This window comes from Balaenoptera ricei, chromosome 13 (assembly GCF_028023285.1).
Source record: "Balaenoptera ricei isolate mBalRic1 chromosome 13, mBalRic1.hap2, whole genome shotgun sequence".
Lineage (NCBI taxonomy): Eukaryota > Metazoa > Chordata > Mammalia > Artiodactyla > Balaenopteridae > Balaenoptera > Balaenoptera ricei.
The window spans coordinates 96,878,811-97,167,168 of NC_082651.1; the positions used below are offsets into that span (position 1 = coordinate 96,878,811).

A 288,358-nucleotide genomic window follows, 5' to 3' on the forward strand; every position below is an offset into this window, starting at 1 on the left:
TACACATAACACACACACCACCACACACCAAAGGTACGTGGAAACAGCACAATGGAAGAGTCTGGAGGAGCTGGCGACTCAGGGGTGACGAAATGCTGAGAAAGAGCCTTCGCTCTGAGGAAGACGGCAGAGGCCGGGCAGGTAAGGACACACACACACACACACACACACACACACACACACACACACACACGCCGCAGGCACAGGTGAGAAGTGCCTCCCTCCCTGGGGCGGGGCGCCATCGCGGCGTCGAACTGGACCGGTCGCAGCCCGCCAGGCCCAGGTGGGCTTCAGGGTGACCGAAAGGCACACACAACCGGCACTGGACTCAAGTTTGCGCTTTTCCACAGCAATCCTGAAGACAAAGGGACTTCTTATCTAGGTCACATTTTGGTTTGTTGCCCTCCTCCTCCGGGCCCCCAGCTTTGTTCCCAACTTCCCCCAGCGCTGGCTCGACGGCGCCCCGCACGTCGCCCGTTCTTCTGGCAGCCAACCCGTTCCCCTTTGTCGTCCACCGTTCCTCCTAGAGAGGGGTGGGCTGGCCGCCGACCTCGGGCACGGACGAGGAATAATGGGATGAGGAGGCGGAGAGCTCCCCGCTGGCACCAGAGAGCGATCCCCGCGAGCCGCCCGCCCACAGCGGCCAGACAGCCCCTCGTCCCCCGGGCCGGGGCCTGGGATGGGGGCGGAGCGCGGCCGGCGCCCTCTGATTGGCTGCGGGCGTCGGGGCGCCGCTCCGCGATTGGGCCGCGGGGCTGTCTGGCGCGAGGGCGCGCGTGGTGGGGAGGGGGCGGCTGGAAGCTGCTGGAAGTCAGGGGGCGGGGCGGGCGCGGGCAATCGGGGGCGCGGGCGGGGACGCGGGGACGCGGGGGCGCGGCGGGGGCGCGGGGGCGCGGAAGGAGGGCCGAGCGGGTCACCGCCCCCGGCCCCTCCCCGGCCCCGCCCCGCGCGCTCCGACCGCGGGCGGCCAGGGGGCAGGCGCGCCGGTCGCTTCCCCGTCCTCGGCGTCGCCCGGCTCAGTCGCGGGCGAGCGGCGCGGGCGGCCGGAGCGCCAGGCAGGCCATGGCCACCACCAGCACCACGGGCTCCACCCTGCTGCAGCCCCTCAGCAACGCCGTGCAGCTGCCCATCGACCAGGTACCCGAGGCGGCCCCGCTGGCACCGCGCCCTCGCCGCCCCCTCCGCGGCCGTGTGCCATCCGCGCGGGACCCGGGACCCGGGGCGCGGGCTGGGGCGGGGGCGAAGGGAGGAGGCGACCAGCTTGTTATTGTCCGCCTGGCGCCCGCTGCCCCCCCCCACCCAGCTGCCCACCCAGCCCCCACCCCGCCCGGGCAGCCCGGGGGGGCTCCGGGCACCGACGTGCGCGCGTGCATGCTTGGCCCTGCTCCTTGCCACAGCAGCGCCCGACCCGGGGCGTGCGTGCACCGCGTAGTCGGCGATCGGAGTCCCGAAGCCGGTTCCAGGGCGTGTGGGCACGGGTGTAGACAGTGCGTGGAAAGGCTGTGCTTTGGGGGAGCCGGGGTGTCTGTGCCCTGCGCGCGTGGCACCCGATACTCCACGGGGAAAGGATGGACGTGCCTAGGTGGAGGGTGCGCTGGACACGACGTGTGTGGCGTGGAGGAGGCCAGCTCAGGGGTCGGCGACCGGCTCTTTGGGACAGTTTGCGTGGAAGTGCGGCGTATTCAAGAGAGAGAGGCAACAGTTTGGGGCAAGGCAGGCAGGGGTTAGGAAGAAAAGGCAAAGTGAGTTAATGATCCCAGGGTGTCTAGCGGAGAAAGTGGCAACCTTGTAGATGGAAACACCTCCGCCCCCGCCCCCCCCAAAAAAGCATTTGACACAGTATAGGGAAGAGTGACCTTTAAGTCCTCACTTTGAGTTTGCATGAAGGGCCTAAGGGTTACTGAGATATAAACAGGATTGTGTGGGAAAAGCAGCGCCATTTTTATTCAGAAAAGAAAGTTTGGGAGTATTTGTCAGAGTGACATTTAGGGTAGTTGGTGGGGCAGAGATAATTGCTTTAGCCCCAGGCTAGAGGTAGTGCACTGAAAATTTTGCTTAAAATTATTTCAAGTGGACTTGATCTAGAAGTGTTTGCACTTTCCAAGGGATCCGGGTTCACTGTCCTCCCGAATGTGTTGCTGTCATTGATGTCATCAGGGATTTCATTTATAATACTGGATTCCTCTGTGTCCAGACTCCGTTTCATAGCAGCAAGACGGGAAACGACCCCTGTGTCTAACGTTATGACACTAAGTGCTTTGTGCTTCAGTGTTTTAAAAAGTAAAATAAAAGTATGTTCAATGAGTATAAAAAAATTCTACCTCTGTTCAGATCTGAATTCCTTACTTATAGCTCAGTAATAGCTGTTGGTTCTTAGTAAATACCTATCCCCCATACATCTTGAACTACAGTTATAATGTGAATCTTGTTAACAGATTAAAGTGCCACTAGTGAAATTAATCGCATACTATAAGAAAGTAGTCTTCTCTGTTTATTAATAAACTGATCAGAACTTATGGTTTTTCGTCTTCTCAGCCCTGTGGAGAATTCTCACTTTTCTGAAGTGAAGCACAGTGTATGGCCTTTTAGTGTATTACAACCCTCCTTGACTTAAGTAGGTTGCTGCCAGGGTATCAGCAAATGCAGGGTAGGTATCTGTTTAAAAATTGTTTTCCCAATGAGAGCAAGAGAGATAGGCCTATAGCTTTTCACTTATTTTAGGGAACAAGATTATGCTCTCTTTCTCCCTCTTTCTCTCTGTTTCATTTTCTCTCTCCCTATCACGATGAAATATTTTCTCTACTGTGCTCATGCCTTCTAATTTATATAATGCCTGTGCCTTTAAAAGTGATTTAATATAATAACCTCATTTAAAAATCTCAGCAATCCAGAGCAAGTTCTTTTTAGTGCTGACGTAAGCAGGAGAATCAAGGGAAGGGGACAGGACTTAAAATTTTGACTTTCCTCCTTTATTATCTACAGATTTTGATTTGGTACCTTGGACACCTTTGTTCTCTTGAGACCATTCTGAATTTGCATAGCCACTTGTATTTTGGGTTGTTTTCTCTTAGCAAGTCTTAAGACTATTGGATTAATACCACACAAGCCTTAACTTTTTATGATAATAATAAACTGTTTCTCTGAAGTACCAAAGAATTGACTTTTTTGCTGATAAAGCACTTGGAATAACTGAAAACTCATTTAGTAAAATTGGATGAATAAGTAGTCACTGAGCCATTATTTTGAAGTTGAGCAAAATAGAAATGAATTTTGGTAACATGTAAATAACTGGGTCCCAGTTGAGAGAAAGCCTAAGAATTAGTTGTAATCAAATAGTGTGATTCAACAGGAAAAAGACAAATCAGGAAATGAAAAGTGTAAAAATATAACTTGTTAGTGTGTTAACTTGGTATGCACTAATTGACAGTGTTTTGAAAATTTAGGAAATTATAAAAGCAGTTATTTGATGTCAGAGGAAGAGAAGGACCTTAGAGCCAGAAAGTAGTTAAACTTTTTTACTAGAGTGAGTGCGGAATTCATGAAATGATAGAAAGTACTGGTATGTATGGAATAGAAGAATGCAGGTTGCAGGGTCAGGTAGGAGAGAAAGGAAGAAATATGTTGCAGTAAAGACCAGGCAAGGAACAGGGACAAAAGATCTTGCCTGCCTTAGGCTCCTGGATTCTTTCATCTTTTCTGAGAATTCTGGAGTGACCTTGAGGTAACCGTAGTATTTGTTCAGTAGGTCTTACATTTAAATAAAAATATAAAATCTGGTATTTAGTGAGGTTCGATGATGCTTTAAGATGGGAAGTGTTTAGTATCTGATGTTTCCCCTTTCTAGGCCTTGCATTCCAGGTGACTTTATTTCTAGAGCGGTTAGTTATCATTAAAGGAATATCTGGGGGGATTTGGACTGAGGGAGAGACAAGGGCCAAACGTGCTATCGAGAAGACATCAGGTGTCATTGAACAGAATCGTATTCTTTATTAGTTGGCTATGTGGTGACTTTTTTAAAAACTCCAACATGAATACCAAACAAGGGAGAATAATTGTGTCCAGATCAACCTATTATTTTTAAGAGTTTTTTTTGTTTTTATTTTTTAACCTGAATATATATGTTCTATTGCATTTGACTTACCTCACTTCTGAGTTATCAGACTGAGGGGCTCTCTAGCCCTCTTCTTCCTCCCTCTCTTTACCCTTCCTTTCCTTTCCGTTTAAACCATTTTTCTTTCCTTATTTCCCTTGATGCTGTAATTACTATGAAATTGGAGTAAGATTCCCTGGTGACGTGATGTCCAGGATGGCATACTTGGCCGACAGCCAGTGAGGGATGAGACTGACCTCATCGAACAGTCCTGTTTGGGGACAGGGTCCTTGTTTTAGAGATGACGTGCTGAACTTTTTGGGGCGGGGAGAGGGGGCAAGAGGGAGACTCGAGATATTCGGAAAGGTTTGGGGGAGGGAGGAAGAAGGACCAGCTGTTGTAACCAATCCTGCCAAGTCAGGTAATAGTTATCACGGGTAACATCGTACAGTTTTCAAACCTCTTCCACATGCGTTATATTATTTTCCTGCGTCCTCACAACACCTTATGAAGTCAGATAAAATTCACGTCCTGAAGTGTGTTAGCTTCAGGTACGTATGTACGTATGGTATTAAGCATTTGAGTCAAAGGTCCATTTCAATTTCTATTCTGAACACGTGGCAAATCATTTTGACAGATCCATGTTTTAGATGCAGGTTGCCAGTGTGTTTTTGGAGGACGGGGTGGAGAGGAAGGGCTTTCCCAACACGCAAGTGCTGGTGGTGACGGCTGGAGTGGGGAAAGCCATGTGTGTACAGGGGGAGAATCCTCGTTTCCTTCTTTTTGGTCATTTCGTTGATTGACGGGTTGCTGTATATTCTCCCCCGCCCCATGCCATGTAAACAACCAATGAAGTGAAATAGTATATTAGGGAAAAGAATAGTTTAGAACATTAACTGCCTTAATCCTCTGACGATTCTGTGCTGTGATGAACCCCATTTTATAGATGAAGAAATAAATGACGTTCTCAGTTTTGAGCCTTTTGAAGATGCTGAATTTTAGGAGAAGAAGGTGAATGGCAACAAAACAAGCAAATCAAAGGTCTATTTTATTTTAAAGTTGCCATTTGAGTGCTTTAGGTTTTGGACATAAATATTTAACTCATTTGTCGCTCCTGTCTACTTTTACGCCCGTAATGAGCCTCAGCCTTCATCCTGAGAGCCCTGCCATACTGAGGCAATCTGCTGTGGAAGATTCCTTTTCATCAGGAAGGCATATGGGCCTGAGAATCTTGAATCTGTATTTTGGGCCCTGTCAGTTACCTAATTTTAGAAATGTCACTTTACATAAATGAGTTTCCCCCTATGTAAAATGTGTGTTGCACTTAGTTTTAAAATCCCATGATTCTGTGTTTGTTTCCTCAAGCTGCCTCAAATTCTTTTTGGACTGAGTTGGAGGGAGTATAAATATGAACTCAGGGGAGGAAAATGGACTAATAAATTTTGAAGTTGAAACCGCCTCTGTGGTTAATCTGAGGCAGTGAGGCAAAGGACCGCGTGCCCTAAACTGTAGTCCGTGTCGGTTTCCCTGTGTCTGTTTCCCTTCATCGGTAGGAAGTAGTCATGCCGTGGTGATGACTGGCTTGGAACCAGATTCTGCCAGCCTTGTGCTTGTTGGCAAATTACTGTATATTTCTTTAAGGCCCAGTTTCCTCACCTATAAAATAAAGATAATAAATAGTAGCTATTTGTAGATTATTGTGGAGATTAAAATACATAATCTATGTAAAGTACCTGGCTCCTAGTATACATCTGCTGCACGTTCCTTCCTTCTTTACAAATTATGAAATATTTGGAATTTGTCTTCTATTTTTCTTTTGGGAAGTTAACATCTGTTCACATATATTCCATTTTAAATCTCTAGGACTTCCTTTTTAGGAAGGGAAATACCAGGCTCAGGTTCAGTCCTATTCCCCACACAGTGATTAAACTAGGATTAAAATCTCGTTTTGAATTTGGAGTCAAAAGTGGTTTTTCTGCTTCCTCACTGTTCAAGAGTTCTTTGTCCCCTGCTTTAAAAATGCTTCCTGTGTTATTACTGCCTGGATAGGTACAAATAACCCTAGTCTCTGTTTACTGTGGCCCATCAGGGCTGACTTTCCAGGGAAATAATCAAAACAGCTCACACACAGCTTTGCCTGCAGTCTATTTAACAGGTGGGAGTCTACGATGATAGAACTTGGCAAGACTTCTTTAAAATACAACAAGCTGTAAACAGGGCCCCCAGCAGAGTGATCTTTTAATGATTTTACGAATGACATGGGTCCTGCTTTGGTAAATGTGTAGAGTTTGGAAAAGGGGAGGGATAGCCGATGTGTGGAAAGATAGAATTCGGATTCAGGAGATCTGAATAGGCGGCAATGATGTGCCCCCCTCCTTTGCTTATCAGAACACTCACTGTTCTTCCAAGCCCGCATCCAGTGCACCTTGCAGATGAATCTTTTCCTGAATCCCATCTGATGTGACTGCTGTTGTATTTGAACCACAGTAGCATTTTGGATTTGGCACTGTTCTGGCATTTATATTCTGCTTAATGTTGTATGTATCCGGCAGGGTGCTGGTAGGAGACAGATTGAACTAGGTAACCAAGGAGACTTTAAGAACCATTTACTAAGATATGGGCAGGTTTAGGGAAATCAGCGAGGAATAGGATGGTGTCCCAGGACCAGCTCCTCTAGGCCTGGAGGGGCCAGAGGAAGGAAGGGCAGAGCCCTAAGGGGATCAGAACCCCACGAGGGGAGCTGTGGGGGCTCCTGCCAGGAGCAGCTGTGGCCCCCAGTGAGGGACCCATCCAGCCTGCGGTGGGCTTGAGGGAGGGGGTGAGGGGAGATGAATACCCCACGCCCTCCCATCCTCTCTTTCCTGCTGGTGCCTCCTTCAGAGGGCAAGTTGATACTTTGGGGACACAGAGAGCGGGTCTGGAGGCGTGGAAATCCTGTGCAGGACATTGTGATTACTGGTATGTCCTTTACATGAGTGTTACTCATCTCTCTACGTGATGAATACAAATAAAAAACCCTTTGTCAGGCCCTTAAGGCACATCCTTATTCTGTCTCTTTCTTCGGAGTCACACGTTTTGAAAGAACAGTTGAATCTTGCTAATCTCTGCTCACTCTCACAACCATTATAATCAGACTTCTGCCTGCCACACTAATAGCCACATCCAGTGGCAAATTGTGTAATACTGATTAGTTACTTCTTGCTTAAACCTCTTCCCAGCTTCCCTGCTGCCCTTTGCAGTGCTTTTTCAAGTGTGGCTGTGAGACCACTTGTATCAAAAATCATGTGGGATTGTTGTTATATATTCCCAGGCTCTACCCAGAGCTACCCAGTGAGGGCCAGGGAACCTACATTTTTAAGCAGGTTCATTCTTACCCACCTTCTCCTACCATCAGAGGTAGAGAGCTACCTGGCCACATTTTTTTAAGGTTCTCCATATTACTAAAAGGTTATCAAAGTGTGACACATTTTTAAAATGTTTGCATTTAACCGATTAACTTGTAATCCCCAAAAGGTCATGCAGTGTAATTGTGCTATTGACAATATAGTCACAATATACGGGAAGAATAAAATTCATAAGTGCACACTAGGCAGTGTGGCCTCCAGTTTTCAGTTGAATGATGTCCTTGTCCCTTTCCAGTCCTGTCATTGTATCTCTAGTGACTGCATGTGTAACCTCATGTGTAGAAAATGTCAGAAGTCTAACTTTGGGGTCCTTCTGGGCTGAGAGGCCTGCCCTGTGAGAGGCCCTGCCCCACCCATTCTCAGGCCTGCTTACCTCTGGGAACCCCTGGCCCACAGGAGAGGCCTAGAACCTCCCGAATATGGCTGCCAGCTCCTTTTCTGTTATTCGGGCCCTGCCCCTACTTTGGCCACCCCTCACACACCCACACTCTCTCCCCAGAGGAGCAGGAAATTGCCAGAAGCCCCCATGCACGTGGCAGTGGCCGGGCTGGAAGTGCAGTCCTGGTCTGCTGCCCGAAGGACCTGCAGAACCAGTTAAGTTCCCCCAATACGTTTTCTTATCTTTTAACTCCATGCCTTTGATCAAACTATTTCCTCTGCCTGGAATCCCCTCCGCACTCCTTTGGGTCGGCAAACCCATATTTTGCGATACTCCGCTAAAGCTTATGCCTCCTGGGTGAAGCTTTTAAAGGTCTGCCCCATCCTTTCCAGTCGCGCGTCACTGCCCACGGGGCCACTGTGCGCGTCTAACGCGGGCACAGGCGGTAGGTAAGTACGTGCTGCTGCCTGAGGCTGTGGGCATCCCCGGCGGAGCCCCTTCCAGGAGCTGTTTCTCGAACCTCGGCAGCGGTTCTGCAGTGAGGCTGGCGCCGCAGAAGAAGCTGAAGAGAAGGCAGACAGGTAGTCGTCCTGCTCAACCTCTGTCCTTCGCTCTGGGCTCCCCCAGCCTCTCCTGTGTCTTCCAAGCAAAAGCCCAGCATCGCCTCGATCTGGCTCTTTCAGGAGTGGGGTAAGGGGCACATGTTGGGGGTCTTTGCCCCTTTCCACAGCTGCCTGTCAAGGGTGTGTACCCTCCTCGCTCTCGGAAGTGGTGGTCCGAGAACCCCGCTGGTTGGCGTGATCTGGCCGCCCTTGCCCTTGTCAGTCGGGGCCTCGGGGGAGTTGCCTCGGCTTTCCCTGCTCTGACGGCACCTGCAGCACGTCATTTTTTTTGCTTACTTCGCGCGCCTCCCTGCCAGGGTGTAAGTTCCTCAGGCACAGGGCCTGTCACTCAGGTTTGCCTCTCTCGCGCCCAGGACCGCCGCGGGCACGAGGGCGTCCGGAGTGAGCGGCTCGCGTGGTGAGGAGCACAGACCCGCTAAAGTTCCGCTCATCACTGATTGGCGGGGCGCTCCAGGCACTGACTGCGCTTTCCTAAGCGGCAGGTCCCTGGTCTGCATCCCGGGGCGGGTGAGGGCCCCTCCCACAGGGCTGAGGCTGGCATCAGGGGTCCTGCGGCAGAGGGCCGAGCGCACGGAGCTCAGTCCGTGCTGGGTGTTGCAGCTGCCGAGCTGCTTTTCCAGGGCTTGTGGAGGACACGGTGTGTACGTGCCTCGGGTGCATCAGGGTTTGCAGCGCCCGTTTGCCGTGATGCATCCTGCAGGCACTGGAGCGTCCGGCGTGTGCCGGACAGCGTGCTGGCCGTGCGGGATACAGAGGAGAAGGTGGCTGCGGTTTAATGCAGTGGTTCTCACACTTTTCAAGGCAGCAGCTACCAGAGGGGTTGGCCGGGCGGCCAGGCGGAGGCTCCCGGCCGGGGTGGTACCCGTGCCCAGCTTCTGAGCAGCCCTGCGCCAGGGGCTCTCGGGGATCCTTTTCCCGGGGACACTTCACTTTTCCAGCGTCCTTCATTGGCACCCACACCCTCCCCGGCTGGAAGGCTGGTCGCGGGGTCAGGACAGCAGTGGCGTCCCCTCCCTGGATGGGGTGCTGCCTTGTCTCTGGCGCTCCTTCGGCTCCCAAGCTGGCCGAGCTCCGCAGGTCGGGGTCAGGTCACTGTGACTCGGTCCCTCCGCGTGGGCACTGCCGGGCTTCCTCCTAGCTGCGCAGCCGCGAGAGTTACGGGGTGCCTCTGCTGTGAGTGTTTACGTAAAGGGCTGCACAGTACATCTCCGTGGGTTAGAAGGAAGCTGTGTAAACCTTTCTGGCTGACTTTTATTTTCCTCAGGAGGGTTACTTAAAAGGAGATGTGCAAAGCATTGAAGAATTTTGGAGGAATGTGACTGATGATTCAAAGGAAAATGGAGATAACTGTGAGAGGTACCAGTATCCCCAGCTAACGATTACACTGTCATTACACCGTTGGGTGATAAGGGGTGACTGGAAAGAGAAGCTCTATCAGCATTGTTATCAAGCTATTCAGAAAAAAAAGAAGCCTTCAGAGTGCAGAACTGTCTTTCTCCAGAAAGAACAAAGGGCTGTCCTTACAGCCCTGTGGTGGTGGGGGGGGGGCCCTGCAAGAGGGCTCTTTGCGGATATTACCCCTCCACCCCCTTGTCCCCCAGCCGGACAGTCCGGGGAAGCCTGGCTTTTGGCCGGCAGCAGGTGTCATCAAGGGATCCTCCCTGGGCGGCCTGTGTCCCTGTGGAGTGAGGAAGCCAGGGGCCAGCCCAGTTGCCAACTAGATGGACCTCCCTCTTCCGTGAACGTGTGGGCCTCTGACCAGCTTGCCTTGCTCCTGTCTTGGCATCGGACAGAGATGCCACATACTTTCTGTTTTAATCCATAGTCCCACAGAAACTTTTTTAGTTTTTAGAGGTTTTCTGTGCCAAACTAGATATCTGTAGAAGGTCAGAGTTGTAGATAATATATACTTTTAGACATATTTAAGTTACTCAGTTACATGTTATTTTAAAATAAATAGCTCCCAGCTTATACAAACAAAAAATTCTGAATCCTTTCAGTTTCTTTTTGAAGGTAGATTATAGGTAAAACTAAGCATATGAAAGACATTCAGGTGATACCTTGTTAAAACTAGAGAGAGAGGCTCTGCCTTTTTTTTTTAATGTAATTTTTATTTATTTATTTGGCTGTGTTCGGTCTTCGTCTCTGCGCGAGGGCTTTCTCCAGTTGCGGCGAGCGGGGGCCCCTCTTCATCGCGGTGCGCGGGCCTCTCACTATCGCGGCCTCTCTTGTTGTGGAGCACAGGCTCCAGACGCGCAGGCTCAGTAATTGTGGCTCACGGGCCTAGTTGCTCCGCGGCATGTGGGATCTTCCCAGACCAGGGCTCGAACCCGTGTCCCCTGCATTGGCAGGCGGACTCTCAACCACTGCGCCACCAGGGAAGCCTGAGGCTCTGCCTTTTGCAAAACCACTAGTTTCAAAACCGCTCGTCCTCTGGGTGCACAATAAATAGTGATTGAGTTCAATGTATCTAATTTAACAACATCAAATTTCAAAGATAAATGTAAAGACTTGCAGTGAAGTTCTCGAAGTTAACTGTATAGGAGGAGACTTGCCTGAGACCAGGATTAAATTTTATGAATAAACCATGGGAGTTTCTGCTTACTGTAAGGTGTTGTTACCCGATGAGGTCATGGCTTAGGTGAAGTAGTTAATGCCAACATAAATTCCAAATTCACATGTCTAGAGGTTGCCGCGCAAGGAACATGAATGGATATGAATGTAGATGCAGCCATTTTTTGAGATATGGACAGCATGACCATATGGAAATCCCATGCCCAGGCTAAAAGGAAAGCCCCCCCCCACATTTGCTGATGGTTACCAAAGCTGATTTTTCAAGGGAAGCTGGAATTCTGGATTTTTTGGTGAAAATTTGTGATTTTTAAAACTTTGGCTCAAGTTTTCTTAAGTTTTCTGTTTTTTGAGCCCAAACAACATAGCTAGACCAGATTTAGCTCATTGGCCGTCAGGAAGTAGGTAGCAGTCTCTGTTACAGTTGGTGGCGGTCATTCCAATGTGAGCAGCGCTGTGCTCTTCTGAGATGTCGGAGGAACCTTGACAGGCCCGATTATAACCACAGCAGGGCAGTCAGGGCTGCAGAAGCCTTGGGAACCATGTCATGGGATTGTTGAAGATGTAATTCTCGTATTTCATCACTTAGTAATTTCGTCCTTAAACTGGCCAGCAGGATTTCAGGTTAAATTTTGTCTGACTGTAAAACAAGTTGTCCAGACGATTAACCAAGATGGCGGAGTAGAAGGACGTGCTGTCACTCCCTCTTGCGAGAGCACCAGAATCACAACTGACTGCTGGACCATCATTGACAGGAAGACCCTGGACTTCACCAAGGAGGATACCCCACGTCCAAGGACAGAGGAGAAGCCACAGTGAGACGGTAGGAGGGGCGCAAGCAGAGTAAAATCAAACCCCGTAACTGCTGGGTGGGTGACTCACAGACTGGCGAACACTTATACCACAGAAGTCCACCCACTGGAGTAAAGGTTCTGAGCCCCACGTCAGGCTTCCCAACCTGGGGGTCAGGCAACGGGAGGAGGAATTCCTAGAGAATCAGACTTTGAAGCCTAGTGGGAGTTGGATTGCAGGACTTTGACGGGACTGGGGGAAACAGAGACCCCACTCTTGGAGGGCACACACAAAGTAATGTGTGCATCAGGACCCAGGGGAAGGAGCAGTGAGCCTGGGGGAGACTGAACCAGACCTACCTGCTGGTGTTGGGGGGTCTCCTGCAGAGGCGAGTGGTGGCTCTGTTTCACCGTGGGGATAAGGACACTGGCAGCAGAGGTTCTGGGAAGTTCTCCTTGGCGTGAGCCCTCCCAGAGTCTGCCATTAACCCCACCAAAGAGCACGGGTAGGCTCCAGTGTTGGGTTGCCTCAGGCAAAACAGCCAACAGGGAGGGAACCCAGCCCCACCCATCAACAGTCAAGTGGATTAAGGTTTTACTGAGCTCTGACCGCCACAGCAACAGGGAGGGAACCCAGCCCCACCCATCAACAGTCAAGTGGATTAAGGTTTTACTGAGCTCTGACCGCCACAGCAACAGTCAGCTCTACCCACCACCAGAGCCTCCCATCAAGCCTCTTAGATAGCCTCAACCACCAGAGGGCAGACAACAGAAGCAAGAAAAACTATAATCCTGCAGCCTGTGGACCAAAAACCACAGTTACAGAAAGATAGAGAAGATGAAAAGGCAGAGGGCTATGTACCAGATGAAGGAACAAGAAAAAACCCCAGAAAAACAACTAAATGAAGTGGAGATAGGCAACCTTCCAGAAAAAGAATTCAGAATAATGATAGTGAAGATGATCCAGGACCTTGGAATAAGAATGGAGGCAAAGATTGAGAAGATGCAAGAAATGATTAACAAAGACCTAGAAGAATTAAAGAACAAACAAACAGAGATGACCAATACAATAACTGAAATGAAAACTACACTAGAAGGAATCAATAGCAGAATAACTGAGGCAGAAGAACGGATAAGTGACCTGGAAGACAGAATGATGGAATTCACTGCTGTGGAACAGACTAAAGAAAAAAGAATGAAAAGAAATGAAGACAGCCTAAGAGACCTCTGGGATAACATTAAACGCAACAACATTCGCATTATAGGGGTCCCAGAAGGAGAAGAGAGAGAGAAAGGACCAGAGAAAATATTTGAAGAGATTATAGTCGAAAACTTCCCTAACATGGGAAAGGAAATAGCCACCCAAGTCCAGGAAGCGCAGAGAGTCCCATACAGGATAAACCCAAGGAGAAACACGCCGAGACACATAGTAATCAAAGTGGCAAAAATTAAAGACAAAGAAAAGTTATTGAAAGCAGCAAGGGAAAAACGACAAATAACATACAAGGGAACTCCCATAAGGTTAACAGCTGATTTCTCAGCAGAAACTCTGCAAGCCAGAAGGGAGTGGCATGATATACTTAAAGTGATGAAAGGGAAGAACCTACAACCAAGATTACTCTACCCGGCAAGGATCTCATTTAGATTTGATGGAGAAATCAAAAGCTTTACAGACAAGCAAAAGCTAAGAGAATTCAGCACCACCAAACCAGCTCTACAACAAATGCTAAAGGAACTTCTCTAAGTGGGAAACACAAGAGAAGAAAAGGACCTACAAAAACAAACACAAAACAATTAAGAAAATGGTCATAGGAACATACATATCGATAATTACCTTAAACGTGAATGGATTAAATGCCCCAACCAAAAGACATAGACTGGCTGAATGGATACAAAAACAAGACCCATATATATGCTGTCTACAAGAGACCCACTTTAGACCTAGGGACACATACAGACTGAAAGTGATGGGATGGAAAAAGATATTCCATGCAAATGGAAATCAAAAGAAAGCTGGAGTAGCTATACTCATATCAGATAAAACAGACTTTAAATTAAAGAATGTTACAAGAGACAAGGAAGGACACTACATAATGATCCAGGGATCAATCCAAGAAGAAGATATAACAATTATAAATATATATGCACCCAACATAGGAGCACCTCAATACATAAGGCAACTGCTAACAGCTATAAAAGAGGAAATCGACAGTAACACAATAATAGTGGGGGACTTTAACACCTCACTTACACCAATGGACAGATCATCCAAAATGAAAATAAATAAGGAAACAGAAGCTTTAAATGACACAATAGACCAGATAGATTTAATTGATATATATCGGACATTCCATCCAAAAACAGCAGATTACACGTTCTTCTCAAGTGCGCACGGAACATTCTCCAAGATAGATCACATCTTGGGTCACAAATCAAGCCTCAGTAAATTTAAGAAAATTGAAATCATATCAAGCATCTTTTCTGACCACAACGCTATGAGATTAGAAATGAATTACAGGGAAAAAAACGTAAAAAGGACAAACACATGGAGGCTAAACAATACGTTACTAAATAACCAAGAGATCACTGAAGAAATCAAAGAGGAAATCAAAAAATACCTAGAGACAAATGACAATGAAAACACGACGACCCAAAACCTATGGGATGCAGCAAAAGCAGTTCTAAGAGGGAAGTTTATAGCTATACAAGCCTACCTAAAGAAACAAGAAAAAGCTCAAGTAAACAATCTAACCTTACACTTAAAGAAACTAGAGAAAGAAGAACAAACAAAACCCAAAGTTAGCAGAAGGAAAGAAATCATAAAGATCAGAGCAGAAATAAATGAAATAGAAACAAAGAAAACAATAGCAAAGATCAATAAAACTAAAAGTTGGTTCTTTGAGAAGATAAACAAAATTGATAAACCATTAGCCAGACTCATCAAGAAAAAGAGGGAGAGGACTCAAATCAATAAAATCAGAAATGAAAAAGGAGAAGTTACAACAGACACTGCAGAAATACAAAGCATCCTAAGAGACTACTACAAGCAACTTTATGCCAATAAAATGGACAACCTGGAAGAAATGGACAAATTCTTAGAAAGGTATAACCTTCCAAGACTGAACCAGGAAGAACCAGAAAATATGAACAGACCAATCACAAGTAATGAAATTGAAACTGTGATTAAAAATCTTCCAACAAACAAAAGTCCAGGACCAGATGGCTTCACAGGTGAATTCTATCAAACATTTAGAGAAGAGCTAACACCCATCCTTCTCAAACTCTTCCAAAAAATTGCAGAGGAAGGAACACTCCCAAACTCATTCTATGAGGCCACCATCACCCTGATACCAAAACCAGACAAAGACACTACAAAAAAAGAAAATTACAGACCAATATCACTGATGAATATAGATGCAAAAATCCTCAACAAAATACTAGCAAACAGAATCCAACAACACATTAAAAGGATCATACACCACGATCAAGTGGGATTTATCCCAGGGATGCAAGGATTCTTCAATATACGCAAATCAATCAATGTGATACACCATATTAACAAATTGAAGAATAAAAACCATATGATCATCTCAATAGATGCAGAAAAAGCTTTTGACAAAATTCAACACCCATTTCTGATAAAAACTCTCCAGAAAGTGGGCATAGAGGGAACCTACCTCAACATAATAAAGGCCATATATGACAAACCCACAGCAAACATCATTCTCAATGGTGAAAAACTGAAAGCATTTCCTCTAAGATCAGGAACGAGACAAGGATGTCCACTCTCACCACTATTATTCAACATAGTTTTGGAAGTCCTAGCCACGGCAATCAGAGAAGAAAAAGAAATAAAAGGAATACAAATTGGAAAAGAAGAAATAAAACTGTCACTGTTTGCGGATGACATGATACTATACATAGAGAATCCTAAAACTGCCACCAGAAAACTGCTAGAGCTAATTAATGAATATGGTAAAGTTGCAGGATACAAAATTAATGCACAGAAATCTCTTGCATTCCTATACACTAATGATGAAAAATCTGAAAGAGAAATTATGGAAACACTCCCATTTACCATTGCAACAAAAAGAATAAAATACCTAGGAATAAACCTACCTAGGGAGACAAAAGACCTGTATGCAGAAAACTATAAGACACTGATGAAAGAAATTAAAGATGATACCAACAGATGGAGAGATATACCATGTTCTTGGATTGGAAGAATCAACATTGTGAAAATGAGTATACTACCCAAAGCAATCTACAGATTCAATGCAATCCCTATCAAATTACCAATGGCATTTTTTACGGAGCTAGAACAAATCATCTTAAAATTTGTATGGAGACACAAAAGACCCCGAATAGGCAAAGCAGTCTTGAGGCAAAAAAATGGAGCTGGAGGAATCAGACTCCCTGACTTCAGACTATACTACAAAGCTACAGTAATCAAGACAATATGGTACTGGCACAAAAACAGAAACATAGATCAATGGAACAAGATAGAAAGCCCAGAGATTAACCCACGCACCTATGGTCAACTAATCTATGACAAAGGAGGCAAAGATATACAATGGAGAAAAGACAGTCTCTTCAATAAGTGGTGCTGGGAAAACTGGACAGCTACATGTAAAAGAATGAAATTAGAATACTCCCTAACACCATACACAAAAATAAACTCAAAATGGATTAGAGACCTAAATATAAGAGTGGACACTATAAAACTCTTAGAGGAAAACATAGGAAGAACACTCTTTGACATAAATCACAGCAAGATCTTTTTTGATCCACCTCCTAGAGTAATGGAAATAAAAACAAAAATAAACAAATGGGACCTAATGAAACTTCAAAGCTTTTGCACAGCAAAGGAAACCATAAACAAGACGAAAAGACAACCCTCAGAATGGGAGAAAATATTTGCAAATGAATCAACGGACAAAGGATTAATCTCCAAAATATATAAACAGCTCATTCAGCTCAATATCAAAGAAACAAACACCCCAATCCAAAAATGGGCAGAAGACCTAAATAGACATTTCTCCAAAGAAGACATGCAGATGGCCACGAAGCACATGAAAAGCTGCTCAACATCACTAATTATTAGAGAAATGCAAATCAAAACTACAATGAGGTATCACCTCACTCCTGTTAGAATGGGCATCATCAGAAAATCTACAAACAACAAATGCTGGAGAGGGTGTGGTGAAAAGGGAACCCTCTTGCACTGTTGGTGGGAATGTAAATTGATACAGCCACTATGGAGAACAATATGGAGGTTCCTTAAAAAACTAAAAATAGAATTACCATATGACCCAGCAATCCCACTACTGGGCATATACCCAGAGAAAACCGTAATTCAAAAAGACACATGCACCCGAATGTTCATTGCAGCACTATTTACAATAGCCAGGTCATGGAAGCAACCTAAATGCCCATCAACAGACGAATGGATAAAGAAGATGTGGTACATATATACAATGGAATATTACTCAGCCATAAAAAGGAACGAAATTGAGTCATTTGTTGAGACGTGGATGGATCTAGAGACTGTCATACAGAGTGAAGTAAGTCAGAAAGAGAAAAACAAATATCGTATATTAATGCATGTATGCGGAACCTAGAAAAATGGTACAGATGAGCCAGTTTGCAGGGCAGAAGTTGAGACACAGATGTAGAGAATGGACATATGGACACCAAGGGGGGAAAACTGCGGTGGGGTGGGGATGGTGGTGTGCTGAATTGGGCGATTGGGATTGACATGTATACACTGATGTGTATAAAACTGATGCCTAATAAGAACCTGCAGTATAAAAAAACAAACAAAACAACTAATACTAAACTTTCATTGGGTTATTTGTATGGAAACATGTTAATATAAATGTTTCAGACATTACATGAAATTTCTAAAAATCTTATATTTGTATTTGTATGGAAATATGTATGGAAATATGTTAATATAAATGTTTCAGACATTACATGAAATTTCTAAAAATCATATTTGTATTTGTATGGAAATATGTATGGAAATATGTTAATATAAATGTTTCAGACATTACATGAAATTTCTAAAAATCTTATATTTGTACTTGTATGGAAATATGTATGGAAATATGTTAATATAAATGTTTCAGACATTACATGAAATTTCTAAAAATCTTATATGTTCTGGTATAATGTTATAAGTAATAATCCTATTTATTACTTTAAAATGTATATCTCAGAAATAACTAATTTTCTTGTCAACTGCATTATTATGAACTGTCATCAAATCTTTAACCGTGGTCATTTTTAAGTCTTTTGTCATTTACAGACAGTTCTGGGTGTACTCTGATGATTTTGCAAATATGTTCCTATAAAAGGGTTTCATCTTCAAGAAATACATGGAAAAGACTCTGACAAGTACAGGTTTCTGGTAACGGACTGTACTGCTGAACTGAATGAATAAGCATTTTCAGAACTCTAATGAAAAACTGATGAACTCATAAAAGTGCTAACAAAAGATCAAGATGAAAAAAAAAAATTAATTACATGGGACTGGGTGAACTGATGAGGATGAGTATAATTTTTGTGACTTTCTGTCTGAATTTAAAAAAAAAAAAAAAAAATTCCACAAGGACTCAGAGGCAAAGAATATACAAATCAATTTTCACTGCAAAGTAAAGGAGCTGTTACAGTGGAGGATTACTGGACTGAATGTCAATACTATGACATAGTATGAGTGTGTTTCATGTTTGGTAATTGCAATCATTGTTGCTTTTGTTGTGGTCATCCATGTACAATGCTTGGTGTCAGTCGATTTATCTCTTGTAAAAATAAAATACAGTGTGAGTGTGTGTGAAAAAAAAAAAAAAAAAAAAATTTTGTCTGACTAGTTCTAGTCATTTGGAGAGGGTCACACCTTAGAAATAATCTTGAAAGTTAATATCCCATTAAAGTGGGAAGGTTGGACTTTCACACCGCTATCATTTTGTTCTTTTTGCAGATCCAGTATTTCAATTATTAACTGGCCTAAGTGGTCAAGGCTATATTATGGGTGTGATGTTAAAAAAAAATGTCTAGCTAGTAGAGAATAAAGTCTCATGGAAAGGTCTTGATTGCCCAATAAGCCCCTACCAATTTTTCAGGTTTTTAAAGTGTACGTTGAATTTTGGCCAGCATATTTTATCTCGTGATAACTGTTCAGGCTTTGGAGTTTAAGTTTAATCTACAGTGCGTTTCACTGCAAGTGTTAGGGTGCCTTTTCTAATACTGGGACTGGCACAGCTGTTCATGTTAGCTGCTTACCAAGGATAGAAGTCACGAAGATTTTTGGTGTCTGCGTAGAGCCGAGGACGAGGTAGAAGTACCCTTTGGCTGGTATTTAGTATCTTTGGGGGTGGCTAAGTGTCCTCAGTCTAAGATTATCATCCTTCTATGCGGTCCCTGTGGCTTTCCTGTAGTATGAGACTAGTCACGTCTTCTCCTTTTGTTCTTGGAAAATATTTTAAAAAGCCACATAGTAAAGGAAAATCTTGGTATATTTGGCATCACAACATTGAGCTTCAGCCTTCCGTTAGATTTGAATGGAAATTCTGATAAACTAGTCAAAATCAAAGAACAGAATTTTTGGGTATTGTCGGTGTCGTTGGGTATTTGTTACACTTTTCCATATGGATTGGAAGGATTCATTTCTAAAGAGTTCGAGTTCTTTTTTAAGGTATAGGGAATATAAATTAATGGGGAAATAACTATGCTGTTCCAAGTAGGTTTTTGGCACCGGCTCAGTTTTAGCACATAGGACCATGAAATGATTGATGCAGTAACTTTGTTAGGAATGTGGCATTTGGTAGGAAACATGTGAGTCGATTTAGAAAAAAAATCCTGCTCGGAATATTAAACACAGAAGGATGTTGGGACCATTTCAGCAAAGACAAAATAGATTAGAATAGTGCCAGAAGGCTGGTCTTGGATTGTCTTCCTTTTTGTATTGATTTTATTGAAAGCAGGAACCTCTGGAAAATAATGAAAATATTAAATTGCTTTTGCCCATTTTGTCCCTAACTCCAGATTTGGTAAATGCACCTTTCAGCTCTTGTAAAATGAAGGAGAATATCAGTACAGACCAGCGCCCTGGCTAGGCTAGTACCGTGGGTAGCAAGGAGATAAGCTATCTTTACGTTGGACAGTAAACAGTGAGCAGCAGGGCAAGGTACAGCAAGGGAAAAGCAAATGTGTATTAGTATAAGTTATATATCGGGGAGGATGGACTGGATCAGAATTAAGAGCCTTCTCTCACACTGGGACCCCAGGAAACGAGGTAGTAGCAGTGCCGAAGACAGACCTTTGACAAATCGGCATCATTCTGAGAATCGTAGAGTTGGAAAGTTTTAGTCTATAGTGAGTGTTGTTACTTTCAGAACATTTTTGTAAAAGGAAGTTGCTGGCTTATTGGTATCATTTTAGATATTACGAATTACCATGTTGGCAGTAAAGATGGAAAAGGGTAAGTAGGTATTGTTGTTCATCGAGCACCTGGTATAGGCCAGGGGTTTTCTAGGCCCTGGAGAGATGCAGAGATGAGAGAGAGCTGGTCTGGCTCCTGAGCTTCTAGTCTAGACGGAAGAGAAAGACTGACGCATCTGCACAGCATGCAAAGGTCTGTCAGAAGAGAGATGCTGGACGTAGCTTGGATAAAGCTGCTGCAGGGAGCCCCACCAGTAAGTCAGGGCCTTTAAAGGTAATAGACTACTTGTGTTCTCACGTAAGTTTTGATGTAAATGGTCCAGATTGGTGGATAGTTCCACTTCACCTGGTCCTACAGAGACCAGTGTTCCTTCCAACACACTGTTCTGCTACCTGGGGCCTTATCGCCTGATTGCAGTTGAGGCTGGTTTGTTGAGGGCAGTGGCCCTTAAGCGTGAGGTTGCATGAGCATCCCCTGTGACACTGGTTAAAACACAGGTTGCTGGGCCCTGTGACCAGAGTTTCTGATTCAGTTAAGTCCGAGTTTGCAAGTGTGACAGGTTCCCAGGTGACGTTACTGCTGCTGGTCTGGCAGCCAGACCTTGAGAACTTAGGGGGTTCAGTCCTCCAGCAGACAAGGGGGGAAAGAACCCCTGTGGCTGCAGGTGTGGGCCAGAAGTGGCACATGCGCGTTACTTTGACCGTCCTTCCTTTTGCCAGAGCTCTGTCCCATGGCCACAGGTCACAGCAAGGATGTGGGTGGGGTGAGGGCTGGTAAATGTGGCTCGTCTGTGGGAGGGCAGGGCAGGCTCCACCACGCTGGCATCATCTAGGGAAAAACAGCCGTAACTCGGGCTTGGATTGGTCAGGGCAAGGTAACGTCTGAGCCAGAATCTTGAAGGATAAATTTTCCTGGCATCCCAGAGCAGAAGTGCGACTTGTAGTTAAGGAAGCAAGGAAAGCGGAAAGCAGGGCAGGCTCGCCCCTTGAATAAGTATTGATTGATGGCCAGGCTTTTTGTGAGGCCTCGAGCTGCAGAGACTAGAGGGGAGATGGGCGGGGTCTGATGCAGCGGATTAAAAAGCAAACAGGTTTCGTGTGTTAAGAGTCTAGCAGTTAAGACCGTGGGTTCAGGAATCAGCTTAGATTTGAGCTGTGGTTCTGTGTGAGTGGCTTGAACCTTGCTTTATCTGCATTGCTGAGCCTCGTGGGTAGGAAGCACTCTGTAAATGTCAGCGATCATGGTCATCGCACCTTTGGTGTGAACTGCTTGTGTGAAACGAAATCCTCATGGGAGTCTCTGGTGAATGGCCTTCTGGCTTCTGTGTGAACACATCTGTGCTGGAGAGCTTGCTCCCTTCGCTAGGGCAGCCAAGGCCATTTCTGGGTAGCTGTCATGGTTAGAAGGTCTGTCATCTTGGTGCTTACAGACTTTCTGGAACAATCCGGAAGTGGTCTGAATAAGCCCACTTCTTCATGGTCACCTTTTGGATTGTTGGGGACATTCCGTCTGTCTTCACATGGTTGGCTTATGAACAAGTACACTTTAGTAAATTAGGTATTGCTCCCCCTAAATCTTCTACTTTGGAAATGCAGAGGCTCATGAGTGAACGTTTGTAGCTGTTCTGGGATGGGTAGCCCTGCACCTGAAAGTCTGGTTTCCAAGGGTTGCCCTCTTTAGAGCATTGCATACTTGTTTGAAGATTTATTGCTTTTTGCCTCTATTATTTGCTAGTATGTACTAAAAATAAAAATAAAATTGCTGATTTGGTAATAGGCATGTTCTTTGAGACAGTGATATTTGAGACACTGATAGAAACCACTAGGCGTACCCCGAATACCGCTTCTTTAGGCTCGGTGGACTCCTGGTACTCATGGATTATTGTGTTCAGGCGTGAGAAAAAGAGCATCACTGAAGAACGTGGATGAAATGTTGGAAATGTGTTATCTAAGGTTGCCTTGAAATAGGGGTCCCTCAAATCACAATTTTGGTCAAATGTCTGATGGCTGAGTGTTAAAATCAGTAGTGAGTTAAAGCTGAATATTATCCAGACAAATCTCAAAAATTTGTCTTCAGCTCCTGAAAATTGTTGATGGTGTCCTGTAATCATTTCTGCAAACAGTTGTTTCTTTGTAGATTCAAAACAATAGGAATTCTCTTCTTAAAACATTCTTTTTTTTCTTAACATCTTTATTGGAGTATAATATAATTGCTTTACAATGGTGTGTTTACAATGGTGTTTGCTTTATAACAAAGTGAATCAGCTATACATATACATATATCCCCGTATCTCCTCCCTCTTGCATCTCCCTCCCACCCTCCCTATCCCACCCCTCTAGGTGGTCACAAAGCACCCAGCTGATCTCCCTGTGCTATGCGGCTGCTTCCCACTAGCTATCTATTTTATATTTGGTAGTGTATATAAGTCCATGCCACTCTCGCACTTCGTTCCAGCTTACCCTGCCCCCTCCCCGTGTCCTCAAGTCCATTCTCTACGTCTGTGTCTTTGTCTTTATTCCTGTCCTGCCCCTAGCTTCTTCAGAACCATTTTTTTTTCTTAGATTCCATATATATGTGTTAGCATACGGTATTTGTTTTTCTCTTTAAAACATTCTTATGAAGACTGCTGATCTCAGGTTTAATTAGTGAGAATAAAACATGTTTTGGGAACCCCAATTCTCTTTAATACTTTCCTTTTTTTCCATACTCCTTATATATTTTTATTACATATGTATGATTCATTATGGATATTATTGTGTGTGAGTTTAGCATTCTTTCTCCTTGTGAAATTGAGATGGCAGAGCTAATTATTCTGCTTTTAATTTATTTGCATAAGATGTATAGAATTCCCAAATAGAGCTTTTTCATTAAAAAAGGTCAGTTTTTCATGATTTAAAACTAAATAACTAAAAATCGAATACGGTTCTTAAAGATTATTTTGTTTTATGTTAGTACACTAAACAATTTTATAAGTATAATATAATTATAAAATACTATAATCTCCTATTGACTTATAAAAAATTTTATAAAAATTTTCCTCTGTGAATATAATGTTCTTCCTAAAGCAGTCATATAAATGAACCCTTTCTCAACTCTCACATTAACTCATTTGCTTTCCTGTTAATAGTTTCATACTCATCAGTTATAACAACATTTTACTCTCACGATAACAAGCACATATTCATATTTTAACTGATAGAATATTAATATATAGGCACACAAGGTGATTTCACACCAATTTAAATGTAGAATTCTTATCTATATATATATATATATTTGAAAGTTAATATTCATTTATGAACAATAGATATGAATGACGTGCACTGTTTATATTACTGGTGTTATTTTGCTGATCAGAAATGACAGTAGGATTAAAGACCTAAATGTAAGACTGGAAAGCATTAAAATCCTAGAAGAAAACATAAGCAGAACACTCTTTGACATAAATCGTCATAATCTTTTTTTGGATCTGTCTCTGAAGGCAAAGTAAACAAACGCAAAAATAAACAAATGGGACCTAATTAAACTTAAAAGCTTTTGCACAGCAAAGGAAACTATTGACAAAACAAAAAGATAACCTACTGAATGGGAGAAAATATTTGCAAGTGATATGACAAATAAGGGATTAGTATCCAAAATATATAAACAGCTCATATAGCTCAATATTAAAAAACCAAACAACCCAATTAAAAAATGAGCAGAAGACCTGAATAGACATTTTTCCGAAGACAACATACAGATGGCCAACGGCCACATGAAAAGATGCTCAAGATCACTAATCACCAGAGAAATGCAAGGCAAAACCACAGTGTTATCACCTCACACCTGTCAGAATGGCCATCATCAAAAAGACCACAAATAACAAATGTTGGTGAGGATGTGGAGAAAAGGGAACCCTCCTACACTGTTGGTGGGAATGTAAATTGGTGCAGCCACTGTGGAGAACGGTATGGAGGTTCCTCAAAAAACTAAAAATAGAACCACCATATGACTCAGCACTTGCACTCCTGGGTATATATCTGAAGAAAACAGAAACACTAATTCGAAAAGATACGTGCACCCCAACATTCACAGCAGCATTATTTACAGCAGTGACGATATGGAAGCAACCTAAGTGTCCATCAACAGATGAATGAATAAAGAAGAGGATATATATGTGTGTGTTTGTGTGTGTATACAGGAATGAAATTTTGCCATTTGCAACAATATGGATAGACCTGGAGGGTATTATGCTTGGTGGAATAAGTCTAACAGAGAAAGACAAATGCTGTTATGTTATCACCTATATGTGGAATCTGAAAAATGAAAGGAATGAATAAAAAGAAATTTACAGATCTAGAGAACAGACTAGTGGTTACCAGTCTGGAGAGGGAAGCGGGGAGGGGCAGGATAGGGATAGGGGATTAAGAGGTACAAACTACTATGTATAAAATGAATAATCTACAAGGATATATTGTACAGCATAGGGAATATAGCCAATATTTTATAATAACTTTAAATGGAGTATAATCTATAAGAATATTGAATCACTATGTTGTATACCTGAAAGTAATGTAATATTGTAAGTCAACTGTACTTCAATTACAAAAAAAAAAAGAAATGATAGATTAGTCTATCTCAAGTGATAAAATTGAGATAAGTGTGAAATTCAAGGATGCTAGATAGAAAGGACCAGGAAAAAGGCATTAGGCCTTTTTGTCCTTTTACAAGCCAAGATCCAGAGCAAAGCAAAATCGTGGATTTGGGCTGAATAACAGGGTGAAACCAAACTTTAGTTCATCTATAACTTGAAAAGTTGGCAGAATTAGGGGTTTTTTTTGTTTGTTTTCTTTTTTGCTCATTGAGAGCTGATCCTTCTCTTATAACATGTAGATGTGTTTGACATTTGTGCATTTCCAATTTCGTGTGTTTTCACTAATGTATTTTGTATCCTAATAGGGAACTGAATATAGTTTGTGTGTTTTCTATCTGATTTTAAAAGTGATATATATTCATTGTATAAAATTTATAAAACACAGAAAGGTATAAGATGAAAATTTAAAAATCACTCATTGTTCTTCACCTTTTGCTACCTTTCTTTTTAGTGTGTGTATATTTAAACAAAATTGCCTGCATACTGAATGTAAGATTTTTGTAACCTTTTGTTTTTACGTAACACTTTGTGAGTCACTTCCAATTTTATTCAATTGATTTTCAAAACCAATATAATGTTCCATCATTTGGATATAGTTAATTATTAACTAGTTAACTATTAATTAAATAGTTAATTATTCCCCTGTTGTGTACAATTTTTTGCTATCATGATATTGCAGTAAATTTCTTTATATATTCGTTTGGTGCATATCTGTTTATTTCCTTAGGAAAAGAAGTTTCCTGAGTCTGAAACAATGTGCAGAATCACTGGTTTTGAAACAATTATTAGAATTTTTGCTTTTGCTTTTAATTTATTACAGTTTATTTTCTCCTTTAATATTTAAAGTTGTTTTCACTTTTTATTTCTTCATACTTGCACCCTTTAGAAGTTACATTGCCTTGTTCTTCAGTACTTGAATGTTTTATGAGTCAGAAAGTTACCGGAACTCCCCAGCTTGGGTGGTGTCAGCTCTGGTCCAGTGGCTGTGCTTTCCCCACTGCCTTTACCAAGTGCTGAAAGGATTGAGATTATGCCTTAGAGGCGTGGCCTCCTTTTACCCCTTGCCTCTGGGCGTCTTCTGCTCTGTTTCTGTGTCTGTTTACTAGGTTATTTCCCCCACTAGACGGATCTTCCTTCTCTCCATCGCTGGTGCCCTCCCTCTACAGGCATTTGTCAGATGTTTACATTGCATACAAGTTTATGATGATTATATTTCTAATTTTTAGAGAAATGACATTACATTCATTTTAAGACTCCGAATCATCTGGAAGTCTACCAGCAGGATTTATGCTCAACCTATTCAGAGCATTTGCTCGCCAGTTCTCCTTGCAGGCTTGGCTCCCATTTCAGTTGGTTTAGTGTTGAGAGAGTTAGACTCACCATGAAGAGGAACCACACCACTGGCGGGTCGGCTGGTACTGTTAGGGATGCTGGAGACTGGTGTCTGCCGCCTGCACACCTTGCTGGTGCCGTCTGCCTGCCTCGTGCTCCGAGGTCCTGAGCCCCTGCCAGCGGGGGTCATGGTTAATAGAGCAGACACTCCCATTTTTCCTTCCTCCTTTTAGAAGCCCTGCTTCATGTTCCTGAGAATAACAGGGAAAACTCCACTCTCTTGATTTCTCTACTTGTAGGTGAAGAAGAAACAAAAAATTATCACATAACTTTAATCTTGTAAAGGAAGTGATGGTAGGCATTTAGTGCAAATCATATGTCCTAGCCCTGCTCAGACCGCTGTGGGGAAATCCTCTTCTCACTTGGAATGGACCCCCAGGTCCCACCATGATTCGGCCCTGCCGACCTCTCTAACCTCATTTCCTACCATTTTTTTCTCCTCTACTTTGTCTCCATTGGCCTTCTCACAATTGCTTGAATACTGTGAGCACGTTCCCACACGGGGCCTTTGCCCTGACGTTCCTGCTCCCCAGATGTCTGTCCGGCTTGCTCCCTCACTTGCTGTAGCTCTCTGCTCAAGGCCTTCTAAAGGAGGCCTTCTCTGGTCTCCCCATCCCCAAAATAGAACCTCCTATCATTTTGCTCTTTGTCAGTCTTATTTTTTAAAATATCGACCTTACATTCTTTTGTACATTTTGACATTATACATTTATTTGTTTATTGTCTGTTTCTCTCACACTAAAGTGTAATCTGCATGAGAGCAGGGACTTTCTTTTTTTTTCTTTTTCCACTGTCTAGTGCCTGGAGCAGTGCCTGGCACATAGCAGGTGCTCAATACGGATTTGTCTATTATATTAGAGAACTATCAATCTGATGATGATGTGTGTTTTTTAGATTTTAATTTCTTGATGCTAACTGAATATAATTTACAGCAGCAAATGATAGAACAAATGACCTGTTTTAGCATTAACTGCTCTTTCCTTTTTGGAATTTCAGCTTAAGCTTAATGCAATACCAGTTTGGGAACTTATTTTTCTCTTGTTGCGAGGCAGTGGTTTCAAATGGTGATATTGCCGCTTTTTAGGAAGGAAACTTAACCTCTCTCAGCTGTAGAAGCCTCCATTCCCTCATATATAAAATAGAGATAATGATCATGTTGGCGTTTTCAGGTTCTAGTAATTAATAACCCTTTCTTGCCAAATTTAGCCCTGGCTGAGAGAGAGAGAGATACAAGAGTCAGATGTGGATCAAACTGTCAGCCTTACTGATGAAAGCTGAATTGGAGGGTGTGACTTAGGGGTCCTGCCCCGTGGAGTTCCCAGTACTTTACTCCTGAGTTAGGTTAACTCCTCCAACACAGGCAGAGCTGGGCGCCTGCAGGTTCCCCAGAAGGAGCAACTTCCCCAGTTAACTTCCCACACAGTGAAGCAGGCTGAGGCTGGCAGGTCTAAAGAAAGCCCCAAAGGTTTAGTGAAGTCTTTCCTCCCCTGATGGGGAGGATGGGGAGGATGGGGAGAGGGGAGAGGGGAGCATTGCACCAGAAGAAACAGGAGGCCCGGGCAACGGAGGGTCCCCCAAGCAGGTAGTACCTATTGTGGGGAGGACTTCTGTAAGATATTTTCTCTGTAAAGAGTTTGGAACATAGCAAATGCTGAATACCTATTAGCCATTATTATTATAACACTTGTGCATGTCATTACTTATAGCAGTTATCATACTGGACTATAATAGGTGTTTGTTTTTTCTTTAATGTTTATTCACTAGGGTAGACTGGAAGCTCTTGGGGGAAGGAACTCTTCATTATCTCTTGAATCTCCAATGCTAGACTAGCTAGTGTTGGCTTGTAGCAGTCAGTGAATGGATATTTGTTTGAGAAGAAGAATGGCTTACTGGAAAGAATGTGGGTTTTGGAGTCAGAAAAAGGGAATCTGCTTTAAATTCTTTTTAGACCAAGGAGGAGATAAGAAAGAGTGAATACCAAGAAAGGAAAGTGGACTAATATATGTATGTTTAAGATTTTTAACAATAGTAGTTGAAACAATTTCTGCTTCATCAAAGAAAGTAGCTAAACAAAATAGCACACACCCAAAATGTTTCAGTTTATCTAGGTTTCGCTAGGTTTCTTTTCTTCACATTCATAGCTGGTGGTAAAGAAGTTAGGCTCCTGCAGAGTGACGGATAGTTTACGCATGTTAGGATGTGTTTCTAATTAAAAAGTAAGGACAGGGACTTCCCTGGTGGCGTAGTGGTTGAGAATCCTCCTGCGAATTCAGGGGACACGGGTGCGAGCCCTGGTCTGGGAGGATCCCACATGCCGCGGAGCAACTAAGCCCGTGAACCACAACTACTGAGCCCGTGTGCCACAACTACTGAATCCCGTGCCCTAGAGCCCGTGCTCCGCAACAAGAGAAGCCACTGCAATGAGAAGCCCGTGCACCGCAACGAAGAGTAGCCCCCGCTCGCCGCAACTAGAGAAAGCCCGCGCACAGCAATGAAGACCCAACGCAGCCAAAAATAAATAAATAAATAAATTTATATATATAAAAAAAGCAAGGACAAAGTAGGAGAAATTATTATTGAAATACACAGTGAGGTCTTTTTTGATATATCCCAATATGAACAGTAAGTGAATGTTTTATGGGAAGGTGTGCATGTGTTCACAGAGTTTAAGAAGAGGGCAGATGTCACTAGTAGACAGTCGTTAGCCCTTTCCTGTCTGCCTCCCCCATTAGGTGTCCTTGAATCCAAGCTCCTTGTCGTCCTTAGCGATGCTTTAGTTTCAGCCGTTTCTGTGCCCTGCCAGCGTTGTCACATACTCTTCTGACGGCGCGTGGTGACACGGTGAAGGCTGTAATGATGTTGGTGCTCCTTTTTCACTGTGGCGAATATTACCTGCATTAACTCTGACAGAGACAGCCTTTCTCTTTCTTTACCCTGGGGCTTCCCTGGGCTTCTTCAGTCATGATTTCACTTGCAGATTAAAATGTCATACGGCACATTCTCAAGATCAGGTCTGGTCTTCAACATCCGGGCAAGCGCGCCTCCCCGTGGCTGCAGGGTGGGGGGTGGTGGGTGCCAGCCCAGAAGTCCCCCTGCCTCCCCGGGAGGGGTGTGCCTGGAGCACGTGGCCCTGGCGGGGCCCCTGCAGCACACCACCCGCACGGGCCCTGGACACGCCAGGCGCTTTCAGCCCCGTAGTCCAGAATTAGCACTTGTGTATTGGAAAATAGTAATTTTCTGAGCTCCTGTTTTTAAAATGGGGAGAGTAGTGACTATTTCCCAGGTTACTGGGAGTGTTATTCAGTTAATGGAGGATGTAAGATGCCTCGCACGTTCCAACTGCTCAACGAATGACATTTCGGAATACCGGCAGATGGTGTGACGTCACCGGCCATGCGGTGAGCGCCCGCCTGTGCTGGGCACGTGCTGTTCATTCTCATCGCTCCACCCACTCCACTGCCCCTCCTGACCGCGCCCCGAGGCTCTGGCTGCAGACAGACAGACCGCGAGGGCACAGCTGCCTGGTGCCTCCCAGGCCTCCTGGCTGGTGAGTGGCAGGCCTTGGACTAGACCCCAGCGCTGGTGACACTTGTGCTGCGTGGCTCCCACTGCTATGTGCACACGTGCCAGTAAGTGCTTTGGATAGTCGGTTACTTCCGAAATGGGGGGGGGGGGGATGAATTAGGGGGTTGGGATTAACACATACCCACTCCTATGTATAAAACAGATAACCAGCAAGGACCTAATGTATAACACAGGGAACCATACTCAACATTCTGTAATAACCTATGAGGGCAAAGAATCTGACAAAGAATATCTATCTACATATCTATATAAAACTGAATCACTGTGCTGTACACCTGAAACTAACATGACATTGTAAATCAACTATACTTCAATAAAGTAAAAAAAAAGTATATCATGGAAAGGTTTTTTTTAAATTTTTTTGTGGATTTACTATTTAGCGGATAACTTTTTTAGAATTATGGGTTTGTTTGGTAAATCACTTCTAGTAGGACACAGAATGGAACCCTTAAAAACTGATCATTTTTGTCGGCAGTTAAATGGGAAAGAAAACTATTTTCTTTGTTTTGTGGGCTGGGGAGCGTAAGATTTTAATGGTCATTGTTTCTGTTTTGGGAGGAAGAAAACTTCCAAAGACTTAGTTTTAGGCAGAGAAGCAGGCAAATTTTAAAACTCTTTAAAGATAGTTTTCTGTCATTTAAATTTGCTATTTAAAAATTTTCTTTATATAAAAATTTTTTTGTTATTAGAATTAACAATACTTGCCCGTTGTAGAAATTTGGAAAGTATATTATTAACATAAAATTTGAATTCCACACCCTTAGGGATAACATCTGCACTTCGAGAATTTATCTTTCTCTCCTTGGATAGTGGTCTTCTAGAGTCTTTCACTTTCCATCTCAAATGTGGGGTGACTGTTCCACTGGCCTGCTGCACAGTTTGCATTCTACAGCTTCCTTTTACTGCACCTATGAGCCAAACTCATTATTTCTTGAATCCTTGCCTTCTTTCTTGGTTTAGACTTTTACTTTTGCTGAAGGGCATCTCCAAGTAACTTCCCAAGAAAGACTACATGGAAAGTAAGTTTTCTGCCTCTTTATATATTAGAAATTATCTTCATGCAACTTTAGGTTGAAAATATCTTTCCCTTATAACTTTCAAGATATTGTGCCATTATCTTTCAGCGTGTAGTATTGTTGATGAGAAGTCTGATGCTAGTCTAATTCTCTTAACGAGCAGTTGACCTGATTTTCTTTCTTGAAGAGTAGTAGGATCTTCCGTTTTCCTTGATGTTCTTAAATTTCACATTGTGTCTGTGTGGATACTTGGTAAGTTTGTTCAAATCGAAGACTCATGTTCTTTATCTCTGGGAAATCCTCTGGAATTACTTCTTAGATAACTTCTTCCTTGTGTTTTCTTTGTTGTTGTCATTGTTTTCTTCTTGGAACTCTTATCTATTAGATATTGATATCTTGGATGAATTCTGTCTCTCTTGCTACCTGAGTCTTTTGGAGACTTCCCTCAACTTTATATTCCAACCTGTGATAGATTTTATTTTCCACAAGTGGTCACAGCAATATTTCTGGTACTTGTCACTCCCTATCAAGAGATGAGATTTATTTCCTTTCCCCTTGAACCTGGCAAGGTTTGTGACTGTTTCAGCTGAGAGAGTACAGTGGATGCTGTGTGACATTGGGGGTTAGGTCACTAAAAGGCTACAGCTTCCGTTGCTGTGGGTGTGTGTGGCTCTCTTTCTGTCTGTCTCTCTCTCTCAGAATGCTGGTCCTTGAACCCACCTGCCATATTGTGAGGAAGCCCAGGGCACACAGGCCATGTGAAGCTGACTTGAGAGTGAGTGAGCCTTTAGATAATTACAGCCCCTGGCTGATGCCAAGGAGAGCGGAGATAAGTTCTCCCTTCCTAGTCGTGCTCAAATTGCAGGTTCAAGAGCAAAAGGTATATTATTGTTTTAAGCCACCAAGTTCAAGGGTAATTTTCATGTCATCAAATTTCTCATTTTGGCAATCCTGTTTTTTTAAAACGTTTATTGAAGTATAACATATATACCCAGATCTGAAGTGTACAGTTTGGTCAGTTTTGACAAATGCATAGGTATTTTCTTGTGTGACTAACCCTTGTGAAGGTGATCTTGGTAGACCAGACTAGTAGGTATTGAGTTGAAAGAGATTGGCAGGAATTTGGTTAGAATATAAATAGGATAGGAAGCCATTGGATTTTTTTTAATGAACTTTTAAAAAATAATTTTTTAAAAAAATTTTATTTATTTTTGGCTGCATTGGGTCATCGCTGCTGCGCGCGGGCTCTCTCTAGTTGTAGTGAGCAGGGGCTACTCCTCGCTGCGGTGTGCGGGCCTCTCATTGCGGTGGCCTCTCCCGCTGCGGAGCACGGGCTCTAGGTGCGCGGGCCCCAGTCGCTGCAGTGCGTGGGCTCAGTAGTTGTGGTGCACAGGCCTAGTTGCTCTGCGGCACGTGGGATCTTCCTGGACCAGGGATCGGACCCATGTCCCCTGCATTGGCAGGTGGACTCTCAACCACTGCGCCACCAGGGAAGCCCCTTTTAATTAACTTTTAATTTCAGAACTCTTTTAATTTACAGAGAGTTGTGAAGCTAGACAGAAAGTTCCCATATAACCCACATTCACTTTTTCCTGTTGTTAATGTGTTACATTAGAATGGTCTTTTATCACAGTTGTCCTTATCAAGGTGCCAGTGTGGTCAGGTTCTGGTGAGGCCTCTCTCCCTGGCTTGCGGATGGCTGCCTGTTTGCTGTGTGTTCATGTGGACATTTTTTGGTGTGTGTGTGTGTGTGTGTGTGTGTGTGTGTGTGTGTGTGTGTCTGGGTGTCTGGGGAGGGAGAAGGGCAGGAGCTCCCTCTCCGGTGTCTGTTCTTATAAGGGCACTAATCCCATCATGAGGGCCCTGCCCTCATGACCTAATTACATCTCAAAACCTCCATCTCCAAATTCCATCACACTGGGGGTTAGGGCTTCAGTGTATGAATTGGGGGGATACAAATATTCAGTCCATAACAAGGTCCTGCCTGTGACCCAGGACCCTGTGAAGGATATTCCCACTTACATTTAGTCGTCAGTGTTTCTTGGGTTCCTCCGGACTGACAGTTTCTCAGACTTCCCTTGTTTTAGGTGACCTGACAGCTTTGAGAGTCATCAGGGATTTTGTAGAAAGCTCCTCAGGTGGGGTGTGTCCAGAGTTTTCCTCACGACTAGTCTGGCTGGTGGATGTCTGGGAAGCAGAGTGCAGAGGTGCAGTGTCACTTCCGTCACGTCATAACCAGGGCACGTCTTTCAACCCCACTTAGCGCTGTTGACGTCAGCCTTGTCACCTGGCTGAGATGGTGCTCGTCAGGGCTCTCCAGGGCCGCTTCTCTTTTCTACCCTGATTCTCCACATCGTCCTCTGGAAGAGGGCATCTGGCCAGCCCGCACGTGGGGGCAGGCCGTCTGCCGGGCTGAACAGAGGAATTAGCTCATCTGGTTTCCCTGTAGGAAGATCTTGTTAGTGTGTGGAGCGCTAGAGGAGAACCAGGGGAGCAGAGCGTGGTGTGTGAGCAGCGGCCTTGCCCGGGGGCTCCTGGAAGGAGGAGCTGCCGTGACTTACTGGTGAGGGATGTACGTGAGGGAGAGGAGTCGGGGGCGACGCCTGTCCTGCGTGGTTGGCCTAAGCAGCTGGTCAATGATGGGGGCTCCAGGGGCGATATGGCTTTTTGAGCGTGGGAAGGGAAGGATAGAGAGTCTCCTTTGGCCGTGTTAAGCTTAGGGAACCTGTTAGACCTGAAGAAGGAATGCTGAGTAGACCACTGACTGTGAGTCTGGAGTTCAGGATGGAGGGCAGGTCTCAGGACGCAGTTCAAGAATTCCATTGTGCTTTCAGACTAAGACTTTGGTTTGGTAGAATAAAGAGCCTGTGGTAGTTTGATCAGAATGATGAGAAAAATTAAAATCAAACAAATGTCCTTTCTGAGAGCGTCGTGAACAAAAAGAAGAAATGGTGATTTTGGTCAGCATCAGTAGCCCTGTGTCCCAGCTTTTACGGCCAGTTGAGCAGTGGAAAATTCAGAATTTGATTTGGATGTCTTAGGTTTTTCCCCGAGGAACTGTGTACATGTATTCTGGGGGCCTCGGAGACAGCCAGCGTGCAGCACATTACATTTCCTCCTTCTTAGAGGGAAGCCAGCAGGAGTGGGAGGCCTCCCGCGAGCTGGATTCTGACGCGGCCGCGGCTGTGGCTTTTGTCTTCTCTCGGGCAGAGCGCCGGCCCTGTGGCCCCTTCTGGACCCCTCCTGCTTGCGCTCCCTCTCCTGTGACCAGTGCGGTGACCGACTTTCCTGTCTTGGTTCCTTTCCTGGTGATGATGAAGAGAGGAGACTGAGGGATTTATATTATTTGGCGCCGTAATAGGACTTTCTAAAGGTCTTTGACAGTTACACATCAAATTACTTAACATTTGACCAGCAGTACTGATGGCTTAAGTGTTAAGTTGCTATATACATAGAAGTTGGTCCATTATCACTTAGAAAATGGAGTAAGTGAAGAATTTGGGGGAATTTATAGTTCTTTCTTTTTTCCTTTTCTCCCCCAAAGCTCTTTACTTGTTTTTAGATCCTTTTTGTACCAGTACGTCTTCCCTTTTCTGGGGAGTTTTTATAAAAATCAGATTTGCAGGAGATTGTGTACCAGCACCACATACTCTTAGAAGATGGTGAAACCCTCCCTCATGCTTCCAGCTTCAGGAGAACCTTTGCAACCTCCCTGGGTGCCCCTCTTAGGGTTCATCCAGGAGAGGAGTGGTTTCCAGAGTTCGGGGTTTATCATTTCCTTGCTTTTCTTCATAGTGTTAACCACAAACGTGTGTATCTGTAACAACATCACGTTTAGTTTTGCTCAGTTTTGATTTTGATCTTTATGTAAATGATTCATACTGTGTGTTTTCTTCTGAGTCTTGCTTTTTCCATCAGGTTATGTTTATTTACATTGGTAGCTGTAGCTGTGTTTTGTACATTTTCACTCTGGACTAGTGTGAATATACTCTCACTTGTTTGTGGTCTCCTGTCCAAGGACGTTTGCATGGTTTACGGTTTCTTACCGTATAAACAATGCTGCACTGAACATTCTTGTTCATGTGTCCTTGTCACATGTGCAAGAGTTTCTCTAAGTTTATCTCCCTACTGGTGGCCTTATGGTCATGGAGATTGTATCTTTAACTTTACTAAATAATGGCAAACTGTTTTCCAGAGTGGTTATACCAGAATACGCTCCCACCGACCGTGTATTAAAAGTTCTTTTGTTCCTCATCCACACCAGCACCTGGCTCCTGCTGTTACCAGGTTAATAAATTTTGGCCAGTCTTGTGGGTATGAAAAGATCTTTTGTGATTTTCATTTTCATTTTTCCTGAACGAGTGAGGTTAGTGTGTTTTCATATAGCTCCCGGCCATTTGTATTTCCTCTTCTGTGAAATGCTTAGTCCTGTCTTTTGCCTGTTTTTAAATTGGGTAGTTTGCCTTTCTCATCTTGATTTTTACAGGTTCTCTCTGTTTTGGATTTGAATTATTTCTCCATTTTATGTATTGTAAAATATCTTTTCCCAGTTTGTAGCTTGATTTTCCATTTTCCTTACGGTGTCTTTCAATGAAGACATTCTCGATTATTTATTTATTTTAAAAAGTAATTTTAAAAATTAAAACATTGTGATAACATATATAAATATATAGAAGTTACCATCTTAACCATTTTTTTTTTTTTTTTTTTTGTTGTTGTTGTTTGCTAGCTTCCATGTGATTTTAATTTATTTATTTATTTATTTATTTTTGCTGTGTTGGGTCTTCGTTTCTGTGCAAGGGCTTTCTCTAGTTGTGGCAAGTGGGGGCCACTCTTCATCGCGGTGCGCGGGCCTCTCACTACCGCGGCCTCTCCCGTTGCGGAGCACAGGCTCCAGACGCACAGGCTCAGCAGCTGTGGCTCACGGGCCCAGTTGCTCCGCGGCATGTGGGATCCTCCCAGACCAGGGCTCGAACCCGTGTCCCCTGCATTGGCAGGCAGATTCTCAACCACTGCGCCACCAGGGAAGCCCCTTAACCATTTTTAACTGTATGATTCGGTAATGTTAAGTATATTCACATCATTGTGTGACAGATCTGCAGAACTTTTGCATCTCGTAAAATGGGAACTGTATACCCATTAAACAACTCTCTGTTTCCCCTCTCCTCCAGCCCCTGGTAACCACTATTTTACTCTCTGTTTCTATGAGTGTGACTATTCTAGATACTTCATGTAAGTGGAGCTCCCCTCATGGGGTCTGAACCAGCTGACCAGCTAGGCAGACCATGTCAGGTCAAGGATCAGAAGTACGTATCATGTTTGTTTGGGGGGGTTTGGTATATTTCATAATCTAGAAGTGTAGATAGAGGGTATTCTTTTTTTCATATTAAGAAACTATTGCATAAAGAGGTAATGAATGCCAGAGACTACCTGGTCAGGGCCGGAGCAGGGATTTGTGTTTATGGTTTATTAGGTAGTAATGAGCTGCTTACTTTAGACCCACAGCCATCGGCCTGATGTGATACGCTTGGTGCCATTCACCATGGTCCCGTTTCTGTGCTCTTTGATATGTGTAGTTCCCAGCAAACTAGTTGCATCTCGATTGCCTTTTCCTTTGAGGAGAAACTTTATTAAAGTCAGTTGTTCACAAACTTGACTACTTTAATTTTCATTAGTAATACGTTCTTGTGACACACCTGAAGAGACTCCCCTCCTATAAGTCGAAATCGCTGCCTTTGATGACTTAATTATGTGACTTTATCAGCTCTGTGGTGCTGCTTAATATTCATCTCGGAGTTGGTGTAAATATTTGATAATCTGTGTTGTACAGATGGTCTGCCAGCTGTGGCTTCCTTCCTAGCCCGAGAGCAGAAACTTGTTAGCAGTTTGCTGGCTCAGTCAGTGTATCAGACTGGTGGAGTCTGGCCTTCCAGGACAGCCTACGTGGCAGGACCCAGGTGGATATCTTGTGATTGATTTACCAGATGACACTGCAGAGTTTGGAGGTCAAATTCTTACTGTGATTTAGATACAAGAATTACTTTTTAGCTCCTGCTTAGTATTCAAATAACATCAAGCAATAGGAAGAAGCGATGGCACATAAATTTGGAATAATATGGCGATCAGAGTAAGATAAAACAAAATACGAGTTTGCAAGTGTTTAACACACATGTGTTACGTGCTGATCATATGTCAGAAATAGATGCTGAGGAATACAGTAAACAAAATAGATAGAAATCCCTGTTCTCATGAAATGTACATTCTAGTGATTATCTTAATGATTTACTATAGGGTAGTTCAAACTACATGACATTAACAGGCATAATGATCAATTGTGATTTTCTGGGTAGCAGTGTCTGAAACCTTTAAAAGTTCTAAAAAAAAAAAAAAGAAATTAAACATGCTTACATTGGCTCATTCAGATAATGTGTTGTTTAAATGCTTAATGGCTAAATATTCCAAAGGCAGGGTGTTCAGATCCCAAGCTAATCATTAAAAGTTAATACTTTTTATGTTGACATGATTGTTATTGAAAAGTGTACTATTTTTGATGGGAGGCAATGTAATTTCAAAACCAAATCAACATATTTGTAAGCTGGTATTGTATTGAACTGAAATCTGACGATAATGAGGTAGCCCAGGAGAAAAGTGAGTTCTTTGCATCATTTGAAGCCTTGTGTAATTAATAGGATAGCTAAAATTGACTTTTTTTTTTTTTTAGGGTGGGTGCTTTTTACCCAGTAGCACCTAGGCCCCTGGATATGAATGCTTTCAAGTTAAGTCACTATACTTATTTGGACTAAAGCTTCTAATAGTCATTGCAGAAATGAATGAACGAATGGGTATTAGAAATATAATAAATAAGTAAACAGATTTACAAGATACTTTGAGATAGTGATGAGTACTGTAAAGTCAGTAAAATGAGATAGAGTATATGTTAAAAACTGATTGGGATGCTGCTTTAGCTTGCAAGATACAGGGGCCTTTTGAAGACATGATGTTTGAGTTCTGATGTGAAGGACGAAGTGTCTGCATTTTGTGCATTCCAGGTATGGGGGGCTGGAGAGGCTTTGGCCTTGAGGCGGAGGTGCGTTTGGTGTGTTAGGGAACATCCCGCGTTGAAAGGTAGCCAGCAAGAGAAAGAGTGGTAGATGAGGCTAGAAAGGGGGCCCGGCTCTTTGAGGGCAGAGTAAGGAGTTAAGATGTTATGTTGAGCATGATGGGCAGGCTGCTGGAGTGTTTGAAAGAGGAGGACTGACATGGTCACATGACTGTAGTGTGGTGCCCAACTTGGAGAGGCAGGAGGGGACATAGGGAGCCCCTGCGGGCTTGGTCGTCCAGGCAAGAAGAGGCGGCAGCAGTGGAGATGGAGACAGGACATGCATGGCACATGCAATTTGGAGACAGAGCTAAAAGGACTTAGGGATGGATTTGACGTGGAAGCTGGTAAGGAGCGGGTGCTTGCTGGGTGTTCGGTTGAGCCGCTGAAGTTGTGCTGGTGCGTTGGCTGAGATGGGTAGATCTGGGGGAGAAGTTGCCTGGATGACTAAGTACCCCTTTGACTGCAGCGAGTTTAGGATACTTATTATCGTTCAAGGAGGTGGTTGAGTGGGCAGCTGAAAAAACGAGTCTGAAGCTCCGTGGAGAGGTCAAGATTAAAATTACAAAGTTAGGTGTCAGCAGCGTAGACATGAATTCCTGGGAGAGGATGGAATCTTCAGTTTCCTCCTTTAAGTTGAGGAAGTCAGACTGGATGGTCTTTCCTTCTTTCTGAAAATCAGACATTTATTGAGTCACAGAAGCTGTCTGTGAGAAACTTGAAGCGATGGGAATTTTCACTAAAATTCTTTCAGCTTTTTAAACCGTGAAAGTGATGAATGGGAAGGAAATATAGGCGTTTAAGTATTCCGCATCTGTATTCCTTCCAAAATTGCATGTCAATTGCTTGTCCACAAAGCAGGATATATAACTGAAATGAAATATCTTTCCAAAAGCAAAGGTAATCTCAATCACATTGTTAAGGTTTTCAGTTAAACCCAAATGATGGTCAATGTGAATTTATTTTTATTAAAAAAATTTAAACAGCTTTATTGAGGTATAATTGACGCACAATAAAGTGTGCCTTTTTAGAGTGTAAAATTGAATGTTTTGACATATGCATCCATACATAAAACCACCACTGCAATAAAGATGCACGTCTCCATCACCCCAGAGTTTCCCTGTGTCCCCTAGTAACACCTCCCTCTTGCTTCTCCCTGCCCTGCATCCCCAGGCAACCACTGATCTGCTTTTTGTCATTATGGATTAGTTTGCATTTTCCAGAAATTTGTATAAATAGAGTTGCACTCTTCATTTTTCTGAATTCTTTTACTCAGTTTAATTATTTTGAGATTCATCTATGTTGTGAATGTCACAATAGTTCATTCCTTTTTCTTGCTAAGTAATATCCTTTTGGATGGATGTACTAGGATTTGTTTATTACATCATTGTGAATATAGACTCCTCTTCCTTTTTCCCTTTAGTAAGTCTTCTGATTTACTTTTATTATTTGTAACCACCTAAGAGATAAATATTGAGTCTCTCTCTCTCTCGCCCCAAATGCTCCTAATAAAAGGGGAGATGGTTCCTTGTTCTTATATTTATTTCCCCTTTATCCTTTTTAGGAATGAGCTCCTCAGTCATTTGTCAGAGTACGTTTGACAAGTGGTGTTGATGTGAAGCAGATCAACCCTTTCTTTGTGTCTGTGCTCTGTGTGATATTTTGGGATGTGTGTATGGTGACTTTATTTCATCTGGATTCAGCTTATTTCCGTAGATTGCCTTTACTTGAGTTTCATAATTTAGCAGTTGTGGATGCAATTAATCTAGCACCTTTTAATTTTACAAGCAGGTAGAAATAAATTCCTTCTTAGTTCATAGGAATCTTATATAGATGGCAAGACTGAAATTAAATAAACTCTCATTAACCTTGTAGGTAAGAGGTGTGTCCTTTTAATCTCTGGTGTCTTGATTGAATTACTTGCTTTCTGCTTCTGTTTCAGTGCCTTTGAAAAAGCTTACTACTTTTTGGTTTCTGTGGATGATCTGAGAATATACTTCAGGATCTGTCAGTTAATGAACCCCCGGGAGTCTGGCTCTTTTTAACGTTGTCAAATTTAGCACAGAGTAGGAGGTTAGGGGATGTCTGGGCTCTCGCCTTGCAGCTCTCTGTGCTGTTGTCTGGGAAGGAAGAGGAGAGAAAGTTGTATCTAAGGGCCGGCCCTGTCCTGGTGGACACGGGGCTTTGCTGGCTAAACCCAGTGTGTTTTGTTTATGTGGGATTCGGGTAGGCAGTTGCCATGTAATTCAGGAGGCAGGATGGAGCCCCGAGAGGCATGCCCTCTGCCTCCCAACCTGCCTGGCCGCCACCGTTGTTATAGTTCATTTGTGTGTCTTCTTGCCCACCTCTAAGTTTTATGAGTGCAGAATCTGCCATGTCTGTGCTTTCTTCTACCTAAATAGTGTTTACAGAATGTTGAGTAGAATGCACCTTTATGCTTACATATTTATTTCTTATTTCTTGTTATGGAGTTTCTAATTGGAGCAATTATTATTAAGGCTTTAAGTCTCTAAGGAAGAAGATAAAATATGAGCTGTTAAATTCGTAATAGTCTGTACTATTTAGGCAAACTCTTGAAGCATATATTTTCCCTCCACTCTTTCAGTAAATTAAAAGCACAGATGGAGCCAAGCGTTGCAGTCTGGGATGGGTAGGGATTCACAGATGAATAAAATTTGCTCCCAAGCCCTGAGAAGTTCACAGTCTAGAGGGAAAGTCAGACTAATAGGCCAGTAAGTGACAAGTGCTGTATAGAACTGATTTTAAAAGTGTTCTGGAAGCCCAAAAGTATGAGTACCGGTTCCATAGTTTCTATTCGAGGAGCGGGGTGATGCCATTAACTAAGATAGGCGTCCTTGGAGGAAACAAGCCAATTGGGTAGAATGATAAGATAGACGAGGATGCGGGGAAGAATTCCGTTCATGTGTCCAGTTTGCATTTTGGGCAGAATGTCATTCTTTTGGCGAATCTGTAGATTTTTATGGCAGTTTATAGAAACCTGTTTCCCAAAGTTTTGGTTGGGATTCACTTTTACTATTTATGGGGAGGTTGTGGTTGTTGAATGAAATGAGTTTAATTTACCAAAGTTGCTTCTAGTAGGAGTGGAGTTTCATTTACCCTGTGCCTGAAAGAGTTGTTTTTCTGTGGCAGTGGCCTAATCATGTTTGAAAATGCTTATATGCTGTAAGACGGGGCTGCCGTCGTATTAAATTTAGTAGGATGAAGCTAGCAGTGCAGGCTCAGTGTAGGGAGATGAGATGATTACAGTCTTAAATCCTGGTGCTCAGGTTTTGGTTTGGAAATTTGAAAAGAAGCATGAATTACTTTATTTAAAGAATCAATTTTATTTATTTATTTTGGCTGCATTGGGTCTTCATTGCTGAGTGCGGGCTTTCTCTAGTTGCGGCAAGCGGGGGCCACTCTTCATCGCGGTGCGCGGGCCTCTCACTGTCGCGGCCTCTCTTGTTGCGGAGCACAGGCTCCAGACGCGCAGGCTCAGTAGTTGTGGCTCACGGGCTTAGTTGCTCCGCGGCATGTGGAATCTTCCCGGACCAGGGCTCGAACCCGTGTCCCCTGCATTGGCAGGCGGATTCTCAACCACTGCGCCACCAGGGAAGCCCTGTCATATTTTAGATTCCACATATAAGTGATATCGTATGGTATTTGTTCGTCTTGAGCTGCCTTGAAATTTAAGTTTTTTCACTCTCAACTTACTGTAAGGCAGTTGTTGGCTTATTATAGAATGCTTAGTTCTGATGTGGCGGTAATTAACTGTTGTGTGGCATGGGTGGCAGTTTATACACTTTTTCATAAGAGGTGTAGTTGGTTTGGTATGTCCGTGGAGGGAGGTGAGCGGAGGGGCCTCCGATGTCACTGTCTTGGACCCTTCCCTCCCTAAATGCTTTTGAAAATTTGTTTGGGGGTATTATTAATAATTTCTTTGAATATCCTTACAAATAAGTGAATCTTGTTGCTGTTTCTTTGGAGTGGCATAAATTACTGAGCAGTAAGCTTTCACCCTGCACACCCGGACACTGACTTAATTGTGAGATTGAACCACGTCATTTGGTGTCGAAGAAAATCCTTCTCTCACCACGTCATGTGGAACGTGCTCCTTAGAGAGCATCCTCTGGTTGGTCTACAACAATTGCTTTCATAGGTATTTCTGTGTGCAACCTTTCACAAAAGTTAAATTTTTAATTAAAAAAATCTTCATTTAGCTAGATTTTCCACCCTTGCTTCTCTCCCCTTCCTGTGCCCTGCCTCCCCTCCCACCCCCCCCGCTCCCAAATTTCTGGGGGCACTTCTTTGAAGGTACGTCAGGTCATTTGTATAGGTACATTTTCAACAAAATGGTGTTGAAAAAGAGAACATAAAGTCTTTTGGGTCTATATTTCTTTCCATTTGGAAGAAAGCTTGTACGAAGGGTTGACCTGTAACAAACCAAAACAAATGTACGCAAACTCAACATGGCTTCTCTTTTACTGTGTGTATTAGGTGTGGGAAGTAGCCGTTTGGTGGCATTTTGTTAGCTAGGATGGACATATTTTGTGGATCGCAAATTCTCTATATGGTCTTGCCTGTAGCAATCAAGTTGGACCTTCAGACCTTCTCTAGAAGTAGAGAGGCAGCCCTTGAACAGCCTAGACTCAGACATGGGTTAGAGCCTGGGGTACTCACCTGTGTTGTAAGTGACCTTGAGTTGGCTGAGTAAACTCGGGGAAGTAGCACCTTGCTTCAAGGATTGAAGGCGGGAAGTAGTGGAAAGTGCCAGCCCGTGACGTGATGGATATCCGTGCCTTGTAGGTCTGTTAGTTCTTTCTTGCTCTATCTCCGTCTACAGTATTCATTTGCCTCCCCAGCCCTACCCCACCCGTGAAAGAATGACTAAGATATGGGAAAGTTTTACCTTTAAGACCTTTCACAACAGCTATTTGATGAACATCTGGGTGTCTACCCATTCTGTTGTTTCCCATGGAAGGTAACAGATAGTCTGGGTTTCCCCACCTGGATTTCCTACAGGGTTTTTTTCTTGATACGAATTGCTGCTCCCTCCTCCTGGAGTTGCCACCATCGTCTGACGGGCCGAATCCTTCTTCTCCTTGGCAGCCCAGTTACAAGGCCCGGATACCAGCTGTGCCTCTGGCTGCTCCCCCAGGTCGGGGCACTTAATCGCACCTGCTCCCGGGGCTCTCTCCCTGGCGCTTCGGTTGTACCCTAGTTCTGCGTGCTTTCAGAGCAGGATCCCGCTTCACGCATCTTGTGTCTCCTGCACAGCTGTCCTGGCCACTCGTGGATAACGTATGAATTACTCGTAGGCCGTATTAATTTGGACGGGTTACCTAAACACTGGGACTTAGCTTCCTCATCTGTGAAATGTGGCTTTCTGCTCTGGGCATGCTCTCACCGAGCTCACTGATAAAGGTGCAGTTGCCAAGGTAGGTGGCTTGTCTTGGATCTTGTGCCCTGTGACCTGACCGTGACCATGGCCTCTCGAGCCTCCTCTTGCCCCGCCCACGCACAGTGTGCCCGTTCTTGCTGCTGTGACTTGGCCCGGCTGTGACTTGCCTGCTGTGGGATTCTGCCCTGGGCCCCCTTGTCTGTCCACAGCTCTTCTTCCGCCGTGTCCATCGCTCCCAGACTCGCATCTGCTCTGCTGGCTCCAGACCCGCCTCGCAGACGTCGTCTGAGCGAGTGTGCTTGCCCCCTGCACACTCTCAAACTGAGCGTGCTCGAGGGGGGTTCTTTCTGCCCTAGGACCCACACTTCCCCGCGTTGGTTCATGTTGTCATCCACTGATGACTCGCGGCCTTTCCTCTTCCTTCAGGCCCTGGTCTAGTGGCCAGTCCCGGTGGCTCTGTGGCCTGAGTGTCCTTCGAACTGGCACTTTCCTCTCTGTCTCCTTGCCCTGCTTTCTCAAGGAGGCTGGAACAGCAGCGGCCTGCACCCTGTTGCTACACACTCCTTATTCTGGTCCTTCTTTTGTGGAAGCAGAGCTTGGGTCACGTGTTAAGTTGTCGGTGTTTTTTTTTAAAATTAATTAATTAATTAATTTTATTTTTGGCTGCATTGGGTCTTCGTTGCTGGACGCGGGCTTTCTCTAGTTGCAGCGAGCTGGGGCTACTCTTGTTGCGGTGCTCGGGCTTCTCACTGTGGTGGCTTCTCTTGTTGCGGAGCACGGGCTCTAGGCGTGTGGGCTTCAGTAGTTGTGGTGCATGGGCTCAGTAGTTGTGACTCGCGGGCTCTAGAGTGCAGGCTCAGTAGTTGCGGCGCACGGGCTTAGCTGCTCTGCGGCATGTGGGATCTTCCTGGACCAGGGCTGGAACCCATGTCCCCTGCATTTGGCAGGCGGATTCTTAACCACTGCACCACCAGGGAAGTCCTTGTCGGTGTTTTTTCATCACTTATGGGCTCAACTATAAACACCTCGGCACGACATGCAAAGCCCCTCTCTCTCTGAACCCACCCCCATCCTGATGTCATCTCCCGCTGTCCCCACTATACCCTGCTGCTTTGCATTTTCAAGCCTCAGTGCTTCCTTCACATTGAGGTTTTTTGTTTTTGTTTTGTTTTTGCTGAAAATGCCCTTTCTCTAATTTTCCAACACCGTGGTTCTCATACCTGGAGGATTATTGGGACCTGTGTTTTTCTTTTTGAATTATCGACTTTTGTGCCTGCCCCCAAAGATTTTGATTCAGTGTCTGGAGTGAGATCTGGTCTCATTTTCTTTAAGACGACAACGTTGAAATGGATGTTTACAAAGATACAGAATTCTGTATGTCAGTGGTTCTAGAATGCTTCTGTATTAGTTCACACTTTGTTTTATGTTAGACAAATATGAAAAGAGAGAGAGAGGAGGAGGGAGTGGGAGGGAGCGACTCCTTGGATGTTTGTGGAGATCAGCTGTCATTAGGTCTTATGTCCCCAACTTTGTGACAGTCAGCCCTTCATGCTCTTTCCTTTGGGGTGTCCTCAAAGCACTTTCTGTATAGTCTTTAATAACTGAGTTGAAGTTCCTTGTGCACGTATTTGCTTTTTTCATTAGATTCTAAAGCCATCCAGGGCTAGCGTGGGGCTTATGCATTTTTTGATTTCCCATGCTTTGCCCAGAGTAGATGCTCCATACATTTTTGTTTAGTTATGAGATATTTGAAAGTTTTTAAACTGTAAGAAGTTTTGTAGATGTGAGTAGTTATTAATGTCAATATTCATTTTTCTGGTATATCTACTTTTTGCTTAATTAAAAAAATATTGTTGGAACCCTGTAGGAGAGAAAAAGTGCTTAGAACCTGTTGGAATGACATTTTGCTTGTATTAAGTCTAGCTGTTTCAAAGAACAATGGTCTCTCAGACAATGTACAACAATGTTCAACTGTTTTTCTCCTTGAAATGCAAGAAAAAGCACATAGTTGTCTGTGTCTTTAGGCAGAGATATCTCTGTGGATCTGTGGCAGCATCGACATGTAGATGGTGTGATTTGTTCCTAATTTAGGTCCCTGCAACAGTGATTTTGTTGTTGTTAAATGCGTTTCTTACAAGTTCCTAATGTCAAATGGATTTTTCTTGTATTTGTAGATTCTAAGGCATGTGTTCCTTAACGTTCTATGAGAATCTACTTCATAAGAGATAGAAATGCAGGTTTTTCTTGAGTCTTTAAACACCACAGGAGAGTCTTATTTGTAGTTTTTTATTTTATCATTTTGCAAGGGCAGAAGTAATGTTAAGGGAGAGAAAAGAGCCGCAGCACTATTGCCAGCTTGTATGCATTCCTGAAAATTGAGAACGATGTCGTTCCTGGTGAGTTATGAGGACATTTAAGAACTTGCCTTGGTGGCCTTGGGGGTGAACGCTACCCCTCATGGCTTTCTGGAGGTTCCTTTCTCTTATTCACCTGCTTGCCTCCTGGACCAGTGCTTGAGGCCCCCAGAGCTGAGACATTTGGTTCCTTTCAGTGGTGGTTTCAGACCAGCAGCATCCCCTTGACTCCCTCGCCAGGGATGGTACGGAACTCCAAATGGAGGAGGGTGCATTCTACAGACTCTTGGGGATCTTGACCAGATCTTGACCCAGAGGAGTTTTGGAGAAACTCAGACCTCTTCTTTCCCACCAGTTACAGGGTCGCCCAAGTCATTAAAATAAGTTTCTCTTTCCCTCAAACCATAGGGTACCCCGTGCTTTCCATTTCTGCGTCTGCATCCCTGTGTCTTCCAGATTCTTCCAGGGGCCCCCCCAGGCCTCTCCCCACGCTGGGCGCCAGCGTCCCTGCCAAGTGTAGCACCCACGTGTGCATCAGCCCTTCACTTTGAACTTGAGGCTGTCATCCCTGGGAAGATGCCCCGATTTTTGTTTTGTTTCTTTAGTAAACTGGGAGATCTTAATTTTCTGTAACCTTGGTGTTTTTGTCCTGAGAATTTAAATGTAACATCAAGTGAAAAATTCAAGTCTGTGTTGCTAATATGAAATTTTAATTTTTCTTTACAGGTCAACTTTGTAGTGTGCCAACTGTTTGCCTTGCTAGCAGCCATTTGGTTTCGAACTTACCTACATTCAAGCAAAACTAGCTCTTTTATAAGACATGTCGTTGCTACCCTTTTGGGCCTTTATCTTGCACTTTTTTGCTTTGGATGGTAAGTAATTATTTTGATCATATTTAATGAAGACTTTGGACGTCTTTGTGAATTGAGTGTGTAGAAGGATACATTATGTAGGGTTTTGTTCTTATAGTTACCTAAAAAGTTTTATATTTTTATTTTTAATATAAAAAAAGAGTGGAGAGTGGGCTCTGTCTCTTCAGCTGGGGTTCAGAGGGCAATTTATTATTTATAACTTATGAAAAAGGACAGATGAAGAAAAAGGATATAAAGACATTTTATTCTGTCATGAGTAGCTCTTTCACCTGTTTTGCAGGTCTTTTATGCCAAGATAAATGATCCATTCAAAATAGCTTTTTTCTTTCTGTGCAAGTGGCTTTTAAGAGTCTGGTAAAGCCCATTGATAGAACTCTATTACCATTCTTTAGATTCTGCCATTAGCCAAAAGAGGTTTTTTGTTTGGTTGGTTTCGGCGGGGAAGAATTACTTAGCATGGAAAGCTTTTATTTATGGCCCTTCAGATGCTGTGTGTATGTGTGTTTCCTTCACTTAGCTCCCTTCTTAATTGTCAGGGCTGTGAATCAATCCAGAAACACTGTCACTTCCTGTTCGTCCCAGGTGACGGTGGTTGTATGTGACAGAGGGAATCAGGAGAAGAGCACAGTGTCTCCACGAAACAGCAGAGACGCTCAGTGGAAGGACCCTCTGCTCTATGATTTCTCCCGAATTTTCCTTCTTCATAAGTGAGAGCTTATGCTGCTTGCTCATTTGCTATGTTTACACAGTCCCAGAGAAGGCTTTCTAGGTTTGCTGTTCGGCAGACTGTTGTTGGACATGGAAATTCCCTGAGAGGATGGAAATGTAGTCGCTTGATCTGTAGTTTAGTAGCTTCTGTTGTGGGCTGTGGACTGTTGGACTTTGACAATGCCTCTGCATTTGTTCTAGGAGGTTGTTTTTGATTCTTGGGCGGGTTGAAATATACTGGTATTTCTTAATCTAGTTTCTGCCTCTGGCAATTCCACATGTGTCCTAGAAACTCACGAAAAATCAGAGATAATTTATTCAGTCTCTGCCATGTTGCCCTGTGACCAGTCCTCTGATAGGCCCCGCCAGTGGTAGGTGTGTGCGGAGTCCTTGGGGTTTCAATGGGATCTCTTAAATCAGATCTAGGCATGGTTTCTCCACTTCCTTGATAACATCAAATTTATGTCATCAGGGTTTTCTTAGGTTTCTCAGGTGACTCTATTGAAACTTCTTGTAAATCGTGTCATGGGGGTAGTGTGTATGTGTGTGTGTGTATTTAGCTTTGTGTCATGGAGCCTTTCGAATACAAAAGTACAGAAAATAATATAATGAACCCTCCTATATCCGTTGTCCAGCTTCAACGATTATTAAAATTCTACCGTTCTTATTTTATTCTTTCTCCAACTTATTTTTCTGGAGTATTTTCAAGCATATCCCAGTCTACGCATTTCACCCGTACATACTTGGTGTTCAATGTGTATTTCGGCAGCATATCTTGAGGAGGGGTCGGGGAAGGCTTGCTGTCCAGAGTGGCCAACTCCGGGACACCCTTCACCTTGCAGTCTGTGGACACAGAGTAGAAGACTGAGGTGTCAGCTGTGTTTCCTGGGGCCGTGTGACTTGGAGGACTGCCAGAGGGGAGGTCTTTACCGACGGGGTGCTTTCTTGCTGTGAAGCCTTCTCACGTGCTTTATCACAGTGTCCCGAGGAACCCACCTTAATGTCAGGTGGTCCTAAGTATTTCAAATTATATGTGATAGCCAGGATTTTTTTTTTTTTTTAAATAGAGTTCTCTGTTCTTTTCTTGGAGGAGAAAATTTTTATATTCCTTTCTTTGGGAAAAGAGTTTGTTTGTGCCTCTGTGCCAGGTAAAAGATAACTCTGCTAATTGGAATGAGTAGGGAAGTAGCGTATCCTTCTGATTTGCATTTTAGCACTTTGCTTTTTAGGCTCAAAGGTAATCCTATCTCCTATTGATTTTGACAACTTCTCTTTTGGAAGACATATGTTAGTGAGTTTTCTAAATATAATTGGCTATTTTACCTACTTGTATTTGGCCTCAGCTTTTTGGTTTTTTTTGAACCATCATCTATAGGTTTCTATTAACTGAGAATTACTTTATACTTTTATTTACTTATTTAGCTATTTGACAGCAGTGTAGAGTAACAGACTGGAGCTTCGACTCTGAATCCAGACAGACCTGGATTCCACTCTGGGTGCCTCGGCGGCAGCTGTGTGACTGGACATGTTATTCAGGCTCTTTAGCATCACTTTTCTCATCTGTAAAATGGAACCAGTGATGGTTGTGATGACTAAAAGATGTAATACTGCAGAAAGGGGCTCAGCACAGTAGCCAGCTCCTTGTGAGCAGGGAAAGTTACTCAGGGTCAAGACCGTTACTGTGACTATGGTCTGTTGCTACCATTGTCCAGTCGGTGGTCCAGATTAGAAATGTTTATGTTTATCCAATCTCTTCCTCAGTTTATCATACAGTATTCAAGTGTGTCTTTCTCTCTAGACTGGAAGGTCTCTGAGGACAGAGACTGTATCCCCTGACTCTTTATTCCCAGTGGCCAGTTCTGTGCCTTTCGGAAAATGGACATTCAGTAAAGATCAGTGGAACAATCGAAGAGGTGTTTCTCAACCTTTTTAAAACTCTTTTTTTTTGCTAAAAATAAATTTTATACCTGCCTTTAGTGTGATTTGAAATTCAACATATGTAAAATGTGATATCTAAAAACAAACTGAAGTTTGGGGATAAAGGATTGTTTTGTTTGAAAGATTATGATCCACAGTCCATGGGGTTCCACTCCGGCTCACCCTGTGAAGAATCAGCCAGTGGATAATTGCCCAGGAGGAAACAACTTGAGTCTCAATGTCACTTAGGGTACTAACTGGGTATATGTTAGGACTTAGTTTCCTCAACTGTAAAATGATGAGGGCTGGATTATAATACACTTCTAAGATACCTTCTTGCTTGCATTTTTACCTCCCTAATAATACTTAATATTTGAAAGCGTACCGTGTGCCAGATAACCCAGTCAACACTTTTCGTGTGTTATCTTTTAATCCTGAAAAGTACTAGGTGGCTACTGTGTACTTACTATGCTCATTTTTCTAATAAGGGCAAGTAGAGTAGCTGCGGATGGGAAATTACGAGGAAAGTCACCAGTGCTATGATTGAGTGCACAGGCAACTTGATGCTTGTTGTGGAGACCAGTGAAATAGAGGGCAATGCAGGTCCACTCTGTACAGATAGACCTATATTATCCCAGGAACAAAGGCTTGTACAACTGGCAGAGTGTCATATTGCCCTCCAGAAGATTGCTAAGCTTGTCACCTGAATGGCGATGCCCGGGGAGTGGGCGTCTCAAAGCGATAGAAGGAACCACGTCGCTATTTGAAGCATAGAACTTTTAGCTTCTAAGTTGTCACATATCCCTCATGTTCCAAGGAAATTTATTCAGTAGGAAAGGAAAGATATTTCCCCAAGAGTCTTCAAAATCTTTTTTCATTTAAGACATTTATCGTTAATGAGTTCTATTCTAATTAATAAAGCCTGTGCAGGTGTCCAGCAGGCCACTTCAGCATTTTCACATGAAGTCCGTTAGTGCTGGCAATAAATAGGAGCTGGTAATTAATTTGAAAAGTGTGTGTTTTAATCATGTTTTCTTAGCTTCTTTCTGTTTCAGTTTATACACAAATATGTTTTTCTGCTGCCTCCTGGTCCTTTGGTTATATAGTAGCATTCCAGGCCAACATTGTTTCTATGTGTGTGTGTGTGTGTGTGTGTGTGTGTGTGTGTGTGTGTGTTTGGCAGAGGAAGAGACAAGTAGACAGACTGACAGACATTCTTGGTACAATGAGTAAAATAAGTTTCTTCTATGGGCCTGCCTTGGAGCCTACTTCTTATTTGTAATATCTCTATGGAAAATTTTAAAAAATTAAGTAGCTTTTCCACATTGGAGGTGCCTGTTATTCTCTGATGATTAGGTTAGAAAGTAATTTTAATCATAGCTTAAGATACTTATTAATACTTTAAATTGTATACAATGATTTGAAAATTGTTTCATGCCATCAAAGGGGAAAGAAGATGGAAATTTTGTGTTTGTGTGTGTGTGTGCACATGTATGCATAATCTTAGGGATAATTTGGATGGATTTTAAAACCAGAGATCTGAGTCATGTTTTGCCTGAATTTTGTGACATGAGTGGTTAAGTTAGTTCTCTCATTTAATGGTAGATTTCTACATTAGAACGTTAGAAGAAACTGTGTCATCTCAGTGAGAACGTTTTGTAGATAGATTACTGCAAATTAAGGATTGACTGGATTTGTATAAGGAAGCTTATTGGACTTGAGCCATCATGTTTTCAGAATAAATAAATTTGGGTGTACCTGCTTTTAAGTGAATTCTAATATTTAGTATTTTTTGCTATTTTGTAAGTAATACTTGACAAGATAACTGCAGATACAAAGCTGTATCGACGAAGTTAGTTTGGGTAAGCCAAAAACTGATGTTCTGTCAGGACTATTCTGAAATCCAGATTTCTTACTCCTTTTCATCCCTGTTCCTGAGTTATAGAAAAAGCTGTAAACCTTGAGCCTCAGGACCCCATAGAGCTTTCATGTAGCTGGTAAACGTGGAATGCTAGGGCCCCAAGTGTGGCTTTATGGGGTTTTGTCTTATTTTTCCAGCTCCTGTGGGGCTTGTGGGATGGGACTCCCTCTCTAGGGTATCCACAGAATTTTAGGCTTTGGAGATTTGCTTCTTTTTTTTTATCTGGCAGTGTCGTGTGTTATAGATAAGCACTTTTTAGCCTAAATTATTTCAATCTGATGTTTGTGAGTGGGCTCTTCTAACAGTGCTCTTACTTTTTACAGGTATGCCTTACATTTTCTTGTACAAAGTGGAATTTCCTACTGTATCATGATCATAATAGGAGTGGAGAACATGCACACGTAAGTGCTCGCTTTATTCACATATAATACGTATTCCAACATAATAGAATTGGGTCAAGTAGAATTTTATTACATTAAAAATTATTATTTTTAATAATAATTATAAAAATTCTTGTAAATTGTGATCACTTTTTCAAGAACTGTCATAAATACAAAAATAAAACCCTTGGTATGCAGCACTCTTCTGTTTACTTAGAGCAGGGTTTCTCAACCTCAGCTCTATTGACAGTTTAGGCTGGATCATTCTTGGATGCGCGGGACTGGCCTGTGCCCTGTAGGTTGTTTAGCGGCTTCCCTGGCCCCCGCCCACTAGATGCCAGTAGTACCTCCTCCCCAAGTTGTGACAACCATGGACGTTTCTAGATATTTTCACAGGTCCCTTGGGGGGCATAACCACCTCCAGGTAAGGACTATTGGCTTAGTCTAGGAGTGGCAGCAGTGGAGAGTTGGAGTGAGTCTGACACATTGGAGAGAGATTTAGAAGGTACATTTGGAAGGATTTAGTGATTGACAGGGAAGAAGGGTATCAGGAGGACTCCAGGTTCCTGGTGTGAACAGTCAGGTAGATGGAAGCACTGTTTTCTGAGTGTAGAGAACCCTGGAGGTGGGGAGCATGTCTAGGGGATAAGCGTTTCAGACAGGTATATAGTCATCTAAAACAGTGCTTCACATGTAGCAAACACTCTGGGTATTTGCTGAATAAGTGCCTGTTGACTTTGGGGTGTCTGTGAGGCAGTTCATCAATGCTGGGGAGGTGGTGTGGAGGTCTGGGCCAGAGATGTGCACTGGAAAGTCGAGGTGTGCAACGCTTACTTGGTTGAACACTCAGGGGCCGGGTACCCGCAGATCTTGCTGGCCGATCCTGCTGGGGGTGTTCCGTGATATCTGTGGTGCACTATGTGTCTGAATTCTGACATACATGTGGCTCCAAGAGTTCTGTACAAGGAATGATGGACTTGTAACTAATCGATTAGCTTTTTTCCAAATCTCATTCTATTTTGCATCTTCGGTGTTTGACTCATGGGTCACCCACTCTGTTTTGACCCAATGTCTTCCCTCGATTTCCACTGGTGCCACCTGCGTTGATTTCCCCCTCCCTTCTGTACTGCAGTACTCCAGGTTCTTGGTGTTTTGATTTCAATTTTTATAAGAGGAGTAAAATATATATATTTTTAAAAATTAATTAATTAATTTATTTATGGCTGTGTTGGGTCTTCGTTTCTGTGCGAGGGCTTTCTCTAGTTGCAGCGAGCAGGGACCACTCTTCATCGCGGTGCGCGGGCCTCTCACTGTCGCGGCCTCTCTTGTTGCGGAGCACAGGCTCCAGACGCGCAGGCTCAGTAGTTGTGGCTCACGGGCCCAGTTGCTCCACGGCATGTGGGATCCTCCCAGACCAGGGCTCGAACCCATGTCCCCTGCATTGGCAGGCAGATTCTCAACCACTGTGCCACCAGGGAAGCCCAAGAGTAAAATATTTTGATGGTGTATCATTTGAAGCAATTTTTATACCATCATGACCCTATTTATAAAATCTCATACAGATGGCAGGTTCAGAGCAATACTATCTTTAATATCTGAAAAAGGAGCTGTATGTTTTGAATCTGGAAAAAGAAGGAAAATCTGGTTAGATTACTGAAAACAGGTAACTTGTGTATCCCTGCGTAAACAAAAGTCTTTTAAATGGAAAGGCTAGTAGATTCATATTTGGTCAAAGGAAATTGTTTCTTTTTCTGAAAGGCAACGGCAGTCTGTGAAGTTAACTTTTAAGGTTTCAGACCCTGTCCAGTATGGCGCCCTTAGCCACATGTGGCCTGTAGATTGAAATTAATTGACATCTAAAGCTCAGTCGTTCAGCCACACTGGCCACATGGCACGTGCTCCAAAGCTACAGGTGGCTGGTTGCTACTGGACTGGGCAGTGCAGACAGAGAAGATTTCTGTGGTCATAGAAGATTCTGTCGGAAGGTGCAGCCTTAGAGACACACAGTTGGGTACAGTTGATTTTGTTGCTCTTTTACAATAAGTGGTCAGGAGGAAAGTGCTACTTGCATATATGCTGCCTGTGTTTAGAATTTGACACCATCCACGGAGCAGGCTATTATAAATGGGTTTGCCGTGTTAGTTGCTAGCGTTGGCAATAAAAAGTAGGTGAGTAATTAAGTTAGAAAGTGTGTATTTTAATCTCTTTTAGCTCCCTTCAATTTCAGTTTATACCTATGTGTTTTTCTGTTTGACTTTACTTTTTCCTTTTTGTTTTTTTTTCTTGTTATCCGTACATGCTTTTTTCCCCCTTTTCACTTGGGCCTTTACATTAATTTAAAATGTTTAATTAGTCCAAACTTCAGAATTTCATTCAAATATACTAGATGGGGCTTATAGCATTACTCTGTTGTCTAAAGTTATTGTTTATGTATAATACAGTTCTGTTTATTTCTTTCAGTCTAGTTTTACATGGTATGTGTAATATGTTTCTTTGAACAACAAGGTTTTAAATCTTTTTAAGTGAAGGATTTGGACTCCCTGAGTATTTAACAGTTTAAAAATTCTTGGATCTCTTTGTTTTATATACTTTGTAAGCTGTTCATAGTGTAGTTTTTGCACTCTCTGTAACAAATCCATTTGTAAATTAAAATATTTTAATATAAACTTTATTTTTGTAGCTCCCTTTATTTCACACTTATATGTATGCTGTTTTATTCTGATCCATAATTAGATAATTTACCATTAAAATTTAATTTATTGTAGAATTCAGTGCTTTTTAATTTACCATTAAAATTTAATTTATTCTAGAATTCAAAGCTTATTTTCATATAAGCTTTGAAATTTTTGAGGAAAAAAAAATGAAAACCTTAAGTGTTAGAGGCAAGAAGAAAACGAGTATTTAGGGATAGAAGGTCCTATATCTTAGGATATTGATTCTCCTTAATTAGTATGGGGAGAATTTAACTTTCACAGATTTGACCAGCGTTTCTGAGAGCAGGGGTTGGCAAACTGTCTGTAAAGGACCAGATAGCAAATATTTTAGACTCTGCAGGACACACAGCCTCTGTCACGGCTTTTCTCAGTTCTGTCGTTGTGCACATAGACAGTATGTGAACAACGAACTTGACCTGTGCTTCCATCAGACTTCCTTTACCAAAAAAGCGGGTGGACCATATACTAAGCACACTTCTGCCACAGGGATTTGAAAAAGGAGAGGAAGGCAGACACACACTCTTCCTGTTAGTTTCAAAAATATGAAATAAGGTTTGCCAAGTGGTAATTTTAAACTTGCTATGGCACAAAAAATGGAATAATGAACTTTGTTTATTAATGATTTACTTTGGATTATTGTTCTGAAGCAGATAGTTTCTAAAAAGCTGGTTGAAATGTTCGCCTTCTTGGCATAGCTTTTGCTTGAAAGGGAAGTGAAATAATGCAGGACTCAGGACTTGATGTTTAACACTTAGCGTGATAATGAAAAATACCTTATTCAAAAAAATTATAAAGGGAATAGTAAAATCACAGTATATAAGAGTAATACACAAAAATTCTTTTTATTTCTACATATTGAAATAGTCCAAAAGTGAAATTTGTTAAAAGTTCATTCACAGTAGCATCGAAAAGGATAATATGCTTAGGAATAAATTTATTGAAAGAAGTGCAAGACCACTAAACTGAAAATAAAAATCTTTGCTGACAGAAATGAAAGAAGACCTAAAGCACAGAGAGAGACATCGCATTCATGGGTTGGCAGACTCAGTATTGTTAAGATGGCAGTTCTCTCACAGTTGATCCATTGAGTCAATGCAATGCCTGTCAAAATTCCAGCAGGCTTTTGGTTGCAAAACTGCCTATATAAATTCACTAAAATTCATTGAATTGTACACTTAAATTAGGTGAGTTGATGGCATGTAAATTTTACTTCAATAAAGCTATTAAAAAGATAAAAAACATTGTAAAGGGAGGTGCAGGAAGAAAGATCAGTCTTAAAGTAGTGTGCTTTCTGAAAGTTGGTTCAAGAGTTTTGTATATTTTCTCATTTAGGCAAATTTATAGATGTTCAGATGCATCCACATTTTCTTGGGTTTAGTTATAAGAATGAAGGGTCGAAAGGAATGTTGAAAACCTGCAGTGCCCTCGAAGGAAGGAAATCTAGGTGTTGAAGGGGGACGTGAAGCTGTCTTCAGATGCTTAAAGGGAGTATATATGCTGTTCTTAGGAATCCGGAGATGGAATTGGTACCTGCTAGGCGAAGTATGAAGATGCACATTTTTGACCCAAGGAAGGATGACCTCAGTTACAGTGAGATGCTTAGGGGAGTAATGTCTTTTGCCTTCATACACCACAAATTCAGTGACGGCAGTCATGTCTTACCTGTTTGGTTTTCTGAATGTCGTACACCACCTTGGAGGTTGTATGCTCCCAGTAGGTGTCTACTGAATGAATGAGTGAATGATAACCTGACTTCTGCATGACAGCAAGCCCTTTCCAAGTAGCCTCCTAGAGCTCTTGCTTCTGGGCCACGGTCTCTGCCTCCTTCAAAATCCCTGTGCACCATCTCAGGGCTGCCCCGTGAGAATTTTGTGAACAAGCATTGTAGCCGCCCTGATTCTCAGAACTGAGCACCTCCTGGGCTTTGCTTGGATCTCTGTTCCCAGGGAGAGTGGAGTGTAGGGGAGAAACAGAAGGGATGGGAACGGGGGAATGGGTGGAGGGAGAGCCTTTCTCACTTGGTTAGAAGAGGAAGGAGGATATCAATGCGTTTCAGGTGCTCCCAGCTGGGACTGGGAGGCATTTTCCCTGGAGAAGGTAGGGCAGTGTGGCTGGGTCCCGTGGTGTTCTGATGGGCTCAATAAGCTTTTGTGGTTGGGCGTGAGAACCTAAGTGCCCTTCATGTTAGTTTTGCATTTTTGTGTTTTTTGTTTTTTAACTTTTCTACGGGGAAGCTTGTTTCGAGTTCCAAAAAACAGTCTCAGATTTTGGAACACGGCACAAGGCAACTGCCCTCGTTTAAATATAAACAGCAGAAATGTGGGATAGTTAACATGGGAAGCACAGGAGAGCCTGATAACCTTGAGAAGTTAAGCAGAAAAGTATTTTCTCTATAACCTGGCAAGTAATTTTCACCAAAACAAATGACGTAAAGAAAACATGAAAAAGAGGTAGATACATAGAGTAAAACTGCATCTGTGAATGGGTTGCCAAGCTTTGTATGGGATGATATTGTAAAAGCTGTAAGAAGGTGATTTTAACCCCACCGTCCCATGGCTCAGCTACCCACCAGTTTGAACAAACACCTTGTGTGCCACAGTGTTTCCAGAAACTCAGAGACAGTGGCGATGTGGTCCTTACCCTCTGATAGGCACCGCTGAATTGGAGATGTTAACACAGTCAGTCATGCAACAAGTATTTGTTACGTGATGTTGGGGCCCAGTGATGGATAAGAAGACATGCTCCGTCTCTGCAAGAGACTTACTGTCAAACTACCGATCACGCTGTGATTACTGTTATGAAAGCTGATGCCCTCAGGGCTGAGGAGGCATCAAGGAGTGACCAGCTTGGAAAGCAGTAAAAAGAAGAAAGTGTAGGGGGCTTCCCTGGTGGCGCAGTGGTTGGGAGTCTGCCTGCCAATGCAGGGGACACGGGTTCGAGCCCTGGTCTGGGAAGATCCCACATGCCGCGGAGCAACTGGGCCCGTGCGCCACAATTACTGAGCCTGCGCGTCTGGAGCCTGTGCTCTGCAACAAGAGAGGCCGCGATAGTGAAGAAGCCCGCGCACCGCGATGAAGAGTGGCCCCCGCTTGCCGCAACTAGAGAAAGCCCTCGCACAGAAACGAAGACCCAACATAGCAATCAATCCATCAATCAATTAATCAATAAAATAAATCTTAAAAAAAAAAAAAAAAAAAGAAGAAAGTGTATCTACATCAGCCACTTACTATGTGCTCAGCAGAATGAAACAGTTGGAAACAGAGTACCGATGTTTGGTGTTAAGTAGAATTATGCTAAAATATATTTTTAAATATGGGGAAATATTAAAAACCATGTTCCTCAGAATCCTCTTGTATTGGTATAAGGTTGAACAGCAGGCCTATGACATGAGAGAAGATCACCTCCAAACTCCGACTTCCCCCCAGGTGGCCTTAGTGATTCATTGGATGAATAATAGGGGCAGATATGTATGGGTTTGAATTCAGGTTCTGCTACATTTCATTAGCTCTGGGACCTTAGCCAAGTCACCTTACCTTTCTGAGTCTAAATTGCATTAAACCAGTGACTCAGCTGAGGAGCACGTGGGTGCCCAGGTGAGCCCAGGTAAGCTTTCGTCTGCATACAGGGTTCGGCTGCGGAGAAGAGGGTTCACATTCTGGGGGAAATGCTTTCAGAGGCCATTCCTGGTCACCGAGTGTTCTGCTGGGTTTTGCTGCCCCTGCTGATGTCACGTGAGAGCTTGCTGTCAGTATTCACGCAGTCGCTGTAATTTATTTTTTCTCCTCCCAGACCATGAACTCCTCGGCAGGGATGCTTTCCTCATTTTATAATACCATTGTTGAGCGTATGGATGATAGAAGCTCTGGAAGAGAGGTTCTCTGTTCTGTTCTGTTGAGTGAATATTTGTAGGCTTTTTTGCACCTCTTTTTTTTTTTTTTTTTTTTTAATTTATTTATTTATTTTTAGCTGTGTTGGGTCTTCGTTTCCGTGCAAGGGCTTTCTCTAGTTGCAGCGAGCGGGGGCCACTCTTCATCGCGGTGCGCGGGCCTCTCACTGTCGCGGCCCCTCTTGTTGCGGAGCACAGGCTCCAGACGCGCAGGCTCAGTAGTTGTGGCTCACGGGCCCAGTTGCTCTGGGGCATGTGGGATCTTCCCAGACCAGGGCTCGAACCCATGTCCCCTGCATTGGCAGGCAGATTCTCAACCACTGCGCCACCAGAGAAGGCCCTGCACCTCTTTTTGTTTGGGTATTTCCGAGCAGATTATATTCATCCGTGCAGCAGGCCTTGAATGGCAAGCTTGATGGGTTGACTGGCAGTCAGTGGTGCTTCCTGCTCCCTACCTGATTTTCTCCCCCTGACGCTGGCTGTAGAGCAGCGGCCCTGGGCATGGGGGTGAGGTTAGGGAAGGACCAGGCAGTTTTAGCTGATGTGCTTTTGTCTCAATTGTCCGTGACCCTGAAGAGCAGGGAGGACAGGGATCCATTTTCACCTCTCATCTGCCGGTGCCACCGAGACTCCTGCAATACGAATATCTGGATAGCAATATCGTGAAGAACTCCTTGAAGTCTACTAGGAAGGAATGAAGATCTCGGAAATGCCGTCTGGCGGGCAGAAGCCTCAAGTCACTTGAAGATTTGTCCTCATGAAGTTAACGAGCAGTAGTTAGTGGCACGGCAGGAACTCTGTGGGGAGAATATTAACTTCACCAAGGACAACCCCATAATCCCATGAGAGGGAATAAAATGTGGCAGGAAGGAAACTGGACTCTTAGACGTTTTCTTTTCCACTCTCTGTGGACCGTACTCAAAAGCCTTTCAGTGGCTTGGAATGAAGGTACAGGCCCTTTGGGCATTGCTGCGCTATCCTGAGCTAAGAGCTGGATTTCAACTGGAAAACCGTAAGTAATTCTAAAATTGATTTTTTACATTATCTTATCCTTACAACAGTTGATGTTTCAGTAATTATTCGTATCCATCACCGTGCAGAGCACATGGATTGTCACCTAATCCTAGCAGCAGCCCTGGAGGTGGGCGCAGTAGATCTGTTTCCCCAGAAGCAGGTTAGTAGGAGGTAAATCTGGGATTAGAGCTGGGTGTGTCTGATTGCACCCAGCACCCAAGCTTTTTGCTTCTGCACTTTAGTACTTCTAAGCATTAAGCTTTTTTTTTTTTTTTTTTTTTTAAGCCTTATGATTAGGAGAATGCGTCGTTAAATAGAAATACCCTGAATTGATTGAGGAGAGGTAATGGGAGCCCTCAGGGTCCTGAACAAAAGCAGGGATTTGTATGTGTTGGTTACGCTTCCTTAGAGCAAAGATGCAGATATTTTTATTCAAAAGGATGCAGTGGCCTTTTGGCATATTGTGCTTAGGATCTGAGGTTTTTCAATATTCTCAATTCCCACGGGAAGGAAAACCCGTTACTCGGTGAGAGGTAGTAGGATGTCCAGACCCTGCTGGATTCTGAAGAAGCTTTAGGACATACCATCATACCATCAAATCCTGCCCTCGGGAAAGGGTCTGATTCAGATTCCTTTACGCCATTAAGGCACTGTAGTATCTCTTTGGGAGGTATTTGAATTCTGAGTTGTGTTTCCAGTTGTAAACTGGATCTCTGTTAAGGCTCCAGTCATTCTTGAGCCAGGAAGGGAAGCTTTTTCTCCTTGGATTAAGGGTTTCCATACGAAGTAGGAGGATTACGTTGACGTGGGGATGCCGACGAGGCGAACACCCATCCCTTGGTAAATAACGCGGTTACTTTGGGTGTTGCTGTTATATCCAAATGTGTTAGCGCAGGAAGAGGTTTGCACAGGTGACTCATGTAATGGGGCCCTGCCAGGTCAGGTCTGTCTAAAATGCCAGTTTGATAGCTCATTCTCCAAATTAATCAATTAAAAAACAAAAGGGAGTTTTGAAGATATTATCCAATTAGATGACATATCTTTCTTGTCTTGAAAAGAACAATTCATATATTAATAAACATAACCAGATAGTTGTAATAATTAAAAATAAGAATATGTACTTCTCATTGGCAAAGTACAAGGACTCACCTTTTCCTTTTGGGTACCTCTGGAAACTAATCTTTTACAACAAGATCCTAATCCTTGATAGGATGTTGAAGGAAAAATTAAAACCCCTGTAACCATCTGTTAAGATGATGAACAGAATCATTCAGTTATGTGTCATAACACCATGCTATTTACCTAAAATATGTGGTCCGTGTTGAAGTTTTGTGAGAGAAAAAGCTTGCATGAATGGTCTTTTTTTTTTTTTTTTTTTTTTTTACTTTTAGGTAAGAAATGAGGAAATTGTTTTGGAAAATTAGGGCTTGCTGAATGCTGAGTCTGCTTATGGTGTATTGTTATAGTACATTTATAGACTTGACATGGGCAGGTTTTGTCTTCACTGTGTTAGAAACAGTGTGATTTAATAGGGTGTTTGGACTTGGACTTTGGAGCTTGAATGGTGGAGTGACTTCCATGCTCATTCACTTTGCTGAGTGCTCTTTATAAATATTCCATTTAACTGTGCCTACAGTCCCGTGTAGGGGTGTCATTTTCCACTGTACAGAGAAGGAAACGGTAGTTGCAAAATGTGAGGTCACTAGAACTAGTAACAAAACCGGTAACAGTCAGCCCTGGAAGTCTGTGAAATTAATTTCTGTTGTTAGATTATTGATTTACTGAGATTCTTTTAAAGTTTTTTTTGTTGCTTTGTTTTTTTTAAATTGGAGAAACAAAAAGAGATTCTCACCTGCTTACAAGATAGCATAAACAGCCTGGTTTATTTTTTGAAAAATAGCAAGAATGGAGACATTGTATTGTGACTGGCTTTTTCTTAGTCTTCATTAGAATGCGGTGTTGGGATCTTTTTAAAAGGCTTTACCCTTTAGAGAAATATTTGAATAGTAGTGATTTTATTCTCTAAATAATCTTCCTTTATTTAAAACTGTTCAGATTTTTACAAGCTCCATGCTTGAGGTTGATATTATTTCAAATACATAATACAGACTTTTTTTTTTTAATAAATTTATTTATTTATTTATTTTTGGCTGTGTTGGGTCTTTGTTTCTGTGCGAGGACTTTCTCTAGTTGTGGCGAGCGGGGGCCACTCTTCATCGCGGAGCGCGGGCCTCTCACTATCGCGGCCTCTCCTGTTGCGGAGCACAGGCTCCAGACGTGCAGGCTCAGTAGTTGTGGCTTGCGGGCCCAGTCACTCAGCGGCATGTGGGATCCTCCCAGAGCAGGGCCCGAACCCGTGTCCCCTGCATTGGCAGGCAGACTCCCAACCACTGTGCCACCAGGGAAGCCCCATAATACAGACTTTTAAAAAAATTTTTATTAGAGTTGACTTATGATGTTGTAAATACTACTATAAAATAGTGCTTTAGTGACTTCCCTGGTGGCGCAGTGGTTAAGACTTTGTGCTCCCAGTGCAGGGGTCCTGGGTTCAATTCCTGGTCAGGGAACTAGATTCCACATGCATGCTGCAACTAAGAGTTCACCTGCCCCAACTAAGGAGCTGGCAAGCCACACCTAAGGAGCCCACGTGTCACAACTGAGGAGCACGCCTGCCTCAACTAAGACCCAAGTGCAATCAAATAAATAAATAAATATTTAAAAAAATAGTACTTTAAAATACTATTTTAATGTCAGTTGACTAAAAAGAGAATTTTAAAATTCTTTCTGATAAATTAATTTGTGTAGGGGAAAGATACTGACCTTGTCCTACCTGCTGCTGCTGGCTTATTAAACAGAGTCCTTATTTAGAGTAGTTATGGAGAGAGAGACAAAGAGTAATAGGGGAAATATCTGATGACCTGAAAAATGGCTGGGCATTTTGGTGAAAGGATGTTACAGCAAGTGAGCCTGGGCATCTGTTTCTCACAGTGAAAACTGAGCTGTGGCTTAAACTTAGCAAGGCCCAGAAAAGAGATGGGATTGCTCATCTTTTCCTGGCCTGGAAATTAACCTTGGGATAGTACAGAGTATGTGCCTTACCAAGACTTGCCTTGGGAAGAAGATAACGGTTTCAGGATGGGCTTGGCACTATTTGCCTTTCAAAGTTTTAAAAAATCTTGTATAGAACTCATTTTGTTGGAGCATAGTTTCATTTCAAAACACGAGTGAATTGAGAGCTATTGTTTAGAATAGTATGCAAAGCATTTTTCCTTAGACACGAGAGCTTTAAAATGTATAGAGAGTGGACTTAAAGACTTGAAAATAAAATCCAATGAAGAAAATGATAAAAGTTAGGAAATGAATAAGATGAAACCCCTAAAGGACAATAGACAACTTTAATTGCAAATAAGTTACTCTTAATAGCTAAACTGCCAGTAATAACTAACGTTTATTAAACACAAATCCTATGTCAGATACATGTTAAATGCTGAGGTGCATTCCCATGCAATCCTTACAGCTGCCTGTACTGTAATAATTGTATCTCAGCTTTATAGTCAGTCATACAGAGTGAAGTAAGTGAGAAAGAGAAAAACAAATACCGTATGCTAACACATATATATGGAATCTAAAAAAAAAAAAAAATGGTTCTGATGAACCTAGGGGCATGACAGGAATAAAGACGCAGACGTAGAGAATGGACTTGAGGACACGGGGAGGGGGAAGGGTAAGCTGGGACGAAGTGAGAGAGTGGCATGGACATATATACAATACCAAATGTAAAATAGATAGCTAGTGGGAAGCAGCCGCATAGCACAGGGAGATCAGCTCGGTGCTTTGTGACCACCTAGAGGGGTGGGATAGAGAGGGTGGGAGGATATGCAAGAGGGAGGAGATATGGGGATATATGTATATGTATAGCTGATGCACTTTGTGATACAGCAGAAACTAACACACCATTGTAAAGCAATTATACTCCAATAAAGATGTTAAAAAAAAAAAAAAAAGCCCCATGCAGCCACTAAAATCGGCTCCTCCCCAACATTATCAACGTGTGGGTTTTCCATGGGAAATGTTCAGTGTCCCAGCCATTTTATTTTGGGGTTGTTTTCCCTCACTGTTAATTGGTGTGTATGCAAGTAGTATAAATTAATCTTAGTGTGAATGCTGAATTGGGAAGCTAAACTTCTTAATTCTAATTCTTGGGTTAGTTTCTTAATTTATCTAGGCTTCATTTGATGACTCCTGTTAAATCTAAGAGCCCTAAGTTAATCAGTGATTCTTAACCATTTTTCTCGCCCCCAGTACACCCAACAGAACATACTTTTGTCAGGAATAGTATTTTCTATAGCTGTAATTCTCACCTCTTTGGGATAAAGAATGGGATAGTGATTCTGATATATGACCCACTCCATCCACCCCTCCCCCAGACGAACAAAAACAAAACAGAAAAGGTGCTAGCCAAATTTGGTATCGGATGGAAGTTCTCTTGCCTCCCCACGACTTCTTTCCCAATCTTGGGGCTTATCTGGCCGCTCTGTTGTTTGTCCCTCCAAAGTGCTGTCATCTACCCTTCTCTAGGTTAGCAGTTTGCAGAGTATGGTCCAGAGACCCCAGGAGTCCATGCAATCCTTTTAGGAGGCTCTCAAGTCAAAACTGTTTTCCTAATAATATTTAGATATGATTTGCTTTTTTCACTTTCTTTCCCCCCTGCATGTACAGTGGGGCTTTCCCGAGGCTACATGATGTGTGACACTGCAGCAAAAACATTTGCGAATTCAGCTGTCTTCTTATTAAGTCAGACATTGAAAAGATTTGCAAAAGCATAAATATAGTTCTGCCCTTCTCAGTAATTTTTTTTTTTGGTTTTGGGAAACATACTTATTTCTCATAAAAACATTGTTTCATGAAAACCTAGCATCGTAGGTTTATTGTCGTTATTCTTGAATTAACAAATATTTTTAAAATTCTCAGTTTTGTTCTCATATGGTAAATATCAGTGGCGATTATTTAAGTGGGTTATGCTTCTTTGGTCTTGTCAGTAATTTTGAAGAGTGTAGAGGACCCTGGGGCCAAAAAGCTTGAGGACAGCTGGTCTAGAATTCTCTCATGCCTTTTGTAACCTGGCCCTGTCACCAGAACCATCTGGGCTCTTACAGTTCCTTGTGTTCGTGCCCTCGCCGTCCACTTCTTTGCCTGCTGCCGCTCTGCCTCTGAAATCTGCCAGCTGAGACCACAGATTCTGTACCCGAGCTTCCTTACTCCCTTCCTCCACGATTGGACGTGCTCCTAGAGGTGCAGTGAAACGACAGAGACGTGTTGAGAGCCTACAGACCGTGCTAGAGGGGATGCTGGTTCCACGTGTTCTCCTGGTCAGTGTCTTCCTGACCTCACCTTCCTGCTGTACATCGTCTCTGCCACTCTTGCTCCCGTGTCACTCTGTACACCAGGCAGATGTCCAGTCTGGGGTGGACACAGATCCCTGTCTTATTTGGGCAGCAGAGTGTTGGAGAGAGACCCATGTGATGGTTCTGGGCTGCTACAGCTTCATGATTTATTCCTTCACTTAAGCCTTCAGTTCTCTTGAAAGTTAGTTGAATTGACATTTTTCAGTTTCCTTCCCCATTCTTTTCAAAGATTAGTGTAAATCTTAGCCACCTTTAAATCTACTCACCTTATCCACTCACGCTTAGCAGATAACATAAATTCATAAGTAAAAGTTGAAGATAAAGACACTTCTTGGGAGACAATCCTTAAAGATGCAAGGTAAGGCGTTTAGAAGTAACAGAAATGGAGACAAAGGAGGAGGGGAAACGTCCCTGGCAGGAGGAGACGTGAGTCAGTGGCCTGCAGGTGTTCCTTCCCTGCAGAGATGGTGCTGCCCGCTCTCTGGTCCTGCCCGTCTCCACTGCGGCCCGAGATGAACACCCAGAGCATCTTGGGCCCCAGCTGTCTCCTCCCTCGCTTACACCCTCTTCGGGCAGCTGAGCAGCGAAGCCAGGCCACTGGGATAAATCCTCACTTCTCCCTTCTTCTCCCGCGTGTTAGCCATCACGGAGAACAACCTTGCTTCAGTTTCCTCTTGGGTTGTTTTGAGGCTGAGACATCTGAAAGCCACGCCCGGCGTGGTCAGCCCGCAGTCGGTGGTGGTGCCCGTCAGCTGTAATTATTGCCCGCCGGACCCCTGCAGTCCGCTGTTGCTCTGCAGCTCCAGCCGCTTCATTAGATCACATCGCACAGCTGGACTTTCATCATCTTCCTTGCTGCCCTTGCTTTGAAGATCTTTACAGAATTAATTGGATCACCTTTTTCCTTTTCTCCTTTTCGACCTAAGTATTTTTCACCTCAAAGTATAGGAGAAGAAAGATGAGTGACCTTTCATGCAAGTGGGGAGGGAGCTCAGGACCCTTTGTTACAGTGCAGCCCTGAAGAACAGAGAGTGACAGGTTCCTGGCCTTCCAGTTGGGAGGGGCCCAGGATCTGTGACTTGGGGGTGGTAGGGGTGACATGAAGCCTTTTCCAAACTTTTTTTTTTCATGGTCCTGGTTTTAGTAGCAACTAGAATAGGCTGAAATCTGGATGCATTTTTGTGGGTAATTGTCTTTCTCAGTTCAAGATTCTGTCATTACATTGTCTGCCAGACATAGTTTTTGATGTTTTTAAAAACTTTAAATTTTCATTTCTGTGTATTTATTGACTTAAGGACTATTTAATCAGATGATATTTTGAACTACAATTCAGAGGTCTTAAATCTTGATGTAAACTATAGAAGTCTTTGCTTTTTTTTTTTTTTCTTTCCAGCCATGCCACGTGGCTTGTGGAATCTTAGTTCCCCAACCAGGGATTGAACCCGAGCCGCGGCAGTGGAAGCGCAGAGTCCTAACCACTGGACTGCAGGGGAGTCCCATAGAAGTCTTTGCATTTTGAACGATGAGATAATCTTGCTTGATACCAGCAGCCAATACCCAATTTTATTTGTATATCTGGATCAACTTTGGAAATTTTCTTTATAAAACACAATTAAGAAAAAAAAAAACACAATTAAGTGACTTCATTGTGTTACAGAGCCAGGTGTGGGAGAGGAGTTAGATTTCTTAGAAGAGCTGAACGGTAGCCAGGAGGGTTGCGTCATTTGTGTCATCCATCGACAAGGTGAGGACAGGGAAGAATCGAGTGGCTTCACGTATCCATGTCACTGTGTCTGCTGTAGTGAACGCAGCTAAGCTCCTTTCCTCTTATTCATGAATAAGGCTTTGTGAGAGAACAAACACAGTCCCTCACGACTCGTATTGTATTTGTAACCTGAGGAGACCTCATGGTTCCAGGTGAGAGGGCACCTGGGCAGAGCGCCAGGGCAGGGAACCCAGCAGGCCCTGCCTTCCGAGCCACAGCAGTTTTACTGTGGAACAGAGCTTACCTGCAGGTCTCCAAGAAGAAATCAAGAGTGTGTGCTGCTGGTCCCTGGACTCCAGAATCTGGTGTCTCTATATCCAGGGAAAAGCCTAAAGTGGGGACCCTGGGGAGGAGGTTACTGACCCCACAGAGGACAGGGGCGCATTAGTGACTGGGAACAAAAGGGGGGCCTCTGAATCTTTATGAAGACGGCATGGCTGGCTTTTGCTGGTAGAGCAGCTGGTTTTTTAAAGTGTTTCAAAATTCTTCTGTTAGAGTCACAAATACAGAGGCGATTTCCCAGTAACAGAGCTCAGCTGACTCTCCCATGGAGGGCTGGCAAGCTCTTGCCACCAGGACTTTTCTAGGTGTGGATATGTTTCTGATTTTCTGGATCTATTTTAGAACTTGAATTTACCCCCCACAGAAATAATATTTCCATGCTAGCCTACCAAATCCTATTTTAATTGACAGATGTTCCAGCTATTGAGGAATGAGAAGGTCTGCAAATTTTCTCCCCCCAGAACAGCGATAAAACTGGATGAACTGGTCAAAACCATCTTAAGGCTCTGGAAATTGACCAAAAGTAAACAACAATTTGAGACGCATTTATTTAAAAGAAAACGGGTGACCTTTGAGTGAGAACAGTGGGAATTGTGGTGTTCTTGCCTGGGCTTACCTCCATTCTTCATTCCCTGGCAGAGTAGTTCTCCTGGGGCAGGGATGGCCACAAAAACAGCAGCTTTGATTGACTTGATTTGGAGTGGAAGGCGGAAAACCCATGCAGTGGTTCACAGAGGACGCCGTCAGCTCTCCTGTCCTGAGGATGTGGTCCATGCGTTTAGCAGAGAGATCCTGGCAGTGAGAGAGCTATAAAGGGACTAGAGAAGATCTCAATGCAACCCTGGCTGACTGGAGACCGCATCCATGCCAGGGGAGATCTGGGAAGGCCTGACGGACAGGGAAGGCGGGGGCGGACTTGAGAACTGCGGGACCATAGAATGAGCTCTCAAACCCACACGTAGATCCCTTGGCAGAGGGCAGAAGCCTTACTGGCTGCAGGTGTTTGAACACAAGCCCTGACCAACCCTTGGCTGACCACTGAGATTACAGACACAAGGGTGACTCCTCGAGTGAGGCTGAAAAATAAAACCAAGAGTTTAAAAAACTGTGGAGATGTCAGCCACTGTGTACCATGGGTGAGAGAGATTCAACACAAAATAGCACAACAATGCTCAAGAAAAAAGACAAAGTTGAATTACTATATTATTTTAACGTGTCCCTTTTTAAAAAAAAAGTTATGAGAAACAGGGGAAAAAAGCAGTCAATTGAAAACTGTCTCTAAATGGACCCTGATGTTGAATTTACCAAAGACTTCAAAGCAGCTATTATTAATATGCTCAAAGAATTAAAGGAAGTTATGATCACCATGACTCAACAAATAGGGAATATCAATGAAGAAATAGTAACTATTAAAAAGAACCAAGGAAACTCCTAAAGTTGAAAAGTAAATAACTAGAATGATAATTCATTAGATGTGCTACATAGTTGTTTGTGATGGCCAAAGAAAGAATCACTGAGCTTAAAGATGGATCAGTAGCTATTAGCCCGTCTATAGAACAAATGTAAGAAATACTGAAGAAAAACAAACCTCAGAGACCTGCGGGATGACATCAAGTATGCCGACATAATGGGTAATGAGAGTTCCAAAAGGTGAGTCAAAGGAGAAAAGGACAGAAAAAGTATTTGAAAAAATGATGCCCAACAGTATCACAAATTTGATGAAAAACATTAATTTCCAGGTCCAAGAAGCTCAACAACCCCAAGAAGGATAAACGAACAGATGGTTACTAAGATACATTATAGTCACACTGTTGAAAGAAAAGACAATGAGAACATCTTGAAGGCATAAAGGGAAAAATAGCTCATTGCAGACGGAGGACAATGCAGTTCTTATCAGAAACAGTGGAGGCCAGAAGAGAGTAGAATGGCTTATCCAAAATGCTGAAGGAAAAAACTTTCAACCACAAGTTCTATATCTAGCAAAACTATCCTTCAGAAATGAAGGTGAAGTAAAGACATTCACAGGTAAACAAAGACCAGCTTTACAAGAAATTGTAAAGGAAGTTCTTCAGGTTGCAAGTAGTGTACCAGATGGTAACTTGAACCCACAGGAAGAAATGAAGAGCTCTAAAAATGGTAAATATGGGGATAAATATAAAAAATGGTATAAATATATATTTTCTCTTTTTTTTATTTAAAGGACATATGGCTGTATAAAGTAGTAATTATAACACTGTATTGTTAGGATTATAACAGTACATAGATGCCATACATATAATGATAATAGCATAAAGGACAAGGGAGAAAATGGAGCTGTATTGGAGCAAACTTGCTATATTTTATCGGAATTAAGTCAGCATCAATCTGAAATACGCATGCTGTAATCCCTAGAGCAATCACTAAGAAAATAACTAAAAAATATGTAGTGAAGAAAATCAACAGTGGAATTAAAATAGCATACTACCAAATATTTTTAAATACAAAAGTAGGCAGTAAAGGAGGAACAAAAAAGACCCAAGACATACCTAAGACAAATAGCAAAATGGCAGGTGTACATCTAACCGTATCAATAATTACATTAAATGTGAATCAAAAGGCAGACTGGATAATAAAAGATCTAACCATATGCTTTCTATAAGAAGCACTCTTTAGATGAAAAGACACAGCTTGAAAGTGAAAGAGTGGAAAAGATATATCTCACAAACAGTCGTCAAGGGAGTGCTGGAGTGGCTACAAAAGAGACCACCAGATCTAATAAAGGAGTTTGGCAAAGTTGTAGGATACAAGATGGGTATGCAAAATCAACTATATTTCTATATTTTACAAATATTCCAAAAGTGAAAGTGCAAAAACACTTCCACTCACAGGAGCATCAAAAGGAATAAAATACTTAGGAATAAGTTTAATAAATGCAAGTACACTTGAAAACTATAAAATATCCCTGAGAGAAATTAAAGAAGAGTAAATGGAGAGGTACTTCATATTCATGGATTGGAAGACTTTATATTGATAAGATGGCAGTTCTCCCCAAACTGGTCTACAGATTCATTGTAATCCCTAACAGAAATTCCAGAAGGCTTTTTTGTAGAAATTCACAAGCCAGTCATAAAATTTATATGGAAATACAAAGAAACTTGAATAACCATAACAGTTTTGAAAAAGAACAACAAAGTTGGATTTACACTCTCCGGTTTCAAAACTTACTGTAATGCTACAGTAATAAAGATGCTGTGATAATGATATAAGGATGGATATGTAAATCGTTTAAACAAAATTGAGAGTCTAGAAATAAGCCCTTAGACTTGTGGTCACTTGATTTTTGACAAAAGCTCCAAAGCCATTCATTTGGAAGGATGGTCTTTTCAACATGTGGTGCTGGGACAGTTGGATATGTGAAGAAATGAGCCTGGGCCTTACCTCACACCATATATAACAACTAACTGAAAATGTATCATAGCCCTACTAAATATAACAGCTAAAACTATAAAACTTTAGAAGAAAATATAGAAGGAACTCTTTATGTCTTTGGATTAGGCAAAGACTTCTTAGATATGACACCCGCAGGATGGTCCATAAGGAAGAAACTGATTAGTTGTACTTCATCAGAATTTAAAACTTTTGTTCTTCAAAAGACACCATTAAAGGAAATTCCCTGGCGGTCCAGAGGTTAGGATTCTGCACTGCGCTCTCACTGCCGAGGGCCTGGGTTTGATCCCTGGTCGGGGAACTAAAATCCCACAAGCTGCGTGGCCAAAAAAAAAAAAAAAGTTAAGAAAACGAAAAGGCAAGCCTCTGGGGGAAAATATTTGCAAAACATATATTTGATACAGGACTTATGTCCAGAATATATGAAGAACGTTTACAACTTAATAATAAGAAGCCAGACAACCCAGTTTAAAAATGGGGAACTTGGGGCTATCGTCAGCAAGTCCGCGTTAAGTACCCAAGTACCTTCTTTGTGCCGTGGTCGGTTCTAGGTGTGGGAGGAGTGGCCGTGAGCAGGACTGCTGAAGGACTGCCTTGCTGGAGCTATTGTTCACATGGGACGAGACAGACAATAAGCAGGTAAACACCACATTCAATCAATGTTATTTCCGAGACTGAGATGAATGAAAGAACATGGCTGCTATTTTAGATGAGTTGAGAATTAGATGATGCAAATGAGCCAGTTATTCATGGAACCAGAGGGAGACCCCTTGAGGCAGATGGAGGAGCCTGGGCCAGGCTCTCAGGAGTCCGGTGTTGGGTGTATTCAGAGCCCAGCAAGGGCTCCAGCCTTGCTGCTCCCTGGTGGGCCAAGGTCTCCAGTGGCGTAAAATGAAGTCAAAGAGGTAGGCGGAGCTGGATTGCAGTTAGTTAGCTTGTTTTTTTTAAATCAATTTTTATTGGTGTATAGTTGATTTCCAATGTTGTATTAGTTTCTGCTCTACAGCAAAGTGAATCAGTTATACATATACATATATCCAGTCTCTTTTAGATTCTTTTCCCATATAGGTCATTACAGAGTACTGAGTAGAGTTCCCTGTGCTGTACAGTAGGTCCTTATTAGTTATCTAAGTAGTGTGTATATGTCAATCCCAACCTCCCAATTTATCCCTCCCCCCACCTTTCCCCCTTGGTAACCATAAATTTGTTTTCTACATCTGTAACTCTGTTTCTGTTTTGTAGCAGATTGTAGTTTTAAGTGGAGTGGGAGCCCACCAGGGAATTCTAAGTGATGTCACGACACTGTTCCGACTGCTCTGAGTGGATAGGATTGTGAGAGGGTGGGCGTGGTGGAAGGACCACCAGTCAGAGAGAGCGGGCAAGTCAGATGGGAGACAGGAGGGTAGCAGTGGAGAGGGGGAGGGGTGGGTAGATACGGGCTCGGTTTCAGAGGTAGAACTAGGGGGACTGCATTGCAGATTGGTTGTGGGGTGTGACGACGAGGGGGGAATCGACTTTTTCTGGCCCCAGAGGCCGGGGGGGTGCTGTGTCAGGTAGGCATCGGGGGGCTGGGGGGAGAAGCCGCTTACTGGGCAGGAGGGCTTCCTCTGCCAGGTTAAGTCTGAGAGGCCTCATTCGATATTCGTGTCGGGACGGCAGGCAGCCAAGCCTGGTGTTAGGCTTTCAAGGCTTAGAATTCAATGAAATCATCTAAGAAAAAATGTACATGGAAAAGAGGAGGGGACTGAGGCTTCATTTAACAGCTTGGCTGGAGTCACCAGCTGGGAAGAGATCAAGCCGGCTTTCCGGCCGGGGCACTCTTCACTCCAGAATCGACTTCTGTGTTCTCCTGATACACCCTAATTTACAAACCTGACTTTTTCTTCTTAGTTTCTATAGCCAGTATGTTACGAGATTATTTTTTAGTTCCTCCTTGGAAATCCTTAGCATCTGCTGTCCCATCCCCTGTCTTAGCTCGGAACTTATTTCCTCCCGCTGTGTAAGTGCTCTTCTGACTCCCAGCCTTCTCTCTTACCATCCGTCATGTATATGGCTTAGTCTTTATTATTTGCCTAAAAACTATTTCATCGTATTGCTCTTTGTTCAAAAATCTTTGAACGCCTATGGGAGAATAGCCACAATACTCAGTCAAGAAACTCACGGCCCTTCAGAATACTCTGGATCCATTTTACCCACTAAGCTTATTTCCTGTGGTCTCTCCCAGTTTCCACTAGGTAGGCGTCAGGCTGACCAGGCTTGGCCCTGGGCACCCAGCCTGGCTGGGCGCTGTCATCTTTTCTGTGTCCCTCCTGCTCCGTGTTTGCAGCTACGGCGATGTTGCTGTCCTCCTGAGGGGAGCCTGCACTTACGTCCCCGGCCTGCGATGATCTTTTCACGCTGCTTGTGTTCTGCCTCTTCACAGAACGCCTCCTCTCTGTCAGGCACCACGCCAGGCTCAGATACGCAGATGTCTGAAGTCTTCAAGGAGTGCGGTCTAGTGAAGGATACGGACATCTAAGAGAACAGTTTTCACAAAATGTGATTAAGACACTCGAAATAGACATAGTGAGACGGGTGACTGGCATTTTGATGGCTGGTCCTGGGAAACCCAGCACTGCAGTCACGATCGGCTGCCAGACATTGTGACCGTTGTTGCTGGCTCGATGTCAGGTTCTTGAGATGGAGAAGCCGTATCTTACTGTTCCTCCTATAAAAGGCAAGTGTGTGGAGTCAAAGTGACATCTTTAACAAACCAACTCTGCGAAGAGATGAGACACATGATCTAAAAATGTGAAGAATGGCTACCGTGTATCTTTAAGAGGGTGTCTTTATAAATGTGGTGATAGTGGAAGGAGCCTTTCAACTTGGTTCTTAAAGACATCATGTGGTTAGATAGTTGATAGTCACCTATTGGTTACCTGAGGATAAACTTAACCTTTGGGTCTAATACTTGAGCAGAAATCATGTATCTTATTTTTTAAAAAATATTTATTTATTTGGTTGCACCAGGTCTTAGTTGTGGCAGGCGGGCGCCTTAGTTGCAGCTCACCGGCTCTTTAGTTGTGGCATGCGAACTCTTAGTTGCGGCATGCACGTGGGATCTAGTTCCCCGAGCAGGGATCGAACCCAGGCCCCCTGCATTGGGAGCACGGAGTCTTATCCACTGCGCCACCAGGAAGTCCCAGAAATAATGTATCTTAGAATGTGTTATTGTACACAAAGTAAAAAGAACAAGAAACGTTAAGGGTCACATTTATTAAAATTCCATTAAATTTATGACTGGCCAATTAGAATAAAATGCAGATACTATCAAAAAGATTTTAGAAAACTGATGTTTTGATGATGGTTACAAAACTAAGTTTTGAGACTTCCAGTTAATTGTAGCAGATTAAACACACACATTTATCTGAAACTCCACTTAAATGGTAGTGAAACGTCAAAGAGGTGTAAACTCCAAGACGGGGGCTGGAGATGGCATAAGAAGCCGAAACCTAAGTGCCTGCGAGGATGGTGCTGTTGAGAACCAGCTAGTCTGTCCTGCCAAGTCCAGGGGCGGATCCGGGAACTGGCCTGGCAGCCTCTGGAGAGCAGAGCCTGCATGTGGGGTGTCGGGCTGCAGAAGGCTCTGTCCTGGTGACCGGCGTCGGACCCTTTGACTTTGAAACTGTGCATGTGTTACTTTCATAAAAGTAGAGGTGAAGGAAAAGCTGAGCTCACTCCGGGATGCTGGTTTTAGAATAACAGCCTCATTTTTAGGCCACCTCCGAATGCCACCCCATAGAAAAATAACTCTTCAGGTTGCCTTGCACATAATAGCCACTCAATGAAAACGAACAGACTTGATTCATCATAAATTTTTACATAGGAAACTTGAACAGTTTTTAAGCAGTCATCTTTCCAGGTCTCTGCTGACTTTATCAGGCATAAGATCCTGTTTTGAAATATACCCAGAAATAGAACACTCACCTTTGCTTTACTTCATTCGCCCATAGGTCAGCAAACTCTCATTATGTCTAATAATTGTGTTTGTATTCACATGACTGTTGTATTTTTAGTGCAAAAATTTTTACCTGTGTACATATTTAGCATTTTAGCCAATTGTCTCTCTGGTTAGTTAATGTGAGTATTGTACAGTTTTCTGGTTACTTGTTACCAAAGTCTATTTTTAAGATCCTGTAAATCATTTATTAAGTACTTTGAGAACTCTGTTTCTCACTAGTGCCATCTTTGGAGTTAAATCTAGTGTCCACCCCCTGCCAATGTTTACTGCTTTTTTGTATCAACAGTTCTTGGCTTACATTTATTGCTATTTAAATAGATTAAAATGTAGAAATAACTAGATTAAGTGAATTATAGTTTTGATTATTTAATTTGAAATGGTGTATTCTAGAAATGGAAATGTGTAATTGTGGATAGTAATTTTGGAATACATTTTAAAAGGAACGGAGTGTAGGTTTGGAGAAGTATTTACTTAGAGGTGTTTGCTTTTTAAACTGAGTGGAGTCTCTCTTCAAAATTACATAATAACCCATGATATGCAGGGTTATATGCCAGGAAGTAGAGGTAAGGTTTGGAGATACCAATTAGAAGAAAACTTGACCCCTGACTTAAAGGCTGTTGTGACCCCCTAGCAGTTCTAACCTGAGCTTACCTTCTATCAGCTTTACAGTTTTCACTTAGCAGGGCCATCGAGACAGAGGGAGGGGAATCAAATAAGACTCAGGACGGTTTAGCAAGAAACGATTATAAAAGAACACAGTTATCCTGAAAGTGAAATGGAGCCCTGTTTCAGCAAATCATGACCAACCTGAGACAACCCTGGTGGTAACTAACTCATCCTCCCCCAAATTGCTGGAATTCCATTGATCACCTGTGTGCATATGTGATGGGTGATCTCAGTGTTGCCAGGCTTCTCTAAGCTTCGGTAATATTCTAGTTTCATCTATCTTAAATAATTCTTTATTTCTTAAGTTATCAAAATAGAAGCCTATGTAAATGTGTTTCATTCATCCAGTAGAACCAAAGAAAGAACTCAGTTTTGTGTTTTTGGGGGTTTTTTTTAAGTTAGATTCTGGGGCAACAAAAGTTCGTGCAGAAATTTGGATTTTGTTCTAAGTGTGGTGGGTAGCTGCTGGCAAGTCCTGAACACTCTGGATGCTGTGTGTGTAACAGACTCGGGAGGGAGTGGGAGCAGGGGCTAGTCAGGGTGCTCTTCCAGTGGTCCAGGCCTGGACCTGCTTCCGGTGGGAATTACTCAGTCCAGGGTGTATTTTGATGATAGATTTGGATATGGATGTGGGTCATACATGATGTGAAATATGAAGATGGATTTGAAGATTTGGACATGGGATGTGAGTATAGAGATACATCAAAAATGACTTTAGTTTTTTGGGCAAAGCAGCTGGGTGAAAGATGATGCCATTAATAAAGACAGAGAAGACTAGGGAGAGGAATTGTTTTGGTGAGGTCAGAATTTCTATTTTGAACGTGATGAATTTGAGATGCTTGTTAGGCAACCAAATAGAGATGTTAAGTAGCTTGCTGATTGTTTGAGTTTGGAGGTTAGGAGACACGTCTAATCTAGAGATATAAAATCTGGGTGCTGTCGGTATACAGCAGTAGGTAAACACCTACATAGTTTAAAATCATGGAACTGGATGAAATCCTTTTGGAAATAGGTGCAAATGGAGAAGAGGACTGAACCCTGGGACCCCAGGTTGAGAAGGAATCTGCAATGGAGATTGTAAAATTTGTTTCCAAATAATTTTTAAATCAACTTTATTTAGATAAAATTTACCTAAAACAAAATAGAACCACCAGTTCAGTGAGTTTGGACAAATGTATAGACCTGTGTAACTACCACCCAAATCCAGATACAGGACACCTCACTCATCCCCCAAAGTTCCTTCATTCCCCTTGTAATCATTCCAGCCCAGGTCCCTGCAGCCAGCTATCTGCTTTCTATCACCATAGGTTACTTTGCCTGTTTTAGAATTTCATGTAAGTTGAAGTATATAGTAAGTAATCTTCTGTGTCTGGCTTTTTAAACTCAGCTTAATGTTTTAATATTCATTCATGTCATTGTGTTTATCAACAGTATGTTCCTTTTATTGCTGAGTACCCTTCCATTGTGTGAATATACCGCCATTTACATATCCTTTCACCTGTTTATTAATGGTCATTTGGATTATTTCAAAATTTGGGGGACTTCCCTGGCGGTCCAGTGGTTAGGACTTTGCCTTCCAATGCAGGGGGTGTGGGTTCAACCCCTGGTCAGGTAGCTAAGATCCCACATGCCTCGCAGCCAAAAAACCAAAACATAAAAGCCAGAAGCATATAACTGATTCACTTTGTTATAAAGCAGAAACTAACACACCATTGTAAAGCAATTATACTCCAATAAAGATGTTAAAAAAAAAAAAGGCCAGAAGCAATATTGTAACAAATTCAGTAAAAACTTTAAAAAAAAAAGTCCACATCAAAAAAAATCTTTAGAAAAAAACTGTATGTATTTTTAAAAAACCCCAAATTTGGGTTATTAGGAATAAAACTTCTAAAACATTCTTGTACAAGTCTTTTTATGGATATACGTCTTCATTTCTCTTATGTAAATACCTAGAGAGGATTTGCTGGGACATAGGGTAAAAGTATGTTTAATCATATAAGAAACTGCCAGACTTTCCCAAAGTGTTATACCATTTTACACTCCTGCAAGCAATGTGTGAGAGTACCAGTTGTTTACATTCTCATCGACACTTGGTTTTATCTGTCTTTTCAATGTTCGTGATTCTAATGTGTGTACAGTGGAATTTCACTATGATTTTAATTTAGATTTCTCATGACTGATGATGTCAAGCATCTTTTCTTGCCCTTTTGACCAATTGTACATCTTCTTTTGGGACATGTTTATTCGAACCTTCTGACTTGAATTTTATTACTATCTTATAATTCATTCTTTCTGTTTTCTGGCTGTAAGTCTTTTGCAGGTACATGGGTATATTCTCCCAATCTGTGACTTGCCTTTTCGTCTTCTTGGTGGTGACTTTTGACAAATAGAACTTTTAAGTTTTCATGAAGTCAATTTAACAATTTTTTATTTGATACTTTAGAGCTTTCTGTGTCTTTTCTGAGATGTCTTTGCCTGCCTAAGGTTATAAATATTTTCTTCTAGAAGATTTATGGTTTTAGTTTTTATGCTTATGTCAGTGATCCATTCCGAGTTAATTTTTTTGTGTGCTATGAGGTAAGGGTTGAAATTAGTTTTTTTCTGTGTATGTATCCATTTGTCCCAGCACTATTTGTCCACATACCATCTTTTCTGTTTTGAGTTGCAATTCACAATATATGTGTGACTTTATTTCTAGACTCTTTGTTCTGTTCATTGATCCACGTGTCTAACGTGCACAGCACTTGTAACATCTGAATACTAACTTTACTTTCTCCTTAATTATTTTTTAAAGTTCCATTGTATACTTTTTAAAAAATGTATTTATTTTATTTATTTATTTTTGGCTGCTTTGGGTCTTTGTTGCTGCACGCAGGCCCCCTCCAGTTGCAGCGAGCGGAGGCCACTCCTCGCTGCGGTGCGAGGGCCTCTCATTGTGGTGGCGTCTCTTGTTGCAGAGCATGGGCTCTAGGCGCGAGGGCTCAGAACACTGTAGTTGTGGCTCGCGGGCTCTAGAGCACAGGCTCAGCAGGTGTGGCGCACGGGCTTAGTTGCTCTGAGGCATGTGGGATCTTCCCGGACCAGGGCTCGAACCCAGGCCCCCTGCACTGGCAGGCGGATTCTTAACCACTGCGCCACCAGGGAGGCCCGTCTCCTTAATTTTTTTTCTCTGTTTGCTTACATACTTTCTGTTTTATAGTGTTCCTTGTATTTTTAAAATGGCTTCAAAAATTACTTAGAAATGCAAAGACTACAGAATGTTTTGAAAGAGAAGAGTAAAGTTTGAGGACTTAGGCTACCTGATTTCAATATTTCAAAGAGAGCCTTGGAGAGTATAGACAGTGGGGAAGGCAAAATAAGGAGAAAATGCAGTTAGTACTCAGATATGCAGGCCTTTCCTGAATTTGGGCTGCACCCAAAGCCATCTGAGCTCAGGCACCTTGGAAAGTGAACAGTTTAATTTGATTTCAGCACATTAAAACAGCTACTCATTTATTAGTTTTTGTCTTTATTCCCATCAAGATTTTGAACCTTTTGTTGATGTTGCCTGTTTCCCTCATTTGGGGAGAATTCTTTCTCAGTTCACATCATTGCTAGCCCATCAGTTTCCATAGTCCCTGAGCACTTTGTTTTTCCCTGAACAATTTCCAATTTGTATCTAATATCTAGAGAATGGGTATTTTAGATGTGGTTTTTCTTTTTAAAATGGGGCAGTAATTCAACATTTATATTTTAACAAGTAATAAAAGGTTCTTTCTGGAGCTCTTCAAATCTTGTTGATTTAATTTTGTTACGAGTGATGATAGTATCAGGCTGCTTTGAAAAACTGCAGAGAGCAGAAATCCCAGCTCATAGTGGTATAATGGCATAACAGTACAGGAAGATTTACCTCTTGAAGCAAGAAGTCCTGAGGCAAGGCAGTTCTTGTTGGTTAACTCAGCAACTCAGTTTTAATGAGGGCATCAGAAAGTTCTATTTTTTGTTCTCTTTAGCTTTTCTGCTTCGCTATGTCAGCATATTGTCTGTAGGCTAGCTCCTTTTATAAGCTGGGCTTATCAACATGACAGTAGCAAGTGTCCTACTTCAAGGAGAAAGCCTTTCCAAAAGCTCTGTGTCATGTGTCCTTGACCATACTTAAATTTTGTGCCCACATGTAAACTGGTCGGTTGCAAGGAGGACGAGACCACAGTGATTCATTTACCATAGTCAGGCTCCCTGCCTGTGTGTCTGCCTTTTATAAGGGAGAGAACTAGGGTTCAGAAGTAAAGAAACTTCCTTAAGATCACACAGATAGGAGGAGTAAAAAGTGATGGGGCCATTATTTAAATCTAGATCATGTCTGTCTGGATTTTCTTTGCATGCATAATTTTCTGTTTGAAGACATTCAGTGAAACCCATGCAGTGACCATAGCGCTTATAAGAATATCGTGTGCACGTATGTATTGGCTTTATGTCTGCTTTCCTCTGCTGTTGTGTGAACTTGAAAAATCGGGGGCTTTCCCCGTCACCCTTTCCTGCAGCCTATCTCAAAAGAAAAGATAACAACAAAAGTTTGGTGTGCTTTGGTATCAGTTAGGAATACATTTCAGTTGCAGAAAAAAACCACCACCTGAGATTTTTTTTCTGGACTTAGGTTATTCAGAGCCAGTGTAGCTGCTCAGCAGTGTTTATTAAAGGAGCAGGTTTCTTGTTCTGCGGTGCTGTCCTTCGCCTGTTAGATCGCTACTTCATGGATGCAGGATGGTTGCTACAGCAGTCAGATCCATATTCTGGGCAGAAGGAATTCACACCACACCAGCTGCGTGTATCCCCTCTTTTTCTTTGATTCTCACAGAACGCTTTCATTGACTTTTGACCAACTCATAACTAATCTATGGTTGCAATTCAACCATGATTTGACAGAATTAGACGACAGATTTTTTTCCAGTTCAGTAAAGAAGTTCCTCACATCATGGGCAAACAAATGTGTTTCCATTATGAATGTCGGTTGATATTTTTGTTTACGTTAATGAGTACATTGAAAGTGAAGCAATAAAGATATATGTTGCCACTTCACTCTTCTCGTCCGTAATGTGAGTAAGAGCACCTTCTTTGCTGAATTGAATAACAGTTTTTAAATACTGGAAGAATAAGATTTCCTCTTTTTATTTTTTGGGCTATTCACAACGTAGTGGCTACAGGTCATGACGTACTTTTAAAAGTTTAACGTGCATTATTGGCATTCTCTTCGTTACTTCTAACTCGGCTCAGCAAACTTCTTCCATAAAGGGCCAGATAGTAAATATTTTAGGCTTTGAGGGCCATGCAGTTGCTGGTGCAACTATTCAGCTTAGCTCTTCTCAGGCAAAAGCAGGCATAGACAATATGTATGTAAACAGGCATAGGTGTGGTCAAATAAATTTCATTTATGTAACAACAAGGAGGGGGCGAGATTTGTCCTACAGACTTCAGTTTGATGATCCCTGCTTTAAACATTCTACAGTGCTTGCCAATTTTCAAGGTGTAAATACTTCCACCACGTAAAGCTACTAACTTGATGCCCCTGAACGTGGAATTGGGAAGAAATGCTCAGTAGCTCACAATTACATACTATTTCTACCGCACAGATACAAGAGATGTAAATCACCTCAAGAGCACAGAAAATAGCAAAAGTCAAGAAGTAATTGAGAAGTGATGAGTCTGAACATTTAATACCTTTGAAAGATAATTTCTTTAATTTTACGTTTATATCATTGAGTTTTTAGTAATGGCTGAGTTTAACAACCACTTTACAAAAACTCTTGAAAAATTAACAGCTTTCATAAGCTGGTATGAACCAGATCTGGGACACTCCTGCAGACGGCCACCACCATGGGCCACACAGACGCGTACCTTCCCAGGAGCCTCAGCAGACGCCTGCATACACCTCGTAGGCAGAGCTGTGTCTCTTGCCACCTCTAATGGCAAGAGAGGCTGGGAAATGGAATATTTAGCCTTTGGCCTCTATAGGCAAGGAAAGCAAGGTTGAACAGAGATGGAAATGCATATGGAGTGAGTCAGCCTAGAGTGTCTGCTACAGTTCTGTTCTAGAACTTTTTCCATGATGTATCTGTATATGTTTATATATACACATACAGATGTGTACATATATAGAGAACCTAAAATGGGATTGCATTTTAAGCACACTGTTCTTTAGCTTACTTTTTCCACTTGACTCTGACTTTCATTGTGTGTACATATAGATATCTCTTTATTCACTGTTACTGAATGCTATAGGGTGGCTTTCTATTTATTTTATTATTTCCATTTATTATAGCTAATATCATTGGAGACATTTAGTTGGTTTTCCATTTTTATCATTAAACACAGTGGTTTAGTGAATATCTTTGTATGTATCCTTGTGCATATATATAAGTATTTTTATTTTTTAGGGTAGACTTCTTGCAGTGAAACTGGCGGTTCAAAGAGTATGTACAAATTCTGAGGTATGCTGCAAAATCACCTACCAAAAAAAGGTGTTTAAAATTTCATCCCTACCAGCTATGTTTGCGAATGCCTGTTTTTCCCTCCCAAACTGGATATTATCTACTTTTAAACTTTTGCCAGTCTTGCTAGTCTTTTTTTTTGTCTGCTCTGTGCATGGCATGTGGCATCTTAGTTCCGCAGCCAGGGATCAAACCCATGCCCCCTGCAGTGGAAGTGCGGAGGCTTAACCACTAGACTGCCAGGGAAGTCCCTACTTTTAAACTTTTGCCAGTCTTAAAGTATTATCTACTTTTAAACTTTTTATATTGGATAAATATTATAATTCTAATATGCATTTCTGGATTATTATTATTATTTCCTGGTCATTCTTTATCATGAATCTAATTTATTTTTCTAAATGGACTGGCCTTTATAATTTCTTTATTCTATAATTTGCTCATTCACATTCTCATCCATTTTTTCACTTGAATTCTTAATTTCTTTCTTTGTTGACTCGTAGAATTTCATCATTAGGGATGTTAACCTACGTGTAGTAGTTAATTTCTGTTACTTATTTAATTTTCTGTCATCTCTCATACAGAAATTTCTCCAGTAATCTCTATATAATAAATATTGTCACACTTTGTCTTTGTGGCATTTATGATTTTTGTCATGCTTATGAAGGTTTCTCCATTTCCAGAAATTTGAGGATATTCTTTTGTGTTTTATTCTAGACTTTTTACTGTCTTATTTTTTTTCACAGTCTGACTGGATTTTTGTATGTGTGTGTAGTGTGAACTCGAAAACTATTTTTATTTCTGAAAGGAGAGCTAACTTTTTACACTTCATTTGCCTCATTCATCTTTTTCCCACTAATTTTATATGCCAGCTTTATAATGACCAAAACTTTCAGTTGTACCGTGAGTCTTTTTTTGAACTTTCTTCTCTGTAAGGTTAATCTTTTGGCCTGTTTCTGCATCAATACTGCATTATAAATCACCGTGACATATTCTTTTATCTGGTAGGGGAGGGCAAGTCCTCCCCATCATATGTTTGTTTAGTTTTCCAGAAGACCTTGCAAGTCAGCTAATCAGGTTCCACTAAAAGTATTGTTGGGATTTTGCTTGGGATTATGATGCTAAATTTAGAAATTTGAGGAGAGTGGACTCTAATGTTATTTGAATTTTCAAAATAAGTCTAAAAGTAAGTTATTTTACACTAACACATATACCTCTTCTTTCCCACTTCAAAAACTTTCATATGTTTTCCCCCATGAATTACTAGTGTTTCAGGGCCAACAAAGTACTGAATATTTTGATAGATCTTTTTAATGTTAAGAAAGCATTCTCTTCCTTTAGTTTATTGAGTTCTATTTGTTTTGCGGAAACATTATAGAATTTTATTAAATGCCTTTTTATGTATCTGTTATAACTATTTTTCCTCTTTGACTCACCACTATGATGATACCTATTACTAGTCTTCCTATACTGAGTCATTCTTGCGTTTATCCAATAAGCCCTGCTTGGTCGAGGTATTTTATTTTAAATTACAATTAGTTTTAGTGTGCTAAGCTCTTTTTAAGGAATTTTTTCAGTTATCTAGTGCAGCAGGACAAATCACCCCAAGTTTAGTGTCTTAGCAGTGATCTGTTATTATTTTTCATGGTTTTATGTTTGGAGTAGACTCAGCTGAACAATTTTTGCTTAGGGTCTCATGTGGTTGTTATTAAATATTGGCTGGAACTGCAGTTATTTGAAAGCATGACTGCTTGACATCTGAGAAGGTTTCCTTCTAAGGCTGGCAGTTGACGTTGGCTGCTGGCTGGGAGATCAGCTGGGATGATTGACTGGAGCACCTGCATGTTACCTCTCCATGTGGGCTTGAGCTGCTCACAGGTAATGGCTGGGCTCAGAGAGAGTGTGCTAAGGACAAGCCTTCCAAGAAACCTAGGAGGAAGCAGGAAGACTTCCTATGACCTAGCCTTGATGTTTCAGGAAGTCATTTCCATTGTATTCTGTTGGTAAACCAAGTTATTTCGACCAGATTCAAGGTGAGGAGAATTATATTCCAACTCTTGAGGTGCAGAGCTACATGTGCCACAGGGAGGGTTGTTACTGGGGGCAGCAATCTTAGGAGCCCTTCTGTCCTCTGGCTTCCACAGTTCACAGTCATCCCACATGAAAAATGCACTTACTTGGCTCCCAAGATCCCCCAGAGTCTCCTCTCATTATGGCATCAAGCTCAAGATCTCTATCTCGTCATCTAAGTCAGGTCTAGTATGGATGAGGCTTCTTGGCTGTGGTTCCTAAAGTACAGTTCTTCTCCATCTGAGGACCGTAAACTAAAGAGGCCCCTGGTGGACCCAGTATACTGTGGTGAACAGTGATAGGATAGCTGTAGTGGACCTTTCTGTTCAAATAGGAGGGGAATGCAGGTCACTTAGCAATCCCCGGTCTGTAACAATTGTGAACTCCAGACGGACACCTGTTATCACTTCCTTGATTAGGGCCCAGACCTAGTCCCTGCAAGTGGTTCTCTGTGGCTCTTGGCTTCACCCTCTAGACTCTTGACTCCACACCCTGAGCTCTCCTTCCTTTTTCATAAGAAATAGCCAGATTTTACAGTTGAATAGTTTTCTTAGCCTACTACCCAACAGTAGATAGTTGGGCACCCAAAGATTTGTTTTCATTTTGAGCTGTCTCTCCCTTTCAGTCCAATCTCATGTAACTCCCTTAAAAATGATGTGGGCTTCCTGTGTATCTAATTATAACCCCCTGCATTAGACAAAAGCTGCACCCACAGATCTCTTTTTGATAGTCTCCTTTTTAATTTGGTCTGAAAGTGCTGTGGGACAACATCCTTAAGGTTCCTAAAAATGTTGCCTTGCAGAGAGTCTAAGAGGTATATACCCTTAAGATTCTTAGAAACTCTTTTTTTAAATCTAAGAGGTTCTATAAAGTTGTGTCCTTAAATCTTTCTGAGGTGTCATCAAGAGCACCCTTGACTTCATCTTTACTCTGATTACTTTAAGAATATTTTGCTGACAAGAAAGACTATCCTGAGCCCTTTCTATTTTTCCTGAATTCTGCTCAAACCCTGCACACTTTCTTTTCTAGTTCCTCTCTCTCTACCCGTACCTTGCTGTATGCATCTAAGAGAAACCTTTCAGCACTTTTATTGGGTATTTTTCTTATATTCCATGTTACAGCAGGCAGCAGAGTTCCCCAGTCACTGTATAACCTGGGGTGCCTTTTCTCTGCTTCCAATTTTAATTTCCCTCCAGCTCTTTAGGTCTTCAGTAGCAATCTCCTCGAGACCTTTCCTGCTGCCACCTGCTCCCTGTCCTAAAGCCAGTGTGTGTTAGGTTTTTCCTATGGTAGCACCCTGTTTGCACTTACCAATTTCTGTTCTGATTATGTCACTACATCAGAATGCAGTGGCTTAAAATAAAGCGCTTATTACTGTTCTGTGGGTCAGGAATTCAGGAAAGGTTCAACTGAATTGAGCCCTCTTTTTCACCTGACCTCAGCTTCACATAACATGTCTAAAGACTTAGTGCTCCCTGGCACCTCACTCTCTGACACTCCCTTCCTCCAGAACCTGTACATGTGTTGGTCTTGGGACAGTCATGCTTTTTTCCTGACAAACAACTTCCAAAAGGCAGGAAGGAGAGACTGCCAGGCTAATTATGGGCTGCACCTGAACTAGCAAAGTGTTACTTCTACCGTAGTCTACTGGTCAGTGCAGTTAGAGGGCCAACCGTGATTCAAAGTGGGTAGAGAAAGACTCCTCCTCCTGATGAGGGAACAGAGGGGCAGGTTGTAGAAGAGCATGTGAAGTGGGGGACCTTGTTGCAGCCCTCTTTGGAAAATGCAATCTGCCACATGATATTTAGAAGTTATGTTAGGTTTGATTTCTCAGCGTTTTGTGTATGAGTATGCACATGTGCCATTTTATCAGATATAGCTATCAGGAATATATTAACTCTGTAAATCATTTGAATTAGGAAGCTTTCCTCCCTTTTTCTTTGCTCAGGAATAATCCAAGTAGATCGGAATTACCTACTGGTATAAAGTTTGAAAGGACCTTTTCATAAAACCTCCTGAATTGCCTACCTGAGAAGTTTAAGGTTTTAACTTAGCCAGATACATTGGTCTTTTTCCATTGATTTCTTCATTATATATGTTTTAGAAAGTCCTTCGCCAATTTGAGAATGTTTGAATATTTATCCACAGCCCCTATGTGTTTTGGTTTTATGTCGTATTCATAATTCTTTAATCCATCTAGAATTGTTTAGATGAAGATACAACTCCCTTCCCCCAGCCAGATGGTTAACTAATTAGGTGATAATCAATCCATTCCTGCTAATTTGCATTGCAGCCTTCATTTTATGCAATGTTATGTATTCTGGAGTCTGTGGATTTCTGTTCTATTGATATGTAAATTCTTTTTCCCATACTGTGTTTTTAATTATTGTAACTCTCTCCCATACATCTTAAGACTGAAAATTACTAAACGTTCATGTTTTAAAATGTGAGTAAATACCACCTGACCCACACTAAGTGTTTATGATTTTAGACAATTGAGGACAAGTTTTAAAAATCCTGTTAAGAACTTGTTTAATGTATATTTCAGCCAAATATTTTCATACTAGATTTTGTTTTCTAGAAAGAAGGAGGAATAAATAGAACAGATATCAATACTCAACATATTCAGTTTCATGCTGTGAGCATGACTTTCAGATACATAATTTGGTGTATGGAGTTTTTTCAGAAGGAAAAAATGAATAAAGGTAGGAACTAAATGCACTTACCATTGAAGATGGTACAAAGTTCAAGTAAACTGAAGCAGACACTAGTAAAGATTTTTTAAACTTATTGAAGAAAGCTATTTGTGGAGTAGATCTAGTAATGTTTAATTTTTTGAACTGTATCATATAGTTAATAAATTAGTTTAAAATGTATTCTTTAACAAAATGAATCTTTTTATTTCACTAATCTAGCTTATTTTTGTTTTCCAGATATTGTTTTGTGTTTGCTTTGGGTTACCTCACAGTATGCCAAATTACTAGAGTCTATATCTTTGATTATGGACAATATTCCGCGGATTTTTCAGGGTAAGCCTGTTTATCTATTCTAACATGTTGGTTAAAGGACAAAATATAGTTGCATTTAGTGGTTCAAATAAAAAGCTCTGTTAGTTGAAAGTTCTTGTATGAATTTAGCATTTTTCTTCTTGTAAAGTGGTCTTTTATAGTGCTACATAAGTCACAAAAATAACCTGGTTTTTAAAATTGACTTATACAAAATTTCTAAATATATGGCAATTAAATTTGTTGTACAGCATTCTGATATTGAAAGCATTTTCTAATTCTGTTAGAAATTTCTGCAATCACTTATAACTAATGAAAATCAGCCCCTTTGAGCCTGCATCCTTGCTACCTTCCCTCCTTCCCCCCGCCCTTCCCTCCCTCCTTTCCTTCCTTCTTCCTTTCTCTGGAGTCCCTTTTATACAATCGTTTCACCAGCTTCTGTGTAACATCTGATTGCTTGTTCTTGCTTCTTAGCACACTGTGGGACTTTCTTTGGACCAGAGGTCCTCCGACTAGCTTTGTCATTCTGAATTTCCAAGAGAGGGCACTTGAGCATGTATTTACTTCTATGCATTTCACTTCTATGGAATGTTTTACATTCTTATATTCAGTATTCTACTGAGTGGTAGAAATAACTTCTGGCTTTTATTCCTTCAAAGGAGATTGAGTACCTCCTTGGTACTGGAGAGGTCTTTTCCCTGTAGCAAAACTGATGGAATGTCTATTATGAGATAAATGCAGTCCAAGTCCTTACGAATAAACTCACCATCTTTATAAAGGGACACTTGCTAACACCTAGGTACCAGGTGGGGAAGCTGAAGGTAAAACTCTATAGTCTTTATGTCAAGCCTGACAGCTTTCTCTGTTGAACAAGATACAGAAGACCTGCTTTTAAGTCAGTCTTGAGTCATCTGGACAGGATAAAAAATGACCAGTAAATCCAACTTAAGGATAAGTAAGTGGAAAAAATAAAACAAATCATGACATCTATGAAAAAAATTGTTCAACAATAGAAAAGGCCCAAAGTTGTATGAGCTTAGAGAAAAATCACTGTTATAAAACAAGAGAATTTCAGAAGATGAAATATCTTTTTCTCCTTAATGAGATCAAAGTGGATTTTACTTTTATTAAACAGATTTTTAAAATAGGCTTGGATGAAAGGAGACTGCATCCAAAAGAACAAACAAAACCAAGACAAAACAAAATTGATTAAATACACTAAAACACTAGCTAGTTAAATTAGCAATATATTGAATAGAATTGAGAAATACACCTGGCATTCAGAAAAAGTGAATAGATGCTGGCGATCTAGCTTATAAATAATAGGAATTCTTGAAGAAAAGAGCTATTGAGCAGAATCAATAAATGTATTGGGCCACCATGAAAATCTTGGTGAACTTGAAGAGGTAACCCAGGTCACGTGTTGTCATCCTAGTATAACGAAAGTAGGAACTAGCTGCTTATATTTTTAAACTGCCAGATTTAATAAGTAATTTAACGTAGCTGAATTGAGTCTATTAGTATGGATTGGTACAAGTACAAATTCGTGAGACCCAGTATTTGCTGGATCCTTGTAACCCCTCCTTCGTTTTAATCTTGGTCATTTTTTATTTCCTTTATCTGCTGTTGTAAACTCATGTCACTCTCTAGCTAGGGGTAGGCTAGCACTGTCAAAACAACGACATCATTTCGGTGGCTTTACATAATGAAGGTTTATTTCCCACTCACAGTACAGTCCAGTGAGGAGGGAGCCTCTGCTCCGCACGGTTATTCAGGGAACCCGGCTCCTTCTTTCTTGTGGCCCTACCTCCTTCAGGGTCTCTGGAATCCTCTTGATTAAGTAGATGAGGGGGCGTGTCCAGTAGTGAGTCGAGCGAAGAGAGAACATGCCATGCTTTCTCCCATTCTGTTGGAAAAGGCTAGTTCCATGACCCCACAATTTAGAGGATAGTTTACATTAAGAACAAAATGCGTGTGACGTGGCTTTAAGTATTTAAATGAAATTAAAATTTTCATTTAAATGTTTAAGTATAATTTAAAATACCGAAGTATGTCAAAGAGAAATAACATAGCATTTTAAAGGTGGACAACCTCATATAAAACTCCCAGTTTAATGTGTAATTTTTATCCATTAGGAGAAAACATCTGACCATCATCAGTGAACTGATAAAGATTAGACAGAGACACATCAGCTCAAGGAGACCATCGAGGCTGAACTAAGTTAAAGGACTCTCTCTTTTTTTTAATGGGCACAGAAGAGAAAAGAAGCATTTAGAAGCCTTGAGTGTGTTACAACACATGAGCAGAAAAGATCCTGACTTGATCCTAATTAGAATAGATATGGTAGCCATCCAAAATGTTGGCTGTCTGAAGAAGGTAGAACTGAATAAAGGGAACCATTCTTTGTGCTAAGCTGTCCCGTTGCCCTGAAGTTAGAAAAGGGAAGCCAAGCTCTTGCTGAGGAATAGCATGGGAACTGTTTTGTACAGGGCAGTGTTACTTGCAGAGGTGTGGAACACTGATTTTGTGTGTGTGTGCGCACGTGTGTATTTGTGTGCAAAGTGAGAGAGAGAAATAGGTTCAATATACATTTAAAATGTTGATTAGAGAAAAGGGACTCACCTCTTAATAGAAGCTTCTTTTTGCAGAAAGGTTGAAAAGCTAGGTTGTTAGCTTTCACGTTGGCCTCAGAAAATAGATACAAGAGAAATATAAAACAATGAAATAGCTTTCCTTTATATCAGCAATAACCGGTTAGAAAATATAATGGAAAAAGGATCCTAGTTTCAAAAACAGTAAAAACTATGAAATATTTAAGAATACATGTAAAAAGAAATGCAGGGACCTCTGTATAGAAAACTATGAAACTTTACTATAGGATATAAAAGAAGACTGACTGGAGAAACATCTTGTTTATTCAGAGAGTAACAGTCAGTATTGTAAAGATGGTCCTTTTTCTCTAGTTAATCTGTAAATGTTATGCAATTTAAGTTGAGGTTTTGAGGGAAATTAGACACATTGAAAAGTTTCTCTAGAAGTGTTTGAGAGTAGCAAATTCAATATAAAAACATACACTGCTTGTAAAGCAGCTCTCATTTAAATATTGTAGGACTGACATAGGAATAGCCAAATCCAAGAAGCCAGCATAGAGAAACAGACCCGTGGATCTGGGAAATAAATTTACAGAATGAAAATGCTGGGAGTATAGGTCCATGAGGAAAGCCCCTCTCGATATTCAGTAAATGGTATTGAGACAGAAAAAGAAACGTAAATACTTGCACCCTTGTAGATGGAAGCAGAAAAAGATATTTTGGGGGCAGGAAGATAATGAGTTCTGATTGGAGTATGTCGATTTTTGTGGAGCTGAAGGGTTGGTTAAGCATCCACCTAAAAAAAGATACACGTGGCGTATTTTCCATTGAAATCAAGAATATATTTTAGAGCTAACCAGATAGTATCAGATGCTCAGTAAGTATCTTATTACCAGCTGCCCCCGTGTGTTCATTCAGCTAAGATGTACTGAGCATGCGCTGTACGTTTTGCTGGGTGCTAAGTACTTCTGCAGGAGACAGTGCTGTCAAGCAGAAGAAGGGAGAGACCCTTTGGTCTAAAAGCTTCATTCCGTCTCTCTGTGCTCACTGGGCTGAGTCCTGGAAGGTTCCTGCCGCTCCGCACCGTCCTCCGCTCTGCTGTGCCCAGTGCCTGTGCTGTAAATAGGGCTGATGTAAATTATTCAGCCTGTAAACCGCAGTGTTCCATTTATCCTGTTTCCTCCTGTGGGAGCGTCTCCCGACACCTCGACCTACATTTAGTTCGGGGAAGCATTCCGCCCAGCTGCCACTGAGGTAGTTCAAGTTACCAGGAGTCAACAGGCATGGGTCTGTTATATGGTTTGGTATGTCTGTTCCCCGCCCTACCTGAGCCTTTTCCCCGATTTTATGTTTGTTCACAAAGCAGTGTGGTATAACGGTATTTATCAGGAATCTGCAGTGTTCTCTTAAGACTCTAAAAAGTTGATCTCTGGCCTTCAAAGCCCCCATGTGTGTGCCCAGCCTCGCCTCGCAGCCTGTCTCGTCTGATGCTGCAGCCACTTTCATGTACTCACACTTCTGCCCCTCAGATTCCTTCTGCCGGGAACACCCTTCCCAACCCTACCTGCATATCCAGACCTCCCTGCTCTTAAAGGCCCAGGTGAAGTGACTCCTGTTCGAGGTGTTTCCCCCTCAGTTTGCTTAGTTTGAAGTTATCTCTCATTTCTCTACACATTTCTTCAAATATCTCATTTAGCACTTAACACTTTTTTTTTTATTTTTAAATTTTATTTAATTTTATTTATTTTTGGTTGCATTGGGTCTTCATTGCTGCGCACGGACTTTCTCTAGTTGCGTCGCGCGGGGGCTACTCTTTCGTTGTGGTGTGCAGGCTTCTCATTGCGGTGGCTTCTCTTGTTGTGGAGCATGAGCTCTAGGTGCGTGGGCTTCAGTAGTTGTGGCACATGGGCTCCGTAGTTGTGGCTCGTGGGCTCTAGAGCGCAGGCTCAGTAGTTGTGGCGCACGGGCTTAGTTGCTCCGTGGCATGTGGGATCTTCCCGGACTAGGGCTCGAACCCATGTCCCCTGCATTGGCAGGCGGATTCTTAACCACTGCACCACCAGGGAAGTCCCAGCACTTAACACTTTTTTATGCAGCTCTTCGTGTACCGGTTTAGCTCCTAATTTAGTGAGACAGCTCCTTCAGAGACAGCACTTTACAGTTAATTATTGCAGCCCTCCAATGCCTTCTGTTGAGCAGCAGTTCCAATATTTATTGAACGAAGGTTTTATCAAACATCTGCTGTGCCTCAGATACTGTTCATGGTATTTGTCCTGTTGCTGTTTTATTTAATCCACACGGTGGCTTTATTATCCCCATTTTATAGATAATAATTTTTTGGGGGGGCAGTTAAATAGCTTCCCCATCTCCACAATTGATAAGTACTGGAGTCGGGACGTGAGCTGCTTTCTGACTCGCGGGTCCCCCTGTCTGTTCCCCACGTCTCCGCCCGGTTGTCCGGTCAGCATCTCACACTGAACTTGCCTAACACAGAGTTCCCAGTTTCCCTTCCCTGTTCCTCCTGCACAGCTTCTCAGCCGGCCCCATCCTTCTGTTTCTTGCTGTGGTCAAAAACCTTGGTGGCTTCAGGTCTCAAACCCTGTATCTGATCCATCGTCAAATCATCATCAAATCTCACTGTCTTTACCATCAGAAGGTGGCTGGAATCCATTTCACAAGGCCTGTGCTGTCACCCTGGTCTGGGCTGCCGTTCTCGCCTGTCTCTTAGCCCCATCCCAGCACTCCAAAGTCCTTTCTACCCAGAGCTGGAATATACCCATTTAGAACCAAGTTAGTTCTCTCCCCTCACCCTCCACAGTTCCCGGTGTGTCTCAGGTCACAGCCTGTGTCCTCACGGCGCCCTGCAGAAGCCTCCTAGATCTGACCCCTGCCCCCGTCTGTCTTCACCGTCTGTTCCTGTCCTTACTTGCCTGCTTCAGTCACATCGGCGTCCTTACCAGCCTTCCAGCAGGCCAGTCACACCCACCTGGGGGCTGGTGAACTTGCCTCACCAGGGCTTGCTCCCTGACTCAAGTTCTCTGTGAAACGTCACCCCCGGGTGAGGCCAGTCCTCACCTGCGTCCTGGCACTCCCTCTCCCGAACCCTGCTGAGCAGGAGAGCAACAGCTGGCTTATGATATAGTTACCTGTAGGTTCATCTGTTATCCGTCCCTCCCCAGTACAAGAACGAGAACCCTGTCTCGTTCACGGCTGTGTCCCCAGCACCTGGTGCCTTGCAGGTGCTCATTAGATACTTGTTTTCCGAATGAGGGAGTAAAGGGGACAGATGGATGGCTCAGAAGCCTTTTCCATCCTCTCTCACTGCACATTCCTTTGGTGTTAGGTCTGTGGGGTTTGTTGGTTTCAGCGGGTTTTGCTGTTTTGGAGGAGAGAACACCTGTGTGTTAGACATGCCTGGGAGTGGAGAAGTAAGTTTGGTTCTGTTGTTAGGTCACTTGTACCCTGGTGACAAACTGACCTTTTACCTAGTAGGTGCTCGTAGTTGCTTTGTAGCAGCATTGTTAGAGTTTAGCAGTCTCCTTGAAATAATGGAACAATCCAGAAAGTGATTGTTCTTTTTTAGTATTCATTCTCTGATAATGTTTAACTACAGTTTGAGTTTCACTGTGTGATAGAAGTAAATCCCATTATTCTCCTTCTTTGTAGAGAAAAAAAAAAATGCATGTAAATGTTTTAGTTAAAAAGCAAAGTTAATTTGTACCCTTTTAAAAAAAATTATAAGAAGTCTATGGAGTTTTTTAGTTCTTTACATCTTATTTTATATTACCTGAAGCTCTTTCATCGGTTGAGGTATTTATTTTGAAGAGCTAGAGGGCACATTTTTCCATGTTCCTGGCAGAGCGCCGGGGGAGAAGTACGTGTAGTCCCACCTAAGTCTAGCGACGTCGTGGTACAGGTTCGTGCAGGTGGTTCCATCCAGGCCCGGGCCTCACTCCATGGGGACCCGGTAGCCGACTGCTTGCCCTTCCCCACTGCACCCCGCAGCCTCCACCCCAGGGAAGCAGGAGACTGTGATTCACGTCCCGTTATCTCAGACTTCCTAGGACCTGGGAAGCGATTAGATATTGCATGCAAACAGGTAGTTAAAATGTCAATAAAGGTGTAAATGAAAATTGCATGAGTCACTCTGTCGCCATTCAGGTATTTGTGAACAAAGGGCACTGTTAGGAAAACCACTGCACTTCACCTCTTTGTCAACCCTGGGAGTGTTTCCACTCAGAAGCGTCCCCTCTGCACGCTGGGTTCTGTGTGCTCCGGGCGGCCGCCGCACGCGCCAGCCCTACCTCCGTCTCTCTGCTCTGTCTCCCGGCCAGGCTCATGCCTGTGTGGGACCCGTCGGTCTGCCTTCCCCTCTGGTTTACTCTTCTGAGCTCTCGTTAGTCTGTTCCTCCCGTGCTGAGCTTCCCCCTAGTACTTTTTTGCTTTCATTCATAAAGGGCCCCTTCATAGGCACTCTGTAATGATTTTGTCTTCTGTCATTTTACTGTCGCATTAGCCACCCCCTGACCCCAGCCTGTGACAGGTTGGACCAGAGGCTGTGGAATGGCCACCCCTTTAAAACCAGAGGAAATGTTCAGGGATAACGGTCATCAGTTAAGGAAACAGAAAAGTCATGTGAGACGTTTTTACAAGCCAGCCAGACCTTTGAGCCCGAGTATATAGCAGGTACCGAGGGTGCAGAGGTGAACAGGGCAGTGTTCCTGCTGTTAAGTAGTCCGTGGGTTTTGTGGTGACAGGAAAATCAACCAGTAATTACAGAGCAGTCTGGTACCTGTTTTCAAGCACAGAGGAGAGCGGACAGGAGGGAGGGCACATAATCAACCTATGGAAGGAGTGATGGATCTTGACACTCAGAAGCTTCAGCTTATGTGGCATTTTAGAAATATTTATTCAGCACACATCCTGTGCCAGGCACTGTGTTCGGCCCTGGAGGGTCCGTGGTGAAAAAGACTGCCAGCTCCTTACAGCAGCGACCTCCTAAAGAGGGAAGACAGATTTTAAAACACAGCCGCCACTGGATAAATGAAACACCCATGAATGTGAAAAATTCTTTGAAGGAGATAAACAAGGCGCTGAGATGAAGTGAAGGGCGTGTGTCGCATTTGGGCAGAGGTGGCTCCTGGGGTAGAGCTGCCCACGGGCCTCTTGTACGGAGTGACTGTTAAGCTGAGGCCTGAAGCAGGGGACGGGGATCTCCTTGCAAAGCAGCTCCAGGAGGAAGCAACGTTTGGGGAGAGTCTGGAGCATGTGGGTCTGCTCCCCGCCTTCTTTCCACCTCTGTTAGGGAGCATGCTCCTGGGAACCCTCCGTCCCCCAGCCCAGCTCACTTCCATGAGAGCCTGCGCCCTACACACCTGATAGAGTAGAAATTGCACGGGGCTGCCAGTAGGCACAGTAAGGGCACGCACTCAAGAAGCCCATACTTGCCTTTGGAGAACATCTGATGTATATGGACCTAACAATTTAGTACATCACTGAGTTGATAGCATAAATTTAATAATTATTTTATCAGGTGTTTTTATGATGTTTTAAGGTGATGTGAGAATTAAAATTTAGAACCAAAGAGTATTTTCTCATCCATTTTTTAACTGAACTATGAAGAGAATTAGGCAGGTGAGAAAACTGATTCTTTTCCCCCAGGGAAATGGGAGTTACAAGGTATTTTTATAATCCTCAAAGGCATGTAAAATATCTTGCAAAGTTAAAAAAAATGGCAACTGGGTGTTGAAAGCAGCCTGGGGGGATAGGTTAGCCGAGGAATAATTTCCTGAGAGTGAGTGATGTATATGTAGGAACTGACCTTTAAGGGAACTCAAGAGGAATCCTCTCCCTTAGTACTTTGAGTTTAAGAGCAATCGTCATCTGACAGGTTTTTTATGAGATCTTGCCTGTTAGGTGAGGCCAGTGAGCTGTAAGTTCTCGGGGGGCCCAGGTCTGTGCATCTCATGCCAGTGGTCGGACCATTTAAAACAAACCCTTGCCGGCGTTGCTGACACGGTGAGAAATCACCTCCTTTCTTTACATGTTTAAAGATGCTGGTTGTTTTGGTGAAGGTGGCAGTCTGTGCTCTGAGCAGTGGACACGGGGAGGGGCGGGGGTGGGAGGGTAGGGGGGAAGCTCAGGGTCTTCGTGGTGGGTCTGAGCCCCCCTGCCGCTTCCCGGCTGCGATGGGCCTTCCATGATTTCCTCCTGGTTTTATTGAGATTCCAAAAATATAAACAAGTAACTTAGGGTTAATTGTTCTTTAATACTAATGTCTGTAAACTAACGTAAAGGATAAAAATGTAGCCTGCTGGGTTTTCTTATGTGGATTTTTTTTTTCTTCGCAAGGTATCCATTCAATTAGAGATGATGAAATATGGGAAAACGGTGGCCATTTTCTCACATGTGACACACATTGAAAGTCCTCTTTCTGTGGCGCGTAACCTGGTTTGTGCAGCTCCAGGGCGTTTTAACAGCTGCTCCCCCGCCTCGCCTGGTTCCTGGAATAGGGACATAGATGTCGTCCTTTCTCTTTTTGCCCATTTCCCTCTTTCTGTTTTGCTCCACATTTCTCACCCAAACTCCTTTAATTTTCCACCTATTCCCCTTTTCCCAGGCGACTTACTTTCCATCTTTGAATTCAGCCCTGAGGCAAAAGGCAGCACAGAGTATTGAAAAGTACTGCGCGAGAATGGGGTGATGGGGTCCCATCTGGCGGCTGTGTGGTCCTCAGCTCTGGCCTCAGGTTACAGGCAGGAGGTGGGGCTGCGTCTCTGCTCACGCGGGTTTCCTTTAGAGGATGAGCCTTTTCTTAAAGCGAGGGAGAAAGCCCAGGTCCCCTGTCCTCTATCGCTTCCCCAAACATAGCAGCCCTGGAGTTCTCTCTTTGAAATTCCTTGGGGTCTTGTTTTTATTAAAAAATTTCAGGGTTTTGTAGTCATAAGCAGAATAAAAACTCTTTCATATATCATAAGTATTATTTTAAATTTCTTCTTTTAAAATATTTATTTTCTGTTTTGTCGTAGCCCAATGATGATAATTACCCAGAAGATCACTAGTTTGGCTTATGAAATTCATGATGGTAAGAATTTGGAAATTAATTTTTCATCGCTGAAAAGGTTATATTCCAACCATCATTTGTTTGATAGATTATGATAACTTTCTATTAGAGGAAAGAAAAGGCTGGTGGCAAGATAGGGAAAATATTGAACTCTGCTTAAGGTTACTAAAGTGTGCTTGTTTTCTTTCACTGTTTATTCTTAATTTTGCATTCAGTTCAGTGACAAAAACAAAGTAAAATAGGGTGAGTCAGGCACGTGACCCACATCAGTGGCAATTTAAAATATGAAGGAAATAGACATTTGGTCTAAATCAAGTTTTATTAATCCCTGCTTCATCTCTGTGTTACATTTTTATTAAAATTTGCATGTTTTCCCCCTGCCCCTCTCCCTTATACACATGAACACACACACATTTATGTATCCTTTTAGTACAAATACTTACATATTCATATTCTGTATCCTCAGTGAATGGACACCTTGCCATGGCAAATGCTGGCAGTCAGGACTCTGAGTCCTAGGAGTTAGACTCTGGTCTCTTCAGAGACTGAAGGAGGAGTCTCTGTAGGGCAATCATTTATATGCAGCCTGGATGGATTTGCAGCCTCATAGTACCCATCACCCATCCTGTGCTACCTGTTCGGGAAGACCCACAAGAATTTTCGAAGTGTGTTGTTGCTTCTTAGACCTCCTCTGGCCTTTAAATTGGGTTTAAGATTCAGTAAGTTGATGTGTAATCATAGGTAACGTTCTCCTGTTTGGAGGACAGGTAAAGAAGTGGATGAAGATGGTATACTGAGTTCAGTTTCATTCACTAGAGTCACGTAGGAGTGAGGAAATCCTTCCTTGCTTTATACTGTCCGTACCATTGAGATTAGTCATTGGAATCATCCAATAACAGAAACATTTTCATGCCTCCTTTTGAAAAGTCATTGCATTTACTATTAAATATGCTAGCATTGGGGAATTTTTAAATGTGATAATACGTTCCTTTAGAAAAGAGTCAAATTAGTTCCCTGACATGCGTTATTTATCTTGCCCAGAGCCAGACGCGTTTGGTTACATGATGGTCCTTTCACATGATTGAGCCTGTGTTGTAATGAGAAAGAAAGGGACTAGTTATACCAAATAGTTAGACCAAAATTGGGATTATAACATGAATTTCGAGTGAGGAAAGTAATGCAAGTGTGAATGGGAAGAAATACCATTCTTTTCTTGGGAGAAATCATAATTGATAAATTGCCTATTTTTATTTCTCAGGAATGTTTCGAAAGGATGAAGAACTGACTCCGTCACAGAGAGGCTTAGCGGTAAGGTATGTGCCCTTAAATCGTCTCCTGCCGAGGTTCACGCTGTCCCTGCTGGGGACACACACTTACTCATGGCCAAGGCTAACTTGTCCTCCTAGAAGCTCTTAGTTCATGAAAACCAAACGTTCCTCCGTCTGCACACCTCCCGCCACGAAATCTGGCTGGGCTGGGCCTCCCTTCTAAGACTCCCATGGCACCTTGAGTATTTCATCATGCAGCATGCACCTCCTGTAAGGCCACAAGGCATCTACGAAATCTTCTGTCTCTCCTGCGAGGCTCTGAGTTCCCTGAAGGCAGGAAGATTGTTTGGTCTTCACGTAGTAATTATGAGTCATAATCACAGCTACCATTTATAGACCAATGACCTGATGGCAGGTGCTGGGCTTAGATGTGTTAATATAGCACAGAGATGCCATGTTTTGAAATAATGAAGAACCAGCAAGATATTCTCATTGGTACTTGAGGAATTCATTTTGGGATAGGCTGCTACTTTGTTTATTGTGCGTCCCCTGTGGACTCATTTGAGGAATAGCTTAATTTCTTGGCAGGGCCGATCTTAATCTAATATAATTAGAGGTCAGACACTCAATCTACCTAAAGAAAAACTTCCCACAAGCACCTTGATTCCTGTAAACCTGGAACTAATAATATATTCTTGGCTGTCAGAAGAATGAAATTGTTTGTGTAGTAGGAAGGCCCTACCTACCCTAAGTGCTCACCTTTGGTCCCAGGTAGTATGTCTTGAGGATCTTCTTATATTTTCCCCATCTTTAAAATTATTCTATTTTGATATTCACTATAGCCAGTCTTTATATATCAGCGAATGTGCACTTGAATTTATTTAGTTGCTGAGAGATTAGTTTGACCTGGGCTCTGTGATCTGTATGAGTCCTCGGTCCATCCCAGGAACCGCTCGTCAGGAGCCACTCAGCCCTGGTCCCTCCTTTCCCTCCCACACGGCCACCTGGCAAGACCCCAAACCCGGTTACATTCAACTCTCCGCCCACCCGAACAGCGGAAGAAGGCAGAGTGGAAAAACGTTGTCTTGCCGATTGGAGTGTTTCGGATTTGTTACCCCAGATTTAAAACGACGGAGCTCAGTATTAACCACAGTTCCCCTGCCTCCTCCCCGCCGTCCACTCACTTTCCACCTGCTGCAGGATTGGGAACGGCGTCCTCCTTTCTCCCCCACTCCCAGCTCCCCGTCCCCGACGCGCACGTGGAATGGTGTTTGCTTTTTGGAGAAAATAAGGCAACTCTACTTCATTCTGCAACCGCCAAACCTACCAGCCTGCCTGTGTCTGTAACAGAATACTCTCCTTTCCTTCCCAGTGCCACGTACACACCGTCTGCAGTCCAGCCCAAGGCCAACTTTTCACGTCAGCGCTGAGTCCAGTTGCTTCTTGAGTACAAAACTCAAGGATTTTGCTTCTTCAGTTATCCCATCTTGTGCATCATCACTCATCAATTTTTCCCTCTCTGTGGGCTCATGCCCACCAACTTAAAGGGAAAAAACTCCTTCTTGACCTCACAGCCCCTTCCAGCTTCCACCCCATGACTCTCCACTCCTTTAGAGCAAGACTCCTTGAAGGATTTCTCTATTCTTACTTCCTCATCTCCTTTTCTCTCCCCAACCCACTGCAGTCAGGTTTCTGTCCTCGATGCTTGTCTGCCACCATTCTTTCAAGGTTGCTCTTCACCTTGGTAGATTTAATGGTCCGCCTCGGTCTGCAGGCCGCCCAGCCTCTCAGCACCACGTGACCCATTGGCTCGCTCAGTCCGTGGAACACCTTCGTCGCTTACCATCCGGGCCACCATATGCTTCTCAGTGTCCTCCTGCCTCACCGGCTGCTTCTCTTGGTCTCTGCTGAATCTCCTCCTCTGCCTCACTGCGAAGTGTTCCTATGCTGCAGGGCACATCCTTGGACTTTTCCATCTTCTCCGGGCGATCACTGGCCTTCCATTGGCTTTAATACCATCCACACATTTGAAGTCTCCTACGTTTATATCCCCATCCAGCCTCTGTCCTGGGCCCCGGCCTCGTATGTCCACCTGCCATTGCAGCGTCCAGGTGTGGAGGGTAAACAGTGTCTCAAATGGAACCTGTTTGAAATAGAACTTCTGATTTCTGTGTCCCTTCTCCCGCTCCTCATCCCCATCTGTTCTTCCACCATTACTTCCCTCCCAGTTGCAAAAACTTAGGCAAACTTCCTTTCTCTTACTGCAAATCCACCTCACCCTCAAGTCAAGTGAACTCTTCCTCTGAAACCTGTCTCCCACCTGACCATGACATCTGGCCATCTCTAATCTGGCTGGCCTCTTACCACTGTTCCCGCTGACATCACCCCAGCCTAACCTCGCTCTCTACCTGGTCCACTGTCAGAGCTTTCCTGGCTGGTCTCCATTTTTCTCTCCTGCCCATCCGGCAGCCAGAGATTCTTTTACTACGTATTGGATTATATTATCACCCTCTCCTGATGAAAACCCTCGCATGGCTCCTCATGCCATCGAGAATAAACTAACAAAGGTCTGACGGCCGCGTGGCAGGTCCCACAGGAGCCGTAGCCTCCTTTCCTCCCTACTCAGCCCACCTGTCACTGCACAGCCCTCCCCTCCAGCACCCTGTAGCCCTTGGCCCTGCTTTACTTTCCTTCATCATATGTATCACTGTCTGATGTTTTCTAATATATTTATTGGGATTGTCCCTCTCCCTGTCCCCCACTTGTCAGCTCCAGGAGGACAGACCTTCGTCTTCCTTATCATTACATTCCCATCTCCTCAACAGCAGTTCGCCCTGGGGGTGCTTGTGGCCCCCAGGAGACATTTGCCAATGCCAGGGACATTTTTGGTTGTCACTGAAGGAGAGGGGTGGTGCTCCTGACTTCTGCCGGGTCAAGGCCAGGGGTGTTGCTAACGTCCTGCAGTGCACAGGACGGTCCCCTTCAACAGAGAAATACTGTCCCCAAATGTCAGTAACGCTGAGACTGAGAAGCCCTAAGCTGGGATGACGCACAGTTGATATCAAATAAGTATTTATGGAATGAAGAACGAATCTTCCACTTGATGTCATAAATAGAGTATTACGGTTATACTTAGTTCTCATTTCATAGCGCGTATTATAGTTATCTGCCTCTTTCCTAACATGACTTGTCATTTGTACGTCAGCAAGTTTCATGGTTCAGAATCATCTGTCCTTGCAAATTATGATACATATTTGGACGTGGTAAGATTGAGATGCACCTTGACAACCTGGCATTGTTTTGGTCTTGAAATAAGTGGTGTTGAAAATGGGGCTCTGTTGCCTGAGCACAAGGGGCTCTTTGGCAGCTTTGTGATGACGGGGCACTTGTCCAGGTGTGTGAGGTAGTGAGAAGGCCTTCTGTTTCAGTGTTACATGGAAAGAGCTACAAGAGAAAATCTGCCAGAAACATTTTGCTCCCAATCACTTGTGAGCCCTCAAGAAAAATTACTTAATGTTCCAAAAACTTTTAAATGTAGAAAAGTAATTCAGGAAAAAAATTTTAAGGAGTTTTGGCTAAGGGGTGACCTAGCTGAGTGTCAGTTGGGCCAGAAGCACTGTTTTCTCTTTGTTTTTTTTAACAAAAATATACGTGAGGGGGTTCTGTCGACTCCTCTTGGACATAGAGACTGTGCTTTTTTAGGAGATCGCCTGTCATATTAGAGAGGAAGACAGGGCTGTAACATGTTCAAGAGCCTACTTACTCTCCCCAGGTGTAGTTGTTCTTTTATTTGTGGTAGTTTATAGCTGTCAGTGGATGGCAGACTTCACAGATGGAGCTGGTTTTAAAAAATTAAAAAAATACACTTCTGATGCATTTACATGATGATATACATGGTCTGCATAATCTCCTACGTTATTAACTGTTTTTCTCCCGGTTACCTGCATTGAGAACTGGAATGCTTGGTACACTTTAGATACTGTGTGCCATTTGGACTGACCTGAGAGCAGTTGAATTAAAAATGTTGCAGTAGGGCTTCCCTGGTGGTGCAGTGGTTGGGAGTCCGCCTGCCAACGCAGGGGACGTGGGTTTGAGCCCTGGTCCGGGAAGATCCCACATGCCGCGGAGCAACTAAGCCCGTGCGCCACAACTACGGAGCCTGAGCTCTAGAGCCCTCGAGCCACAACTACTGAGCCCGTGCGCCACAACTACTGAAGCCCGCGAGCCACAAGTACTGAAGCCGGCGCACCTAGAGCCTGTGCTTTGCAACAAGAGAAGCCACCGCAATGAGAAGCCCGCGCACCGCAACAAAGAGCAGCCCCCGCTCGCCACAACTAGAGAAAGCCTGCGCGCAGCAACGAAGACCCAACGCGGCCAAAAATTAATTAAAAAAAAAAATGTTGCACGACATCCTTGATTCCTTTCTCCCTTAGGCCGCACATCCGGTCCATCAGCCGACCCCAGGGCTGTCCTGCCTGAATGCAGGCAGACGCTGCTGCTCCGCGGCCCCAGCCCCGTCACCTCCCCCTGGAGGTCAGCGGCCTCCTGACTAGTCTTCCCCCATCCACCCTTCTCTGTCCACACCCAGGGGCTAGAGGGATTCTTTCAAAACATAGGTATTTTAAAAGCCGACCGTAGTTTTTCAGCACATTCAGAATAAAATCCAAGGTTCCCGCCGCGCCTTGCAAGGCACGCCCTGTGTTACCTCGGCTCACTGACTCCCCTCCTGCCTCTCTGCCTGGCTCAGCCCGTCCAGCCGCACCGGGCTGCCTGCTGCTGGGCCTGCCCCCGGCTCAGGGCTTTGGCCCTCATCGTTCCCTCTGCCTGGAGCCCTTGTCCGGGACACTCACAGGACTCACACGTCTCCTGATCAGAGGGGCCTCCTCTGACTCATTAATATACCAAAATGCCCCCTTCTCCTTGCACTTAGCATCTCTGAAGTTACTTGATGTATTTTTTTAATTGTTTATTTTCTGCAGCTGTTCTGTAAGCTCTATGAATGCAGAATTCCTCTGTTTTATTTACTGCGGTATCTCTAGACCCTGGAGCGTGTGTGTAGTAGTCGGTGCACACGTAGATTTGTTAAATGAGCGAATGATTGACTAGTAAGAGATGATTCTTGCTGCCATATCTTGTCCTCCTCGGGTGTGTTTCATCATGAGGAGTTAGGTAGAAACCCTTCATAGTTGCTCACAAAGACCTGTATGGAAACTCTTCTATCCAGAAATACTGTTGCGCATTCCTTCATCCTGAACCTTTAAATTCTTATTGTTTGGATGCAAATGAAAATCAAAGCTTGTTTTATTTTGGAAACGATAAGAGAAGTGAGGTTGGAGAAGATCATTCCTGTCACATTTTTTGGAAGCAAACGTTCCATCTCACACGTTGCGTGTCTTTTCGTTGCAGACGCATGCCGAGCCTTCTGGAGTATTTAAGTTACAACTGCAACTTCATGGGTATCCTGGCAGGCCCGCTCTGCTCTTACAAAGACTACATCACTTTCATCGAAGGCAGATCGTACCATATGACACAATCAGGCGAACATGGGAAAGAAGAGATACAGTATGAAAAGACAGAGCCATCTCCAAATGTAAGATCATGAGATTCGTCTGCAGCCTCTCTAACATGTATTGATTAGCCTTGTTTATTTCAAGATACTAATGTTTTCAAGTTTTGAGTTTACCCATCTTTTTCTTTAAAAACATTTTTCGAGGTAAATGACCCTTCACACAGTACCCAGTGGTGATGACTAATAGAAGTACAATCATGATTGAAGGACAAAAGTAAGGTTACTTTAAAAGCCGTGCTGCGTTCCTTAGTGAGGATAATGCTTTGTAGTCATGGAGTATTTTGCAGAAAAGCCCATCTCGTGGATCTGACCGAGCCTCATTTTCCAGGCTTTTTCCTTAGCTGTACCTTACGTCTCTCCTAATGCCGACCATTGCCAGTTGAAATCTCACGCCTCTTTAAAGACCTACTTCAGATTTCACCTCTTCCATAAAACCTTGTCCAGTGTTCACAATAAAAAAGATAATAATAGTGAACACTTTCACAGCACTTTCAGCCCTTAGGACAGTCTTGCGAGGCAGGTGCTTTATTCTCACGACTTCACAGATGAGGAGGCTGAGACTCAGAGGCTAAGTAATTTGACCAGGGTTTCCCAGGGTGGCCGTGGGAGAACCGGAATTCAAGCCCAGGCGGTCTGAGCCTCACACCCGAATGTAATCTTTATTTCTTGGAACAACTGCTGCTCCTTGTTCAGGGAACCTGTGCAGCTCTGTGCAGGCCACGTTCTGCTGGATTTGATCTGGTAGAATCTAAAGGTCCATGAGAAATAGGCCAGTCAACAAGTCTGTGAGACAAAAAGGTGGGGCTAGTATGCTTTCTCTGAATGTGGGGTTTGGAACAGAGGACCAGCTCCTTTCTAAGTTATTATGAAACGAAGAGTGGATGAAGACGTGCACTCATCTGCAAAATCTCTCGTATTTTCTCTTTCGTGCCATGCAACTCATTGTGTTTTACACCAGAAAGATGCTCTTGTCTTCACAGTTTCCGTTAACTGGCCAAGTGTTAACTGATAAATGCCAGCTCAAACTGGGACGGGAAACTGGGTATATTCAGATCTCTTCGCTGACTGTTTTGTGTCAGGCTGACCACTTAACCCTTCAGAGGCGTCACTGCCGTAGGAGGAACTCAAGGTAGTTAATAGACAGCTTCGATATCCCAGAGGTTTATTCTAGAATACTGGGAAGAGAATGAAATTAGGAATTTAGGAAACTCCTAGTAAGGAATTTAGGAATTTAGAAATTCCTAACTAGGAAATTAGGAATTAAGATGCTAGACTTAATTTTGTAAAATGCTGGAAAAATATAAAGTGCAACAAACATATACGTAGTGGTAAATCAAACCCAACAAAAAGCAGTACAAATTTATGTATTACTTCTGTCGCCTCACTCTGAATTTTTATGGGATTTGCTCTTAGAAAACGTCACTTTCCTCCTTCAGGTTATGGACATCATAAATAAGAGATTGTTGACAATAGCAAATACTCTTAATATATTATCTCACTGTTCTAATATATTTTAAATTTAAATTCCATATGTACATAGTTCACACAGTCAAATTGTGGTAGTTATTTACAGATCACTCAGAGGCACTTAGAAGCTCTTTGTGTTATGAGTGGGGTGTGTAGACTCTTTGAATCCAAAGTGGGTCAGTCAGGTACCCAGCGGCCCATTTGTTGGGGGCCTCCCAATTGTCTTTATCTGCGTTAGTTAAGATACAGGTTTGGCTGCTGAACCAAGGACCAAAATAACAGGAGATTAAACAAGGTGGAAGTTTATTCCTCTCCTACAGGGCAGCTCAAGTGTCAGCGGTCCATGGGTAATATGGCAGCTCCACGGGTAATATGGCAGCTCCACGGGCGGGGGATCCAAGCTCCCGTTTTGGCCATCCTTAGGGCGTTTCCCTCATCCTCATGGTCTAAGATGGTTCGCCACAGAAGTTGTCCATGTTATTTGTGACCACATAGCTACACTCAACTGCAAAGGAGGCTGTGACGTGTGGTCTTTAGCTAGACTTCACCGTGCCCAAATAGAAAATCCATTGCTATGTAAGAAGGGGAGCACGTCTCCTGGGGAACACCTGTCAGTCTCTGCTGTGATGCCTGTAGGTCTTTTCTCTGAGGCTGTTTGGTTTCTTGAGTGCAGGCTTCTCCCGTCTTCTGCCTGGGGTGTTCAGACTTGACTGCTGGTCTGTGGAGCTGGGAGGGAGGGGCTGCAAACGTTGCCTCTCGGGATGCATCCACCGCAGGTTCCACATTCATTCCAGCCCCACTCTGGACCCGCGTCCTGAAGCCTGGCTCTTTTCTGGTTAGGCTTCCCTGAGAGTTAACTTCTGGCCTCCTGCCAGCATGGGGGAGAGGAGGCTGTGGGAACGGGGGGTTACACCTGGCTTCCCAGCTTCATGCCCCCTCACCCCTGCCTTTCAGAGTTCCTGATCCCACATTGACTGAGCTTTTTTGGGGACTCTCGTTGGTGTGTGTGCCAGCTGGTAGTTGAGATCAGGTATATGTTACTTTAACTTGTTTTAAACTGAGACCTGGAAACTAGTGTGTACAGTCTAATGGCCACAGTACTTCTCATTATGTTACTAAAGTGATGTACCCGATTTTTGGGTTCACATATGAGGTCGTTCGGTTCATCTCACTTCATTTATAATTATAATTTTTCCCTAATTACCTGTTGCAAATTCAGATGTGTAGGTTAGATATTTTGGAGGTAGGAGTGAAGAAAAGGTAGCCTTACTTTACTGGAGGAAGCTTTGAAAGACGACCAGGAAAATGAGAATAAGAACAGTTGCAGCGAAGAACCCTTGACCTTCCAGCACCTCCTGAGAATAAATAAAGGTTTTTCGAAAGTGCAGGAATCAGGCCTGTGCTCTGACTCTTGCCTTTGAGCCTTTCTTTTTGGCCCCGTTACAGAAAGTGTTAAATACAGGTGTTCATCTGCAAATTACTGTAGTTAATTTGAATACTATTTGATTACTGTACAGGACACTAAATCCAAGTATTTTGTTACATTCTTTCGTCTGGATCCAGCCTTTTCTTTCCTCTGTTTGTTTCTTTACCTCTGTAGCCTGTAAAATCTCCTTTATATTGAATCAGATTGAAATAGTCTAGCCTACTGAAAACACAAAACCACCATGAGTTGGTGTTTTTCAAGGTAATTTAACCTTACCAGAATAAAGATTGTCCTTTTCTTTCCATCAGAATCTTTATGCAGATCTTTTTGTTTTCTTGGGTGTGGCTCTTTTGGTTTTATCATTTGAACAAAATTGCTTTAAAGAACTTTCAGGTTTAAAGAAACGTGAAAGTTGTTTATTGTAAAAATAGTTTTCTATGAAATACGTAGAATTTGGAAAATAGGGAAAAAGCACAATGGAAAAAATAAGCCGTGTGTGTGTGTGTGTGTATGTGTGTGTGTGTGTGTGTGTGGTCACATAAAATCCACTACCAAAACTTATTAATGTTAACATTTTTACATAGTCACCCTATACACCTGTGTTTGCTTTTAGTTTTTCTAAGTTTACTGAAAGTCCTGAAAATACACATTGGGGTTTCTAGTGTGATTTGAGCCATAACCCAGAGGCAGTCATTAGACATAAGGCTTCATGTGTTCAGACTGAGACAGTGGCGGCTTTAAATTCTGAGCACTCCTGAGTTCAGGATTTTGGATGGAGTTACAGGGTTAATACGACCTCAGGAAGAGTTATGTGGCAATAATACGCAAATACGTATCAATTAAGTTTACGAAGTCTTGTCTTGCTTTCAGCTCGCAGTTATTCAGAAGCTCTTAGTCTGTGGACTTTCCTTGTTATTTCACTTGACCATCTCTAAGACATTACCTGTGGCGTATAACATTGATGAGCATTTTCAAGCTACAGCTTCATGGCCGACCAAGGTTATCTATCTATACGTCTCTCTTTTGGCTGCCAGACCCAAATACTATTTTGCATGGACGTTAGGTAAGTAACACGTGAATAAACCTTCGTGTCAATGTGTGGAAGTATAAATCTTACCCTGGTGATAGCCGGGAGAATACCCTCTTGAGAATATATAGTCAAGACCAATGAGAAAAACTAGGGTCATCTATGCAGGAGAAACAAACCTTAAAGTTCATGTCCTACATATAAGGATAGAACCTAAAAACTGTTAGGAGAGCCTAAAAACTGGATCAAGGCCCATTTTATTATATCATATAAAAATGAGAATGAATCTACTTTGACTGTTTAAGAATTAAAGATGATAGTATATGATAACGTACATCTTCTGGGAGAACATAGTAGTTTGTTACATAGGTTTGTAATAGTTTCTTTTCCTTTGTGTATCACAGCTGACGCTATCAATAATGCGGCAGGCTTTGGATTCAGAGGATATGACAAAAATGGAGCAGCTCGTTGGGACTTAATTTCCAATCTGAGAATTCAGCAAATAGAGGTTAGTAAATCATTAAGAAGTTGGTTACCATATGACACTTTAAGTAACATAATTTGCCTTCATAGGTTATGATGTGATGTCCCAAGACTGGTCCTGAAAGATTTGTAATAATAATACTCATTCTTTCAATCAGCCAATATTTATTGGTCATCGACCATGTGCCCCAGGCCCTGGGGAGCCAGTGAATAAGATCAGTGCAATCTGGGCTCTCCTGGAACTTTAATCGAGTGGGGGTTACAGGGATACAGAAAGATTGGCTGTGATCAGAGAGATGTAGGGCATTTCTAAGATAGGAGGCCAGCTTAGACTAGTGCGGCGATTGTGTGTGTGTGTGTGCGTGTGTGTGTGCGTTTGTGTGTGTGTGTGTGTGTGTGTTAGGAGGATGGGGCTATGTCAGGCAGAAGGCGTCGCCCTCCTGAGACAGTGACCTGTTAGGAGGGTGCTGTGTTAGTCCAGCATGATGGTGACCTCAACCAGGGTCGTGGCAGTGGGGCTGGAAAGACGTAAACACACTGGACACTGTTTAAGAGACTCAGCAGAACTTGGTGATACATTGGAATCAGCAAGAGAGAACGAGTTATGAATCATGCCCAGAGGTCTGGTTCAGACTGCTGTGTTCACCGTGGTACCTTTCACTGGGGTAAGGAGCAAGGGGTAGGCGCAGGTTTGAAGGGAAAGGTGGTGTGTTCAAATGGCAGACTTACCCGAGTGGTCCAGCCGGCCAGTGAATGCTGAGGCATGGGCTGAGATTGTAATTTGGGAACTATCGCACTTCAGGTTTTGGGAGGAACCACGAGAGTAGCCATGAGGGACACTGAGGGGGTGGGAAGAGACGAGAGCCCCCAAAGGAGCCCCCGTCTTACAGGCCAGGCAAAGGAAGGCATGCGGGAGGGGGTAGCTGAGAGAAGAGAGGAAAACCAAGAGGAGGCATTGCTCTGCAAGCCTGCGTAAGGGGCTGTTCCCGATGGGAGAAGTTACCAGAACTTCGGGTGAGAGGCTGACTGGGAACGAATAGTGAGCGGAGCAGCCGGACCCACTGCTGGACCTTGGCACCTGCGGTTGTGGGACCACAGGACATACAGGCCTGATCAGGTCCCTAGATCCTTCTGCCGTTGGAAGGGACCCAGAATATAGAGAAGTAAGTTAGACACCAGGGCCAGAAGCGGGGAGTGCCACAGGACCAGTGACCCGATTTCCCGCACAAACGCACGGCATGGGAAAAGCGGGGGGCAGAGAGGGGCTGTTACACATTAAAAGAGACGTCAGCCAGACGTGCCATATGTTTGGATCCTGACTGACCCCGCCAACTGGAAAACCGTGTTTTTAAACCGTCAGGGGTATTTGAATACAAAATGGATATTGGATGATATTAAAGAATTACTGTTAATTTGGTTAGATCTGGTCATAGTTTTTTTTTTTTTTGGTCATAGTTTTTTTAATTTATTTTTTAATTTTTATTTTTTATAACATTTTTTTAATTATTCTTATTCTTTTTTAAAAAAATATTTATTTATTTGGCTGTGCCGGGTGTTAGTCGCAGCCTGTGGGCTCCTTAGTTGTGGCATGCGAACTCTTAGTTGCGGCACATGGGATCCAGTTCTCTGACCAGGGATCGAACCTGAGCCCCCTGCGGTGGGAGCATGGAGTCTCAACCACTGGACCACCAGGGAAGTCCCTGATCATAGTTTTTTTTAAAGGTCCTTATTTATTGGACATAAATTCTGAACTATTTACAGGTGAAATAAGATGTCTGGTATTTGCTTTGAAATACTCTTAACAGTGTCAGTAATAAAATGGGGAAGGACAGGCGAAAATGGATAATTGTGGAAATTGGGTGATGAATATATGGCCGTGTTTTAACGTTTTGTTCATTATTGCCAACTAAAGAGCTTTTGAGACTTTTGTTTTTTCCTAATCAGGCCCCATGAAATTTTAATATCACAGATATATTGTATATCTCTTTATATCCTATATGTATATATGTGCCTTATTCATAAAAGAGTAAGATTTTTTTTGCCTCTTAAGAAGTTTTCATCCTCAGATTTTGACGAGAGCAGTAAATAACGGAGCAGAGAATCTAAAGTGGTGAGAAGTGCAGAGCCGAGGAGGGGTGGTCACACAGGGAAGGAGTCGCGGCCAGGAGACCAGAGCTTCCCTCTGAGATCGGAGGGTGGCATTAGTGGGGGAAGCTTGAGTGAGGCTCTGGAAAGGTAGGAAGATGTGCAGACCACTCCTCCAGGGAGAGCAGGTCCTGGGAGGCCAAGACTCCCAGTAGCCGGGGAGGGAGGCACTGAAGGAAGTGAAGCTGCACCTGATGGGGCGTCCACTCCGGCCCCCAGTGAACGGCCACTGAAAGGTCATTCACCTGCTCCATCAGGAGTGTCTTTGGGATAATTCCATGGCAACCCCTGTAAGTGTTAACACACAGGAGAAAATGGTGAGAATCCATTTACCTCACAGATGTTCCCTCCAGTAACTCCTTTTATAGAATGATGTTACTCTATTAGAAAAAACAGTGTTAAGGAAAGAGGTCGTACACTACCATCATTGTCAAGTAATGTTCTCTTAGCACAGTAAGACGTTACTTACATTTAAAGCTTCATTATTTTGTCAGCCAAAGAAGAAAGCTCCTTTGTTTTTCAGATGTCAACAAGTTTCAAGATGTTTCTTGATAATTGGAATATTCAGACAGCTCTTTGGCTCAAAAGGTAAGCTCCTTCAAGAACCGTCATCAGCTGAGCTTTGGCCTCTAGTTCTTGAGGCTGAGCTTCACGGGGTTCACATTCTTAACTAAATTAAATTCACGCTGTGACCTTGCGTTAACCGGGAATCAGAGTTAATGTCGTCCGAAGCAGTGTGCTACCAAGTCAGAGAACTGTTTAGGCTTGAGTCATGAATGTAGCCCACTGACCTCGTAGGCTGCCTTGAAAGGCGCCCACCAAGGTTTGAGATCACCAGTATGTCCCTCATTCATGGGAGATTTGGCCAAACAAAAATGCCTACACAGCCACCATACCTATGCCCTAGATTTTGCACAACACTTCCAGTTTTAAAATATTTCAGGACAGCAGACCTTTATATGTTGGGCACAGGCTGCAGAGACCCAGCCTCTGCAGTGGGAGGTCACTGTCTTGGTACAAACTCAGCAGTCATCTCCATGTGCTGCTCCCTGTCGAGAATGATGAAAGAGTGAGTGGGAAGCGTGCGGGAACGAGGGGCAAAGAGGCGCCTGTGCCGAGAATTATGAGGGCTTGTCACGTGCACACGGGGAAGGCAGAGGACCGATTACAAAAGACGGAGCTAGGACACCGCGCAGAAACTCCCAGTGGTCCAGTCTTTTTGTTCTTGATGGGACACACTGCCCGATCTTGAGCTTATTTCATAAAAGACTGCTCCTGGGATGGGAGGGCTCTAAGCACCGTTCTGTGTAAAGAAGCCTTCTTTTGTCATGTCCTTTACTCATGACAAGTTCAATCCCTTTACCTCTTGAAATATCCAAAACACATTATCATCGCTTCATGGTGCCTTGCATTCTCCCCAGTGGGTGGAGATTTTCCGAGCTAATCTGTTGTGTTATTTTCTGTTGTTGTTATATTTTAAATTTGATACCTTAGGAAAATCTTACTTTCATCTGAGTTCTCTACCTGTGACAAGAACACTTTACACTAAGCACAGCCTACTTCCCAGAAGACTATTGTTAGATCAGTTGAAAGTTCTAAATGTTACTAGAGAAAATAATAAAATAATGTAAAATAAAAATAACTTTTATATTTGTTAAAGTTCTTCTGTACATAGTATAGACTCCCAAACACTAGAAATGATCATTTTGGCCATTACGTGTACCAGTAAAGAGATGGAAATGAAATTTCTTTTCATAAATCTGATCCCCAATAGCCGTAACCTCCGTGAAGTCACCGATCAAGCTGATGCCCAAAATAAGTTGTGGCTGTTTTCCTAGATCCTGACCAGGAATAAGAGTGATCGTTGTGGACTTGATAAGCTCTAATCACTCATGTTTTCCATGGTTTCCAGGGTGTGTTATGAGCGCACCTCCTTGAGTCCAACCATCCAGACGTTCATCCTCTCTGCCATTTGGCATGGGGTGTACCCGGGCTATTACCTGACATTCCTCACGGGAGTGGTGATGACGCTGGCAGCGCGAGCCGTGAGTATGAGTTCCTTCTCGTCCTGCAGTGCTGGTCACGTGAGCTGGTGTCAGGGGCCCAGTAAGCCTCTTACCTACCGGACAGCCTTGCTCCTTTGGCCGGGTCAGTGCTGCGGGCTGGCTGGGAGCGTGGGGTGTGCCTGGCATGTGTGTTGAGTGTGCCTCGTGGGCTGCACGCTTGGTTCATCTGAGAGGAAGGCCTGGCCCACAGAGGCCTCCACAGCGTGTTCCTCGTTGTCACAGAATCTTCGGAAGGATTGCTGAAAACTGGGTGAAATAGAGATGACCAGACGAGTAGGTTTATTTTAGAGATGTTTCCTGAAAACTACAGCCTTTGAGTCCTCTTTTAGATGAAGAGGGGACCGTGGCCAGGCCTAGATAACGTGGACGGGCCATTCCCCATGGCGGACACCACGTGCGAAGCAGGCCGCAGGTCTGTAGGGTACTTGAGACCTGGTGTATTATTTGGGAAACAGTTGAGGAATCAGGCTGGTGACGTGGGAAAGAAGAGGGGCAGTTTAGTTAAGTCCTTGGAAGTCAATCGGAGGAAAGTGACGTGACAAAAACAGTGTTTGAACAGGCTTATTATGTCAGTTACAGGTGAGGTGGCTTCATTTAACAAACTAGCAGATATTTATTGTATTCAGTTTTAAGGTACCTTGGAGATATATGAGGTAAATGTCAAGAAGTATTAACTAAAGGCTATTCTTCTGTGGTTTATAATCTAAGGGCATAAGGTGTATGTATGTGTGTAGGTATCTGTCTGTGTATGGGGGTGGGTGTGTGGGTGCATATACCACAAGGCATATATGATAGATTCCATCGCTTTTATGGATAGTAAGCACCATAGGTGTTTAGAGGGAAGGAAATCCCTTTTGGTTGGGTTGTCTAGAGGTGGCCCCAGTAGGAAAGTGTGCTTGGATTTGGGCTTTGAATGATGGAAGTTATTTCACTAGTGACTGAAGCGTAATGGGGGGAGAAAATGCCTTTCTAGGTGTAGAAATGACGAAAGTTATTTGAATGATGATGATGAAAGTTATTTCAGTAGTGACTGAAGCGTAATGGGGGGGAGAAAATGCCTTTCTGGGTGTAGAAATGACATTAGCAAAACCAGGTTAGAAAGTGTGTGGTGTATTTGGGAATGACGAGCAAATCTGGTTGAAGCAGAGCCTTCATGTATGTCTAAAGGGTGGATGATCCTGGAAAGGCGAAGGGCAGGGGCAGGGGAGGCGGTGCTGGAGAGAGAGGAAGAGGCCAGTAATAGAAGAACTTGAACAGCAAACTGGGGAAGAGCCTAATCCTCATCTGTCCCACATCAGGGAGTCAGGGAGGGTGGGTAAGGGTGGGGATGGGATGCTGAGAGCCACGCCTTGGGAAATGGATTTGCCCCTGGTGGACAGAAGGGGAGAGGGTGCAGGTAGCTTTTGCCGCCTTGAGCAAGGCAGGAAACCTGGGTAGGGTCCTGCCACTGAGAGTGCTGGTCTGTGTGTGGAAGAACCACTAACCTCACACTGCATCCCCTCTGAAGAACTTGCGTGGCATCTCAGAGCAGGGCCACTCTTCACCTATAAACGTATTAGACGAAAAAAGCCGGGACACGAGAGAAAAAAAATAGTGTTTGGTTAAGTTTGCACATTTCAAAATTGAAATGTTTTGACTGTTTTAGAAGCTAAAAAATATTAAAATAGTGGTTATTAGAAAGCACTTTTTTCCTGAGAAGCCCTTCTCAATTTCCCCTAATGAATGATGTGTGTAATCGCCATTCATTTTAATAAGTGCTCTTTGACCTAAGCTCAGTGTGTAATAGCTGTCTTTCACAAATGCAGAGGTTAAAGAAGAGGAAGGATGTCTCCTTTCATAGTAGTAGAAAAATTAATCACGGAGTGAACCTTATTTACGTATAGGCAGACATTGCGGATTCGGTTCCAGACCACGGCAATAAAGTGAATATTGCAGTAAAGGGAGTCACATGAATTTTTCTGGTTTCCCAGTTCACATAAAAGTTATGTTTACACTATTGTGTAGTCTAAGGGTGCAATGACATTATGTCTAAGTATACATACCTTAATTAAGAAATATGTCATTGCTAAAAAATGCTGACCATCATCTAAGCCTTCAGCAAGTTATAGTAATAGCATCAGAGGTCGTTGATCACACAACATGATTACAGATATAATAATAATGAAAAAGTTTGAAGTATTACAAGAATTACCAAAATGTGACACAGAGACAAGAAGTGAGGAAACGCTGTTGGAAAAATGGCTCCAGTAGACTTGCTCGACACAGGGCTGCCACACACTTTCAGTTTGTAAAAAACGTAGTATCTGCGAAGCATGATAAAGTGAAGCACGATGAAACGAGGTGTGCCTGTACTGTAGTTTACAAAATATGATTTAAGGAGCTCTAGGAAGTGTAATTTTTAACTTTGGGGGGGAACTTTTAATTTTAACACCACTTCAAATCTACAGAAAAATTGCCAAGAACTCCTATATGCCCTTTGCCCAGATTCACACATTTTGCTCACGTGCTTCCCCATGCACTCTCCATATTTTTTATACATATACATGTATTCGTTTTTTCTGAACCAGATCCAGCTTTTCCCATAGTAGCAGTACCATTTTAGATGCCCACCAGCAACGTACGAGAGTTTCGCTTATTCCACATCCTTGAAACAGTTGATATAGTCAGTGTAATTTTATAAGCAGTGTTAAAGATAAATATTTTTGTTTATTTCAGGTGAGAAATAACTTTAGACATCATTTCATCGAACCTCCCCAACTTAAATTATTGTATGATGTCATAACATGGATAGCAACTCAGATAGCAATAAGTTACACAGTTGTGCCATTCGTTCTTCTTTCTATAAAACCATCATTCATGTTTTACAGGTAAGTGTTACTCTTAAAAATATCGGAAATTTAAAAAAAATTTTTATTGAAATATAGTTGATTTACAATGTTGTGTTAGTTTCAGGTGTATAGCAAAGTGATTCCGTTATTTACATATGTATGTATGCATGTATGTGTGTGTGTATATATATATATTCTTTTTTAGATTCTTTTCCATTGTAGGTTATTACAAGATATTGAGTATAGTTCCCTGTGCTATACAGTAGGTCCTTGTTGGTTATCTATTTTATACATAGTAGTGTATATATTTTAATCCCAAACTCCTAATTTATCCCTCTCCCACCCTTTCTCCTTAGGTAACCATAGGTTTGTTTTCTGTGTCTGTGAGTCTATTTCTGTTTTGTAAATAAGTTCCTTTGTATCATTTTATTTTATTTTATTTACTTTTCATTTTAATTTATTTTTAAAAGAGAGCTTCTTGCTATTGGGTAGAATAGAAAAATAGTACCCTAGCTTGTTTTCTGCAGTTAAATGCATTGTCAGTTACTTTTAAATCTTAAACCAAGCAGTCACAAGTTTATTTATGGAAGGATTAACACCACTCAGACCTCCGATGAGAGTGTGATTTACAGTGAGGAATATCAGCTGGGTAACCACTGCTTCAGATCTCTCAAAGGTTACACTGGAAAGTGGAGCCCTTCTTCCTACACTTGGTTGTGAACTAGATGATTGTGGTGATCATTTCATGATATATACATATATCGAATCATTATGCTGTACACCTGAAACTAATAATGTTATATGTCAGTTATATCTCAATTTAAAAAAGAGAGAGACATCAGACTAGCTTTGCCCCACAAGCCGTAGTTTGCTCACCCCTGCTCGAGAGCCAGGGTTTAAGAGTTTATTTGTTAAAGCAGAGGCTTAAGAGTCACTAGGGATATTTTAGGGACGGAAGTAAAATATATCCTCTGATAGGCACCAGTAACTATTGGTAAAGTCTATGGAACAAGAGTTCAGCTGTAAGACTGGTAACTCCAAAAGGAAAGGAAAACTTAAAAAAGATGAACAATAAAGAATATGATGAAGCAGTTAAAAAACAGTATAGCTTGTTCTTTATAACGAATTATTAATTCTCTTAATTTCTTCAGTCAAAAGATAATAAATTACTTGTATTTCATTTATTGGTTCCCTTTTCACTCTTTTATATTTCATTGGTACTTTTTCATCTCTACATGATAGAAATTATTGTTTTGAATTCCATATTTTGTTTATGTTTATCTTCTCTCCCTCCCCCACCAAATTCCACTCTCCCCATAGTAGATAGTGATATCTTTGAGATCAAAAACTATTTTCCATTACCCTAGCATTTAGAATGACAGCACAGAGTCATAATAATCATACAGGAAGACATAAGTAACTCCTGCTAAAATGTCCATTTGAACAGAAATATTACATATGTCTAAATGTGACTGAGCTATTGGTTGGATTTTCTGTCTCAGGTACTTTGTTCAACAGGCACTGGCACTTACAGCTATAGAACCAGGAGGTCGCATTTGGTTTATATTTAATTTGAGGCATGATACTTCTAATAATATCTTTAATGATGTGACCTTCATTTTGTGACAGTAACCATCAAGAAGCAATATTACTTATCTATTACTCTCATCATTGGAATATTTGTAACTTAATTAGGACAGTAAATAACAGGCAAGGCTATTACTTTCCCTTTACTACCTGCATAGTTTGCTCAATATTTGATTCTATGGATTTTAGAGTTTTTTTTCAGATCTCTGCAGCTATTAATAAGTACATTTTTGTTTTTGCTCTATTTAGTCCTGGCCTTATGACCTTTACAAAGGAATGCAATATGATATCTAGTGTGAGTGCTTTATAAATACCCACTGGCATACATGGTTAGAGTTTCATCCAAGGGGGATGGGTAAAAGAATAGTGTAGGGCTTCCTTGGTAACGCAGTGGTTGGGAATCCGCCTGCCAATACAGGGGACACGGGTTCGAGCCCTGGTCCGGGAAGATCCCACATGCTGCTAAGCAACTAAGCCCGTGCACCACAACTACTGAGCCTGTGCTCTAGAGCCCACGTGCCACAACTGCTGAAGCTGGCACGCCTAGAGCCCATGCTCCACAACAAGAGAAGCCACCGCAGTGAGAAACCCGTCGACACAACTGGAGAAAGCCCGTGTGCAGCAACGAAGACCCAGTGCAGCCAAAAATAAATAAATTAAATAAATTAATTAAAAAAAAAAGAATAGTGTAGTAAATACACACATCCTAGGTGAGGCTTGTGACATTTTGACAAATGTCAAATTAAGTCTTGCTAATTATCAGAATTTAATAAAGTAAAGTTTTCCTTTTTTCTTTTAGCTCCTGGTATTACAGCCTTCACTCTGCTAGTATCTTAGTATTATTGTTGTTTCCGGTGAAAAAAACTCAAAGACGAAAGAATACACATGAAAATGTTCAGCTGTCACGATCCAAAAAGTATGATGAAAGAGAAAATTCTTTGGGACAGAATAGTTTTTCCACAACAAACAATGTTTGCAATCAGAATCAGGAAATAGCCTCTAGACATTCATCATTAAAGCAATGATGGGGAAAGCACTCGGATGGCTATTTTTTGTATGTTAACAGAAACCAATCTTAGCACCTTTCAAGGGGTTTGTGTCTGTTGGGAAAGAGATCACGTGGGGGGAAATCGGACAGTTTTAGGTAGGGAATGCCCTGTGTACCAGCTTGAAAATGGAGTGAAAGACCCCTCCCATGCCATGTCCCTGTGGGCCATGCCTTATCAAAAATGTTTCCATTATTTCAATGGGCACTCAGGACCTCAGCATATGTCCATAGGGTCATAAGTGTGCCCTGCTGCTGAATGTATGTTGTGTATCCCAAGGCACTGAAGAGATGGAAAAATAATTGTGTCAATCTAGATGATTGAGAAAAATTAACTTTTCCAAATGAATGTCTTGCCTTAAACTGTCTATTTCCTAAAATATTGTTTCCTAAATGGTATTTTCAAGTGTAATATTGTGAGAACACTATTTCAATATTTGATGTTGTATGCTGCACAGGAATTCCGGAGGAATTTGAACAGGCTATTTAAGACTGTGGGTACTTTAAAATGCAATAAACATCTCAGTATTTGAAGGGTTTTCTTAAAGTATCTCAAATGACTACAGTATGTTGTGCAACTGTAAAGTGATGGATGCCAATTTCCTGGAGAGTTTAATTACCCTGTGTCAGACAGAGAGCCCTTCAAGGAAGGATTTCTTAAACATAGTTAAATGTTGGTAATGTGATATTTTAAGCTATTTTTCTTAAAAAAAAAAAAAAAAAAAAAAAGGGAGAGAGAGAGAAGATGACAAAGGATAGAAGGAAGACATGAATGAAGAAAGCACTGCGGGGGCCGTAGCCTGAGCCAGTGGCAGCTGTGACCAGCGCACACAGGTGTGCGGGGCAGGTGACCAATGCTCTGCAGAAGTGCTCTTCATCCCTGTTTATCTGAGTTCTTTGTGATTCTGTAAGACATAAAAGTTTAATAACTTTTTATTACGTTGGACTTTTAAAAGAAATGTATCAAGCATAAATTACATAGAATGATAAAAGGATTGTGAAAATAATAGCGGGAGATTGCTTGAAGGTTTTGAAAGAGAAATCACTGAGTGAAATTACTCTCTAGCTAATCACTTTTTTATCCTTGACAATTTAATTTGTATTTGGGAAAGTTTTAGGAAAATGAAAACTTAAAGTCATTGGGTCGGAACCACCTCTGTAGAGAATAATATAAATTAGTTTCCAAACTCTTAACTTCTCACATAAAAGTTTTGCCACTAACTCTTGTTAATGAGTTTCAGATTCTTTAAGTAGAAAAATGTGCTTTTATCTTACGGGCTGTTTTCACCATAATTAATTTCGCCCGAATTGCTGGGTATCTCCTTTAACCCCACAGTCTTGTGATGCTGCAGTAGCTGAAAGCAGAGGAGTGGGATGTGATGCCAGCCTGGTGTCAGGGCCACGGCCGGAGATGACGAATCATGGGCGGAAAGGGAGAAGGATGGGCAGGGCCTTCTGACTTCACTTTTCTGTGACCCATCTTTTGTGGAATTTATTTTCTTTTTTGCCTTAAATTTTTAAATGAAATGCAAATTGTCTATCTATGATGAGTCTCTCTTTTTTTTTTTGTCATTAATAAATCTGCAGATGAAGTTAAGGACAGAACAACTCCCTGGCTTAAGCTGTGTAGTATTTCAATTAAAGACGAAAGGAAAAGCAAATGTACTTGGAACTTTTGAGGTCTAATCAGCAAAAATATCAGTGTACCTTCCCAGAACTTTAGAAATAGCCTCCTCTTTGTTTATATGACATGTTTTTATTTTTCTAAAGGTAATTTTTTTTTTTTTCCCACCTGATGGTGTTAGCCATGCCCTGTTACCTCCCAGGAAAAGATGGATTGCTAAATAAATTTTCTGTTTCCCATGCATTGAATTTAAGCGAACTGTGGAATGTGAGAGGCTAGAAAAGAATAATCATGGAAAGTATCTGCCCCCCACAATGTCTCCTCCATTTAATTAGTGCTGCAGAGAATCTGATCACTATTAAGAAAAAGTAAACAAATTTAGAGGTTAAAAGACAAGTCTAGGCATGTCATAAGTGAAAACAAGAAAGAGCATTAAAAACTTTCTTTTTCTTCAGCCTACCTAGCCATTAACAAATAATCATGATTTAGTTCTATTACCTGACTATTTTTTATTTCTCAGCCTATAAACCTAATATCACTGTTATCTGTTTTTTGCTCAGTGAAGGTAATCATAGCACTACCATCTAGAAAGCAAGATGATTGATGAATTTTCCAATTACTTTGAAGATAATACCTTATATATACAATTTGACTGATTCCCATCCCCCTGGATTATCTAGGTTTTTTGTGTTTTTTTTGTTTTTTGTATGAAATGGGTTTTGAATAGCTTTTATTTAATTTTGGAGAAATTATAATCACAGGTATACAATCTAGGAGAAAAACTAAAAAAATAATTCTAATTCTCAGCTTGACCTTCCTCCTCAAGAAGAGACTTTTTGTGCTCTATAAACTGAATATATCTACTTGGAGTGTTGTAAGGATTAATACTTCTAATTATAACAGAAGAATTGAAGACTGGTATATCTCTACTATGTTAAACTTAAAGGGATTCACTGTAATATGTGCTTGCTTCTTTTTTAATCAACAGAATAGGATTCAGTGCATATTTATATTATTTCTCCACTCTTCAGTTGCCATGAAACCACTCCAGAGATGATCAATCAGCATCATATTTATATCAATATTTTTGGTTATTATTATACTACTCAGGGAAAAAAATGAACAAAATACTTACTTTTCCCGCAATTTTATTTTTTTGAAACAATAGCAGTTAATTTATTTTGATGTATCTCAGCTGTCACCATTTTACAACCCACTTATTCTTGGTTTTTAAAATAAGCATTTATAATTGGAACTCAGGGTAATTGAAGAAATTTATTTAGCATCTAAAATACCCAGCATAATAGAGAAGGTTTATTTGGCTTCCAAAATGTCCAGCCACCCCTTATGCCTCCACCATACTTTTGCTTAAAAAGTATTTTTGTTACTGATTCCCACCATGTGTGATGTTCACATACAGGATTTCCACAGATACCAGTTTTGAGAAAAATTTTTCAGTAAAAAGAATGGTTTTAAAAAGTAGAGGTAACCCACATTGAAGCACTAATTGTCCTAGGAGGAGACCTGGATATTCATCTGGCTCAGTCATCAGTGAGCCTTGTGACTTGGACGAGTGACCTGCCCTCCAGCCGAAAGTTCCTTAATAAGCCCAAAGGGTTAGTTCCAAAAGTTTGTGACCAGTTGTGTTTGTAATGAATGGAAACCATTAGCAAGATCTGTAAGAGTCACGAACCAGGGCAGATTCACCATCAAGATTATCTTCATGGTCACTTATTTTTACTACTTGAGCTCAAAGCCCTGACTTTTCAAAAGTTTTTTGAGGCAATCAGAAGGCGTGCAGCCTACCATTTCTACTGAATACAGCCCTTAAAATGAATCTTTCATAACGAAATAGTCTTCACTGAAGGAAAATATTTTCTCTTTTTGATTTCTCTGCTTTTTTGGTTTCTGTTTGTGCTGTGTAAAACTGAGGAATATATATGCTAAAAACTATGTTATATGAATTATCAATTTTACTGGACAGGGTTTGCCACCATATAACTTCTCAAATATTATTTCATTCAAAGATATTTAAAGAATATTTAATTTAGTTATACCTTATTTTAAACTACAGAAAAAATTACTTTAAAATGTTGACATTAAAATAATTATAAAATTTATACTTTTATTCGAGGACTAGATTACACTTAGGACAAAAATCTTTCCTATTTAAAATGCATACCTTGTAAATTTTCATTTGTAAGTTCATGAACAACTTGGACATTTGTGCTTTTTTGTTTCCTTATTTTAAATTGTCCAAAATTATTCGTTGATTGATTTGAAGAGTTCTGCATTTTAGTCGAAAGAAAAAATTACTTGAGAGAATAATTGTTTCAGAATGGTGCCTATTATTGCTGTGTCAGCGAAGCATTTGTCCAGAGTTTTAGATATGAACCAGTATTTTGTAGAGTTTTATTCAGCCACGAATAGTCCATCCTGGCTGATATTGAATACATCATATTTAACAGAGGTGCAGAATCCTAAGTAACACTGTGAAATGTAATCTTAACTGCCCTCCAGGACTTTATAAAAACTACACTTAACCCGGTGTACATTTAACGAGTAGCTGATCGTTTAGACACTTAAATTAGATGCTGAAAGTTCTGCTTTCTACAGCCCTTCCTTGTAAAAGTGTGTTTATATCAGTGCACACTCCTTATGCTGAAGAAAAAGATTTGCTTTAAAAAAAGAAATTTCACTCTGAAATATGGATTTGAAAGACTAGGATGCAGAGTGTCTGTTAGGATGCAGAGGGTCTCTACCGTGTTTTCCTGCAGCACCACTTAGTCAAATCTATTTATAGTAACTCATTACAGAAGAAAATTTTAAATGAAATTTTCCATGTTGGCATTTTGTAGGACTGCTCTTAGAATCAACAACTAAGCTGCTTTTGGAGCTCTTGTACAGAGGATGCAGCCAACTACATTTTACTTGGTGGGCTGCTTAATAAAGTTTTATATATGTTTTCAAATAATATTTATTTTAATAGGTTTTTAACGTTATGCAAACCCCAGTAAAGAGCTGACAAGCTCTAGAGGTCATTGATCGGGAAGACTTTCTGAAATGGAGCCTAAAGACACACTTTTATGCCAACTAATATGTCTTGCCTTTAAAGCTGATTATAACTGTCTTCTTTCAGTATACCTTTTATAAAGCAACAAAACAAAACAAAAGAAACCCCAGGACTGTATGATCTATAGATAAGAGTGTAAAGATCCATGCAAAACCCCTGTCTAACTTCCTCAGTGATGATAGCCATCTCTCCAGTCACATTTTATCAAAGTTTGCTACTATAAAAAGAAATGGAAATGTAATGAAAAACCAGAAGTTACAGAGGAACATCAGTAGAACGACTCACCATTTTCTTAATAACGTGTTTGAAATGGAAAAAGTGACTGGCTGCCTCTTACTGGAGTCGTAAGTGACTGTATCCTGCCCAGCCTCTATTTTGGGGTAACTTTGAGAAGTTGATTTGTCAATATTCCTCTTTGTTTTTCCTATTAAAGGGCAAACACGTGTAAAGAGTCCGACAGACCTTTCAAATATGCTTCTTTTCCGATGTTAAGTATTTTTGGTTCTGTATCTACGGCTTCGTCAACAAAGTACGTTTGCTCCTGACTTTTTAATCGCAGGAGAGAGGAATCAAACCAGCACACATGCTCCATCTTCTGTCACTCTGTCAACTTCTGTCCGCACCTGCCTCCCCAAGCCCCAAGGGGCACGATGGAAAGCAGTAGGAATGAGAGTAAAAATAATCCCGGCGGAACAAGTGAAACCCTCCTCCATGCAGAGTGAAGACGTGGGATTTCATTCCTGCCTTCCTTTAAAGCTTGCATCTCGATCTCTGCGTAGGAGTAGCTGAACACTGTTACGCCAACACGAGGGGGGGCCCCAGCGCCAGCAGCCGGTATTCACAGCCCTTCATTTGCCTTCGCTGGGGGAGAATAGAACGTGGTGTCTGTGCTTTCTGTTTGTATGATTCCAAAATATTTTTTTAAAGATGTGTTATTTTTCGACAGATCCATGAAGTAGTTCCTGATGTACGGTAAATTAAAATGACCACTATGTCAGTTACACTGTGATGTGATAATTTCATAACCACTCGTTTCTCATCTGTGTCCTCAGAGCTGCACTGGTGGCTTATTGCTGGGTTTTAAAGATGTTTTTAACTGAACATATAAATGTTTTTTTTTCTAATTTGTGTGTCTTTAAAAATGATTAAACAGTAGTTTAAAAATATATGTGTGTGTTTGCTGATTTCAGAGGCTTTAAATTCTACCTCTAGATCTGAATATCAGGCCTGTCTTGAGAAGCAATGGTCTTTTTTTCATGGAAGGATTCTTCAGTTGAATGGTAATACTCTCAGGAGTCATTGACTTTTTAACTGGTTAAAAATTCTTTCAAAGAAACTATTGTCACGTTATAAACATTTTGGGAGGCAATTAAAAGAACCTTAGGTTAGTATACAGTATCTTGTGTTCTCTCTTAAAACAGACTTATAAAGTGAAGAGGGTGCTGACTCTTCTCAGATACAAAGAAAAAGAGTTGGCTTTCCCAGTCCTGCGGTTGGCACTTTCACTGGCCTTGTATATGGATCTGGTCTTTGCTTTTGAGAAGCAGAGCACTGGGACGGCCGCTCGGTTTCTGTACCATGATTACAGACTTAAGGGAACCTTGGGGGGCACTTCCAGGCTCTTCTAGATGCTGTCGTGAACAGCTGGGGGGAAAACATCTTCTATTAACTTGTACTGTTGTACAGAGTTGCTAGATGAACACGTGTGAGTAAGTCCAGTTGTGGTGCTTTCTCACTGGAAGGCCTTGGACTTGATGGCAGATTTAAATGACCCCATTTTGAGATTCATGATAGTGAGCCACGACCGGGAGCAGCACGGACCCAGGAGCTGCCTGCCAGCACCGCACTTACACGTGCTTGTCCCGACAGGCGTGACAGCAGAGGTAACGTGATTTGCTCCACGGTAAGGAAGGCCAGGAGGCCAGGTGATAACAGGACTCCTATCGTACATAGATGAACGTTGTAAGGTGTTTCGTATTTTACAAAAGTCATTAAATGACTTCCAACCGAACGTGCTGGGTAACTAAAGAACAAGTCACGGCTCTTGCCTGTGAGCAGCTAATAGTCACCGTATAATATGGTAAGTGCTTTATTAGAGGCAAGTACAAGGGCCTTGGGGCTATTAGAGGGGTGGGGAGCTCAGGAAGAGGCTGGGGTAGCTGCACAGAGGAGTGGCACTTGGGTTTGTGAGAAAGCATTTTACTGCGCCGACAAAGAGGTGGGAGGTGAGTTAATTAGAGGAAGAAAGAAAAGCATACGTCAACGATTTTATAGCGTTTACACAAGTAGAATAAAAACAACAGGAGTTATGCAAGTTTTGATCTACTGTGTGCCAACTATCTGTTTAACAATAACTTATCTTCCCCCATGTAGAAAAAGGAATAATAGGAAAACATTGAATTTAGCCAATGTTTAAGAAATGAGACTTTACAAACTATTTCAAGCATATGGTTCAGTACAGAACAATAAAACAGACTCTAGTGCCCACCGCTCAGATTGAACAGCTGTTTCTGCTTTGCCACATTAGGTTTAAAGTTTGTCTTTTTTTCATAGAAAGAACATTGCACATGAGGCCAGTATACCTGCCCCAACCTTTGCCTTCCCCCTCCCTCCTCAGAGGTCACAGCTATGTCAATGTGAGCCTTTTTTGGTAAGCTTTTCATTTAGTCACCTTTCTTATAAGCTTAGCTATGTGATTTTTAAAATAATTTTGTGCTCTATTTACTACAGTTTTCTAGGTGTTTATAGCAAGATGGGTTGTGTTGGCTTGGTCTGCTGGTTGCTGGAATCAGATGTCAGCTCAGATTTTTAATGTCATTAAAAGATGGCATTTCTCTTTACTGGTAAAATCCTTTCTATCACGATGGATTTTTATTTCTCAGGTACGCTTTGTTTTGTGCTTGTGTCTTCTTTTTTTGTCACATCATCCCAAGTGATACCCATGGTGTCCGTTAGCACAGCCTGAGACTCCCGCCAGCAGAAGGGCAGGTCCGGATCCGCCAGCCGGGGCAGAGCTGGACGCACTGTGCCCAGGAGAGGGGTGCCGCTCAGTGATTGCCATCCCGTTTTGCAGGGTGGGCATGAGCGCAGCCTTATACAAACAGGCGTAGGATCTGAGCCTAGCCGCCAGCTGCTTACAGCCCTCAGCGGGGAATTTGGCTGCCCGGCGCCCGGAGACCCAGGGCCCGTGAGGAGAGAAGGCCGTGCAGGGGGGCCGCCAGACCCCGGAAAGCTCAGTTCCTGTTTCTCTCTCCACGCTTTTTTAATGCACGAATCATCAGCCTCAAGAAGAGGCTAAAGAAGAAATTCGCGAGTACTGGAAATCCATCCTACGGTCCTGAACCTTTACTATAAATCTTCGGAAAAGAGTCGTCGGCGCAGCACCCCGCTTCCTTAATTGTCTCCTACACTCTGCAAGGGTCATTTTTTGCCTGCTGCCGAATGGGATGCTTAGTTTTCCATCTTTGCGTCGCTCAATCTCTGCAGCATTTGGCTATGTCGACCACTCTCTTCTTGAGATTCTTTTCTCAGTGTCTGTGAAACTGTCCTTCCTTGCTTCTCCTCCTTCCTGCCTCTGGATGATCTAAGTCAGCCGAGACCCCTCGTCCTGGCCCCAGTTCACACACTTGTCTGTTCTCATAGGTCCTCTGTGCTGGCCCTACCTTCAACACTGACCTCTGTCTCCTAACATCCCCACCACCACCACCACCAACTCCAGCTAAATATCTGCACCTGGAAATCACGAGCAAACTCAGAACATCCAAAACTGTGCAAAACGTGTGATTCCTCTCGTAGTGCTCATGTCATTAAATGTCGTGAATATTTCCCTCGTTACCCAAGTCAGAAGCCTGTGCAGCACCCTCTCTCTTCTCACTCTTTCTTCCTTACCCACCATCACATGTCGCCAACTCCCGTGTGTCCCGTCTCCCAGACAACTGACTCCATCTCACCGGCCTTGCCTCCTCCTTCCTCACCTAGTTCATGGCAGGGACCTCCCAACTGGTCCTGCATCCTCCAGGCATGTCATTCTGTAACATGCAGCCTCGAGTCATCTCTCTAAAGTCAACAAATTGGGTTTTTATTTTCCTGCTTCAAAAATGAAACTTAACCAAAGCCTTTGTGATAAATTCAAACTCTTAAGTACGGTGGAAAAAACGTTCCATGATCTAACCCCTGCTTACCCTTCATCATGCTTCTCTCTCCTGACTTACACCCCTCCCAGTACACACATGCTGCCGTAGATTGAATCTGTCCCCCTAAATTTCATGTTGAAATCCTAACTCCAAGGTGATGGTATTTGGAGGTGGGGTTTTGTGGGTGTGACAGGTCATGAGGGGAGGCCCTCGTGAATGGGATTTAGTGCCCTTATAAAAGACTCCAAAACGATCTGAAAAAGAATATATAGAGATATATAGAGATATATATATCCCTTTCCTGTATACCTGAAACTAACACAACATTGTAAATCAACTATACTTCAATCAAAAATAAAATTCAATTTAAAAAAGACCCCTGAGGGCCTCCCTGGTGGCGCAGTGGTTAAGAATCAGCCTGCCGATGCAGGGGACACGGACGGGTTCGAGCCCTGGTCCGGGAAGACCCCACATGCCGTGGAGCAACTAGGCCCGAGCACCACAACTACTGAGCCTGCGCTCTAGAGCCCGTGAGGCACAACTGCTGAAGCCTGCGCGCCTAGAGCCCGTGTTCCGCAACAAGAGAAGCCACCGCAGTGAGAAGCCCGCGCACCGCAACGAAGAGTAGCCCCCGCTCACCGCAACTAGAGGAAGCCCGCGCGCAGCAACGAAGACCCAACACAGCCAAAAATAAATAAAATAAAGTTATTTAAAAAGAAAAATGAGAAAGACCCCTGAGAGCTCCCTTGCCCCTTCTACCATGTGAAGATACAGCAAAATGTTTGCAGTCTGCACCCTGGAAGGGGTCTCTCACCAGAATTTGACCATGCTGGCACCTTGGTCTCCAGCTCCAAGCCTCCAGAACTGTGACGAATAAGTTTCTGCTGTTCATAAGCTGCGCGGTCTCTGGTACTTTGTTACCGCGTCTGAACAGACTAAGGCAGCTTATGCTCAAGCCACGCTGGGTAATCATACTTCCTCCAGTCTCTCTCCCTTGCCTCCTACCTGCTGCTCCTTTTACCCAGAATTACCATCTACACCGCATCCTCCCCACCTCTCCCCTCCAGCTCACTCCTGCTTCATCATTGGGATGCAGCCTGACTGTCACAGTCAGAAATGTTCAGTGAGCTTGTGCTGTGTGCCAGGTACTAAGATGAATGCTAAGCGTCAAACAGATGCTTTTCCCTAGGCAGCTCTTCCTGGACCTTCCCGTCACAGGTTCTCTATTCTTATATGCACCTTACACTCACCACACAGTGCTATAATTTTTAATATATAATATATATTTGTTCAGAGTGGCGCAACCAAAGAAGGAAGTAGAGTGATGAATGCAGAACAGTATACAAATTCATAATTATCTGCTATTTACCCCAGACTCATAAACTAATTCCTTTAGCTGCAGGACCACCATTTCCAAGGACCCTCATTACCATCAACTTGTGGTTGATGTAGGAATAGATTCCCAAAGTCTCCACATTGCGTGTTAGAGACACAAACTAAGATGCTTAAGTCCTGGAGGCCACATTTAAGGCACGGGGACCACGTACATCTCAGGTATGGGTATAAACAGAATCATTTAGAAAATCAGTCATCGTTACGCATTTGCTAAACTGAAACAACCTCTACTACTTGATACTAATAAATTGCCTTTCACACAAAGCAACAAGGTTTTGTGGAATTTGATTAATTTTAGAAAATCTTCAATATGGCCCAAAATAAAACAAAAACCTTAACACTAAGACTGAAGGTGTTTTGTAGGCAAGATTAAATATTTTCTATCCAGACCTTCAGATTACGAATTATTTCATCGGTTCCTCCACACCCAAACTAACTGATTGTCCCTCCCACCTTTACATTAGACACATCATAGCTCGTAAATGTATTCAAATAAGTCAAACACCCATCATTCTGTCACTGATAACCGATTTTAATATTCTGGGGTATTTCTAGTCTTTTTTCCTGTTGCTATATAAACGTGTATTTTGCAAAATAATTTTGTAAGCTTCATTTTTCACTGATATTTTGTACCTCTCTTTCCTTATTTCACCTAATAAGTTTACTTAGAGGGGCAATAGCAAGAAGAAAAGAGAGAAATGAAGGATGTAGTTAATATGCAGATTAAATAAACCACATGTTCATTGAACCCTACTCCAACCCATAAAAACAGAAAATCAGTTGTCAGGTTCATTTATAAATGAATTTGAAGCAGGAAGAGAATAAGTCACATCTGCTTCTCTCCCTTTATACTGGTGCATAGTATTTTCCTGAAAGTACTTTTCTTTCAGGGGCACATTAGGCCATATACAGGTAAAATCATTTAAAACTCTTATAAACTTTCATCAAGAACAGAAAAGTGGATAATTGAATGATTCAAGAGAGATCCAATATAAGGAAACAGCCCAGATGACTGTCATCTGACTTTCTGAATCAGTTTGCTCGGGGAGAGACTGACTAATAATGAAGAACTAAGGAATTTTATGCCAATAATCATGTGCTCCTGACGTTTTATTCCATTAGAAATATGGACCCATAAACCACAATGTGAGTAAATATTTTGAGTATATGATGGTGCAACTTCCTGTGTGAATGCTAAACAATTTGAACTTCATGCTGCCACAGTGAGTACATCGAAGTGTTGTTTATGTCTGGAGTCATAGCATTTCAACATGTTTATGTTTGCCAAGTCATCTCCATTTTCATCACTATTGAAAATAGAAAGCTTGCTATGCCCCTGCAGCTCTGTACAGCCCATCTTTCCCCAACTCCCCCAAACCTGCCACTCTCCTGGGACACATGGCACGTTGTTAGTAAAATCTCCCCTATTTCCTCTAACTCTTTCCTCCACCTTTTTTTTTTTTTTTTTTTTTTTTTTTATGGCTGTGTTGGGTCTTCGTTTCTGTGCCAGGGCTTCCTCTAGTTGCGGCAAGCGGGGGCCACTCTTCATCGCGGTGCGCGGGCCTCTCACTATCGCGGCCTCTTGTTGCGGAGCACAGGCTCCAGACGCGCAGGATCAGTAATTGTGGCTCACGGGCCCAGTTGCTCCGCGGCATGTGGGATCTTTCCAGACCAGGGCTCGAGCCCGTGTCCCCTGCATTGGCAGGCAGATTCTCAACCACTGCGCCACCAGGGAAGCCCCACCTTTTGCTCTAATGAAAACCCACGTCTCTCCCAGGACGTGACATCCCTTGCTGACCTCACAAGTAGTAGCTGGTTTCCCTCGCTCATCACTGGGCCTGGAGGTGGGGTAGGTGCCCTCCGTCCTGCTCACTGTCACATGCAGACAGTGTTCCCTGCTTTCTTCCTAAAATACTGGAGTTTAGAAGCACGTATCATCCCTCTCTCCTGCCTCCATCTCCAGACTTCCCTGGGTAACTCCCCGCTAGAAAAGATTAGAGGCTGATTGTTGTCACTCTCCAACACAAGGCCCTTGATGATGTCAACATCCTTAGAGAAGAGCCTGCCAACACTGGCCTCCCAGCTCCCTGACCTGCCCCCCGACCTTGCTATCACCAACGGTCTCCATTTCCAGCACTCCACTCCCAACCCCCTCCAACTTGTCCTCTGACTTCCTCTAGTACACAGACTCCATCAACTCTTTGACGCCACCATACATGCTTATATTCCAGTGATCTTAGCCCATGTCCTCACTCTTCCCTACCCTGCTTAAACTCTCTGTTCTGTAGTTAGTTTGTAGTAATGCTACTGCTACAGCCCTGTAGACTGCTACAGGCTTCTGTCCTAAAAGCACAGGGATTCTGATGAATTCTATATTGTGTGATTCAGCAAAAAAGAAGAATGAAGTAAGTGCCGAATCATTGTAAAAAAATACATATATTCTGAAATAAAAAGTTTATTTTATATATATATATAAAATAGTTTAGATACATAATAAACTTTTAATTTTAGAATAGTCTTAGATTTACAGAAAATGTGGTGAAGATAGTACAGAGTTCCCACATATCCCCACACAGTGTTTCCCAATTGTTAACATCTTACGTTAGTGTGTACGTTCACCACAGCTAATAAGCCAATGCTGAATAAAGGCCACACTTTATTCAGATTTCCTTAGCCTTAGTTTTTTCCTAACGCCCTTTTCTGTCCCCAGATGCCTTGCAGGACACGTTAGTGGTTATGTCTCCTTCGGCTCCTCCTGACTGTGACAGTTTCTCAGACTGTTCTTGTTTTTGATGACCTTGACAACTCTGAGGACTACTGGTCAGGTATTTGGCAGAATGTCTCTCCATCGGGAATTTGCCTGAAGTTTTTCTCTTAAACATATTCTGACAGGAGAGGACTTCCTTTTTGAGAAGGTGTAGATCTTCTGCTTACAATTTTACCTGCCTAGTGTTAGAAGTAACGTTTATAGACTAGCTTCTGGCTCCATCTGTTACAGACCTTGTCTTCCATCGTCCAGATGCTGCAGTGCTGGGTATCCCAGGACATCTTGTTCCAAATACACCTAGAACCTGACTTTCTTTCCTGCCACTACTAGGTGCCCCTGTTCAAGCTGTCACCTTTCACTTGTGTTACTACAAAAAGCCTCCTAAATGTTCTCCTATGTCCCTCCCTTGTTACCCCTGAAGGTCCATTTTTCACACAGTAGGTAGAATGAGTTTTCTAAAACAGCTCAGGTGTGTTCCTTCTCTGTCAAAACCCTATTTTCACGGGCAGTAAAATTCATCTTTGTGGTCGCAGAAGAGGCCCTGCCCACCCTGGCCCCTGGGGTCTCACCTCCTCCTTTCCCATCTCTCTCATGCTGCTCCAGCCACCCTGCCCTTGCTGTTCTCTGAACACGCCAAGCACGTCGCCACCTCTGCGGCTGTGTGCCTACTGTCCCTTTTGCTGGAACTGTTCTTCCTCCAGATGGTGCACTTGAACTGCCTCTCCTCCAAACAGTGCCTGGCTTCTGCGCCTGCGCACCCTAACCGTCTGCTGCATGTTCCCTTTCTCCATGGCACCTACCTCTGTCTGCTGACTGTTGGCTTGTTGTCTGTCTTCCTCATTGGAATGTAAGGTCCATGAGGGGAGACGGTAGGGATTTTATCCTCACTGCTGTATCCCTGGCATCTAAAAGGGTGCTGAGTGAAGCTTATAGTGGCTCATTCACTTATTCAAGACGCATCTGGCACATAACAGGGGTTCATGAGTTTGGGTGAGTAAAATGAATGAGTGAGTGAATGGAGCCTGATCCTACAACTGAAAGCCTCTACTGATATTCCTGGTATATCCCTAAGTAGACATCCTGTAGCTTTTTCATTATTTTCTTGTGAGTAATCTCCTAGTAGTTCTCCAGGGGGTTCTGTTAGCTGGGGTTACCAAAGTTTTATACTGACTGCACATTGCTCCAGGCTTAGTTTTCAGATATCTCGATACACTGCTATTTGGCTGGTATTATCTACTTTTCTTTATACCCCTTCCATACTCTGGTTATATAACTGTATTCGTCATTTTTTGACTATACCTCACTCACATTCCTGCTTAAAATGCTTCTACCTGCTGGAAGAACCAGCTCAAATCTTATCTTGACTAAGAAGTCTTCCCAGCTTCCTCCAAATTGTAGTCTCTCTTCCTTTTCACAGCATACATCAAAATATCCAGAGTGAAGCATGAAGAGAAAAAAAAGTTAGAAAACACAGAGAAGAGAGTCGGAGCTGTAGAAGATATGGTGAAAAGGTCTAGCCTATGAGTGGTTGGAGTCCCAGAAGGGGAGAAGAGAGAATGTTAGAGAAATGTCTGATGTTGACGAAAAGTGTCAGTTACTGTGGACTTTACAGATAAACAGTGGAACCTCAAAGGGCCAGGAAGGGTAATCCCAGAAAATCTTATAATTTATTATAAAGTGATAGTAATTCAGGCAGTGTTGTATTGGCTCAAGGATACCCAAATGCATCAATCAATCAAGTTGAAGTCAATTTAACTCAATAAAGAACCACTTGGTAGGCAATTTGGAAGTAGAGGAGAAAAGATTTAATGCTTCATAAGAAACACATGGAAAAGCAGCTATCTTTAGGATAAATATTTTAACTGAAGTACAGTTAATTTACAATGTTGTATTAGTTTCAGGTATACAGCAAAGTGTTTCAGTTATACATATATACGTGTGTGTATATATATAAATATATATATATAAATATATATTAATTATTTTTCAGATTTTTTTCCCTTACAGATTATTACAAGATATTGAGTATAGCCCTGTGCTATACAGTAGGTCCTTGTTGGTTATCTATTTTATATATAGTAGTGTGTATATGTTAATCCCAAACTCCTAATTTACCCCTCCCCCCCAAATGTTGGTTTTAAAGAAAGCTATAGGTTATATGATTAGAATCATTAGTAACAGAGGAGTTGAATTTAATGCTATGTTAAATGATGTGCTATCCTAAATTTCTAATGTATCTTTAGCAAGCAAAACCTGCTTGATAATTTAAAATATGAAAAAATGACACTTAATTTCATGATTAAGGTAAGAGACAGGTGTAATTTCAAAACATATACCAACTAGCAGATCTGAATTACATAGTTTTTATGGCACAATAAAATTAAACATTAATTCATAGTCTCATCCAACTGAAGGGGTTGAAAAAATCAACCAGTGGACCGAATGCAATATTAACTATCCCTTTCTGTTCCAGCTCTTGTTCCCTTTTATGGGAATCCGTGCTGATGAGTGAACTTTGGCTTCAGAGGCTAGGAGGGATTCAAGGTTCCAACTTAGCTAGAACGAGATGCTGAGATCCTGGAAATGGAAAGAGTTCCACATTTTCAAGAAGGGAACAAAGCACTAGACCTCTTACTAACTTAAGATTGCCCTAAAAATGCTTTTGATATAAAACTCAAAACGAGTACGGTTGGGTGTCAACCTTGAGTAGGATTTCCTGACCATGTAACGCCCATTCCCACCTCCTGGTCGATGTAGTTCCCCGACCCCTGCTGACTCTCCTCGTTGCTTAGAGGGCTTTGCTCTCCTCCCACCAATCCCCAGACACCGCTCGCTCTTCTGAGCTACCATGTCCTTGAGGCTTAGCCTATGCCATCTGGAGCTGATAGTATTTTCTGTTAGCATATTACCCATCTCCATAATTGGATTGAACTCTCATAGCGGGGCCCCGAATCTTCAATCTCTGTTAGTGAGTAAGAATTTGGCAGGTTTTTTTAAAATTAGTATTTTACTTTTATTTATTTATTTATTTATTTATTGGCCATGCCACGTGGCTTGCGGGATCGTAGTTCCCCCACCAGGGACTGAATGTGGGCCCACGGCAGTGAAAGAGCTGATTCCTAACCACTGGACCGCCAGGGAATTCCAAAGAATTTGATGATCGAAAAGAGCTTTAGAGAGACTAAAACAGCCATGGCAAGGCAAGGGGTTGGCAACACCAACATGTGTCTGCCCTGCTGGTAGCTTCGTTTGACTTACGCTGAGCTTGCCAACCTCTAAAACCCAAAGTCGTTTTTATATTGATTCAGTTATAACTCTTTCTCTTTCCTCCAACTCTTCGTCTGACTCTTTTTCCACCACTCCCTGCCCGCCCCCCACTTGAAGGCAGGATTTTATATTTGCCCCTCTTCTATTGCCTCTCAAATCTGTGCTTAGCTCTGTCCGGGAGTGTGTTCCTTTTCTTCTGGCGCCATCCCAGAGTTGAGGAAATGTCCTTCCACCTGTTTTTTGTGTAGCAGGAACATGCTGATTAAATGAGTCAGGGAGGAGACTGGCAAAGCTATCAAGAGAAATGATAGCGACAACCATCACTCCTCAAGGCAAAAAATGACATCTTAGGAACCTCCCTGTTACCTATCCCCTTCTCAATAAGAAATATTTAAAATAATGACTCTGGTCCATAAAGTTTTTGTTTCAAATCTCTGTTTAAGACGTCAGAGGACTCTGAGTGGTAAATTAGGGGAGATCTCTCTTCTTCAAATATCTCTGTGTTTTCCAAATTCAGAGAAAAACATTTTTTAAAGCAAGATGGTATGTGAAACATCTTAACATTTCCATGGAAAATCTGATGTACAATGAAACTGAAACCATGTAAAAAGATTGGACTGCTGAAATCATCATCCCAATATGCTGATACTGTTGAAAAAGATGAAAGCATGATTAAAATTACAGTTTTGGGTGGGGAGAGTGGTGAGGAATGGAAAGATAACTCATATTTTTCCTCCTCCATAATACATGACAAGTAAAAAAGCCAGACTCTTGAAGTGATTTGAGTGATTCTGCTGAAGCAAGAAACCCTTAGTATGCCTCTGCCAGAAAGATTTAGGCGAGCTGCATAAACCATAAAGAGACCAATGAAAGTGGAGAGAGTGATGCATTTGAAACAAAACTGAGGAGGAAGCATTTCAGTTCTATTTTACAACAGTCATATCATCACAACATGAGAGTCTGAGTCCATAAATATGAAAGGAGTCAACAGCATTTGGCAGAAGTTGGAAAATATTTAATTTATTAAATGTAACCATAATGTAGATAAAGAAGAATGGGCTACAGTGGGATCAAAAAGCTACTTTAAACAAGGTCCTACTGTATAACACAGAGAATTATATTGAGTATCCTACGATAGACCATAATGGAAAACAATATAAAAAAAGAATGTATATGTATGTATAACTGAATCACTTTGCTGTACAACAGAAATTAACACAACATTGTAAATTAACGATACTTTAAAAAAAAGTAATTAAAAAAAAGCAACTTTATCTTTCCTCAGGACAGCTCCTGTAAATGCTCCCTTCTCCTTCTTGTTTCCCAAACAAAATTTCTAATAGGTCTCATAATTTTTGTAATTTTTCTCATTACTCTTGGATCATTGAATATCACCTAGTCACGTTTGGTCATTAAAAATTCTCATTTTAGTAATGAAATGCCTGGCCTGGACTACTTATAAAACCCCGAACGTAAGATTTCTCCCGTCCCCAGTTCAGACCTGCAATGGAGGGGGGACCCTAGCTGATAACCCTATTCCCTGCTCCAGGCTTCTCCCCTTTCCTGCCATCCATGAACCCGACCCTTCTCTCATCTTCCATTCAAACATTTGCCAAAGGAAAGCCTGTTTCTAGTAGCTTCTTTCCAGGCTGTCATCTGGACTGCTTTTAAAATGTGCCTGAAAGGACAACTTGTACACCGAATATCTTCAGGATTTTTATCTGGGGAGAAGAAGTGGGGAGGGGATTCAGGTAGTGTGGGTGATGGTCTTAGTGTCTGGGACTCAATGTCCCACTTCTAGACCGGGATTTGCAAAGTCCTTGACCGAGAAGCCCCCAGCTGCGGTGCAGCGGTGCTCGGGACCACCTCAGCTGGAGGACCACTGCTTGCTGTCCCCCCCGCCCCCCCTGCTTTCTGTTATATTCCAATCGTCCCCAAGAGAGGCGTTCTGGTGGCGCTGGTTCACTGCTGCTCAGTGTGGCGCACGCCTGCTGGGCATGAGCCAGCCTCCTGGACTTGCTGTGGAGAGGCCAGCTCACCAACCAGGCGTTGCCTCCTGGAGTTACAGAAAGTACGGGGTGAAGCGGCTGGGGGTGGTCGTGGTGAGGCGGGCTGGAACGGTGAGGACTGTCACGGGGGCAGCTCTCTTCTCAAAATGGGGTTCCATAGGGGAAGCACTTAGGGACTCAAGACCCCTTCTCCCTGAGTCACCATTTCATAGCTGACACACCTCAGTGAGATCTTGCAGGGCCCAATCTCTGCTATGGAATCCACATTTTCCCTTTGTGTCCCCAGGCTCATCCAGAAAGCCCGTCAACATCCCAGGGGAAGAGCAAATCTCTTGGAGAGTAGCTCAGAAGGTCAAGAAACTCAAAGACAAGGTTTAATGTACAGACAACTTTCTTGCAAGAAGAGCAACCCAGATTTGCCCCACTACTAGGAATCCTGGAAACAAATCTAACCATCGTGGGATGAGAGTGCAGCTTTTTCACACGTGGTAACCCAGAGGTGTCAGGAAGTGTAGGAAGTCTCATCTCATTTTTAATATTTTTGCCCAGGGATTCTTAACCACTTTTGTGTTGTAGCCCTTTTTGGCAGACAGGTAAGACCAACGACTGCCTTCTCAGAATGTGTTTAAATAGATAAAAATAAAATCAATATGATTACAAAAGACACCAATAATATTAAAATGCACTCATTAAAATATTTTAAAAACAACCCCCCACCCCCAAAATAACAAGAACAAAAAAGAAAGCCTTTCAAACGCCTTGCTGATGATTCAGATGGCTCCTTGTGATAGAGCCCTGGCTCCCACGCTGGGGCCATAGATCCCTGTGAAACCACAGATTCCAATTCCCATGTCGCTTTCACAACCAGTGGCTACTAAAAGGCCACCTGCTATACTGTGTAGGTCCTCGAAAACTTGCTTGACACTGAAAAGGGATATTCATATCTGCTATCACCGATTTGGACACAATGGGACAAAAACCACGTCTGAGAATGGTGTTCCGTTGGAAGATATTTTAAAAATCCCCAACAAGGGTCGAGTTTTGACTTTTAGAAAGATCTACAGATGATTTTGATGTGCCACCTTTGGGCACCATTGAAAAGCATCTGAAATGGATCACTCTGGCAACTCATGGAAAAAGCCAACAAGGAGCCAACATGTGGCTCCATCAGATGTTGGTGTGGCGTGCATGGACAATGAGAGGACACCCCAAAGCGTGTGACGAAGTCATAAATGGTGCTCTTTCTTCCTTAAAGGCTTTCCAAGGCCTCACACTGCTCTAAACAGGGTGAGGGAAGCTGGTGCGGAACCAGAATGGAGTGAACCTTATAGTGGGGGTGAGACAAGGAAACAGGTTAAATATGCCTTAACACATACTTCTGGAACACCTACTGTGCCCCAGGACTGTGGAGTAAGAAGGTGAATACAGAAGATGGATGATGAACTCTGGTTGAGGTCATGCAGAAAGCTACACAAGAGGGGACTGCTTAGGCTGCCTCTTAAAGGACAAATAGAATTCATCTGTTGGACTCAGCTGGACAAGAGGCAGGCAAGACTATCCAGGGGAGAGGGAACCACACTTTGGAAACAAAATGGAGACGAGAAAGAGCATGGCCCAATGTTCCAGGAACTGAACTTGCCAGCCTAGGGCGGGGCAGGATGGGAGGAGAGTGGTGGACAGTACAATGGCAAGAAGTCTGGCAGGGGCCAGCGCCAGAGGAGCCTTGCCTGTTACGTACTATTTGGGAATCTGCTCTATGGAAATGGAAGGCTGCTGAGGAGTTTAATCAAAGAAGTGACATGATCCCAATCTCCTGGGGAGATGGTTAGTGGGGCACCAGCAGAGGCAGGGAGGGTAGTTGGGGGCTTTTGATATATAGTCCTGGTGGGGAGCTTCTGAAGCCTTTAAGCAGCTCAGGGGTGATGAAAGTGGCTGCAGTCAGGCGGTGTGGGCTGATTGGATGACGTTAGGGAGGGGCGGAGGGAGGTGCATGACTTCCCAATTCCTGCCTCGGTGGATGGGGGCAGGAGACAGGTCCCCCGACAGTGTCACTACAGGAGGATCACACCAGGTCGGGAGGGTGACGAGTCCAGCTTTGAGATGAACTCTGGAAACATTAACCAATTTGAAGGGAGGTGAAATCTGAGAGGAGCAGCTAGAGAAATGGGAGGAAAACGAGGAGAATCAGAGTCACAGAAGCGGAGGGAGGTGAACATTTCCAGGAGGGAGTCGCGAGGGAAACCGTGAGTGGAAAAAAGGTCAGTCACATTTGGCCGCCGGCAGGTCAGAGGTTCCTTCTGCAGAGACCCGGGTGAGGCCGGGCTGCCGGGTTGCAGAGGGGGGAGTGAGGAAGCGGGGGAGGCGGTGGGCTCTCTGGGCCGGGAGAGTAGATGCCACAGGTGTTCTGGGGTCAGGAGGACGGGTTTTCAGCTAGCCTCCATTCGCAGTATGTTTGCAGAGTGGTCTGAAGTTATAATTGCGGTTTATTTCTCTGCATAAGCTTTGATGATAATGGTGAACTGGGATAAGAAACTCGCCATAATATGAAGAGTGACACTGAAGATGAAGAAAATATTGCCTGGGGCGCTTGCCAAAATACGCCAAAATTTGGAGGCCAGAGAGAAGGTGCCGAGGGCGGCAGGGCTGGGTGACTCGCTTCCCTCGCCCCAGCCCGCCTACCCCCCCCCGTTGCTCCCGCCGGCGCCGGCAGCCCCACCCAGCCCCGCCTCCTTCGGGCTCCCAGGGCAGACACGGGGCGTGGCCACCCGCCGCCCCGCCCCTCAGCCCGGGTCACGTGATCTGTCAGTTTGCGGAGATGGGGGGGGGAAGATGGCCGCCGGCTGAGGTGAGGGCGACGCGCTGAAAGCCGCGGTCTCTCCCTTTCTAGTCTTCTGACAGCGCCTGCGGCAAAGCGGGCCCTTTCCGCCCGAGCTGTGGAAGCCGTCCTGGGGCCAGGTTCTGAGACGGTCGGTGTGGTGGTCGGCGGGGAGGGGCCGTGGTGGGGTGTGTAGGGGGACTAGGCCGAGCGAGGAGGGAGCGGAGGAAGGGTGAGGCCGGGTGTGGGGAAGGGGCCGCGGCCGGGTGAGGGGGGCGCGAGGCCGAGTGCGTGTGCGGGGTCGAGGGAGGGGAGGGAGGGGGCGGGGTGGGGCCGGGGGGCGCCGGTGTCCGGCTTTCCGGGCTGGTCCGCGCTTGCTGGGGCGCCGGGAAGGTCTTGGACTTGCTGTCGCAGGTGGTCAGCCTTTTGCGGGGGTGAGATGGGGGATGCTAGTGAAACAAGTGTCTTTTGGTTTGTTTTTCGGAGCAGCCGCAGGCACACCCACCACCTCGAGAACCCCGTTAGCTGGTACCGCTAGGGCAGGCGTTCGAGGTTTCTTTCCCTGGGCTTCCACGGAGGAGGTGGTTGGTTTTTCTCCCTTTGCTTTCATATTGGGCTCCATTACGCCATTGTCCTGTGCAGGCCGTTATATCAGCAAAATATCAGCAAGCCATTGATTACGACGCTTCCTTGGCTTATTTATAGGGAAGCGATTTGTCAGCCAGTAACGTTGGATTATTTTTCTTTAAAATTGTTTTGACACATAGTCAGGTTTAAACCAGTGAAGAATATTTTCTTATTAATAACCATTTATGGAGCCATCTTTGCTAGCCGCTAGGGGGCACTGGTTAAAAATGTAGCTTTCTTAGCCTTACCCTCAGAATTCCCATTCAGCGGGCCTGGGGTGTGGCTCAGGAATCACCCCTTCAGACAGGTGACTGTGATACGTTCTGTCACTGTCCCCACTTTGACGACACTGAGGATCAGACATCTAAATTTTTTTAAAGCACCTTAGGAGACACTGATGCAGAGCCAAGGGTGAGAAATGCGGCGGCAAGGTTGTGTTCTTTGTTCTCTAGCTTTACGAGCGTGGACACTTTCATCAGAATCATTTTGGGGTGCTTGTTAAAATGTCAGTGTCTGCGCCCCAGATCTACTGAATAGGATTCTCTGGGGGGAGAAGCCCAGGGAATTTGTGTATTGACAAGCTTCCTGAGTAACTTTGATGCACACAAGTTTGAGAATCTTTGTTTTACACTCTGTGCGAGTGACTTCCAGATCTGTTTTTCCAAAAACTGGGTGGATTCTCCAACCCAGGTTTTTTCGAGCACCTCACGTTCAGCATGCAGGAGTGGTGGGGAAGGAGGAGATACTAACCGAACAGAGGAAGGTCCTGACCTTCTCCGGACTTCACTCTTTTTTTTGTTAGTGGCACCACCATCCTCTCATCACCTATGCTTGGTATCTAGTCACCTTTGACCAGTTCTTTCATTTCTGGTCACATAATTTTTAAAATTTCTACATCCAGAATCTCTCTTCTGGATATTTTGGTAGGTCAAAGGGTCCAATATGGGGGATTTTATACTGTTCAAGTTCATCTCTCTCACTTCTTCTGCATCCCTACCGCCTGTCCCCTCTCCTGTGGGCTCTTCTGGTCGTTGTCTGACTGGCATCCAGGGTTCTGATTCTGGGCCGCATACACTGCTGGGGGAAATTTTTCCTAGGATCATGTGAGTGTGCCATCCGCCTCTTCCTGCTTTTGCTCAGTTTCTCTGCTACTGTATTAGGGCTGTTTAGAAGGCGAGGGACAGAGATTTACTCTTTTACCTCAGGGAGAAGGAGATTTGCAGGACTGACTGAGAATCGGAAGGAAATCGGGATCTAAGGCAGCTCCACCTTCTGTACATCTCTCAGGGGCCACGTTTGTTTTCTCTCTTAGGAGGAGTCTTCTCTGTTCACATCTGTTGGATCCCCTCTCTGCTGACTGGCTGAGAGGAATCTCATTGGCCCAGCTTATCTTGTGAGCAGTCACCTGTCCTCACGTGCTCGTCACTGGTTGTGGCTGATGGTAGAGAAGATGGCTGTGGAGGGTCGCGGGAGCTGTGGGCAGGCAGAGTCCTACAGAAGAGGCGTATTTAGTACACCTATGCAGTTATTCAGTCTGGCAGTTATCTTCGATGTTTCTACTTGCTCTGGACCTGTAACAGGTTCTGCGGACGTAAGAACAAAAGAGAGACAGCCCTTATCTTGCAGAGACTACAGATCTAACCACCCTCACTTTCCAGTCTTAGCTCTAACTTTTTACTTACCGTCCCTGTCCACGCTGTTCGTTGTTTCCTGGACATACACTACATAGTCACTCAGCCCGCTCTGTGTTCCTTCTGTTCCTTTTGCCTGGTAGGCCCTTCTTCCATTTCCCACCAGTGGACCCATTCTTCAAGGATCAACACAAAGTGATACTTCCGTGATATTCCAGTAAGAGTAGGAACTTCTCTTCAGAACTCTCATAGCACTTTGGGTTTCTCCAGCACTGTTCTACCTTAAATTATGACTTGGATTTATCTGGATACTACACATTTGCTTTTTGAATTATGTTGGGCAAGTTACTTGTGTATGAAACCTGTTTTCTCATCTGTAAAATGAGAAATAATACTTAAGATTATTGGAAAATCAAATAGATCATAGATACAAAAGCATCTCATAAACTATAAGGTGACGTGTAAATGCTCTTTTCGTGATGAAGTTCTTTTATGTCTCCTAGTGAATGGTAAGCTTGTTGAAGGCTTGATAGGAATCCACTAAAGGCTATCACGGGCCTTGCACGTGATGGTGCCCCGGAAATATTTGCAGAACAGTTGAGATCTTGCCCCCTGGGCTGCCTTCGTTCACCTGATGCCTGTTGAGCCTGTCCTTTGTTCCTGGAAACGTGTCAGGCATGGGGGAAACAGTGGTGACCAAAGCAGACATGCTTCCTGCCTGGGAACACAGTCACTGCAATGAAGTGCAGTGTATCTTTAAGGAAGACTGAGAAAGGAGGAGGGAGAGAGGAGGCCCTAAGCTGGTCTGGGAGGGGGGTGGGCGGTCAGGGAAGCCTCACTGGGGGAAGTGACTTTTAAATTGAGACCTCTAGGCTGTCTGTCGGTGGGTTGGGCATACGTGTCTGTTGGGATGTCGGGATGATGGGGAGGAGATCCTGGTCCTTGTGAGGGGGAGGGGGAGGATGGCTTCAAGCTGACAGGGAATTTCTGAGAATGACAAGAGCGGAGGATGGGATGTGGGCGGTGAGGGTATTTGTTTTTAGGTGAGAATGGAACCTGTTGAAAGGATTCATTTAAGAGGGAAAGCACGGCTAATCAAAAGTGAAGCCTCTGAGGGAGGGATTGGGAGACCTGGCCATCGAAGAACGTAATCTGATTTACTGGGCACACTTGAGGTCAAATTCTTGATTTGTTAGAAGCCTGGCTCATGGGAATCATTTTATAACTGTCAGCTGTGGTAGACTGTTTTCTCCTGTTAAATTAATAAATGTGATGTGACGATCAAATTCAATTCAGGAAACATTTAACAATTATTTAATATGCACAAGAAACGGTTTTAGGCGCTTCTGAATTTGTGAAGGTAAGACTTGTGAAGTTCCTCCCGTTAAGAAACTTAACAGTAAAGAAGGGATGGGTGGATGAATGCAGAGATTACCAGAATTCCAGGCGTGTAATGCTGAACGATCAGCAAAGCCTGCTCTAATATTTCCCCCTAAATACACAAAGTAGAGAATCGTAATGAACCCTCATGTACCCATCCCCCAGCTCCAGCCAACCAATTTTATTTCAGCCATTTCTCTCTTCCCCCAGTCACCTCTTTTCTCCTCCAGTACTTTAAAGAGCCCTAAGTCTCCACAGGGCAGAAACAGTGTATTATTCAACTTGTCAGTGATAACCTGAAGCATTGTAAATTACAGACTTCCAACAGACTACTGTTAGATCGGACTGTTATTCAATTATGGCTGTGTAGAATTGCATTTTCTCAGAACTGTATGACAAAGGTAGATCACCTTTCCTTAATAGAGTCATTTAAAGAATACCTTTCAGGTGGCTTAAGGCAAGGCAGCTTCAATTTTTTTTTTTTTTTTTTTTTTTACTATTACCATTTTCTGCTTAATCTTAGTCTAAAGGGATCTAAGTCTAAAGTCTTTTAATGTTAGTCACAATCTATGAGTGATAACTTTTTAAGTTTTATGTATCTCAAGGTGATACACATACCATCCACATACCAGATTGGGGGAGAGAGGTAACAAGATTTCAAAATCTTAAGAGTTGCAATTTTTTTTTTTTTTTAACAACTGAGGTCAGTGTCTATAACTACTTTTCTTTACTATGCTCATTCCAGTCTTGTGTGATATTATAGTGAGGAAAAATATTTGATCTAAATAAGGACTTTGTCAGACATTTGCATGTGTGTTTAAAATTTTTATTTTAAAGTAATTGCAAACTTACAGAAAACTTGTAACAATAGTACAAAGAACTCTCTTTTACACCTTAACCAGATTCATCAGGTGTAACATTAAAATTTAGGGTGCACATAGCCTCTGTAATTATAAAATATTCCTGTTAATTCCGTAACCATTTAATGACGATGTACCAAGCCTTTCCTTAGTTGCCGAGGCTGAAAAGGTGAGACATGATCTTGTTTTCAAGGATTTCAAAGTAAATGAATAATTGTGATATGTTATTATAAGTGTAATACTGCAGGTATGCATGACATATAGGTGTACTGGGTGAAACTGACCAGGGCGGGGCAGGGCAGACTGAGGGGAAGAAAGGGGGGAAGGTCCCAGAGGAGGAGCCCCCTGAGGTGGATTTTGAAGGAATGTTTCGGTTTGTTGGAAAGTTAAAGGCGGGTGAAGAATTCCAGGTGGGTGGATCAGTGCAGGCTCGTTCGTTCTTAGATGTTGGGTGTCTGCTGTGTGCCGGGTACTGTTCTACATGCTGGGGATTCAGCATCAGACAAGACGCAAGTAGTCTCTACTCTCAGTGAGCTGCATTTTTGAGGTGGGATGGGCAATGAGGAGGCAGACGAAAAACCCAAAAACCAAAAAACAAAGGTTTCTTGAGCAATGCTAAGTGCTGTATGGAAAAGTAAGGCAGGCTTGTGCCATGAGGAATGATAGTAGGGGTGATGGCTGTTTCATACACAGTGGTCAGGGACGCGCTGATCAGGTGACATTCGAACAGAAACCCTGCGTAGCCTGAGCAAAATGAAGGAGAAAGAGAGTGGTAGATAAGCTCAGGGACATGGAGAGGAGCTGGAGTAGGTCAAGCAGGGCCTTTTGGGCTCTGATAAGGAATTGGGGTTTTTATTTTGAGTGAGAGGACAACTGTTGGGGAGTTTGGAGCACAGCATGGCCAAGATGCGACTCAGTGATTTAGGAGTGGGTTCCAAATGCAGGGGGCGAATTGAGCAAAGGCAGGCGTGCGGAGCATGTGAAAGATACAGATTCAGGGGCTGCACCAGGACCTGCTTGTCAGAATCTCCGAGGGAAGGGCCCAGGCATCTGTGTTTTACAAGCTCGAGGTGATTCTGATGTATATTATGATTTAAGAAGCTCTGGTCCAACTTACATTTTCAAAAGATCACCTGGTTGCCTTGTGGAGGATAGACTGGGGGGAAGGCAAAATGGAGGAAGGGAGAGCAGTTGGGATCTAGGTGAGAGGTCACGGTGGCTGGACCAGGGTGGTTGTGATGGAGGTGGTGAGTGGTGACCAGATGTGAAATACATTTTATAGGTAGAACCAAAGGATTTGCTAATAGATTGAATGTAGAGTGTAAAGGGATGAGATAAGTCATGGATAATACCTTCATGGTTCTTCATGGTTTTTTTCATGGTTTTGACCTTGGAAGGATGGAGCTGGAGTGGCCGTTTACTGAGACGGAGAATGTAGCAGGAGAGGCAGTGGAGCGCTTTCTTTTATTTGTGGGTGGTGGTGAGGAGGAGGGTTTGGGGGATGGGTCTGGAGTTTGGGGTTTGGATGAGTTAAGAGAGAGATGAGTGTGAGTCTTGGGAAGAGAGGGGTGGGCATTTTGAGAGCTGAGCTACGGGGCCTTGTTTTTACCCCTGCCAGTGGAGGTGTATTTGTACAAGTTTAAGGTTAAGAAAGTAATATAGTTAGTAGTAACTTTTTTTTCCTAATCCCAAATTATGATCTGATTTAACAGGTATTGTAGCTTTCTGTGAAAATGTCAGTTCTCATATCACAGAGTGTAATAAATTATGTAGAAGAAGAAAACATTCCTGCTTTGAAGGCTCTTCTTGAAAAATGCAAAGATGTAGATGAGAGAAATGAGGTAAGACCAAGTTTCTAAAATTAAATTCTTCTTACAAATATTTGTTTACTACCCACTATGTACGAGGCACTGTGCTAAGGATAAAGGTAAGTAAGAAATTTGTAGTTCTCACCCTCAGTAATGATATAATTTCTTATAGTTAAAAGTGCTTTGAATTCTGTATTGTTGGAATACATTTGAACTTATATAAATGATTGAATATTGAATTTATGCTTTATGATTGAGACTTATGTTTAGCTTTTTTCCAGATAGAACAGTCACTCTTCAAGAAGTTTAATTACTGAAATCAAAAGTGTTTCTAGGAAATTTTACAAGAGCTTCTAGACCCAATCTTCTCATAAGTAGATTAACCAAAAAAAGATTAACCAGACAAAATTAGGACTTTCTAAAATATTTTCTTTCCTGGAGCCTCAACCCTCTTCCCAAGTTGTTCATTCCACACGCCTTGGGATTTTAAAGACTTACATCTTTAAGAGACAGTTAAATAGGTCATGTGTTCTGTTTAATGAGACAGGGAAGTATATATTGATCATTTTCATTAACTCGTATTAGATATTTCTATTCAACAATACAAGCAAGTAAAATGTTGATTATTTTATTGTGAACAGCCAAGCTGCAACATTTTAGGGACTAATAAACTTATTGTGTGAATTTTTTAAGTGGCAAAGTATGTATGTTTTATAAAACTGAAGAAAAATAATGCTTTTTCTTAGGACTGTATTTCAGTACAGTGTAAATTTTTTTTTTTTTTTGCCAGTGAATAAGATGAACATGGACTGATTTTAGTTTTACACAAATGTATATGTTTGTATATGTGTATATGTGTGCACATATATGTATCTGTGTGTAGACATGCAGAGTTTTATTTATGATTTTTTTTTACAGTGGGGAAAAACCATAAAATTTACCATCTTAACCATTTTTAGGTGTACAGTTCAGTGGTGTTCAGTAGTGTTAAGTAATTCACATGTTGTGAAATATTTCCAGAACTTTTTCAAATCTGAAACTCCTTATCTACTATACAACTCCCTATTCCCCCTACCCTGACCCCAGCACCTGGTAACCACCATTATACTTTCTGTCTTTATGAATTTGACTACTCTAGGTACTTCATAGAAGTGGAACTGTACAGTGTTTGTCTTTTTGTGACTGGCTTATTTCATTTAGTGTAATATCCCCGAGGTTCATCCATGTTGTAGCATGTGACAAGATTTCCTTCCTTATTAAAGCCAAATAATATTCCATTATATGTATGTACCATGGTGTGTTTATCCACTTATCCATTGATAGACAGTTGGGTTGTTTCCTCCTCTTTGCTGTTGTGGATCCTGCTGCTATGAACATGGGTATGCAAATATTATAAATGTTTTGAAAGCTGCTGAATCAACAGTTATTACTTTATTATTATTATTTTTGACATGGGGTACTTAGTTGTATTAAATGTTAGCTCTTGTTAGAGAAATCGTGATATAAAATTTTTATTATTGCAATACAGTGATAATAGCTAATGTTTTTATTGACTGTTTATGCAGATATGGTAATGGTTCTGTATATTTAGCTCATTTAATTTGCATAGAAACTCCATAAAAAATTATACTCTTATTTATCTTGACTTACAGATAAATGACTTAATCCTTCAGTTTCCTATCCAAGATATTACCTGGTGAAATCCAAATTGAACCCATTCTGTTTGACTTCAAACAAGCTATGATCTGTTTATGCTCTTTTGTCTTTGAGTCTTAAGCTTATGTTCATCTAATGATAATGTTCATCTAATGATAATTATGTTCATCTAATGATAATGTCTATATCTTCAATGTTCATCTAACTTATGTTCATCTAATGATAATGTCTGTATCTTCAGTGTTTCTATATTAAACAAACTATATTTTGGTTAGTTGACCTCATTATTCCCTTCTATGATTTTGAATAGTCAACAATTGTTATGCATAAATGAGATAAAATTAATAGTTGGAGATTGTTCATTGTTATAAAAGAACTGCTTATGGAAGTAGTCATTTTATTAGCATATATTAGCATATTTGGAATAATAAACTGATAGTTTAAAAAGATTAAGTTTTACTTCATAGACAGTTTCTTTGGGAATATTGAGAAAATAGCTTCACTTGGAGAAAAATAGCACATAATAAGCATAAACTTAAATTAATCTTATTCACATAAAAAATGAAGTGTATTTGGTATAGAGCTTAACTTGTCATCATGCATGCAGTAGCATTTAATGGTTATTAGTGATATTTATGTCTAGTTTAGTATTCTATAAATTAAAATTGGATTTTTAAAATAATGCTTTGAAGCAACCTGGGATTTTTTACATTATGGCTTAATGTGAAGGTTGTGGAGAAAGTAACTTTCTCAAGGCCTTTTTTAGCATTTTGCTTCTACAGCTTCTGATTAAATTTAATTTTTATAGAATTCTAAAAAGTTGCTTAGACCTTCCCTCTTTCTTGCCTTTAAAAAGTGAAGTACTTAATTACCTCATGTTAATATGTTTGGTTATCAGTTTTCAAAAAGTTTCTTAAATGTTACATCAATAAAATAAAATAATGTGGGGAAAATTGCCTGATGCTGTGCTTAGCATATGATGGGCTACAATTAATAAATGCTAATTTCCTTCCTTTTTTTCTTTCTACTTTATTTGTAAAGTAGATAAATCTCTTGGCCTCTGAATGTTCTCAATGATGGCAAGTCTTTGCCCTTTGTAGATCAGTGAAGGGCTTTAATTTAATTTAACTTGATTTTTGAAAAGAGCACTCTCAGCTCTCCTTGATACAAGGATATAGTGTTGATGGTGAACATTATTCCCTGTCTAAGAAAACGAAACAGGGCTCTAAATTCAGGAGGTGAATTTTGTTACGTGTTTACAAATGTAGACCGTGAAGGAAGCTTCAAAGGAGAATTAAAAAATGGTCTAGTTTCACTGCAATTATTGGAAGATGTATTGATCCTCCAAAGGTGACTGCTTTAAAGGGCAATGGTTATCTAGGTCCAGTACACCTGAATAAATAGAAGTGGGACTACCTAGGAATTGGGAAGAGCAAAAAGGTGCTGAATAGGACATGTTTTTGCATTGTAGCTTCTGGGAAGCTGAGATAAAATATGATAGCTGTGGTGTGGAACCTTAGTTGGCGTGCAGTGTTCTGTTTTGGTGTGTTTTGGTTTGAGGTCATTATCAATAGAGTATTATATGAGTTATGTGATCCTGTATTTTTTGGAAAGAAATGGGTTTGGGATTTGCTGGGATGTGTATGTGGGGTTAGGTAGGGAAGGGCCCTTTAGTGATTCATATTGAAGTGAAAGAGTAAAGTCGTCGTGACTGTTTCTAAGTCACTCTGTCTCCACAACTGTAGTTACTAGATTGGCTAAGCAAGAACTAGTAGAATAAATATGTTTTGTGATAAGGCACAACTTATAAGGTAAATATCCTTCTACCTTAAGGGAATTAATAAAACTTAATGGCAGCCTTTCCTGAAAATCACTCATCTATTTGGATAGTGTAGCTAAAAAAGGTTAAAGATTGCTTTGGACTGCATGTAACAGCTCCCAAAATAGGGGATTAATCAAATTAAGATCTTATTTTTCTCATGTAATGACAAGCTGGAGGAGCCATTTGAAGGCTGATATGATGGCGTCAGGATATCTTCCCAGGCTCCTTCTGCCCTTCTGGCCACTCCTCTCTGTGTGCTTGTTACTTCACATCAGCTGTCTTGATACAACTGCAGCACTGTGTCCACATATCAGACAAGAAGGAAAAGGGAACGGGCCAGCCGAGTTAGTCTAATTACTGAGCCTTCCTGGGAGACCTAGCCAGAGTGGTGCCACGGATTATTTCCAACTGCAAGTAAGGCTGAACAATGTAGGTGTTTTTAGCTGAGCGTGCTGCCACCCCCAACAAAATCCTGTCACTCTAGATACTGGGTAGACAACTAATAGTTTCTGCAAGAGAAAGTTATGACTATTCAAGCCTTTCATTTGGCTTGTTTCTAGTTAATCACGTTTACACCATCTGTCTTATTTGTGTTATGGATTTTAATACACATCTAACTTATTTTTTCCCTCATACTCTAAGAGCACCTGTCTTTGTGAACTATCTGAAATGTGACTGTGACCCCAGAAAGTAAATAGAAAGCTCCTGAGTCTTTGGAATTACAATTTTGAAAACTGATGTACAAGTCATATATCCTTAGGGCCATAGATTCAATTAGTTGGCTTTAATTTATATATTATGCCATTGATTTTGATATTTCACTTTTTATCCCAGTTAATCTAATCAGAAGGGAGGAACATGCTGTAGAAAGTAACTCAAAGACATTAGCGCTCACAGAGGCAAGCCTGGTGTAATAATTGATGTCTGTAGGTATGACTCAGAATCATAAACATAGTGTTTAATCTGTTTAACAAGTAGCAATGTGTGTATTACTTTTTAGAAAAATGATAATCATAAAAGTTATAATCAAATTTAATATTTAAAGGATAAACTTTTTCACCTGGAAAATCTATTGATGCATAATATCTCATTCCCTAATGACCCTGGTTGAATGACAGGTGACTACCACATATAATTTAGTATCCATCATTATATGAGTGTCTGTATTTAATTCGATTTACTTTTGTACTTTAACTCAATATTTGTGTTTCTCTTGTATTCTTACAGCATCTGTTGTACATTGCCTGTTACCATAATTATTTCCTGGTTTGTATGTTGCCGTTAGTGGATTTTTAAATCCTTTCAGACTTGCGGCACTCATTCACTCAGTAGATACTTGAGCACCTGTGTGGCCGTCGCTGTCCCTCTCGCTGGGGCTGTACAGTACTAACTACACAAACAAAACCGGCATGCTTCCCGCCCTCTGGGAGCTCAGGGCCTTTAGAGGAAACACAATAATCAGTTGTTAATCACACAAATAAAGGTGTAGTTACAAACAAGGATTAGTATAGTAAATGAAATTAGAGGGGGTCAGCAAGGCTTCCCTAAGGGGTTGATGTTTGACCCAAGAGCTGCTGGGTGGGTGGTGGTTAACTGGGTGGGGTAGAGGGAAGACTTTGTCTGAGGGTCCAGAGGCGGGAAAGAACTTGAGGGCACATTGGTGAGGAGGGAATGGCCTGGCACAGGCTTCAAGGTAGGCCTGCTGTCGTCTCTCCATCGTTAGACCACAGGCCACGTAAGGATTTTGGTTCTCATCCAAAAGAGCAGTAGGAAACCATTGAGGGTTTTAAGCAGTGGAATATTGTCAGATTAGCATTTAAAAAAAAATCACTGATGTTTCCCCGCCACTGATACACATTCAGTAAGTAGGTGCTTAGATAAATATTTCTCTAATTGAACTTAGTTTTTGGTGCAATTTTCATATACCTTAGTATGTTTCAGCACCTTTAACCCAGTGCGTCTAACCTGTTTGATATCACGGCATGTACAGAAAATGATCATGTGTGTGCTGCACTTGCAATAGCCAGGCTTGCTGCTGGAGGGAACCTGCCCCAGGATCCCGCTGCCCAGGCCCTGCCCTGCTGTCTCAGGGCTGGGCAGCACTGTGTCGTATGCTGTGACTCATTCTAGGCACAGGCTGGGCAGCTCTGAGGTAGCTAGTAGGGCTTTAGTTTAATGAATTCAGGTTATAAGGGAAGGCTTAAAAAAACTACGTAATATATACAGCACCTGTATTGTTTTTATTTATTGCTTTACTTTCCTCCCTCTAGTCCTGATAACACATCTTATACGTACAATAAAACCACATTCTGTATCATATTCTAACTGTGTTGGTAGAGAATTTGGTTACCACAGATATCCTAAGATTTTTATATACATTGTGGTAATTACTTTTCAGTGCCTAGTATTATTCATGCTTACTTATTTTGAATAAAATTGCAGTGCCAAAAACAGATTGCTAATGCTGTCATAAAAAAAGTCTCATTTTCTCTTTGACTTTTACATTATTAGTAAACTGAAAACTTAAGAATTCATAGGTGTTTCTAAATTAATGACATACTGTAAATAGCGCTTAACATAACATCAGGAAAAAGTAAGTGTGCTGTAATAAACTGGTATTTCAGCTAAAGTACAGCATCTTGACAAGTTCTCTGTGTCTTTTATATCTCCAGTGTGGCCAGACTCCATTGATGATAGCTGCTGAACAAGGCAATCTGGAAATAGTGAAAGAATTAATTAAGAATGGAGCTAATTGCAATCTGGAAGATTTGGTATATATTGAAATAATTTACTCATTTGTCTTTTTCTTTTCCTTAACTTTGCTTTTAAGAAATGATTCAAAAGTAATAGATTATAGATTGTACTTCTTCTGTTTCTCAACTTTGCCTAACAATATGCTAACTCAATTTTTTAAAAGGGGTAATAACAGGAGAGAAATTTTTACTTTCAGTGAAAGTTCTCAGCGCTTCAGGTTTTTTATGTATAGATGGCACTGGTTGAATAGGGAGCACATATACTTAAAATTAAATGCCTGCCTAGAAGATATGTATGAGTCATGTTGTTAAGTAACTCCCCGTAATGGTACCTTATTATTATAAATATCACATATGATAGGCCAGAAAGATGTGGTCCCTTCTGATATCATTTGTGAGGGATAAATCACTATTCCAAGAGGCTTACTTCCTCTGTTTCCCGGGAATTATTTTTCAGGGTCACACAGCTACGTCTGTTTTTCTGTTTGTTTTTATGATTCAAATTGATGATATTAAATTGGTGATTTTAATTGAGTGATCATTTGAATTAAATTATAGTACACTCATGGATAAAAGTTAGGATAGGATACTTGTAGGCTTTATTTAAAAAAATAAAGAATAGTTCTTTATTATACAGTTTCTGAACTCATCATATGGGATCGCTTGAGTTTAATAGTTTGTAAATGTGCTCTTAAGTCTGATTGCAGGCTCTTTAATTTCAGTTTATAGTAATGGTCGCTAACCGCAAGGATTAGCTTTGAGGCTTCGATAGTCACCTTTTCTCCTCTGTAAAAAAACAGTGTGTGATTAGAAGGCCAATGAAAAGACTGAACACGCAGTTGTGAAACCGTTTTTACACCATTGTAGTCATACAGGTAGACAAATAAATTCTTAACAGAGCTTATGCTTCAGTGTAATTTCAGAGTAGTTTAGAGTGGGTCAGGTCATGTCAATTTGGTATGATCATCTGGTATGTAAATTCAAATTTATTTTTCCTCACTTTGGAATGTTATTTTTGGTTTTGAAATGATAACATTTGTGTCTGTGTGTTCAAGGATAACTGGACAGCACTTATATCAGCGTCAAAAGAAGGGCACCTGCACATTGTGGAAGAACTGCTTAGATGTGGGGCTAACCTGGAGCACCGTGATATGGTATGGACATTCTTTATCCATTGTTAATCAGCTGGGATCTTATTAGCAGTAAGGGATATGTGTTAAGTCTTGTATTTTTATGTGTGAGGTGATACTATAATAATGTTTTTAGGATTTGGGATTGGGCATTGAAATGACCCTCAAGAATGTTTTAAAACCCGGTGATATAATGCACCTCCTTTAGAATATTCTTAGTCATTATTTTCTGTTTATTTCAGAATTTTAATTCTGAAATGTTGTTAAAACAACTTATTACTCTTTATAATGTATCAGTCTTAGAACTCATGAGAGAGTTGTTCCCTTTAAGGAGAACTTTAAGAGGGACATAGTATAGTTTTAAAAATATTTTTCAGTTATTTAAAGTCATGATTTTCAGAATAATATTTATAAACTTATTTTCAAAATGTAATTGTGTTTATAATGCCATCTGTACACATTACAAGTTTAACAAGATATGATTCTTAATTATCTTAGCTCTTGTTTGATCTTGGCATTTGCTTAAAGCATAAAGGTGAAGAAAGGGATCATTTCTGGCTTATTTTTTCTGCAAAATGTTCAGCCTTTTCAAAGATTAATTTTAACGGGAAAAAAAGAAGGAATTGAACTGCCTTGATATAGAAAACATGTATTACTTTGCTGATGACGCTTTATGAAGTACAGGTGGTCTGAATTTTTAAGAAACTGCAGCACTCCACCAGCTTGCACTTAATATTGTACGATGTAATTTGCACAGTGTTCTTCTACAGTGTTATATTTATTCTTAAAACTTAGTGAAGTGGTTGGTATACTTATTTTTATAGAAAGATACAGAACCATTTGTATCCTCCCTATTTCTGAAAAGAAATTGAAGTACATTGCTATAAAAATTTAAGGAGAGAAGGTAATGATGTCAGTAACCTAGGCAAAGGATGGATATGGCAGGTAGGAGTAAAATGCAGTGTTCTTATCTTAACTGGCATATAAAGCAGAAGAGAAATTCATGGAATTACCTAGTTCTCAATATTTTTTTAAAAGCACCATACCATTTTATCAGATGAATTAATATTAGGTAGCTATTGTATGCCTGATCCCTTTAGGTGCTTTTTAGCCTCTCTGTCATTAATTGACTTCTCAGAAGAATCCTATGGGCTAAGGGTTAATTTTGTTCTCAGCATATATAGTTCAGGAAATTGAGACTGGAAGAAGTACTCTTTGCCCAAAGTCACTTAGCTCTTAAGCAGTCAGACTGAGTTTCGAACCCAGGACTGCTTACTCCAAAGGCTTTCTCCTTTATTATTCTTCCATATATATCAGCAAGGGAGTTAGGAACTATAAAGTATACATTATGAATGTATAAAAACTTGGCAAGATGTGTAAAAAATGTTTTCTTAAACTTTCTTAGTTCTCCATATTTTTCATTTCCCTGAAGTACTTAACAAATCACAGAACATTTTAACATTTAAAGGGCCTCTGTGTTTGGCTTTTAAACACCCCAAATTAGGGAAACTGACGACTGTGTCTCCCTTAGTAGTTAGTATTGAGAGACCCTAAGCTCAGAGAACTGGGTGGGTGGTGGCAGCTGCTGAACTGTGAGGGAAGGCAGAGTCCCTGGGACTTGTGTGAGGAGAGGAGAGTGTACCGGGGGTTGTCTGGGATTCAGGAGTAATTCCTGGATACAATGTCAGGAAGTCTAGTGAGGATTCTTCCCTGAGAAGACCTTCAATGGACACCAGACTACAGCATTGCTATAGGCAGTCAGTTCCAGTCTTTTCACTTTGCAGATTTGGGCATAGGTTTCTCAAGGTTAAGTTTTTATCTCAGAGATTCTTGCATAGGGTGGTACTATACAAATTAAAATGAGGGAATGATATTAACACAATTCTGGGCAGGAATTTTACAGATTAAAATATTGGTGTGTTTAAGACTTGACTAAATGCCCAGCTCTATAATTTGACCTAAATAAATTATGTCAGCCTTTCTTTGTCTTTCATGACCTTGACACTTGAAGACTTCTTGTCCGGCATTCTTAGAATGTCTCTCAATTTGGATTTGTCTGATGTTTCTCATGATTAGATTGAGGTTGTGCTTTATTGGGAAGGAGGTGATATGCCCTTCTTAGTGTACCACATCTAGGTACATACATCAGCAGAATGTATCACTGGTGATGTATCTTGGCTAAGGTAGTGTTTGTCAGATTTCCCTTTGTAATTCCTAAATGTTTGAGAGAAGATACTTTGAGACTATACAAATATCTTGTTTTTGATTAAACTTTCATTCATTTATTTTTAGCATCCATCAATGCATCTTGAATGCAGCAGTTATGACTGTGGTGTTGTAATGGTGATTTTTCTATTTTCATCATTCCATCTACATTTATTAATTAGAATTCTTCTGTAAAGAAGAGTTCTCTCTCTCTGACTCTGTCTCTGTCTTTCTCTGTCTCTCTAAATAGATATCTATATATAGATATATGTAGATATACATTTTAGCACTTCCTTACTTTCTGGCATTACAAAATGCTTCAGGCTCAGGTTCATCTTATATTTTCCCTGCCTTATTTCCCTGATTATCAGCCCTGGAATCAATCAGTTTTCCAAGGAACCCTAGTTCCTGTTTTTTGAAAATGATATTTAGAAACCAGTAATCTAGGGGTTAGGTATGCTTATTGTTACTGGGATGTCATTGCTTGTAGCCCTTCTCAGTGGACAGATGTAGGAAATAACATGTCTGTATATTAACTCTTGCATATATATACATCTTTTCTGTATCTGTGTGTGTGTATATATAGATATATATATATACATATATATATATATTTTTTTTTTAAATAGACTAGGTCGATAACCATGAACCCAATCCACTGTAGCCTTCTCCCTTTTCTTAATTTGTAACTCTCCTCTGACTGTGAGAAATCTGGCTCTCACTATCTACACAATATATTTACTTATTTGTTCAACTCTAGTATACAAATAAAGTAGTTTCAGAATTTCTAATCCATACCCTGAGAGAAACAGATTTGCTACTAAATATACTGTTTGTGTACAGTTCTTTTCGTCTTTAGCATTATTACAGAATTCAGTCAAAATATTGCTTTCCAGAGTTACCTGGATCAGCTTCTAAGTAATTATGTGATTCATTTGTAATATAATTAATTCATCCCAGTCTATATTCTGTCTTTCTTCCCCGTATTCTAGGTGATTTTTAAAAAATTTACATACAGTAAAATTCGTCTCTCTGGTGTTCAGTTCTGTGGGTTTTGACAAGTGCATGATGTAATACGTCCACCACCACAGCTCTGTACAGAGCAGTTCCATCATTTCAACAGTACCCTCATGCTGCTTCTTCATAAGCAGCCCCTCCACCCACTCCCCAACCCATGGCTACCATGGATCTGCTTTCCCTTTCTATAGTTTTGCCTTTTCGGATTAGGGCAAGTATTTTTTAAAATTTCTTTTTTAGTGACAATGAAACAGAATCAGAAGGATTAAGTGATTTATATTATTGAACCCAAATTTGGACTGGTGCAAATACTGATTTAAAACAAAAAGCAAACAAGACATTCACTTCTTAATATAATTTGATTACATTTGTCTCTTTCATTGAATTGCATTCTAGCTAAAGAGAACATTGCCAAAACAAGAACACTACTCCTGTAGCTTAAAAAATAGAAAGCTACCATGCCGCTAACTCATGCTTAATGACTTTGCCCGCCCTTGGAGATCATGATCTGCAGATCATTGCCTTCTCATCCTCTGTTTTTTAGCAAGAGGTATGATAACGATCTGGAATTTATAGGATGGGTTTAGATGCAGGAGTTGAATAGGGTTGCTGGAATCCCTCTCTGGAAAAAGCCTAGACTCATACCAGGAGGAGAATATCTAGAGACATAGAATGTTTACTGAAGGAAAGTATTTATAAAGCCAAAATAAATCTTGGAAATTTGGAAAGAGTCCAACATGAATGTTCCCTATGCCAATTTCCAAAATATAATACAAACTTAGGAGTAATCATTACTGGACTTAAGAGATTTGACATTTTTCAGATACTGTTGTGTATTTCTCTGGGGAGCTTGGGTATTTAAAACTACATAGTAGTGATTTCTTAAAATAATGGTTCTATAAAGAATAAAGCTGACGAAAGGAACTTCATTAATGCCATTTTTGTGCTTAGAGACAATCCAGTGTTTTGTTTCCCTCCGCCGCCCGACCTTTTTGTTTTCTTTAGGGAGGATGGACCGCTCTTATGTGGGCATGTTATAAAGGCCGTACTGAAGTGGTTGAGTTGCTTCTTTCTCATGGTGCCAATCCAAGTGTTACTGGTCTGGTAAGCGTTAACAAAAAATCCATCTGTAATATAAGTGGTAAGTTCTTTTAGGGAATGCTTCAGGCTGGTTATGCTTTGGACTTCATAGTGGATAAAAATGATCTAGATCTTACTAAAGATAATAATGCAGAATGTGGTTTCAAAACACAATGAGAATTTTTTTCTGAGGCTAAGCTTATTTCTCAATTTTTATCAACAAAAAGGCAACTCTTAGAGTTTAAATGTTAATTATAACTATATAATATTTCAAAAGGAGATTTTGAAATCCTTGTCATCTTACCTGTTTTCTGTGTGTATGTGTTCTTAATCTAAACTCTTTTAAAGAAAAGAAACATTTACCAAATATCCATGCCACTTTTCTATGCATTCTTATAGGTGGTAATACATGCATTACTATTGTAATTTGCTTGAGACTTGATCTCAGACTGCAGATTAAGAAATTGTTTTATTGATGGGGGGATTCCTTTCACGATGCATATGTATGTCAGATCATTACATGCACTTTAAATGTCTTACAATTTTATTTGTCAGTTATACCTCAGTACAGCTGAAAAAAAGGAAACGGTTTTATTCAAGTTAATGGACGGATTATAAAGAAAGGTTTTATATTCTTATTAGTCTTACCTGTTGGTTAGATAATTACATTGTGTGTTGAATCTATAAAAATAGATGTGTTCATAATATATATTTATTTAAGGTTGAGTGCATCTCAGTTCCCAGTTATGTATTATGACTATTACATGTGTTTTTAAAGTGGAGAATGGTCTGTAACTTGATTTTGTAAAATACTACTTTATATTGCTCCCTTTGTTGTTTACTCTTCTTAGCAAATGTGTGCTGTAAATATCCACCTAAAAGACTTTTTCTTTCCCTCCCTCCCTCCCTCCCTCCTTCCCTCCCTCCCTCCCTGTGTACCTACTCACCCACCTGCCTACCTCCCAGCAGTACAGTGTTTACCCAATCATCTGGGCAGCAGGGAGAGGCCATGCAGATATAGTGCAACTTTTACTGCAAAATGGTGCTAAAGTCAACTGCTCCGATAAGGTAGGTCAGCGGGATCTTTCCAGCTTCTAGTTCATATTATGTCCACTCAGTGTGTCTAACTTACAAGGATTTTCATATGATCTCATGCGGCTGCTCTGATGTATCTTATGTTTATATTTATTAATATATTTTATAAAGACACACGTAGGTGGGTTCCTCCTAGGTATTACGTACGTGCTAAGTGTCCTTCCATTGTCTTTTATATCACATTCATCGTTCTCAGGAAAATAGATAGGGTTGATTCCCTACCTTCATTATTTTCTGTTGTAGCTCTTCTTTCTACTGTGGGTCCTATCTGCCTTCTCTGTATTGTTGCCAGATGATGAAAATTTAAGTCTTGTTCTTTCTCTCTCATACTTAAAATCCGAAAGGCTTCAATCCCTGTTATGATGTGTAAAGATAATCCTTGCCTCCCTCTCTACCCTTTCTCCTACTCTCTCTACCCCAGACAACCTTCGCTCAACTATCAAATGACGCAGGTTCCTGAGTCCGCCTGTTTTTAACCCTCCACATCTCGCAGCTGCCCTTTCACGGTGTGGAGTGCCCTCGCATCCTCGTCCGCTTTAGCTTCTGTTCGTGCTTCACGCTCAGCTCATGTGCCACCAGCTCCAGAAAGCTCCCCAGGATTTTGTTCTGTTCATTTTGTAAAATCCTTAATACCCCAAATATTTGATAAATATTTATTTAGTTATTTCACTCTTTCTTGCTTTTGGAGGGCTTTGGTAGCTTCTGTGGTTTCAGGGCAAAGCCCAGACTTTTCAGTTGGACCCCAGTCTTTCTTCCCAGGTTCACTTCTTGCCATTCGTCTCCATATGCGCTAAGCTTTTGGATACAGAAGATAGTCTACCATTCTGTGAATTTTTTCTTTTATTTATTTATTTATTTATTTTTGGCTGCGTTAGGACTTCATTGCTGCATGCGGGTTTTCTCTAGTGGCAGTGAGCAGGGCTACCCATTGCGGCGTGTGGGCTTCTCATTGTGGTGGCTTCTCTTGTTGGGGAGCACGGGCTCTAGGCGTGCGGGCTTCAGTGGCTTCAGTGGTGTGGTACGCGGGCTCAGTAGTTGAGGCACTACTACTCAGTAGTTGTGGCTTGCGGGCTCTAGAGCACAGGCTCAGTAGTTGTGGCGCACGGGCTTAGTTGCTCCGCGGCATGTGGGATCTTCCTGGACCAGAGCTCGAACCCGTGTCCCCTGCATTGGCAGGTGGATTCTTAACCACTGCACCACCAAGGAAGCCCCATTCTGTGACCTCTTATGAATTTCTATGAAGTGCGTGTCTTTGTTTACCCTGTTCCCTCTGCTAGGAATGTTATGACCTCCTCTGCCTGATGAACTCCTATTTATTTTCTCAAGGCTCAGTTGAGGTGTTAGCTTCTCTGTTAAGTGTCCTTAACTTACCCAGTCACCTTAGATGCCCTTTCTTCTGTAGCCAGTGTTCACTGTCCATACCTCCGCTAGTGCACAGAAGTTCTGTTGGTCAAGGCCGTTATAAAGGTAGGTATTCATTAAACGTTCACTTCAATCTGCAGTCTCCCACGTAGTTAAATGTCACTGTGAGTATTCCTCTGTCTCTTCATTGCCTTATGAATCTCCCCAAAGATAAAGCATTGCTTTTATGCATGATTTACATTCTCTGATGTTTTTTGAATCACGTTCCAGCAGAAGGGGCTTTTGAGTGCAGTTTCTAGGTGGACCTTTATTTTGTCAGGTACAGAGGCCGATCTGGGGTGGCGGTTAGGAGCACAGACTGAAGCCAGGCTTGTTGGGTTCATGGGTCTTGCTCCACTTCTTAGTAGCTTTGTGACTTCGAGCCTGTAATGAACTTCTCAGGGCCTTGTTTGCTCATCTGTTAAAATGTGATACTGTGATTTGTACTTATTCTTCTGATAAGGATTACACACGTTAACTCGTGTAAACTATTTAGAACTGTATTTGGCACTTGGTTGTTACTATTTCAGACTGTTGGACTTTATATTTCACAAGATATGGGAAGCAAAGAAAGCTTGTTGGACATTAGAGGCTGTATGACATTATGATGGAAAAATTGTCACTGATTGTAAAAGTTAAAGTTAATTAAAATATATTTCATACAGTGGTTAATCCATCTATTCAGGAGAAATAGTATGGGAAAAATATGATTTATCTAGGATTAAAATTATGATTGGTATAAACCGTAATCTAAAAATACTCAAAATATGATTTTTATCAAAATTCATGGTGAGAGCTAGTTTCTTTTAATATACCTTAGATAATAATTTTAAATTTATTATTTCTTTAATAGTATGGAACCACCCCTTTGGTTTGGGCTGCACGAAAGGGTCATTTGGAATGTGTAAAACATTTATTGGCTATGGGAGCTGATGTTGATCAAGAAGGAGCTGTAAGTATCTTTTCTATTTTAACTGCTGGTAGTAGAGAGATGTTTTTAGTTTTAAGAGAGAGAATACTTTTTCCTTAGTATATACCTAGAAAAATTTCCCTATAGTTTCTAAACGATACTTAGAAAAACAAACATCTTCTGTTATCCTGGTAAATCTATTATACTATAGATATTATGTATTACACATATGTGCTTTTAAGGATTTATTGCTAATGCACATAAATTTTGGGAGGCTAAAACTATATGGAATATCTTTTAGTAATCTTAGTATAAATTAGAATACTCCCCAAATCAAATTGTTTGAATTACTATTGTGGAAAGAGTTTCTATTCTGTTAAAATACCTTTTCTTTAAAATTTTAAAATAATATCATAATTTTTTGATATTTTAATCTGTGACTTGTTTTCTCTCGTAGACAGATGTAAAAATATCAAAAATCAGTGGTCAAAACCTATATAGCTTAAACACTGGTTCAGTGTATCTTACAGTCCAGCAGTTGTGAATTCCTTATTGAGTACCCACTGTCCACCCAGCCCTGTGCCAGACGTGCTGGGGACACTGGAGAAGCCTGTCATATCGCTCTTCTCTTGAGCTCGTAAGAATATAGGTAAAGGAGATGACATTTATGCACAAGAAACAATACAGACTTCTGTTAACGTAATTATAGTTATTATGTGAGATGGATCATAAAGGATTCTGAGAAGAGCTGCTACCAAATCTCTGGCTGCAGTGTAACAAAAGTGAATTCTGAATCATCAAAAGTGACTTCCTGGCATAATACCAACCAGCTCCTCCTATTGTCCATATTGACAGAAGCTACTCATTGATGACCTTCAAGGGGTATATAATATTTCAGTGGTGTGCGGAGATAGAGCATGATTCTTACCCAGCCACGGAAGTCATACCTTTCACTTGCCTCCTTTCTGGACAGTTTATCAAGTGGATGAGTGGCTTGTCTCTATGATTACTGACTGCTGAGGAATCTGAAAAGGCTATGTTATTTTAATATTGAGAGAATTATGGCTTAGTTCTGGGGGCTGATATAATAACTGAAATATTTCTGTAAGGAAATTGCATGGTATCTCAAACTAGATCAAAATCTCAAGAATAAATTTTAATATTTCTTTTGTAATGAGTCAGATTCTTCTATTATGAGATTTTGTTATAAATTAAATGTGCAGTTTTTAAAAGAACCACGAAAAATAAGACAGTTTTGAAAATGTGGTTTCTAGATCATTGTGGAAAACAAAGGAATATGTTATACTTTTATTGAAATATTCTATAGCTTATTAATTCATTGTTTTACTTCAGTTTTTCATATAGATTTTATTATAGACAATTCTTTGAAGTCTGATTGATTCTTACTTTGGATTATTTAACTTAGAATGTGTTTAATTTTGAATCATCCTGTCAGCTATTTTATATGTCAATACTTTAGTGAGAGGGTTTGTTCATTGTAAATGACTCCAATTTTGGATTATCATTTAAAGAATTGAATGTCGTTAACAGTCCTATTGACTGAAGAGAATTAATGTATCTTCAAAAATGGAAAATATGCTTCTGGCCACTTTTGGTCTGTTTCTGGTCATTTATATTGGCATTTTATTATCAGAAATAACTGTTAATAATAGGCCACCTATTTGAAAACATCAGTTTTTTGACTATAGAATAAATTATATGTTTTCTGAAAGTACTGATTTCTTGGGCGTTGTTTGATTTGTAGAATTCAATGACTGCACTTATTGTGGCAGTAAAAGGAGGCTACACACAGTCAGTAAAAGAAATTCTGAAGAGGAATCCAAATGTAAATTTAACCGATAAGGATGGAAATACAGCTTTGATGATTGCATCAAAGGAGGGACATACAGAAATTGTACAGGATCTACTTGATGCTGGAACATATGTGAACATACCTGATAGGGTAGGTTATCTATTTAGAATTTGTCTTTCAGTGGTGACATTGATGGAAGGTTACCGTAACTTCTCACCACCTTTCAAGATTCTTCCTGCATGACATACATTTAAGATGTTTTATTTCTGCCTTTAGAACTAATAAGTTAAAACCTGTCCAATCTTTGTGAAGGGTGTTCTTTTAAATTTTTCAAAAATAATGCTGTTATTGAAACTGTGATCTTGAAACCATCCTAACTATAGGTGTTGTTCATGGCTGGTGTTATTCATTGTTCCAAGGCTTCAAGTCTCCCACCCTTACACCTAGAATTTTCAGATTGGTATCTCTTGCTCTCACCTCTTCTTGGAAGTCTACACTTGTCTGTCTGACTCCACTTGAACTGTCCACTTGAATGTCTAATGGGCTCCTTAACTTACAGCAAAACAGGTGTCTTGTTTGTTTCATCCCACACCTGCTTTTCCCTCAGTCTTCTCCCTCTCAGTAAGTGGTACCAGCATCTATCCTGTTGTTAAAGCACCAGATCCTACACATTAGTCCTGATTTCTCAAGACTACCCAATCCAAAGTAGCTACCCGGTCACTTTCTATCACATCACTGTATTTTATTTGCATTACATTTATCTGATTTCTTATTTGTGTTTATTGTATGTTGTCTGTTAGTCTCCTCTAGGCTATAAATTCTCTCAGAGCTGGGACCTTGTCTATCTTATTTCCTAGTGCCTGCAACAGTGCATGGCACATCGTAAGCAATGAAATATTTATGACCTTTTATTAATTTACTAATCTGAACCTACATTAATGCTAATATTCTCAACTAAAATGTGTCTGCCATGGGTTTATTTACACTTTTAATGTAGTAGTTAAGGTACTGCATCATGGTGCTACACTTAATAGTCCTCGAGGACCTGCATCTTGATATAGAGCCCACTGGGGCCCACTTAGGATTGAGACGAGCTGTAGCTCATGGAATCACCAACCCAAACTCATACAACTGATTTGTAATTTAGCAGTCAAAGAAAAGGCCATTTACAGTATTTGAACTAGGGGAAGATATAATTAATAATGATTATTGCTTGGTGGATATAATTTCAGGGCAGAGATGTCCTTATGAGGTCATGAACTTCATCTAAGCCTTGTACTGGGGGGTGAGTCAGTCTTGTGCACTGTTGGCCTGTAATGCCAAATTGATAGAATATAGATGCTCTTCTGGGAACCAACCTTCTCCCTTAATTAAATGTGGTTATAAACCCACAGATGGCTCTAGCTTTATATCTCCCTTCTTTTTAGAATCCATGGCTTTTGTCATATAGCATTATTCCAGGGGATTTGTATTATGTAATTTCCAAATGTTCATCTGGTTCATTGACAGCCACGGTGTCGTTTTATTTAATTTACATTTGTAATGGGAGGTTACCTTCAAATAGAAGGGCTTATTGTTCTGGGTGACTTATCTTTCTAAACTTTTGTCCTGGAATTTCAGGTATGAATGTCCTCATTTTGAGGTATAAAGTCTTCTGTCCCTTATTCTGAAGGCTATTAATATCAGGTATTAATATTAGTTAACTTTCTGTTATTTAGAGATAATTTTTTCCAAGAAATTTTCAGAAAAAATCTGTTATATTAATACATGACTAATTTTAACTTCAAAACAGTGTTTTTTTGTTCTCATCTTCAATTCACCTTTTTTTCTTTTGTCCTTTTAGAGTGGAGATACTGTTTTAATTGGTGCTGTCAGAGGTGGTCATGTGGAAATTGTTCGAGCACTTCTCCAAAAATATGCTGATATAGACATTAGAGGACAGGTGTGTGTGATTACAGGGCTGTTGTTATCTTAGTATAATTGTTTGTATATGTTGGCTGATCATAATGTCATTCTTCCAGTTTTCCTATGGAGACAAACGTATAAATCCTAATAACGTTTAATGGATGCCTGTATTATTAAGTTTCACTGCCATTATTATGAAATTTCTGTATTGATGTCAAGTTAGATTTAGATAGAAGTAAAGCATAATGAAACTCATGTTTTTCAAATACACCTCCCTTACTAATGTCTAAATATATTCAATTCTGACCTGAGTAGTTTATGATACCGAGACAGTTGGTGGCACTTTGAGTGCATGTGGCTTATTTTTTTTAGTATGCTTCCTCTGTTTTGTCTTCTTCATCCATATATTGTTCTTCTATTTCTGTTGTTTCATCTTTCTTCTCCTTTTCCCCCATTTGCTAGCCTTTCCCAGGACCACTTGGTAGTGCCTATGGATTTTGCTTAAGGCAGTCATAGCTCACAGAGCTGTAAAGGTTATTTATTTTAGGGAGAAGCTTCCCTAAAGTTGAGAATTTATCCAATATGTCAAGAGCTTTAGATTAAAAAAAATCTGTACTGAACAGCCTGTTTTGTGGTTGGAGAGTCTACATTTCTGCTCAGCTTTTTCCTTGTATTTAGCTTGTATCCAAATCCACTTTTGAATCAAACTGATAAATATTATGCCAAATGCCATGAAGGTCTTAACATGGGTCCCTTGCCTGAAGAAACATGTGTTTTAGTTAGGAAGGTTTTAGTTTGTTTTGTTTATATTTATTCTTATGTTTTTATGTAAACATCAAAAGTGATGGCACTTTTGGTATAAGATAGTATATGATTGATTGCCTAGTGAAAGGTTCAAATGTAAGAGTCTTGAGGTGGGGAAAGCGGGCATTTAAGGAGAGCTTTTAAGGGAAGGTAGAATTTGAGCCAAGTTTAAAAAGTGGGTTAGATAGGGAGAGAAAAGGAAGGCTCGGTAGTTCAGGCAAGGATAGTGGAATAATGGGATGAGAAAATTTAGGAAGAAGGGAAAGTGAAAGACTGTATTCCTTAGTTGGTGAATAAATCAGGTTGTCAGCGGGATGGCGGGGAGGGTGGGATGGGAGACAGAGAAATAGAAAGGGATGTAGTGCCAGAGAGGCCGGAAGCTAGGGTACAGTGTCGAGAAGGGAACTGCGTTGGGGAAATCTTGCTGTAGGAAAATTAATGTGGCAGCGGCAGAGAGTCATTCACTGTCTTTTGGGATAAAATCATATTTTCACTAAAAGTTGGTGACTGGATCACCTATTTAGACTTTTACCTATCTCCTTTGTGTCTGTTAATTTTGTTTTCCTATGTTTTAGTCAGTTTTTTTGTTCTCTACCTCTGCGTTGAAAGTCCACATGGATTTGTTTTTGGTTTTGGAACTAGATAGGATTTTAAAGGATCTGATGAAGATCAGTATATAGGTGCAGTGTAGAGATTAAGAAAGCTAAACATGGTAAAAAAACAATTCACCGTATGTTTGTGTAGTACACTCTTATGCATTATCTTTTGAAAAGATTGGGCAGTTGAAAAGCCAAAAGCCAAAGGTCAGAATATTTATGTGACTTACCACAGGATACAGAGCTCAGGTACTGATGACTTCCAACACAGTGCAGGGTCCTGAAACCTGTTCGCTTTCCAAAAGCATAGTTTACCTTATCGACTATGTGGGGTTGCTGCTTTCTCAGTCAAGAAATATTGAGTTTTCTTAGGCTTCTTTCATAAAGAATTTCTCACAAGTAAATGCAAGATAGAATAAGGATTAATGTTATTTTCCACCATGCTGCTTCTTGGTAAGATATATTAATGCTTTAATAGAAATGTTAATAATGTTTTATATTTACAAATAGAAGTTTTTAATGTTATATCTTATATGAAGTGATTGTTGATTTTTTTATTATACAGGACAATAAAACTGCTTTGTATTGGGCTGTTGAGAAAGGAAATGCAACAATGGTGAGAGATATCTTACAGTGCAATCCTGACACTGAAATATGCACAAAGGTATCAACGACATTTCTGTTCTCTTAGCAATACCTAGTGCTGAATGTTAGTACTGCTTATTTTTTTCAATTTTTTACAGTTTGATATTAGAATTATACTGTTTTAACTGGAAATGTTCTGTATTAGATTGAGGAGTAAGTTTATATCCTTTCAGGAGTTGTGTATTCACAGCAAAATGCAGTGTGTAATTTATTTTAATTATTATTTAATTTATTTTAATCAGAAAGTACAGTATCAGCCCTTCATAAATTGTGGACAGATCATTTCCCCAGAATTATTTTATGCTCCTGTTGTTTGGAATGCAGAACACATTTCCTTTTAAAAGATCATTGTGTGTGGTTATTGGTTCCCCAAACCAACCACTTTTAGTCTATTTTACTCAAATCATGTGGAAAGTATAAAACTGTATAAGACTTTAGTGATTATATTTGGCTTTACATGTAATAGTTGTCCATGGGGAAAATATATTTGGAGTTCTGGATTGAAATGGCAGGAATGAATAAAGCAAACTTACGGAATCACCCGTAAGACAATCCTATTTCATCCGTTAGAGATTTGGAGCAGCATCTTCTAAACCAGTGGTGGTAACCTCAGTGCCCTGGGGCAGAGCTTTTCCTGGGATACCTTCTGCTTTGCAGGTGGTGGCTGCTTGGAATCTTGTTTCTTTTTCGTTTAGACCTTTGTGTCAGCTACTGTGACCACACGTGGCTTCTGACCAGATTTTGCTTTTTCTCAATTCAGTGCTGAACTGTGGTCTCTTCTTATTTTTCTTAATTTGATTTTGAAAGCAATTGTAAACTCCTTTGAGGTTTCCCAAAGGCATACTGCTTGTATCAGATTGTTTCCCCCTTATACACAGGTCCTGAGGTGCACAGAGGCGCTGGTAAAAACATCTGACAAATCTAGACGCTGGCTTGCCTGGACATTGACAGGCTAGGTAGTGGGTTGCTTGGGTGAGGTGGTCAGAACGGGAAGCAGCCTCTGGCGGAGCTGCCCCAGATGTCAGTGGTGGGACCTGGGGAAAGACAGTTAGTGGTGAGGGGCAGAAGCGGCTGATAGGTAGTGGGGCACATCTCTTGCTCTGCTGAGTGATATAAAAGTATTTTGATACAAGTGATTGGTTGTGAAAGGAAAAGCACTTGTTAGTTTTTCCAACTATGTTTTCTTGAGAACATTTTCAATATAGACTGGTCAGATATTTGAATTCTTGACACGTGTGTTTATGTGACTTTAAAGATTTAGGAGTAAAGGTATTAATCTGGCAAACTTTCTTATGTGTGCCCACAGGATGGCGAAACTCCTCTTATAAAGGCTACCAAGATGAGAAATATAGAAGTAGTAGAGCTGCTGCTGGATAAAGGAGCTAAAGTATCTGCCGTAGATAAGGTAAAAACATCAGTGTAGAGAGCAGGTTTTTTTTGAGGGCTATAGGTAGACTGACTGTATATCCGGTGGGTTTAATGGGGGTCTGATTTTATTTTGTGGAGGGAGAGATTACTTGCTGGGGCTATTTGTGTGGGATTTGGATGCTGTGAGAGCTTCTTGGCTGTTCCGAGAGCATGCTGAGGAGTGGGTGGGCTCAGTACGCAGCAAAGCAGCTGCTTCAGAGGTTCCCTCTATGGCTCAGATCAGTTACGGCGAGCTGCACTGACCACCATGCAAGGAGGATGTCATCAGGTGTGGAGCTTGTTCAGAGAAACAGGAGGAAAGAATCCAAAAGGGGCTGGAGAAGATAGACTCTCAAAGGAGACTGGCATTCATGTTCACCAGCAGGAGAGATGTTCTGCCATGTGTCCTTGCCTTAATCCTTTTAGAGGAATGTTCATATTTTCCATAATAAATTTAACTCTAAATTGCTTAATACTTCATATAGAATTGATTCCTGGTTTTAGTTTGTCTACATTTTAAGCAGGATTCTTTCTCTACTTCAAACTGATTTCCTCACAGAAAAGAAGTGAATTGATTTATGTGTGAACTAAGAAATATAAATTTTTCCCTCTGAGTATATAATATGATTTGGGCTCTCCTAATCCATAATAGATTGATGTCTATCTTTTTATTATTCATGAGGCAATTAAATAAAAAACACAGAATTAATATATATTTGCCTTTTATTTTATCAAGAAACAACATTATTAAAAAAAGCACAGGGCTTCCCAGGTGGCGCAGTGGTTGAGAGTCTGCCTGCCAATGCAGGGGACACGGGTTCGAGCCCTGGTCTGGGAAGATCCCACATGCCGCGGAGCAACTGGGCCCGTGAGCCACAATTGCTGAGCCTGTGCGTCTGGAGCTTGTGCTCCGCAGCAGGAGAGGCCGCGATGGTGAGAGGCCCGCACACCGCGATGAAGATGAAGAGTGGCCCCCACTTGCCATAACTGGAGAAAGCCTTCGCACAGAAACGAAGACCCAACACAGCCATAAATAAATAAATAAATAAATTAAAAAAAAAAAAAAAAAAAAGCACAAAAAAGCCTCCCACCTATTATTACCATATTAGTGTATTTATATATGGTATATATATTAATGTATATTAATACCATATTAATATAAAAGGAAGAAAATATAAAGAAAAATTTTAATCTTAAAAGTTAGGGCATAAAGTCAAAGAGAAGTTGTTGAAATTGAATATACTTAACTTTCTAGAAAACTTCTGTATTGCCTGTTTTTCTCATTCTGCTGTTGACTACTTTCTGGCACTGATCCCCTAATTTGCAAAAGGAAACCACTGGACTACGTGCCCTTTAAGGTTCCAATGGCCTCGTTAATTCTGTAACATGCCATTTATAAATAACTGTTTCATACTCATTAAAATCCCTGAAGGACCCTGTCTCGGATCCTGTTGTGTGTGCTTTGTCTTGAGTCAGCACATACTTGCTGAGAAGCACATGTGATACCTGGAATGTTCTTGGAGTGAATGTGCATTCATTCACACGTACTTACAAAGGATGGATAAGGTGCTATCCTGCTCGAATTTGGAATACAAACTTGTAAAAGTCTTGAACCTGGCTCTTCATAAAGGATTACATAAAAAAAAATTTAAGAATAAAGGTTAATGTTATTTTTACCTGGCCCATCACCAATCTCTGTTTATCTTCGGCATAGTGGCAGGGTGTGTTGATGTCTTCTCTGCATTTTCAGAAATTTTGTGTCTGGCTGAAATGTTACTGATGATATTTCTTCCTTCTCACATGTTTGGGGATAAGAAATGGAGTTCAGGTGGAGAAATAAGATGATGAAGTTCAGTTTAGATGTGTTTAGTTTGAAGGCTAAGGCGTTCAGGAGGCTGTGACCGATAGGGCTTGAATTTGGGCAAGAAATCAAGGCTGGTGATAGGAATTTCACAGTTAGTTACCAAGAGATAAGAGCTGCATGGGAGTGACTAAGATCATCAGTTTGGAAGAAAGATGAAAGCTGAGGTCAAACTTTCCTTACAGCGTGTGTCACATTCTAGTTTGTTTTATGATTGTGCACGTTTATCCAATCTCCTCCTGTTACGTTGTAACTTAGTTAAGGCCATGGACTGTTTTGTCTATCATCTCCATATCCCCCACAGTATCCAGCTCAGTGCCTTACTATATAGTGAGCTCAATATGTAGCTTTTGTGCCATATTTAGGATATAGGAAGGGAATCTAGAAAAGGAAGAAGTAGACCTGAGGCAGAAGAGGAGATTCAAAATCACTATAAGGTTGTGCTATAGAAGCCACAGGAAGTGAGTGGGTGAGAACTGAGAATTTCATTTGTTAACTTGTGGGTCATTGTCTTTAAGAGAGATGTTTGTGAAGTAAAAAGTGGAGAACACCTTGCGGACTGAATTTTTTTTTTTTTTTTAACGTATTAGTTTTCCTTAGTGTTGGATGCGAATACTAATATGATGGAGATTCTAACAAGGGAAGAAGGCAGGTTGATGTTAGGGAGCCGTGAAAGCTGAGGAGAACGGAAGAAGTTGTAGTAGCCAGAGAAGGATGGATTCAACACAGAGGACTCCAAGGAAGAGAATGTAGGGAACTAACATAATGGTGACAAAGGGCGTGGGGAAGGACGAGGTCGCTCGTGCTAGTGGAATATCAGCATGGATTGGGAAGCTTTCTAGACAAATGGAGACCACGTTGTGAAATAGCATATAAATTAGTTGAGGAAGGTGGTTGACATCTGTGGACAGTAAGTATCTGGATGATAGATGGTTACTGACCTGTGATGGGGGTGGATCCAGGGCCTGGGAGGAGCCACAAGGTAAAAGCCTGTTGCTTGTCCTCTTTCGTTCTAGAAGGCTGTGGGAGAAGTCATACCTGAGGGAAGCTAGGGAAGGAACTAGAGAAAGAAATTGTGGGGAGGATACAGAGATAAAAATTCACATTATTTATACATTCTATATGAAAAATATGAAAAGTTTGGATTTTCTGTTATTTTAGAGAAACATGAACATTGTTACTCTGTATATACTATATGTAAGAAATGTGAAAGTTCAAGTTTCTTGCCACTATTTTACAGAAAGGAGACACTTCTTTGCATATTGCTATTCGTGGGAGGAGTCGGAAACTGGCAGAACTTCTTTTAAGAAATCCCAAAGATGGACGGTTACTTTATAGGCCCAACAAAGCAGGCGAGACTCCCTACAACATTGACTGTAGCCATCAGAAAAGTATTTTAACTCAAATATTTGGAGCCAGTAAGTATTGGGTTTTGTACCTGACTGGGCTTTTAAGAAATGAATGTCTATGAAAAAATTAAGAGACTTCCAGCAGTTTTGCATTTCTCACTTAACTGAAGATTATAAAAGTTAAGAAAGTTATTACTTTACTGTAGAAAAATAACTTTTCCCTGTCTAAAGCTGTTTGGATTATATTGTAGCATTCAAATTAAGTACATTCAGAGTCAACAATCAGCTTTTAAGACTTCTAGAAATCTAGCCTACTTTCCTAAAACTCTCTTCCCCCTCTTATTCTCTCAGGTATACTTTGTGCTTTTATCAAAACGCACTCTGTTTTCAGAGTGTGGCTCTCTACCTTTGCTTGTGCTGTGTCCTCTCCATCCCCATGAATGTTCTTGTTAAAATCGTCTCTCTCCAAGGCTGGAGTCAGTTGTCTTGTTCTCAGTGACGTTTTAACTGATCTGCCTAACCAGATACAATTTTTGCCTCATTTAAATACTTAAGCATTTGTGTTTATATTTCCTTTTTTAATACTTATTATAATGGCCTTTTATTTATTTTTTTTTAAACTTTTTTTTTTTAAGTTTTTTTTTCCCCCCGCAGTTGCATTTTTAATTAATTAATTAATTAATTTATTTTTGGCTGTGTTGGGTCTTCGTTTCTGTGCGAGGGCTTTCTCCAGTTGCGGCGAGCGGGGGCCACTCTTCATCGCGGTGCGCGGACCTCTCACCATCGCGGCCTCTCTTGCTGCGGAGCACAGGCTCCAGACGCGCAGGCTCAGCAGTTGTGGCTCACGGGCCCAGCCGCTCCGCGGCATGTGGGATCTTCCCAGACCAGGGCTCGAACCCGTGTCCCCTGCATTGGCAGGCAGACTCTCAACCACTGCGCCACCAGGGAAGCCCTATTTTGTTTCTTTTAAAATTTTCTCCCTTATTTCTTCTAGAATTTTCTCCCTTCCAGATTCCAAGTTATTCAGGGCAGGGATTCTTTCTTCTTATCTTGTATCCTCTATAATATCTAGCACATAATGCCTTGAATGTTGTACTAAAATAGTTTTTGCTTGTAAAGGATGCACATGAGAATGTAATCATTCACATGTGGTCTTTTGAAATACGGAACAGTTTTCTACTAGAGTTAAAAAAGAGATATGTTAGTCCGAGAAACCAACAGGAGATAGTAGAATCCTGCCACTTTCCAGTTTAGCTGTTTACTTACATAAGCAAGTATGATTCTATTCAACATTATGAGTTGTATTTTAAAATATTTTTTTCTGATGATAATAATAATGCACACATTAAATTTTAAGGATTAAAACACGAATATAGTAGAAAGTGCAAATTTCCCATTGTCCTTTATCTCCTAATTTGTAATTGTTTGAATGACTTGCCAAGATTTTCTTTATATTTCTAAAAATGTTTTATACTATGTATATAGCCTTAAAAAACTTGAGATACCATAATATAAAAGTTTTAAATAATGAACTATACCATATTTTAATTGTTGCATAATCTTTCATTCTAAGTTCTAATAGTACATTCAGTTCTTTATTGATGAATATTTGGTTTGTTTTGCTGTTAAAAGCTAGTGCTGGGCTTCCCTGGTGGCGCAGTGGTTGAGAATCTGCCTGCCAATGCAGGGGACACGGGTTCGAGCCCTGGTCTGGGAAGATCCCACATGCCGCGGAGCAACTAGGCCCGTGAGCCATAATTACTGAGCCTGCGCGTCTGGAGCCTGTGCTCCGCAACAAGAGAGACCGCGATAGTGAGAGGCCCGCACACCGCGATGAAGAGTGGCCCCCACTTGCCACCACTAGAGAAAGCCCTCGCACAGAAACGAAGACCCAACACAGCCATAAATAAATAAAAATTAAAAAAAAAAAAAAAAGCTAATGCTGAAGTGAACATCTTTTTTGTATGTATATCTGTTAACTCTTATTTTTAGGATTATTTTCTTGGAATAAACTCCCAGAAGTAGAATTGGCAAGTCAGTGGATGTTCAGTTTTGATAGACTTTCCAAAATGGTTGTAACAATTTCTCCTTCCTTAGAGCATGCATGATAGTGCAGTTTCCTGCAACCTTGCTAAAACTGGATATTTCTGGCTTCCTTAAGCTTCCTGATCAGATCAATAAGAAAAAATTTCATTTTAATTTGCATTGTAAAATTATTAGTGAGATTGAGATCTTTTACTATGTTCATAGGCTATTTGCATTTTTGCTATTTTCCTCTTTGTATCCTTTGCTCTCTTTTTTCTTGAGTTTTTAAAATTATTTAAAAATTGATTTTTGTGTCTTTAAGGATATTGATCCTGGATCCAGCCTATATATTGTATCTCTCTCCTGTGCTTATTCTTTGTTTATGGTGATGGGGTTTTTTAATTCCCCATCCAAAAGTTATATAAATTTGTAGTTTACTTGTTGGTCTTTTCCTGCAATTCTGGCTTTAGTATTATATTGAGAAAGAAAGGCCTTTTCCACACAAAGATTTTTATAGTTTTTTCTTTTATATTTTCTTCTAGTACTTTTATAGTTTTACTCTTTACATTTAATTTTTTAATGTTTCAGAAACTTATTTTTGTTAAAGTATGAGATGCAGAGTTTTAATTTTATTAAAAAAAATGGATGGCTTACTTCTCCCAACACCACTTACTAATTCATCCTTTCCCCACTGATTTGAAATGCCACATGTTAATATCCTGTGTGAGTTCTGTGATGTTGTAATTATTGTAGCTTCAGGATAATGTATTTTGATTCTTCTCCAAAGACAGCTACTTTTTGGTAGTCTTTAAATTATTTTTCATAGCTATTTTTGCATGTTCTTCTTGCTTTTCAGTTTTTCAAAATACTCTCATGGAATATTATTATTGGAATTGCCTTAAAGTGGTAGATTAATTTGGGAGAGAATTGCTCTTTTTAAGTCGTTGAACCTTTCTGCCTGGAACCATAGAATGTCTCCTTTTCTCTGGTTATCTATTATTATTTTCACTAACATAGCCTTTAGATAGGTATTATACATATTAAAATGATTCCGAGGGACTAGTTACTGTTTTAATCATTTTATTGATTCTAAAATGTACTTTACTCCACATTTTAGCATCCCTGAACTTGGAATATGTCTTATAATTGATGGGTAAGAAAGCATCATGTCATAATTTGGCAGCACTTTTTCTTTCTTTGTTGTACATAATAATGATGCATCTTATAATTAGTAGGTATCTTAAGTTCTATGAAATATGGTATTAACTTAAGCACCTCTGAACCTATTTTTACACAGGTCTAACCATTTAAAATAAGTGATTTTCCTCAATTAAGTAAACAATTAATAAATGAAAATTGATGCTCCTTTTTAATAGTAATGTCTTTAATGCAAGGATATGGTGTGTTTATAATTACAGGACACTTGTCTCCTACGGAAACAGATGGTGACATGCTTGGTTATGATTTGTATAGCAGTGCCCTGGCAGATATTCTCAGTGAACCTACCATGCAGCCGCCCATTTGTGTGGGGCTGTATGCACAGTGGGGAAGTGGGAAATCCTTCTTGCTCAAGAAACTAGAAGGTATAGGGCATGTTTGTAAAAAGTCTGCATGTATAACAAAGTTTTCTCTTGTGTATTTTTTTTTTTAAGTAAAGAAGAATAGAGGTTTTTTTTTTTAACATCTTTATTGGAATATAATTGCTTTACAATGGTGTGTTAGTTTCTGCTTTATAACAAAGTGAATCAGTTACACATATACATGTGTTCCCATATCTCTTCCCTCTTGCGTCTCCCTCCCTCCCACCCTCCCTATCCCACCCCTCTAGGTGGTCACAAAGCACCGAGCTGATCTCCCTGTGCTATGCAGCTGCTTCCCACTAGCTATCTATTTTACGTTTGGTAGTGTATATATATCCTCAAGTCCATTCTCTAGTAGGTCTGTGTCTTTATTCCCGTCTTGCCCCTAGGTTCTTCATGACCTTTTTTTTTTTTCTTTCCTAGATTCCATATATATGTGTTAGCATACAGTATTTATTTTTCTCTTTCTGACTTACTTCACTCTGACAGAGTCTAGGTCCATCCACCTCACTACAAATAACTCAATTTTGTTTCTTTTTATGGCTGAGTAATATTCCATTGTATATATGTACCACATCTTCTTTATCCATTCATCTGTTGATGGACATTTAGGTTGCTTCCATGTCCTGGCTATTGTAAATAGAGCTGCTATGAACATTTTGATACATGACTCTTTTTGAATTATGGTTTTCTCAGGGTATATGCCCAGTAGTGGGATTGCTGGGTCGTATGGTAGAAAAGAGTTTTATGTATGGGTATGTGGTTGATCCTCCGCACTGTTATTTGAGTTCTCTTTCTAAAACAGAGATCCAGCTGTGTTATAGCATACTTTAAACCCCTTCGTAGCACATTCCCTGCGAATGCTGTTTATAACCATCCTACCCAGGCCCTTCACAGACTGTCAGTTTGCGTGAGCACCCCTGCTGGGACTGCCCCCTGCGTGTGCTCAGGGCTGTACGCGTAGGGGCTCTCTGCGCCCACACGAGCCCACTAGACCTTCCTGAGTGGCCTTCTCTACTAGGAGCTTCCTGGACAGGTCCCCCACCTCCCTGCTGAGCCCCACTCCTTTTGTTTGGCAAAATCTCACTCGTTCTTCAAGGACAGGTGTCAGTATTGCCTGTAAAATTCTTGCTAAGTTTTGTAGTAAGAATGCCTTGTTAAGGGCTCATCTGGACTGAGCGCACACCTTTAAGAGCAGTGATCCTCAGATGTAATTGGAGGGAGGAGGGGTGAGGAGGAGCAGAGAGGAATGGTGGTGCTAGCTAGGTATAATAGTTTGAAGACACATAACAGAGTAATAGTTTTTAGTTTTATATCTGGAAACAGTACCTTGTTGATTGTATAATACAAAGCACAAGAATAAATACCAACAAAATCTTGACAGATGGGAATATATGAAAGAGGATTTTGTGCATTTTCAGTAGGAAGCAAGAGAGTGGGTAGGACAAGGGTCAAGGGTAGAGGTACCTCTGGGGAATGAGATTCTTATCAGAAGAGAACATTGGTTAAAATGATTAAGTAGCAGCATTCTATCTAGGGACTTGGTAAGTGCTCAGTAAATGTTTATATTGAAAATGTGAAATTTTCAAAATGTTTGAAGTTGTATTTCTTAAATAAAACAAATAATGTTTTCATATTAATTTCTCTTTCAGATGAAATGAAAACCTTTGCAGGACAACAGATTGAACCTCTTTTTCAGTTTTCATGGCTTATAGTATTTCTGACCCTGCTCCTTTGTGGAGGGCTTGGTTTATTGTTTGCTTTTACGATTGACCCAAATCTTGGAATAGCAGTGTCATTGAGCTTCTTGGCTCTCTTATATATATTTTTTAGTAAGTCCTTGCCTTTTGTCTTTTTCAAAAATGTAGAGAATGTCAAAACTCATTGTTTTACTTAAAATTGTACCTATATCTTTCTCCTAAAGTCTGTAAGAGGTTTTCATAATTAGGTGAGAAAATTGATTTTTTGCTATTTTGTAAGTTGGCCTAGAGGAACATTGTCCCCAGCCTGGCTGGTACAGCTTTAAAAACTAGTGCAGTACTTGTTAATATTGAAGCAGAACTTTTATTTATTATACTTTCCCTTTTATATGTTAATTAATGATTTATATTTAAATCTTTTTCTGAAAATAAGTTTTTATAGCTGTTGTGGCATGCTCTTAATCATTTTGACCATGACTGTAATTTTTATTTTATCTAAAAGCAAAGTAATAGATATATATAATCCCTGTTCTCAGGAGTGTCTTCAGTTGCAAGAAAGGAAATAGATTTACCTTTGGAGGAACTACTGGTAACTTCAGCAGTTGCAAGTAGTGATAAAACCAGTCTTTTACGTTTGAATCTGAACTAAGGGTTATGTTTCTGTTTAAGGCATTATCTTTCTGATTGTGTTTCTTATGTCATATTTTAGTCAGCTTACTTTCCATTTTTCACATACCTGATGTATGTTGGGGGAGGTTAATTAATTGAGGAATTCTTTGAGGAGTAGTTAGGAAATGGAATGGGACCATGAAAATTATGTAAGTCTACCCGTTACTACTTGATACTTGACTGTTTGGAGAAAAGAGGATGCTTGACTAATGATTGTTCTGGATAATTTTGTTTTAAACTGTGAATTTCAGTTGTTGTTTACTTTGGTGGACGAAGGGAAGGAGAGAATTGGAATTGGGCCTGGGTCCTCAGTACTAGATTGGCAAGACATATTGGGTATTTGGAGCTCCTCCTCAAATTGATGTTTGTGAATCCGCCTGAATTGCCAGAGCAAACCACTAAAGCTTTACCTGTGAGGTGAGTTGGTCCCTTTGACAGAAGTAACTTTTAATAAGATGAAGCAAGTAAAAGTTTATAATGCATCATTTCTCAATGTATATTCCAAAAAAACATTGGTCCCTTAAACTTTTTAATGTGAGAAATAAAGCAAACAAATACTCCCTGGTCAAATCTGTGTGGGAAACACTTCATATTATAGCTCCCTCTTGTACATTAAAGGATCAGAGACACCTTTTCATAAAGAAATCAATTTAACTTTGATTTACCATATTTTATTTGAGCATAAACCCATGTTCCCCCCCTTATGACACCTGTTATCAACCTTTGGACAAATTTGAAAAGAGTGCTGGTCTATTTGAAAAGAGTGAAAGGAGTCCTGGCATCTCTTTACATCAGGGTGTAACTTCGGCAACTCAGCTTGTGCTCCGAGCTGCTCTTTCCTCACCTGTGGAAATATATTTACCCACTCCTCTAAAATTATTATTAATATCAAATAGGAAATGTATAAGAAATCAGTTCAGAAAAGATGAGAAACATGTAAGTCAAAGAGTAAAGGAAAGCTAGAGGGCTCCAGAGGAAAGTAAAATGAAAAAAAAAAAAAAGTTTAGAACACTGAAAGCAAAAGGAATTCAATAGAAATTAGTAAAATAATTAGTAATAATTAGTTAAATATGCACTAAAAGATTAAGAATTTAAAAATTATTATAAGATAAAATATGTTTAAGTTAAGCTGAAAGTAAATAGGCCAAACCAGATAAGACATCAAAAGTATAATATAAGAGAGGAAGATAAAAATAAAAGTTTACAGGTAATTGGCACATAGGAGTAAGTATTAAGAAAAGGATATAAAATGAGAAGTTAAAATGAAAAGCGTAAAAAGAAAACGTACAGAGTGTAATAAAAGAAATGGAGAAGATATTTTTACATAAAATAAAAACACTTTAATGAGATGGTATTTTTTTAAAAAATTAGAACAATTAAACTAGCATGCATATACATAGTACAATGTGATCCTAGATTGTATTTTGAAAGCAATGCCTATCTACAGGATTGAGATGAGAGTTTAGTTTAGGGGTAGAAGGGAAGAAAGGAACTAATGCAGAAATAATATCCATTCAGAGACTCAAAATACAAATAATTCAGTTATTTTGCAGAACAACTGTGAAATGAATATTTTATAGCTTCTTTCTAAATCCCTGGTAGATGTTTAAGCTATAAATAAAACATTCTAAAGCTTGAGTTTTTAAATGGCATTCAATTCTTAATTACTATAATATTTTCTCAAGGTTTTAATCTCTTCGGTTGGTGCTTAGAAAACTTTATGCAGCATTTTTTGGCTGATATGGGGTGTCACCTTTTAATCGTTGTATCATGAGATCTGTTGAGATGTCTGATTCCTTGGCTAAGCTGTCATAATCTTTTTCCCTTTCTGCTTTTAGTCAGAATTACTTCATATAAGTCTACCACATTTAACTTTTGTTATTGCCTTTTCCTGAGAAAGGTATATAAGATGTTAGAAATGGAAGATACCTAATTACAAGTTGTTTTCCCTCCTTAGAATTTTAAAAACAACATTTTGAAAGAGACATGAAGAAATACAGGCTAAATGATAGAGATAACATATGTTGAAATCGTTTCTTTAGATAGCTGAGTAACATTTTCTTTCCCCTTTCCCCAAGGTTTTTGTTTACAGATTATAATAGGTTGTCCAGTGTAGGTGGAGAAACATCAATGGCTGAAATGATTGCCACCCTCTCGGATGCTTGTGAAAGAGAGTTTGGCTTTTTGGCAACCAGGCTTTTCCGAGTATTCAAGACTGAAGATACGCAGGGTAGGACCTCCTTCTCTTCTTTGTGTGTATGTAGGGCTTGAGGATGGGATGGATGAAATGCATGAAAACATGAATTGAACATCAGATTCGTCATATGCTGTCACCGTAATGATTGAGATTTTCTGGATGCTTGACATGTTAAAACCATTTGTTGTATTACAGGTAAAAATAAATGGAAAAAAACGTGTTGTCTCCCATCTTTTGTCATCTTCCTTTTTATCTTTGGCTGCGTTATTGCTGGAATTACTCTTCTGACTATATTCAGAGTTGACCCAAAGCATCTGACAGTGAATGCCGTCCTCATATCAATTGCGTCGATAGTGGGATTGGCCTTTGTGCTGAATTGTCGTACGTGGTGGCAGGTGCTGGACTCTCTCCTGAATTCTCAAAGGAAACGCCTCCATAATGCTGCCTCTAAACTGCACAAATTGAAAAGTGAAGGATTCATGAAAGTAAGCACTCACTGCTTCTTAGAAAATAATCCTGGGAGTTTCCTGGTGATCCAGTGGTTAGGACTGCGCGCTTTCACTGCCGAGGGCCGGAGTTCAATCCCTGGTCGGGGGGAACTAAGATCCCACAAGCCGTGCAGAAAATAATCCTAATGTGAATATGCTCCCCATGACCATGGGGCTTTAGGGAGTGTATTCTCTAAGTGTTAAAGCGTTGCATTTGTGTTTAGTTTTACTCTAGATTTTTCCTATGAAAATACATATGTGAAGTGGGAAAAGTTACAAAAATAACATATTTTTATAAAACAGACTTTTATAAGATACTCAAAAAGTTGCAGATTATTCCACAGTTGGTAATTACTACCTAATAATACAGGTTGCTCTAGAGCCTGGTAGAGTAAGCAGATTGAACCACTAAAACATATAAGATAGGAACATACTTTTAGAACAGAAAAGGGCTTTATACAATTATCTGCAGCCCCTTACTTTGATCAAGGTCACATGCCATCAGGGAGTCAAATGTAGTGTGGTATTTAGATCATTTGGATTTGCATTCAAATATGTCTTCTGACATTCAGAGCATGTGATCTCAGCAAGTAAGTCACTCAACCAAGTTTGTCCTTTTAAAATGGATATGACAGTGTCTACCTTATTGTAATAAATGCTCTAATTTAGGTGAAACACTCGCTACAGTTTTAAGTGGAACCAAAACTGGCAGTGAGGACTTCGGATTTCTTTTCTTCCTTTAGCTGACTCTCTGTCAGGCTTTTTAAGAAATGTGCTTAACTTTATCAGATTTCAGTGCTTTGTATCCTTTCTTTTGCACAGGTTCTTAAGTGTGAAGTGGAATTGATGGCCAGGATGGCAAAAACCATTGACAGCTTCACTCAGAATCAGACAAGGCTGGTGGTTATCATTGATGGGTTAGATGCCTGTGAGCAGGACAAAGTACTCCAGATGCTGGACACCGTATGTCTTAACCAACTTGAAACTTGTCATTGTCACATATGTGGCAGCCGAGAGGAATCGCTTCATGAATATCTCAAGTGGAGTTTGAATAATACTTCCTTTGTAAAAACAACCATATTTTATGCAGAAACATAGCAAGAGTAAAAGTTTCATCACAAGCAGATTTAAACAATTCTAGCTTAATGGCAGTGTGAGGAAAAAAGTGAATAGAGGGTCTCTAAAGTCCATAGTGTGACTCCAGCTTTTCTTTGCAGATAGTTATGGTTAGAATAGAGATAAGGGTAGGGAAACCACAGAATTTGTAGAGTTCTGTTAAAGTAGGGCACGTCAGTGGCTCTCTGTAAGGTGCGTTATAAGCAACAGTGTGTAACTGTGGTCGGAGACCAATGTGTTTAGTACGTCATATATGTTCATGAATATTTCTCATGTGTATTGATCTTACCTCTTATGTAGACCATAAGTGTCTCGAAATATGACAGGATTAATTGTTTTCTCTGGAGATTTTATCACTGTCAAATGTTGAAAAATTGTCAGATGGTGACAAACCAGATTGAGACTTTGGTAAAATTTGTTTTCATATAGAATAATACTTGAATGAAAAGGAAATGTTATTTTAAAAATATAGTCACCAAAGGACAACACAGATTTTGAAAAGGTGTTTTATTACTTTGGATAATTTAAAATTTTTATCTTATAACTATACATCTTACAACTATACATTTCTTCTACCACAGGTCCGAGTTCTGTTTTCAAAAGGCCCATTCATTGCTATTTTTGCAAGTGATCCACATATTATTATAAAGGCAATTAACCAGAACCTCAACAGCGTGCTTCGTGACTCGAACATCAATGGACATGACTATATGCGCAACATAGTTCATCTGCCTGTTTTCCTCAATAGTCGTGGACTAAGCAGTGCAAGAAAATTTCTTGTAACTTCAACAACTAATGGAGATATTCCATGCTCAGATAATACAGGTAAAGATCAAGTTCCTCAGGTACTTTGGGTTTGAAGTAGTTCTATAGTTTTTTATGGTGCATCTCCTTTTACCTTGAAAAATATTGTTCATATTTCATTACTCTTTAAATACCACATACAACAGAGTTTTAATACAATGGTGCTTTCTTGATAAATTCTTTAAGGGATGCAGGAAGATGCTGACAGGAGAGTTTCACAAAACAGCCTTGGAGAGATGACAAAACTTGGTAGTAAGACGGCCCTTAATAGACGGGTAAGTTACCTTATGTTTTGAGCCATTTGTTTGTATTGCTATTATTTAAATAAAACCAAGGTGATGCCACGTAATATTTTATAAATACTGCGTTGAGCTCATCAAGTAAATTTTATCATTGGATTTCCTTTCAGCTTCAGGTGGTTTTTCAAGGAATGTCTGAACCTAGAGCCATAATAACTGTAAATTATATATGAGTGCCTGTCCTCTCCCAGCCTGCTCTCAGCCCAGGTGCCACTCCAGACTCCAGACCAATTGAATCAGAACCTCTGAGAATGAGATTTTAAAGCTCCCCAGATGATTTCATCGAGGGTTAGAGAACCACTGGGTTCATTCCAGGTCGAGTTGTGTTCATTCCAGGGACCCATGTCACCATAGCTGTAAGGGAGAGAGAGGCTCGTAGTGTGAGAACAATTCCTTGCTTTGTTTTCCTGTTGGCCTTCCTCCTTCCCTGATGTTTGTGAGATGTGTACTCTTTTTTTTTTCTCCCCACATAGTGATTTTGTGCCTTTCCCAGTCCCTTGGTTTTCTCCTGGAACACCGTAGTTTCCCTGTCCTACCCTATCTTTAGGAGCCTTCTTTTGTAAAGAATAAGGGAGTATTACAAGGCAGGAAGATGTCCGCTGGCAGGTAAGTTATGGTGGTAGTGCTGCTTAAGGATGGCTAGGTTGGGCTAGCATTGGCGCCATTTATTTTCCCCCTAGTTTGCTAACATTAAATTGGGACATTTTACATTTTAAAAAATGTGTCTTCAGTGATATTTTGACGTTATGCCTCTACCATGTACAAGTATGGATGTGAAAATAATATTATGAATGACAGTTGACAGCTCTAAATTAAGAGCAGGGTGTGATTTACAGTTTTGAATTTCTCTCCTGGGAGTCTGGACTCTTGGGTTCCCTGTAATTGTATCCACATTCCCCTGTCTCATGACCTTAGATGAGAACACACCTTTGTTGTGCCTGTTCCTCCTCTGATTAGATGGGATTCCCTGCCCCACCCCAGCCAGGAGAGAGCCTTTAATTCTTATGCAGATGTAAGGATAGTTAGAGCAGCTGTGTCATACGTTTAAAAATAACCTAAAAATCAAAATGCTGAATCCTTAAATCTAGAGGAGGGGTTATTTGCTTTATTATTTCAGGGTTCCTATAAATACTGAGCTCCCATAAGAGTTTGAGTTGAATTTTCTTTACACAATTCTGCTTATTTATGATCTTCAAGGCATTGAGCTTTCTCTGTACAGCTATAAATCAAAATACATCTGAAGCTAAACCATAGCATTTGTTGCAGTTGCTGCTAATGTTACTTTATAACTGTTCTGTAAATATTTTGCCTCAGGAAGTAATAATAATACTTTTTATTACTATGTAGTCTTCCTCTTTGACTAAAATTTTGGATTGTTTTTGTTGTTGACATAAACATATATTAACTTCTCAAAAAGACTTAAGTTCTCAGGCTCGAAGTATGGGTTCACTGTTTCAGGATACTTACCGAAGAAGGCAGATGCAGCGCACGATTACTCGGCAGATGTCCTTTGATCTTACAAAACTGCTGGTTACAGAGGACTGGTTCAGTGACATAAGTCCTCAGACCATGAGAAGATTACTTAATATTGTTTCTGTGACAGGTGAATTTTGTTTTCTTACTGTTGTATGGTAGATAATAAGTTTTAACATTAACAAAGCAATTCAATTTCAGAAACAAAAGGATGTACTGGGTTTATATGTTTACACTGCTGAATACCAGTTTTATTTGCATTAAGTGTGTCTAATAAAACCAATATTAGCTTTGACAATGAAAATCAACTACCAGTTGTCTACTGTTATTTTAAAACTTGATGATTTAAAAATTTTTAAATTTCATCTCAGCTTTAATTTTTCTCTTTGTATAATTATAATTTTATGCTAATTTGTATAACTGAGTATAATTAATTTATAATTTAAAATGTTGAAATTCAGATTTTACATGCTGCTCTTTCTTTCTTTCTTTTTTTTTTTTTTTAAACATCTTTATTGAAGTATAATTGCCTTACAATGGTGTGTTAGCTTCTGCCTTATAACAAAGTTAATCAGTTATACATATACAATATGTTCCCATATCTCTTCCCTCTTGCATCTCCCTCCCTCCCACCCTCCCCATCCCACCCCTCTAGGTGGTCACAAAGCACCGAGCTGATCTCCCTGTGCTATGCGGCTGCTTCCCACTAGCTAGCTATTTTACATTTGGTAGTGTATATATGTCCATGACACTCTCTCACCCTGTCACAACTCACCCCACCCCCTCCCCATATCCTCAAGTCCATTCTCTAGTAGGTCTGTGTCTTTATTCCCGTCTTGCCACTAGGTTCTTCATGGCTTTTTTTTCCCTTAGATTCCGTATATATGTGTTAGCATACTGTATTTGTTTTTCTCTTTCTGACTTACTTCACTCTGTATGACAGACTCTAACTCCATCCACCTCATTACAAATACCTCCATTTCATTTCTTTTTATGGCTGAGTAATATTCCATTGTATATATGTGCCACATCTTCTTTATCCATTCATCTGTCGATGGACATTTAGGTTGCTTCCATGTCCTGGCTATTGTAAATAGAGCTGCAATGAACATTTTGGTACATGACTCTTTTTGACCTATGGTTTTCTCAGGGTATATGCCCAGTAGTGGGATTGCTGGGTCGTATGGTAGTTCTATTTGTAGTTTTTTAAGGAACCTCCATACTGTTCTCCATAGTGGCTGTATCAATTTACATTCCCACCAACAGTGCAAGAGAGTTCCCTTTCCTCCACACCCTCTCCAGCATTTATTGTTTCTAGATTTTTTGATGATGGCCATTCTGACCGGTGTGAGATGATATCTCATTGTAGTTTTGATTTGCATTTCTCTAATGATTAATGATGTTGAGCATTCTTTCATGTGTCTGTTGGCCATCTGTATATCTTCTTTGGAGAAATGTCTATTTAGGTCTTCTGCCCATTTTTGGATTGGGTTGTTTGTTTTTTTGTTATTGAGCTGCATGAGCTGCTTGTAAATCTTGGAGATTAATCCTTTGTCAGTTGCTTCATTTGCAAGTATTTTCTCCCATTCTGATGGTTGTCTTTTGGTCTTGTTTATGGTTTCCTTTGCTGTGCAAAAGCTTTTAAGTTTCATTAGGTCCCATTTGTTGACTTGTGTTCTTATTTCCATTTCTCTGGGAGCTGGGTCAAAAAGAATCTTGCTGTGATGTATGTCATAGAGTGTTCTGCCTATGTTTTCCTCTAAGAGTTCGATAGTGTCTGGTCTTACACTTAGGTCTTTAATCCATTTTGAGTTTATTTTTGTGCATGGTGTCAGGGAGTGTTCTAATTTCATACTTTTACATGTACCTGTCCAATTTTCCCAGCACCACTTATTGAAGAGGCTGTCTTTTCTCCACTGTATATGCTTGCCTCCTTTATCAAAGATAAGGTGACCATATGTGCGTGGGTTTATCTCTGGGCTTTCTATCCTGTTCCATTGATCTATATTTCTGTTTTTATGCCAGTACCAAACTGTCTTGATTACTGTAGCTTTGTAATATAGTCTGAAGTCAGGGAGCCTGATTCCCCCAGCTCCATTTTTCGTTCTCAAGATTGCTTTGGCTATTCGGGGTCTTTTGTGTTTTCCATACAAATTGTGAAATTTTTTGTTCTAGTTCTGTGAAAAATGCCAGTGGTAGTTTGATAGGGATTGCATTGAATCTGTAGATTGCTTTGGGTAGTAGACTCATTTTCACAATGTTGATTCTTCCAATCCAGGAACATGGTATATCTTTCCATCTATTTGTATCATCTTTAATTTCTTTCATCAGTGTCTTATAATTTTCTGCATACAGGTCTTTTGTCTCCTTAGGTAGGTTTATTCCTAGATATTTTATTCTTTTTGTTGCAGTGGTAAACGGGAGTGTTTTCTTAATTTCACTTTCAGATTTTTCGTCATTAGTGTATAGAAATGCAAGAGATTTCTGTGCATTAATTTTGTATCCTGCTACTTTACCAAATTCATTAATTAGCTCTAGGAGTTTTCTGGTAGCATCTTTAGGATTCTCTATGTATAGTATCATGTCATCTGCAAACAGTGACAGCTTTACTTCTTCTTTTCCGATTTGGATTCCTTTTATTTCTTTGTCTTCTCTGATTGCTGTGGCTAACACTTCCAAAACTATGTTGAATAATAGTGGTGAGAGTGGGCAACCTTGTCTTGTTCCTGATCTTAGTGGAAATGGTTTCAGTTTTTCACCATTGAGGACAATGTTGGCTGTGGGTTTGTCATATATGGCCTTTATTATGTTGAGGAAAGTTCCCTCTATGCCTACTTTCTGCAGGACTTTTATCATAAATGGGTGTTGAATTTTGTCGAAAGCTTTCTCTGCATCTATTGAGATGATCATATGGTTTTTCTCCTTCAATTTGTTAATATGGTGTATCACATTGATTGATTTACGTATATTGAAGAATCCTTGCATTCCTGGGATAAACCCCACTTGATCATGGTGTATGATCCTTTTAATGTGCTGTTGGATTCTGTTTGCGAGTATTTTGTTGAGGATTTTTGCATCTATGTTCATCAGTGATATTGGCCTGTAGTTTTCTTTCTTTGTGACATCTTTGTCTGGTTTTGGTATCAGGGTGATGGTGGCCTCGTAGAATGAGTTTGGGAGTGTTCCTCCCTCTGCAATATTTTGGAAGAGTTTGAGAAGGATAGGTGTTAGCTCTTCTCTAAATGTTTGATAGAATTCACCTGTGAAGCCATCTGGTCCTGGGCTTTTGTTTGTTGGAAGGTTTTTAATCACAGTTTCAATTTCAGTGCTTGTGATTGGTCTGTTCATATTTTCTCTTTCTTCCTGGTTCAGTCTCGGCAGTTTGTGCATTTCTAAGAATCTGTCCATTTCTTCCAGGTTGTCCATTTTATTGGCGTAGAGTTGCTTGTAGTAATCTCTCATGATCTTTTGTATTTCTGCAGTGTCAGTGGTTACTTCTCCTTTTTCATTTCTAATTCTATTGATTTGAGTCTTCTCCCTTTTTCTCTTGATGAGTCTGGCTAATGGTTTATCAATTTTGTTTATCTTCTCAAAGAACCAGCTTTTAGTTTTATTGATTTTTGCTATTGTTTCCTTCATTTCTTTTTCATTTATTTCTGACCTGATCTTTATGATTTCTTTCCTTCTGCTGGCTTTGGGGTTTTTTTGTGCTTCTTTCTCTAATTGCTTTAGGTGCAAGGTTAGGTTGTTTATTCGAGATGTTTCCTGTTTCTTGAGGTAGGCTTGTATTGCTATAAACTTCCCTCTTAGCACTGCTTTTGCTGCGTCCCATAGGTTTTGGGTCGTCGTATCTCCATTGTCATTTGTTTCTAGGTATTTTTTGATTTCCCCTTTGATTTCTTCAGTGATCACTTCATTATTAAGTAGTGTATTGTGTAGCCTCCATGTGTTTGTATTTTTTACAGATCTTTTCCTGTAATTGATATCTAGTCTCATAGCGTTGTGGTCGGAAAAGATACTTGATACGATTTCAATTTTCTTAAATTTACCAAGGCTTGGTTTGTGACCCAAGATATGATCTATCCTGGAGAATGTTCCGTGCGCACTTGAGAAAAATGTGTATTCTGTTGTTTTTGGGTGGAATGTCCTATAAATATCAATTAAGTCCATCTTGTTTAATGTATCATTTAAAGCTTGTGTTTCCTTATTTATTTTCATTTTGGATGATCTGTCCATTGGTGAAAGTGGGGTGTTAAAGTCCCCTACTATGATTGTGTTACTGTCAATTTCCCCTTTTATGGCTGTTAGTATTTGCCTTATGTATTGAGGTGCTCCTATGTTGGGTGCATAAATATTTACAATTGTTATACCTTCCTCTTGGATCGATCCCTTGATCATTATATAGTGTCCTTCTTTGTCTCTTATAATATTCTTTATTTTAAAGTCTATTTTGTCTGATATAAGAATTGCTACTCCAGCTTTCTTTTGATTTCCATTTGCATGGAATATCTTTTTCCATCCCCTCACTTTCAGTCTGTATGTGTCTCTAGGTCTGAAGTGGGTCTCTTGTAGACAGCATATATATGGGTCTTGTTTTTGTATCCATTCAGCCAGTCTGTGTCTTTTGGTGGGAGCATTTAATCCATTTACATTCAAGGTAATTATCGATATGTATGTTCCTATTCCCATTTTCTTAAATGTTTTGGGTTTGTTATTGTAGGTGTTTTCCTTCTCTTGTGTTTCCTGCCTAGAGAAGTTCCTTTAGCATTTGTTGTAAAGCTGGTTTTGTGGTGCTGAACTCTCTCAGCTTTTGCTTGTCTGTAAAGGTTTTAATTTCTCCATCAAATCTGAATGAGATCCTTGCTGGGTAGAGTAACCTTGGTTGTAGGTTTTTCTCCTTCATCACTTTAAGTATATCCTGCCACTCCCTTCTGGCTTGCAGAGTTTCTGCTGAAAGATCAGATGTTAACCTTATGGGGATTCCCTTGTGTGTTATTTGTTGTTTTTCCCTTGCTGCTTTTAATATGTTTTCTTTATATTTAATTTTTGACAGTTTGATTAATATGTGTCTTGGCGTGTTTCTCCTTGGGTTTATCCTGTATGGGACTCTCTGTGCTTCCTGGACTTGATTAACTATTTCCTTTCCCATATTAGGGAAGTTTTCAACTATAATCTCTTCAAATATTTTCTCAGTCCCTTTCTTTTTCTCTTCTTCTTCTGGGACCCCTATAATTCGAATGTTGGTGCGTTTAATGTTGTCCCAGAGGTCTCTGAGACTGTCCTCAGTTCTTTTCATTCTTTTTTCTTTATCCTGCTCTGCAGTAGTTATTTCCACCATTTTATCTTCCAGGTCACTTATCCTTTCTTCTGCCTCAGTTATTCTGCTATTGATCCCATCTAGAGTATTTTTAATTTCATTTATTGTGTTTTTCATCGTTGCTTGGTTCCTCTTTAGTTCTTCTATGTCCTTGTTAAATGTTTCTTGCATTTTGTCTATTTTATTTCCAAGATTTTGGATCATCCTTACTATCATTATTCTGAATTCTTTTTCAGGTAGACTACCTATTTCCTCTTCATTTGTTAGGTCTGGTGTGTTTTGACCCTGCTCCTTCATCTGCTGTGTGTTTTTCTGTCGTCTCATTTTGCTTATCTTACTGTGTTTGGGGTCTCCTTTTCACAGGCTGCAGGTTCGTAGTTCCCGTTGTTTTTGGTATCTGCCCCCAGTGGGTAAGGTTGGTTCAGTGGGTTGTGTAGGCTTCCTGGTGGAGGGGACTATTGCCTGTGTTCTGGTGGATGAGGTTGAATCTTGTCTTTCTGGTGGGCACGTCCACGTCTGGTGGTGTGTTTTGGGATGTCTGTGGCCTTATGATTTTAGGCAGCCTCCCTGCTAATGGATGGGGCTGTGTTCCTGTCTTGCTACTTGTTTGGCATAGGGTGTCCAGCCCTGTAGCTTGCTGGTCGTTGAGTGAAGCTGGGTCTTGATGTTGAGATGGAGATCTCTGAGAGATTTTTGCCGTTTGGTATTACGTGGAGCTGGTAGGTCTCTTGTGGACCAGTGTCCTGAAGTTGGCTCTCCCACCTCAGAGGCACAGCCCTGATGCCTGGCTGGAGCACCAAGAGCCTTTCATCCACACAGCTCAGAATATAAGGGAGAAAAAAATAGAAAGATAAAAAGAGGATAAAATAAAATAAAGCTATTATAATAAAAAATAAGAAAAAAAATTATTAAGAGTAAATGTATTCAGAAAAAAATTTTTTTTTAATTTTTAGAAACAGATTTATTAATTTTTTATAGTAAAAAATAAGAAAAAGATTTTTAAGAAAAAAATTTAAGAAAAAAAAATTTTAATTTTTTAAAATATGAAAAAACTTATTAAAAAATTTTTTAATTTCTAAAAATAGAAAATACGGAAAAAATTATTAAGAAAATATATATTAGGAAAAAAAATTTTTTTTAAGTAAAAAAAAAAAAAAAAAAAAAAATGGACGGACCTAACCCTAGGACTGATGGTGAAAGCAAAGCTATACAGACAAAATCTCACCCAGAAGCATACACATATACACTCACAAAAAAAGGAAAAGGGGAAATTAATATATCCTGCTCCTAAAGTCCACCTTTTGAATTTGGGATGATTCGTTGTCTATTCAGGTATTCAACAGATGCAGGCACATCAAGTTGTTTGTGGAGCTTTAATCAGCTGCTTCTGAGGCTGCTGGGGGAGATTTCCCTTTCTCTTCTTTGTTCGTACAGCTCCCAGCGTTCAGCTTTGGATTTGGACCCGCCTCTGTATGTACGTTGCCTGAGGGTGTCCGTTCCCCGCCCAGACAGAACGGGGTTAAAGGAGCAGCTGCTTCGGGGGCTCTGGCTCACTCAGGCCGGGGGAGGGAGCGGTACGGAGGAGGCGGGGCGAGCCTGCGGCGTCAGAGGCCGGCGTGACGTTGCAGCAGCCTGAGGCGCGCCGTGTGTTCTCCCGGGGAAGTTGTCCCTGGATCACGGGAGCCTGGCAGTGGCGAGCTGCACCGGCTCCCGGGAGGGGCGGTGTGGGGAGTGACCTGTGCTCGCACACAGGCTTCTTGGTGGCGGCAGCAGCAGCCTTAGCGTTTCCTACCAGTCTCTGGGGTCCGCGCTGTTAGCCGCGGCTCGCGCCCGCCTCTGGAGTTCGTCTAGGTGGCGCTCTGAATCCCCTCTCCTTGCGCGCCGCGAAACAAAGAGGCAAGAAAAAGTCTCTTGCCTCTTCAGCGGCTGCAGACCTCCTCTCCGGCTCCCTCCCGGCTCGCCGCGGCACGCCCACCCCTTCAGGCTGTGTTCACGCTGCCAACCCCAGTCCTCTCCCTGCGATCCTACCGAAGCCCGCACCTCAGCTCCCAGCCCTGCCTGCCCCAGCGGGTGAGCAGACAAGCCTCTCGGGCTGGTGAGCGCTGCTCGGCGCTGAGCCTCTGTGCGGGAATCTCTCCGTTTTTCCCTCTGCGCCCCTGTTGCTGTGGGATCCGCGCTGATAGCCGCGGCTCGCACCCGTCTCTGGATTTCGTTTAGGCAGCGCTCTGAATCCCCTCTCCTTGCGCGCCGCGAAACAAAGAGGCAAGAAAAAGTCTCTTGCCTCTTCGGCAGCTGCAGACTTTTTCCCGGACTCCCTCCCGGCTCGCACCAAAGCCCGAGCCTCAGCTCCCAGCCCCCGCCCGCCCCGGCGAGTGAGCAGACAAGCCTCTCGTGCTGGTGAGTGCTGGTTGGCGCCGAGCCTCTGTGCGGGAGTCTCTCCGCTTTGCCCTCTGCACCCCTGTGGCTGCGCTCTACTCCGCGGCTCCGAAGCTTCCCCCCTCTGCCACCCGCAGTCTCTGCCCGCAAAGGGGCTTCCTAGTGCCTGGAAACCTTTCCTCCTTCACGGCTCCCTCCCACTGGCGCAGGACCCGTCCCTATTCTTTTGTCTCTGTTATTTCTTTTTTCTTTTACCCTACCCAAGTACGTGGGGATTTTCTTGCCTTTTGGGAGGTCTGACGTCTTCTGCCAGCGTTCAGTGGGTGTTCTGTAGGAGCAGTTCCACGTGTAGATGTATTTCTGCTGTATCTGTGGGAAGGAAGGTGATCTCCGCGTCTTACTCTTCCGCCATCTTGCCCCTCTTATCCATGCTGCTCTTTCTGTTTTCAAATGATATATATTTTTTTCTTTTTTTATCGTGTTAAGTGAAATACACATAAAAATTTATCATCTTAACCATTTTTAAGGGTACAGTTCACATAGCTGTGTAGCCGTCACTACCATCCATCTCCATAACTCTTCATCTTGTAAAACTGAAACTCTGTACTCATCCTCCCGCTCCTCTCCCCCGAGCCCCTGGCAACCACCATTACACTTTGTCTCTGTGATTTTGGCTACTCTAAATACCTCATATAGTTGGAATCATACAATATTTGTCTTTCTGTGACTGGCTTATTTCATTTAGCATAATTTTATCAAGGTTCACCCATGTTGTAGCATATTTCAGAATTTTCTTCCTTTTTAAGGCTAATATCCTACCATATGTATGTACCAAGTTTTGCTTATCCATTGCTAACATTATGGACATGTGGGTTGGACATGTGGGTTGTTTCCATGTTTTTAGCTGTTGTGAATAATGCTGCTATAACACGGGTGTTCAAATATGTTTTGGAGACAGTGCTTTCAATTCTTTTTTGGTATATACCCAGAAGTGGAATTGCTGGGTCACATGGTATTTCTATTTTAAATTTTTGGTGGAACCTCCATACTTTTTTCCATAGTAAAAAAAGTTTTTCCCACCAACAGTAAACAAGCAATTTTTCTACATCCTCTCCAACCTTGTTGTTTTCTGGTTTTTTGATAGTAGCAATCCCAGTGGGTGTGAGGTGGTATCCCATTGTAGTTTTGACTTGCATTTCCCTAATGATTAGTGATGTTGAGCATCTTTTCATGTGCTTATTGGCCATTAATATATCTTCTTTGGAGAAATGTCTGTTCAAGTCCTTTGCCAATTTTTGAGTCGGACTTTTTTTGCTGTTGTTGTTGAGTTTTAGGAGTTCTCTGTATATTCTGGATATTAATCCCTTTTCAGATATATGATTTTCAAATATTTTCTCCCATTCCATGGGTTGCCTTTTTATTCTACAGATAGTGTCTTTTGATATACAAAATTTTAAATTTTTATTAATTTCAGTTCGTCTGTTTTTTTCTTCTGTTACCTGTGCTTTTGGTGTCATGTCAAGAAATCATTGCCAAATCCAATATCATGAAGTTTTTATCCTATGTTTTCTAATGCTTTAAGTCTTAAATTTAGGTCCTTGAACCATTTTGAGTTAATTTTTATATATGGTGTTAGGTAAGTTCAACTTCATTATTTTGCATATGGATATCCAGTTTTCCAAGCATCATTTATTGAAAAGACTGTCCTTTCCCCATTGAATGGTCTTGGCACCCTTGTCAAAAATCATCTGACCATATATGTGAGGATTTATTTCTGGGTTCACTATTCTGTTCTGTTGGTCTGTATGTCTGCATTTTGCCAATATCACACTGTTTTGATTACTGTAACTTTGTAGTAAGTTTTGAAATCAGGAAGTGTGATTCCTCCAATTTTGTTCTTCTTTTTCAGGGATGTTTTAGTTATTCAGGGTCCCTTGAGATTCCATGTGAATTTTAGGATGGGTTTTTCTATTTATGCAGAAAATATCATTGGGATTTTGACAGGGTTACATTGAATCTGTAGATTGCTTTGGCTAATATTGACATTTTAACAATATTAAGTCTTCCAATCCATGAACATAAGATGTCTTAATTAGCTTATATTTTAAAATGTTGCAATTCAGATTTTCTATACTTCTATTTTAGTTTTCAAGTGATATTTTAAATAAAAATATTGACAAGAAAATTAAGGATTATTGCCTTGTGACTGAATTCCTTGCATGGAATTCTGCTCTCCACCATGTTAATGCTTACTTATAAATATAAATATTTGTAAAATATATATTTCTTTCTTTGCATGATATTGAATGGTACTTTGTAATATTGACCAGTGTTAACTCTCTTATGATAGTTACACTGAAATTTGTTTTTATACTAATGTTGGGTGCATGCTATGGAACTATATTGCAACTGAGGTTGTATCAAGTATATTCATAATTTTTTGATAACTAAATTCCTTTAAGTGAGGTCACAGACCTCATTATACTTGATTATGTTCTACAATGGAAATGTTTTAGTATATTATCAGTAATACTTATGTAGTCATTTAACAAATATATAGTGAGTGTCTAGATATGCTAGGTATTGGTCTAAGCATTGTGGAGATAAGCAGTGAACAAGATAAAATTCTTACCCTTTGGGGGAAAACAGATGTAAAGTCATGTAATGATAAATGCCATAAAACCTCATCTTCCCTTACCATTTAGCATTGGAATGCCCTTGGCTCAGTCCTTGATTCTTCTCTTTCTGTCTAAACCAGATGTACCATCTTTATGCTGAAGACTCTCAAATACATATCTTCACCCCTGTTGCTTTCCAGTTGCCTAATTGATACCTGATGATGTCTGATATACGTCTTACACTTAACATGTCCAAAAATGAACTTTAGATCCTGTGACACAAACTTAATCTACCCATAGTTTACCTTCTGAGTTAGTGCCACTCCTATTCCATTTCCTTGGAAAAAGAGGTCTTGATATCTTTCTTTCATATATCTTCTCCAGTCTGCATTAAATTCTTTTGCTCTGTCTTCAGACTATATCCAGAATCTGACCACTTCTTCCCATTTCTAGCATACTACCCTTATTCAACGCACCGTTATGTCTCATCTGTATTAGTTATAGCAATAGCCTTCTGACAGGTCTCCCTGCTCCTATCTTTTCTCTACAGTCTATTCTCCATGTGGCAGCCACAGAGATCCTTTAAAAATAGAAGCCAGTCATGCTGTGCTTCTGCTAAAAGCTCTATTATGTGCCCCTATTTTACTGAAAATAAAAATCTAAGTCCTTACAGTTTCTTACAAGCCGTTTGATCTGTCTCTCTCCACCCCTTTCCCTACCTCTGACCTCATCTACTTTCCTCCTCCAGCCCTTACCAACCTCTTTGCTGTTCCCTGAAAACGTCAGGCATGATCCTGCCTAAGGGCTTTTGCACTTGCTATTTCTTCTGTCTGTAAGGATCTTTCTTTGGAGAGATGCATAATGGCTTTTTTCACCTTCTTTTAATTCTTTGCTTAATTATCAGCCTTTCAATGAGACCATCCCTCTGTTATCTTATATAAAGTTACACCTCCCTATTTCGTACTCCTTTCTTCCCTACTTCATTTTACTCCATAGAATCGATCACCTTCTAACACATGAACATACTTACTTATTTTGTTTTTTGTCTGTCTCCCCTCAGTAGAATGTTAGACCCACATGGCCAAGATTTTTGTCTGTATTATTTTCTCTTTCCTCCATACCCAGGACAGTGTCTGGGACACTGTTGTTGAATGAGTTTGAGACCTGAAGTGGAAACCAAACTTTACAAATAACTTGAGAAAAGCATTCTAAGCAGAAGGAACAGCAAGTGTAAATGCTCTGAGGTGGGATCCCAACTCTGAGGCCAGTCTGGTTGGAGTTTGGGGAGCAGACGGGAGAGTAGTGGGAAGTGATGTCAGAGAAATAGCCAGTGGCCAGTTCATTGTGGGCCTTACAAGCCCCATATCCATGGTAAGGACTTTGTATTATGTTTAGACATCTTTAGGCCCTCTAAAGATGAGCAAGGAAATATCATTTAACAGCTGATATTTAGATACACATTAAAAAAATAATGATGTTTACACATTTTGGAGTAGAACCAAAGTTTTTTCCTAAAGCCTTGTTTTAAATGTAAGAATTTCTCTAGTATTAGTCTTTGACTATAAACAGTCTTTCTAGATTGTTACATCAGAAATATTTTTGTTTCATCAAATATAGCTCTGCCTGAAAATGAAAGATTCTAGGTAAGTTTTTCATTTTATGAAAGCATCTTAATGCTGTTAGTTTCATTGCTTAAATATAAAAGTGTTATGTTGAAAATAACCTACAGATTTAAACTTTTGTATTTTAATGGATTTTTGATAGTTTTCATGATAAATTTTTCACTCAGTTAGCTACCATTAGTTAGATGTATATAGGGAAATACATTTTATTTATTTGAATAGATAAGTAATTTATTTAGTTAGAATTTGAAGACAAAAGACTTGAATTTGAGCCCTGGGCATGTTGATTAGCCTCTGGTACCTCTCATTCTCTTATATGTAAAAATGTATAATGTTATCTGTTGAACACTATGCAAATGGTTGCTGCTATTAGGAAAGGTATATAATGGATGGAACTAATATCAGAAAATAATTTGGGACTTTAGTATATAAAGTATTGGTGAGTAGTTAGTTAAGTGGTTTCCTACTTTAAAATTGTGCTTTATTTTATCAAATGTGCTTTATTTAAAATTAGTTTTATTGGATTATTTTGGAGGATAATATTAAAAGATAACCGTAGACACATCCATTGAGCAAAATTTTTTCCCACTACTGCTTTTTTTTTTTTTTAAATAAATTTATTTATTTATTTTTGGCTGCATTGGGTCTTCTTTGCTTCGCGCGGGCTTTCTCTGGTTGCTGCGAGCGGGGGCTGCTCTTCATTGCAATGCGTGGGCTTCTCATTGTGGTGGCTTCTCTTGTTGCGGAGCACGGGCTCTAGACGCGTGGGCTTCAGTAGTTGTGGCACACAGGCTCAGTAGTTGTGGCTCGCGGGCTCTAGAGCGCAGGCTCAGTAGTTGTGGTGCACGGGCTTAGTTGCTCCGTGGTATGCGGGATCTTCCCAGACCAGGGCTCAAACCCGTATCCACTGCATTGGCAGGCAGATTCTTAACCACTGCGCCACCAGGGAAGCCCCCGCTACTGCTTTATTTCTTAACTATTGTATGCTAGAACACTTCAAATACTTAACGTTATTTTTATTCACTCATACTTTTAAAATAGTTTTTCAGTTCTCTGTATCTGCTAGTTTCATAAATTCATGACTGCATTTGCTGTTCCCTTTGTTTGACTGCCCTAACTTTCTCCTCTTGCCTCAGCCCTTCCTCATCAGATTGACTCGTACTCATCTTGCATAGCTTAGTTCTAGGGGTTACTTTCTTAAGGAAACCTTCCCGTAACTGCTGCTTCTGGATTTGGGGTGCATTTTTTATTTTCTCACAACAATATGTGTGTATCTCCAGTAGAGTCTTATCTGTTAGGATTGTAATTGTTTTCTTATCTATCCATCTTTTCCAGTACACTCTTGAGTTCTTTTAGGGTGGGGAGTAAGCCTTCTATGTCTGTCATCAGTAACTAACATACTGAATGAGTGAGTTTTAAAAACTCAATAGAGCAACTGTAGTTAGATTTGAAGCCTTCATTGCCTTCCCACAAATGTTTGGGGGATCAAGCCTAATCATTATGGGATGAAAATTAGTTCACATATTGTTTTAACCCATGTCTCCAATTCAATTCTAAAAGTTTTTTTCACCAGTTTTTTCGTCTTTTAAAGTTCAAGAAGTATGTTGTCAATGTTGCAAGCACATTTTAATGCCTTGCTTCTAGTTGCCTAGTTTTTTAAACTTTTAGTTCTGTGTTAACCTGTTTATACTCTACTGAGGGTAGGTCTCCTCTCGTCACAATTTGTGATTAAGTCATTTCATGATTTTTGTTTGATTTATTTGGCCCACTGGAGTGTAAGCTTCATGAAGGCTGGGATCATATCTCTTTTGTTAAGCATTAGTATCATATATCCATATATTGTGTTAGTATCATATATCCATATATTGTGATACTTCAGTGAGTTTTTGTAGCTTTCAAATGCATGTGACCATAGCTCGCTTGGATTGAAGGTAAGGACCTTGTCAGTGATTTAGCAGACCAGATCCCATTTTCTAGGGAAAAAAGAATCCGGTGATGATAATGTGGTTTGCCCATAAAAGCAGATTTGCTGAGGGAATGAGGGTCTGAGGATATGGGAAGAACTGGATGGGGGAATTACAAATCTACATCTATTAGTGGTAAGGAAAGGGATGATTCATATTTGAACCAAAACAAATAGATATCTTAGTCTAGATAATGATGAAATAAAACTGACAATGTTTAAAAGTAAAAAGCAATGATATCAGCAGTTGGGAATCCCAATGAGATCAAGGAAAAATTGATGCAGCAATGAAACAAATCATCTGTTCTGAAAGTTCAAGGATTGCAAGTGTCCTAATGTAGGCATGCCCAATGGTAGAACACTGAATTAGAGTCCTAAGAAACCCCGGTGATAGACAGGATTTTTAAAATATATGTAAACAAATTTTAGAAACATATTATTATTCACTTGATAGATTACTTACATAAGCCACCCTTAGTACATAAAAATGAAAGTGTATGGGGTTGTACATTTACCCATAATAAAAAGAGTGGACTAGCATATTTGGATTTGTTCAAGGTCCATAGGAGGATGGGGCTCATCATGGGTGCATTGATGTTCTGCTGTATGATTGTGGGTAGGGTGGAGACTGTCTCACATGCCATCCTGAAAGATTTTTGCCTGCATAAATGTCATCAAAGCAGTGTATAGCACCAATGGCAAATCACAAAAAAATTACTTTAGAATTAAACAGAGTTGTGTTTAAGCCATATCCACATAAATACTAGGTTTCAGTTTGTAGTGTAAATTAAATGGCAAATTTTAAAACATTTAAAGTTGAATTATTTTTGAATATACAGAATATTTGGCTTAACATTACATGCCTATTAATTTAAAACATTTTTTGTATTCCTTAAAGGGCGATTACTGAGAGCCAATCAGATAAGTTTCAACTGGGACAGGCTTGCTAGCTGGATCAACCTTACTGAGCAGTGGCCATACCGAACTTCATGGCTCATATTATATTTGGAAGAGACTGAAGGTATTCCAGATCAAATGACATTGAAAACCATCTATGAAAGGTACTTTATCTGACCTCTTTATATTTAAATTTATCCTAGACTGAGTTGACTTTTCAGAAGAAAGTTAATGCATATAAAGCAAAATGAATACAAAATGTATAAAATGTAGAGTTCTGGGTTCAACTAATCATTCTCATTAATTCCGTTACAATTTAGAGTTATGTTAGTACAGGTATATATCCCATTATGTAAAATTTACAGCTTTATTTGTCTATATTCTTCCTTTCTCAATGTAACCTATATGATGAAAAACGTTTCATAGTTCTGTTAGCTCTGTGTTATTTATATATACAAAATGCAAACCTTAAAACATTATTATTTCTATTTTATTTTTTATTCTAAGTGTCTTTATAGAATATTAAGGAGGTTACATTTTCCAAATCATTAGTGCAGGTATATTCACAGCTTTATATCTGGAGGATTTGGGGAACTGTGAATACTGGCTGGAAAGCATTCTTTGCATTAAACAATAAAGGATTTATAAAATATATGAACAATTTATTGTTCTTTTATAGAACAATAAATTGTTCTATAAAACAATAAAAAGAACAATTTATTTTTCTTTTATAGTCAGTCATTTGAAGTACTTTTTAAATCTACCTCTGGTAAAGAAATTGATTAATTTTTTCTGGAAAGACATACAGTTAATGCTCAGTGAAATGTCAAGCATGTCAAGTTTTAAGAGTTTGACTTTCTTGTCAAATAAACAAATAAAATTATAATCCTTTTTGTTTACCAGAATACTTAATACCTTCAAAGTTTTCAATTACAACTCTAAATAAAAATACCTCTTAGAAAAAATATAATACAAGGGAACTATACTATTGTATAAAACTTGGTATAATTGAAACTATTATTTTGAACATGTAAATGTAATATTAAATCTAACGAACCATTCAGTGTAGAGTTTATACATTAAAACTTTTAAGATTCCAAGTAATTTTTCTTAGAGTATTGTCAGCATGTGGCTTTCATTATTTTCCAATCCCCATTTTTCATGTATATATTTTATCTAATATTTTCTAGGTGAATAACTGATTTTAGAATATAGAGGCTGGTTGTAGTGTTAGTCTGCAGACTTGAGCTCTTGTAGGTTTTGCTGTTTAATTTGTGCTAAATTAAACAGATTGAATTCTGTGAGCTGTGTCAAGTAGGTGCTCTCGTAGATGGCAGCGACACACAACTACCATGGGCCTGTGGAGCAGTGTCACTGATTGCATCTGCTCTTTGATGTTTTAGAAATCATCTTTTTATTATAAGATACATGACTGGTTTTTCCCTTGGTTGTGCAGTAAAATATTATTTCATGAATAAACGTTTGCATCATAGCATAGGTGCTGTATAATAATGAATGTTTGCTAGATGAGCACAGTTTTTGGTTTGATACACATAGGACTCAAGTCAGTCTCTTCACCTTCCTTTAACTGAATATAATGCTTAGAAGTTTATTGTGTCTCAGGAGTCCAGGAACATTGATCAGTTTCTCACATGTTAAGGACTGTGTGCTTAGGGTTTCCAGCACTGGGCCCTCTGCATGTTCTGTGAAGAGGGTGAGTAATTGGTGAAAGAGGGTCTGTGTCCTCAGGAAATAGAAGCAGAAGAGATGTGAAAATAAAAAGTTTTTAAAGCTCTCAAAAATATTCATAATTGAATTCAATCAAAAAAAATCTATTAAGTGTCTGCTACTTGGGGGCCCTGCTCCTGATGCTGGAGGTACAAAGGCGACCAGGTAAATATATGTTTACTTTTTGATCCTATAATCTCACGTGTAGAAATTTAAACACACACCTCCACAGTTATAAAACTGGTTATACAGGGTTGTTTATTGTGACCTTATCTGTAGCAGCATAAGTTAAATGCACATTTATAGGAACATTGGTTGGATAAATTATGGCACAGCTACCATAATAGAGTACCTTGTAGCTGTAGAAAATGAGAAAAAACTATGATTTGATATGGAGGAATTTTCAGGATATATTAGTAAGTGAAAAATGTAAAGTGCAAAAGAGTATATAACATGTTTCTGTTTGTATAAGAAAGAAGGGGGAATAAGAACATCTGTATATACATATGTAGGTATGTATTATTTTTCATGAAAATATAAAACAAACCCATGGGAAGGGTAAGCCAGAAACTAATAAAAATGTTTACCTAAAGAAGATGCTTAGATGGGGAATGAAATATCTCTGAATGTACATTTTTATGTAGTTTGCCTTTTGTATCATAATCGAGAAACAAAAAGGATGGGAAAAGCAAACCCTAATATTGAATACAAACAGAAAGAAATGATCCTAATGGTACATGAAATTGAAAATATAACCACACAGAAAAAAATTAATTCAAACACCTTTGAACTCAGTTCTCTGATTCTTTATTCTTAGTATAATATACTGAAGACAAAATTAACTGCAGAGAAATCTTGAGCTTAGTAGGTTTGTTGTTGATAATAGTATTCGTATTATACTCCTGAAATCCTTTTGAATGTATCATAGGATAGAGTAAAAAATGAATTAATAGATATTTTTGGAAGCTGGTGTTTTCCCTATGGGAGAAGGGAGATACAAATATTGAATGGAAGAAATTAGGAAGAGCACTATGGTAGTAGACTGGATTTGGAGATATTAAATATTAACTCATAATTTAAAATGAGGTTTCCTCTAGTTTTGCCCACCAAAAGGGAGCAAAAATACCCCCAAATTGTGAGCACATCTGGTGCCTAGATCTTGGTTTCTGATTGGGACTCCTTGGAGAAATGGCTAATTCCAGGTCTAAGGCAGGGAAAGCTCAAGGGGAGCCTGCACTGTAATGTGCCAGAAATCAAGGAAGGAACTGTTCAAAGACAGTGAGGTCTGCACAGAAGGGCACAGGACTTAGCTTGAAGGAGCACCTTTCAAACTTGGGCCCGGGGCTTCCCTGGTGGCGCAGTGGTTGGGGGTCTGCCTGCTAATGCAGGGGACACGGGTTCGCGCCCTGGTCTGGGAAGATCCCACATGCCGCGGAGCGACTAGGCCCGTGAGCCACAATTACTGAGCCTGCGCGTCCGGAGCCTGTGCTCCGCAACAAGAGAGGCTGCGATAGTGAGAGGCCCGCGCACCGCGATGAAGAGTGGCCCCCGCTTGCCGCAACTAGAGAAAGCCCTCGCACAGAAACGAAGACCCAACACAGCCAAAAATAAATAAATAAATAAATTAATTAAAAAAAAAAAACAAAACAAAAAACTTGGGCCCATTTGAGAATCACAAAGAAAAATGATGGTAATTGATTATAACTTATCAACAAAAGAAATCCAATGAGTCCATAGTAATACTTAGAAGAGAGGAAAAAGGAATAATTCTTTGTTTTAGGAGAATGCCAGCAGATAAGTGTAGAAGGAATGAATGAAATAGAAAAATTATCATTTTTTTAAATCCCCAGTATGATAATTGATTCAAGCAAGGATCATTGGTGGTTGCAGAAACCACTGGAGGAAAGTTGTTGGGGAACAGGAGGCGCACATGGTCTCAAAATATCACTCCCCAGGTTACATATAATTACAGAGAAGACATGCCCTTGCAGTGGAGAGATCTGGCTGTCACCACATTTTTAATCAAATAGTCAAGCCTGACATCATTAATGGGATGCATAGCATCATATGCCACTAGATAAAATGCGGTAGAAGGTACCACATCACCTTCCTGGTACAGTTGCCAGCCGTGTTGTACTATGATTCTAATTCTGAGGAAGCAGCCAGATGAATCCGGAATGTGGAACATTCTACAAGACAACTGGCTTGAATTCCATATTGGTGACTGGGGGAGACTGAAGAGATAGATCCCACAGCCAAAATGCAGTGTGTGAGCTGTGATAGGGATCTGTATCAGAAGAAAAGCAGGGCACTGAAAGGCATTTGGCGGGCAACTGGGGAGTAAGAATTTTTGAATTAATGTTAATTTCCTTAGGCATGGTAAGGGTATTTGAGGGAGGTTCATGCTGAAGTATTTAGGTGTGAAATACACTTTCAGATGGTTTGGCAAAAGGAAGGTGCATGTATGTGTGTGTAGATGTGCATATGTCTGTAAGTATACCTATGTATATGTTATGTGGATGTGTATACATGTACATATATAAGGGGAGGAGGGAGATAGCAGGTGTATCGAGACATTATGTTGACAGTTTGTGAATCTAGGTGAGGTGTGTTTGGGAGTTGGTTGTCCTGTTCTTTCAGCTTTTCTGTGAGTTAAAAAGAAATTTTAAAGCAGTGGAAAAGCACAGTAAATGATTAAAATATAGGACGATAAATGCTATGATTTGAGCAAATAAAAAGAGAGGAGGGATACAAATATGAAGTACCTGGTTCTTATTAAGAAATTTTCCTCTTCCCATTCCTTTTGTTCTCCATAGTGATTGTTCAGTAAATATTTGTTGCTTTGTTAAGATTTTTACTTAAGGACATAGTTTACATTAAATGAATCTAAGAACTGTATTCCTTAGTGCACTTATGTGATTTTAGTAACCTTTACACACATGCCACGTGTAATTGAAAATCATTATGTATATATACATAGCGCTATTGAAAGCTTTAAAAAAAAAAAAACCTACCATTTTGTTTCATGGTGGCAGGATGAATCACAAACCATGCTTTATTGATTGATTGATTCTAATGTTAGAATCAGCTGGTACCTCTAAAAGGCATGGAGCAAGTGGATGCAGATGGTGCAGTGTTCATTAGTATTTTAAGACCTGCAATCCACAAATGCCAAGAAGTCAAGTTAGCCAGTTCTGATCCTGTAGGAAGTAAGATGGACAGTCCATCAATGAGGTCAAGTATGATTAGAATCTGCAACTCTTGGGTTAATGAGCTATTCAGGTGAAAAATCATATATATTTAAAAAAATTTTTTTAAATGCACAGTGTCTAATTTCTTGGCAGAAAATTTATCTTATTTCTTCTGCATGTTGTCAAACTATATAGAAAATATTGAGCATGTTTTTATGAAAATGAGCTTTTAACTTATCATTGGCAGTAATTTAAATTAGAAAGTCATGGTTTTGTAGTTTTCTAGTTACTTTTTTGCTGAGATGGTCGCTGGAAGACAAAAGATATAAAAAGGATGAAGAGTATTTCAGTCTCATTTTAGATATTATCATTTGAATAAAACATATCTTCCTGAAATCTTGTCTCTTTTCTTAAAGAAACCAAGATGAATAGGTGTGAGACCTAAATGGCTTTCCTTGATTTTTGTTTATCCATTCTAGTTAATTTTCTTCATTTAATGTGTATTTAGTGTGAGTTCTTACTATGGGTCAGGGCTTAGATTGTTGTCCTTTGTGCTTTCATGCGTTCCAGGGGCTGGCTGAGGAGGTGGGGTACATAGAGAGACAACTATACAAAGCATCTTAGGCCCTTGAGCAACTTACACACATATCTACACACACATACATACACTTTCCTTTTGCCAAACCATCCAAAAGTGTATCTCACACCTAAATACTTCAGCATGAATCTCCCCAAAACAGCATTACCACACACACACACACACACACACACACACACACACTTTTTTTTTTCCTAGACCATTAGAGGGTGTATTACATACAACATATCTTTTGTCCCCAAATACTCAAGTGTTGAGGAACTTATATTCTGATTGAAGGTAAAACATACATATTTGAAACCACTGGAGGAAAGTAAAAATGTGATGGCTAAAACAGCCAATTAACAGGTTTTTATCAATATCAGGCTAAAACATTGCCTTCTGGATGATAGAAAACTTTTCTGGTTAAAACTACTGTTATTTGCTAATAGGCAATTACTTGACCTTTTAAAACTTTCACCCTAATTTCCAGCATTTGAGCCTCAAGCTTATATGACTTCCTAATATTCAAGGAAACTTTCAAAAATTTATATTTTTAATTAATTAAAATATATCTTACAGACAAAAGAGAATGTATCACCTGTAGTTTAAAGATAATAGTAATTTTTCACCCTGTTCATTAATATATCAGTAGAACATTTGTCAAAGAAATGCTTTTGGGGGGGTATTTTTAATCATATAATAAAAATAGCTTGGAGTAAATTTTTGTAGGGGGAATATTTTATTTTGTTCAAATAAATATAGACTGTTATATATTAGAGGTATAATGAGGTAATGGGAACTTTGTTTTGCCATTAAGTTAATCTCTTATTTTGGACTTCAGCTCTTGGTGGGCCTGCCATCCATGAATGGGCTGGATTCAGGGTGATTTTGAGATGCCTTTTTTTTTTAAAGAAATAATTGTGTCCTATATGCCTGCAAATACTTACAAAGACTGCTTTGTAGCTAGTCTAAGGAAGAGAAAAAAGACGATGTAGTAAGAATCTGAGAATTCATTAAGGAATTGACAAAGTAATTTAAGATGATTTCTTAATGAAAAACTATAGGAAGCCAATTTGATCAACATATTGAAAAATCGTATATTGGAATATGTTAGAATAACTTAGATGACTGTTTCTAGCTAACCATAGTTGAGTTCTTTGATGCTATTGCTTGTCATTTGAATAATAAAAAGTGTTATTTACAACAGACAAAAAGCAGCAGTATATAATTGATATTCATTTATTTTATTAAAGAAATCTGATTTGGTGAAAACAATCAGAAAATAGTATTTTTAACACTAGTAAAATTTTTTTAATCCATAAAAAGCCTCATTTATTTTTATAGCAATTTGATGACACATCTGCTTGCTTTATTCAGCTGAAAAAGAAAATGTTGGTTCTTGGTGTTTGGTAAAATTGCTTTGTTAAATTATTTTCTAAATTGTTCAACTTTTAACAAATGACATTTGATACTAACACTGGAAAGCAATTTCAGCTAATTAAGTAGATCCCTCTGTAAACCATTGGAACATTAAGATGACATACTGTTCATTCAAGATTATTTTAATTGGTACAATTATTGTAATTTTCTGGCAATTATGTGTTGAGCTAAAAGCTTTTGTCTAGATCATTTGAGGGTTTTTTTTGTTAACATACATTTAGTAAGAAGAAAGGGAGTAAAATAAAAACTGTAGATAAAGATTTTCTGTCTACTTTTATTACAGAGTTTTAGACACCATTGAGATATTTTAGTATAAAACTTTATTTCTGATATTTTTCAGTAAGCATTTTAAGCAGTGATAGAGGTTTTTAAAAGATCAATTTAAATAGTTTTCATGAAGATAATGTTTCAAATTTCTGTTTTGACACTGCTCAACTGACCTTTTACTTAGGATGATGTGGTCAGAATTAGTTTTGTGATAAGGATAATGCCTTACCAAAAAATACTTTGTTTTGGTCCTTTATTTTGATTTTTTAAAAACAATTTAATAAGTTTTGAGAGAACCTCAGAATCGTAGCCATTTTCTTTTCGCGGAAATATCTACTACTTGCTGACTAGACACTACAGACATCAAGTTTGTAACATTTATCCTAAATTCAGTATCTTTAAATTATTCAAGTAGCAGTATTTCTGTATTTAGGACGTTTTTCGTAATAAAACATCATATCGTCTGATATTCCTTCCTGATATTCAGCCGAAGTTTTCATAAGCTTATTAGTTTTATCACTTCTAGTTATCTCATGCCTCTGTTTAGCTCTCACTAACCGCCTTCCTCTTTCCTTGAAGTTCTGGGTGATTACTGATACCCTCCCTACCCCATTATGTGGCCCAGATTATGCACAGGCTTGTTTCTTTTGCATGTGGACTTAAGTTATGAATTTGAATAGCATAAAAAAATTGGACAGTAGTTAGTTTAGATTTGTGAAGAAGTCTTATCTCCTTTGTAGTACAAAGTACATTCTTTGTACTGATGATTTTTTCTTAATTTAGGTTTTGAGATACTATAAATATTTATTCCCGATACTGTTTTATGTATGCTCTTCTAGTGTTTTTTATATACAGTTGAGAATCTTAATGAAATTCTGTCTTCTTGATACGGTGTGACTTCTCTGTAGGTGTTGGTGTTGTCATCATTCCACCATTATTAAATTACTGTCTTGTGTATAATTATTATTTCCATTTTTTCCTCCAAAACACTCTTGCCCTTAATGTATATATAATGTAAATACTTTATTCAGGGGCTCAATACTTTATCAATATCTTTATCTTTAAAAAAAAAAAAAAACCTGACCGAATTCTTTGGAAAATCATGAATAATTCTCCATATAGGAAAGGAAACTAAGCAGGTTTGTGTTGAAAAAAATAAAATATAATCTAAAATAGAAATCATATTTTAACTGGATAAAATAAATAACAGTATATTTGCCAGGTTTAATGTGAAGATTGAGTCTTCAAACCATGAACAAAGATGCTGTAAACAGATGTAATGTTGACAGTTAAACATGCATTTCTTATTATACATTGTTTATTTTTATTCATTGTCTTTGTGGAAATTGATTGGAAAATTCAGTTTCCTAAAGATAAATAAAGGTGAAGGGCAGAATTTTTTAGTTTACTTCGATATACCTGCAAATCATGCCTACTTTTGTTGTTCGGAAAAAAAAAATGAAGCATGAAAACTAGACATGTTTGACTGTTTTTTGAGTTTATCTATTTATATATTTTGCTACTTCTTTGTTCTATTGTTGCTACCAGACTCATAGCAACATCCAAAGGTATGAGAGAAATTAATGGGAGAAAGCTTAGAATTCATTCATTTATTCAGAAAATAGTTATTGAGCGCCCATTATGGACCAGGCACCATTGTAGGAGCCTGGATATGTCCATGACCAATACAGACACAGATCCCTAAGCTGAGGAGCTTATTACTCTAGCAGGGAGGTATGAGTGACAAACAGTCTCTGTAACACATACCTCTACAGCATGTTAAAAGGTGACAAGTGCTATGGAAAAAATAAAAAGAGTTAGGGGAAGGAGGAGTGGTGCAGGGTCCACACTGCTCAAGAGGCTCAGGGTAGGCCTCCTTGAGGAGAGAAATATTGACCAAAGACTTGAAGGAGGAGAGAGAGAATTAGCCAAGTAGGTATCTAGGGAAAGCATTTCTAGGCAGAGGGAACAGTTTGGACAAAGGGCCTAAGGCCAGAGAGTGCCTGGGATGTTTGGGGAACAGCAACAACAAGGGATCTGGTGTGGCTGGAGGGAATTCTGTAGGGGGAAATGGGGGAGATGAGGTCAGGGAGGTCAGGGGGTGCGGGTCACCGACAGCTTTTAGGAGGACCACCGTAAGGACTTTGGCTTTTACTCTGAGTAAAATGGAGATCCACTGCAGGGTCTTGAAAAAATTGTACACATACCCGGAATGCTCTAAGGTGCCTGTTATTTGGTCATATCAGTATAACTTGGAACAGACTTAGGGAACCCTGTTGACCTAAGGGAGTGTGTTTTCAGAATCCTGTGCTGGGAAGAAGATAATAGTGAAACTGGGTAGAAAAATTAGGGTAAATGGAAAGTTGTGGAGAAAGTAGGTGGCAGTCGCACAGTAAAGATGAAATGAGTGGTAGAGAATGGTCCATGGTGGCACTCCATGAATATGAGAAAGCTGAGAAATGAATAACATCATCTATAGTCTTGTTGCAGTGTCCTGATAGAAAACTCATTAGTTACTCTAAACATCTGCAAGAATTTATATGACTTCCCTGCCAGTTTCTCCTGCTGTAATAGTTTCGTGTTTCTTAAGATCATTTTATTCTTTATTTTCTAATAAAACGATGGATTTATAAGCCTACTTTTTGGGTCAGTGTTTTCACCTGCCTCTTTCCTTTGGAGTTGCCAACTGCATGTCCTGTCCCGCCCCACTACCCTTCACATCTAAACCCCTGCTTGAGAGTGGATGAAAGGTGCTTCCTGTTGCATTGAAAACTGATAGGTGTACAGAGCACCTTGCTTGTAGAGTAGTATTGAATTTGATGTATGAGTAGTGTAAGATGGAAATGGTGGTCATTTCAATATCAAATTGGGTTCTAAGGATAACGAGAAATAGTTGGTCAGAATTCTAAATACAGGAATCAGGTTAATCTGGAGCTCCAAACAATCTTAGCATGGATTTCCAGCCCCTTCTCATGCCTTCTCCCTCTTGCCTTTTACCTTTCCACCTGTATTTCTCTCTGGCCCCTCCTCCCCTCTCCCACCTTATTCTGGTCTCACCTTAAATGTCACTACCTCAGGAAGCCTTTTGTATCCAGGCATATCCCAGTCTCCAAGATTTTATTAGATGTGTTCATTATAGACTGGTATGTTACTTCATGGTACTTCCCATAGTTACCTTTTATAAATATTTGCATTGCTGTTTCTTTAATATTTGTTTCCTGAACTAGACTGTTAACTCCACGAAATGCAACTTCCTTAAACCTTTCTGAATTCCTTGTTTCTAGACATTCTTGGCATAGAGTAGGCAGTAGTGGGTATTTCTGAAAGAATAAAGAAATATGATGATGACATTTGCATTGAGGAAAGCATGGATTTGGGGAAGGTGGTAAATGAGAAGCCACATTTTATCTTGAAAAAAATAGCTGTCCATACAGACGTGTCCTTCTTTGGTTCTAAACGTGGGTAAACATTTTCCTTTGTCATTAATACCAGTAGATCCCTGGGCAAGGCACATAGAAGGTTCTCAGAACACAGAGGTTGAATGGTGACTACATATTTCAGCTGACACCTAGTAGATTCTGCCTTTTGTCAGGTGATAGTAAAATCAAAGCAATGTTTTCATAGGCATTTCCCTGTAACGGTGAGTTCAGCTGCATTTGGAATTTTTCTTACATTCGTAATGGTTTTATGAATGCCCCGGTTTGGTGTTGCTTCCTATGGGCACGCTTTTAGACAGGTTCCTCCCACTTCTTCAGTTTCTATTTACAGGCTGTTGTCAGTATTGTTTAAAAAGGCCCTTTGACTTAGCTGGACTCCGTTTTTGTTATGCTAAACATTTTGATTGTGTTCATTCATTAACCGAATGTTTATAGAGTTTATTACCTGCCGGCACATGCTAATAAAAGCAGTAACTAGTATTACTTGAGCCCTCAATATATGCCACACATTGGATTTGCCTAGATTATTTCATTTAATACTCTGTAACTCTGGGAGGCAGAGAGAGTGGGCATTACCTAAGGTCACACGGCCATAGCTGTTGGAGCTTCCCCAGCCCATTTCTGGAAGCCAGAAAGCTGTCTGTGACTACAGAGCTAGGCAGTGGGTCTGAGATATTAGAAATGCAGAACTAAACTAATTTTATTATTTCCAGATATAATTTATTCATTTTCAAGTGAATATTTAGAATCATTTATTGTGTATCAATGGGAATGTTATAGCAAATCCACATTTTTTAGAGGATGGAATTTATCTTTTCCATTAAAAAAATGCAAACTTCTTACCAACTTATGTAAAACCCCAAATCAGTGCTTCATTCAATTCTGATTGTGTCTACTAACTGCAGTAGGTTTTGTACGGAAAACTGAAAAAAAAAAAAGCAGTTGTGATATTCAGCACTTAAACAGCTGGTACATCTGTGTGTTTAAGCCTTTATACCATTTTTATGTACGCTAAGTGTCTTTAGTTTTTTTCTTGATAGCGTTTTCAATAGCTTTTCTTTTGTTTTCAATAGGATAAAATTGACTTTTTAAATATTTTCTCATTTAAGCTCATAATGCCATTTTCAGTATTTTATACTAATATAGAACAAAGAAGGAATTTTAAATGTTTCAAAGTTGTGTGTTTCTAACTTTAACATGAAAAACTAAAATATATTAACTAAGACTATTTGAAAACAGTATTAAAAAATCAGTTTTTCTAAAATATGTTTTAATATGTAAAATAAAAAATATCATTACCTATGCAGGTTTATAGTTTATTTTATAATACAGTAAGACTATTATGCATATTTACATTAAAAAACAAATATGATTATTGAAGGATTCAAATTTGTCAAAAAAATTAAATATACCATTAGAGATCAGGTAGAGATCAGTATTTTCCCTGAAATTGTTTTTTTTCAACAGAGGTTTGTGATTTCAGAATTTCAAATCAAAATACTTTTAAGACTCTTCAAAATTTGAGAATAAGCAAAAGTAATGTATAATAAAAATGCCAGCTAATTAAAGTGCTAAGGTAATGGTGAAATGCTTATGTAAAACCACGAGGCACATGACCTCTGTTTGCAATGTCCAAAAAGTCCACGAGGGGGGAGTATTTCACCAGAAACATTGTTAGCACGGTCGGCCAAGAAATAAGAGTGAATGCGTTTTGCTTTCCCTTTTCCACGGCAGAAAAACAAGAAAAACACCGAGTTTAATGAACATTTTAAACTGTCTAAGGTTCAACTTTCATTCCTATTATTTAAAGAACGGCTTCACAGGACTTTTGTGAGCACTGAGAATCATGATCATAAACAAATGAATGGTTATCTGATCGTATGGTATAGTTTTTATTAAGTTTAGTGTAGTACTTTTTTCTCCTAAAATTCTTTTAAAGTTACTGTTGGGCAAAGGGATATGAAGAACAAGGAGTTTTTTTTAATTGATCTGCTTACAAATTTATGTTTATATATTAAAATACTAAATCCTAAACATTGTAGATCTTGGGTTCCTTACTGATTAAACGTTAAACCTTTAAGATAACTCGTATAATAAAAGTTTTGCTTTAATCTTGGGCATATTTATAGGCAGACTCTGAGTTCAGAGCCTCCATCCCCTGCTTGTTATTCAGAGTTTTACTGTAAAACATTTGCGCCCTGTATATGATTAGTGTAACACTTTTTAAGATTTCTTAAAGGCAACAATAACATGAACATCTCTTATTGCTTGCTAGCACCTCACAATGTTATTAGTGTTCCTCAAACAGCTATGAAAACTGGATCTTATTTACTTTTGTCAGAATATTTTAAAATGTCATATCATCATATAAACTCTTGATATAAAAACTAGGGCTTTGCTTTTTTAATGAGAGATAACTATTTTCATATTGCCTGTTGTGAAATGTTTTGCCTCTCTTAACCTCTTTACTGAAGTTTTCTCTGTTACCTTAGCTTGAAATTACTGTTTTGTCATCTGAATTGCTATCATCTGACCACCTGCATGGGAATAATGGGGGTAGGCATCATGCTATAGCACATGGTTTTTCAGGCTTTTTCCCCCCTGGTGGAAACCTTGTTGCAAATTCAATCTTACGTAGAAACCCAATAAATAAAGCAGAATGAATATAAATTAATTGATTCAAATTATAACACTTCCTGATAAATTCAGTTAGGAAGATGAGCTGTTCTAAAGAATATTAAAATTAGAACGTGTGGATGATTGTTGCAGTCCGATGTTGGATCAAGCATCTGTTTGTTTCTATACTTAGTTTTGGTAATGTAATATCAAGAAAATTTTAAATCATGAGTAGATGCAAATGTTAACCAACTTTTAAACTTGCTTTGCAATGGTGGGATATTTTCAATTAATCTGATTCAGAAACTTGAAAGTTTAATTGGGGATTTTGTTTCTTAGGTGAATCACTAATATAATTTTACAGTTGCTCACATTTTTTTTTTAATAGTCGAAGTGTTGGGTGCTGCTTCTCTGACTAGGTCCTGTCACCCAGGTCATGTCATGAATTATTACTGAGATTTTCTAACTAGCTTTGGCACTCTGTGCTCAGGCACGTAGGGTGGAGTAGTGTACTTGCTTGCATAATTTTAACGGAAAAGTGCTGGTCTGGATTTTAAAACAATGAAGGAATTTGAATATATACCTGAAGATGGAGGAGAAACTTTATTTCAAAGTCTGCAAAAAAATTGAAACAAAAAACCAGGATAACTTGCTAACACAGGCTTATATGTTGGTCTTCTTCAGTGTGTTAAAATTTAATGTGTAACAGCATTCTATTTTATTATATTTTAAGGAGTTAAAAACAGGTAAATCATTAATTTAAGAATCGTGAGCCATGTCTGTGGCACTCGGTTTGAACCAGCGCAGGGAGCAGGGTACGGGCTTGTGAATCTGGCAGACGCAGGCTCCAGCTCTGCCCCTTGCAGCCGGGCCATGTCAGGCCAGTTGCTTCTCCTCTCTGAGCCTCAGGTTCCTCATTTTAAAAACTGAAATAACACCTCATGGAACGTTGGGAAATTAGATAAACCAGATAAAACATCTGGCTCAAAGAATGGCAAGCAGTAGGTATTCAACAAATACTGGTTTTTAAAAAAAATTTTCCTTTCAATTCTTTACAACATTTAGATATCCTTTGTATTAGATTTTATATGAGAAAGGGATACCTCACTCAGAACATTTTACATAATACACATGAATGAAGGCAGTGCCTTACCAGTATTATAGTTGAGCCTAAGCAGATACTTTCTTAGTTACTTCTTTGGGCTTTCATGTTTTACCTTCCCTGTTGATCCTTTCTCATCCCTGTAGTTACCAAAATTACAGTCTTACAGCCAGTAAAATTATGCTTACGTGTCTCGTGTTTGCACCACAAATCAAGGGAGCTCGGACGTGGAAGGGACATATGTGCGTAGGCCAGAGCTTTCCTTCATCACTTTGAGAAGAAGAGCATCTCCCCACATGGCAGGGGCGTGGGAAGCATCTGGAGGGCCATAGATAGGGTTTTAGAAATCTGCCTCAGCCCCTTTGAAATAAGGAAGCTGGAGTCTAGAGAGTTAAATGACTTGTCCCAGATCACAGACAGTTAACAAGTGACCCAGCCTTTAAATGCATTTTTATGCCTTAAAAAAGTCTCATTGCTTTTAATTTTAATTGTCAAACATTACAGCCTTATTCTAAGGAATCTGAGATCATCAAGTCTGGATCTAAGGAAAGTCATTGCAGTAAACACTCTGCTTATACTACATTTGTTTCCTAGTCAATTGAACAACCTCATTTCTCTTTGAGTGTAAATGCCTTTGTGTCAAAATGATTCAGCGCCTTTTTTTTTTTTTTTAACAAGAATGAGATTTTTGTGGTCATAAAATGTTCCTCCTATTACTTCTACCACCAGAGTTACACCTTGTGCTACCCAGGTGAAGCTCAGCTGAAGCCCAGCTACAGATATACAAATTGTGTGTCTAATGGTAGTCTACTGAGTTTGCATATTGAACACTCTTTTATCCATTAAATTACAGGCCTACATGTTTCCTCCATTAGTGAAAAAAAAGTAATCTTGGGCCCTCACGTTTTTGCCAAATAGATCTCCTTGGAAATGAACACCCTCAATGGGAAATAGTTTTTTAAAAATGTAGAGTAAGCTCTTCTAGTAAGTAAAAGAGTAACATTGTTTAGCTCTGCCAGTGATCCCTGTGGCAACCTGTACAAGTATTTTTATGGTTTGCAGTAGTTACCAACCCTAATTAGATCACCCTTGAGCATACAAGTCACACATATCAAATATCAGACATCAGAAACAAATGAGCAAGCCTGAAGCTTGGCATGATTACATACCCAGTGTGCCACATGTACAAGTGCTTTGTTTGTTGTTTCCTAGTGTGCTTACTGAATAGGATGCCTATAAAATGCAACATTACTTTTGTGACTTTAGAGAGTGAGCAAACCTGACAGTGTGCGCACTGTTGTCTTGAAAATCAGCTCTGACCACCACGTGGAGATGCCTCTTTGTTTTCTCTGCAACAAGTTCTTTGCTCCATTGAATGTTGCTTTGCACTCAGCACGACCTTCTGCATATGGACAGTTTTAGCTTTTAATTACTTTAGTAACAGAAGTAATAAAGTAATTCTGTTACTTTAGCTATAGCAAGGAAAGTGTCTATTTTTCTGACCCTCTATGCTAACGTTCTCTCCAACACAATATGAAAGGTGACGCATGGAATCATTTTCAAGGTAATTTTTTCTTTTTTTGGCTGGGCCATGTGGATCTTAGTTCCCCTGCCAGTGATTGAACCCATGCCCTCAGCAGTGAAAGCGCAGAGTCTTAACCACTGGACCACCAGGGAATTCCTTCAAGGTACTTTTTAGGGGTGATTAAAACTTATGGGATGCAGCAAAGGCAGCACACAGGAAAATTTATAGCTATAAATACTTATATTTAAAAAGGAGAAAAATCTTGTGTTAATAGCCTAACTTTAACCTTGAGAAACTAGAAAATGAGGAGCAAATTTTACAGATTTCAAATCTAGCAAAAGGAAGGAAATAATAATGATTAGAGTGGAAATAGAGAATAAAATAACAGTAGTGAGAATTGATGAAACCAAAGCTCTTTGCAAAGGTCAACAAAATTGACAAACCTTTCACTAGATTGACAGAAGAAAAAAAAGACAGAATTAACTAAAATCAGAAAATATGGATGTTACCACCCACCTTACAAAAGTAAAAAGGATTGCAGACTACTCAATAGATACACAAAAGGCATCTGACAAAATGCAACACCCTTTCGTGATTAAAAAAAACTTAGAAAACTAGGAGTAGAAGGGAATTTACTTAATGTGGTAAAGGGCATTTATGGAAAAACGCACTGCTAACATTCTCGATGGTGAAAGATTGCAGGCTTCCCCGCTAAAGACAGGAACAAGATAAGGATGCCTGCTGCTGTGGGCTGAATGTGTCCCCTGCAAAATTCATATGTTGAAAACCTACCCCTCAATGTGATGGCACTCAGAGGTGGAACTTTTGGGAGGTAAGTAGGTTTAGATGAGGTCATGAGGGCTGAGTCCTTATGATGGGGTTGGTGTCCTTATAAAAAGAATCAGAGAGCTAACTGCAAATCAGAGACAGGGTTCTCATCAGAACCTGACCATGCTGGCACCCTGATCACAGACTTTCTGACTCTAAGAGCTGTGAGAAATAAATGTTGTTTAAGCCACCAGTCTATGGTATTCTGTTATAGCAGTCTGAGTTGACTAAGTCACCTGCTTTCACCACTGCTATTCAACATTATACTGGAAGTTCTAGCTAGTACAGTTAGACAAGAAACAGAAATAAGTGGATCCATTTGGAAATGAGGAAGTGAAACTACCTTAAATCGCAAATTCCATGATGCTGTATGTAGAAAATCCCAAAGAATTTCACAAGAAAGCTACTAGAGCTGATAAATTCAACGTTTCAGGGTACAGATTAACACAAAAATCAGTTGAGTTTCTATACACCTGCAGTGAACAATCTGAAAGGAAATTAAGAAAGTACTTCGATTTACTATAGTGCCTAAAAGAATAAAATATCCAGGAATAAATTTAACCAATGAGGTAAAGAATTGTACACTGAAAACTACAAAACATTGGTAAATTAAAGAAGTTCTAAATAAATGGAAAGATATCCTATGTTCATGGGTAGGAAGACTAAATATTGTCAGTATTACCCAAAGTGACCTACAGATTCAGTGCAATCCCTTTCTAAATTCCAGTAGCCTTTTTTTGCAGAAACAGAAACCTGATCCTCAAATTCATATGAAATTGCAAGAGACCCCAAATAGCCAAAACAATCTTGAAAAAGAATAAAGTTGGAGAACTCTTTCTCGATTTTAAAACTTACTACGGAAAGAGAAAAACAAATACCATATGCTAACACATATATATGGAATCTAAAAACAAATAAATAAAATAAAATATGGTTCTGAAGAACCTAGGGGCAGGACAGGAATAAAGGCGCAGAGGTAGAGAATGGACTTGAGGACATGGGGAGGGGGAAGGGTAAGGTGGGACGAAGTGAGAGAGTGGCATGGAATTATGTATACTACCAAGTGTAAAATAGATAGCTAGTGGGAAGCAGCCGCATAGCACGGGGAGATCAGCTCGGTGCTTTGTGACCACCTAGAGGGGTGGGGTAGGGAGGGTGGAAGGGAGACGCAAGAGGGAGGAGATATGGGGATATATGTATGCGTATAGCTGATTCACTTTGTTATAAAGCAGAAACTAACACACCATTGTAAAGCAATTATACTCCAATAAAGATGTTAAAAAAAAACAAACTACAAAGCTATAGTAAGCAAAACACTGTGGCACTGACATAAGGACAGACATATAAACCAGTGGAATAGAGTTGAGAGTCAGGAAATAAACCCATACATCTATGGTCAGTTAAGCTTTAATAAGGGTGCAAAGTCCATTCAGTGGGGGAAAGAATAGTCTCTACAAGAAATGGTGCTGGAACAACTAGATTTCCACATGCAAAAGAATGAAGTTGGACCCTTATTTCACACCATGTACAAAAATTAACTGACCTGGATCAGTGTACTCTTTCCCAAGCACAAGGTTGTTTTTCAATATCAGAAAGGGTAATTAAAGTGAAAATTATTTTAAAAGAATAGAGTTCTTTGGGAACGATACTTTTTTGTGTAGTTTGTTCACTCTACAAATATTTATTAAGCAAAAGTCATATGACAGCATTCTGCGCTAAGCACTGGAGATACAGTGGTGAACAAAACCAAACTTGTTCTTAGCTTTAATGGAATTTACAGCGTAGTGGGGGGAGGTAGACATTAATAAAATAATTCCACTACTGAATAATGTAACATTCTAATTGTGACATGTGTATGTAAGAAAGCATATGTGCTATTACGAGGGTTTGTAATAGAGGAATGCAATGTGGTTTCACGGAAGACTTCCCTGAAGCGGGGGAGCTGAGCTGAGAGACAAAGGATGAGTAGGAATTAACCTGGTTAAGACGGAAGGGGAGAGTGTGGTTAGCTCCAAAGTTGTCTAGGGTTTTTGTCCGCAGATAGTAATGGACTTAACAATGGATTTCATTTTATCTTTTGTTTCTCACCCTTTGTCTACAATGCTGAGTGGCTCTTTTCTGTGTGTTCCATCTATCTTCCAGAATCTCCAAGTGTTCTGTGCATAGAGAGTATTTAACAAATGGATACTCACTGATAGAAAGTATTTGAGAGTCTACTGGAAGTTAAATTGTTTCAAAGTAATTCAATTCTGAGGCAGTTAAAAGTTTTCCCTTTTTAAATTTTTAAAGAAAATTTATCTTAATTTTTAATCTCTTACGACTAAATAATGACATTATTGGGCAGCTACTTTTAGACAAAGTAATAAGGTAAATATGCCTTCATAAATTATGCTCTTAGAACCTATTTATATTTTGATTTAAAATGGAATTTTTTCTATGTAATTTAAAACCTTATTTTGAATGGAAGTGATATGAATGGCTTATGTAATTTCTGCCAAGGAATTAATAGGGACTTTCTATAAACTGCTGTCATTTATAATCAAAATGCTTTTAACTTACATTGATGTTGGCATTAACAAGTACTGCTAGATTGGTAGCATAGAAGGAGATTGCATTTAAACTTACTGGGAGATCACTGATGCCTGAGGTTTTATAATGCCTTCTGTGGGCCATTTAACTGCTGGCAACTTTAATTCACATGATTCATAATACTGGAAATTTAAATTCACTCTTAATTGAAAAGTGAAGTTGCTTAAATTCTCTAAATACTAACCTTTGGAAAAATATCTGAAAAATAAAGGCACATATGATTTTGGTGGCCTACTGCCAAAAGATTATCATTTACATAAATATCTCTTTCAGTAGAAGAGTTTAATGTATTGAGCTCAAAAGGTTAGAATAGAGACTTCAATCTGGAAACCAGCCGCAGACTGTTGGCTTGTGAACAGCAGTATTGTTCATCCTATCGAGAACACTGTCCACATTCAAGCTTAAGCAGAGCTGGCGTTAAAATCCAGTTAATTTGTTTCATGTGACTTGTCAGCTGTGTGTTTTCATCTAAATCTTTCTAGCTTCTCTTCTTAGTCTTTTATGTTAAACTCCTGAAATAGATGAACTACCTTTTTAACTGTTTAAGCTCTGGTATTTTGGCCACTTCTGCAGATGATTCTGTGAAACCATTCTTCAAGTTTTCCATTTCATTTTAAATATATTTAATAATCAGTTTGAAAGCCAGTTTAATTTATTAAGAAGTAATCCCATTTCAGAGGGCTTTTTGTTTTGTGCACGTGTGCGTGAGTCCATAAAAGGGACTTCCTGAAATTCATTAAGACAAAATTGCTATCCTTATTTTCTCACCAGCACCCTGTTCTTTTCTTGTTTGCTAATTTTGTTCTCTGGATTTTCTTTTAGATGGCTTTTAATAAATGGCTACTAGCCAAGTAGTGGGCCTGAGTAGTCAAGTGCTAGTCCCAGAGAAATAATGTAACTATAACTAGTATTAGAGTAAGATTCCACTTCACTTTTTTGAAGGGCATGAAAATCTTACTGCTTCTCTGAAGCTAGACTCAGTATAATCTCACAGTTAATATTCTTGACTAATTGGGAATTGAGTGTTTTGAAGACATCTTCAGATTTACAGTGATTCTAAAACAGCTTTATGAGCTATAATTGACATACAATAACCTGCTATATTTAAATTGTACAATTCCTGAAGTTTAAATATATATACACACACACACACGCATCCCCACCAAATTGTCGCCGCCGTCAGGAGAGCAGACATATCACTTCCTAAAGTCCCCTCCCATTCCTTTGAAGTCTCTCCCTGTCTTTTCTCTTCCCCACATCCCTGACTTCACAGGGAACCTTTATCCTTTTTCTCTCACTATAGGTTGGTTTACATTTTCTAGTTTTATGTAAATGAAAAAAATACAACTGTGTATTCTTTATTTGCTATATTCTTTCACTCAACATAATTTACTATGAGATTTATCCATGTTGCATATATAAATAAGTCCATTCCTTTTTATTGCTAAGTAGTATTCTGTTATATGGCTATACCACAAGTTATTTATCTTTTCCTTGTTAGTGGACATTTGGGTTATATCCAGATTTGTCATCTACTTCCTTGTCTTTTAAGCTCCTTCATATTTTCCATTCCTTTATCTCTCTGTGATGTATTTTTACTCACTGCCTCAGATTGGCACATGGCCTGGCATGTAGTAGGTTGAACCCTATGGAATTGTCAATATTTGACCGTTTTGACCTATAAAAATGGCAGTTTCATATAGTTCAACATAGAAGTGTTTACTAAGTATTTTTTAATGAATGTCACTTGTTTTTACATTTAAGACCTCTGCCTGATACAAAATTATTTACATATATAAATTCAACTAGGTTAAAAGTTATGCATAATGAAAAATAGACTAAGTGACATGGTAATTGATAGTTATCGTGTCTGGTTGGTAAAATGATGTGGTTTTTTTTCCCCTTTCTGTTTTTCTGTATTTCTTTGCCTTATATATATGCTTATATAGTAAGCACAGATTACTTTTATAGTAGAAAATAGAACCTTTTTTAAAAAAGGAAAAATCTGCGCTTTTTTCTAGTTCATGTAATTTATTTAGAAATTATTCTTTATTTCTTCTTTTCTTTGCAAAGGCAAGAACCATGGTATTTTATAATGAGCACGGATTTTAGAGCCAGTCAGATTCTCTTAGTTGTGTGGCTTAGGCAGACTGTGTAATCTGTCTGAGGCTACTGCTCACGTGTGTAAAATGGTAACTCATTTAGTCTTCACTGAGAGGTGGTCATTAACATGTGACAGACCTAGAATATGTTACTTTCCTTTCTCTGTTTTCCTAGCCCCAATCCTGCCTTTCATTAGGGCAATGTAATTCTGACCTCACACTTGTTACCTTAGTAACTTTGTAACTGTACCACTTGTTCTTTTCTTTTTTTAAAAAAAATTATGAGAGCAAGGTGTATAATGTGTTATTTTTATAAATGACAAATTTTAAGTTACATGCAGAATTTGCCTAATAGTGACATTAATGACCATTTTTGTTTGTTTCTTATTTGAAGAATATCAAAGAATATTCCAACAACTAAAGATGTTGAGCCACTCCTGGAAATAGATGGAGATATAAGAAATTTTGAAGTGTTTTTGTCTTCAAGGACCCCAGTTCTTGTGGCTCGAGATGTAAAAACCTTTTTGCCATGCACTGTAAATCTAGACCCCAAACTACGGGAAATAATTGCAGGTGGGTATTAGTAATAAATTTAATTTTTCCTCTCTGAAGTACTGAAAACTTTTCCTATTTCTAACTTAGCTGTATAAGTTTCTCCTGCTCCATGAAACACCGAGAAATATTGAACCAAGCACTACACAGGAGAATTAATGAAACCGAGGACCGGCAGTCTGACATCTTTTGGGAATGCTAGGAAAATGCTGTTTGTTAAATTGACCTTTTTATGTTTCCCAGCCTACATAGCTGAACCTTCTTTGGAATCAGGTTCCTTTTAATGGTACAGTCACCACTTTAAGATGTCAGTCCATTGTAATTTTTCTGTCACCAGTCTTCTGTCTTTAATAGGGATCTCTATCCAGAGGGATAAGAAAATCTATATCACTTTTAAAATTTTAACTGAAATCTGTGGACTAGAACTTGCGGACAGTGACATGAGGAGTTTGGAGAAACTTAAGTTGTTCTTGAGGCACCGCTGTATGCACATGAACACACACAGAACCTTTGCTGGAATGTACTATCTTCTGTGTGATGCAGGTGCTCCTGACCCACCTTTGCATTTTCCAGGAATTATGAAGAGAGAGCCTTATACTCCTGCATTCTTTCTTTAGATACCTGTTATAAGGCTGTTGTCAGAGGTGTATTTTGTGACTATGGAATTGTTTATTGTTCTTGTTCAGAGGTGGATGAGACATATAGTTTGCAAACCCACAATCTTAGCTAACGTTATATTTACTACACAAGTTTGAATTATTAAAAATTAACAAAACTTTATGAGTCACAAGAACTGTTAGAATAGCACAAATACCTTGAAAAGTCAGAAAAAAATTTATAGTTCTGGTAACTGAGGAGAAGAATCCAAATGTTGGTGACTTTTCAAATGGTGAAAAAAAGCTTTTATGCAAAGTAGTTGAGTTTCTCTTGCTAAAATGTCTATGGAGTATTCAAAATTTCCTGTCTACTTCTGTAACCCAGTTGAAATCCTTGGCAAGAGTGATACAGTCATGTTTCTATCTGGTACCTAAAGGAGGAAATGGTAATTGGACTAAATACTAATGTTCTATTTTCTTTTGCCTTCTGGGGTGTTGTTTAATCTTTTAGATGTTCGGGCTGCAAGAGACCAGATTAATATCGGAGGACTTGCGTATCCCCCGCTACCTCTGCACGAAGCTCCCCCTAGACCACCGTCGGGCTACAGTCAGCCTGCGTCGGTCTGCTCTTCTTCCACCTCCTTCAATGCCCCGTTTGGAGGAGGGGTTGTGTCACCACAGCCCCATAGCAGCTATTACAGTGGTATGACGGGACCCCAGCATCCGTTCTACAACAGAGTAAGCAAGTGCTAGGAATCTTAAATTTTAAGAATTTCTTCCAGGGAAGTATTAGAAGTTTTCTGCTAATGGAGTCTGTTATTATTTTAAAACTGTACTTTAGCTTTAAAGACAAAAAGTGTTAAGTTTGAATGCAGTATGATTTTTTAAAAATCAGAAGAATTTTGAATTTTAACGGTTCTAGATCTCCATTGAGTCTGAACATTAGAGATGCTTTTTGCTTTTACTTATTATCTTAATAAGAAAGTGAACTCTACGGGGTCAGCAGAGACTATCCTATGCTTCAAAGGGATCTGTTTTTCTGTTTGTTTATAAACAAATATTCCATTTGTTGAATCTTGTATAATAATTTATATTGGCCTTTAAAACAATGATAATTTTTATAGTAGTTCAGTAAACCTGTATTTAATATGTGTTACAGCTTTTAAATGTGAGATAATAATGGGAAATACTGCTGGTAGGACTCAGGTGCTATTGCCAAATAATAGCACTGTAGCCAACTTCTAGAGTTTTATTTCAAGTTATCTTCAGTCCTGTATAATTATTTGCACAGTATAAATATGATAATTTTCTACTTCAAAAGATGAGAGCACAATTAATTATCAGCAGTATTCAGACCCTATCAAGTTTAGTAGGTCCAAGCTATCCTCATTTTAATGGTCTTAAACACTAATATTTCCTATAGGAAAATGGAGCATCTGCTCTAGTATTATACTTTCTGGAACTGAACTCTAAGATCCCTTGCAGTTTCTTTATTTTTGTTTTCTCCCTCTTTAGTCTAATTTGAGAAAACACAGGGGCTAGTATTCATAGAAGCCAAGTGCATGCCTAAATAAATTTCATATAAGCTAGGAAGACAGAGAAATTTGAATAAATGTGGCAAAGCAGGAATTCTAAAATCTAAATCTTCCAGTTTTTGAGAAATGTCAGCCATGTAAGTTATTAGGTATACCATTTATAGAGGTCCTATGAATGTTATTCCATTCTTTTACTCAAATAAGGAGAAAAAGGTGGAACAATAGCATTTTATAATAGAATTTTATAATTTCATCCTTGTAAACTTTAACTGAGTGGTAGGCAGTGTGAAATGCAGGGTTTTTATTTGCCAGTCTTAAAATCTGCTATATTTTTTCATGAAATGGTTCAATTGATAATTAGATGACAGTTGAAGTTTTGAGACCAAGAATTTTTTTTTTTAAATATTAAATTACCATACCATCTAGGTGGAGACCGTGTGTTCACTAATTTCACATGAATAACAATGATGTGATGCTTTAATATCGTTTTATTATTTTTAAAACATTTAAAAATTTCTCATGTTTTTAGATCTAATTATTTTTTGCTCTAGTTATTTGAGGTTTTTAGTCTGAAAGTTAAAAGCAGAACAGTTTTCTTAAAATGGCAGGAGTGAAAAACGTAAGGGAAGATCATCAGTGTAATGAAAGTTAATATGTTTTAATCTTTATTTTTAGCCCATATAATCTGATAGCTCCTGTTTATATGAAGCTGGATACAAATAAATGGTGTAGTTATAGATCTCCTCTAAACAATGAATTCCCCGTTTAAAAAATATGCTTGCTTATTTAGGAGACAGAGTAAAGTCCAGGATATAGAATATAAAGTAAACTCTAGGAATTTAGAGTAACAGTATTCCTGGAATCCATGCTTAGGAGGTTCTCATATAGTTCAGACTTTCTTTGGTCTTACTTAAGGCTAATCTTTTTTTGGTAAAGAATAGTATTCTATTGAGATTCTATTTTGCTTTTTTTTTTTTTTTTATGAGAGTGTGAGTTAATATTTGTAAATCACTTAGAACCTGACACATGGTAAACCCATAAAATTGTTAAATGGAAAGAGAAACTCTGGTGTCAAGTTGTAAGGTACAAAACTTTAGTTGCTTTTTAAAAAGCTTTATTAAATCAACAATATTATAAAAAGTTAAATAATATGTCTTAAGTTTGGGTTTGATATCTTACAGAATATTAGTGAGGCATTTTTTCTTTTGTTTTGTCACTTACATTAAAAACGTGGAGTTGTATTTTATTGGTTAGTTTCGTTTGCTACATCTCATTTCGCTTTGATTTCGGTAATGGTTTTGTTACGTGTTTTCTCCATAGCCATTCTTTGCCCCTTACCTTTACACGCCAAGGTACTACCCTGGCGGCTCCCAACATCTCATCTCACGTCCATCAGTAAAAACGAATTTGCCCAGAGATCAGAGCAATGGCCTAGTAAGTATAAAAAAGCGTAACTAAAGTATTACTCTAATATGAAACATAGTCAGCATTAGAAGTTTGCTTATGTCCTTTCTGTAGTAAAAGCGCAACTTATTTTATAAGTAGTTTTAAGAAACATAAGCTGTTACTAACACAAAATGTATTTTGTTTTCATTTCTGGTAAATATCTATGAAAGGAAAATGACTTGCAGCGTCAGGAAGTAAATGATGAGTTTTTTACAACCAGAGTTTCTGGCCAATAATGTTTGTTATCAAACTTTTAAAACTAAACCTTTACATCTGCTAATTTCTGATTTCTTTTTAAAGGACATACATATATGGTATCTGTATCTATCTATCTATATATATGCTAGCCTTATGGTATAAAAATTAGAGGACGTATTGAAAGAACATTTTGATTGAATAGCAGAAATTAAGTAGAATCAGGGAAGTATTCAAATGCACTATTAACTCTAATCCAAAACAAAATACATTTGTGCCTAAAATTTTAGGTGTTCCTGATGATAAACGTAGGTTAACAATTAAAAAGAAAAAGAAATTCCCTGTTAATATATTTTTTAAATTAGGAGGCAAAAGCTATAGAAATTAAACTGTTATTTAAATTTTAAAATATTATCATTGAAGGAAAAACATCTAATCACGGCCAGGTTTCAGTGTTATGTATTATTTTAGCATTATGTTCATTCATCGTCCTTGTCTGGCTCACCCTTCACCTTTTACCCACACTCTCGTTCTGTGTTGTTAGGAGGTTATCAAGGAGGACGCTGCCGAGGGGCCTTCTTCACCCACAGACTCCTCGCGGGTAACGGAGCAGTCTTGTGGTGTGGAACGCGAGCTTCTCCCGCTTCTGCAGCAGTAACGACTGTCTTAATCACGATGACAGCAGTTCACTAACTGTGCATCTGCAGTGTGATGGGCAGCTGCTGTAGAGTAGCTGAATACTAATAATTGTAGTTCACGGATTAATTAAAAAGCTAATGTTTAACTTTACCCTTCATTTCCTCCTGCTTTTCCCCTTTTTCAATGACATGGGATGGGGTTTTTTTTGTCGTCCAATAAGGAAGGGGTTTTTCCAGCAGTCGTCAGGAGCATTCAGTTGGTGGTATTAGTTCCTTAATGTTGGGCTTTATTTTCACATTTGCCTGTTTTTCTGAAGCCTGCCGTTGGTACCACACATGTAGAATAGGTTTGAAAATATCTCCGATCAACCTTGAGGCTGCAAAAAGGCATTATGAGCTAGATGGTATAGACCAGGAATGGATCCTTAGTGGCTCATGCTTAATCTAGGTGCCCATGCTTAGTGTAAATTCAGTACTACTACAGCGCTACTTTTCTTTATCTGTATACAGTTGATCCTTAAACAATGCAGGGGTTAGGAGCACCAAGCCTCCTACCAGCCTAAAATCCTAGCAGTCTAAAACAGAGACTGTCACTTATAGTCAGCCCTCTTGCGGAAGTATTCCTCCTTATCCGTGGTTCTGCATCTCCGGATTCAACCAACCGCAGGTCGTGTAGTACTTGTTGTATTTACCATTGAAAAAAATCTGCGTATAAGTGGACCCGCACAGTTCAAACCTGTGTTGTTCAAGGGTCAACAGTATTTATTAAGATAAAATTTCCAGATAAACAGAGCTAGTACAGCATGTAAAGGGAATTATTTAAAACTTTTTTCCCCCAACACTTTAGGATGGGTGTCTTTAAAAAAACCAACTTTTGTAGGAAGTCTCTTTGTATATTTTTTATTCAAGGCTTTGTACTTAATAAGAAATACATTTAATGTGATGAGCCATAAAATCTTCATTCATTCTATCAATGTGGAATTTAAGAACCCAGTTTGTATCTTAAGTTATATTGATTTATTTGCAGAATGTTATGCCCATGTAAACATGATCAATTTAATCTAAAGAAATGTAGCATAGCAGTTAGAATGACTTTGGTGAAATATTGCATCCTGAATTTATGCATAATTTTTAACTTAAAACATACATTTGAATAGGCAACAGTTTTTTTTAACTTTAATTTTCTTTGAGGTAATATTAGTGAAATAGGAAGAGAGCCATTTTGGTGTTTTCATTGAGGAGCTGATGATTCTTTTTAAGTCATTAACATTTTAGCTGAAGTGTTTGAGAGACTTCAATTATCCACGAATGATAGACACAATAAACCATAGTAATTCTATTTGGGTGTTGAGGGAATATTTAATCCATGGATCATTGCCACTGTATGCACGAATGACCTTTAGTTTAGTCAGAGAGCCTTTAATACATAGTTTCGTGCATGCAATGCAATTCTCTGAGCTAAAATTCCTCCGCAAACTTTTGATGAAAGTTAGATCCTGTGAAGAATTTGATGGTCTTAATGACAGAGACATGCTGAAGTAGTAGCTATTCCCATGCTTAAGGACAAACACTTGTGAGTAAAAGGTGTCTGTAATTTCAGGGACCAGTGAAGGAGCATTGGGCAAATTTTAAAATGAGTTTTTGGGGAAGGGGAAATAATGCAATTCTTAAGAAGTGTTTACAAGCGCAATAACAAAGAGTAAAAATGCTCTGAATATATTAGTGCCTTTGTTTAGTAAAATAACCATACTATTTGCTGTTCTTTTACTATTAAAAGGTAGTTTTGTAATCTGCTTAGTGAATAATAGTTGCTTCCCAAGCCTTCTTTGCTTTTAAGAAATTAACAATGACAATAGCATGTAAAATTTATTTAGAAGTAGACTAGTTCAAGTAGACAGTTCAAAGCCGTGTTAAAAACAGTGGTGGAAATGTGGGGAAGTATCTATACATGAGAACTTTGAATGGGATTTTTATAGCTGAACCAACAAAGAAGTAGTTAATATAATACAAAAATTTTTTTAGCCTTTCATGGCTCCTGTAGTTTTCCAGTCCTGTAGTAGAAAACGATGTAATTTCTGAGATAAGAAGACTGCAGGTGAGTTCATCTCCGCTCATTCATCTGTCTCCTGTATGCAACACTTGATGACAAGAGCTGCTTATAGATAAGTCAGGAGCTACGCAAACATTTTTGGACAAATTGTCTTGTCATTATGGACACACAATAATGCGTTAAAAAAAAAAACACCAAAAAACCAGATCATAGAGAGTTAACCAGCTCTCTGTGGTCTTTTCAATATAGGTGGTCCCATCTTTTTTTACCTCAAGGAATTTCTCATAAACCTTCATAAAGCAGAGCCTTATGAAAATAGTTGAGTTTTCTCACATTAAGGAACGTTGTAATGATTGTGACTTGTGAAGACCAGCCAGGGACTTATCAGATAAATTATAGAGATGTCCGAGTGTCTCACTAAGGCGAAGACGTAAAATACAAGCCTCTGTGCTGGCTTTTTTCCACTGTGATTTTACAATAGAGAAAATATATGCCAAATCTTATAAAACTGAAAAAAATAATATTAACATTGGGCCCAAGATATGATCCCCAGGATATTAGAGCAAGAAAGGACTAGTGTTTTTCAAACTTTCAAAGCAGAGAAGCCTTTTTTAGAAATGAAATCTTAATGAGAATTCTAGTTTACAAAACCAGTGAAAGAAGAACTCTGGCCCCCCACCTTGGACTTGCCTTCCCTCTGGGGGATCCTCAGAGAACGCTAGTACCCGTGGTCTAGTCCAGTGCCACGGTGCAGACTTACCTGAGGCTCCCAGGAGGGGAGCACCAGGTGCCGACCTGGAATCCATGTGGCTGTTACCGTGGACCGTTTGTCACCACCGTGCTGCCCTCTTTGCCCCTGTTAATGCTAAGCATGACTTGGTCAGGTACTTGGTCATTCAAGTTAAATAGGCCCTGGTGATTAGCTCTTTGCCTTGGAGAAATTACTTAACCTCTCTGATACTCAACTTCCTCATCTGGAGAAAGCAGACCTACCTCCTAGGTCTGATTTAAGGATTACTCAGCCTTTGCATGCTTTAAGTACTTAATCATCGTTATTATTACTACTGTCCCAAAGACCAAATTCCATGGAGCTTTAAAAAGACTCAGAAACTAAAACTGTTTTGTGTTAAATAACCTCTTCTCAGTGGTGGGAGTAGCGTATAAACACTCCAGTCAGTTTAGATTAACTCCGCCTTTTATCTGTTGATGCTTCTCTGGCCCACAAGGTGGTTTGATTTCCTAGAGTCGGTTTGTCTTCCTAGAATTTAGAAGGATTTCCAGCTTATCTGAATGCTCCAAATATTTTACAGTTTTGAAAGCTTCCCAGGAGAAGTTTACTTGGTGCCTTTACCTTCTTTCAGTCCAGGTCCCCCTAGGAAGTAGTGGCATTCAGACCATTCTGTGACCATGAAGGGAAGGACCCACCAAGGAGGACCTGTCTTGAGCCAGGTCTCCTCAGTGGCATTTTGTTGTGGTCTTTCAAAGAGTTGTTCTTATGAGTGTTGTATTCAGTGTGTTTTTATTTAGGGTATGCTGCTCATGGTGGTAACTGTGTTTCCTTGAAAAGCATTTTTTCGAAGGAAGGAGTGATAGAGCATTTCTTTACCCGTTTATCCTTCCTTGAATTATTTAGCACTGAGTCCTTCAGATGCCTGTGTGATCATCCACTGGTTCACTGTTACAGTGGGATGTGGCAGTGAACAAAACTGATGGAAATCCTGCCTTCATGGAGGTGATGGGTTTGAGACCGCCAAGCGGGAACGATCAGTGTTGCTACCAAGTCATTCTTCCTCGACCTTCTGTGCCACAGGGTTTACTAGAAACCTTTAGATAGCTTCATTTAGGTCAGCTACCTCACTGAAAAGCCATGAAAATAATTAGCACAATGTTTAATTGCAGAGAACTTCAGAGTTGCAGAGGCAGTGTTAATAACAGTATCCTGCCTTCCAGTGTGCTGTTACTTTTACTTTTAGAGATTGATGAAATTTACTGAATTAATAAAAGTCTTAAAAACGAAGGTCTTGGTTTTCATTAAACCGGACCCAGTTGGTGGAGTGACCAAGTTAAAAGGGAAAAAAAGATGGGACTCAACTGTAGATCATTTTTATTTCCACCACTGGTTTAGAACTCATAACCTATTAAGCAAATATATGTCCAAATCAAGCTGTCTCTCATCGCTCAGGAGCAGACTTGGATGAGAAAGCTAAAGATGCCGTGGGTAAGGCAGGGCGCGTTTCAGGTTTCATTTAGATGCAGGCTTAGGGCGGGTGCTCTCTGCCAGCAGTCAGCACCTTTTCTCAGGAGGTTCAGTCACACTTTCTAAAGCATTTTAGGAGTGCACTTTTTTATTGATCTGTTTCAATTTGGAAAAGTTTTAACATATTTTTTCTCTAGTAATGTAGTGAAAAATTATATTCACTTCCAGCTTCAAAGTCTTTGTGGCAGACTTCAGCTCAAGAAAGCTTTTTTCCTAAACAATAAACTGCAACTAAATTGATTGAGATATTATCGAAGAAGTAGGATACTGCAGTAATGATATCATTGAAATCCTAGAGTACAGTTAAAAGTTAAAAAATAACAAAATTGTGTCCTGAACTTGTGTTTTTTTAAAGATTGCCCCCTTACATGTGGTGTTAAACCTCGTCTGTCAACTTTGACCTAATTATTACTGGATTGGCCAAAATGTTCGTTTGGGTTTTTCCATAAGATGTTACGAACTTTTTGGCCAACCCAAAACTTCTCATGTAGTTCAAGTCTCCACAGATACACATAGTAACTTTCTAAAAAACCTACTTATAATAAGGTTGATATGTAAACTAGAAAACAGGGTTCCCATAAGGTACTCCAGAAAATGACATAGTAAAAGAAAAACATTGTAAATTAACTTTGACTCAATATTGTCAGTTATCTATAGATTATTTTAACTATTTTAAGAATGTTTATGACCAACCTAATTTGTACAGAAGAATAATTAGTAGCAGTGTGTCTGCTTTGAATTAGAGTTTTAAAGAACTACATCAGTAAAATAGTTACATTACTCACAGTATGCAGATATTTTTCACTGTTACATTTACGATTTCTTGAGCTGAAAGGCTCTTAGGGCCTTTCTTTTCAAATGGTATTTTAGTGCATCTATTACGTGCCACATGCCCAGTGAAACAAAACCCAAATTTGAAAAGTATATCTCTGAATGTTAACTATAGTGTGGCTAGATAATATTTTATTTTATGAAGTGAGCATGTGAATTCCAAGTATTTAAACCTTATTAAATTGGCCTGCAATTAATAGTGGCAGTTTTTTTATCAGAATATTTAAAAATTAATTTTAAACTTGTGCATAGTAGGAATATTGACTTTTTGTAGCAAATTTTATTTACCTGGTTTTCTTGTTGAATGTATGGCCCATGATTTATTCTTTTAAGAGAAAGAATATAAAATTTGAGAGTACAATTTTAAAATTACCAAGCACACGTTAATGAAATGAAACTACTGTGTGTGTGTGTATGCGAGTGTTCCTTGCTTTGTGTTGCTGTAGAGGTGGTGTGTTCGAAGTCATGGGAAAGTAAGAGGGGTGACAAAAGTGCTGCCTGTTTTTATTACATATGTGTATTTGATGTTTTACTTTAAGCTCGTGTCCTTCATTCTGTTTTATTCCTTCCTTAAAGCCGTGTGACTCTGGGTTTAACAAACAGAGACAGGTACAGAAACTTTCAGTGAAATCTTACTCACTTTTCTTGTTTTAGACTATTAGAAGCAATCATTGGCAGCTTCATGCTGGGCTGTTTATAAATCTGTGCTCATTTCGGTGCCTTGGGTTTATTTTAATAGCTGCTTTCAGCCTTTGCATGGCTCTCATTTCTGGCTAATCAATTCTGTGCTTGTTTAATAAATTTACCAAAGATGATAATGTTTCAGAGTGTAGCTTTAATCTACTTATAATATAAAATCATATAGTTATATCAAAGTAATTTAAATCTGTCTAGTTACTAGCTTTACTTTGACCCGGAGGAATTCTGATTTGTATGTATTTTGAAGTTTATATTTAACAGTTTAAACAGACTAACATCTTCTGCATTCAGTTTTCTGTATTAGAAAAAAAATTGTTTTAATGAATTGTGATGTATACTGAAGTGATCTTTTCTTGACTTGTAACAAGTAAATTTCAAGTAAGAATGCATGATAAACTTTAAAGTGTTACCATTCTTTGTATTGCCAAAGTAATGTAATTAGTTTCCTATTAAGAATTTACATATTGAGTTATTGAATATGCTTTTTCCTTATCACTTTTATACTCTTTCTCCTTCTTTTTATGAGAGTTCTATCTAAAGATCATTATTTTGGCTACTAAGATTCATTTGGTTTCAAAATAATTTTATTATATATGATTATTTTAGAAAAGACCTGGCACGTAATCACTATTTCTCTTTTATTCAAAGAAGCATACTGTAATGTATTTTAATTTATTGATAATTTACCCCTTTTCTTGATAAAACCCAACTCACAAATAATTAATAGTCAGACTATAGCTTTGATGGAATTACAGGGATATCCATTGTGTCTTTTCTTACAGCTTCTCAAAGCCATTCAGAGATAATATATATTTTCTACATAATCCCCAATGAGGGACAAAATATGTTTTCAAGTGATAAAATGTAAAAGTTTTGAAGGATCATGAAAGTAAAATAATGTGGAGTTTTTTGTTTTAAAGGAAAAGGGTAGTATCTTTATTAATGTGTCTCCATTGCTGAATTCTCAGATTCCTTTAAGGTACTCTTTAACATTTTACATTCCCCCCCTCAACCCCATGCAGACAGAGTTAATCTGTTCCATGTCTGTTATACTTGCTTTTTTTTAGCACAATCAGAAATAGAGTTTTTTTGTGATTAAAAAAATTTTTTTTACTTTAAAATAATTTTCGACTTCAAAGGTACAAAAATAACATTCCCTTAATGTTAACATCTTTCCTAACTGTAGTGTATTTCTCAAGAGCAGAAGTGAAAATTTGTACAATACTCTTAATACAGACTTTATTTGAATCTTACCAGTTTTTCCACTAATGTCATTTTTCTGGTCCAGGATCCAATCCGGTTGTATTTTGTTATTTCTCCTTAGAGTTCCCTAATCTGTGACAATTCCTCAGTCTTTCCTTGTCTCTTATGACCTTAAAACTTTTGCAGAGAACTGATCAGATATTTTGTAGACTGTCCTTCTATTTGGGTTTGTTTGCTGTTTCCTAATGATTAGAAGATTGTACATCTTTGGCAAGAGACCCACAGAAGTGATGCCGTGTCCTTCTCAGTGCATCATAGTTGAGCATCTGTGAGGGCCTGAATCTTCCCACTGGTCATGCTAACCTCAGTCATGTGGTTAAGGTGGCATCTGCCAGATTTCAACACTGTGAAGTTTTATTTTTCCCTTTGTAGGGAGTAAATATTTAGGGGGAGATACTCTAAAACTCTGCAAATATCCTGTTTCTCCTCATACTTTTGCCCATTAACTTTCATGTCCACCGGCGCATCTTGTGAACAGCCACTTGTGGTGTGTTTCCTGATGGGGATTTTCTGCTCCCTTCTTCTGCATTTATTAATTGGAATCCTATAAGTAAAAGCTGTCTCTTCTTCCTCATTTATTTACTTATTCAACTTTTTATTTATATCAGTATGGATTCATGGATATTTTTTTCTATGAATTATAATCCAGTATGATCATTATTTATTTTGGTGATCAAACTGTTTGTTTGTGATTTTTCTAATCAAGAAAATGGAAACAAGTGTAAATGTACCCAGAAAGAAGAGCTAGGTTGAGGAATAAAAACATACGAAAGACAGTATTAAAGATCATTTAAAAGATAAGTATTGTTCAGCAATAAAAAAGAATGAAGTACTGATCCATGCTATAACAGGGATGAACCTTGAAAACATACTAAGTGAAAGAAGCTAGTTACAAAAGGTCACATATTGTGTGGTTCCATTTATATGAAATGTCCAAAATAGGCAAATCCACAGAGACAGTAGATTAGTGGTTGCTAGGGAATTGGGACTAGGTGTTGGAAGGGATAAAGAATGACTGCTCATGGTACAGGATTTCTTTTTAGGGATACGAAAATGTCCTAAAGTTGATTGTGGTGATGGTTTCACAACTATGTGAATATACTAAAAACCATTGAATTGTACACTTTTAATGGGAGAATTGTATGTGAATTATATCTCAAATAAACCTGTTTAAAAGAAAGAAAGAAAAACAAAACAAATATGGTTATTAAAAATTCATAGAAAGCAGTTTAAGTTTCCATAGTAGATACTGGATAATTAACACTTTGAATATTGGCTATACTCATCCAGGCAGAAAACAGAACTATGTATAAAAATATGAAAACTAAATTCTGGAAATAACTAGTGTTTTGCTCTTAGTATTTTTGAAGTAATTGAACCTCAGACCGTATAATATATGGCATATTTTACATTTATATTTAATTGAAAACAAACTATAAATAAATGTGTTTTGTGCAGTATATTCCAAGGCATTAATTTACAAATTTTTATGGGACTGTCTCACACTTGTAAACTTGCTAAGACTCCCTCTCATAAAATTACTGCCTCACTGTCTGTTCAATATGGTCTCATCTGCTAGCTGTATTTACATTTATATGTAATATAGGTATATTTTGTTTATATACTATGTGTGTATATTTATCAGTTCATAATAGAGTATTATGTTATGCTTTCATGTTACAAATCATGTTTAACAGGTAGCTAACAGGCAGTTTTGGCTGTTCATAGTCTACCTTGGTAATGATAAAAGAGGCAGTAGAAAATATAAGTTTACACGTACTTGAGGATAGGATAAATTGTATTTATTTTAAGACTAGATTGACTGGTAAACAAGACAGGTCATTTGGAGCGTTTTCCTCTATACTAGTTGGTTTGTCTTCTCTTTATTTTGGTTATAGTTTCTATAAACTCTTTAAAAATAGACAGTTGCAACAAAGAAAACAGGAAGTTATAAGACCTGATAAGTTAGGGTTCCCATCCAAATCTACCACTAACTAGCTATTTATTCTTTGACTTTGAAGCCAGAACTTACCTCTCTGTAAGCCAGTGTCCACATCTGTAATTGAGGAGCTTCATATACAGTTGGCCACAGGCAAATACTTCTTTAGTATGTCACCATATTCAGAAAATGTTTTTCTTCTAAGTAAATACTAGATTTATTATTTTGACTTTTTTCTTTTAAATGAGAACAAATTTTAATGGATCATATTTACTTCCACATGTGTTAAGAAGTAGTACTATTGTTTCATATTGACATGATTATTGTATAGATTCTTAAGGGGAAGTTTTAGATCCCTTGGGTATAAAATGTGGTCACGATCTGAAAACTTCAGATAGTTAAGAGCCGTAGACTGTTAAGGTAGTCTGTAAAGACATTTAAAGCTGTTTGGTATAGGCACTTTTAAAATTATTTCATACATTTACTTTTTGTATTTTTGTAGTGTAGGCATCAGTAATTCCCCCCATTCCTTTTCTTTTTTTAACCCCCTGTCCTTCTGTTATTAAGGGCTACACCCTTCTCTCTTGCGGTTTGAAGTTAGGCTCTCTTGCAGTTGGCCTCGGCTTGGCTCGTGGAATGTTCTGTCTTCTTAGAAAAGTGGTTTTGATCAGGCTGTATCTGCTATAATAAAAGATACTTCTTAAGGTATAACAGTAGCTAAATCTGTTCCCTAATGGCATTTCCCCATACTGCACACATTCACTGTCTTTACTTTAGTTTGAAAATGTATTGTTAATCAAAGTACTTATAGTGTAACGTCACAAGTTTCTCTGTCACGTGACTGCGTATATCTGACATTAAATGCTATTCATACGTGTATTTTTCCACGACTTATCTAGGGATCAGGCCCAGCCTCAGGAACAATATCACTGAATTCAATGAATGTGGATGCGGTTTGTGAGAAGCTGAAACAAATAGAAGGGCTGGACCAGAGCATGCTGCCTCAGTATTGTGCGACCATCAAGAAGGTGACCAGCATGTTTCCCCGCTGACTCGAGACAGGGCTGAGGGCACCAGTGGCGGGCTCAGTGCATGGCGAGCACTTTGTATTTAGCTTCTCAAAGACGAGTTCTCTGTTGAAATGGGAAAGCTCTAGGTGGAAACAGGTTTCCTACTATTTGTATCCTAAAATTGCCCCTTTATCCCTTAGTTTAGAAATGGATAAAAGAAAATAAAGTGTTGTATTACAACGTTCCTGTAAAATGATCTAATATAAGGGGGAGTTCCCTGGCGGTCCAGTGGTTAGGCCATGGTGCTTTCACTGCCTGGGTTCCATCCCTGGTCAGGAAACTAATATCCCACAAGCCACGTGGCATGGCCAAAAAAAAAAAAAAATATCTAATGTAAGTCAAAAATGCTTTGATGAGAAGTACAAAGCTCTAAAGGGTTTCACATTAAGATTAAAAATAACTTATATTTCCAATATGCAACATAGAACATTTGAAGGCCTTTTCTTTTATGTTACATTTTCTTTAATTATAGTATTTATTTGTGACTTAATAATTATCCAAGTAAACCATACTTGCTTCATTTTCCTCAAATTCTCACTTTCATGTCTTAGAGGATTTCTGATCATGTCCCGTTTGATAATACCTCAGAGGTTTGGGTTTGCAAGGCTAATGCATTTGAGGAAGTTTATTTCTTCCTAGATCTTTTCTTGCAATTCCAGTAACTACCACGAACCTGGGATTTTGAGGAGGCTTCCCATATACAAGGCTAACCCAGTCCCAGTTTTAATAGATACTTCCACTAAGTTACACTTTTTCTATCAGAGATACAGTGAAGGAGAACATTAACCACAAGCGTGTAATATTTACATACTTTAAAGATTGGCATCTAAAAAGTTTTTAAAAGAATTATGAGCACATATACCATTTCACTAATCTTAAACTATGTTTGGTCAGAAAGGTTCGGATAATGTTAGTTTTCTCACAGATCTAGTTAGTGTTAATCCCCATTTGCGAAAGTGTCAAGCACTGCCTTTCCAAGGTACAAACCTGACTCTCCTCGAGGCAGCTTGGTGAGCGTCAGGAAAGAGGGAGGTCTCCACATGGATCCTTTGTGGCGATTTTGTTTCCCTCAGGACAGTGGTTCTCTCCCCACTCAGCTCTTTACTCTCAGGCCTTGGCTGTTTGAAGCCAATTGTAGCAAATGGTCTCTTAAGTGCTGCTAAGCTCCTTGCATTTCTACAGCAGGACCTCTGCCGTAGGCTTGCTCTGGACATTCTTTTCTTCAGAATTAACTTGGAAACTGAGCAATCTGCCGGTTTTAAACCCAGGTATTCCATAATTTTACCACAGTTAATAAAGTCAGGTTTTGTATTTTGTAAAATAAGTAAGTTACCTGTTATTAATAAAGAAAATTCTATCATTTCTTACTTGGAAGGGACTAGAAGTACAGAGACCCAATAGTGACAAGATCATATTCTGTGAATTTAATAGACTGGGAAATTTGTGGGTGGACATTCTTGGTGGCTGAAGTTATCTCGTATAGTTGATAAACAAGTTTGTCCGCGCTTCACTTCATTTAGAAGTTCATCAGTGACCAACATGCTGACAGATGTCTTTGTCCCCTCCCAGCAGTTTGCCGTCGTGTTCATGTTTTATGATTAGAGGGAAAAAGCTAACAGTTTTGTTATTGCTCATGGCAGAATAGGTAGTTTTGGAAATAGTTGGAGGGTTAGCTCTTGGGTTGGTCCCTGAAGAATGATTTATTTTACTTGAGCGCCTAGGACACTTGCAAGAGTATGGAGTGGCTTATGTTATTCAGAGTCTACTTGTTTATTATTACATGGGGTGATAACCTTCTTTAGGTCAATATTTTCTAGTCTCTAATATAAATGTACTTTTTGATCACTAGAAGTTCAGAATCTCTCACATTTTGTTTATCTTTGTGTTTGTGTTTTTTTTATTCAGGCAAACATAAATGGCCGTGTGTTAGCTCAGTGTAACATTGATGAACTGAAGAAGGAAATGAATATGAATTTTGGAGACTGGCATCTTTTTAGGAGCACAGTAAGATATTTTTAATATTTGTAGAATTATTTACAACATTGTATAAAACAAGTGCCAGTAAGTACTGGTCTAAACTGATATTTTCCTATATTTTAAAAAATATATGTAAAAATTACATTTTACACTTATGTGTACAACTCTTGTATATCCTGTTATGTAGAATATACACAGCAGCACTTAGCAACATTTGCCTTTTGGGCATTTCACTTGGAAATCTGGGAGAGAGGCCACCTGCCAATTCTCCCTGCTTTCATTGACCAGGACACTCTCCTTGACCTCACTCAGTCAGGCTTCCCGAAGCCTCTAGGCCTCGACCTTGGTGTCTGTCCTCATTGGGCCTGCATCGCCCAGTTGTAGGAAGAATCCTGCTAAGTCAGTTGAGAAAGAACCTCACCCTCAGTGTCTGATCACCCTCGCTATCCCATTACATTCCTCATCCCCCACCCCTCCTCCGCTCCCCGTGAGGTCCTAGACCCCAGGCCTGCCTCCAGAAGGAATCCTGTCAGGTCAATTCAACCAGAATCCCCCTCCCACCCATTACCCATGATGCTTCCTCTTAGCAACTTTCCATCCACTCATCCCCGCCTCGTTCCTGGGCTGTAAATGCCCACGTGTCCACGCTGCTTTTGGAGTTGAGCCCAGTTCTATCCTGAGGTCCGTTTTTCCCCATTGCGATAGTTCCTGGTTAAAATCTGTTTTTACTGCTTTAGCTACTGTCCAGCTCTGGTTCTCTTTGACACGCTCCAGTTGCATTTTGTTTTGTTCTTAAGTTAAATTTTAAATTAAAGTAGTAACACAGTGGTCAGATTAGAGTATAGTATATGTGTGCTGGTTGTGGTCATTACAGTTATCTGTCAGTATCTGTGGGTGGGTGGTTCCAGGACTCCCGTGGATACCAAAATCTTCAGATGCTTAAGTCCCGTATATAAAATGGCATAGTAATATTTGCATAGCTACACACATCCTCCTGTATACTTTAAATCACCTCTAGATTACTTAAGATGCCTCATACAATGTAAATGTTGTGTAAATAGTTGCCAGTGTGTGGCAAATTCAAGTGTTGAGTTTTGGAACTTTCTGGAATTTTTTTTTTTTCTGAATATTTTCAATCTGTGATTGGTTGAATCTGCAGGTGCAAAACCACTAGATTCTGAGGGCCGACTGTACTTCTTTTAGTACAGATGATCCTTGAACAACTCAGAGATTAATCCACTGATAAGAGAGTCAGCCCTCCGTATCCAAGGTTCCTCCGCATCTGCGGATTTAACCTACCCTGGACCATGTAGAAAATACTGCCGTCTTCACTAGTGAAAAATATCTGCGTGTAAGCAGACCTGTGCAGTTCAAACCTGTGTTGTTCAAGGGTCAGTTGTATTATTAATATAGAAAGATAAGCAGATAAGGACAAATGTATTTGAAATTCACTTACAGGAAGTATGCTTTCTCATTTCCATTAGAGTAACTTTATGGTTAATTTTTAAGATAATTTCTAAAGCTTCTAAAATGTGATTTGTCAGTGCGGATACTGATGACTTTTTTTCTTCTATCTCTTAAGGTACTAGAAATGAGAAATGCCGAAAACCAGGTGGTCCCTGAGGACCCACGTTTGCTGAGTGAAAACAGCAGCGCAGTTGCTCACGGTGAATCTGCGCTCCGCTCGGCCCACGAGCTGCCTCACACCGAGCTCTCCAATCAGGCTCCCTACACCCTGAACTTCAGCTTTGAGGAGCTCAACACACTCGGCCTGGATGAAGGGGCTCCACGCCACAGTAACCTAAGCTGGCAGGTATTTATTAAACGCCATTCTTCATGTGACTGAAGAAGAGGGTGGTATTTAATTCCCCGAGATTATGTCGGTGCGTTTGTGTAGTCGTTCAGAAAATCTTTAGTGAGTCCCTGAGTGAAGAGGATGGAGGGAGGAGTCCCTGTTCTCCAGGAGCTGTGTTCTTCTGGAGAGGACAGTCAGTAAAACACAAAGAAAATAATGTGATTTCAGAAATTGATAAGAATTGAGAAAATAATGAAATAGAGTCATGGCATCGAGGGTGAACAGGAACTGGCCTACTTAGGTGGTTAGCTGAGTTCATCTTTCACTTGCTGTTTCCTTGTTAAATTCAGTAATCATCGGCTAAAACACATCTTTATTGGATAACCTGCCGTGTTATCCCTTTGAGCACCATAACCTGGTTTTTCAGTTCGTATGTTGCACACTGTTCATGGATATTCGTTTTCTTTTTATTATCTGATGTTAGATACGGGTGAGTTCTTTCTTTGGATGTTCTTAGAAGAGGGAGGAGAGGCGAGGCTCAGGAATAAAAACAAAAGTGAGAGAACGTGAGGAGTAAGGGCTGGACAAGAAGAAAAATAAACTAGGAAAAAACCTAGAGCAGGGTACAGAACAGAGAGAAGACAAGCAAGGGAGGAAGCATAGTAAGTAGCTGCCAAGAACTCTACTGAAACGGAGCTGTATTTAGAGAAAGGAGTACCTGTTAGGTCTACCATTTTTAAGGATGTTGTGTTTGATTTGGTAGTAAAAATATTTTTTGGTTGTTACTATCTTTTTCTACGTACTATCAATCTTATTTCTTTAAGTTGAGAAGCCATTTTATTGTGTGTTAACTAAGATAAAAATTTCCTTATTTTACGATAAGTCCGCCCTTGACCCTTTTATCTCCCTGTTTCAACAACAGTAATTCCTTTCTTTTCCCTGGAATTCCTTTTAACATTTCTTAAGAAATCCTCATCCTCTGCTTTTCCATACTTGGTATTTACCACCGTGACCTGGAAACTCTCACAGCCTTCCTATCAATGCAGCAGTTCTCAAACTTGTTTTAAATCTCAGAATCCTTTTACACTCTTAAAAATTATCGAAGACCCCCAAAGAGCCTTCGTTTATGTAAGTTTTATCTGTCAGTATTTACTATATTAGAAATAAAAACTGAGAAACTTAAACCAATTATATGTTAACATAAATAACATTTTTATGAAAAATGACTATTTTCCAAAACAAAACATATTTACTGAAAATGATATTGTGTTACAAATCTCTTTAATGCCTGGCTTTGTAGAAGACAGCTAGATTCCCATATCTGCTTCTGCATTGAATCTCCTGGGAGATCACACATGATGCAACCTCTGGAGACTCCACTGTACACTATTGTGAGAATGAGAGTGGAAAGGCAAAGGTCATCTTCATATTCTTAGGAAAATAGTTTAGACCTCGTGGATCCCCTGAGAAGGGGTCCACATACTGCATTTGAGAGTGAGGGCAGCACTGTCCTGAACTGGATCTCAGGGAACCTTCTCAGGGAGCCTGGGTCATTTTCTCCCGGTGGAAGGAAGACTCTGCTTTATTTCTGCTTCGTTTCAACCTTTGCTTTTGCCCTTTCTTAAACTTCCTTGATTCTTTTTCTTCCATTTCCTTCCTGTTTTTCCTAATCTTTACTTTTTATTCCTCATGTTATTAACCTTTTCTGGGTCTATAGCAATTCTCGTCCTAAAACTTCACATTGGAAATCAAACTTTTAAAAATATTTTATTTCTGTTTACTTGGACCTGACTGTTGACCTCAAGGCTTCCATTTTTGTTCATTTGGATCCTGTATTTATCTTTTTATCTTTTCCATTGCACTTTATACTTTTCCTTTTAAAATCTGTTTTTTTCTTTTTTTCTTTTTGCATTTTGAGTACATTTTTTTTCTCTGAATTGGAATTTGACAGAAACTTCATGTCGTGCAAGTTGAGAAAGTTTCTATTTAACATACATTTAAAGACTTGAGTATTTTGTTTTTGAGATATACTTTAACTCTCATCTTCTTTCTCTTTTCTAAGGGGAACTTTTATATTTTATCAATGAAGGTGACTTTTTCCGTAAATAAGTTTAAAAGTTTGAAATGATAAAAACAAGTTCTAAGGTTATTTGTTACTGTAACCTTAAATTATACTTTTAAATATTAACAATAAACTAATTTTATTAAAATTTGTGTAAAGCTTTCTAATAACAGTAAAATTATTCATAAGTTCACAGCTTTTGTTAAGCTGTGTTATGCAGAATTCTTCTAAAAGAATTTGGTATTTTAAGGACTTTAAAAATTCTTATTGTCCATATATATATATTTATATATTTTTATTTATATATATATATATATATATATATATATATATATATATATATATATAAAATTTCCTAAGCTGATGTTTATTGTGCCTTTTTTTGGGTTTATTTGAATTCTTAAATTATTATTATTTTTTTGTCTTCACAGTCACAAACTCGCAGAACCCCAAGTCTATCGAGTCTCACTTCCCAGGATTCCAGTATTGAAATTTCAAAGCTTACTGATAAGGTGCAGGCTGAGTATAGAGATGCCTATAGAGAATATATTGCCCAGATGTCTCAGTTAGAAGGGGGCACGGGTTCCACAACAATGAGTGGCAGGTCTTCTCCACACAGCACGTATTATATGGGTCAGAGTTCATCCGGGGGCTCCATTCACTCTACTCTAGAACCAGAGAAAGGGAGGGATAGTGAACCAAAGCCAGATGATGGAAGGAAGTCATTTTTAATGAAGAGGGGAGATGTTATAGATTATTCCTCATCAGGAGTTTCCACTAACGATGCCTCACCCCTGGATCCTATCACTGAAGAAGATGAAAAATCTGATCAGTCAGGCAGCAAGCTTCTCCCAAGCAAGAAGTCCTCAGAAAGGTCAAGTCTCTTCCAGACAGATTTGAAGCTGAAGGGAGGTGGGCTGCGCTATCAGAAACTTCCAAGTGATGAAGATGAGTCTGGGACAGAAGAATCAGACAATACTCCGCTGCTCAAAGATGACAGAGACAAAAAAGCTGAAGGGAAAGTAGAGAGAGTGTTGAAGTCTCCAGAACACAGCGCAGAGCCTATTAGAACCTTCATTAAGGCAAAAGAGTATTTATCAGACGCCCTCCTTGACAAAAAGGACTCATCTGATTCGGGAGTGAGATCCAATGAGAGCTCTCCCAATCACTCCCTTCACAATGAAGCGGCTGATGACTCCCAGCTTGAAAAGGCAAATCTCATAGAGCTCGAAGATGACAGCCACAGTGGAAAACGGGGAATACCACATAGCTTGAGTGGCCTGCAAGACCCACTTGTAGCTCGGATGTCCATTTGTTCAGAAGACAAGAAAAGCCCTTCCGAATGCAGCTTGATAGCCAGCAGCCCTGAAGAAAACTGGCCAGCGTGCCACAAAGCCTACAACCTGAATCGCACACCCAGCACGGTGACTCTGAACAACAACAGTGCTCCGGCGAACAGAGCCAACCAGAATTCTGATGAAGTGGAGGGGATTCGGGAGACGCCCCAAGTCATTCTGAGGTCCGGTTCCAGTTCCCACTCAACTGCCATTCAGAACGAAAATCTAAAAAGCATGACGCATAAGAGAAGCCAGCGTTCAAGTTATACGAGGCTCTCAAAAGATTCTTCAGAGCTGCACGCAGTAGCCTCTTCTGATAGTACAGGCTTTGGAGAAGAAAGAGAAAGCATTCTTTAAGAAAAACAAGCAAAAGTAGAATAGTGTTACTATAATCCCTGTGACAGGACTGACCTGAGTTTTATCGTGAATCCATCCACGCACATCACCTGTACAATTCACTCACAAATAATTAACGGATGAGAAGGTCTTTAGTAAAAGAGACATACACTATACAACAGAGGGAAGTATAAGATAGCCTGGTTCATCTGTCAGCCCCCGTTGTCTTTGTACGTAGAAGCTTAAAAACCCAATATTGTTATTGCACCTTTCATTGGCATATAACTGCAAGACAAGATCTGAGTATAAAGATAGGTCAGAAATAGTTTATTAAATATAAAGGGCTTAATTCGCCAACAAAAATTAAAAGCTAGAGACCCCTTTCGTAGAACATTCATTCATTAAATATTTGAGGGAAGACATGATGTTAAATGAACCAGAAGCACGTTCTGCTCTTAAGGGGTGAAAGATAAGAACTTACAGCTTATGGAATAACCTAGAGACTAAAGGTTAATGCTCTGTAAGTTGCGAACCGGTGTTCTTTATAATAGACAAATTTGCTTATCAAAGAGTTTTTAAATTTTAAGTAGAAAATATAAAGAGGGCTTTAAAAATTGGTAAGAAAGTGAGTCAACAGTGCCCAAAGTAGAGCCCCAGTAACTGGGTCATTGTGAGCTGCTAGGGGAGTGGCCTGTGGAGAGGGGCTGATCACCTTCCTATGACCTGGATGCTCTTCTCTCCAGATCCCAGACCTGGCTTCAAGCACCATCCACCTGCCCGAGAACCCGCCCTGGTCTACTCTGTAACTCCTTTAAATTGTGTGCTCAGCTTTCCTTAGTGAGCCGAGCGATGAGAGGAAAAACATGAATTCTTTCTCTGGGAGAATCAGGGAGATGTGGATAATAATAGGCGCTAAAAATCTTTTTGGAATGGGAGACTGAGGACATAACTATAGCAGAAAGGTCAGTGACAGTTGACAAGTGACAAGGAAATATTTAGTTAGGGAAAACAAAATCACTGCCTTCTATACCAGGGCAGGGTTTATCTGCTTCACCTATTCCTAAATCAGCATGTTAATTCTTGGGGAGGATCATAAGAAATACTTGTAGACAGAAGTTTAAAAACATGTAACAAAGCAAGAGTAAAAAGAAGATAAATCTGGGTGTGACTTTTCATTTACTGTTGGCAGAGTTAAGAGAATGATCACATTTAAGTATCGTGTGGACTAGACATTTACCCTGGCATCATGCACTGACATTTTTTTGGTCATTTTAACATAGCTTTCTTATGTAGAACAATTTTGGCAGTATACCTTAAGTCACAGATAAGATTGTAGGTCGTGAGATCGTAGACGAGCAGTTACCTAAATTTAGTGTTTATATTTTTGATGTTTTTCACTTACTGGATTTTTATTAATATGCTGAGCAGTTTACCTACTTGACTAGTCGTTGCATTAAAAAGTTGCTCTTTTGGGTTTCATTGCCTTGATGTTTGAGTGTAATCTAACATTTTCATAAAGTGTTTATTTTGCATGACCTTAACAAATGTTTTGACCAATTAAAAAAGAAGGCAGGATGTTGTTGACATTGTATGTTGAAATGTTAACATTTTAGTACTTACAGTGTTTATTAGCCTGCAGTATTGTGTAATTAGTAATTATTTCAGGGGTGATACTTTGTTCCTTTTCAGGTGAGTAGATGCAGCTTAATATCACTGTAGTGTATTCTTTATTCTGTTTGTAAAGTTAATACCAGAGTATTAAGTGTACAGATAGATTTAGAAAACAATAAAAAAAAGTTGCATGCTATTCTGAGTCATGAATTTTTATTCACTATAGTGACGATGATTCACAATGCAATTAAAAATAAAAAATAATTTGTGTGTTTGTTTTGTCAGAGGTCTAAAGTTCATTAAGGATGTTCAGGTGCAGGTAGCAGTCGTGCAGCTGGCAGGAGTGTTCTGAGCTGCCCTCTCTGGTCTTTCCGAGAGAGCGTGGCTCAGTGCCTGAATGGTGCCTTTGTGAAGCATTAGTGCCCACGGCACAGCTCTGTAGCGTGCATTTCTGTAACTGTGAGCAGTAGGTTTTCCAGATCCTGGGAGGGTATCAATTTAATTGTTGTATGAACATTCTGGAAAAGTTTGCTTTTTCATAGTGTGTTAGAAATTGACAAACCAGATGGGTTATTGAGTCACACCATCATCCCTTTGAATCTGTGTGTCTATGTGTATGTGTATCTGTATCTATTTATAATCCATAGCTCAGCCTGACTCTCACATATGCAAAACTCTGCTTTAAGCTGGGTGAAAAGTGATAGAAAAGAGAATTGGTGCTCTAAATTTGCTAGTCCCTTAGATTCTGCCTCAGAGTCTTGCCATGTTTTATAAACCGTTTTGCCTTTACTTTAAGCCACCGATAGTTCTGTTCCTGTGCCATAACGTTAAGCCAGGTCCATTCACCGTGGAAGCTGTTGCTCTCTCTCAGCTGATCCAGCTTTCAGGATGCTGAGCCTTGAAGGACCAGCTCTCCCATCTGGAGAAATGTGAAATTCATAATAACCCACGTTTTCAGTATTAACAGGAAAACTTGTTTTTGTCTTATATTTGATTTATGTGAGTTTTCTGTAGCAGTCAGAATAATTTTAATTGCCTAGCCAAATAATTTTAGGAACTTATTTGCTAAAATTCTTAAATTGAGGACTCTTTGGATCACTTGCATGTTATAGTTCTGAGTGAAATATACTTGTAATCATGATTTTTTTTCTTACAAATACTAACCATTAGAAAATATTTTCAAATGAAATTACATCCTTTATCTTTCTGGCTAAAATACTAAATTTAAAAGGTTTTAAAACTACATAGATTTTGGCTGTACCAGGAATTCTCAGCCTGTTTAGAGGTATCCTAGAGCTTAAAAATCCCTGAATTCCTGGTTAACCCTTGAGTAAATCAACGTAACTACCAGGAAAAGAGAACCAGAGGGCACTGTGCCCTCTATGAATGAGTGATATTGAGGGAAGAAGCAGGTAAAAGGGAAGGAGCAATGAAATTAACTTCTTTAACAAACACTTGACACTGAACATCTAGGCTCCTTCGCCGCCTGCCCTTCTAGAACCGTGCTGACACTTGGCAGAAGGGAAGAAACAGCCGAACAGCCAGGGAGCCTTTTTTGCTTGGGGTAGGGGTGGGGCTGGACCAGCCTGGGTGGGCTGTCTGAAATGACTGCATTTTTAATTTCCAGGTTGTGGTGCCCCTTACCCCTCCCTACCTCAGAATTCTGAGCATAGACTATAATTATGCAAATGAATTGAAAAATAGAAAGAAATTGATCTATAACAGAGAGCCTGCACTTGGATGGTCTTTTAATGGCTCATCACTTGAGAAAGGTTGAGAATCCTTGGTTGAGACTGATTAACTAGAAAGAGAATTTAAAACCTTACGTATTTTAAACCCTTTCATGCCTAGGAAGAAAATGCTGCCCTTGAGATAGATAGATCTTCAGAGGGATCCAGTTTAAGCTAAGGTATGTAAAAAATTAGTTTTCCAAGTAATTAGTTTTAAGCCGCCGTTGAAACAGTTCTCACCAATTAGAGAATTTACATTCTCACCACTTTAAGAAGTAGAGTTAAGTAAGAAATATCTAAAACAATTGCTAGAAATCAGCCACGGTCACCTACATGGTCAAAGCTTTTTAAGTAAAATTACTGGTAAAGCACCACCTTGGTTAACACCAAGTCTGCTGTGCCCAGGTCTGTGGGTGAGAGGTTTCCTAAAGGGGCTTCCCAGCACTTGGAGCAGAAAACTCTTTGAATAGGCCTGGCTGGCTATGTGGTGAGCTCTATCCTGAGTTTCCAGTTACAGTGAGGCATTAAGAAAACAAAGAATTTGTAAGAATAAAAGGATCAGTCAAGAAGGAAGAGCAATTCTTTCCAGACTATTAGTAGGATGATTCCTTAAAAGTCAATAAAAATGCCAGTGATTTGACCTAACTGGAGTGAGGACCAACCAAAATTGGCCAAAAATGTGAATTACAATAATACTGTACAAGAAAGGCAGTGAGACTGTTTTAAAGTTCACAGAATATTCTGACAGTGTCTATACAGGATGATCCGCAGTCATCTGTTTACAAAGAGTATGCTTAGGTCCTTAATCTCCTGAGGTTAATGTGCTTGGTGTAGGGTTACTTACACCAGTGATATATATTACGAGCCCTTAGTTTTGCCGGGATTTAACAAAACACAAAACAATCTATCAAACAATTATTAGAACTTGAATAAATAAAATTTTACTTTAAAAAAGAGTATAGAACTACATGCTCCATATTATTCAAATTAAGGAGTTGTTTGAAATAGTTAAGATTGTCTTGATTACCCGCTATCACTTTCTAGTTGTAACATACATTTTATACTTATTTACCTCATTTTCTTTCAAGGCAAGAAGGGCTCTAGATCTTAGTTCCCCGCCCATAGACCATTCCTCCTGACAGTTCGGTTACCTTCTCCCAGTTGCTGGCTTCCTCACCAGACACAAGGGGGCAATGAAGATTCTATCTGCCACTCAGTAATCCTGCTATCCAGTCGATTGAAGAAGAGAGACTTGTGCACCTCGGCCAGTTTTCTTTGTTCCAAGTAGTTGTAAAATTTGAATTCGTTTTAATGAAGTGTTCCTTTTATAAAATTTTAGATAGAAGCCCAAATGTATAGCAAAATGCATGTAAACAAATTCTACATAACCTGACATTTCATATCTTATAGCATCTTCTTGGTCAAATGTCTAATAAGTATTTAGATTGTTATTTTCAAATTACCATAGTTCCTGACACTTGCACTTTTTAGCTGTGTTTCTGAGAATTTGTAGACTGTATGTTGTTATACTTAATGTGAATTTAACTCTTTTTATTTTTAAAGAATTTATTTGCTTTTTGAGTTCTTTGTGTGTTTTTCCCTCTATCTTTTACCTGGGTTCTTTTCTCTCTTTTTGTGTCTTAAGTTTGGTATTGGTTGTCATGTATTCATCCGTTTTACCATAAAACATTCTTCAGAGCATTAGAATGGGAAAGAAACCTCAAGAAAGGCCAAATCCTGGATTTCAGATAGCCAGTGGACATTCAGTCAGTACTTGATGAGTGAATAAGGTATACCTAAACTAGGAGAGTCTGCCCACACATTGTAAAAATGCTGAATTTGAATGCAGTCATACTGTGTGTGTGTGTGCTGTAGTTCCTTACAGGCCCCGCCCTTCCCTATCACTTTATACCCACCTGCTACCTGTCTGGCCCTATAAGCTTCTCAGCTTATGACTCTGGGAATCTTTCAGGACATAATACCATGCTTTGTTAAAAGCTCTCAGGGAAGAATATCCACAGCCCATCTTGCTAAGTGCTGTCATTTTAAAGTGCTAGGCTCTCTGTTCTACATGGATGTATTTTAAAACCCGCTGTGTGCCTTAAGCCCTTTGTTTAGTCCTTTGTGGAGATGCCCATCTTATAAATTAATACGGTTATAGAATCAAATTAAAGGTTCGGTCCTGCATTTAACTTCAGAACACTGAGAATGTTTTTAGGTATGACTCGGCTATGGTGAGCCTGTTTTCTCTGAGCCCGAATCGGGGTAAACCGTTATAGTGAGCGCACGTAGCGTCAGGGCCGGCCCCGAATCTGGTAGGTAGGTTTACCCTTTCTCTGGCTCAGCTTTTCAACCTTTTTTTTTTTTAGTTAGTTATTATTTTCATTGACCAGCTCTCATTGCTGTCTCTCATTCCTTATCTCAGGTTGACCACTCTGATAAATTTGAACTAGAATTCATGTGTTATACTGGGATTCTATACTGACCTTTATACATGAGTGGGCCATTGTGGGTTCATTGAAAATTTCTTTATTAAGGTAGGCTAAACACTGTAACAACAACCTCAAAATCTCATCGACTTAACACATTTGAAGTTTATTTCTTGTTCCCGTAACAGTTCAGTGTTACCTAAGTTGACAAAGATTCAGGGACCCAGGTGATTCCTTCATTCTGTGGCTCCACCAGCCTCCAAGGCTTCAGAGTCCTCTGCCCCATCTTCTGTGTTCTGTTGATACGCAGGGGAGGAGAGAGGGTGGAGGACCATGCGTGGGAAGTTTGTATCGTCCCGGCACGGAAGTGGTGTCTGCCCATTCCATCGGCTTTCCTAAGTCCCCTGGTCGTGCTGAGGGGCAGGGGAGGCTGGGGAATTCGGTGAACTGCGTGCCCCGGAGGAGGAGCAAACATTTTTGTAGTTCGTGGGCATCTGGCCACTTAGGTGCTTGACGTGGATGATCCATGGCAGACTCGACACTGCGACTCATCTTGTTTTCAACTTTAGTAGCAGTGTTTTTTGAAGACATCTCTTTAACATTTTGCTTTTCATTCTGGTAGGGAAGTCTGTTAAAATCATAACACCTAACCTGGAAGATTTTTAGGATTTCAGGGTTTTAGAGTAAGGTAGTTTTCAATTAGCCAGTTCTTTCCTTACATCTCCAGAAACTTCACAAATTTCTAATATGGAGCAGGTTGCAGGAAGAATGAAGCAAGGTTGGGAATGGGGAAAAGAATAAAGTTTCACAACTTCTCTAGAACCCTTTTTGTAATCCAAAGACTCAGGCCACCCAGACTCCCTGACTCTTGGGATCTGATGGTAAGTACAGACCTGCCGTCACCACCAACCCTTTCAGCTTTCTTCCTCCTAGAGCGACGCAGGGGCTCCTGGTTCCTCCTCCTCGTACCTGGCAGGCGGGGCAGGACGCGGTCCCTGGGAGGCTCCTGCCCCCACTGCAGGGATTGGTAGTTGAAGAGAAGCTAAGCTTATGTTAGTGGCCACTCCCATCCAGGAAATACAGCTCCCTCCCTTAGAAGGCAACGGGAAAACTAGACTGTATGTCTACCATTTTGTTTTTAAACAAAACCGTCTGCCATCTAACGCTGTTGACCACTTTCCAGTTTTTTTCCAACTGGTATTTCATCAATTCCAAGGTGCACATTTTTTCACACTTTGATTTTTCTGAAATATAAGCCACAGCATCAATGGCAGCATTTTCCCCTCAATGTTTCCTAAAGTAACGACAGATCCTGCAGTTGATGGAGTCTTGCTTGGATTGATGAAACGTGATACTACTTTAATATTATATATACCATGGTCACGTTGAGTTGTGATCTTTAGCAATAGTAATGGACTAGTGATGATTTATGTTCAACTGACCCCCCAAATTCAACATTTTGTGTTGACTATTTTATCAGTTATTATTCAATATTCATTTTGGATATTTAAAGTATCGTTATGCATTTGTTATAATTTAAAAGTTTACATTTATTGAACACAATGTGCCTGACATTTTCCCAAGATCTCTACATGTATTAACTAATCTTCACAACAACGTCATGACTTAATTACTACTATCCTCAATTTACGAATGAGAAACTGAGAGACAGAGAGATTAAGTAATTTCCCATGGTCACACAGCTACGAAGTGGCAGAGCCAGGATTCAAGCCCAGGCAGTGGGGGTCCAGAATGCCCACTCTTTATATTACATTTATCTTCATTGTTCTTTAGCTAATTGGGGACTTTAGCTAACGTCAATTCTTACATTTTTTTCCAAGATGCACTTTAATTATAGCTTTATTTGCTGTACCATCACCATTGTCTTACTTGTTTTAAACCAGGGTTTGGGGTTTAAGAAAGATAAAAGTCTTTTAAAAAAATCTATATCCATGTAAACTGTATTTATAGGGAAAAATCATTTTTTTAAACATCAAACATCTTTGTTCCTACTAGTTATTTTGGAATGATGTTCAATTTTTGGTTAAAAATCTACTTTTTGTGTTTAACATCCTTTATCCCATTATTATTCATGAATTAGACCATTACATTAAAGTTTGTACATAGTGTTGGATATATTCATTTTACTTGCAGTCTTATTGTTATATGGCTTTCGTATACAAACACTTGCTCTTCTGTATGTCTATTGTCAGTAATTCTGTGTTAGATTATAATCTTAAATACCACTATGTGTATTTTTCTTTATATTCTATTATTAAATAGTATTAATGCTTAATAATGTTAATAGATAAGTAATATATGTCTATTTAAAAAATCATTATTGCAGTAGAGGTTTTTTGGGTTTTTTGTTTTTGTTTTTTTTTTTTTTAATGATTCTGGTCACTGTCTCCTAAGAAGAAAAGAAAAGAAAATAGGCAAAATGGAACTCTTTGTCTTTCATAATGACAACTAGTCACTAACGGCAAGAAACCAATAGACACATCTGGAATAGTGGATAGACAGTGGATCGAGATGGTGGTAGGTGACAGTTTCGTTTAATATAATCATCTGCCTAATAATTTGTGTGCTTACTTGAGCCAGACACTGTTACAAGCACTTCACGTGGATTAACTCATTAAATCCTAACAAGCCTATAAAGTAAGTGCTATCATTGTCCCTAGTTTACAGATAAGGAGACTGAGACGCAGACGTTTAACTTTTACATGACGACAATTGGTTAGATTTTTATAGCTGTTCCCTAAACTACTGGCATTATTGTCATTATCTTAATTTTGAGAAAACTGAAGATTTGGGAGTTTGAGAGCCCTCTTTCCTTCCCACCCCCAAGGTCACTCAGCTAGTAAACAGAACAAAGACACCAACCCTGGTTTTCTGACTCCAAATCTGATGATTTTTCCACCACGGTGCCGACTTCATTTCCGCCAGTACCCATCACTCTGTCCTACGTGGGTCTGTGGTGCTTCTGTTTTCCATATTCCATTGTTGTAGAAAATGTTAGTGGAGAGTACTAAACACGTCTGAGTCTTCAGGCTCTGAGAATGTGTCCTGGGTTTTCCCACGGAAGCTCTATCACCTTCTTCTGTCCTCTCCCCGTGAACCCTGCAGCCGCAGTGCCAGGCAGTAAAGGAGTCCAGATCTGCAGGCCATCTGGGCCTTTAAATCCTTGTGTATCTTGAAACAAACCCTCTGTCTGGCTCTGCTGTCCTCACTGACCATATCTCCTGAACTGAACTCTGTCCATTTGGTATAAACATAACCAGTGCAGCGTGTTTAAACGGGTGCTGGCGAAGGGGGGAGTGTGTGCACGTGTGCCCATGCACCTGTGTATTTAAATGTGACCTTGCCAGATCGCTGATTTGACCCATCACTGAAATGGTGGGTCGGTTGGTCAATACGTCACAGGTGAAAGAACACAGAAGTGAGTCACAAGGCTGGAGTTATGGACGGCCTGCCTCTGCTGTCTATCCGATGGCCATGTTCTTGTCGGCTCTAGTTTCTTCATCTATTAAAAGTATGTGATGGAGGAAAGAGGGCTTCCTCCCTTGATAATGGGTACTACTTCCCCGCTACTTGTTATATGTTAGTCACTAGCTCCCTAATCTCTGCAATAATATTGAGAAGCAGGTACTTTTCCTGTCTTACAAATGGGGAACTAAAGCTGAGAGAAGTGAAAAACCTTGCCCAGTGGCTCACAGCCATTATGGGTTAGAGTGGAAATTGGAAGCCAGGTCTAACACTGAGTTAATGTATCCCCAGCTATGCTTTCTTGCCTCTCCAGTGATGTATGTGAGCTCTGTTTGCAGCCATTTAGGAGGTATTGAAGGGATGAACATGAGCACATAGAGTGAGAAGAAATCTTTCTGGTCATTTAGTCCAGCCCCTCAAGTTTACAGATGAGGAAGTTATAAAGTGGTCGTATTATTACAAATATTTTGGTGCTACATAGGATGGTTTGCTTTCACCCCACTTTTAGCTTCATTTTATCTTTGTCTTAGCTCAGGCTTCTGTAACAAACAAACATAGACTTAACCATAGGCTTATAAACAACAGAAATTTATGTCTCATTGTGCTGGAGTTTGGAAGTCCAAGATCAGGGTGCCAGCAGGGCCGGGTTCTGGTGAGAACCCTCTTCCAAGTTACAGACTGCTGACTGCTCCTTGTATCATGGTGTGGCAGAGAGCAGGGGTAGGGTAGGAAGTGAGCTCTCCCGTGACTTTTATCAGGGCACTAATCCCTGGGGGCTCCACCCCATGACCTCATCTTAGAAGTCTCTCGTGTGTGTCTCTTCTGGAAGTACCCCTCAAATACCACTCTCTTGCTTTGTGATAATCATTTCCTTGCTTACCTTTATGCTTTTACCACTTATGTATGTATCCTTGAACAATTTTACCTGGTTTTGAGCTCATATCAATAAAATCATACTGTTAGTGTTTATCCTTGACTTGCTTCTTTCATTAAACGCTGTCTGTGAGGTTTATCCCTGGTGATGTACATAGTTGCCATTCATTACTTTTCACTGCAGAATAGTATTCTATTATATAAGCATGTATAACGTACCTATTTACCTTATTGGATATTGGGTTGTTTCCAATTTTTATTACAAGGTTTGTATGAATATGCGTTACATGTCTCCGGTTGTACATGTGCAAGAGTTTGGAGTTTTTATTACAAATTTCTGGATTTGAGTTATTTTTAAAAACACGTATTTCTGCGATAAGAAGAAAACTGCAGAAAGAAAAGACTCTTTTGGTTTATCATATCTCTAAACCTCCCTGGGGGTACCTCTATGTCTGGACTGCTGCAGCAATTGTGAAACCTTAACCAAGGTATCAGGAGCTGGGAGTGAGTGAACACAAGAGGTTGTCATTTGGAAACAGACTAAAATCGGGACCTTTTATCTTGGGATGATGCAAGGAGAAAACAGCTGCGGTGGAGGCCCTGGCACCCTGATGGGTGTGACGGGGAGAACGTGCCCGTGCCCAGCAAGCCCTAGAATTCCGACCTCCTTCTCCTCCGGCGCCAGCTGAATGTTTCCACCCAGATGTCGGCCGTCGCCTCACGTACAGCTTGTCTAAAACAGAGCTCAAGACCATTCCCCCAAACCAACTCTCCCCGCTGTGTTTTCCTCCTTGTCACTGGTGCCATAATTCTCTCCGTTACTCAGGCTCAGAAATGGAGTTAACCTTCGCTTCCTCTCTCTCTCCCATCCCCTCGTCCCATCAGTCACCAGGCTCTTAGCTCCTCTCGGTAGTGCCTCTCCAGACCATCCCCTTAGGGTCCCTCCACCTTGAACCTAGCCACCACCATCACCTGCCTCTCACCTCTCCCCTCTTCATTCCTGCCCACAAACGCCAGTGGAGCCTCTGAAAACGCAGAGTTCATCTCCTGCTCATGAGTGGCGATGACCCCCCCGTCATTCAATTCTAGTAATCTTGGATGGACGTTCAAGGCCCTTCAAAGTATGGTCCCAATTTATTCCTGTGCAAATTGATTTCTAAGCTAAAGTTGTCCATTTACGTCGTTTTTCCTGAATACTACAAGGATCTTCAGGAAACTAAATTCACAGATGGTCCTTATTTTTGTGAGTTTGTCCTCACTTCCTCCCATGCTCGGGTGCGTGCTCTCTTCTTCCTCACATGCTATACTTTCTTGGCCCAACATCTTCTATTGAAGTATAATTGCCTGGGGTATCCTTTAAAGCTTATCACAACCCAAGGGAGCGTCCACTTGTACCTTCGTGCATGCAGCCACTGCCGTATGCAAGACACTGGGCCAAAGGTCAAACTTGAACTTGGTGTGTAGCAAGTTAACGGAATTTATTACTGAAAGAGCTGCAGTAAGTTGAAAGATAATTGAATCTCAAGAATTTTAGAAAAATTTAATGACTGATAAGCGATTAAGAATGTTATTGCATAACTTATGGAAGCCCAAGAGTCTTGAGCTTTAGCAACATACAGAAGTATAAAGCTCTCCAAAGAGACCTTAAAAGATTCAAGTCTTAACACCCTTAATTTGTAAATTAAAAATGGGACTCAGAGTGTTTTCCAGCATGTTGCAACTTGTTTTGACTTGCAGCAGCATTAATCTCAACATTGTCTAAATTAATCTTGTTCTAGCAGCCTTGAAAAAAATAGAAGAATGTATTATTATGCACTGGCTTAAAAGGAATTACCATTATTTGGAGCAAAGACTATCAAAGATTATGTGAAGTCAAATTTTCATGTAAAATTTAAATAGATAAAGAGGGATTTGATTGGAATGAAATGACATCAAAAGTGAGAGTGTGGCCTTGAAAATTAAACAGTGTATAGAAGATATTGATGACGATCCAAGTAAGCGTCAGTCACTTACACGATCATGAAAAAGGTAAGAGCTGTGACTACAGCAGTGTGACAAGGGCTGGGAAAAGAAGTAACCTTGGGGAGCAAGTCACGTTTCTGAAGGACGACTTGAACATAAGGTAAGACTTTAAAATCTGTACCATGAATTCGAATGACAAGTGGAGAAATCAAAGGCTTAGCATTTGTTCTGGTCTTTCAAAGGAAACTGGACAAAAATAGCATGGATTTGAGGAAAACAGTAATTGGTGATGAAAGGTGGTGTTTTCTCTGTGACCCAGAAACAAAGTGTCAAAGTTTGCACTGGAAGATTACAACATTCCCAGTACCCCCAAGAGCGCGCATGGCAAAGTCACAAATAAAAGGCCCGTCGCTTTGTCCCTCTGCCATCTGTGGAGACTTCAAACCCGGAGGTCGAGAGTCAATCCAGCTCGTCACACGCGTGGGCTGATGGTCCATAGGATGCTCACAAAGCAGAGGGTTGCACAGGGCCTGCGGCCTCACCACAGCCAGGGTCCAGTTGAAAGGGGGCTTTCTGAGAAACAGTTTCTGGCCAAAATCGGTTACCAGATGTATCACTTAGTTCAGCCTTTCCCTTGGGATGTTTCTGGAAGGCTGGTTAGGTGAGGATGTTGGCAGGTATTACACGAAAAACTGGATTCGCGGTCCAATAAGTTTAGAAAGTCCAATCAAATAGTTTTTTTTAAAACTTTTATTTTATTTTATACAGCAGGTTCTTATTAGTTATCCATTTTATACATATTAGTGTCTACATGTCAATCCCAATCTCCCAGTTCAGCCCACCACCACCACCACCCCCGCTGCTTTCCCCCCTTGGTGTCCATACGTTTGTTCTCTGCATCTGTGTCTCTATTTCTGCTCTGCAAACAGGTTCATCTGTACCATTTTTCTAGATTCCACATATACGCATTAATATATGATATTTGTTTTTCTGACTTCATTCTGTATGACAGTCTTTAGGTTTTTTTGTTACACAATTTCTTAGAGCTTTCAATGTATATTTTGAAACTCCAAGAAGAGAAAATGATGTGCAATCTCTTCCAAATATATCCCACCCCGAATCCTTTTTACCCCAAGCAATGTGTAGGACAGTATTCCATCCTGTAAAGGGCCTTGCTTAATTAAGGCCTTTCCTCCAAAGGACTTCTGGAAATATCAATAAAGCAAATCCACCATTGAGCACATTAAAAAAAACGATGGGGTTCCTGTTTAAATGATTCCAGAGGAGGAGAGCCACCCGAGGCTGGTCTTCAGAGCGAAGACACTCACTGGGTTAAGTCTCAGTACTCGCGCTTTCTGTTTACTAGTTACTTCACTACCAGTCAGGAACGGGAGAATGAACACATGCACCTCTTTCTTCTCCATCCTGACGTATCAACCTGTAAGGTCAAAGAGCTCAGGAAGGAAGATGACAGCAGGGGAGAAGTTTCAACAAATATTGTAATCCAGAAAGGCCAGGGAGGTGAGGAGACTTATCAGAGAAACAATCTATATCCTGGGTGCCTGCCAACGGGCCCCTAAAGAGAAGAGACGTGATGTGCGGAGCCCTCAAACGCCCTGAAAGGCTCTGGGAGCCCAGGGACGCCCCCTAGAGGCAGAGGTGAAAGTGGGATGAAAAATGGAAGGTTGGCTGAAAGTCTTCCAAGGCCATCTAAACCCCCTCCTCCTTTTGTTCCCTAGAACATCTTTGGGGAAATGTTCAAGCCCAGTGATTCCCAGTTCTTTGTTACCAATAAAATGGAAGCTAGATGTAATCGAGTTGTCATGGGGTAGAATACTAAAAATAAAGTTTGGTAATGAATTGCTACATAGTTTCTAGCATATAACTTGGAAGAAGTTGAAAGAATCAATGACGTTGTTCTATCAAAACAGCTTCCAATTCCATCTACTTCTTTGTGTGAGTGAGGTTTCTTGGCACTTAAATCTATTCAAACAAAAATACCGGGATTAAAATTCATGCTGAACTCTGGCTCGCTCTATACAAAAGTAACATTCATCCATGGATACTTAAAATAATTGAAAATATCATTAAGAAATGTATTTCCTGTAAAATATTATTTAATGTTTATAAAAATGTTTAAAGGATTTAAACATGAAGAAGGATTTGTGATAACTGGAAACAAAAATGTTTATAATTTCAATATATATATGTGCATATATATATGTTCTTTTGCAGAAAGGCATGATAGGGTAATAAATAAATGATTTTAAAATGCAAACATAAATTACATTAGGACAAAATTTTGTGGGAGAGGTAGAATAGAAATACTAGTTCAGGGAGAAAAAGAAACTGTGAAATTTTTGACTTCTAAAGAAGAAATGGTTCTTGTATTTTAAATATGGGTAATCACAGCTATCAAATTGCACCGATACTCCAGGAGACACACTTAAGAGAGTAGTGCAATGAATTTGTGTGAAAATTTATTTTGCAAACTTATACCAAAAATTTAAGTGACAACTAAAAACTGTGTGAGCACATAGATGGTTTTTCAAAATCCTTTAAGGAGGTTATACCAAAAAAGAATTTGGAGATTATAATTCTTAAACTGTGTGATGTTTTACCTCTTCAGATCATGTTCAGGTTATCAGTTGCTATGTAAGGAATCACCCCAAACTGATTGGCAAAAACTGCAACAATTATATATATTTTTTATATATATGTATATATTTTATAAATATTTTTATCACAGTCCTGGGATTGACTAGCTCAGCCAGGTGTTCCTACTTAGGGTCCCCATGCAGTTGTGGTCAGATGGTGGCAGGGCTGGAGGCCTCTCAAAGGCTTTCTTGCGCACAGGTCTGATGGGTGACATGGTGTCAGCTGGGGTGGCAGCTGTGGGTGCAACCCCTACACAGGCTCTCTCTCTGCAGCTTGGGCTTCCTCACAAAATGGCAGCTACACACCCAGGGTGAATGTCCTGAGACGGAGAGAGAGAGAGTATCAGGCAGAAGGTATATCACCTCTTATGACCTGGCCCTGGAATTCACAGAGCTCCTCCCCCGTCGCATTCACAAAGTCCAGCCCAGGCTCAGGGCCAGGAGGCAGACGCCACCTCTTGTTGCAGGAGTGACAAAGTTCTAGAAGAGCACGTGGGTCCAGAAATGTTTTTGCAGTCATTTTCGGAAAATACAAACTGTCACGGATCACCACAGGGACAAGGAAGACAAATAAATCTTCTCCTATGATTCCATCACGGCAGAAAAACTGATGGAAAAAGAGCTCTGTTACATGCTGGTTGCGTCCAGCCTGATTTTAGAGAGCCGTTCATCTCCCAGGGCAGGAGACTTACAGGGAGCATGATGGAGCTGAAAGGATCGCTCGCTTTGCTTCTAGTGAGACTGAGACCTAGTTAGTGCACGTGCTTGCCCACACCTCCCGGGGCTGGGGGGCGCCAGCACCAAGGGTCGAATGCTTGCAGCCCCGTCTTCTCCCACGGGCTGCCCAGAAGCTCTGTGTTCCACGCGGCGCCTGTGAGGGTTAGTCTGGGGCAAGAAACTGTCTTGGTTGAAAATATTTGAAATCAAGTAGATATTTTCCCTGAACACTGAAGCCTTCAACATACTTTTGGTGTGTAATTGCCTCCATTTTTCCCCCCCCAGAATGATTTTCTTCGTTGGGAAATGTCAGTTAAAATTTACACCCTTACTGTAGTGAAAAAGATGTAAAAAATAGAAATGGCTTTCTTTTCAGACATTGTCACTATTTCTCTCTTGCATATGGCTTCCAGTAAGAGTTGTTTTTTTTTTCTTTTTTTCCTCCTATTTCACTGATGGTTTGGCTATGGAATCTCAGAAAACTTGGGCTCTTGCCTATAACTAAGAATGTAAAGGCCTTACACAGAAAATGTTGAAGTGTATAAGAATCAATATATACTATTTTTAGATTGCATATCAACATAAAACTTAGAATTCAAGTCCCTTGTCTTTATCTAGATGCCACACAAAAGCTACCCCCTTCCTGGGTATAAAGGTGTGGAAATGGCCCAAGGGCCACTTTCAACATTTCCAGAACTTTGGTCCTTTTATCTACTTCAACCGATCACTTGGACTTGAAGGGTGTCACTTTCAATGGTGAGATTGAAGAACACTATCAATTGTGTATAATATGTTTCCAGTAATTAAAATACATAGGATAGCTGGGCAGGGGGAAGGAAGAACTGAATTTTATCCTTGGCTGTTATACCTTGCCATTCCATTTATCAATAGAATAATCATCTCAAGTCCAAAATATTTAATAGTATGGTTTCCTATCTCTGTCTATCTATCTATCTATCTATCTAGTCTTTTAGATATGCCAAAATTATCCCTCCCATTGTAGAAGTGAAAATATTATTTACCTCACTTCAAGGTTCTGCTTATAGCCAGGTATTGAATCAGGTGGGAATAATATTTGGGAAAAGTAAAATGATCCAATGAGTTATGATGCTCTACGATATGTAGTTACTTAATATGCTATTTTTTCTTGAGTTCAAAAAACCAAGTTAATTGTGGTCTTGTTAATAAGTTTAAAATGTATTGGCTGCAACTAAAAAATACACATGTGGTCCATTGACATCTAGACATCTTATCAGCTGGAGGAAATGCCAGCATAGTTCCTAAATTGAAAGTTTTAGTGACACAGCAAGATAGACTGGAGGAGTCACACGGCCAAAATTATCACTGCCATTTCCACCAAATGTTTCCAAAGACCTTCTAAAATGGTGCCTGTGGTAGGAAGTTGGCCATTTCCTCCTTGTGGGACCTCTGGATTCCAGCTCCTGCTCAGACGGTGTGTCCTCTCCACTGTCAGCGGCAGCAAAGGAATCAGGACCCCCAGGCTGGCCCTGATCCTACCCCACCCCCCAAGCCAACATTCTTAATAAAAAGACCTTGCAGCCACCCTCCAAGATGGCCCCAGGGACCCCGCCTTCTGCTGTTCACACCCACACCCTGCTGGTCCCCCCTCTTTGTACCCGGGTTGGTCTGTGTGACCGAAGGTGGTGGTCCGTCACTGCCGAGATTTGGTGAGTCAAGGCTGCAGGCAGCTTCTGTCTTGGACGTTCTCTCCCTGCCTCGCCCTGGGGAAAGCCAGCTGCCCTGTTGTGAGCAGTCCTACGGAGAGGCCCCGGGGTCTCTGGCCAAAAGCCGGTGAGGAACAGAGGCAACCACACAAGGGAGTCTGGAAGCTGATTCTCCAGCGTTGTCAGCCTTGAGTCAAGAGTCTTGGTCCAGAGCCACCGAACAAAGCCACTCCTGATTCCCGACCCTCAGAAACCGTACAAGGTGAGAAACACTTGCTGTCTTAAGCTGCTAAGTTTTGGGGGGCTTACTTATGCAGCAATATAGGACCAATATATCATTAAAATTCTATTTTATTTATTTTTTGCCGTTTATTAATTTATTTTTAAATTTTTATTTCATATTGGAGTGTAGTTGATTAACAACGTTGTGTTAGTTTCAGGTGTACAGCAAAGTGATTCAGTTATACGTATACATGTATTTATTCTTTTTCAAATTCTTTTCCCATTTATGTTATTACAGAATATTGAGTCGAGTTCCCTGTGCTATACAGTAGGTCCTTGTTGGTTATCTATTTTACATATAGTAGTGTGTACATGTGAATCTCAAACTCCCAATCTATCCCTCTCCCCCATCCTTCCCCCCGCAGTAACCATATGTTCATTCTCTAAGTCTATGAGTCTGTTTCTCTTTTGTTAATAAGTTCATTTGTATCATTTTTTAAGATTCCACATATAATTGATATCATATGATATTTGTCTTTGTCTGGCTTACTTCACTTAGTATGATCATCTCTAGGTCTATCCATGTTGCTGAAAATGGCATTATTTCATTTTTTTCTATGGCTGAGTAATATTCTATTGTGTGTGTGTGTGTGTGTGTATATATATATATATATATATATATATATATATATATATATCTCACATCTTCTTTATCCCTTCATCTGTCGATGGACACTTAGGTTGCTTCCACGTCTTGGCTATTGTAAACAGCACTGCAGTGAACATCGGGGTGCGTGTACCCTTTCGAACCAAGAGCTGGTGAGCCATTGGAGTTTCTCCTCTGAGCAGTACCGGCTCCACATTGTACAGGGAGGTTGAGGGGTTGGGCCCAGTGGACCAGCCAGAGTTCAGGCAGGAACTTCCACAGAGAGAATACAATTGTCAACCCAGGGTCAAGTGTTAACTAGGTAACCGAAAAAGCAAAAAAAGAACTCTAAGGAGGTAGCAGGGAGGTAGTGACTGCAGGAAGCATGTCCCTCCCTGGCTAAGGGCACGGGGAGGAAGGCTGGAATGGCTGGAATGGTGAAGACCCAGAAGCCTTGAGGAGGGCACGCTGCTCACCGGCGCAGGGGAGGGTCCCCGGGGTCCCAGGGAGGGGAGTGCTTGGAAATCTGCACACTGGACCCAGGGTATGCGTGCTGCAACTAAGAGTTCGCATGCCACAACTAAGGAGCCCACATGCCGCAACTAAGACCCAGCGCAACTAACTAACTAACTAAATAAAATTAAAAAAAAATAATGCCAAATCTATTAAGCTGGAGCATCTATTATTTCATACTTTTGCATTGTGATTTTGGGATAGATTCCTAGGAGTGGGATGGCAGGGTCAAAGTGTAAATGCATATATAATTTTGCTAGATATCATCCAATTCCTCTGCATAGGGGTTGTACCACTTTATTATCAACAATGTACAGGATTTGTCAACACAGTACGTGACCACTTTTGGACTTCTGTCCATCTGCTAGGTGAGAACTGATATCTCATGTCGTATCCATGTGCACTTATTATGAATGAAGCTGACTATCTTCGTATGTTTAAAGGCCACTCTATTACTTCATCTGTGAACTCTTTGTCTTGTGTTGTTGAACTTTTTCTTCTCAAATTTTAGGACGGATATATGTGTGGCCTGCCAGCTTGACTAAAGGCTTGTCTACTATTTAGACATGTCTAATGTTCAAGTTCAAGTTGCTTGCTCACTCCCCTCCATTGCCACGACCCTCAGTAAAGTCTGTCCTGTGTTGGATCTTCTCGTTCTATCCTCTGTGTCTCCGGCCTTGATTTCATATTTGTGGTATCTTTATCTCTTTGTGCTACGTTCTGGGATATTTCCTCAGATCTATCTCCCACATAACATAAAATTTACCATCTTAACTACATTTAAGTGTATAGTTCAGTGGTACTAAGTACATTCATATTGTTGTGCAACCATCACCACCATCCATCTTCAGAACTCTTTTCATCTTGCAAAATGGAAACTTTATACCCATTAAACAATAACTCCCTCTTTTCCCCTCCCCCAAGCCTCTGGCACCCACCCTCCTTACTTTCTGTCTCTATGATTTTGATTACTCTAAGTACTGCACATAAATGGAATCATACAGCATTTGTCTTTCTGTGACTGGCTTATTTCACTTAGCATGATGTCCTCAAGATTCACCCATGTTGTAGCATGTGTCAGAACTTCCTTCCTTCTTAAGGCTGAATAACATTCCTTTGTATGTATAGACCACATTTTGCCTTCTCTTCATCTGTTGATGGACACGTGGGTTGCGTCCACATTTTAGCTGTTGTAAATAATGCTGCTCTGAATACAGGCATGCAATATCTCTTTGAGACCTTGCTTCAATTTTTTGGGGTGTATACCCAGAAGTGGAATTGCCGGAACGTACAGTAGTTCTATTGTTTAGTTTTGGAGGAGCTGCCATACTGTTTTTCACAGCAGCTGTATCATTTACATGCTCACCAACAGTGCATAAGAATTCCAACTTCTCTACATCTTCCCCAATACTTGCTCTTTTCGGGGGCGGGGGGCGGGTTTGGTGCATTTTTTTTTTTTTGATAGCAGCCATCCTAATGGATGTGAAATGATAGCTCACTGTGATTCTGATTTGAATTTCCCTAATGATTAGTGATACTGATCATCTTTTCAAGGTTTATTGGCTATTCATATATTTTCTTTGGACAAATGTCTATCCAAGTCCTTTGCCCATTTTTGAATTGGGCTGTTTTTGCTGTTGTTGTTGCTGTTGTTGAGTTTCGGGAGCCTTTTATATATTTTGGATATTAATCCCTTTTATATATTTTGGATATTAATCCCTTAGCAGATATATGACTTGCAAATATTTTCTCCCATTCCATAGGTTGCTTTTTCACTCCGTTGACAGCCTCCATTGATACACAAAGTTTTAAATTTTCATGAAGTCCAATTTGTCTGTTTTTATTTTATTTTATTTTTGCCTGTGCCTTTGGTGTCATGTCCAAGAAATCATTGCTACATCCAGTTTTGTGAAGCTTATGCCATATGTTTTCTTCTAAGAGTTTTATAGTTTTAGCTCTTACGTTTATCGTCTTTAGTGCATTTTGAGTTAATTTTTGTATATGGTGTTAGGTAAGGGTCCAACTTCGTTCTTTTGCATATGGCTATCCAATTTCCCCAGCACCGTTTGTTGTAAAGCCTGTCCTTTCCCTATTGAATGGTCTTGGCATCCTTGTTGATCATTTGACCACATATGTGAGAGTTTATTTCTGGGTTCTCTAGCCTATGCCATTGATCATTATGCCTGTGCTCATGCCAATACCACACTGTTTTGATGACTGGAGCTTTATAGTGTTTTGAAATCAGGAACTGTAAGTTCTCCAACTTTGTTCTTCTTTCTCAAGATTGTTTTAGCTTAAGGGTCCCTTAAGATTCCATATGAATTTTAGGATGGATCTTTCTTTTTCTGCAAAAAACACCATTGTGATTTGTCAGGGATTGCCTCAATCTGTAGATTGCTTTAGGTGGTATTGTCATTTTAACAATATTAAGTTCTCCAATTCATGAGCATGGGATATCTTTCCATTTTTTAATGTCTTCTTTAATTTCTTCAGCAATATTTTGTATTTTTAATTGTACTAGTCTTTTGCCTCCTTGGTTATGTTAATTCCTAAGTATTTATTCTTTTTTGATGTTACTGTAAATGGAATTGTTTTCTTAATTTCCTTTTCAGATTGTTCATTGTTAGTGTATAGAAATGCTCCAGTGGTTTATCATCTGGGTTTTAACTTTTGCATTGTTTTCAATTTCAATAACTATATCTTGGGATTGTCTTATGTTTTCAATTAGTTCTTTGATTTCTTTAATCATTTTAGTCACTTTCATCCTTTATAGTTCTCTTGTTCCTAATCTTTCTCTTCATTCTATCTACTGATTCTTTCTCACATGGTAAATTGTTTTCCAGTGGTTTAAAAATTTTTTAAATTGTAAACTTACTTTCAGCAAGACATTAAATATGAGAATTTCGTGCGGTCTGTATGGAGGGCTTTTCTCTCCAGAGAAGTTTTGTATTTGCTACTGCCAAACACCCCAGAAGCATCACCAGCCAGGATCCATTTTTATGTTAATTTATCAGCATTAGAATTTCTGAAACTAACTGGGTAGTATATATTTGAACCCCCATTCCCCATGAGGGCAGATCTACGGCTATGAATTTTCAAGGGCGATATTTCTTTCCCCGCCTGCGCTCAGGCTGACAGACAGACTTTCTTGCCATCTTCCTGGGTTAGTGAGTAATATTTTTTTTTAGTCTATACCTTAGCTGAGATTGCAGGCCTTCAAGGGTTCTGCGTGGTGGTCTCGGTTGCAATGTCCTGCTTCACATGGTTCAAAACCTTGTTTTCCATTCCTATTGGGCCCATGCCCCTAACTTGCTGAGCCTGGCACCCTCACCCAGGACGGCCACAGATGTGTGCACGCCCCTCACTCTGAATCAGCTCGCTCCACGTGTCCTCTGCAGGGTTCCCTGATGTTCTTGTGACCTCAGGATGGTACCCCTTAGAGTGCCTATGTCAGTAGTTGGCACTGAACACAACACCTGCTGCTAAGCTTCTCAGCAGATCTTGCTGCCTCTGTCCCAAATTATCTTTATGATGAAATAGAAGGACATTCAAAGCCTTGTCAGAACCATCTCCAGAAGGACACTCAGAGCCTGGAGGCGCTTCTCCACCAGCAGAGAGCTACAGAAAGGGAAGGGTGGGCGGTGAGTCAGGCTATCTGACTATTTGGGTGGTCCTGGAGCTGTGTGCCCACACTGTGGAGAGCGAGCCTCATAAATAATGATCCTTGAATTTTTTTTAAAAAGCTCCACGGTACAGCTTTTTATTAACAAGAATGCTATTTCCTATTAAATTCAGAAGCCCCTTCTCCATTCCAGTAAAACACTGGGCTGAGTTGCTCTGTCCACTGACTGCTGTGTACCCTTGTTCACTCAGGTCACATCTCTGAGTCCAGTTTCTGTAGGATTGAGAGACCACATGTCTGCCCAGCTCTGAGGATTTATCCATGGCTTTGAGGACTAAAAGTAAATGCAATCTGACCCGCACATTTATTGTTTGAGGTCAGCGTGACCTTGATTCCAAAATTAGGTAAGAACTGCATAAGATACCACAGCTCAATTTCATTCTCAAAAATTCCAAGTAAAATGTTGCCTAACAGAACCCAACAGTGTCTCTAAAAAGTAATAATACATCATGTTCAGGTAGGATTTAGTGCAGAAATGTAAAGGTAGTTACCATCAGAAAAATTAGTGTCATACATTAGAGAAATTATATCAATAAATACAGTAAAACTATTTTACCAAATTCACCCCCAAATTATGATTTAAAATTCTCAAAATAAAAAACCCGTAACAGTTGAAGGGTTCTTCCTAAAACTGATAAAGACTATATATTACAGCAAAATCCTAGAGCCAGGTCACACATAACAGACAGAGTTTGACCTGTTCTCATTAAGGTCTGGAATAAGACAAGGATGTCCACCCTCACTCACCCCTATTCCTTTAACGTAACATAGGAGGTCCTGGCTAAGGTTATTAAGCAATTCAGAAACAATAAAATTAAATTAAACAGAAACTTGAGGAAAGAGATGGGAAAACGTTCCGGCTTTCCTTGGACTTCACATTTCTTTTTTCTCCACAATCTGGTTATAAGCTCTTTGAGGCCCGGGATCATGTCTGATACTTTTATTAAAATCCGGGACAGCACCTACTGCAGAGTTGGTGGTAGATACTAGTTTGCAAAAGGGGATCGTATCCAAGTTATGAAGTAGTAAACATGAAATAAGAGTCCCATGTGGAAATGACTGTACACATGCTAGAGAAGTAGGCTTTCATGACATCATCATTCATTTTCAAAGCTTGTGTCTCCCCGGTGATTTCTCCCCTTACTCTCCCGCTGATTAACTCGGGTTCCAAGCCCCCAAGCCCCGGGCCCCAAAGACCCCGCTCGCGAACTGCCTTCCTCGCGCCGGCCAGCAGGTGGCGCTCGGCCTCCACCGGCCGGACCCCGAAGGGCCGCCCGGGCTCCGCCGCGAAAAGTCCCCTCCGAAGGGTGCCTCTTTCCCTTGACGCTGCTGCTACTCTAGGTCGTCGTCCAAAACTTGCAAACGGTCCCCCGCTCCCAGTGACAGTGCAGCTGTCGAAAGGCCCCGCCCCGGCCACACAGCTTCCCCCGCAAAGCCAGGGAGCCCGTGCACGAGACCCTCCGCCCGGGTCAGATCCCCTCGCCATCCGAGCCGACCCCACGAGGGTCACCGAGGCTGGGGGCGACCCGGGGCTGGCGTCTGCGCAGTCCCCCCGCCTCCCCGCCCAGAGGAAAGGACGGGGGTGGGCAGCGACCTGTCCTCCCTCCTCCCGCCCTTGCCCCACCCGGGTCCAGCCCCACGCAGGGTGGCCTGTCGTGCAGGGCGCCGGAGGGGCTGACGACAGGTCAGGCGACAGGCCTGAAGGGAGGCGTGGGTCGGGTGACCGGCTGCGCCCAGGTGCCACAGCCAGAGCCTGCTTCCCTGGGGGTATGATTATCAACAACAACGACGGCCCGGGTACTGTGCCCGGATCAAAGGACGGGCCCACCTGCGGACTAGGATGAGGTCCAGGACGGGGATGATGGGCAGGGAGCGGGTGGTGTCCAGAGCTGCCCTGGCCGGCTGCAGGGCCCCAGCCCAGGAGGAAGGAGGCTCCAGGGCCGGGACCGCTGCCGAGGATGCGGGAACGTGGCAGGGTTCGAGCTGAGATCCCCAGGCTGCCTCTCCCCCCATCCTCCACCCCTACCCCGCGCTCACCGCTCACTGGTGATGGATTCCGTGTCAGGGCCGGAAACACCGCAGCCGCCAGGTCAGACTCGGTGGCGCCACCCAGCACCTGCTCGGCTGGGCCTGAGAAAGTGGCCACAGGTGAGACACCTATCCTCGCCCGCCTGTCCTCCAGCGTCCTTCTCCAGTTCCGGTCCTCCCCGGACCGGGCTTCCAGAACCTCCCCCGCTCCCCTCACACCCCTGCGGGAGTGTCTTCCAATTTGAGAATATAAATATACGTACACATATGAATTTTAAACACGTATCTATACTAACTATATACTTCAAAGCCGGGTCCAAAGGTTGCCACGTGAGGGCTGCGGGGGAAACAGCCGGCTGATACTCCGCTCTCCGTCCTCGCCCGGGCAGTCCGGCGGCGCAGTCAAGGGTGAAGGGCGGTTTAATAGCCACCTGTCTTGGAACGTGGGCCCCGTCCTTCTCGGCACAGGGGCAGCACGCAGAGGCTGGCGCTCAGGGCCGGTTACAGCGGAATTCCCGGGGCAAAGGGTCATAAGGAGGAGAGAGGGGCACTGAGGGTTTTTTTTTGCCCTTCCTCTAAATCTTAAAATCATGTTCTGAACTGTATGGAGGCTTTTGTCTTCTGATTCACAGCAGTTTCATTTACTCCAGAAGTGTCTTGACATCTCCAGACAGGTAGGCCTCCAGAGTCCACATTTATTTGAATGGTCTAAACTCTCAGGAGTTACCACCACAGCAATTCCTTGGTTTGAAACCCAACCCCAAAGCATAGAACCAATTTTTCCTTGACGGACTAAGAGAAACTTCTGGGTTTATAGACTTCCCAGCCCCTGTCAGCTCTCCTAAAAAGCAGCAGCAGCCCTTTGCCCCTAAGCGATAGCCCTGACCACACATCCGATAAGGCATTTCTCAGCACACAGGTTCCAACACTTAGGGGGTGACAGAAGGGATGAAGGAGGAGGGGTTAAATAAAATGGCGCGATAGAGACAGAAAGAGAATCTTAAAAATCATTCAGATTCAGGTATTGACTTCAGACATGTTTATTATAATCTTATACAGTCTACATAAATTTGAACTTGTATTTATTTGGGTTCAGTTATATAACATAGCATAATAAAAATCAAAGCACTGGTCCTCTGAAATAAAGCAGGCAATCACCATTCAATAAACACACTTGATTTATTTTGTATAAAAGGGTTAAGTTTACAACTAAACTTTTATAAAAAGTTTAGCATGAATAAGTACATCATTACACTTTGTATGCAGAAATATACATTTCTGCCACTGTACAAGAAAACTCTAATTAAAGAGTTCACAAGGTTTCACTCAATATATATATAATTATATATAAATATATACACAGCATTCAGTAGGCTTGCGTCAAAAAGGTAATTTCTGACCGAAAGACTTCATTTAAGTAACTGAATACTGGATCCTTCTGGGTCACGCTCCACCTTTGAAAAAAGGCAAAGTCTGCTTAAATTGGGCAATTCCTTGTGATTTTAACGTTGTCGCTCCCCATGGTGGGAATAGTATATAAAGAAAACCTTCCAGCTGCAGAAAGGGCATTTAAAAGTCTTTTTCATAAATAACTAATACCACAGTCCATGTCAGAAAACACCCTGGGGAAGTTGATCATTCTTAGTTTTCCTTCCATTTTTAAAAAAAGGTCCCTTTGACTTGTCCTCCTTGGGAAAGGGTTGAAAAGTGAGTTCAGCGCCTTAAAAGAGCCTGTGGGGTTGTTGTTGTTATTGTGCAAAGGAGACAAAAAGTCAGCGCCTGCAAAAGACTGGGAGAGAAGGGGGTGTTAGGAGATTTCAACCTAAGGGCAGAGGCGGCAGACTGGTGCCAGGAGGAAGCCGCAGTCTGAACACTTAACCAAACACTCAAACATTGGGCAAACCCCGGCGTCCAGATGTAACACACACACTCGGCCTGGACAGCGCAAATTCAACATTAAAAATAGCAGAGACTCGGGGGAAAAGCTTCCCAACGCCATCTCCTATTTGGATCTCCAACGGCAGTGCTCACAGGCGCCAGTCTGCTTCTTGTAACAATTATTTGATTGAAAACAGCCCTTTCGTTAACAGATAGGGAAGTCGGAATCCCACATCACAGGGTCTGAAGCACAGGGCAGCAATGCTCGGGTTAGCTGAATCCCAGCGGGCCGCAGTTTTTGGGAAGGAGGATCCCTATGGAATTTGCGGCGATAAGATTAATTATATGGAGGTTAGTACCTCATAGTACCAGAGCGATAGCAGAAAACAGCCGGAGTATGTTACATGCCCACAGAAGCCAGTACACATTTGTCTCCACCACCTTCAGAGTAAGTTACTGGCATCACTTTTTTTTATTTTTTAAGGAAAATGTCGTGGGATTTTGAGTAGCAGGAGCTAGAGGCCCCTTCATGTCTAGAGTACGTGTAAACAATGTACTACGTGTAATACAACGAAGTACACATTCATTTACCAAGCCAAAAATTTTACAGATACCCAAGTACACACGCGCGCGCGCGAACACACACTCCAAGCGCCAGTTCAACGCGAGGCACAAGCAAACACTCACCATTTATTCAGCCACAGAGCGCTTTGCTGTCATTTGACATTAACTCAGAAGGGAATTCAGAAGCCTGCGAGAAAGGAGATAAGAGGCACAACGTTAGACAATCTTAAGGAAAAAGGGCCTTTTTTAAAACAGCTTTTTTTTAAACAGCAAGTTCCATTAAATACGTTAATGCTACATTCAGACTCAAAGACAGATGCATTAACAGGTCAGAACTTACCAGTAATTTCACGCACGACTCAATCTACACCATATTTGTAAATAATAATAATAAAGTTATTAGCTCATCTGTAAATCACCGACTACGGCCGTCCGTCTGGACAATGGCTCTGCCAGGGGCAGCCCAGGCATCGCTGGGGGTGCGCGGCAGCGAGCGGGGCATCGGGAGCAGGTCTTACCTGAAAGGACAGGATGCTGATGTCCGTGTTTAGGGTGGTGAGCGGCGTCCTGGACGCCTGGCTCTGCCCGGGCCGCTGGTGGTGCAGGCTGACAATAGTGGGGTGCGAGTCCAGGGCGATCTGCAGGTCCAAGATGTAGTCGATGACGTGCTGCAGGATTTCCATCTTGCTCACCTTCTTGTTCTGGGGGATGCTGGGCACCAGCTCCTTGAGCTTGGAGTAGCAGTCGTTCATGTTATACAGTAGGCTCATCGGGTCGTCCACCGGGGTTTTGCTCCGGGAGATGCCCAGGCTGTGGTCCGAAAGGCTGTTTTTCCTAACGGACCTCACTGGACTGAAGGCTTTCATGCTGATCGCGGGGAATGAGAGACCGGGAGGAGGGAGCGGGCTGCCCCGGGGCTCAGTCCGCCGCCGCCGCCGCCGCCGCCGCCGCCGCCGCCGCCGCCGCCGCGCCGCCTGCGGATCTACCTGCCCTCGGCACCGGGCTCGGCTCAGAATGAAGCTGAGAGCCCGGCCCGGCGGCTTTTATTAGGGCTCGCCGGGGCAACACGATCCGGCTTCCCTGCGTCCCCATTGGTGGAAGGCAGCGTGTCCATCAGGCCTGGCGGGCTCCCTCATTGGCGGGCGCAGGCGCGAGGCGAACCCTCGGTCCTTCCGCGTTCGCAGCCAATCCCCGCGGGGTGGGCGGGGCGAGCGCGAGCCCAGCTCGGGTGGTAAATAGAGTACAGTAAGCGCCGGGCCGGAGGGGAGCGGAGGGGAGAGGAGGGGCGCGGAGGGGCGCGCAGGGGCGCGGAGGGGAGCACAGGGGGAGGGGGAGGACAGGGGAGGAGAGGAGCGGAGAAAAGGGAGAAGGCGGTCGCGGACAGGGTGGGGGAGGGGGAGACGGAGACCCCGGGAATCTAAATGTGCATCTTATTTCTACTCCCAATGGCTAGGCAGGACCCTCCCTTTAAGGTGTCCCCCGACGAAGCCTCTACACCTCGGAGCTTTCAGCATCCCTAAAATCACAGCGACACAGGCTAGGTCTGCACAGCAGAGGGAAAGTCACCACCGTTCCCTGCGCCTCACGGAATGTCATCAAGATAGAAAGCATTTCTGAAGAAAGTGAAAACGCAAATAAGTTTGCCATCGACAAGTGACTTCTGTAGCGTGAGTTCGGTCTCATAAGATAAGGAAAAGCTTTGTAAAAAACAAAACCAAAACCAAAAACACCCACGCGCGCATTCAGCGACAGGTTTAGTGTGGGATCGTGCAACCCGGAGCAACGCAGGAGGCATTATTGTAAACTCTGTAAAATGAGTACTTATCGGAAACCATGCTGATCGCTAAGGAGCTCTGAGAGGCAAGACTCTGGGTTCCTTTTCTGTAACTGGGAAGGCTATTATAATGATCCTAGTAATCGGAAATCATTAGGAAAACTTGTATACTGAAGCTGTATTTATATTCGCTGCCCTTGAGAGGCTGCCGATCTGTGTTCTGCAATGTAGGTGGCAAAGTAAGGTGATTAATTATGCACAGATCGTGATTTCTGGTGTCACATTCCAGCGCCTGCTGTATTTTTAAATTTTTGTATAGGTAGGTGGCCCCAGCCATTGGTCGCTATCTTCACACTTTTTAAGAAAAAAAAAATCTGTCAGGTACCAGGTTGGGAATCTTTTCAGCACTAGGACTGGAGGCAGCTTCAGTTTGTGTCTCCCCCGCCCTTTTTTTTCCTAGACATATTTTAAGACCTCATTCCTGCGGTCTAAATAAAAAGTTTGCAGTTATTTACTCAAATCCTTTTCAATAAATTCACACATAATTCTAGCTTAAGACTACAGTAAATGTGTGTTTTGAAATCATATTTCTCTAGAATATGCTAGAAAATCTGAGAAAAGATTATATTGGTAAGTTTACTTTTTTGTCTCAATCTCCATCCATCTCCTCTGCATTTAAGAAAGAGGAAGAGGGCAGAACTGGAGAAAAAGCAAAGCTTAATAATGGGGACACAGTATTTTTTCCTTCAGTGAATGATTAATTCCTCGCCGGTGAGCCAGCTGGTCTGGTCTGGGACACCAATTGCAGCCATGTGCCTGCCCCACAGCTTCTCTTTAGGGAGGGAGAGTTGGTGGCGCTAGGGTGGATGTCACTTTCAGAAAATCCAGCCACTTCAGTTTGGAGCGTGGAGATGGTGGTTTCCTGACCAGCAGAGAAATCTGCTCAGGGCCTGGCCGGGCAAAGGCTGCCTGCGACTCTGTTCCTGACAGTATTCGATTAACAACCTCTTCTCTGATATTAAGTCTGGAAATGATTTCATACCCGAGTCCCCGACAGTTCGAGCCTTTTGATGTACTTTGTGTGCATGTGTTTCTGTCACATACGTGCCACAGTGGAACAGATTTTGTTTTGACACTATTTTGGTTCATGATGTTATACTTTGACTATTTTACGATAATAGCCAACGTAAACAAACATCTTTGGGATTCTCAAATTATTACTTGTGATTCTTGGACATTGCAGCTCTGAGATACTGACGCGTTCCTAGCTTTTTCCAAGGACACCGTATGTTAACATCCGTGCCAGCCTCATTATCCCTACAGTCAGGCTCTGGGCTGGTTCCTAATGAGCGTTGTGCAGGATTACTTTACACACTTGCAAAGCTGATTGAGGCACTGCCTTCTCCCATGATCATTTTTGTACCCTGATGCAGTAAAATGGCTAAATATGGTTAAAGTTTTCTGGTGTTTCTTTCTTTAGCGGCCATGTCAGAGTCCAGTCAGCCTGACTGTGTTGAATTCGATTCGATTGGCACGCTACCCAGTTCTACATTCATTTAAAGATCATTTTAAGGGGATTATGAGGCTGTATAAGTCAATGATTAAAAAAAAAAAAAGGCTTGAGTTACTAGTATGTCTGTCTCAGCAAGCCCAATACGAAATTACCTTTAAAATTATGCTTTCATCGGGAAAACGGTGTTGGAGCATTTTCGGGGTGGGTTACAAGGCATTGAAAAATCTGTCAATTGGTGTCTCAGTGGGTTTGCATTTGAGGACTCTTAAAGCTGCAGAAAGGGCCCTGGATTTGCTGGATCCGTGGGTGGTGGGACGATGTGAATGGCTTCCGGTGGGGGGGTGGAGATGCAATTTCCCCCCCTACACACACACCCACTTAAAGCCACACGCCTGCCCTGAAAGTTGCCCTAACCTGGTTCCAGGGCTCACTCCCTCGGTCTCCACCCCGGGCTCGGCCGCTGGCTCCCAGCGCGTCCAGCCCCTCTGTGCGATCAGAAGCAGCTCCGGGCCGGGCGCACCGGGCCGGCTGGGCCGCCTTTGCAATCCCCGCGTGATGCAACTGGGGGCGGGAGGAGCCTGCGGGGGGCCGGGGGGGGGCGGTCTCAAGGTCCTCCCCGCACATCTGGCACAATTGGGAGCGCTCGCCTTTCTTTCCCCCGGTTTTGTTCTCACAGCTGTGTCCATTCCGCCCGTGACCCCCCGAGTGATCCCTGACAGGTGATGAATTGGCAGCGGCGGCGGCGGCGGCGGCAGCGCGAGGGCCAGGCCGCGGCGGGGCCGGAGCCGGAGCCCCGGAGCAGACTCTCTGGCGCCAGGCGCGTGACGCCGCCCATTCACGCCGCCCTGCAGCCTTGTCCTCGCGGCGCCGCTCAGGCGGCTGCCATGGCAACCGCGCCGTCACTCAGCGCGCGCGCCCAGCTGATCAATGCCTGCGAGGCCCGGCCGTCCCAGGCTCGCCCCGGCCGGGCCGCCCGGCCCGCGAGCACCTGCAGCCGCTGCACGTCTTAAGTTTCGAGCGATTTGGGGGAAGGAAGGACGACCGAGAAGAAAAGAAAAGGGGGGTTGGGGAGAGAAGAAAAAAAAAGCCGGGAGAGGGAGAAGAAAGAAATCTTCCTTGTGCAGAAGGAGGCGTAATGTGGCCTAGAGGTTGCCAAAGCAAAAAAAGGGTTCGCTTTATTTTATTTGTTTTTGCAACCGAGGCGTTCAGGGTGGGGCTGGCGCGAGGGCTAGGGCGGCTGGGGAGAAGGTGACTGTCTTAGTGGATGTCGAGATTTATTTGTTCCTTTGGATCCTCGCGGGGATGACTTTGATGCTGGACTACCCAAAATACCTTTGAAGGACCCCTCAGCCCCGCACCCCTACTGTCCCCTGCCTTCCTCCTCGGAACCCTTGGAGGTTGCGCTAAAAACCCTCAGATTTTTCCAGAACGGCCCCCCACCCCGCCCCCCGGGAGGCGGGAGGATGTGCAGCCTGGTCCCGAGGCTCCCAGCCTCTGAGCGCAGCGGACCCGCGTCTGCGTCCTCATTACCACTACAAAGACGGGCAGGCTTAGCCCCTTCCCAGTGCTGCGTTTTCAACTGAGAACATCAAGAGGCCAGAAAGTTCCAAGTCAGCCCGCGGACGCAGACGCCTCCTCGGTCCCGGCTTTATCTCTAGGGAAAGTTCCATTTTAAGAACCAGATGCCAACATTCCCGGACAGTTTATGGCATCCGGATCCCTCAAGGGTGCGCATCTGCAGTTTAGAGTGTTAGCAGCAATTATTTATCGTCTGTCCCGGAGAGGAGTTCCTGAACATGAATGTCCTCTGCTGGCCCCGAAACCGCGGGGGTGGGCCAGTGCTGTTCCCGATCCTGTTATCTGGTTTAGCGGAGTTTGTTGTGGTTTTCGAGGAAACAGCATCTGGATTACATAAGGATTCAAGTTTTTGCTTTACTTGTTTATTTAATACCTTGGCAAGAGGGAGCCCTTACCCTGAAACCAGATAACCGAATTTGGGTTTAAAACAGCCTTAGATGAGGGGCAACGAGAGGGGAAGAAAATGAGCAAAACCACAAAAAGCAAACAAGGGGATGTTTATTTTTCTCCCTTTGGGTAGTTTGGAAGACCTGCCTAACCTCTTCTCGTTCTTGTCGCACACAGCTAATAAATTGCACTAACAAAGCGCTTCAGCTACTACAATGGCTTAGCGGTCATTCCTCCCCCGCGCCGCCGCCATCCCCATCCCGGCCCTAATTCCTTCTAGGATTCGCGCGCGGTCCTGTTTGCCCAGAGATCTCAAGAGCACCAGGAAAAACGCCTTGCTAAAGCCAATTGCTTTCAACCGTCTGATCTCCTTCTAGGGAGATCACCTTTCAGCCCCGTTCAAAGAAAGCAAAGTTTGGAAAGTTTGGCGGAGGGGCCGATTTAACTACCAGCACGGCAAATATTTAGTTACAAATGCTGTGAAGTGCCCCGATTTGTGGGCGCGCTTGGCTTTCACAAAGGATTTTCCTGTGGCTTTTGTTCCGGTCACCAAATTAAAAAAGAAAATTAACTTGAGCGAGAGATAAGGTCTTGCAAAACAATCCCGGGCCGCCCGCGAGCTGGCGGGCGCGGGGCTGGCGTCGCCGAGTCTGCGCCGCCCCGGGGCGCGCGTCGCGGGGTCCGGCCCCCGCGGGGAGCCCGGGTCACCGCGGGGACCCCGGGTCGCCGCTCACCGTGCTCCCCCAGCCTGGGACGCGGCGCCCGGGCCGCCGCGGCTGCCCACCGGCGTCCGTGGGAATCCGCAGCAGCCCTCTCGGGCCAGCGACAAGGGCGGGCTTGTCCGGAATCAGGCTGCATCTTAATATTATAAGGCGGCACCAAAAGTAAAACCCGAGGCCCGGCTTGCGAGTCCCTAACAAAAAACACATTGTGCGCTTTTTTTTCCTTCTTTCCCCTTTTTGGCCGAAGCCACATTTGCGCGCCGGCCGCGATGCCGAGCGCCAAGTCCATGACTTCAGAGGGGAGGAACCCACCCGCCCCGCACCGCGTGCGCGCCCGGCCCCGGCGGCCGCCTCGCCGCGCCCCGCCGCCCTGTCCCGCGGACAGGTCAGGGGCTCAGGCCGGGGCTGGGGCGCGCTCGGCGGACACGCGTCCTGCGCCCGCGGTGCTTCGGCCACTGCCCTTTCACGACCCGAGAGGCCGCCGATGGGGCACTGGTGGCACCCAGGAGGCGCCAGTACGGGTACTTCTGATCACTGGCCGCTCAAGCCGGCTGGTGGAGAGAATTTGTTTTTCAAGTAGTGGCACACCTCTCCACGCCCTCACCCTCACCATCCCCACGTCTCTGAGGCTTTCACTCCCAGAGTCTACCCTCCCACTTGCCTAAAAATGACAATTTACAATATCCCTTCTCCCCAGCTGGAAACAGCACAAGGGTTCTGCAAGCCCCTTGATGCCTGTCACATGTCACTGCTACCCCTGTCTGCGGGAGGTGACAGGACCTAGGGCTGCATTTTCAGGGAGGTGAGTGCCGGGGACCCAGCCAGCAGGGGGGACCTGCTAGGGCTGGAGCAGTCCCTGGGCACCCATCCTCAGCTCAGCCAGGATCATGCTGTCTTCCCGGCACCACTGATGCCGGGGCCGTCATATGTTTCAGTGCCGGGGCTGCCCATCAGCTGGACCCTGGAGGAAAGGCCGGTGGGATTAAGTGGTACATTTTATCTTAACCGTCTCTGCCTTTCCCGGAGTCTTTGTGAAGAGCATAGAGACCTCATATTTCAAAGAAAAAAGGGCAACGTGATGGCCCTCTTTAAAGAAGGGGAGGTTGGGACTTCCCTGGTGGCGCAGTGGTTAAGAATCCGCCTGCCAATGCAGGGGACACGGGTTCGAGCCCTGGTCTGGGAAGATCCCACATGCCGCGGAGCAACCAAGCTAGCTCAGCCAAGTAGCTCAATTACTGAGTCCGTGAGCCACAACTACTGAACCTGTGTGCTGCAACTACTGAAGCCTGTGCGCCTAGAGCCCGTGCTCCGCAACAAGAGAAGCCACCGCGATAAGAAGCCCACACACCGCAACAAAGAGTAGCCCCCTGCTCGCTGCAACTAGAGAAAGCCCGTGTGCAGCAACGAAGACCCAACGCAGCCAAAAATAAAAATAAATAAATTTTAAAAAATAATAAAAAATAAAAAGTGAAAAACACAGATGAAATTAAATTTAATGAAAAAATTTAGAAAAAGATAAAGAAGGGGAGGTTAATCATTCACATTGGGTAAGAATAATCATTTACAGGCCCATCTTAGCTCACTTGTTTTACTCTTCAACTTGACCCCATCAGTTAGGAAAGGCAGATGCTGTCCTCGTTTGACAGAGGAAGAAACTGAAGCACAGAAGAATAACAGATCCGTCTGTGAGCCCACACTCCCTAGAACAGTACCCTGTGATGATCCAGAGGTGTGTGACCTTGACCCCAGGTGAGATATTGATTACTTTTTTACCTGAAAATTTGTTCCAGTCTTGCCGGGAATTTATAAAACACTTTGTTCTCACCTTCCTCAGAAGTTAACACTGAGTGACTGAGCCTGATTCTTCATTAACAAAAGTTCAACTCAGACCTGAGGACTTTACACCTTAGTGTATGTAACAATCACCTTTACAAGCAGAGTCCTGCAGCCCATCTCTAGAAATTCTGATTAATTGGGTTTGGTGAGTAGCCCAGGAAACAGCCTGAGGAGACACTGATGCAGGTGGTGCAGGCACCACACTTCAGGTAAGCAACTGGCCTCTTAAATCAATCCTGCAGTTGGTGTGGTTTGCCTATGGGTGAGAACAAGCCATCTTGGACCTATTGAGGACCCATACATTTGTTTTTAGAAAACCCAAGAGGACAAGGGAAGTTTATTATACTTACCCCCATTTTTATGTTCTCCCGTGTTCGTTCTTCCTTCCTGATGTTCCAGTATTCTTTCTTTTGTCATTTCCTTTCTTTTTCAAGGGCATCCTTTAGACATTCTTTAAGGGTAGGTCTGCTGATGACCAGTTGTCTTAGTTTTCCTACATCTGAGAAGGTCTTGTGATCCTCTCGATTCCTGGAGAACGTTTTTGCTGGATCTAAACTTCTGGGGTAGAGTTCTTTCAGCATTTGACATGTTGTGCCACTTCCTTCTGGCTTCCATGGTTTCTGATGAGAAATCTGCTGTTTTTCAAGTTGCTTTTTCCTCTGTAGATAAGGTGTTATTTCTCCTTGCTCTTTTTATGTTCGGTTTTCAGAAATTTGTCCATGATGTATCTTGGCATGACTTGCTTTCTTTTTCCAGTTTGAGGGTCTCTCAGCTTCTTGACCCTGTAGGTTTAAGTCTTTTGCCAAATTAGGAAATTTTTCAGCCATTATTTCTTCACATACTTTTTCAACCTCTCCCTCTTTCTCCTCTCCTGGGGCCCTGATGACAAGAATGTTAGGATCTTTTTGCTATAGTCCCACAGGTCTATGAGGCCATGTCTGTTTTGTTTTTTTTTTTTTTCTTTTGTCTACTCTCTCTCTCTGTTGTTCAAATTGGGTAATTTCTATTTTTCTATCTTCAAGTTCAGTGATTCTTTTCTCTGTCCTCTCCATTTTGCTTTTGAACCCATCCAGTGCATTGTTTGCTTTGGCTATTGTATTTTTTAGTTCTAAAGTTTCCATTTGGTTCTTCTCTGTATCTTCCACGTCTTTACTGAGATTTTCAATTTTTTCCTTTTTTGGAGCATATTCATAATTGCTTCTTGAAAGACTTTGATGGCTGTTGTAAAACCCTTATTAGTTAATTCCAGCATCATGTCAACTCAGTGTTGGCACTTGTGGTCTTTTCTCATTCAAGTTGAGCTTTTCCCAGTTCTTGGTATGAAGAATGATTTTTGTTTGAACCCTAGACTTTTTGGGTGTTAGGAGACTCTGGATCTTACTTACATCTTCTGTTAGAGCAGGTCTCTGCTGACACTACCCTGGCTGGCAGGGGAAGAGATGCCTCCTCCTGTACCTACACTCTGGGGGCTGAAGACCTCTTACCTCTGGAAGGGAGTGAACGCCCCAGTTTTTCATTCAGCCTGCTCTGAGACCACCCTGTGGGGGGTGGAAACAGTGCCAGGTTACTGCTGGGTGAGGGTGAAAGTCCAGGCTCACACGTGATCTCTGTTAACACTGTTGAGGGGGCTCATGGCTGACTAGCAGGGCGGCTTCCTCTGCTCCCCACCCCACCATCTGTAACACCACCCTATTGTAGAGGGAGGCTGAGATGGGGGTGCCTCATGACAGCAGGGTGAGGGTGGAAATGTAGGCTCTCCACTTGGCCTTTGCTGATGGGGGTGGAGTTGGTGCCCCAGTTGTATGTGTGGTGCTTGTTTAGAGTAGTATAGTTATTGTCTAGACATTTTCTGTCTTGCCAGGCTGCCTCGTTCCTGGTCCGTTGCTTGAGAGGGCAGGCTTTTCTTGTTTTCTTTCTTGTCCGTGTCCATTGGTGTTTCTGGGTGCCTGCTTCCCCAGCAGGATGGTCCAGGATATAAGAGCACGTGGTCCAGGATAAGCACGTGGTCCAGGATATAAGAGGCACAAAGAAGACCCAGGGAAAACACCGCCATGTCCTTCCTTGGGCCCCACAGTCACCAGCCGGTCTGCCTTCTCTCCACCTCTCAGGGTCTGCTGATGACTGTTTTCTGTCTGGTGTCTAGAGTTTTTAGCTCTCCTTGGCGGGAGGAACAGGGAGAAGTACATCTACTTCATCTTATCTGGAACTAGAAGTTCCTATATGTTGATCATTAAAAAAAATAGGAAACATGGAGGAGTGGTATCTGTTTAAAGAAAACGATTCACATTTCTTTATTGTTTGCATTTGCAAAGTACTTTGCCGTGTACCGTATTTCATCAAGTCATGGATTTTAAAAATACAGTTTACCTGTTGTTTTATCAGGCCCAGCCTGGCCCTGACAGCAGGTGTGTAGAGGCATCATTAAGCCTGATGGCTGTAGAATCCCTGGCCTAGACGAGTATTGTCCTCACCCTTGGCTGCGGGGGTTGCTTGGAATTCTTTTAGACTGAGTCTAATTCATTCCACTAGCACCGTTTGGGTCCTGGCTAGCTAGGGGAGCTGGAGGGGTCGTTCCCCTTCCCGCGGCAGGGGTCTTACTCGTGTGGCTAGTGCCACTGCCTGCTCCTCCTCTGTCATTACTCCTGGGCGGGTCCAGCTCCGTGGGCGTGTCACCTGGACACCTAGCTCAGAGGGGCCCCATGCTTGCGGTTTGATGCTCTGCAGGTGTTATCCTGAGATTCTTTTTTTAAAAAATTAATTAATTAATTTTTGGCTACGTTGTGTTGTCGTTGCTGTGTGCGGGCTTTCTCTAGTCGTGGCGAGCGGGGGCTACTCTTTGTTGCGGTGCGTGGGCTTCTCATTGCAGTGGCTTCTCTTGTTGCGGAGCACAGGCTCTAGGCACGCGGGCTTCCATAACTGTGGCATGCGGGCTCAGTAGTTGTGGCGTGGGGGCTCTAGAGCACAGCCTCAGCAGTTGTGGTGCATGGGCTTAGTTGCTCCGTGGCATGTGGGATCTTCCCAGACCAGGGCTCGAACCTGTGTCCCCTGCATTGGCAGGTGGATTCTTAACCACTGCACCACCAGGGAAGTCCCTGAGATTCTTAATAATTTTAATCTTTCGGTTGTGTTTTGTAAGTGACATCTGTTGGGACAGTGGATCGTGTACTGGAAGCTGGCAGCCTGGACCATATGTGGTCCCACCTCCATGCTTCCCTGGGTTCTTCCACCTGCTCCCTGCCCCTGGCTGGTCCACCACTGCTCTTCTGTCCCCCATGCGGGCCTAGGACGGGGGGCAGGAAAGGTCAGAGTGGGTGAGCGCACCCCGCATGCTGAGTTGAAGGCCAGGGCTCTGGGCACCTGTGTCTTTATTTGCCTAAGTATCCTTGTGACCAAGAGGGTATGCCTTTAAATCACAAATTAAAAACACCATGACATGGGCTTCCCTGGTGGCACAGTGGTTGAGAATCCGCCTGCCAATGCAGGGGACACGGATTCGAGCCCTGGTCTGGGAAGATCCCACATGCCGCGGAGCAACTAGGCCCGTGAGCCACAACTACTGAGCCTGCGCGTCTGGAGCCTGTGCTCCGCAACGGGAGAGGCCGTGACAGTGAGAGGCCCGCCCATCGCGAAGAAGTGTGGCCCCCGCTTGTCCCAACTAGAGAAAGCCCTGGCACAGAAACGAAGACCCAACATAGCCAAAAATAAATAAATAAATTAAAAAAACAAAACAAAACAGATAGCTGTTGCATGTTGGAAAGATCTTTATTTAATATAAATAAACACAGATTTTGTATGTGGTATTTAAAAAACAAACAAACAAACACCATGACAGGTAGAGAGAGACTGTGGAAGAAAGGAAGAATCCTTTTTTCTGCTTTTTGAATGGGGGGGGCCCTGCATTTTCACTTCACAGTGGGCCCTGAAATTTATGTATCTTGCGCTTCACCTTGGCCTACAGGTCTCTGATAGCTTTTGAGGTCACTACTCTCAAAAGATGCCCCCTGATGAACCATGCTTCCCAGAATTCACGCTGCATGTCTTCCTTCCCAGACTGGACCTGGGCAGGCCCCATGAACCCAACAGATTGCAGTGGACGTGGTGCTGTGTGATTTCCCAGGTTAGGGTCAAAGAAGCCTTTTAGTTTCCATTTTGGTTTCTTGGCTTTTCTCTTACAATCACCATGGAAGAAATCCAGGCCTCTTGGATTCCACCATGCTGTGAGGAAGTCCAAGCTCACTGCATGAAGAGGCCACACAGAAAGAGCTACGGGAGGGAGGGGCCAGCCCCAGCCCTCTAGCCATCCCAGTTAAGCACTTGACTGTGAGTTAAGGAGACAACTTGGATGTCCAGCCTAGAAAGGCCTTAAGGTGACCTCACTCCAATCACTAACTGACCACATTCACCTGAGAGCCTTTGAATCCAAGCGATAAGATTGTGAGAGAAGAAACTATGGTCTGGAGCCACTAAACTTTGATGTAGTTTGTTACACTGATGACTAAATGGCCACCAAAAGAGAAATTACAGATGGCGGGGGGATGATTGGTGAATCAGAGTTTCGAAGTATAATCTTACACGTGCGTTGCAGTTGTAATCACGGATAACTTACTTCAGCTTTTTTCTTCCTGAAAGTTTTACAACAACAAATGATTTATAGTGCACAAAATAAACGTTATCTCCACGTCCAACAAAAATGCCTTAATTAAAAAAAAATGCATGGTTTTATTTGACATAGTGGTGTCTCATATATACTCAGGTACATAGTGTGGGTCTATTTTTAACCAATCAGAATCCCTACTGACTTTCCCCTAAGGTATAAAATTTATACCCATGTGTGGTGAACCCAAACCAAGCAGGAAGAATGGCCTGACTGGCTCCGGGCCCTGGAGAGGATGGGAAAGCTGAGCGGGGGAAGAAGTGGCCACCTGTGGACCCCTCAGCTTCCCTGGTGAGGCGGTAAGAGCGTCTGGTGCCTCTGGACGTTCCAGAAACCGCATCTTAGAAACATTTCCTCACTTCTCAGCATCAAGATTTTAAGGTGATTTTGGCATTTTTCTTTACATGTCATGATTTTGAGTGTGGAGCCATCAGGCTTCCTGGTTGGGGCAGGCTCTTTATCCATTGTCTTCCCGATTTGACTTCCAGGGACCCCTGGGACACCGTTTTCCCCGAGGAAGACCCTGCTGGGGCGAGGACTCGACGCTTGAGTACCGGGAAGCGGGCTGGGAGCCCCCAGGCTGTGGCTCTCGGCAGCTGCTAGAAAGCCGAGGTCCGTCTTCCCGCGACGCCGTTCCTGGTCCTGAGACAGGGGTCGGGAGTGTGCTGGTGCAGCTCCAGTTCCTGACGTCCTGCTCTGAAGTCCTGAGCCCCGCTTCCCCAGAGAGGAGGAAACCCAGAAGAGCAAAACGCTTACCAGAAAGTGTTTAGGTTCTGTGGCTGCTGCTGTCGTTGTGTTTGGAAGAGGGGCTGGCGGGGCGCAGAGAGGGCAAGAGGCGGCAGCTGCCGCCACCTACCGCGCCTGAGCCTGAGCCGGTGGCCTTGAGGGCAGCTGCGACCTCACCCTTCATTTCCCTTTGCCCCGTGGGCATCTCTCCCCGGTCGCCGCTGCCCTCGGTGAGTCACCGTGAGCCCCGCTGACTCCTGCACCTGCATGAAGAGGCTCACATCACATGGGGGGCTGGGAGGGAGCATTTCAACTCTGACCCTTACTTCTCAGAGTGAGAGAGCCGGCCTCCGGTCCAGGGGGGCAGAGCCGGCCTCCGGTCCAGACCCACTGAGGCAGAACTTGCAGGGAACCAGAGCCACTGGTGACTCTGCACAGTGAGGCCTGCAGCCAGCGCCAGTGACGCCCCCCCCCCCCCCCCCGGGGCTCTGCAAGGAGCCAGGAGCGCAGGTGTGTGAGCTCTCCCGCTTTTGACTTTAGAATAGCATCTTTGCAGAGCAACTCCTAGCATGCGAACCACAGGGCGGACTTAACAGCACTGCCCTCTCTGACTCTCACGTTGACCAGCAGGGCAGGCACTGTGCTTCCCGTTTTGCAGAGGAAGCACGGGGCGCAGAGGTGAGCCGGGCTGCGGGGCCGGGTGTCAGGTGGGGTCAGGCCTGAATCCCAAGGCCCCCATCCAGTCTCTGTCCCACGGGGAGTGGGAGCGCCTGCGGACGGGGAGGGAGCGGGCGTGTGCGTGGGAAGCAGGCCTGGGACGTGCTGGGCACTGCGGTGCGGCCGTGAGTCCCACGTCACAGACGCGGGCCGGGGCCGGGCTGGGGGTGGGGGTCCCCTGACTGAGACCACAGAGCCTGGGAATTGCGGGGCTGGGACTCCCACCCCCCAGGCCCTCGTCCCCGCGTGGCGGGGGGCATCCCGCAGCCCCCCTCACTCCAGCGCAAGCCTGGCACAAGCCCTTTCACGGCCTGGTCTCCCTAAACCCCCGCAAGACCCTCCGGGTCAGGCCACAGCGCTCTCCTGCCTCACCTGCCGGGAGGCTGCCCTGTCACCCATCCTGTCAGAACAGCCAGGAGGCGGGAGCCAGAATCTGGACACTGGCCTGTCTGACGTCAAAGTCTCATCTCTGTCCTGAGTTACTTCCTAAGGCTTTCTAAAAGTGTATCGAATCCATTTAATTATCTTCCGGAGGAATGCTTGCTTTAAAAAAGGAAACATTGACAATGGGTATTTTACAAGAGTTCGAAACATAACATTTCGAAATAAAATATTCTGCACCATCCTCACCGTGCCTTAGGGTCCCCTTATGGGCTGGTGATTGCCGATAGGAACAGAAGCCCGTGCCGCTGTGAGTGGGGTTTGAAGGACTGATGCTGAGGATGGAACGTCCCTGAGTGCGGGCGGTCCTCGGAGCAGCATACCCCGTGGGCAGCGCCCGAGCCCTTGGAGTGAGCCTGCCTTGGGCCCCAGTACCGAGGCCACGGCCGGAAGTGTGTGATGCCGGGGAAGTGCAGGACGGACGGGTTGGGAGGGGAGATGCAGAAATCTAGGATTGGTGTCTCCCCGGGAGGGATTGTCATTGGGAAGCCCAGTAAAGGGGGTTACTCCATTACATGCACGGCACACTGCATTTTCACGTGATTATGCCTGGAACAGGAAACATGTAGGAAGCTGTTTTCATAGTTTTCTTTATTAACGTTTACATGAGTTAAGGAGCATGCAAACAGATCTGGCAAAAACATGTCAGCAGTAAAACAACAAAGCTGGTTTTAAAGAGGGAAGTCACTGGCTTGTGAGTAATCATATCTTACCTCAGCTGGAAAAGGAGACAGGTTTTCCAAGCTCAGACATGCAGCCAGTGTGAATGGTGGCACAGAGGAAATAGAGCTCAAAGGCAGGTACCCTTCCATCCACTCATCCATCCATCCACCCACCCATCCACCCTTCCATCTATCCATCCATCCATCCGTCCGTCCAGTATTTACTGAACACCTACTGTGTACCAGGCACTCTTCTAGGAAATTAGGAATCATCAGTGAACAAAACAGACGAAAATTCTGACCACCAGGATGCTACATTCTAGACGGGAGAGACAAAGAAACGAAATTGGTGAGTAAATCACAGAGGTTATTACAAGATGGTGAAGACTGGCAATAAAGCAGGGATGGACATGAGCAGTGCCAGCAGCAGGGTGCAAGAGTAACGGTTTTGAATCGGGTGGTCCTGGAAGGCTGCATGGAGAAGGTGACATTGGATGAGAGACAAAGAAAGCAGTCTCCCTGCTTACATGGCTAGAACCTGAGTACAGTGAAGGAGGAGAAGGCCGGGTACTCGTTCAGCCTGCACAAGGGTGTGTACCCGATCCCAGCAACAACCCAAGAGGAGCTTTAGGGGCTCTGTTTTAGCGTGAGTCAGAAGCTGAGACTTAGAGAGGCTAAGTAACAAGTCTAAGGTCGCAGAGCCACTGAGTGTCAGGATTAGGGAGTAAAAACAGGGATGATGGACACACTGTATCTGCATCTTTCAGTCAAGTTTGGGAGAAATAGTGAGGAAAGTTTTTCTCAGGTGGAACAGAGTAACAAAAGCCCATAGGCAACATTTTCATGTCTGCTCAGAAATTGAGGGTCATCTAAGCAGTGGTGGGACTTTGCTGTTTTGTTCTTGTAAGCAGAGCCAGGGAAAACCCAAGTGGAATGATCTGGAAGCTTCTGGAATATATGGGTTTATAGACTCCCACCTTTACCTATCCCATAAGAATTTGAGGGTAGGGTGAGGAATAGGGCTGAGCCCTTTACATTTTTTCACAAGATTCCTGGGCAATCCTGGGATCATGTTTTAAGATATACTCCTGGGACCCCCAGCTTCTTAGCAGAGGTGGAACGATGACTACGGAACCTGCATTTTAGATAAGATGATTCTTATGGCCATAAGGTGATTAGAAGTGGCCATTTTATCATCCCATGAAGGGTCTGACTTTTGGGGGCACTGAAGGAACTGTAGGAAATAACCACCCACATTTACCCATGTTCCATTTAAAAACACAATTATTCAGAGTCGAAATCAATTAGTTCAGTGACTTTTGAATGTCCACCACACGATATTGGAGAGGACAAATTAAAAACAAACAAACAAATGTAAGCAATCTTTTTGTGTTTTGCTAGTGATCAAGTTCTGCTTTTCAGGTTTTTATTTAACACTATTTCTGTCTACAAGTGTCTTTAGTCCTGGTCATCTGGCTCCATCTCAGCTATTCTCCTCTGTAGGCATAGTTCTAGAAATCCAACGTTTACAGGACTTTGCTGTTTGGTGAGAGCCGCGGTGCTTCAGCCGCTTGTGGAACCTTGGCCTGACTCTTCCCCCTCCGCCGTCCACGCCCACACCCCCGTCCCTCCGAAGAGGGCCAGCCAGGGCCCCGTGTTTGCCCCAGCTGGTTTGGATGCCCTGCCCCCGGGGATTTCTCGGGGCAAGTGACTCAGCGTGACTCAGCAACCTGGCTTTTTAGGGGAGCCAAAATATTCTGCCACACGGCCAGCATATGGTAAACACTCACACTGCTTAGCAAAATCATTGTAAATGAAACACACCAGGGAAAAAGAAAAAGGCCCAGATTTCCTCACACCCAAACTGGAGAGATCCATCAAGGATGCAGAGGACAAGTTGAGGAAGCATCTTCCCCCTGGGCCCCAAGTGCAGAGCTGTTGCCCTGAAGGTGGGCGGGGGAGGAAGAAGCAGTAACACCTGAGTTTCCATGTGGAGAGGGGTCCCATGGTAGTGTCTCCTCCTGGCTTGAAAAAGAAAACAGCCGGCCACGAAGGAAGCAGCACAAATGGTTTGACGCAACTGCCACCATGGCGGTATCAGCTTTATTTACTGGGGGGAAAGGTACCCTTTATTCCAAATTTTTAAGCTTAGTGAATCTTTAGCTTCTTTTCGTTCCTTTTTCTTTCTTAGTGGCGTGAAAGCACAGCTCTTTAAAAAGGCCATCGCAGCCGCTGACACTTGGCATTCTCTACAAATGGGATTTTGATGCTGTGAATCCTGCCAAGAGGGACCTTCTGGCATCCCTCCTTGGAAAGCCAGTGCGAGCTCTCGGACTGTTTCCCCTCGGCATTTCTAGGGTCATTGTGTTAAGCCTTCGGCTAAAGAACAGACTCTTTGAAGCAGCTGGTTTGGGCCGGCCTCCTCGTCCTGGGATGGTTTCTCGGTATTTGGTGCTCACGTGACAGAGAACATACACTGGATTCCTCGCCTTTTAGAGTCCGTTGTTTTCTTCATCTGAAGTAGCTTGTTATGCTTTAGAAAGATTTTGCTTTTTAGGTCATAAAGTGGAGCTTGAAGACTGGAAGAGGGTTTTTTGTGTGTGTGCGTGTGTTTTGTTTTGTTTTAATGTCTTGACTCTGTGTTGAATGTTTGAAGTTTCTGAGAGCAAGAGATGAGAACCCGAGGTTGGCTTGGAGAGGTTTTGCAGGATGTCCAGCTGGTCCTAAGGGGGTGGCATTGAAGGGTCAGCCTTGGGCTCAGGGTTAAGCCCTGATCAGATGGGTCAGGTGGCTTTCAGGCAGGCGTCCCCTCTCCCGCTGACCTGTTCTGGTTCTTTGAACGGCACCTAATGCCCTTGTAATGTTCCCAGAGAATAAGCTCCCCGGGAGCAGGGCCTGGTTCATCCTTTGCACCCCTGTACTCCAATACCTACAACAGTGCGTGGCACAGGCCATGAGAAGGGATGGAGGAAGATGCATTTGAAATGTTGGCTGCAATGAAAAATTCTCTAAGGGGAAAGCGGGGAGGGATAAATCAGGAGTTTGAGATGAACAGGTATACACTACTATATATAAAATAGGTAACCAACAAGTACCTACTGTATAGCACAGGGAACTATACTCAACATTTTGTAATAACCTACAAGGGAAAAGAATCTGAAAAAGAATATACACTACACATACATACATATGTATATATCTACATACATATATATACACACATACATACATATAGTATAACTGAATCACTTTGTTGTACACCTGAAACTAACACAACATTGTAAATCAACTATACTTCAATTTAAAAAAAAAGACAAATTCTCTACATCAAAGTCCATTCACTGATGCTTATTTTAAAACAAGAGATCAATGTCTCCAGTCGCCCCCAAATCAGTGGGAAAGGGGCAATGAGAAGGCCCTCGTGTATGTACTGAAAAATGTTTGCTGAGCAAGGAGCCCAGGGAGAAGAAGAGCTGTAGAACACGGGGCCGACACGGAAGTACAGGAAGGACATCCACAGCGAGGCACAGACCGTGTAACCATTTACGAATGGATTTTGACCGTCAGGGAATGCTACCAAAAGTTTTTTTGATCCTGTCGGGATCAAGAGAAAACCAGTAATTGATTGCTTTTTAAAAAAGCGTGACACTCACATGGTCTGAGTTTCGTTTTGTTGTTTAATTTTTAACTGACAGTACCTCCTTTCAGTTTGCTTCTGGAAAGAAAATTGTAGTTAGAGGTGACCTGCTGTTTACCAGAGTATAGGGAAGATAGCACGGGACTTCTCAAAGATGTCCCAGTTTTTCTTCCACAGTACTGGTTTTTTCCCACGTGAAGCCCTTTGGAAACTGAAGTAAATGCCAGCTCTGATTTCTCACGTCCACCCCGCCCCACTACGGACTGGATGTTTGTGTCCCCCCCAGAGTCATATGTTGAAGCCCTAACCCCAGTGTGATGGTGTTTGAAGGTGGCCCTTCGGGAGGTGGTCAGGCTTAGACGAGGGAGGGGCCACCATGATGGGATGAGTGTCCGTATGAGAGGAGACGCCAGGGGGCCTGCCGCCCCTTCCCCGTGTGTGGAGCTGGCTGCAGCCCTGCGGAGGGCGGAGGGCTCTCCCCAGACACTGACTCTGCCAAGGTCATGATCTTGGACTTCCGGCCTCCAGAACTGTGAGAAATAAGTGTCTGTCATTTAAGCCACCCAGGCTGTGGTACGTTGTGGTAGCAGCCTGAGCTACCCACCCCTTCAACTCAATCCTGGGTCCCCGGCCCCCTGGCCCCGGCCCCTCGGAGGGCTGCTCCCTCTGGGAAGTCACAGCTGCCCAGGGTCCAGGTCCAAGCATCAGTCCTCCCCTCTGACCCCTCCCAGCCGCCCCTGCCTTCTGGGTTATGTCCAGACTCTGACTGTCCCGAAGGTCCGGCGGGTCGTGCCCTGGCCCACTGTCCAGCCTGAGCTCCTGCCTGACCTGCTTGCTGCTCTCCGGGACACGGGGTTCTCTCCTGTGCTAGGTGCGGGTGCCTGCGTCAGTCCCCCTCTCTGGGGCTCCCTTCATCCCCTCCCTTTCGTGGCCTGGCCCTTCTTTGTCCCTCAGTCTCAAGTGTCACTTTCCCCAAATCTTCCCTGGCCCACCTGGACCCCCTCCCCTGGAGCCTCACCCTCAGAGCCCCCTGCCCTGGGCTGGGCTGCTTCCCGGCCGAGTCCTATAAGCTCTTCAGCAGAGGGACTGCGGTGGCCGTGGCCCTGGCAGGGAGCTTTCATCACAGACCCGGCGGGTGGAGCCATGTCCAGGGGCCAGAACTGTCCCCGTCTCATTGGGGCGCTAGGGCAGCGGCTCAAAGTGTGGCCCTTGACATGGGCCCACTGGGAGCATCAGGGATGCAAATTCTCCGACCTCACCCCAGACCCATGAATCAGAAGCCCTGGGGAGAGGGCAGAGGTCAGTGCCGACAAGCCCCCCCGGGGGGATTCTGATGCTCGCCAAGTATGAGAGTCCCTGGGCCAGGGAGGGAATGTATGAGGTGAGGATACCTTGCAGCTCCTCTGGCAGCCTCCCCTGTCCCCTGTGCACTCAGGTTTCAACATAAGCATCCAAAGCCACCAGAGGGGGACCCCTGTGTCCTGAAGGCACACTCAGAGGATATAGTTTGTCACCCATAGCTTAAAACCAAGTGTTAACAAACCCACGGGAGACCAGGGGAAGAAAGGGGGCCGAGTGTCCATCAGTGGGTCCGGCTAAAGGCTCATCAGCTACTGCCTTGGGCCCCTGGGCTGCTAGCCAAGCACACCTGCCTGGATTGGGAGGGGGTGGTAATGGGCATCGGGTTGGGGAAGCAGAGGAGCCAGAAGTGCCGGGTGAAAGTCCAAGACTGGAGCAGTGGACGCTGCCTGGAATCCCGGGGGCGGAGCTTGTTTCTTATCAGGCCTGGACGTGTAATTTGTTGTGTTCGTGGGCTCGTAAAATGTAATTGCCGAAAAGGGAGCCTGAAGGCCACTTTGTGCTGTTTTTAAAGTTGCAGTTGAGAACAGAGGCCTCAGCCACTCCCTTCTCCCTGTGTCCTCAGCAGACGTCAGTGCCGGGAGCAGGGATGCTCTCAGAGCCGGCAGGGGAGGGCGGCCTCTCACCCGGCACAGCGTGGTCCCCAAGGCTGACTGCCCCGTTCCCTTCCCTTGTCCCCTAGGCTGCTGGGGGCTGAGGGAAACGGGTGTGGGGAGTCATCAGAGTGGTTATGCCACCTCCAATAAGTCCACCCCAATCGCTGGAGGCTTTCTAAGAATGGGGGATACGCAGCTTCTTTTATTCTTTGGTTTTAACCCAATTCTTGGGCAAAGGGGAGATGCGCACTCAGTGTCCACTCAATCCAG

At 41.3% G+C, this 288,358-nt stretch overlaps 3 protein-coding genes and 2 long non-coding RNA genes across 17 annotated transcripts; 4 read left to right on the forward strand and 1 right to left on the reverse strand.

The window, feature by feature from the left end:
* The first annotated feature begins 972 nt into the window (after window positions 1–972).
* Window positions 973–122,701, forward strand: MBOAT2 (membrane bound O-acyltransferase domain containing 2). Of its 3 annotated transcripts, XM_059942263.1 has the most exons (13): window positions 973–1,137; window positions 46,508–46,653; window positions 51,523–51,600; window positions 86,202–86,297; window positions 95,893–95,948; window positions 97,186–97,240; window positions 102,602–102,785; window positions 106,528–106,720; window positions 107,089–107,192; window positions 109,836–109,900; window positions 111,225–111,357; window positions 114,094–114,245; window positions 116,593–122,701. In XM_059942263.1, exons 1-13 carry the CDS (start codon window positions 1,063–1,065, stop codon window positions 116,816–116,818), a joined length of 1,563 nt encoding a protein of 520 aa, XP_059798246.1. In that variant the 5' UTR covers window positions 973–1,062; the 3' UTR covers window positions 116,819–122,701. The 3 variants fall into 3 exon arrangements, with proteins under 3 accessions (XP_059798246.1, XP_059798247.1, XP_059798248.1); XM_059942264.1 differs by lacking the exon at window positions 46,508–46,653 and having other exon boundaries at window positions 1,066–1,137; XM_059942265.1 differs by lacking the exons at window positions 973–1,137; window positions 46,508–46,653; window positions 51,523–51,600 and adding an exon at window positions 70,689–70,710.
* Window positions 122,702–137,128: 14,427 nt separating this feature from the next.
* KIDINS220 (kinase D interacting substrate 220) lies at window positions 137,129–245,624 on the forward strand. 11 transcript variants are annotated; one of them, XM_059942276.1, is made up of 33 exons: window positions 137,926–138,072; window positions 144,132–144,260; window positions 150,378–150,476; window positions 151,514–151,612; window positions 155,816–155,914; window positions 156,857–156,958; window positions 159,240–159,338; window positions 161,062–161,259; window positions 162,953–163,051; window positions 164,980–165,078; window positions 166,366–166,464; window positions 169,568–169,745; window positions 173,120–173,284; window positions 174,934–175,113; window positions 175,902–176,067; window positions 177,729–177,880; window positions 178,043–178,332; window positions 179,158–179,298; window positions 180,033–180,276; window positions 180,442–180,530; window positions 182,013–182,157; window positions 196,822–196,984; window positions 218,620–218,798; window positions 219,885–220,111; window positions 222,229–222,342; window positions 223,094–223,150; window positions 228,902–228,934; window positions 233,126–233,254; window positions 235,202–235,300; window positions 236,856–237,086; window positions 239,562–239,642; window positions 244,266–244,323; window positions 245,233–245,624. In XM_059942276.1, the coding sequence occupies exons 2-32, from the start codon at window positions 144,153–144,155 to the stop codon at window positions 244,320–244,322; spliced, it is 4,221 nt and encodes a 1,406-aa protein (XP_059798259.1). In that variant the 5' UTR covers window positions 137,926–138,072; window positions 144,132–144,152; the 3' UTR covers window position 244,323; window positions 245,233–245,624. The 11 variants fall into 11 exon arrangements, with proteins under 11 accessions (XP_059798251.1, XP_059798250.1, XP_059798259.1 ...); XM_059942277.1 differs by having other exon boundaries at window positions 245,306–245,624; XM_059942268.1 differs by lacking the exons at window positions 137,926–138,072; window positions 244,266–244,323; window positions 245,233–245,624 and adding an exon at window positions 137,129–137,364 and having other exon boundaries at window positions 239,562–242,610.
* Window positions 245,625–266,068: 20,444 nt separating this feature from the next.
* Window positions 266,069–268,434, reverse strand: ID2 (inhibitor of DNA binding 2). The gene is made up of 3 exons (XM_059943157.1): window positions 268,005–268,434; window positions 267,610–267,673; window positions 266,069–266,833 (listed from the first exon to the last, which is right to left on the reverse strand). The coding sequence occupies exons 1-2, from the start codon at window positions 268,350–268,352 to the stop codon at window positions 267,617–267,619; spliced, it is 405 nt and encodes a 134-aa protein (XP_059799140.1). The 5' UTR covers window positions 268,353–268,434; the 3' UTR covers window positions 266,069–266,833; window positions 267,610–267,616.
* Window positions 268,435–268,668: 234 nt separating this feature from the next.
* On the forward strand, window positions 268,669–270,710 carry LOC132377123 (uncharacterized). The gene is made up of 2 exons (XR_009506537.1): window positions 268,669–268,731; window positions 268,940–270,710. It is a non-coding gene; the product is annotated as an uncharacterized LOC132377123 (long non-coding RNA).
* Window positions 270,711–271,794: 1,084 nt separating this feature from the next.
* LOC132377124 (uncharacterized) lies at window positions 271,795–282,022 on the forward strand. Its single transcript, XR_009506538.1, has 5 exons — window positions 271,795–271,941; window positions 275,074–275,209; window positions 275,295–275,505; window positions 280,107–280,331; window positions 280,439–282,022. It is a non-coding gene; the product is annotated as an uncharacterized LOC132377124 (long non-coding RNA).
* Window positions 282,023–288,358: the final 6,336 nt, after the last annotated feature.

Excerpts from the sequence above, each read along its gene's own strand:
- MBOAT2 (XM_059942263.1), top strand. The coding sequence starts at position 1,063 with ATGGCCACCACCAGCACCACGGGCTCCACCCTGCTGCAGCCCCTCAGC. Across the intron at positions 46,654-51,522 it reads GCACTTTTTTGCTTTGGATG|GTATGCCTTACATTTTCTTG; the intron begins GTAAGTAATTAT and ends TACTTTTTACAG. Across the intron at positions 86,298-95,892 it reads TATTCCGCGGATTTTTCAGG|CCCAATGATGATAATTACCC; the intron begins GTAAGCCTGTTT and ends GTTTTGTCGTAG.
- ID2 (XM_059943157.1), bottom strand. The coding sequence starts at position 268,352 with ATGAAAGCCTTCAGTCCAGTGAGGTCCGTTAGGAAAAACAGCCTTTCG. Across the intron at positions 267,674-268,004 it reads TCAGCATCCTGTCCTTTCAG|GCTTCTGAATTCCCTTCTGA; the intron begins GTAAGACCTGCT and ends CCTTTCTCGCAG.
- KIDINS220 (XM_059942268.1), top strand. The coding sequence starts at position 144,153 with ATGTCAGTTCTCATATCACAGAGTGTAATAAATTATGTAGAAGAAGAA. Across the intron at positions 165,079-166,365 it reads ACACTGAAATATGCACAAAG|GATGGCGAAACTCCTCTTAT; the intron begins GTATCAACGACA and ends GTGTGCCCACAG. Across the intron at positions 220,112-222,228 it reads AGCATCCGTTCTACAACAGA|CCATTCTTTGCCCCTTACCT; the intron begins GTAAGCAAGTGC and ends TTTTCTCCATAG.